At 45.0% G+C, this 288358-nt stretch overlaps 9 protein-coding genes and 3 non-coding genes across 14 annotated transcripts in view; 6 read left to right on the top strand and 6 right to left on the bottom strand.

Moving 5' to 3' along the window:
- Positions 1–1229, top strand: part of LOC140720981 (ribonuclease inhibitor-like) — a 4661-nt gene extending 3432 nt beyond the window's left edge. Inside the window, exons 3-4 of the mRNA XM_073035843.1 lie at positions 427–594; positions 759–1229. Of these exons, the coding sequence (XP_072891944.1) occupies positions 427–594; positions 759–846 (256 nt within the window). The 3' untranslated portion in view covers positions 847–1229. The remainder of the gene's footprint in view (positions 1–426; positions 595–758) is intronic.
- A 6770-nt stretch (positions 1230–7999) lies between these two features.
- LOC140721003 (NACHT, LRR and PYD domains-containing protein 3-like) lies at positions 8000–27505 on the bottom strand. Its single transcript, XM_073035868.1, has 12 exons — positions 27163–27505; positions 26289–26478; positions 21248–21330; positions 20729–20895; positions 15331–15502; positions 15166–15231; positions 11841–13608; positions 9695–9781; positions 9371–9539; positions 9045–9286; positions 8723–8890; positions 8000–8547 (listed from the first exon to the last, which is right to left on the bottom strand). Exons 3-12 carry the CDS (start codon positions 21255–21257, stop codon positions 8445–8447), a joined length of 2952 nt encoding a protein of 983 aa, XP_072891969.1. The 5' UTR covers positions 21258–21330; positions 26289–26478; positions 27163–27505; the 3' UTR covers positions 8000–8444.
- A 13374-nt stretch (positions 27506–40879) lies between these two features.
- On the top strand, positions 40880–40993 carry trnal-caa (transfer RNA leucine (anticodon CAA)). The gene is made up of 2 exons: positions 40880–40917; positions 40959–40993. It is a non-coding gene; the product is annotated as a tRNA-Leu (tRNA).
- An 11699-nt stretch (positions 40994–52692) lies between these two features.
- Positions 52693–57726, bottom strand: LOC140720978 (uncharacterized). Its single transcript, XM_073035841.1, has one exon. It carries the CDS (start codon positions 57516–57518, stop codon positions 55773–55775), a length of 1746 nt encoding a protein of 581 aa, XP_072891942.1. The 5' UTR covers positions 57519–57726; the 3' UTR covers positions 52693–55772.
- Positions 57727–58989: 1263 nt separating this feature from the next.
- On the bottom strand, positions 58990–78525 carry LOC140721002 (uncharacterized). The gene is made up of 4 exons (XM_073035867.1): positions 78417–78525; positions 77810–77972; positions 65506–67413; positions 58990–59010 (listed from the first exon to the last, which is right to left on the bottom strand). The coding sequence occupies exons 3-4, from the start codon at positions 67018–67020 to the stop codon at positions 58990–58992; spliced, it is 1536 nt and encodes a 511-aa protein (XP_072891968.1). The 5' UTR covers positions 67021–67413; positions 77810–77972; positions 78417–78525.
- Positions 78526–86040: 7515 nt separating this feature from the next.
- On the top strand, positions 86041–94469 carry LOC140721047 (uncharacterized). The gene is made up of 2 exons (XM_073035925.1): positions 86041–86428; positions 89993–94469. The coding sequence occupies exon 2, from the start codon at positions 90398–90400 to the stop codon at positions 91787–91789; it is 1392 nt and encodes a 463-aa protein (XP_072892026.1). The 5' UTR covers positions 86041–86428; positions 89993–90397; the 3' UTR covers positions 91790–94469.
- Positions 94470–102019: 7550 nt separating this feature from the next.
- Positions 102020–103778, bottom strand: LOC140721034 (uncharacterized). Its single transcript, XM_073035914.1, has one exon. It carries the CDS (start codon positions 103374–103376, stop codon positions 102087–102089), a length of 1290 nt encoding a protein of 429 aa, XP_072892015.1. The 5' UTR covers positions 103377–103778; the 3' UTR covers positions 102020–102086.
- A 23532-nt stretch (positions 103779–127310) lies between these two features.
- On the bottom strand, positions 127311–135008 carry LOC140721045 (uncharacterized). Its single transcript, XM_073035924.1, has 2 exons — positions 134944–135008; positions 127311–129277 (listed from the first exon to the last, which is right to left on the bottom strand). The coding sequence occupies exon 2, from the start codon at positions 129054–129056 to the stop codon at positions 128103–128105; it is 954 nt and encodes a 317-aa protein (XP_072892025.1). The 5' UTR covers positions 129057–129277; positions 134944–135008; the 3' UTR covers positions 127311–128102.
- A 9267-nt stretch (positions 135009–144275) lies between these two features.
- Positions 144276–196346, top strand: LOC140721001 (uncharacterized). The gene is made up of 4 exons (XM_073035866.1): positions 144276–144397; positions 159018–160211; positions 162418–162602; positions 196273–196346. Exons 2-4 carry the CDS (start codon positions 159424–159426, stop codon positions 196344–196346), a joined length of 1047 nt encoding a protein of 348 aa, XP_072891967.1. The 5' UTR covers positions 144276–144397; positions 159018–159423.
- Positions 190807–230900, top strand: LOC140721027 (NACHT, LRR and PYD domains-containing protein 3-like). Of its 3 annotated transcripts, none has more exons than XM_073035902.1 (10): positions 190807–191128; positions 196273–196364; positions 198111–198277; positions 213701–213872; positions 213958–214023; positions 218554–220321; positions 228495–228581; positions 228737–228907; positions 229063–229230; positions 229376–230900. In XM_073035902.1, exons 2-10 carry the CDS (start codon positions 196355–196357, stop codon positions 229461–229463), a joined length of 2697 nt encoding a protein of 898 aa, XP_072892003.1. In that variant the 5' UTR covers positions 190807–191128; positions 196273–196354; the 3' UTR covers positions 229464–230900. The 3 variants fall into 3 exon arrangements, with proteins under 3 accessions (XP_072892003.1, XP_072892005.1, XP_072892004.1); XM_073035903.1 differs by lacking the exon at positions 190807–191128 and adding an exon at positions 195238–195524; XM_073035904.1 differs by lacking the exon at positions 198111–198277.
- Positions 230901–260275: 29375 nt separating this feature from the next.
- On the bottom strand, positions 260276–260391 carry trnal-uaa (transfer RNA leucine (anticodon UAA)). Its single transcript has 2 exons — positions 260354–260391; positions 260276–260321 (listed from the first exon to the last, which is right to left on the bottom strand). It is a non-coding gene; the product is annotated as a tRNA-Leu (tRNA).
- A 6128-nt stretch (positions 260392–266519) lies between these two features.
- On the top strand, positions 266520–266591 carry trnac-gca (transfer RNA cysteine (anticodon GCA)). Its single transcript has one exon. It is a non-coding gene; the product is annotated as a tRNA-Cys (tRNA).
- Positions 266592–288358: the final 21767 nt, after the last annotated feature.

The raw sequence follows: 288358 nt of genomic DNA, 5'->3' as shown, positions 1-288358 counted from the left end.
TCAAGTTGCTTTTCAGGTAGGAGTTGAAATGTTTCATTTCTGACCTTTCAGAACACCTGATCACTGTGGATGTAAGTGCTACTGAATAGTGATTGAGATAGGTTACCAGATTTCTCTAAGGCACTAATATAAGTAAAGTTGGCTTGAAGCAGTTGAGTACCTCAGACTGCTGAAGTGGGAGGTTAAAGTCCTCCGTTATCACCCCAGTCAACTGATCAGTATAGCTCTTCTGTACTTGTGTACAGTTACACAATCTGGTCTAGCAGGTTTTTTGTTCATGGGCCCACCCTCCTGAAGGCTGATTGCATTAGAGTCTCAAAGACTGAAATTTCACGATTATCGGGGCACATACAAATTTTCTGAAATAATAGCATTGAGGAATTTAAAGTTGCTGTCTTTCACCTTCATTCTTTCTCTCATCTTTAGGCTGAGGGATGTCGGTCTTACAGATTCTTGCATCGAGGATCTTGTCTCTGCTCTCATGACCAACCTCTCATTGAACGATCTGGACCTGGGTTCGAATTCCCTCACAGACAGATCTGTCCCCGACCTTCAGAGATTGATACTTGAGCACCCAAGTTTGCAGCAGTTCGGGTGAGGGTTTATGCTAAAGTTTAACGTAATAAAATACCACTTGATCCATGGGCTTTATTTATTATGGTTTTGTACAAGTGTTATTAGTACTTTAACCCCAGATGTCTGTGAAAGACATTTTTATGCAGTCAGTTATTTACTCTTTATTTCTCTATGTTTTTCAGGCTAAGGAACAATCCATTCAGTTCAGATAGAGAACATCAGTTGAAATGGCTGCAGGAGAAGAGACCCGGAATGCGTGTGGACCTATAAACACATCAGTATATCAAACTATGGGAATGTTTTGCCCAATTCCCCACCTTCCACTTTAAACAGATGATGCAGAAAGATTTGGACAGGACATCCGCTGTTTGCAAGATGTGTTAATATTTTGGATGAAAAATGCTGTTTTTCTGATTATTATATTTGCAGATAGCACAGAATTGGTCAAGTTTTGGAAAATGTGGGAGATTCTCAAAGGCCAAAGCAGATATATATATATTATTTGGAAATTTGAGAGGGCATAACTGCACAGATAACAACATTAGTGGCACTCGGGGGCAGACCCCAGCGTATACTCAGACTGTCACAGTATGTTTTGATGTACACGTGACCTGTACAGCTAATGTATAACAATAAAATGTGTGGTTTTGCAATTTGTCCCTACCTCACTTTAATCCACTTTCTTTCACAGTATCCATTCCTCGCTCACCTGCCTCTCAGTTTCTCAGCTTGTTCACTCTCAACATGTTAGTTATTTCTATGCTGTGACATGGCAATATGCAACACACAAATGTTTTTGTCTGAGTGTGTGAAAGAGAGAGTGTGTCTGCTACACACGCCACACTCACATAGATACACACAATATCCGGACATATACAGATGCTACAACTCTCACTTCACATGACAGGCATTTGTGTGCACACATCCAAACTTGCCTACTCACCCGTCAGCACCGACTGAAACGCTTGCCTGGAATGCTAGAACACAGCAGCATTTTCTTTTGCTGACACCCAGTTGCTGTTGCTTCTGTATGTCTCCCCTTTCTCACCGTCACAGCAACAATGACCAAACCGGATGAGGCAATTCCGTCCTTTACCAGTTCTCTCTTCTGATCCCAGGCAAGATAACAATGCAGTGGTGTATAGTTACAGTCCTAATTGAGAGCATATGCAACTTCAGACCTGTTTGCCAAGGACTAGAACTATATCCTATCCTTCTGCTGTGTGATGTCCCAAACTCATGTTTCACATCCTTATATTTGATGCTCACATTTGGACAATTTGCAGTCCAGTTGTTCCACCCGTCTCCTAAGTCACACCAAACATTCTCTGATGACAATGGTCTCGGCTATGGTATCCCTGTTTCATCCTCGTCAATGGACTATGGTATGACAATCCATTGTGTGCCTGCATCAAAGTTATAATTATACACATGTGTCATCCAGAGTTCCCGAGAAAAGGGTTATGAACGGTTTAAATAATGCACAGACTCTAGGTCAATCGCAAATCCTCCCATATCCACCTGATCCAGAAGGCGACAGATTTTGTTATGTCATCAAAGAGGAAGATGAGTCAATACATGGGCAACACAGAAATGCAATGGATCCTGATACAAAGTTTCGATTTGAAACACCAATTCATTTCCCCTCTACAGATGCTGCTCGACTGATTCCTCCGTGAGACTGTGTGGTGCTATGGAGATCTTGACTGTGGCCCCGAGTCCTTTAGGAAGTACAAGGAAGGTAACAGACAGTAACCTTTGTGGATACTTGAGAAACAGAGTTTACCCTTACTGCAGAGACAGTTCGGGATAGATTATACAAACAAGACAAGAAGCAGTTGAAAGCAGTTAACGAGACGACATACTGGTGGTGGGTTGGTGGTCGGCTAAGTAGAGATTGATGGTGACAGGAACGAAAATATGAATTTTCCCAAAGAAAAATTTTATGATTTTTGAAGGCGCTTCCTGCTACTATGATGGAGAAGGGTTCACCCAGAGGCTTTGAAGGCAACTGCACACACAGATGATGGTCAATTTACAGTGGCGTGCAAATTTTGGGCACCCCCAGTCAAAAGTCCTGTTACTGTGAAAAGTTAAGTGAGTAGAAGATGTACTGATCTCCAAAAGTCATAAAGTTATAGATAAAACAGTCTTTTCAACATTTTAAGCAAAATTAGTGTATTATTTTTGTTTCGTACAATTTTAAAGGACACAGCTGACTACAGAAAGCATTTATAAGCTGTGATACTTGCCAAGGCGGGTGTTACTATGTACTGACCATGCAGGGTACCCAAACATTTGCTTCGGGCACTTTTCCTTGTTTGCTACTTTGAAACTGTAAAAGATGGAAATAAAAAAAAGTCTTGCTTAAAATATTAAAGAAATGTATTGTCTTTAACTTTATGCCTTTTGAAAATCAGGTCATATTTTACTCGCTTAGCTATTCACAGTAACAGAAATTTTGACCGGGGTGCCCAAACTTTTGAATGCCTCTATATGTGTAGATATCAAAACGAAACTTGCAGCACAATTAAGGAGAACGCTTGTCCAATTGTCAGCACACTGAAGACTGGATGAGGGACCTCCTTCTGTACCTTTCACTGGGTTAATTCAATGGCGGCCAGGGATATTGAACTCCCAAAATACTGACTCTCACACTTGCTCGCATTTGTCCCCGTTCTGAATCAGATGATTGTCGCCTTTATCACCTTGATAATACTGGCCTCTGCTCCCCCAAGTATCTTCGATTTTTACTGCCGAAGGGAAACTTGCAGAAGAAGCAGCAACAGCTCAAAAAGACCAAGATGCGTACACCCAAAGATTCACAGACATCTGATCCGGAGGGTGCAATGTGCGGTCAATTAGATGAGTGAATGTTACTGGTGGGATTCTGTGGATTTTGAGCAGTGGGCATCCACTGATCGCGAGGAGTAGGGTAGTGACAGGAGAACGCATGATGTAGATTCAGGGGCCATAGCAACTGTGTCTTGTTTCGCTGTCAAGGCCGTGTGGGGGCGGAGATCCAGGTGTGCTCTTGGTGGGGAAGCATGCGATCCGTTTCAGGGTCTGGCGGGTGAGGTGTAGATTGAATGGGTGTTCGATAGTGGTGTGTGATCAGTATCAGACGACTGGACGTGTGGGGTTCGCAGTGTGAGCTGATGGGGATGAGTGGGGTCAGCGAGGATATAGAAGGTGTGTGGCCATTGGAGTCGTGAGGAAGTGGCGGTCAGTGGAAATTAATGGAAAGGAGGAGAGTGACTATTGCGGCAGTGTAGGCGGTTTACAGTCAGTGGGAACGGCTGGACTGTTCTGTAGTCATTGGGGACGTGGAAATGTTTGACGTCAGTGGGAACTGGGAGGTGTGTTGTGGTATTAGTTGTACCGTGGAGGAAGTCAATGGGAGCTAGCGGAAGTGTCGAGATCTTCTGGGCGCGGACAGTAGGAACTGCTGGGGATGTGTGGAGACACTGGGGACGCAGACTGTGTGGAGTCACTGGGGGCTTATAGAGGAGCTGTGGTGTTAATTGGAACATGGCGGAAGTGCAACGGCAGTGGGTAATGTTGGGTCTTTTGGGTTGCTCGGCACGTGGAGCGATGAGAGGTCATTGGGAACTGCTGGGGAGATATGGGTTCATTGCGACTTGGATTCTTGTGGGGCCAGGGCAGTGGGGCAAAGTGGAAGCGATGTGGCGTTCTTTGGAACGTGGATGAACGATGTTGTCAGAGATAAGCTACGGGGTGGTGTATGAGCAGTTGAGGTGCGTGGAGGGGTCATTGTGAGCTGTCGGTATGAGTGTGTTTAGTGACTCTTCTGGTGCAGCGGTACGGGTTCACTAGGGCTGTTGCAAGTGTGTTGTGTCAGAGGACCTGGTGGGGAGGTGGAGGTAGGTGGGAAGGTGGGGCCAGTGGGAACCGGTTAACGCGGGTTAGGATTGGTGGGAAATGTATCGGGATTACACATACAAAATGCTGGAGGAACACAGCAAATCAGGGAGCATCCGTAGAAAAAACACAGCCGATGTTTCGGACCGAAGCCCTTCGCCAGGACTGAAGAGGAATAAAGCTGAGAAGTAGATGTGAAAGGTGAGGGGATGGGAGAGAGATACACCAGGCGATAGGTGAAACTTGGAGGGGGAAGGATGAAACAAAAAGCTAGGAAATTGATAGGTGAAAGAGACAGAAGACCATGGAATGAAGAAAAAAATGGGAGATGGGCGGACAAGGAGATAAGATGACAGAGAGAAAAGCGGATGGGAAGTGGTGAAAGGTAGGGGAGTGGCATTAATGGAAGTTTGAGAAATCGATGTTCATGGAAATCAGATTGGAGGCTGCCCAAACAGACCCAACCTAAGTGTCGCCTTATCACGACAGTGGGGAGGCCATGTATAGACATATCGGAATGGGAATGGGAAGTGGAATCAAACTGGGTAGCCGCTGGGAGATGCCGCCTGTTCTGGCGGACGGAGTGTAGATACTCCATCGAAGCGGTTTCCCTGTCTATGTTGGGTCGCACCGATATACAGGAGGCCGCAACATGAGCAACGAACACAGTATATGACCCCAGCAGGCTCACAGGTGATGTGCGCCTGATCTGGAATGGGTGTTTAGGCCGCTGACTGGTAGTGAGAGAGTAGGTTTAGAGGCAGATGTAGCACTTGTTTCGCTTGGAAGGATAAGTGCCAGGAGGAAGATCAGTGGGGAGGGACGAATGGACAAGGGAGGTACGTAGGGAATGCTCTCTGCCAAAAGAAGAAAGAGGGGTAGGTGGGGGTGGGGGGAGCGAGATGTGTTTGGTGGTAGGGTCCAGTTAGAGGTGGTGGAAGTTTCAGAAAATTATGTGCTGGATGCGGAGGCTGGTGGGGTGGCAGGTGAGGGCAAGAGGAACACTATTCCCGGTGGGAAGGGGGGAGGATAGTGCAAGAGCAGATGTGCGTGAAATGGAAGAGATGCGGTTGAGGACAGCACTGTTTGTGGAGGATGTGGAGGAAACATCGGCTGTTTGAATCCTCCGTTTCTTTGCAAACGGAGAACATCTCCTTCATTCAATAATGAAAAGCATCATCCTGAGAGCAGATGTGGCGGAGACGGAGGATTTGAGAGAAGGGGGATGGCGTTTTTCCAAGTAGAAGGGTGGGACGAGGTATATTCCAGGTAGCTGTGAGAGTCCATTGGTTAATACTACACATTGGTGGATAAGCTGTCTCCGGAGATAGAGGCAAGGAAAGGAAGTGATGGAAAAGGACCAGCGGAATTTGAGGGCAGAGTGGAAGTTGCAGGCAAAGAGGATGAAATCGACCAATTCAGCACGCGTGCAGGAAGCAGCACCAATGTAGTCGTCAGTGCTGTGTAGGAAAAGTGCGGGACGGTAATCGGGATGTGTGTCAGCGGTTAGTGATTGTGTCGCTGACAGAATTGGTCAATGTAGGGGCCTTGAGGGTTTGCAGAATCAGAGATTAATAGGGCTGCGTGGCTACAGCGGTACATCCTCCTGGGATCTGATGAGACCACTGGGAAAATTTCATTAACCTTCCTCCACATCACGATTATGCTCCTCCAAACTATTCTCGCTCTTCATTAATATTTAAGAAGTGTTCCTGCTAAGTCTCCCACCAGTTCAGAAAAAAATTGTAACGTATCAGAGTTCTGCATTGTTTCTGTAGAATAGCAGTTCTTGTTATTCCACTATATTATACCGTGTTGGCAACCCAAAGCTTTTAAAAGTCAGTAACCGCCCCATTTCATTTGCTTGCTTATCTTCTGCTTCGTTAAAGGATCCTATCGAATTAGTAAGAATCAATTTGGATTTAACAAACCGGCCCGGTCAGTTGCAGACCAACAACGACGTGATCGACTGAAAGTTATATCTGCATTTGCACATCTGTGTCCAGTCCATCGTTCCTGAGGTATACAGTATATAGTTACTGTTCTATAGATCTGCTAATCATATCCGCTCAAAAAAAATCCCAGTGTTATGTGTGGTGACAAGTAGGCAATCTGTTAATAGATGTTACTTTGAAATTTGAACAGGAATGCCGAGGCTTTGAAGTGGGTGCAGAAGACTTTTACCCGGGCATGGGCTATAACAAGAAGTTGGATAAACTTGTTTTTTTTTTCCTCTGGAGGGCAGGAGACTGCGGATAGAAATTTAAAAGTTTATGAGAAGCTTGAATAAAGTTGACAGACAGGATATTTCTACCAGAGTGAAATGTCAAACAATAGAGGGCATACATTTAAAGTGAGACGTGGCAATTCCAATGGAGATGTGGGGGTGGGGCAGCTTTTTTTTTAACACAGACTGTGGATAGCGCCTGGAATGAGTTGCCTGGGATGGTGGTAGAAGCAGATATATTAGGGAATTTAAAGAGATATTAATATAGGCACAACATTTTCCATTAAATGGGAGCAGATTTAGGGGAAGGTTTTATTTCCACAGACAGGCGGGAAGACAGGAATGTCCTGTCAAGGGTAGTTATAGAGACTGATGCATGAGGACGACAGAAATATGCAGGGTTATAGGCTGTGAGTGGGGAGATGTTCGAGGTAGTTGGGGCGCAGGGGAGCAATTTGGAGGTCTGGCGTAGGGAGAGTGCGGACGTCAACGAGGAGAGTTCGGGAAGGGAGCCGAGTGAGGAAAGCGCAACTGGGGGGCTGAAATGTGTGGTTCGAGCATGCAGAGTGCCGGGTGCTGGTGGGAAGCGAGGAGAGCGCAGAATCGGCGGAGTTGGAGGACGAGATCCTGGACATTACTCCTGAAGTAGATATACTCCAGATTTTTAACAGACTTTCATAAGCACGGGAATGATACGACAATGGAGTGTATTCGGCTGTGTGGTACGGATTGGTTCACGGTTCAGCAGCGAGAGAGCGAGAATCTGGCCGACGCAAGATGAGCGCGGGATGCGAAAACAAGGACGGTAGGCCGGTGGTCGTTGCAAAGAGTGACCCCAGGCGGATAGGCATGCAAGTTGCGCACGCGGATGGGAGCGGGATGGTTTGGGGAGGGTAGCGAGGAGAGCGCGGTGGGAAGATTGTGCGGGTTAGGGAGCGAGGAGAGAATGGGAGATTCATCGAGCGAGGAGAGCGCGGGAGGTCACCAGACTCTGTGAGACTGACTTTCATCAGGCTGCAAATGAGATTCTGCTTTTCTGTGAAGAGATATAAACCACTGTTACAGTGCGCTGGGTGCGCGGGGCAGCAGTAATCTGAGGTCTGTGTTTTTTTTTACCCATTGTAAGACGCAACTGATACCAGGACAGGAATTTACGGTGTTTTATTGATTTCATCATGACAAATGTAAATTAAACTACCTATGAGTTGCTAACATACGGAAATAAATAAACTGCTCCCGATTCATACACAGTCACTAACAATTAACTGACCGACGACAACGAGAGACAGGTTGAATATTCAGTCCCGTTTCTCACCGTTACTCTGAATCGGGGAATCGATGATTATAAAATCACACCTCAGGGCAGTGTCCGAGATCGCTGCCGAGGTATTTGTTAATTTAACATCACTATAGTGGCAAGACTGACGAATTACCGTCCTCAGCCCAAAGTGAGAAAAACGATCCCCTTCCCGGATAATCCAACCCGGGACACCGAGTAACAATGGCCCGCTTTGTAATTCCTGTCTGTGTAAGTCCCCGGTTCCCCTTGGCGAAGCCTGCACCAGGACATCCGGCAGAAGCAGGGCCGCTGCACTGCAGATGGAAACACTCAGCTATGGGACTGGTTCTGACGTCAGAGCACACTCGGCTGGAGCCGGAGTCTATTGGAATTAATTCTGGGTCGCGGCCATTAAAGGCGACCGTTCAAGGTAAAACCGGGAATTCTGCCTAAATGTCCTCATCCCTCGGGGGAAAATGTTCACATATTCCGATGGTCAAATACCACGCTCAGTCCTGGTCTGGGTTCTTGGAGAGCCCTCAGTTCCTTCTCCCCGGTTTGACTGAACCGATTCTTCACCAGCCTGAAACAGATGGAAGAAAAAAGATTAAGTATACAGATTACAGATTACCCACCAGTGTCAGTAACAGGGGACTGGGGGACTGGAGTTAAGGTTTCAACAACACTCACAGACAAATATCACCAGAAAACCTACCGATCCGCTGTTTTTTTTAATCATATTGAATCTTAACACTTACACGATCCGCTCCAGACTCGGGACTGCCAGTATAAGGCGACGAAGAGCGGGGACAGATCGGTCTGTGAGCCAGTTTGATCCCAGGTTCAGCCGCGTTAGTAATCCGTTTGTAATGATAGCTGAGACGAGATCCTCGACACCAGAATCTGTGAGACGGACACCACTCAGCCTGGAGATAGAGAGAGTGAGGGTGAAGGACACAGAGAGACGGGAGACGGTACAAACCCCCAGTGTTCATCAGTGACGCAATTACTGACCACATTAATGTTCAGTGTCAGACACCCAGTGACTGTAAACACAATCTCCCACAATCTGGTACTTACCACAGTTTCTGTATTTTACACTCTGGGTTCTTCAGTGCCTCAGACACCAGTTTCACTCCTGAATCTCCCAGTTTATTAACACTCAAGTCCAGATCCGTGAGTGATCGCGTTGTAATGAGAGCGGAGACGAGATCCTCGGCACCAGAATCTGTGAGACCGACACTGAATAGCCTGGACATGAGAGAGAGTGAGGGTGAAGAACACAGAGAGACAGGAGACGGTACAAAGCCCCAGTGTTTATCAGTAAAACAATTACTGATCACTTTAATGTTCAGTGTCAGACACACAGTGACTGTAAACACTATCTCCCATAGTCTGGTACTTACCGCACTGTGTATTTTACATTCTGTGTTCCTTAGAACCGCAGACACCAGTTTCACTCCTGAATTTCCCAGTTCATTTTCACTCAGGTTCAGCTCCGTCAGTGATGGGATTGTACTGAGAGCAGAGGCGAGATCCTCGGCACCAGAATCTGTGAGACCGACATTGTTCAGCCTGGAGATGAGAGAGAGTGAGGGTGAAGGACACAGAGAGTCAGGAGACGGTACAAATCCCCAGTGTTTATCAGTGACAGAATTACTGATCACATTAATATTCAGTGTCAGACACCCAGTGACTGTAAACACATTCTCCCACAGTCTGGTACTTACCACAGTTTCTGTATTTTACACTCTGGGTTCCTCAGAACCGCAGACACCAGTTTCACTCCTGCATCTCCCAGTTCATTGCGCCCAACTCTAAACACAAACGGAAAATTGATGAACAAAGTGATTCAAAACGTGGGTCTGAGGGAATTTATCTCACTCTGATATTTCAGGAAACATTAAACCCTTCAGTAAACCACGGAACAGAGTTCCCATCATTGTCAATGTCCCTCGCTGACTAGCTCCAGGGTATTTACCGAATTGAGGTAATTTAGTCTGTCGGTGTGACCCTGCAAACTCTACTTATTCTGTCTCAATCCCGGTGGTCAGAAAGATATTCCTGTTTCGTGGGCGTCGGAAGGAGCAGGATGGAAGTTTAGATACATTCCCATGGTGAAGATCATGTTGGATGGGAAGATGTTCAAAGGCGATTATGGAAGAGTCCCCCACAACAGAAGAAAATAAATAGGCGGAGAGACTTCAGCGGCAAAAAGGGGCATGGGGAAGGGAAATCCGACAGGAAGAAGGGAGATGGCAAGGAGAATCCCTCAGGAGGAAGGGAATAGGGAAGAGTAATGCCACACGGGGTTGGGATGGGGAAGAGAGATTGGTGAGTTGGAAGGAGACCGCGCAAGACAGATCCCCAGCAGAAGTGAGTTCCAACTGTGAGAAGGGGAATGTAGGAGATATTTCCTCAGGATGAAGGGGAATGGGAACAGAGATCCGACAGGAGGAAGAGAGATCCCACAGGGGAAATGGGACGTGGAAATGTTATCGGACAGGTGCAAGGGAATGCGCAAAAAGAGATTCTCAGAGTAAGAGTTTGTGGAAGAGGTATCCGACCGTCGGAAGGGGAATACGAAGGGTGGGCCCACAGGAAGAAGTCATGAAGGGGACGAAAGATACCACAGGAGGAAGTGGGATGCGAATGAACATTCCGCAGTAGTAAGGAGGATGTGGAAGAGCTTATCCAAAAGGAGAAAGTGGGCTTGGAAAGAGATCCCACAGAAAGATAAGGATGCGGCAGAGAGACTCTACTGCTGAACGGGGCTGGGGAACAGACATCCGCCTGGAGAAAGTGGACGAGGGAAGTTGATCCGGCAGGATGGAGGGGGGTGGCGAAGAAAGTTCCGTCGGAAAAAAGGGAATTACTACAGAGAGATCTCGGAGGATGAAGAGAATAGGGAAGAGAGTTCCCACAGGAATAAGGCAGGTGTGGAAAAGAGAACAGGCACGTGGAAGGAGGATATGGAAGGGACATAAAACAGGATGAAGGGGAATGGAGAGGAGAGACGCCACGAGGATGGGGAACGGGAGAAGAGAGACCCCACAGGATGATGGAGGATGGGGAAGAGTTGACGGCAGTAGGATGTGGAGTGGTGAAGAGAGATCCCACAGGATGAAAGGAGTGTGAAAGAGAGATCCAACGGGAGGGAAGACTGGGAGAGAGTTCAGACAGGAGGAAGGGGATTGGTGCACAGAGATCCACAGGACGAAGGGGATGGGAAAGAGGGATCCAACAGGAGGACGGTGGTGGGGCGGGGATGAAGCAGACATATCCCACAGAAGGCTAGCGATAAGAAACGATGATCCCGCAAGAGGAAGTGATAGGGATTAGGCCCACAATCTGGAGAGGAGGTGCTCACACTGGACTGCGTATCTGATAGTGAGCAAATACGCACAAGTGGAGCGATGATGATAATCACACACAGGGAAGGACAAGGACAGGACAATCTCACAGAGTTCTGCCTCACCCTCTCACTAGGAGAGTCTACTGGCCCTCACTAGTCCCTCACCAGGAAGATGGTGTGAATCTCTGACCCACACGGTGCAGTCAGTGTCGGTCTGGGTGTCATTGACAGTGAGAAGAAACATCGTCAATGGACGTGTCACAGGCAGCGAGAAACACGGCTACTCCTGTGATTTACTACCATTAAACCAATGGCCGTTGTCACTAATCTGATGGTCTCCAATGTCTCTTCACAAGGAACAACAGAACCCTCCCGTCCTTGGAGATTTACTGACCGATCCCCTGGGCATTCGTCACAATTCTTCACAATCTGATTTACAGCAATTCCAGCCAAATTCTTTTATATTGAAACAACACAATGGAAAAGTTTCACAGTTCAGAGTGAGAGATAAATCAAGTTACCTCAACTCCTGGCACTTGTGCAGCCCGGGTACCAGCCGCTGGATTTCTTCACACTGAATGTTGCATTTCTCCAGGTCCAGGTGTTTTATTGTATCACAGAGTCCGATGACATGAGACAGGACAGCGCAGTCAATCGGGGTCAGTGTCATTCCACTGAATGAAAGTGTTTCCACAGATCCCAGGGTGGCCTGAGCCAGTCCACTATTCTGAGACTCAAACAGGTAGTGCAATGTGTTCAGGAGGCTCCTTTTACCAGCTTCACTCTCTGTGATTCCACTTTGGCGTTGAAACTCCTCCTTCACCCAGTCAATCACCCGGCAGGTTGTTGCATGAGGAAATGGACCCAGAAAGTCCTCCAGGCCCCGAGCTGCCATTGGGGAGGAGAGACCAGCAACAAAACGGAGAAATACCTCGAATCGCCCATCTGTCGTGTTGTGGGCTTCACTGAGGGATTTCAGGATATCCCCGGGATGTGGATTCAGGAATTGTGCGACTGCAGCTACAAACTCTTGGATGGTGAGGTGTGGGAATGTGTACACCACGCTCCGGGCAGAATCTTCTCTCTCCAAAAGCTCCATTAGGAACCCGGACAGGAATTGGGAAGGCTGCAGGTCGTAGTTGATCAAATCTCCACCTGTAAACACAATTTTCTTTTCGGACACTCCTCTAAAGGCCATCAGACCAACTCTGAGTAACACATCACGAGGGTTCTCAATCTCACGGCCGTGGTTTTTCAGGATGCTGTATATATAGTAGGAATATAGTTGGGTGATGGTGTTGGGAATTCGCTGCGTGCCCGTGACATTTTGTGTGAAGAAGGGTCCCAGTACTAGAGCGAGGATCCAGCAGTAGGAGGGGTTGTAGGTCATAGTGTACAGGATCTCGTTCTCTTTCACGTGTTTGAAAACAGCTGCTGACACCGTCTGATCTTCAAAATGCCTGATGAAATATTCCTTCCGTTCCTCACCAACAAATCCCAGGATTTCAGCCCGGACACTGATCTCTGCCTTTTCCAATAAATGTAACGCAGTGGGGCGGGTGGTCACCAGCACTGAACACCCTGGGAGCAGCTTGCCCTGGATTAAACTGTACACAATATCCGAGACTTCACACCACGACTCGGGATCTGGGCACTGTTGCTTGGTTTCTGTGTCTCTCCGACTGTCAGCAAAATCGATTCTGTGTTTGAATTCATCCAAACCATCAAATATAAACAGCAATCCCTCTGGGTTCTTCCAGACCTTTCTCAGGATATTCCTAAAGTAAGGATAGTGATCCAGAATCAGTTCTCTCAGGTTTATTCTGCAATTAATGGAGTTTAAATCCCGGAATTTGAAACTAAAGACAAATTGGAATTGTTCGTATATTTTTCCCGTAGCCCAGTCATAAACAATCTTTTGTACCATTGTTGTTTTTCCGATCCCTGGGACTCCGGCCACAGCTGCAGAACACCCGGACCTCGGTGGTGTAAATAATTTCTTCATTTTGTCTCGAAAACGATGTGAGTCATTGCTCTGAAACAAATGAGCAATGCGGATTTTCTCCAGCTCTCTGCGGAGATGTTTCTCTCTCCATTCCTCGTGGATTCTGCCTCTTGCCAGCAATTCATGTTCCACTAGTCTCCGATCTCGAACAGTAGAAATGACCGTGAGCTCAGCGTATCGATCAACTAGCTGGAAAACGTTCTCCTTCTCGCTCATCAGGATCGTGTTCACTCTCAGTTCTTCCGTCTGTGCGCGCAGAGTCTCCTTGTGTTTCCTCTGAACGCCTGAGGACATTATGAACAAAAAATGTAATGGTCACGAGTCCCCCAACGCATTTTCTCATTTGGAATGACCTGACAGATAAAGTGGGTGATCTGGGCATATTATCAATGTTTAAGGCACATTGGCAGGAGAACTTTAGAGGTTTATGGGCCAAACGGGGGAAGATGGGACTAACTCGCTGGGTAACATTATTCGCGCGGATGTGTTTGACCGAAAGGCCCGATTCCATGTTGTAATAGTCTATGACACTGTGCATCCATCACAACGTCAGGGAAAAGTGTCTGTGCGCGCAGAGTCTCTTTGTGATTCCTCTGAACGCCTGAGGACATTATGAAAACAATATGTAATTGTCACGAGTCCCCCAACACATTTTCGCTGCGAAAGGTTTTGCCGAAGTTCAGACAATGTTTGTCTGCCGGTGGGGATCCGGCCTACATACAGTGCTGAAAATGAATACGATAGCAAAATCATTTAAACTTCCTAGTTCCCGCGTCCCATGGGATCATGTCTTCCCTGATGGTGGCGTGTGCCACTTTGTTAATAATTGCAGTTTCACGAAGCTCTGATGAACACGAGGTCGACGCACAGTCCTGGATATTTCAATGTTCCACTTTTACAGAAATACGTACTCCCTTTACAGTTTAAATTCTGCTGAACTGGGCTTTTGTACCAACTTTTTAACAAACACTACGATCACTCAAATCCTCCACTCCTTAGTAGTCCATAATGTTCAATATTGCTTTCATCCATGTACCTATTTCAGAGTCGCTTGAATGACCCTAATTTATCAGCTTTAGCCATTAACCCCGGAACCGCATTCCGGACACCACTCTCTGGGTAAAAGATAAAGAAAACTACCTCTGATATCTCTTTTAATGCCTGTAGTATAAAACAAATTGTAGAGCCCTGCGGTTCTGATATTGAACAGAGGGATGTGGACGTGCCAGTGCAGATTTCACTGAAAGCAGAATCTCAGGTAGATTGGATGGTGAAGAAGGCTTTCGGCAGACTGAACCATGTCAGTCAGCGTTTTGAGTACACGTTGCAGTTTTAACATGTTACTGACTCACGAGGAGTAATTGTACAGATTTGGTCACCTTGTCATGATAAAATGTTAGTAAATTAGAGAAAGTGTAAAAATGGTTCACCAAGATGTTGTCAGAACTCGACGACCACAGTTACAAGGAAAGATTGCATAGAACTGGATATTATTCGCTGGAATCTAGGAGGTTGAGGGGTGGGCGGATAAAGGTACCTTGTCATGACGGACACAGACAGGGTGCTCAACGTCTTTACCCTGGAGATGTGGTGCGAACAACAAGAGAGTATAGCGTTCAGATCAGATGGAAAGGAATCGGAAGAGCTTCAGGGCAGCTTCTTGGCCGAATACTGGAATCGTATTGGAGGTTTCTGCTCAAAAGCTCGAAACTTGGCAGGCTGTCTGAGGACTATGGCAAATCTAAATGGCTTTCAGTCCTCCAGGCGCCCAGATTCCAACACGAGCTAAACAGGGGTAAATATTCTCAGAGCGAAATAAAAAGGTTGGTATTTCAACTTACCTTTTAGGTGTGTGGGCACTTCAGATAAACCCCGCTCGGTGTCCATGTAGGCGAACTGCGCATCACCTGTTTAAAACAGAATAACTTGCATGACGTCTGCTCTCTGCAATACTATAAATTCGGCAGCATTTACATCTGTAACACACAGTGTATTGGTCAACATACCACGTTCCTGTATTTCCTTCAATATTCTGTTAAGCTTCGGTAAATGGTGGTGTAGTTTCACAAAGGATTCCCACATCACCCTCCGGGCCCCGGAGCCCTTCTCCATCACCAGATCCAGGAGGAGTTCGGAAGCGCCCGCTCGGTTTCCCTTCTCTGCGAGCTCAGTCACGCTCTGTAATGAGCAATGGGGAGTATATTGAGAGACGGCGAGAGGCGGGCTGCAGGCAGGAGGAAAGGATCTGCAGGAACAGGGAGTGCGGACACTGGATGGGTACGGGTCCATCCTGAACACAGACAGAGAAAACACCAGATCCAGCAATGACAGTGTCACTGTCGGGTTTCCCCGGGGTAAACTGCTGGTTAAAACCAAGCAGGCTCACATGATGGACGGTGGCAGACTCAGGCTTAACTGCCTGGTAACATGAGTGCTCCGGTTTCAGCCTACAGCTGGGAACTTGCACCGAGGAGCAGCCAGCAACTTTAAGAGTTCTGAGCATGTCAAGAATATCAATGCAACTGGTAGTAATGGCGAAAAGGAGTTTGGCCTGGGATTATCAGACATCAAATGGGGAATGTTATGGTTAGATATCATGTGTGGCCCTTCGATACCATTCAGTCTGGGTGGCAATAATTGAATGTGCCCCGGTACGTAATGGTAATTAGAAGGCGGTCTCTAGATAATATTTTGTTCACGTACGCATACTTAGCATATCGTGGTTTTATTGATAGTCATTCAGCAATATATGTGCCAACATTTCTTTATCCAGAGGGTGGCGAATCTGTGGAATTGATTGCCACAGTAAACCGTGGAAGCCAAGTCATGAGGTATTTTTAGAACATAGTGTATTTATGGCCATTCGGCCCACAATATTGTGTCGACCATATAGCCTACTCTAGAAACTGCCTAGAATTTCCCTACCACATAGCCATCTATGTTTCTAAACTCCAAGTACCTATCTCTTAAAAAAACATTGTCCGCCAAGATCACTCAACCGGTTCTCATAAGAAACGCTCTCTCATCCAGCAATTCTCCTCTGCGCTCTCTCTATAGTATCCACTTCTTTTCTGTTGTGAAGTGACCAGAACTGAACACAGTACCTTAAGGGGGTCTAACTACGGTCCAATATAGCTGTAACATTACCGCACGGCTCCTGAACTCTATCTCACGGTTGATAAATACCAACACACCACACACCTTCTTAAAAACACTGTCAACCTGCGCAGCAGCTTTGAGCGTCCTTTGAACACGGACGTCAAGATCTCCTTAATCCTCCACACTGCCAAGCGTCTTACTGTTAATATGGTATTTTGTCTTCAAATTTGAACTTTCAAAATGAACCACTTCACACTTGTCTGGGTTGAACTCCATCTGACACTTTCCTGCCCAGTTCTGCATCCTCTCGATGACCCGCTGTAACCTCTGACAACCCTGCAGACTATACACCACACCGCAAAACTTACTAACCCACCCTTTTACTTCTTCATTCAGGTCATATATAAAAATCACAAACAGGAGGAGTCACCGACCTCTTTTCAAAATACCAACCAGCTACAACCACCCTTGGCCTTCTGTGGTCAAGCCGAGGTTGGATCCCAGCAAGTTCTCCTTCGATACCATGCTTCCTTACTTACTGAAAGAGCCTTGTAAGAGAAAGTTGTCAAATGCCTTACTGAAATCCATATACAATGCATCCATCTATTTAAACAGGAGTCTGATAGGTTCCTGATTATTAAGGTATTCAAAGCTATTTGCTAGCATGGTTCGGAAGGGTTTAAACTGATTTTTAAGGGGGATGGGACCCGGAACGATAGAGCAGTGAAAGAAGAGCATGGAGTAAATCCAGATCTAACATATAGAGAGACTTTGAAGAACGCGAAGCAGAATAAAGGGTGTAAAGTTAGTAAGGTGGAAGGGCTAAATTGCGTGTACTTCAATGCAAGAAGCATCAGGGACAAAGGTGATGAACTGAGAGCTTGGATACATACGTGGAATTATGATGTTGTGGCCATTACAGAGACTTGGCTGGCACCAAGGCAGGAATGGATTCTCAATATTCCTGGATTCAGTGCTTTAAAAGGGATAGAGGGGGGGGGGAAGTGGAGGAGGGTGGCATTACTGGTCAGGGATACTATTACAGCTACAGAAAGGGTGGGGAATGTAGCGGGATCCTCTTTTGAGTCAGTATAGGTGGAGGTCAGGAACAGGAATGGAGCAGTTACTCTACTAGGGATATTCTATAGGCTCTCTGGTAGCAGCAGAGATACCGAGGAGCAGATTGAGAGGCCGATTTTGGAAAGGTGCAAAAATAACGAGGTTGTTATCATGGGTGACTTTAACTTCCCTGATATTGATTGGCACTTGATTAGTTCCAAGGGTTTCGATGGGGCAGAGTTTGTTAACTGTGTCCAGGATGGATTCCTGTCACAATATGTTGACAGGCCGACTAAGGGGAATGCTTACGAACCGGGTAAGCTCACAGATCTGTCAGTGGCTGAGCATCTGGGGGAAAATGATTACCGCTCCTTGTCCTTTAGCATTATTATGCAAAAGGATAGAATCAGGAAGAACAGAAAATTTTTAATTGGGGAAGGACAAATGATGAGGCTCTAAGGCTAGAACTTGCGGGTGTGAAATGGGATGATATTTCTGCAGGGAAATATACTATGGACATGTTTTCGATGTTTAAGGATCTCTTGCTGGATGTTAGGGATAAATTTGTCCCGGTGAAGAAGATAAAGAATGGATAGTGTGAAGGAACCATGTGTGACAAGTGAGGTGGAAAATCTCGTCAGGTGGAAGAAGACAACATGCGTGAGGTTTAGGAAGCATGGATTAGCTGTGTCTATTGAGGAATATAGGGTAGCAAGAAAGGAGCTTAAGAAGAGGCTGAGAAGAGCAAGAAGGGGGCATGAGAAGGCGTTGGCGAGTAGGGTAAAGGAAAAGCCCAAGACATTCTTCAATTATGTGAAGAACAAAAGGATGACAGGAGTGATGGTAGGACCGATTAGAGATAAAAAGGGGAAGATGTGCCTGGAGGCTGTGGAAGTGAGCGAGTTCCTCAATGAAAACTTCTCTTAGGTATTCACCAATGAGAGGGAACTTGATGACGGTGAGGACAATATGAGTGAGGTTGATGTTCTGGAGTATGTTGATATTAAGGGAGAGGAGGTGTTGGATTTGTTAAAGTACATTAGGACGGATAAGTCCTCGGGGCCTGACAGAATATTCCCCAGGCTGATCCACGAGACGAGGGAAGAGCCTCTGACTTGGATCTTTATGTCCTCATTGTCCACGGGAATGGTACCGGAGGATTGCAGGCAGGCGAATATTGTCCCATTGTTCAAAAAAGGTAGTAGGGATAGTCCGGGTAATTATAGACCAGTGAGCCTTACGTCTGTGGTGGGAAAGCTGTTGGAAAAGATTCTTAGAGATAGGATCTATGGGCATTTAGAGAATCATGGTCTGATCAGGGTCTGTCAGCATGGCTTTCTGAAGGGTAGATCGTGTCTAACAAGCCTGATAGAGTTCTTTGAGGAGGTGACCAGGTATATAGATGAGGGTAGTGCAATGGATGTGATCTACATGGATTTTAGTAAGGCATTTGACAAGATTCCAAACAGTAAGCTTATTCAGAAAGTCAGAAGGCATGGGATCCAGGGAGGTTTGGCCAGGTGGATTCAGAATTGACTTGCCTGCAGAAGGCAGAGTGTCGTAGTGGAGGGAGTACATTCAGATTGGAGGGTTGTGACTAGTGGTGTCCCACAAGGATCTGTTCTGGCACCTCTACTTTTCGTGATTTTTATTAACGACCTGGATGTGAGGGTAGAAGGGTGGGTTGGCAAGTTTGCAGAATACACAAAGGTTGGTGGTGTTGTAGATAGTGTAGAGGATTGTCGAAGATTACAGAGAGCCATTGATATGATGCAGAAGTGGGCTGAGAAGTGGCAGCTGGAGTTCAACCCGGAGAAGGATGAGGTGGTACTCTGTGGAAGGACAACCTCCAAGGCAGAGTACAAAGTAAATGGCAGGCTATTTGGAAGTGTGGAGGAGCAGAGGGATCTAGGGGTACATGTCCACAGATCCCTGAAAGTTACCTCACTGTTAGATAGGTTAGTTAAGAAAGCTTATGGGGTGTTAGCTTTCATAAGTCGAGAGATATAGTTTAAGAGACGGGATGTAATGATGTAGCTCTATAAAACTCTGGTTAGGCCACTCTTGGAGTACTGTGTATTTTCTGGTCGCCTCACTATAGGGAGGATGTGGAAGCATTGGAAAGGGTACAGAGGAGATTTACCAGGATGCTGCTTGGTTTAGAGATTATGGATTACGATCAGAGATTAAGGGGGCTAGGGCTTTACTCTTTGGAGAAAAGGAGGATGAGAGGAGACATGGTGGAGGTCTACATGATATTAAGAGGAATATACAGAGTGGACAGCCATCGCCTCTACCCCAGGGCACCACTGCTCAATACAAGAGGACATGGCTTTAAGATAAGGGGAGGGAAGTTCAAGGGGGATATTAGAGGAAGGATTTTCACTCAGAGAGTGGTTGGTGCGTGGCATGCACTGCCTGAGTCAGTGGTGGAGGCAGCAACACTAGGGAAGTTTAAGAGACTACTATGACAGGTATATAGACATAGACTACATAGACAGGTATATGGATGTATTTAAGGTGGGGGTTATATGGCAGTCAGGCTTTGAGTGCCGAATGGCCTGTAATGTGCTGTACTATTCTATGTTCTATGTTCGTTCTAAAGGATATGGGGAAAGGCAGGAAATTGGGGTTGAGAGCAATGATGGCATGGCGATCATATGTCTTGTAATCTTAACAGTATATACGGTAGGATTTTTTTTCAAACCTGTAAATATAACAGACACAAGCAACAGAAGTTCACTGAACCACGAGGTATAATGGGATAGTTGCTCAAATACAAGAGTTTCAGCCGTTCACAAGAGAGACGATATTCAGTAGTGTCTGGTCAATAGTTGCTGGGGGTGAGGGTAGACTCGACAGATGATCTGCAAAACCAGTCACTATACATGGGTTATGAAGCGAACGCAAACTGGTGTGTGGCAATAACGATTGAGCTTTGCGAATGTAATGGGAAATGAGACAGATTGGTGTGAAGTGGTTTCCTGTACACTTGCAAGTTCCATCAGGTTGGCACAGTACTAAAGTCTCATGTCAGTGATTGGCTGTACATTAACCAGTCTAAACCTGATAGAGGCTGCTATTGGTTTAATAAAGGCTCAGTGTAGCTGCATCTGGGGACACTTTTGTTATTATTGACCATAAGTATCTTGGCCTTTCAATGACCGACATTTCTTGTGCACCAATACTGTGGGTCTGTAATAGCTTTAGAAGAATCTGCACTCAGTCTGTGTCCTTTCGACTTACGTGATGCTCCCGTCCCGTGAAATGATCCTCGCCTGTTAACATGAGGCCGAGTTCCTCCACACCCTCCTCAATCGCCTGCTCCAGTCGGTCCCGATAGAATTTCGTCAACTGGAACAGTTGGTGATCGACACAGTGTGACAGGAAGGCGGAGATTTCAGAGCTCCGATCTGTGGACAATTGAAAATCACAGCATGACTGTGCCGACCACGGTGTGAATTTAAACCAATCTCATCTACAGGCACATGGTCAATATCCCTCCGTTTCCTGCTTACTCAAGCGCTCCGTTTCAGTGTAAGCCATGCATCCTCAATCCCCTTTAAACTTTCACCTTTAACCTATTTCCTCTATGCGCTCAGGAAATTCTAAGCAGATTCTAGAGTAGGTTACATGATCGGAACAACATTGGGCCAGGGGCCTGCAATGTGCTGTAGATTTCTATGTCTATAGTCAAAGTTCAATGTTGTATGTGCACCATACGGACGGAGGTTCAATGGACAAAAAAAGAAACACTGAGCATACCTGCGTCCATTCTGACTCTGACTGATGATGGTTGATTGCTGTCTTCTTGAATTTGGTCTCTGTGGAAGAACGCCCCAACTGCTCTGAATAACAGAAATAAAAGAGAGCGAATAAGTAGCAGGGATTTAAACACAAAATGCTGGAGGAACTCTGGTGGTCATGCAGCATCCATGGAAAGGAATAAACAGTCGACGTTTCAGATCGAGACGCTTCAGTAGGACCTGAAAGAAAACGAGGTCAGAATAAGTAGGGGGCGAAGTGAAAGGCTAAGAATTTGATTGGTGAAAGGGTAAAGGGCTGGAGAAATGTGAATCTGATCGGAGACGGTCGAAGAATGTTGAAGAATCGTATTTCCAGAACTTCGAGAAATCGATGTTCATGCCATTAGGTTGGAGGCTACCCAGATGGAATATAAGGTGTTGTTCCTCTAAGCTGAGAGTGAACTCATCGTGCCAGTAGAGGAGGCCATGGACTGACATGTCGGAATATGAATGGGAAGTTGTATTAAAATCGGTGACTGCAGGGAGATCCCGCTTTTTCTGGAGAGGTGAAATGGTCTACAAATCTACGTCGAATCTCACCAATACACAGGACGCCCCACCTGGAACAGCAGATGCCGTAGATGACCACAACGAACTCTCAGCTGAAGTGTCGCATCACCTGGAAGCACTGCTTGGGGTCCCAATTGGCAGAAAAGGTGGAGGTGTACGGGCAGGTGTAGTTGGCAGGAATGAGTGCAAGTAGGGAGATCAGTGGGGAGGGACGAATGGATATGGGATTCGCGTAGGAATCGCTGCGAAGCCGAAAGTGGCGGGGATTGGAGGGGGAGGAGGTGAGATCCCATTGGAGATGGCGGAAGTCATGGAAATTTATATGCTGGATGCGAAGGCTAATGGGGTGGCAGGTGAGGACAAGAAGAAGCCTATCCCTGGTTTTGCGGCGGGAGGATCGGGTGTGAGAGAAATGGAATAGATGCATCAGAGCTTCAGACCCAAGTATGACGAATTACTAGTAAATTCTACGTATTGCTTGTCCAGTAGCATCTGCCGCATCTCGCCGATAGATACAGAGATAAATGCACCATGTATAAAGACTCTTCGGCCCAACGAATCCATGCCGACTTGTGTACCAAGGCAGCTTATCCGGATTTCCTGCGTAAGGCCGAAGTTGCTTCATAGCCCTGCGTGAGACATTTGCTGTTCATGCCCTTTTTAAACCTTTACCTCTCATAGCTAATCTATGTCGTTTGGTTTCCCTTGACTTCGGACAATGGCTGTTAATGTCCACTAAATCTCTGCCATTCAAAATTTAAAACACTTCTGTAATGTCGTTGTTCATTCTCCTACATTCAAGGAGTGAAGACAAAGCGTGATCATCGTCTCCTTCTAACTCAAGCCTTTTGGTACTCAAAACATCATCGGAAATCTTCTTTGCATTATCTGGAGTTTAGAGAAGGAATTTCCAGAATGCAACGGCCATAACTATGCTTAGTACTGCAAACATAGACTCACCTACGACATATACAACTGCAATATAATATCCCAACTCCTGCACTCATAGTGTCCTGATGAAAGCCGGCGGGATAAACGCCGTCTTCACCACCCTGTGACCCTGCGAACAATTCATTACAGTCCTCGGTCTCTCTGCTCCATTTCACTCGCTGGCGACCCAGAACAAATTCTGTGTAGGTTTGTTTTCCGAAATGCACCAGCTCACACTCAATTGTATTGAAGTCTATTTGGCACGCCTCCGTCCTCTTTCCTAACTGATCTGGATCTCCCATTATATAAGCTAATCTTCTTGAGTATGAACGAGTCTTGCCAATAATGATTCACCAGCAAACGTATTGATCAAGACCTTTAATAACCGTTGATATAAATAACACAAAAAAAACGTCCGACCACCGAGCACTAGACCACGCCAGCGTCCATCTGACTATCACACCAACTCACCCGGATACACTTGCTACTTTCCAACACTTCTGCACCATCTCCCTCCCCTTGGGTGCTATTGTTCTTTGTAAAGGTTTGTAATAATGTTCCCCCTGAACATTAAGAACTTTAAATATTGTTGGGTTACCGCATCGGTGAGTTTCTAGTTGGGGAAGAAAGCGAAGGAGCTGGACTTGGTGTGCATCGTGCTGCTACCTGCGTCAGAGAGGTATTGGAGGTGTCGCTGTGCGAGGTTGTGTGTAGACTAACAGCGAGGAATCGTCTTAAACCCGTTTATTGCGATAACAAGACGCTCTTGGACGCTGTCAGTGCGGAGTGGTCTAACTCTGAATCAATGATCTATTAGCAAACGGCGGGGTAGCTGCGTGGCCTCGTCGTAGCAAGGACTCGGGCTCAAGCTGAGGCATCTCCTGTTTGCTGACACCCAGTGAGAGGGGTCAGATTCGTTACACTCCACCTGAGGCAATGTGGCGTTACGTCCACGCTGTAGCCGGTGAAGCCACCCGCACCCCGGTGTCCGTTCGGTAGAAGCCAACATCTACTGTCTCCGACTGTCTGCTCCTACAGCATTCTTGAGCTCATGGTGTCCGACTATACGTGTTTTTTGTGACTGTTTGTTAGTGACATCGCATATGTGTTTGCCTCCTTCAATGTGCGATATGTGCGCTGTGCTGTGTGTGACTACTGGTACTACGTCTTGCATCTTGACCCCGGAGTAACCATGTTTCTTTTGACTGTTTCCTGTCCGGTTGAATGACAATTAAATTTCAAATTGAACAGAAATAAGACAATTTGTTTTTCATAAACAAAATATAGTATAAATTCCAATGTTTTGTATCACCAAGGGACTTCTAAATGATGTATTTGTTCCTTCAGAGAAGTTGTTAATACAGATTGGGAAAAGAAAGGCTTCATCTATCTGTCCACCTCGAAGCACCTGCCCTTCCAACATCCATTGAGAAAGCCTGCTGGCTCAAGCAGCGTCTGTCACAACGGTGGGGATATGGCCCAACTGCGGAATGAGAGACACTCAAATGGATTGATATTTCACAGACTTTAATGCAAACGTCATTAAAGGGTAAAATAAAACAATAAGCGCAAGGCCAGACAGAGTCAGTTGACTCGACAGTCTAATTTCTCAGGCATTTCTCCCGGTGCGGCCTCCTCTACATCGCCGAGACCCGAGACAGTTTGGGGGACTGCTTCGTCGAGCACCTCCGCTCCGTCCGCCACAACAGACAGGATCTCCCGTTTGCCACCCACTTCAACTCTGCTTCACATTCCCATTAGGATATGTCCATACATGGCCTCCTCTGCTGCCATGATGAGGCCAAACTCAGGTTGGAGGAGCAACACGTCACATACCGTCTGGGTAGTCTCCAGCCCCTTGGTATGAACACTGCATTCTCCAACTTCTGGTAATTCCCTCCCTCTCCCTTCCTCTATCACACTTTCACTCTGGCTCCTCTTCTAGCTGCCTATCACCTCTCTCATGATTCTGCCTTCTTCTACTACGCATAGTGCTTTTCCCTTACATTCCTTCTTCACCTTTCCTGCCTATCCCCTCCCTGATTCCCCTTCCCCAACCCTTGACCTTTCCTCTGATTGGTTTTTCGCTGCACCTTCCCCTCCCCCAACCTTCTTTATAGGGCCCCTGCCACCTCTTCCTTCAGTCCTGACGAACTGTCTCGGCCCGAAACGTTGACTGCTCCTTTCAACGGATGCTGCCCGACCTGCTGAGTTCATCCAGCTTGTTTGTCCGTATAGAACATAAAAGCAAGGAGGTTGTGCTGAGACTTTATAAGACACTAGTTAGGCCGCACTTGCAGTATTGCCAACAGGTTTGGACTCCATCTCTCAGAATGGATGTGTTGTCATTGGAGAACGGGTTAACATATGAGGAGCGTTTGGCAGCATTGAGCCTGTACTTAGTGGAATTCAGAAGCATGCGTGGGGATCTGACTGAAACCTACGGAATGCTGAACGGACTAGATAGCATGGATATGGAGCAGATGTTTCCGATGGTGGCGGTATTCTGAACTAGAGGGCACAGCCTCAACATTGAGGGGCAACCCTTCAGAACAGAGGTAAGGAAGATTTTTTTTTGAAGAGTGTAGTGAATCTGTGGTATGCTCTGCCACGGACTGCAGAGAAGGCCAAGTCCGTGTGTATATTTAAGGGGGAAGTTGTCCGTTTCCAGATCGTTCTGGACATTAAACGATATGGCGAGAAGGCAGGTGTATGGGGTTGTGTGGGATCTGGGATCAGCCATGATGGGATAGCGGAGTGGATTCGATGGGCAGAATGGCCTGATGCTGCTCCTCTGTCTCATGGTCTGAGGTTCAGGGGCTTGGAAATGCTGGATGTGGTTATAAATTGGCTTCGCTGGAGAAGCCAGCCAATGCTAAAAGATAGTTTAAACCTCTGACTGGAGACCAGTGGGTAGTGGGATGCCCCAGGGATCGGTGCTGGATCATTGTGGCTTATCATCTATGTTAACGGCCTGGATGATATAATTGCAGCAATGTTTGGCTTCGGTTCATCGACAGGTAATTTACACGTTTGATGGCCCGTTCGCATTAAATTGATTTACGGTAATTGTAGTCATATCGTTTCTTGTGAACATACCAGGCTGAAATTGACCATTCAGCCCATCGAGCTTTCTGCCCCACACAGTAAAATCATGGTTTTTGTTTTGAAATACCACCTGCCGCTTTTTGTAACTATTTCCCCACCCCACCCCCAGCTCGAAACACCGACAATCAACACAGTCACAAAGAGGAAAAGCATGCATTGATCTGCAGTGACAAATTTGGAAATGGAACCCGTGCTGGCGAAGCAGCTTATCGCAGGCTGGCCTTGAAATCGTAACCCTTAAGCTTTAGTTTGAGAACTGTTTTTAACCTGGACATAAATTGTGGAAAATCTCACACATGCAGACAGAAAACTGCAGGATGACGAACAGCATCACCGCCAGAGGCGGGTTACAATAGAAATGATGACTTCTTGAATACTGCTTCAAAACACAGATAACGTGATGATTGGTAATAAAGTTTCGAAATAAATCTCAGAAGCTGAATTATTCTCACCTCAGTTCACCAAGAATGTTCTGTTTCCGTGTCAATATGTTTTCAAGTCGTTTTCTGCTAACTTCATTGCAACCAGTCCAGCGACAGATATTTAGTAGCTGCGGGGAGGGGCCGGTGTTGCTGTCCTGGGTGACTCACAGCGCGATTTTCCGTGTACAAGCTGCTGCCTGTCCACAGGGCGGATTCTCTGCTGAAACCGAACAAACCAGTTCGATACTCCACTTTAACTGTGCACAAAGGTAGTTTAATGTTGTACTTAAGTATTTCTTTTACAGAAAAATAAAACAATGAACACCCGTCGATATAGAAAAGAAAGATCCCCAGTGTCTGCAATCAGAATGATTACTTGTTACAATTGCTACCAGACTTTGTGAGAGTTCTGTATTTAATTTTACCCCCACTCCCATCATTTGTAGTTTTAATGTCATTGTTTTTTTTTTGCGATTTAACTCAATAAATTGATCTTAGGCATTCTCTACTGCGACGTTCCGAACAGTAAAACAGTAGAATCTCACGGTCGCTCTGTTATTCTGAGTAGTTAGTTTTTATTTTGTGTACGTGTGTGTGTGTCCCTGTGTCTGACTGTGAGAGAGAGAGAGATCGGAGTAGGGACCTTGCCCTGCCCCGGGGGACATTTTAAATATCACTATCCGTGCGCAAGGTTCATCTGCACTGACTCAGTAGAACCTGCCGCAGAAAATGGGTATAACTGAAGGTGACGACGTCGTTGCTTTTAATGCATTTGGTCAATAATTACTTCGTTGAAAGTGTCAGAGCTCCCTTCTCCCCTTGTATCCCCTCCCCCCCGATCCCGTCAAAAGCCGAGCCCCGCTGTAAACGCACACTGATTTGCAAAATCGAAAACAACATTTACCTCTGATTTTGAAACCGGACGGTGTTCAGTGCTGTCTGGATGATGAATGTGCCGACCATGCACCAAGAATTCGGTCTGCGCTGCTGCTTCCGAAGCTATTCGGTTATAGAGAGTCAGTCGCTGATCACAGGTAGACAGGTCCGGATGAGCCGGGGTTAATGAGGCAGTCCGCAGTTCTGGTTCCACACCTCCTCACCGGACTGGTACAGGTCTGTCAGCGGGAGGAGAGGGGACTAGGAAAAATGTAGCCAACACAGATAGAATTACAGAGGCTGTGAGAGTCTTCCCCCGCCGTCGCAAGTAGTTTCTGTCTGGATTTCCGTGTAGATCTCTCTTTTCCTCCTTATTCCTGTGACGCAACCAGCAAGGCGGAGAATCTCCGTTTTATTCAGCCAGTGCCAGGCTGTCAAGTTGATCCAGCGGGATGAGGTTCCACCCTCTGTATGAACGGGGCTGTCCGGCGCAGGGCGCGTTTCAGCTCAAACACTCCAAACCAGTCACAGCTATTTCAGGGTCAAATTACATAAGGCGTGACAGCGGGAAGTGGCGTTACCAGTCAGAGAAAATGTTACGGCAGTGTTCCGTCAGAAGAAATCGTAGAACTCGACAAGTGAGGCGTTCTGTGTGGAAATGAGAATTAAGAACTGTATGGCCACGTTGGTGGGACTATATTAAAGAAAGCCCAACAGTCCTAGAGATTTAGAGGAACACATTTGAAAGATCTCAGACTGTTGCAAGAACCTTATAGCTGCTATAGTAGGTGATCTTAATTTTCCACATAATGACTGGGAATCCCGTATTGTAAATGGACTAGGTGGCATAGAGTTTTTCAATCGTTTTCTTCATCGGTAGGCAGAAATCCCAATTACAGAGCGTGAGATACTGAATCAGTAATTAAGCAATGGGGCAGGGCAGGGGACAGAAGTTTGTGTGTGGGGATACTTTTCATCCACTGACCACGATGCCATAATGTCCACGTAAAAATTCAAAACGTTAGGTCTGACACTTGGGTTGAAATTCTGAATTGGAGAGAGCGCAATTTTGATGGTATCAGAATCGATCTGGCAAGTGTGGATTGAGAAAGGCTGCTTTCTGTCAAAAGTATACTTGGAAACTGTAAGGCCTTCAAAAACGAAATTTTGAGACTATAAGCTTGCAAGTGCTTCGCAGAATGAAAGGTAAGAATAGCAAGTGTAAGAACCTTGATAACCAAGGGATTTTGAGGCTCAGGTTAAAAGAAGAAAGGAGGTGCATAACAGATACTGGCAAGTAGGATCAGATGAGACCCTTACGGAGTGTAACGCGTGCAAGAAAGCACACAAGAAGGAAATCCGGGAGGCTAAAAAAGGCATGAAGTTCATCTAATAGACTAGGTGAAGGGAATTTCTGAGGATTCCACAAACATGATCCGAGCAAAAGGATTGCACTGGATAAAGTTGGACCTCTGAAAGACCAAAACGATAATCTGTGGAAGTCTGAGGTAGCAGTATTTCAGTGGAGTAAGGGAAATTAAAGTGTTATGAGAGAGGAGTTGGCCAAAGTAAATTGGAAGGAGCTGCTGGCAGGGATGACAGCAGAGGAGCAAAGGCGTGCTTTTCTGGAAAAAAAAAATGAGGAAGCTGCAGGGCATGTTTACAGTATTCCAACAATGAAGAAATACGCATAAGGAAAAATAGTACAGCCGTGGCTGATAAGGGAAGTCAAAGCCTTTGTAAGAGCAAATGGAAGGGTATACAACAAAGCAAAAAATAGTGGGAAGATAGCGGAATGGGAAGTTTGAAAAAAGCCTACAGAGAGCAACTAAAAACATCATTCGGGAAAGAAACATGAAAGAAAGCTCGCAAATAATATCAAGGTAGATAGTAAAAGTTCTTTTTCAAGTATATTAAAAAATAAAAGAGAAATGATAGTGTAATTGGTGACACAGGACAAGATAATCTTGCCCGACGGACCTGTTGTAATTCTTTGAGGAGGTGACAAGTAGGATAGATAAAGGGGATGCTGTGGATGTTGTATATTTGGACTTTCAGAGGGCCTTTAACAAGGTGCCACATATGAGGCTGCTCACCAAGTTAAGAACCCATGGTAGTACAGAGTTTCTAAGGTGGTTAGAGCCTTGGCCGAATGGTAGGAGACTGCGAGTGGGAATAAAAGTGTCCTTTTTATGGTCGCTGCCAGTGACTGGTGGTGTTCCGCAGGGGTCGGTGTTGGGAGCATTTCTTTTCCTGCTGTATATTAAAAATTTAGATGGTAGAATCGATGGGTTTGTCGCCAAGGTTGCAGATGATACGGATGCATGGTTATGCATTTTGGTAGTAGAAATAAATGTTCGTACTATTTGCAGATGGGCATGGGACTCCTTGCAGAACACCCAGAAGTTTATCTTGCATGTTCAGTCGGTGGTGAGGAAGGCAAATACGATGTTTGCATTTATTTCAAGAGGTCTAGAATACAAGAACGAGGATGTGATGCTGAGGCTTAACAAGGCCCGGGTGAGGCATCACCTTGAGTATTGTGAACAGTTTCAGTCCCTCAGCTTAGAAAGGATGTGCTGGTATTTAAAAGGGTCGAGAGGAGGGACGATTCCAGGAAAGAAAGGGATATCACATGAGGAAGGTGTGATGACTCTGGGTCAGCACTCGCTGGAATTCAGAAGTATAAGTGTGGGGGGGGGGGGTCTCATTGAATCCTTTTGAATGTTGAAAGGCCTAGACAGAGTAGATGTGGAAAGAACGTGAGAGCGTCCAGGACAAGAAGACGCAGCTTCAGGATGGAGAGCCACAGGGATCACAGGTGCTTTGTCGTTTGCTGTTTGTCATCTATAATGATTTATAGGATAATCTGGTTCACTGATGAGCACATTTACGGATAGCACCAGGTTTGGGGCTGTGGTGGACAATGAGGACGGTATCGTGGCTTGCAGAAGGATCTGCACCAATTGTAAAGATCGGCTGAAAATGGCCCGATGGAATTTAATGCAGAAAAGAGCAAGGTTTTGCACTTCTGTCGGACCAACCACGGTCATACGGCGGCGAAGTCTGATCTGAAGAATTATGTGCAGCTTCGTTCACCAATCTGCAGGAAAGGTGTAAACAAGGTTGGAGGAGGACAGAAAAAAAAAAAACAGGATGTTGCCGGGTCGGGGGGGACCTCAGTTATAAGGGAAGTTTGAGCAGGGTAAGAATGGATTCCTCAGAAAGTGGAAGACTGAGAGGTGATTTGATAGAGGTGCACACAATTACAAGGGGTGTAGATGGAGTTGGTGCAAGCAGGCTTTTTTTCTACTTAGGTTGCATACGGCTACAATCGGGGTGAAATGTGAGAAGTTTATGGGGAAGGTGAGAGGAAACACAGAAACTTATATAACCTACAACACAATACAGGCCTTTCGGCCCAGAATGCTGTGCCGAACATGTACTTACTCTAGAAATTACCTAGGGTTGCATTTAAGTAATTCGTCTTCACTCAGAGGGTCGTGACAGCATCGTGAAACAAGGGGTGCGGGCGAGCTTGAGTTCAAAGTTCAGTCGAAATTTGCATGGATACATGGATAGCAGGGATATGGAGGGTTATGAGCCCGGTTTAGGTAGGTGGGTGTAGGCATTTTAACTGGCTTCGGTATTGCCTCGATGGGCTGAAGGGCCTGTTTCTGTGCTGTCGTTTTATATGACTCTCTGTTCCGGGACACGTAATTTCACCCTTTCTTCTGGGAACAAACCAAATCCGTTCGCCGATGTACGATTCAGGGATGTTTATGACTATTCATTTATTGACACCAGCACCAACCGATTATTGTATTTCCATCCTGGCAAATTCTTTCAAGAAACACCTTCGCCCTCGGTTAACACTGCGCCAGAAAGATTTGAGAAATTTATCTTTCTTAAAAGACGCCAGTTCTAAAAGGGAGTGATAGGTTGTTTGGAAATGGGCGCTATTGAGGGAGTGACGCACGAACTTGCGATGGCCGTCCTCACTGTTATTGGAATGGCCGTCGGGGAGGGAGAGTCGGAGAAACTGACAACCTTCACCGCAGTTAACCCGGCTGACTGGAAGGGAATGACGCATTGATTGAAAATTATAACAAGTCCGGGTGTTATACCATTCATAATGGTAGCCAGGAAAAGAATGATCCCCTATTTTTAAAATGTTCACGGCAGTGCAGACCAAAGCTCAGCACTTCGGCAAACTGCAGAAAGAGAACGGAGAGAGTGAGTGGAGAAGACAGAGAGTGCAGTGAATAAAGAAGTTGGGGGAAAGAGAGCTAAAGGGATCGGAGTTAAAGAGAGAGAGGAGAGAGATTTGGATAGTAAGAGAGGAAACAGGAAAATAGGTAGTGAGATTGATGAGTGGAAGTGGGAGAGGGTGGAGGGAAGGAGGAAAAGAGTGAGTGAGAGGGAAAGCGTTGAAGGGGATGAGGTCAGTGAAAGTGGGAGAGAGTTGTTATAGGTGGTGGCAGAGAGGAAGAGAGATAGGAGGAGAGAGAGTGAGGCAGATGGAGATGGTGGCATGGAGAAGGGGAAAGATTGAGAGGGATAGAGTCAGAAAGGAATGACAGAAAAACAGAGAGAAAGTCTGAATATGATGGAGAGTGAGAAACACCCGTATTAGCGACAGAAATATGTGACAGAAAGCGAGAGAGGGAGTAGATGAAATAGAAAGGGAGAGGGAGGGAGGGAGAGAAAGCGGGGGAGAGAGAGAGCAAGAGATTGCAAAACAGTTAGCTTGAAGGAAAGAGTTTGCAACGTGGGATACGGGGATCTGTCCTGTGCGTAGGAAGCCCCCGTTGTGGCGTAGGGAACAGTGCAGAGGTACATAAAATTCTGAGGGGTATAGATAGGGTTAATGCATGCAGGCTTTTTCCGGTTAGGTTGGGTATGACTGGAACTAGAGGTCATGGGTTAAGTGTGAAGCGAAAGGTGAACTATTTAAGGTGAACATCAGGGGAAACTTCTTCGCTCAGAGGGCAGTGAGAGTGGGAACTAATGGAAGTTGGACGTGGGTTTGATTTCCAATAACGAGACATAGGTTCACAGTCATAGAGATGTACAACACAGAAACAGTTCTTCGGCCCATCTATTCTGTGAAAAGAACTGCCTATTCTCATCGACCTGCCCTCGGACCACAGCCGTCCATGCCCCTCCCATCCATGTGTCTATCCAACCTTCTCTGAAACGTTGAAAACGAGCTCACATGCACCAATGCGGGAGCAGCTCGTCCCACATTCTCACCATGCAGTGTGTGAAAACGTTTCCCCTCATTTCCCTCAGAATATAGATATAGATTCTATCGCTCTCCCCTGCTGCAGGAAGGGTTAAATACAATATTAAAGCGGCTTTCCACACACCCGAATGAGAGTGATTTGCGGAACCGGCTCGATTTGATTTCAGCCCAAAGGCGGTTCCCTGTTCTCAGGAATGTGACCGGACAAGCAGCTTCTCGCACACAGACCCTGGACTACGAGTTTCACAGAACAACAGCTCGTACCTTCCCAATCAATCAATGATCTGGCCTCTTCTCCTTCCATTCCAGTCCTGCTGAAGGGTCTTGAATCGAAACGGCAAATCTTTCTTCCCATCCATAGATGCTGCCTGGCCTGCAGCGTTTCTCCAGCATTGTGTGTGTTGCCCTGGTTACGAAAGATCGGCGAGAGGGCGCGGGCGGGGGCCGTGGGCGGAGCTAGCTGAGAGAAACTACTTCAAAACACTCACTCGCTTAGAATATTCCTGGGGAATTAAGATGAGAATAATTCATTTTCTGATATGTATTTTGTATCTTTATTTGCAAACAACCCGTCGAGAATGTTCCGACGTTTCTTCATAGCTCAGTGATATTTGCACCTCAGCCCCAAACACCCGCCTTCTCCCCGTATCCCTTCATGCCCTGACCAATCAAGAATCTATAAACCCCTGCCTTAAAAATACATACAGACTTGAACTGCACAGTTACCACTCACTGGCTAAAGAAACTCCTCCGCATCTTCGTACTGAAAGGACGTCTCTCTATTCTGAGACTGTGTCCTCTGGTCTTAGACTCTCCCACCATAGAAAACATCAGCTCCATATCCACTCTATCTGTATCCTCTGGTCTTAGACTCTCCCACCATAGGAAACATGCTCCCCCATCCACTCTATCTGTGTCCTCTGGTCTTAGACTCTCCCACCATAGGAAACATGCTCCCCCATCCACTCTATTTCACCATTCGATAGGTTTCGATTAGGTCACCCCTTATTCTTCTGAATTCTGCTGAATACATGCCCAGGGCCACAAAACGCGCTTCATATAACAAGCCTTTCAATCCTAGAATAATTTTCGTGAAACTCCTTTGAACCCTCTCCAGTTTCAGCGCATCCTTTCAACGATCAGGGACAAGAATTGCTGACAACGCTCCAAGTGAGAATTTCGTGAGAAGATGGCAGCGCGACGGCAGGGCCCAGCGGCTACTCCAGCAATGAATATCTGTTATCTGTAAGTAGGGGCCGTGCACAATCCTGATTTGATGGAGACGGACGTAAGAAGCACGGAGGAACATCTGGTGAAATTTCTGACATGCCTGTTTCGCTTCCGCTGCTCCTGTGCGATCGATAAATCTCCGGAGTAGGAGGCCCCGAATCCTCGTCCTTGAGAATAACATGACCCGATCCGAGACACCCCTGATCTGGGCACCGGGGAGGCAACATACCACGTGGATCTCACTATCGCTCCAACAGAACATCGTCCCTCCGAATAAGGAATCTCCTATCAACACCGCAATTATCTTCATCTCTCTGCGCTTCTGAGCCGCAGAACCAGACTCAGTGCCAGAGAGCCGGTCACTATGGCTCCTCCCGGGTAGGTCGTCGCCCTCAATAGTATCAAAAGTTGTGTATTATTAATAAGAGGGACGGCCACAGTGGCTGAGCAATTCCCCTCCTTCTCCTGACAGCCACCCAGTTGCCTGTGTCCTGCAACCTAGGGGTCACTACCTCATTTTAGCTCCAGTCTATCACCCACTCATTATCCCGTGTGAGTCGAAGGTCATCGAGCTGCAGCTCCGGTTTCTTAATACCTTCTCTCAGGAGGCGCTACTCTGTGCACCTGATACAGATGTGTTTATCTGGGGAACTGGAGTTCTCCCAGACTTCCCACATCCCACACACAGTACAGAACCCTTCCCAGGAGCCATTCGCTCTAATCTGCACCGCCATAACAAATGAGGAATGAACCACTGAGGGCACAGAGAGAGTAACCTATAAGACAATGTGCCTCTCCCAAACCTGATCTCGCCTAAATCTGATGAGCCAAAGCCATTCTAAACAGTGGCACACGCAAAAAGAGCAGTCTCTCCGCTTACACTTGAATTATTCTTATTGGCCCTCGGGTTCAAATCAGATTACTCCCTGAAGTAGCCGTTTTGAGGGGCTCGCTGACTTACGAATGCACATTTCTCTGTTCACAAGAGCATCGGTGACAACTGATTTGGAGGAAACCAATCGCATGAGTGCTTGCGAAGGCACATGTAAGCTTTTAGTTTGCCATGCATAACATTAATATTGCACTAATTGTGTATTTGTATCCCGTTTTCAGTGTGAATTCTGGACCCCAGCAGTGACTGGGAAATCGAACGGTTGCTGGGCAACACGGTCTGGAAGAGGAGACGCGTTTCTCGCTCCTATTCACTCATCCTGCAGACTCCCCATCGCTCTTTGCGCTACTACACTGCCCCGCCTACTGCACACGTGCCCTCTCACGGAGCTTCCGCAGCATCGCGGTCCGTGGGGCAAGCGGTACTCCTGTCATCTCCCAGACAACGAGAACCTCTCGTCAAATGACTTGCGCGATATTTTGCTTCCATTGGCATCAGATAATGTCAATCTAGGCTACCAACCAATAGGAATACGAGATTCGTCAAGAAGGCGTTCCACCCACAGACACCTCCCCCCACCGAACGCTCACTCCCTGATAAACTCGATTAAACCTCAGGGGTAAATGGTCCCCACTTTAATTGATTTCAATTTATCTCCGATGGTTTTGTCGATTTTTTTTTATTAGCCCCACTCAATAAAATATAAGCGATGTGAATAGTGAATATGCATTTCTTTCATGTGCACTTCCAGGTCCCAACGCAGAGATCCTGAAGATGCTGGAGATCCGGAGTGACACGCAAAATGCTGGATAAGCGCCTCAGGAGAGTGACCATCTCCGGAGAGGGGTAAAGTGTCGACGTTTCCAGCAGAAACACTTCATCAGCACTGGAAAAGAAGGAGGAATGAGGCAGAAAGAGAAGCTGAGGGGTGATGAAGGAGTATAAACAGGAAAGTGATTTGTCAAGCCAGGTGAGTGGAGGAATTTCTGTGGTGTGGGAGTGAGGGTGAAGTGAGAAGCTAGGAGGTGATGGGGAAAAGGAGAACTGATAAGAAGAAGGATTCTGATAGGTGAGGATTGGAGAGTGGACCATAGGAGAAAGAGAAGGAAGAGGGTCTTCGGCTAGGCAAAAGGGGGAACGGAAAAAGGAGAGTAGTAGTAGAGAGCAGAAATTACTAGAGTTTCGAGAAGTCGATGCAAATGTTGTCAGGATCTGAGATATGAGGTGTTGCTTCCCCAACCGGATGTTGGCCTTATTGTGGTAGTACAAATGTCCGTGTACGGATATGTCTAATTGGGAACAAGAAGTGCATTTAAAAAGGTTAGTTACGGAAAAAGTTCCTGTTGTAGATGGAGCAAAACTACTCAACAAACCGACTCCCGAAGCACGTCCGGCCTCACCGGTGATAAAGAGGTTTCACCACATACAGATCTTAGGCACCGTATGTGTTTATGTGTGTGTCTTTCTGTGTGTGTGTGTTGCGAGGGGAGACAGAGACCATTGCACAACACTCTAATTCTCCGTTTGAACCCCATCCTCACCTCCATATTCGGGGTTCCGTTGTTTTAGATGCGACAAATTTACAAAGAATTTACAAAGAATATTAGAAGGCATGGATCGAGTGGTCGTGGACGGCTACATCTAGTTGTCACAATGCCATAAATTACAACGTAAATATAGAAACGACAGACCTGCATATATACACACGATAAGCTTGCTCTGCGGCTTGAGATTCTAAATTGGAGAACGGTGCTTTATTCACAAAAGCCTCATAGCCCACAGTGACTGAACACTGATCCCAGCAATGGAACCCGCCACTGCAGCCCCACAGTGCACTATGTACTGATTGCAAAGCTACGAAATTGCATCTGAATAGCCTCCCCTCCCCCAACTCCAGTCTTCCTTTGTCATCAGCAGACTGGGACATCTCACATCTCGCTGCCTCTGCCAGGCCATTAAACTGTGAACAACTGTGGTCAGGGACTGATCTCTGGGGAACTCCAAACGCTCCCTTCTCCCAGTCTGAAAATGGGCTACTCATCCAGCCACACACTACCGGCAGTTTATCGATCTCCAATGAAAAAGCCTAATCACCTACTCCTGAGGATCAATACCATTGCTGACTCTGAGTTTACCACAGTCAGATGCCATGAGGGACACAATAATCAGAACGTCTCTAGTCGCAGCCGTGTAAATAAAATGTGATCTTAGTGAATGTGTGGTGTATGCTCAGAATGCGAAGGCGATAAACAAACTGAGCCAAGTCACAGACTGATGAAGGGGAGGAATGATCCATTTTGATACAGAGAGGGAAGCAGAGAGTTTGATATTGACCCTGATGCCGGAACTGTAGCCAGTTAGAAGATGAAATCTTGTTCCTCCAAATGGTTTTGAGCTGTGACAGTGCTTTTTTCTGAAGGCACCATGGAGACTAAAATTATCTGAGTTGAAATGTTGTCTTCCGCCCACTGACGTGGTCTGTAAACTTTTAACAGTGTAGAAATGTCAAAAGATGTGTGTGTGGGAATCACAAACACAACAGAACGATATCTCCGCTGTATCTGTCAGTTCACCAGCGTGTGAATGCCATCGATCCTTGAATGTGGAGGCCGAGATGCTGGAGAAGACAGCGCCCACTCGCTACGAGGAGAGCCCGATCACGTGTTCATGTCCGTGATCTGATTGGATACATTGCCATGACGATAACAGCAATGTGACGTCATTCACTGTCTCTCATTTTGGAAGGGAATCAGTCGGCCATCGCAGATACACCAGCAGCTTCGCACTGGGAAGCGGCCGTTCACCTGCTCCGTGTGTGCGCGGAGACTCATTCAGTTAACCCACCTTGTGATGCTCCGGTGAGTTCACAATAAATAGAGGCCACATTTCTGTCCGGAGTGAGCAAAGAGTTTTACTCAATCATCCCAGCTGCTGCAGCACCAGCAACTTCACATCAGGGAGGAAGTTGAAATCAGCTCAGTGTTAAATGTTTAACCATCACGGTGACTGAAGGCAGCTGCAGGTTCATGAGGTACTGTTACTGTCAGATTCTGCAGTTCTTGCAGCTGCTCATCGCATCCAGGACTGAACCCTGGTCGCTGAGCATTGGAGGAGTCTGTTCTGCTGATGTTAGCCTTGAACTAGACTGGTGTTTAATACTGTGGATCCGTGAAGGTTCTGTATCAAATTCTGTGTCTCTAACACACTCACAATATACACTAGACAGGACACTCGGTCCATCTGGTCCCTGCCCATGGTTCTGTTCCATATCAGTATTTAAAAATTTATTTCTTGCCGTTTACCTCTCACTCTCTTTGTTGCAATTTGTCGCCACTCGGTGGGAGAAGAGATTTCCTGTGAATTTCGTAGAATCATAGAAATCTGCAGCAAAATACCGTTCATTATACATTGTTCCGACCATGTAACCTACTCTAGTAACTGCCTGCAAGTACCCTACCACATAGTCCTCTATTTTCCTAAGCTCCATATACCTACGATTCTCTTAAAAGACCCTATTGTACCCGTCTCTACCACCGTCCCTGGTAGTGCATTCCACACACCCACCACTCTCTGTGTATAAAAATATACCTCTGACATCTCCCTTGAACTTGGGTCCGATTACTCCGGGGTGGCGGGCGAACCGAGACGTGTGCCCCCATTGCAGAACCTGAGACCTGACTGAAACGGGCACATACAGGCGATCACCGAGTCCATTGCCGGGGTCGAAGTCATCCCGTTGGGCTTCTTTTACTTTCGACTCGATCTCCCAAGTGAGGGTGGCAACCACGCAGGATGGTGGGAGGATACTTCTTGCGCTGGAAGTGTCCTCCTTGGAGACATATTGGAGTCAAACGGCATTATTCGGCCCAACTGTCGAAGTTGAAACGTTCGGCAGTCTGAATATACCCCAGGTTTTTATGAACCACAAACGGCTGTTCTGCCCCCTCCAGCCGGTGTCGCCATTCTTCCCGAGGCTAGTCTGACCGCCAGGAGTTCCCGATTCCCCACGTCGTAATTCCGCTCGGCGTGGGGAGTCGGCGGGAATAGAAGGCGCCGGGGTGAAGCTTTTCGTCCGACCTTGCTCCTTGGGACAGGACCGCTCCTATCCCGGAGTTAGAGGCGTCCACCTCGGCAGTGAATTGACTGGCTGGGTCCGGATGGACCACGATGGGAGCCTCTTCATGTCGGTGAACGCCGTCAGCTTCGGAGTCCCAACAGTAGGGGGTAGTAGGCGAGGTAAAGGGGGCTGCCACTCGACTGTAGTCTCTGATAAATCGGCGGTAGAAGTTAGCAAACCCCAGGAATTGTTGACGTTGTTTGTGGATCGTGGGCCTAGGCCATTCTTCCACTGCCCGGATCTTCTCGGGGTCTGCTCTCACCTGCCCGCTCTCAATGCTTCCCAGGAAGCTGACCGAAGGAACGTGGAACTCACATTTCTCCGTCTTCACAGATAACTTGTTCTCCCACAGTCTCTGGAGGACTTGACGGAGAAGGTGAACGTGTTCTTGAGGGGGGGGGGGGGTGCCAGAAAATATCAGGATATCATCCAGGTAAACGCATACAAACCGATTGATAAAGTCCCTCAGTCCGTCATTAATGAGGGCTTGAAAAACGGCGGAAGCATTGGTGAGGCCAAACGGCCTGACCACATATTCGAAGTGTCCAGAGGTTTATTAATGGCCGTCTTCCACTCGTCTCCCTCCCTCACCCTGACGAGATGGTAGGCGTTACGAAGGTCCAGCTTTGAGAAAATGGTGGCTCCGCGCAGTGGCTCAAATCTGAACTAACGTGGGGTAGAGTGTACTTGTTCTTAACTGTTATACTGTTTAGGCCTCTGTAATCAATACAAGGATGAAACGACCAGCCCTTCTTTTCTACAAAAAAGAAACCCACGCCTGCAGGGGAAGATGAAGGTCTGAAAATGCCCGCCATGAGGGACTCGCTGATGCTCTTCTCCATTGCCTCTCTCTCCGGTCGGGATAGATTAAAAAGGTGAGTGGTAGGTAGCGAAGCCCCGGGGAGAAGTTCGATGTCACAATCATATAGACGCTGAGGAAGCAGGAAAGGGCCCGTTGTTTACTGAATACCGGTCCCAGGCCATGGTATTCTGTGGAGACTCGCGGCAAATCGAAGTGTTCCGGGACAGGTGGGGTCGCTGGGAGATGGGGCTGACCGCAGACAGATGGCGTGTCAGACTGGCTCCATTTGGCTATCCTCCCGGTAGACCAGTCGATGTGGGGATTGTGTTGGGTCAGCTATGGATACCCTAGAACTCCCGGGGCTTGAGGTGAACGAATGAGACTGAATCGTACCTCCTCCCGATGGTTGCCGGATCGCATCAAGGTCAGGGGTGGCGTACTGTGGGTCAGCCGAGCCAGCAGTTTTCCGTCCAGAGCCCGGACCTCCAGGTGGGTACTTAGCGGCTCGCGAGGTATTCCAGCCTGGGCGGCTATATCAGCGTCCAGCAGATTGCACTCGGTACAAGAATCCACCAAAGCGGATAGGGATAGAGACAGTCGCTGGTAATTCACGGTAGCGGGGTTCTGAATCCGTGTCTTGCGAGCTGAAGGGAGTATCGTCCGGCTCACCAGGACCTCCATTTTCGCTGCTGAGCACTCCCTTTTGGTCGCTGAGGGCAGGCATCCTAGAAAATGTCCTGGCTGGCCACAATACAAACAAGCCCCATTTCTCCACCTCCATTTTCGCTGCTGAGCACTCCCTTTTGGTCGCTGAGGGCAGGTATCCTAGAAATGTCCTGGCTGGCCACAGTACAAACAATCCCCATTTCTCCACCTCCATTGACATACAAGCCTGAACAACATTCTGACTGTCATAACTCATCCATGATGGAATGATGAAACAGACACAGGAGACCGAACGGCCTTTCCGCACGATGTCTCATTTCCTTGTGAACCTTGTCACATCTTCGCTTTATCCCAAAATCATGAGATTACTGAGCCTTGTAGTCTACTTACCAACATCCATCTGTAAAGCAGCGTTGCCGGGTATAATTAAAACCTCCTGCGTTCAGTTTCTGTTGACATTGTTGCGATCAACTCCCACCCAGTTTTTAGATTCAGTCCTGTCTATAAACGTTTATTTCTCCGCTTCCCTAAATGTGAAAGCGATGAGACTTCCAAGCGTTCTCATCCATTTCAACAAACGTCCTTCCCAAATTCTTGCCGAGACGCGTCTCACGAGTCTTTGAATTGTAATATTTTACAGCTTCACTCTCCACAGAAACTGCCTAATCTGAGCAAACTGTAACACTCTCGCTTTCATTTCCGATTGACAGGATGATATATGTGTTTGTGTGGATATGACTTTCCTTACAAATCAGGCATTTATTCCGTTCTCAAACACACATCAAAAGTTGTCAGGGTGGCCGAGTGGTCTAAGGCGCCAGACTCAAGGAATGAAAGTCCATCCGACAAACGGGAGTGTTCTGGTCTCCATCTGGGGTCGTGGGTTCGAATCCCACTCCTGACAAAATTTGTCTTTAAGCATTCAATCGAGGCGACGTTATTTCTGCAAACAAACCCTGGGTTTTTGAGGTGGATTAGAAAAACTGTTGGAGGATAAGATTATGTTTTTTGTCACTGTTCATCGTATTGCAACAGATCACCGTACACCGAATTCTGAGTGAGTGATTTATTCAGAAAACAAAATCACGGTGAAGCATCTCGTCCCGAAACGCCGACTGCTTACGCTTTTCCACAGATGCTGTCTGGTCTGCTGAGCTCCTCCTGGCATACTCAGCTATTCAATATAGAAAGGTTTCTGAAGTGAAATCATTGGTTGTCAGATTATTTAATGGATGGGTATGTGAGCGTACATTATCACCTGTTGATCAAAGGTCTGATTGCTGATGGGTAGTAACTGTTTTTGAACGTGGCCGTGCGAGTCCTGAGGCTCCTGTACCATCTACCCGATGACAGCAGCGCAAAAAGAGCATGGCAGGATGGTGACGACCTCTGACGGTGGATGCTGTTTTCCGATTACATCATTTTATGTGGATCTGCTTAATGTTTGGGAGTGCATTTCCCGTGATGGACTGGGCCGAATTCACTAACTTTTTAAAGATTTTCCTTCAAAGGTACGGTATTTCCGTACCACGTCTTGATGCAGACAGACAATATACTCTCTACGACACATCTATAGAAGCTCATCAAGGTTTTTGATGTCATGCTGAATCTCCGCAGTCTCCTAAGAAAGTAGAGGAAAGAGTCATACCAACAATTTAATGTTACTGACATGTCCCGCCTCTGATCCTCCAAGGAGAACTGGCTCAAGGACCTCTGGTTTTCCCTCTGCTGAGGACAACAATCAGTCCTTGGTCTTGCCGACATAGAGTGGTAGGGTGTTGGCATATCTTGTTTAAAACGATCCCCTCTTAGTTGAATTGTATGCCCTAAGAGGGGATCGTTTAAAGACATGTAAACCCTGGAATGGAGATAACTTCTGCGTACTCTACCATTCTCTATGCCTCAAAATCTAAGAAACGTCTATTAGATTCCCCCTCACTTCTGATGCTCCAGAGAAAGAGAACAAGTTTGCCCAAACTTTCGCTATTGCACAAACCGTCTAATTCAGGTAGCATCTTGGTGATGCTCTTCTGCACACTCTCCGAATCCGCGTCATCCTTTCTCTGGAGGATGACCTGAACGGAGTGCAGCACAATTCCAGTGCTGTGATGCTGTACGCGCTGATTCCGCACATGCTCGGCAATCTGAGACCCTGTCATCAAAGCAGTCATTCAGAATATTCCGAAATACAGCTGTTTATCTGGCATGTGGAGACAGTAGTGCAGGTGCTGTCAGGGTGGCCGAGTGGTCGGAGGCGCCAGACTTAAGGCGAGTAAGTCACTTCCTAGTAAACGCGAGTGTTCTGGTCTCCAACGCGTGGGTTCGAACCCCACTCCTGGTAAATACTCTGTTTTTCACGTGCTGTTATTTATAATGCAATCACTGTAATTTTACTGCAGCGATCAAAGCCTAGTCTGTTTGGGAGTATGAGAAAGTCTCAATTAAGATAAAGATTTTGTTTTAGTCACAACAGAGTGCAGAACAACGGGTTACATGGGATTCAGGCTGCAGCGTTTGATGAGAAAGAGGCCTCGTTGAAGAGTGTTTGTGTCACCTTCTTAACCGTGGCTGTTGTTTGGACAGAATGACATTGGGGCCATTCAAACACGTTGTTGGTTTCTATATTGAAACGACATTTTACATAGTCGTTCTTAATCCGCGGAGATCAGTAACGTGCGTTGAACACCTTTCTGGATTTGGGAATATCGGATTGATCATTCCGGACTGGATTATATTCACTTTCCGTTGCAATGCAGATATTTTAAGTCGTACAGCATGGAAAATAGCCTTCGGCCCAATTGGTTCGAAGTTCAAAGCAGAAAGTAAATGTTGCATCACAGCATATCTATATACATATATCACCATTTGCAGCAATGGGATTGACATTCCTGCGGGCATCCAAGAAACACAATAAAATCCATGAAGGACCGCACTAACAGGACGGTCAAAACACTCAATGTGTACAATACAGCAATCTGTGCAAAGTCAAGTGAAAGAATAATGATAATAGCAATATTAATTGTTATTTTACACAATAATCCAGGGCGACTATGAAGCTCACTGTTTGTTTAGATTTAACCTCTCTCAGAGACAACCAGATGAATTACACATTGACAGAGGATCGAATATGCACGATTTGAAATTATTCACGTAAAGCTGAAATACTTAATACAGATAGTAAATATGATTTCAAAAGTTATAAAAATAAAATCTGGACAAAATCAGCGTATTAGATTAAACGTGGAGAGTTGCAATTGAGGTAGCATAATATATAACAGAACTGCAGGATACAGTACAACTGATGGATGAATACTCTTATTTTATATGTTAATGACTTGGATGCTGGAATTGACGATCATACGGACAGGTTTGCGGTCCAGATGAAGATAGGTGGAGGTGCAGGAAATCTGGTGTAAGTAGAAAGTCTACAAAATGACAGAGGAAGATGAGGAGAATGGGCAAAGAAGTGGCAGACATAAAACACAGGCACGAAATGTATGGTGCTACACTTGAGCAGAAGAAATAAAATGGAAGACTATTTTCTGATCATAGAGAAAATTGGAAAATCTGAGGTGCAAAAGGACTCAACGTTATTCGTCCAGCATTCCCCTGAAGGTGAATATGCATGTTGCGAAAGTGGTGAGGAAGGCCAATGCGATGTTGGCGATCATTTCCAGAGGAATGGAGTATGGATGCAGCGATGGAATTTTCAGGGTTTAAAATGCACTGATGAGGCCTTACCTTGAGTACTGTGAGCAGTTTGGAGCCCCTTGTCTGAGACAGGTTGTGTTGTCACTGGAGACGGTTCAGAGGTGGTTTAGAAAATTATTCCCGGGTTGAAAGCTTTGTCATGCGAGAAGCATGTGCTGGTTCTGGGTCTCTACTCAGGGGAATTCAGGAGATTGAATGGTTCGCGCATCAAATCACCCCCTGGACAGTCTCTATCACTCGTGTCACCCAGCTGACTACTGGACCGTCTCTCCCCGTGTCTATCACTCGGGTCTCCCGGCGTCTTAGGCGCTCCTGCTCCATGACTAAACTCAGCTTCCCTCTGTTTCATCAGCTGCGGATGAAAGTCAGGAACCCCCGCTGGAACCAATCGGCGAGACCTCTCTAGGAAAGGGATGCCCTCGGTTGCTCTAATACCGTGGCAAGTACTCTTTAAGAAATCAAACTCAGAACTGCCAGTGGAAAAGGCGTCTTCACGTTCCAACACGTTATCAGTTAATCTCCATTTCCATTCCTCGAACATTTCAGCAAATTTAGGGTTTCCGGTCGCTCTAGCTGCTCCCAGAATGTTACATGACAGGTTGAGACAGGATGCACCTCACTGTTCCCCCTTTCCGCTCATCATCCTACTTAGCAGGAACTTGCACCTTCTCAAAAGCAGCTCTGAACACATGGTGAATGGACAAGGTGTTCAAAAAGTTCTCTCTACTTCTCTCTTTGCTTGCTCCTTGGAACCTTCTCACAAGAATAAAAAAAGTTCCATCCGTTTCCATAGTCTCAGTTACCCCAACATCTGCTTCCATAAATGCCAGCTTCAACGAAAAGTAGCCATTGTATGGGCACTTATCAGTACTAAGCCCCGGAATTCCAAGGGTAATAACAGGCACCAATGGCAAGTACGTGGACACCGATTGTAAATGACACTAGACACCAGGATATGACAGCACAATACAGACCCTTCGGCACTCGATTTTAAGCCAAGCCATATATCTCTTTCATTCATTTGCCTGTGCAAGAGGCTCTTAAATACCCCTAATGTTTTAGCCTCCACCACAATCCCTGGCAAGTCATTCCAGGCACTCACAACCCTCTGTGTAAAAAAAAATTACCCCTGATGTCGCCCATAAACGTCTCTCCCTTAACTTAACTGTGTATGTCTGCCCTCTGGTGTTTGCTATTCGTGCCCTGGGAAACAGGTACTGGCCAGCACCTTATCTATGCCTCTCATAATCATGTAGACCTCTATAAAGACCCCTCTCATCCTTCTATGCTCCAAAGAAAAAAGTTCCAGCTGTGCTAACCATGCCTCATAACACTTGTTTTCCAATCCAGGCAATGTCCTTGTAAATCTCCTCTGCACCCTCTCCATACCTTCCACATCCTTCCTATAATGAGGTGACCAGAATGGAAAATAATACCTTAAGTGTAGTCTCACCAAAGTTTAGTAGAGTTGCAACATGACCTCTCTACTCTTGAACTCAATCCCCCTATTAAAGAAGCCGAGCATCCCATAGGCCTTCTTAACTATTCTATTAATCTGTGCAGCGACCGTGAGGGATGAATAGATTTGAACGCCAATGTCCCTCTGTTCATACACACTCTTAAGTAACTGACCATTAACCCTGTACTCAGCCTTCTGGTTTGTCCTTCTAAAATGCATCACCGCACACTTAATCGGATTGAACTCCATCTGCCACTATTCTGGCCAACTCTGCATCCTGTACATACCCTCTTGTAACCTTCGACAACCTACAGCTCCATCCACAACTCCTCCAATCTTCGTGTCATCCACAAACTTACTCACCCATCCTCCTGCGTCTTCATCCAGGTCATTTATAAACATCACAAAGAGCAGGGGTCCCAGGACTGATCCTTGCAGCACTCCACTAGTCACAGACCTCCAGCAGAATACTTTCCTTCCACAACTAACCCCTGCTTTCCTCCAGTAACCATTTTTTTATCCAAACAGCAAGGATCCACGGATCCCATGCCTCATGACTTTCTGGATGAGTCTTTCGCGGGGTACCTTGTCAAATGCCTTGTTAAAATCGATGTAGACGACATCTACCGCCCTACCCTCATCAATTTATTTTGTTACCTCTTCAAAAAACTCAATTGGGCCCGTGAGGCACGATCTTCCCTTCATAAAGCTATGTTGACTCTCCTTGAGTAGACTGTACTTCTCCAAATGCTCGTAGATCCTATCCTTAAGAATCCTTTCCAATAGTTTGCAGACCACCGACGTAAGACTCTCCGGTCTATACCAGGTCTCACCAGGTTTCTCTTGTTACCTTTTTTGACAAGGAAACTACATTAGCCGTTTTCCAATCCTCCAGCACCTCCCGTGCAGCCAAAGAGGATTCAAAGATCATAGCTACTGCTCCAGCGATCTCTTCTCTTACTTGCCACAGCAACCTGGGGTATATCTCGTCCGGACCTGGGGATTTGTGGTTTTTAAGAAGATCCAACACTTCCTCTTCCTTAATCTCCACATTCTCCAGCACACAGGCCTGTTCTATTTCGACCTCACCCTGATCAAGATCCTTTTCACTTATGAATACTCAAGCAAAGTATCCATTGAGGAACTCTCCAACCTCCTGCACCTCCAGGCACATGTTGACCTCTTTATCCTTTTGCGGCCCCATCTTCATTCTTGTCATCGTTGCTCTTCACATTCGCATAGAACACCTTGGGGTTTTCCTTAATCCTAGATGCCAAGGCCTTTTTATGCCCCCTTCAAGCTCTCCTAAATCCTTTCTTAAGCTCCTTCCTGGCTATCCCAAATTTCTCATGAGCCTCTCCTGCTTCCTGCTTCTTATATCTAACATATGCTTTCTTCTTTCTCTTGACGAGTTGCCTCACATGTTTTGTCAGCCACGGCTCCCTTTTCCTACCATTTTTTCCTTTCCTCAGTGGGACAAACCTATCCTGAACCCAGCACAAGTGTTCCCTAAACTTCCTCCACATGACTTCTGTGCTTTCACCTTTGAACATCTGTTTCCAATTTACTCCCGCTAGTTCCTGCCTCATTCCTTCAGTTAGCCATTCCCCAGTTAAGCACTTTCCCATTGCCTGTTTTTATCCTTTTCCATAGCAATGCTGAAGCTAAGGGAGTTGAGGTCACTCTCACCAAAATGCTCTGCCACCTGATCAGGATCATTACCTAGAACTAGACCTAGTATGGCTTTTCCTCTCATCTGCCGGTCCACATACTGTATCGGGAATCCTTCTTGAACACACCTGACAAATTCAGCCTCATCTATCCCCCTTGCAGTCAGGTGGTGTCAATCAATATGAGGGAAGTTGAAATCACCCATAACTACAACCCTGTATTTCTTGCACCATTCTAAAATCTGCCTGCTTATCTGCTCCTCGGTGTCCCGAGGGCTATTTGGGGGCATATAGACTACTCCCAGCACACGCGATTGTTCCCTTCCTATTTCTGACTTAAACACACACCGACTCAATGGACACTCCCTCTGCAGTGTCCTCCCTTTTCTATAGACGTGAAACTATCCCTGACCAGTAATGCTACTCTCCCCCCCCCCCCCCTTTCTACCTCCCATCCTATTCCTTTTAAAACACCTCAACCTCGGTACCTCCATCAGCCAATGCTGTCCTTCCTCCAGCCAGGTTTCAGTAACGGCCAGTATCATAACTCTACATACTGATCCATGCTCTAAGTTCATCCACTTTATTCCTAATACTCTTAGCATTGAAATAGACACATTTCAACCTCTTTGTGGCTACATTTATGTTTTATCGCCTGCCTGTCCTTCCTCACCATCTCAGAACACATAGCATCATTCCCTTGTCCTTGTACCCTAATCTCTGCTCTCACATTCTGACTCCCACCCCCTGCCAAACTAATTTAAACCCTCTCCAACAGCTCTAACAAACCTGGCCGCCAGGATATTGGTCCCTTTCCAGTTCAGGTGCAGCCGGTCCACTTTGTGCAGGTCAGACCTTTCCCAGAAGAGATCCCAATGTTCCAGAAGTCTGAACCCCTGTCCCCTGCACTAACTCTTCAGCCACCCATTCAACTGACATGACTTCCAGTTCCTCCCCTCTCTGCCTCGTGGCACAGGCAGCAATCCTGAGATTCCCACCCTTGCTTTTTAACTTTAATATTAACTCTCTATATTCCTTCTTCAGGACCTCATCCCTACTCCTATCTATGTCATTGGTCCCCACTTGGACCACAGCTGACTGCTCACCCTCTTTCCTGAGAATACCAAGAACTCGATCCAAGATATCACGGACCCTGGCACCAGGGAGGCAACACACCATCCAGGATTCTCGATCTTTCCCACAGAACCTCTTATCTGTCCCCCTAACTATCGAATCTCCAATCACTACTGCTCTCCTCTTTTCCCTCCTTCCTTTCTCAGCAAAGGGGCCAGTCACTGTGCCAGAGACACGACCACTACAACTTGTCCCAGGTAGGTCATCTCCACCAACAATATCCAAAACAGTAAACTTATTGTTGATGGGAACGGCCACAGGGGTGCTCTGCTCTCTCTGTCTATTCCCCCTCCCTCTCCGGACAGTCACCCAGTTAGTTACCTGTCTCCTGACTTTTAGGGGAGACTGCCTCCCTGAAACTTCGATCTATTACTGCCTCTGCTTCCCGAATGATCCGAAGTTCATCCAGCTCCAGTTCCCTAACTCGGTTTGACAAGAGCTGAAGCAGGATGCTTCTCTTGCTGGTGTAGTCATCAGAGACAACTGTGCTGTCCCTGACTCCTACATCCTACAATCGGAGCACTGGACTGTCCTATCTACTGCCTCCATCACCAACTCCTAAGTTAATTAGATTAATTAAAGGACCTTACCCGGCCTTACCCACTGGGAGCAAGTTCGTCCTCCGCCTCTGCTAGCCAAAACCTCTCGAGTCAAAGCCTCAAAGCTCCACTGCTGCTCTGGCCCCACTCACTCACTGGCCGCTCCGCTTGAGCTACCCCTCTTTTTATTTGTTTGTTGAGCTATTCAATTTCCGATTGCCCAATCAGACTGCTTGGTCACCCGACCTCGATTGCCCAATCAGCTGCTTTCTGCTGAGTCTGATCTATTCAAATCTTTTCATTATTATTGTCCAAAATAACAAGAGTACATCGAAGTAAATAACACTTACAATGTGTCAAGAAAAAAAAACATTGTTTTAAAGATTGAAAAATATGGTGACACCAAAAAAGGGAAAAAAACACTAAAGCAAAGAAAAGTGAGGAAAAAAAATATTAAGAACTCAACCCCGGAGCCATGCATCATACAAAAAGCTTCTAAAGATAACCATCAAACCGCCAGCAAAGAGAAAAAAAAATACAATTAGGTCGTGGAGAAAATTATCAATTAACTCAAATGTTAATAACGAGAAAATGAACCCCTTCTTTTCTCAAAATCAAACACAGTTTCAAAGGTTAAACTTCTAATTTTCTCCAAACTAAGACAGAGCATCACTTGGAAGAACCACTGTAACAGAGTGGGAGCCGACGTATCTTTCCACTTCAACAGAATTGCCCTCCTAGCTATTAATGTAACAAATGCAATAACATATTGGTCAGACAAAGAAATAGCTTGGATATTTTCAGGAATTATTCCAAAAAGTACAGTTAATTTGTTAGGTTGTAAATTAATTTTAAGTGCTTTAGAAATTGTAGAAAAAAACTGACTTCCAGAACTGTTCCAGTGTAGAACAAGACCAAAACATGTGTGTCAGTGCAGCTGTCTCAGTTTTACATCTATCACAATAACTATCGACATCAGGAAACTTTTTAGACAATCTCTCCTTCGTCAAATAGTAATGATGTACAATTTTAAATTGAATCAGTGCATGACAGCACAAATCGAAGAAGAGTTAACCAACTTCAGAATCCATGTCCAGTCCTCCGTCAAAAAAGTCAAATTAATTTCCAATCTTGTTTAATCTTAAATAAAGGACACTTATCCCATTGTGATAGTAATTTATAAATTCTTCCAATGGAACCCTTCATCAAAGGGTTCATACTCGTATTAGTACCTAACAAGCCGGCATTCAATATGTAAGGAAAATTAGTTAAATGTTTTTGTAAGAAATGTCTAACTTGAAGGTATTGTAAAAAGTGTGAGTACGAAAGAGAATATTTATCAACTAATTGTCTATCTTCTTTAAATAGATCCAAAAAAGAATTAATACCTTTATTTTCCAAAGTAAAAAAATTGGATCACTCAAAGAATGCTTTAAAAAATTATAATAAATTAAACTACAAAGTTTACATTTTTTAAGATTAAAAAATTACAGAACTGGAGCCAAATTTGTAAAGAATACTTAATCACAGGATATAAATTTAAATTAGCAACTTTAGCTAATTGTATAGCCAATTGTAAAGCAGCTCCAAATAACGAGGTTAAATAAAACTGTTTCACAGCTTTCAATTCCAAATCTACCCAAATTGGCCGTTCCTTCTTATCAACCCAGTGTAACCAAAAGGACATATATGGCACATTAACAGCCCAGTAATACATTCTTAAATTAGGTGAAGTAAGACCTCCATCCTTTTTCAATTTTTGTAAGTGACATTTACTAATTCTTGGTCTCTTATCATTCCATATAAAAGATGAGATAATAGAATCAATCCGATCAAAAAAACATCTTCATCAAAAAAACAGGGATATTCTGAAATAAATATAACATTTTTGGCAAAATTAGCATTTTGACTACATGGATGTGACCAACAAGTGAAAATGTAAGTGGGTTCCAACCACTAAATAAATACTTCATAGAATCTACTCAGGGAACAAAATTAGCTTTGTAAAGATCCTTATTTTTTTTAGAGATTATAACGCATAAATATCTAAAAGAATCCATAATGTTGAAAGGAGTATTACCATATATAGAAACAGATTCATTTAAAGGAAACAGTTCATTTTTATTAAAATTTATTTTATATCCAGAAAAATCTCCAAATTCATTAAATAATTTTAGCAAGGCAGGGAGATTCCTCGGGATTAGATACATAAACCAGAAAATCGTCAGCATAAAGAGAAATCTCATTCACAAGAATCCCATGAATATCTTTAGCTACACGAAGAGTGATACCAAGGGATTCTAATTTTAAGTTAAATAACAAAGGACTTAATAGACAACTTTGTCTTGTCCTCCATGAAAACTGAAAAATGAGATCTACAATTATTAGTAATAACAGAGGCAATAGGAGTTTTATATATCATTCTAATCCAATTATTTAAATTAACACCAAAACCAAATTTCTCTAAAACATTAAATAAATATTTCCATGCAACTCGATCGAACGCTTTTTCAGCATCGAAAGAGATGACACATTGTGGAATTTTAAAAGAAGATGGGTATATAACGTTAAATAATCTCCAAACATTTGAAAAGGAATAACGGCCATTTATAAAGCCTGTTTGATCTTTAAAAATAACTTTACCCAAAAATTTTCCAACCAATTGGCCGTTATCTTTGACAGGATCTGAGCATCAACATTCAATAATGAAATAGGTCTATATGAGGCACAATCAGAAGGACCTTTATCCTTTTTAAGAATTAAAGCAATAGAAGCGTCTTAAAAAGTAAAGTGTAAATCGCCTTTCACAAAAGAGTCCTTAAACATTTCCTACATATACGGCGAGAGCAATTTTCCAATTTTTTAATATAATTCTACAGGGTACCCATCAAGTCCAGGGGCCTTACCAGATGGCATTGAAAAAATAGCTTTATGAATTTTGGCTTCAGTAATTTGGGCATCAAGAGTTTTTTGATCCTTAACAGAAATTCGAGGAAAAACAATCTTTTGTAAAAAAAAAATTCATTTTAGAAGAATCTACCAGAAATTTAGATTTATAAAGTTCAGCATAAAAATCTTGAAAAATCTTATTAATGTCTTCATATTCCCAAGTCAGGGTACCATCTTTCCTACAGATTTTCAAAATTTGCCTTTTGGCTCTGGCCATTTTTAATTGAGATGCAAGCAGTTTGTTATTTTTATCTCAAAACATATAAAATTGACTTTTTAGCTTAAGCAAATAGCCGTCAATAGGATGAGTTAATAATAAATTATATTGTGATTGAAGTTCCATCCATTGTTTAAATAAGTCAATATCAGGGGAAATTGCATAAATATTATCTAAGTAACTTGTTTTGTAATCTTATCTAATTCTACTTTAGTCTGTTTTTTCAGGTTAGCAGAAGAAGAAATGATCTGACCACCTTAAAATGCTTTAAATGTATCCCATATGATTAATTTAGATGTACCCCCTATAACATTAAAAAGAAAAAAATATTTTACCTGGTTTTCAATGAAGCTAACAAAGTCTGAATTCTGCAATGATGTCTGAGACAGGCGCCAAGGTGGGTGGGCAAGGATGGCATCATCGAATTCGAAAGACAAACTGAAAGCTGCATGAGCAGATACAGCGATAGTGTCATATTCACAATTCTTAACACTGGGCAAGAAGCAAAGGTCAACTATGATATAATCGTTCCTTGAATATTTTCTATAAACATGTGACAAAAAAGAATATTCTCTATCATCAGGGTGTAAATACCTGCATAATCCAATCAATCCAAAAATCAGTCAAAAAGGAATTAATAAGTAATGCGGAGTGATTTGGAAGTTGCTGGTAGGTTGAGCTCTTGTCAATCAAAGGATTTAAACAACAGTTAAAATCCCCGCCCATTATCAACATACATTCATTTAAATGAGGCAGTACAGAAAATACATTTTTTAAAAAAAGATCATCTAAGTTAGGACCGTACAAATTGACCAAAACAGCTTTTCTGTTACAAATTACTCCTTTATCAATTAAAAATCCACTAAAGAATCTGACTTAATATCCTCTTGAATGAACAAAATACTGGATTTAATAAAAAACAGACACTTCTTTAGTTTTACTTTGAGAAGTGAAGTGAAATTGCAAAGTCTTCCACGATCCAAAAAACCTATTTTGATCTCCCGCCTTGATATGCGTCTACTGGGCAAAAATTGTATCAGGTTGAAATCGATTAATGATTTTAAAAGTCTTTTTTCATTTGATCGGATGATTCCAACCATGTACATTCTAACTTATTACATTAATCTGTTTAGATTCCATACTATAATTTTATTCTACTTTACACATACCAATTGGCACATACCAATACGGGATGATCAAAAATGGTGGCGATGGAGAATACAACCACACAGAAAACACGCATGCTCCAGAACCACCCAATGGGGAAAAAAACCCTCATTCTAACTCCATCCCACTCCCCCCACAGCCCAGAAAAAGCAGGCACCCTATGACAGAAAACACAGCCAAGACTGCTCTGTCTGTCTGAAAAAAAAGATTAAAAAAGCTTCTCTATCCCTCCCCCAGTTAAAAAATGAAACCCACTGACCTTGTAAGAGGAACGACAAAGTCTCAACAAAGGAAAATGTTTACATTCCAGCATCTACAAACTATCCCATGTTTATATTTAATCTTTTTTTAAACAAAGAGGACACCAAAAAATTGTTATCTCTTAAAAAGTAAAAAACAGCTCCATCTTAAACTTAACATTAAATCCCCAAAAAAAGCTTTAAATTCAGTTATAAGATGCAATAATATTCATTATATAAAAAACATACTAATATATTGAAAAGAATTTAAAAAATAAGCAGTTATTAAAATCTAAAACATATTACCTAGAGAAACCAAGCATAGTGTTTAATAATAGATCAACACAATCTTTAAAACTAATAGTATACAAATAATTGAAACCTCCGCTAAGTATATATAAGAGAAGGAAATAGCCCCATTAGTAGGAAAAACTACCAGTTAGTTAATTAAGAAAAAAAACCACAAAAAATATCAAACCAGATATTAGGTTAAAGGAGTAAGTCCTTTTATGTTCTTTTTCTCCATCGAATGTCCAAATAACCATTTAAACAGTCATACTTGAACCATAAATCTTCTTACCAAAAACAACAATGGTATGCAATAATAAACAAGTCCCCTAATGTTCTTTTAATAGTCTCTCAATGAAATGTCCAAGTAGCCTTCATAAATCTTCTTTCCGAAATGTTATTATGCAGATAATCTGCCAGACAGTTCAATCGGCAGTCACAGCAGGTATAGTTTAAACAAACGGCAGGGCAACTTTAGGATCACAAAATGTACGAGGAGGAGAATCAGGAGGAAAAACTTTAATCCTTGTTGGGTGACGCAAGGAAGGAAACAATTTCTTATCATATGCATGTTTCATTACCAGAGCAAATTTTAATCTTTGTTCCATTACCTCCTTAGAAAAATCTTCATAAAAACCGAGCTCAGATGTCTCAAATCTAAAAACTCTGTTTTCTTGCCTGTCACATTATTTGACCTTTAATCCTAAAATAATGAGAACAAACCAGAACAGCCCTTGGTTTATTTGGATCTTGAGATCTCGAAGTAAAAGTTCTGTCTGCTCTTTCTACAGTAGGCGGCTGTGATAATATAGAAGGAAATAAGGTATGAAAAAGCTTACCCATGTAAGCAGTTAAATCTCCATTTTCAACTCCTTCCTGCAGCCCAACAATTTGTATACTCCTTCGGCGAGACCTAGTTTCCAGGTCTATAATCTTATTTCGATATCATTCCAAACGAGTTTTACTTTATTTTACTTTCAAGCAATTTTTGCTTAATTATCTTCAATTCCTCTTTGTGTGTAGTGACTTGAGCTTCCAGATCCTTAAGTTTTCCCAGAAATGACATCATTTCATTACTATTCTTTTCAAGTTTGTCTTTAAATGAACTGCGTCCAAGCCATATCTTCAGCCCACAATGGCATTTCATCAGATCCTTCCTTTTGCATCTTTCCTTTCCCGTTGCCTTTATCACTAGGTTCAGACAAGTATTTCCCACTCCTCAAAGACATATGGTTCCCCTTCAAGAATCAGCAACTGAAGATATTAAATTCAGTTTAAACTAGGGGGAAAGGGACAAAACTAGGAGCAGCTCAGAAACTGCTGTTACTCCATTCACAGACAGGCGCAGCCTCCAGGAGCTATTCAAATCTTGATTGCACAATCCATCTGCCAAAACTACTTGAGCCAAAGCCTCAAAGCTCCACTTCTTCACTGGCCACACTCCACCCCAGTCAATTTTAATCTCCAGTCCCATTAAAGGTGAATATGCAGTAGAAGAAACTCCTCCCATGCCCAGAACTGGATGTGGTGAGCAGCAGCAATAATTGTAGAGTTCAGCACCGATAGTCACTCTCAAAATAGCTTTAGCAACAGTGATGGACAAATATCCAGCATGCAGCTTATTGAAACTTTCTTCCCAGTGTGAACCCGGTAGTGTGTCACAAGTGTAACATTTTGTGAGATTTCACTGCTAACGTAATGGTCTCTCTGTTATGTTTCACTGCTGAGCTAATGGTTTCTCTGCAGCAGCAATGTTTAGCTTATGACTAGAAATAACAGGATTTTGCTGTGCCTAGCTATCCAATGAGAGAGATATTGTTCTTTCCTGTGAGTCTGGAAGGTAGATTTTTATGGTCTTTTGCCAGGGAGAGATGAGAAGACACGAATGGAAAGAAAGGGCCCTTTTACTTTTCTTTGTTTCCTTTACTAATCCTATAGTCAAAATAAGAATTAAATAGCTCAATTGTTTAATCGCATATTGTGTACCATTTGTTATTTTTGGGGTATTGATTTGGAACAGGGGACACATCATGCAGCATTCACACAAACGAGATTGCTTATATTTGGCCAAGCTCAGGGGCTATCACCCCCTATATTAAGTTGCTAGCTGAAGCAAGAGTTACATAAGGTTAAATGACTGAGTGAATCGCTCCCCACATTCACAGCAGGTGAACGGCCTCTCCCCACTGTGAACTCAATGATGCACATTTGGTTGGTTTTGCTGACAGAATTACTTCCCAAAGTTTCAGCAGCTGATCGGCCTCTCTCCTGTGTGAACTTGATTGTGTGTCTGTAGATGAGATGACTGAGTCAATCCCTTCCCACACACTGAGCTGGTGAACGGCCTCTCCCAGTGTGAACTCGCTGATGTACCTTCAGTTTAGATGAGCAAGTGAATCCCTTCCCACAGTCTGAGCAGGTGAAGGGCCACTCCCCAGTGTGAACTGACTGATGACTCTGTAGATGAGATGACCGAGTGAATCCCTTCCCACAGTTTGAGCAGGTGAATGGCCGCTCGCCACTGTGAACTTGCTGGTGTGTCATTAGGATGGATGACTGAGTGAATCCCTTCCCACAATATGAGCAGGTGAACGGTCTCTCCCCAGTGTGAACTCGCTGATGTACCTTCAGTTTAGATGACTGAGAAAATCCCTTCCCACAGTCTGAGCAGGTGAACGGCTTCTCCCTAGTGTGAACTCTCCGATGTGTTAGTAGGTGAGATGACAGAGCAAATCCCTTCCCACAGTCTGAGCAGGTGAACGGCCACTCACCAGTGTGAACTCGCTGATGTACCTTCAGTTGGGACGAAGAAGTGAATCCCTTCCCACAGTCTGAGCAAGTGAATGGCCTCTCCCCACTGTGAACTCGCTGATGTACCTTCAGTTGGGACAAAGAAGTGAATAGCTTCCCACAGTCTGAGCAAGCGAATGGCCTCTCGCCAGTGTGAACTGACTGGTGCATCATCAGCTGAGATGACTGAGTGAATCCCTTCCCACACACTGAGCAGGTGAACGGCCTCTCTCCAGTGTGAACTCGCTGATGTACCCTCAGTTGGGATGAGCAAGTGAATCCCTTCCCACAGTCTGAGCAGCTGAACGGCCTCTCCCCAGTGTGAACTCGCTGGTGTGCCTTCAGATCAGATGAGCGAGTGAATCCCTTCCCGCAGTCTGAGCAGGTGAATGGCCTCTCCCCGGTGTGGACTCGCTGATGTACCTTCAGTTCAGATGACTGAGTGAATCCCTTCCCACACACTGAGCAGGTGAATGGCCTCTCCCCAGTGTGAACTAGCTGATGTACCGTCAGTTTAGATGAGCAAGTGAATCCCTTCCCACAGTCTGAGCAGGTGAACGGCCTCTCTCCGGTGTGAACTCGCTGATGTACCTTCAGTACAGATGACTGAGTGAATCCCTTCCCACAGACTGAGCAGGTGAACGGCCTCTCCCCAGTGTGAACTCTCTGATGTACCTTCAGTTCAGATGACTGAGTGAATCCCTTCCCACACACTGAGCAGGTGAATGGCCTCTCTCCAGTGTGAACTCGCTGATGTACCTTCAGTACAGATGACTGAGTGAAACCCTTCCCACACACTGAGCAGGTGAATGGCCTCTCTCCAGTGTGAACTCGCTGATGTACCTTCAGTTGGTACGAAGAAGTGTATCCCTTCCCACAGTCCGAGCAGATGAACGGCCTCTCCCCAGTGTGAACTCGCTGATGTACCTTCAGTTCAGATGACTGAGTGAATCCCTTCCCACAGTCTGAGCAGTTGAATGGCCTCTCTCCAGTGTGAACTCGCTGATGTACCTTCAGTTGGGATGAAAACGTGAATCCCTTCCCACAGTCTGAGCAAGTGAACGGCCTCTCCCCAGTGTGAACAGACCTGTGCAACTGTAGGTGGGATGATCCAGTGAATCCCTTCCCAGAGTCTGAGCAGGTAAATGGTCTCTCCCCAGTGTAAACTCGCTGATGTATCTTCAGTTTAGATGAGCGAGTGAATCCCTTCCCACAGTCTGAGCAGGTGAACAGCCTCTCTCCACTGTGAGCTTGCTGGTGTGCCATTCGGTCAGATGATCGAGTGAATCCTTCCCCACAAATTCAGCAAATGACCAGCCTCTGCACAGTGTGAACTGACTGGTGTGTCCACAAATGGGATAACTGACTGAATCCCTTCTCACACTTACAACAGGTGAATGGCCTTGTCCAGTGTGAACTTGCTGATGTACCTTCAGTTGAAATGACCGAGTGAATCCGTTCCCACTGTCTGAGCAGGTGAATGCGTTCCCCCCATGTTGGTCTGATGACGGAGTGAATCCCTTGCTCCTCTTCTTAAATATCTGGACAGAGACAGCAAAACTGGTGCGTTGTGTTCGAGATTCCCATAGACAAATTCCTTGTCATATTTAACCTGTAAAAAGATTTACAAAATCAATCAATAGGTGTGGGACATTTCAGATGAGATCACTTGAGTTGGCAAGGTGTGAGCTGACATCACACTGTTACAGTGAAGTTCAACCCAAGTTGGAGAGAGAAATCATCTTCTAACTGGGCACAGTGCTGGTATCTGTAATGTCAATCAAACTCTCTGATGCTCTTCCTGTCTCTATAACATAGGGGCAGTTCTGCCATCTCCAACCTGTGATCTGGCTCAGTTGTCTCTCTCCATTGGTATTGTTCCCTGTTCCCAATGAGCTGCATGGGTGCCTGGTCCCACAGGAACTGAAACACTCTCTACGCACCCACCACTCTCTGTGTAAAAATACTTACCCCTGACATCCCCTCGGTATCTATTTCAAAGCACCATAAAACTCTGCCCTCTTGTGTTAGCCATTTCAGCCCTGGGAAAGAAACCTCTGACTATCCACATGATCAATGCCCCTCATCATCTTATCCACCTAAAAAAGAGGCTCTAAACATAAACAAGGAAATTATACATTGCTTTGAGGATTTATTAGAAGTGTACAAAACTTTGAGGAAAACGATAGGTTAAATGCCAGCAGCTCTTTCCACTGAGGTTGTGTGGGACGACAACCAGAGCTCGTGGGTCAGTGGGGAAGGTGAAAATTTAACAGGAACATGTGGAAAAGCCGTTCACTGAAATGGTCGCAAGAGTGTGGAATGAGATGCCAGCACAAGTGATGAATGTGAGCTTGGTTTCACCATTTAAAAGAAGTTTGGATGGGAGCCTGGATGGTAGGAGTATGGAGGTCAATGGTCCCAGTGCAGGTGGATGCATTAGACAGCTTAAATGTTTTTTTTTGGCATTGACTATATGGGCCAAATAGCCTGTTTCTGTGCTGAACTTCTCCACGTTTCTATGATGGAGAAGCTGGTCTAACTTGCTTCGAAGGGAAAACCAGTAGGAGTGACAATGGAACAGCAATGGCTGGAGTTTCTGGAAGCAACTCGGGAGTTGAGTGATCGATACTTACGAAAGAAGTGGAAGCATTGGAAAGGCAGGAGGACACAACCATGGCTGAAATGAGAAGCCAAAGAGAGGGGAAACAAAAGAGCAAAAACTATTGGGAAGCTTTTAGGAACCAACAGAAGACGACTAAAAAAAAAGTCAGATGAGCTCAGGAATTGGAATGATGATTAATGAGTCAGTCGTTAATGAGTCTTGGCAGCACCCAACAGTCTGAGGCATTTAGAGGAACAAAATATCCGGGGCCTCAATATCTCTTGAGAACCAAGGTTCCCTGCACCAGTTACCTTTCAACTTTTATTTTGACTGGCACATACAAACTCAACACCCTCAAAATTTCACTTCTGAAGGCCTCCCACTTACCAAATACTCCTTTGCCAGAAAACAGCCTGTCCCAAACCACACTTGTCAGATCCTTTCTGATACCACAAAATTGACCTTTCTCCAATTTAGAATCTCAACCCGTGGGTCCAGACCTCTCTTTTTCCATATTTACTTTTGAATCTCATGGCATTATGATCACTAATTTCTGTCATCAGCCCTGGATCATTTCCTAACAGCTTATTGCACACTTTACATCAGGAATTCTACGTCCTGATTATGGGGACATTTGACAAACTCTACCCCATCCAGTCCTTTCACAGTGTGGGAATCCCAGTCAATATCTGGGAAGTTAAAATCACCAACTGAATCAACCTTTGTTTCTTGGCATGGTCTGTGATCTCTCTACAAATTTGTTCCTCTAAATCTCTCAGACTGTTGGGTGTAACCAAGTCCCAGTGATGGCTACAACATCATAATTCCCTGTCCTGAGCTCATCTGGCTTTCCTCCAATGCTTCTTGCATTGTGATATACACAGCTCAGCACTTTCATCGCACCATGCTCAACCATTTGATTGCAGACTCTATCTGAGGTATGAACAACATCTGACTGGTGTCCAGAAAACAACCTCTCAATCATTGTCACAAAACCAAAGGAGCTAATTGTGGATAACAAAAGGAATGGAGACAGGCTAACCCCTATTGGCATAAATGGATCTGGGGTTGAGAGGGTCACCAAGGATCTGACATGGTCTGTATATACTAGCTGTGTTGTGATAAAAACACAACAGCACCTCTTTCACCTCAGACGGTTGAAGTTTGGGATGGGGACCCAAATCCTAAGGACTTTCTACTGGAACACAAATGAGAGCATCCTGACTGGCTGAATCACTGCCTGGTAAACTGCACGTTCCTTAATTGTAGGAACCTACAGAGAGGGGTGCGCACAGCCCAGCACATCCCTAGATGTGAACTTCCCACTATTCAGGACATTTGCAGAGGCAGGTGTGATAAAAGGGCCCGGAGGATATTGAGGACCCAATTCACCACAACCACAAACTGATCCTGCTGCTACCATCCAGGAAACGGTACCACTGTTGCTTTGGCTGCAGATGAGCCAACTTGTTATCAATGTTTTCTTGAACAACCGAGTTCATTAGCCTAACTGGGACCATGTTTGGCTTGTGAAAAGTCTCAGATGAGTCAATTGTTTCATTCTCAGGGTTGCCAGATTCATATGATTTGATAACAACACCCACAGATGGTGCCTGCTTGTCAAAATAAGTCTGTATCATATTTATGTGTACGAGCTGTGTTGGTTTGTGTCGGTCAGGTGTCTTAGTAACATAATTCACGTCATTAACTTGAGAGACTATTTCATACGGTCCACTGAATTTCGCCTTAACTGGATTCATCCACATTGGAAATAAGGCAAGCACCTTACCCCCCACCTGGTATTTTCTTTCACAAGCCTGCTTATCAAACCAAAACTTCATTTTGCTTTGAGAAATCTATAAGTTTTGTCTTGCTAGGCTACAGGACTAGTGTAGTTTGTTTTTGAACTTCAAAACATAGTCTAAGAAGTTAACATGTACATCCCATCAATCCACTGTTCCTTTAACAAGGTCAAAGGTCCCCTCACGTAGTGACCAAATACAAATTTAAATGGACTAAAGCCCAGTGATTCCTGTACTGACTCTCTTACTGTGAACAAAAAAAATATATTCCTTCATCCCAGTATTTTCCATTTTCAACACAGTATGTCTTATTCATTGTTTTGAGGGTGGAATGAAATCTATCCAAAGCCCCTTGTGATTCCGGATGGTATGCAGATGATGTAATTCATTTAGCTCCCAGTTCATAAACCACCTGCTGGAGTAAACCAGATGTAAAATTACTTCCTTGATCAGACTGGATTGCTTTAGGCAAACCAAATAGAGTAAAAAACTTGGTAAGAGCCTTCGTCACAGTTTGAGCTTTAATATTCCTGAGAGGTTTTGCCTCTGGGAATCTGGATGAGGTACTCATAATAGTTAGCAAATACCGATGGCCAGCTTTAGTCTTTGGCAATGGACCAACACAATCCACTATAACTTTGGAAAAGGGTTCACTGAATGCAGGTATAAGCTGGAGTGGGGCCACTGGTGTGACCTGATTAGGTTTATCCACAACTTGACAAGTGTGACAGGTTCTGCAAAAGGTCATAACATCTTTCCTCAAATTAGGCAGTAAAATTCCTTCATAATCCTGTTTAGTTTTATTCATTCCAAAATGGCCACCTAAGGGCATACTGTGGGCCAAAGTTAACATTTTTATCTTATAAACTTTAGGAACTACAATTCGGTGAACAACTGTCCGTTCCTCACTCACAGGTATAGCAGGTGGCCTCCACTTCCTGATTAACACTCCATCCTTGAGATAATACCCGACTTGCATTTTCTTAATCTCATCATCTCAGAGAGCGGTTTCTTTTAAAACTTCAATCTCAGTGTCTCGGTTCTGTTCTGCTATAAACTCCTTCCTAGACAGGGATAAGTCTTTCTCATCAGACTTAATACCTGAATCCTGTTGAAACATTGAAGGCAGAAAAGTCCCTGACAGGTCAGCATTACCTGAATCCCGATTTTGGCTATCATGGGTATCAGAATCATGCTGCACAGAACTGTCTGCATCGGCAGACTTTTTAGCCACACTTGGGAGTTACTGCACAGGAAGGATAAATGTTAAAATCCATCTGTCGGTCACCAGTGGTTGGCTTAGTTGTCAACTGCACTGCCGGAACTACTTTACCATCTGCCAGGTCATTCCCTAACAGCAAAGTAACATCTTCCACTGGTAAACTGGAGCATAATCCAATCTTAACAGGTCTGGAAACCAACTCTGACTGTAAAGTTACCTTGTGCAATGGCACAGAAGCCCCAATGCCTTTAATAAAATGCCGCTCCCAATGCCTTTAATAAGATTTACCTCACCAGTGTTAGTCTCATCACCAAACTTTAGAACGCTGTCTAATATAAGTGACTGAGAAGCCCCAGTATCTCAAAGAATTTTCACTGGTACTGGGGTTGACCGTTCCTTTACTAATACAAACCCATCTGACATAAAATGATCGAATCCCTTCTTAACTCGGTCAGACCTCTCAGTTCTTAACTGAGCTTCAACAGAATCTTCAGAACCCTGTGGGTTTATAGGTGCTTCAACATATTGTACACAGGCATTTGGGACTGGTTCCTTTTTCTTTTTCTTATTCAGGATAGAACAGTTAGCCATCATATGAGCAGCTTCTTACAATAGTAACAAGACAGACCAGAATATTTCTCCTTCAACTGCTTCCCTTCATTCTTACTCGTGTCACTAGTCCCAGCTTTAATTTCTGGTTTACCCTGGTGATCCCTGCTACTCTTTTGGAAACTCTTATTCTGGGTAAATATAACATTATGAGTTAAAGCGAACTCATCTGCTAATCTAGCAGACTCCTGCAATGTAGCAGCATCCTTTTCATCTAAATACGTCTTTATGTCATCAGGGACGCACCTTTTGAATTCTTCAATTACAACCAACTCTTTCAAGCTGTTAAAATCATCATTTATATTTTTATATGTGCACCAGCCAAAACACAAACTTCTCACAAGAAAATTCCATATAAGTCTGGTTCACAGATTTCCTTGAATTTCTAAACTTTTGCCTGTATGATTCTGGGACCAACTTGTAAGTTTGAGCACAGCCTGTTTCACTATGTCATAATCAGCTGCTTCATCAACTGTCAAAGCAGAATATGCTTGCTGATCCTTCCCGTTAATTACACATTGTAAGAGAATAGGCCAACCCTTTTCTGGCCACTTTAAACTCCGAGCAACCATCTCAAAATGCTGAAAGTATTTATCAACCTCTGCCTCGTCAAGTGGAGGTACCAATTTAACTTCCCGACTGTCCTCAAACTTATCACCAGAGTCTAACGCTAGACCCCTTTGCTGCAATCTCTCTATCTTTTCCAGCTCGAACACCCTCTGTCTTTCTGCTTCCTCCCTCTGTTTTTCTGCCTCTCTAGCCTCAAACTGCCTCTGCCTTTCCGCAGCCTCCATCTTTAACTTTTCTAACTTGTAATGGAGCTCAAGCTCACTAGGTTTACTTTCAGGAAACACCTCCAACTCCTCCACTTTAAACACACCTCAGATACATGATGTTCAGCTATAATCCTTTGCATCTGTGCCTTCCTCATTGTCAATTTCACCTTAGCAAGTTTAAACCTTTTCACAATACACAACAACACGAGCCTTCTGGCGTCCTCTAATGCCTCAGAGGTTGGTGCTTCCAGACATTTATCAACATCCATTGCTGCTGATTTTGCACACACAAATAAATCAAAAGGGATTTCCCCAATGAAATCAATAATTAATTAATCAACACGCCCTCAAATTTGTTCATATCCCAGATGCAGGCCCCAATTTTGTTATGAACAAATATTTAGAAACTAAAGCTTTAGAAATTAACCAGCAACAATAGACTACTCCTGGAGCCTAGTTTTGATGTTAAAACCACTATCTTTATTAGTATCTACTTATAATAAAGTAAATTAAGCAAGATAAACAAAAGTTAACAGTTTTATGTATATATATGTGTGTAAATTGTTACGTACCCCAAAACTGGGTCACTTACCAGCAAAGATAGAGAGGTCCGTTGAAGTCTGATGGTACTATTTTTAACAGTATTTATTGATAAAAATACACAAAAATAATATCAATGCAAACATACAGATAATATACATCATCAATCCTTAATCTAAAAGCGCGGGTATAATAATAATCAATAAGAAATAACTCTATCGTTGTGTAGGGGATAATGTATTGTCCGATGGAAATATAAAAGTCACTCAAGTTCATGCAGGCTGCAGCCTTTTGTTGGAGTCAAGAGAGACAGATGTTTTAAACTTGCCTGCTTTCCTTTTTATGATGTCGATCCTTCGAGAGTTCTGTTTTTGTAGTCGGTCCTTTAGCTAAGCCGTTCCGTGGAAAACTCGTCATCCGAGCAAGGATGGACACACACACAAGTCACCACCGGCAGTCGCTATTAAACGCTGTCACGGGATTACTATCGTTTCTCCTGGTGCGTCTAAAGGGGTTGTTCCCCAGACCCTCTTTTATCCTTACTCACCCCCGTGTCACCTCAGATGTCAATCAGGTTGGGATGATGCAATCCCTCAGCCAGCCCCCTCGGCTCATTCCCTGAGGGCTTCAAATAAATAGTACAGTACTCAATACACAATTCCGTCTCCAAGAGACAATGGCCATTTCCCGTGGCTTTGTATCGCTGAGGGGCCAGGACATTCCAAACCCCATGTGGATTCTGCGTGTCTTTCTCTCATTTCCTGCGTCTCCTGACCTGAATTAATAGCGATCTTGCGATTCTCAAAAAGGTGGGAGCTACTTTGTACCCTTCAGCCCCTCAGAGTTGGGGCACAGGCGTAACAAAATATAACTCCCAAACTATTGAGCTCGGGGAAAACAAGGCTTAGAGTCTTGAGATGGTAAAGTATGGAAGTTCAGTTCATCCACGGAATAGGTGATGAGAGAGAGATATTTGTAATCCAGGGTAAATGTCGAGAGAAGGCAATTACGTCAAATTCCAAAGGTTCCATTGTGGTGAAACGAGAGAACAGTTGCTGTAGATTTTATGCTTCATCGTTTCAAATCCACATACGAATTATTACCGAAAGTGACTTGTCACAAGGGGTATCGCCTTCAAGTGAATTATCACACCACACCCAGCCAAGCGTTAACACATAAGTAGTCTTCACAGTATACCCCAAATCCGATCCACACCTATGGATCAAATGAGGTGATAACCACACATTCGATGTATGGTGAATCAACACTTAACCCACCCTTGTGGGCATAGGAAAGCTCTAAACAGTGACCCTTGGCCACTAGTTCCCTGGTTTCGATCCTTCCATTTTTCCTCCTTCATCTCCGCCTGACTCTGAGTGTCTGAGTCCTCGGTTAAAACTAAACAAGCTGTGAGCGATGTAAACAAGCTGCAAGCCCGACTGATTTGCCTTCTTAATCAATCTCTCTCTTAAAATGAATGTCCTCAGCAAGCAAAAGCAAGGAATTAATAAGAATGTGAACTGACTGGTGTGCCAGTTGTTGGGATGACTGAATGAATCCTTTCCAACATTCTGAGCAGGTGAATAGTTCAAAATGTGTGAACTGACTGGTGTTTCTGTAGGGTGGAGGACTGAGTGAATCCCTTCCCACAGACTGAGCAGGTGAATGGTTTCTCCCCAGTGTGAACTCGCTGATGTACCTTCAGTTTAGATGACCGAATGAATCCCTTTCCACAGACTGAGCAGGTGAACGGTTTCTCCCCAGTGTGAACTGACTGATGACTCAGCAGGTTGGATGACGAAGTGAATCCCTTCCCACAGACTGAGCAGGTGAATGGTTTCTCCCCGGTGTGAACTGACTGATGTCTCTGCAGGTTGGATGAATCAGTGAATCTCTTCCCACAGACTGAGCAGGTGAATGGCTTCTCCCCAGTGTGAACTCGCTGGTGTGTCAGCAGGTGAAATGACCGAGTGAATCCCTTCCCACAGACTGAGCAGGTGAACGGTTTCTCCCCAGTGTGAACTCGCTGATGTACCTTCAGTTTAGATGATTGAGTGAATCCCTTCCCACAGACTGAGCAGGTGAACGGTTTCTCCCCAGTGTGAACTGACTGATGTCTCTGCAGGTTGGATGACGAAGTGAATTTCTTCCCACAGACTGAGCAGGTGAATGGCTTCTCCCCAGTGTGAACTCGCTGGTGTGTCAGTAGGTGAGATGACCGAGTGAATCCCTTCCCACAGACTGAGCAGGTGAATGGCTTCTCCCCAGTGTGAACTTTCTGGTGTCTCTGTAGGGTGGATGAATCAGTGAATCTCTTCCCACATTCTGAGCAGGTGAATGGCTTCTCCCCAGTGTGAACTTTCTGGTGACTCTGTAGGTGGGATGACTGAGTAAATCCCTTCCCGCAGACTGAGCAGGTGAATGGCTTCTCCCCAGTGTGAACTCGCTGGTGTGTCAGTAGGCTGGAAGAGTTGATGAATCTCTTCTCACAGACTGAGCAGTTGAACGGCTTCTCCCCAGTGTGAAGTCGCTGGTGTCTCACTAGTATTGATGCCAAAGTGAATCCCTTCCCACAGTCTGAGCAGGTAAACGGCCGCTCCCCGGTGTGAACTCGCTGGTGAGCCATTAGGTCAAATGACCGAGTGAATCCCTTCCCACAGTCTGAGCAGATGAACGGCTTCTCCCCAGTGTGAACATGCTGATGACTCTGCAGGCTGGATAACCGAGTGAATCCCTTCCCACATTCTGAGCAGGTGAATGGCTTCTCCCCAGTGTGAACTCGCTGGTGTGTCAGTAGGCTGGAAGAGTTGATGAATCCCTTCCCACAGACTGAGCAGGTGAACGGCCTCTCCCCAGTGTGAACTCGCTGGTGTCTCTGTAGGGTGGATGAATCAGTGAATCTCTTCCCACATTCTGAGCAGATGAATGGCTTCTCCCCAGTGTGAACTCGCTGATGTATCTGTAGGTGGGATGACTGAGTGAATCTCTTCCCACAGACTGAGCAGGTGAACGGCTTCTCCCCAGTGTGAACTCGCTGGTGTGTCAGTAGGTGAGATGACAAAGTGAATCCCTTCCCACAGTCTGAGCAGGTGAATGGCTTCTCCCCAGTGTGAACTCGCTGGTGACTCTGTAGGGTGGATGACCGAGTGAATCTCATCCCACAGTCCGAGCAAGTGAACGGCCGCACCCCAGTCTGAACTCGCTGGTGTGCCATCAGGTCAGATGACCGAGTGAATCCTTTCCCAGAAATTCAGCAGATGACCAGCTTCTGACTGGTGTGTCCACAGGTGGGATGACAGACTAAGTGCTTTCTTACACACAGAACAGGTGAATGACCTTGCCCAGTGTGAACTTGCTGATGTACCTTCAGTTGAGATGACTGACTGAATCCATTCCCAATGTCTGAGCAGAAGAATGGGCTCTCCCCTGTGTAAAATGATGGGCGTGCCAGTTGGTCAAATGACTGAGTGAATCCTGCCCCGTAGTCTGATCAGGTAGGATGGTCGATTGAATCCCTTGCTTCACTTCTTAAATATCTAGACAGAGACAGCAAAACTGGTGTGCCATGTCTGAGCTTCCGGGAGACAAATTCCTTCTCGTTTTTATCCTGTAAAAAGATTTACAAAATCCATCACTGGGTGTAGGACAACACTTCGGATGAGATTACTTGAGTTGCCAAGGTCTGATCCAGCATCACATTGTTACAGTGAGGTTCCACCCAAGTTGGACAGAGAAATCATCTTCTAACTGGGCACAGTGCTGGTATCTGGAATGACCATCAATTCTCTGATGCTCTTCTTGTTTCTATAGGAATGGGGCATTTCTGTGGTCTCCAATTTGTGCCTTGGCTCAGTTTGGCTCCCTCCATTGGTATTATTCCCTGTTCCTGCTGAGCTGCATGGGTGCCTGGCCCCACAGTAACTGAAAATTTCTCACACAAATAGTCTTTCTTGATGTGCCGCTGGGATTTTCTTATATGTATTATTAACTTAAAGTGCCAGTTGCCTTATAAAAATTTCTTGCTGAGATGAATGGTTGGTCGGCACAGCTGTTAAAGGCTCTTGCAGAAAAGTACCAACAAAGAAACAGGCCCTTTGGGCTATCTAGCTTGTGCTAAACTATTTAAACTCCCCATTCTCACACCCCTACCATTCAGGTCCCTACACAAAACTCATTAAATGTTGAAATCCAGCTCGCATTCACCAATTGTGTTGGCTGCTCATTTCGCACCCAGATGACCATCTGTGTGAAGAAGTTTCCCCTCATGTTCCCCTTAACATTTCACCTTTCACCCTTAACCCATGGCCTCTGGTTGTAGTTCCACACCATCTCCGTGGTTAAAGCCAGCTTGCATTTTATCTATGCCCCTCTATCACAATTAAATCTCCCCTCAATCTTCTAAATTCCAAGGAATAAAGTCCTAACCTGTTCAATTTTTCCTCGTAACCCAAGTCCTCCAGACCTGGCAAAATCCTTGTGAATTTTCTCTGAACTCTCAGAACCTCTTTTACAACTTTCATCTATCTACTGTTGTCAGTGCTTTGGTTCATGAAGGCCAATGGGCTGAAATCTTTCTTTCCATCTCTATCTAACTGTGATACCACTTTCAGTGAATTACAGACTTGTATTCCCAGGTCCCTTTCCTCTAAAACACTCCTCAGTGCCCAACCAGTCACTGTGTAAGACCTACACTGGTAGGTCCTACCAAAGTGCAACACCTCACACTTGTCTGCATTAAATTTCATTTTCCATTTCTCAAACCATTTTTCCAGCTGGTCCAGATCGCACTGTAAGCCATGATAGTCTCCCTCGCTGTCCACTACACCCCAATCTTGGTGTCATCCACAAATTTACTGATCCAGTTAACCACACTATCATCCAGATTACTGATATAGATGACAAACAACAACAGATCAAGCACTGATCCCTATGACACACAACTAGTCACAGGCCTCCAGTCAGAGAGGCAACCATCTGCTACCACACTCTGGCTTCTCCCAAAGACAGTGTCTCGTCCAATTTACTATCTCATCTTGAATGCTGAGTGACTGAACCTTCTTGACCAACCTCCCATATGAGACTTTGTCAAGTGCCTTGCCGAAGTCCATGTAGACAACATCCACTGCCTTGCCTTCATCCACTTTCCTGATAACTTCCTCGAGAAACTCTATAAGATTGGTGAGCCATGAACTACCAAGCGCAAAGCCATGTTGTCTATCCTTAATCAATTCACATCTATCCAAATACTTATATATCCGGTTCCTGCACATAAGTTCCAATAACTTTCCCCCTACTGATGTCAAGCACACCAATGTACAATTTCTTAGTTTATTTTTAGAGCCTTTCTTGAACAGCGGAACAACATTGGTTGTCCTCCAATCCTCCACTACCTCACCTGTCACTAAGGATGATTTAAATATCTGTGCTTGGGCCCCGACAACTTCTGCACTTGTCTTCCAAAGGGTCCCAGGGAACAATTAGTCAGGCCCTGGGGATTTATCCATGGCAATTTGCCTTCAGACGGCAAACACCTCCACCTCTGTAATCTGTACAGTGTCCATGAACTTGATGCTGCTTTGCCTCACTTCTATAGACTCTGTATCCACCTCCTGAGTAAATACGAAAGCAGAAAAAATCTCCCCCATCTATTTTGTCTCCTCATATGGATTACCATTCTGATTTTGTAAAGGATTATTTTTTTCCCTTGCAATCTTTTTGCACTTAACATATCTGCAGAATCCATGAGGATTCTCCTTCACCTTGTCTGCTGGGGCAACCTCATGCCTTCTTTCATCAGTGTTCACTTGAATTTCCTGTATCTCATAAGTAGCCGATTTGTTCCTATCTGCCTGTATGCACCTCCTTTTTATTGATCTGGGAGATGAAAACTAAAGGGGTGATAGAGCTGCATGGTGGGGGGTGGGGGTAAGGGGGGGTTAAACTAACGTCTCAGGGGGAATGGATGCCTGAATAACAGAACAGATAGTGGAGGTGTTGTGGAGACAGGTGTTGTTCAGACCTCAGACAAGGTCAGGAATGAAAAACGTTGAGCATGGTGCAGTGAATGTGCTGAACCCTGTATATCTCAATGCAAGGAGCGTGATAGGAAAGGTGGATGTGTTCAGGGAATGGATCAACACCTGGAATTAAGATACTAGGATCTGGCAACTGTGGACTGGGACAGGCTGCTTTATGGCAAAGGTGTGCTTGGTAAGTGGAAGTCCTTCAAAGTGAAATTTTGAAAGTACAAAGCGGGTATGTGCTTGTCAGAATAAAAGGTAAAGGTAGAAACTGCAGGGAACCTTGGATTTCAAGAGATATTGAGACCCTGGTGAAGCACAAAATGGAGTTTCATAACAGGGATAGGCAGGCAGGTTCTTATGATGTATAAAAAATACAAGAGAACACATAAGAGATAAGTCAGGATGGCTAAAAGAAGGCATGAGGTTGCCATTGCAGAAAAGATTAATCATCAGGGATTCCAGAGATAGATTAAGAGCAAAAGGATTTTAAGGCACAAAGTTGGTTCTCTGTAAGACCAGAATGGCAATCCACGTATGGAACCAAAGCAGATGGGAGAGATCTTAAATATGTTTTCATCTCTATTTACTCAGGAGATGGACAAAGGTTCTATTGGAGTGTGAAAATGCCACATTAAAATAGTGGACCCTGTACAGAAAAAAGAAGAGATGTTATTTCACTGTTCAATATAGATCATTGAGCATAGAAACCTACATCATATTCCAGGCCATTCAGCCTATAATGTTGTGCCAACCACGTAACTTACTCCAGAAAGTGCCTAGAATTTCCCTAGCACATAGCCCTCTATTTCTCTAAGCTCCATGTGCCTATGTAAGAGGCTGTTAAAAAACCCTATTGTATCTGCCTCAACCACCACTGCTGGCAGTGGATTGCACACACACACTATTTTCTAAGTAAAAAACTTACCCTTGCCATCCCTTCGGTAACTATTTCCAAGCACCTTAAAACTATGCCCCCTCGTGTTAGTCATTTCAACCCTGGGGGTAAAACCTCTGGCTATCCACACGATCAATGCCCCTCATCACTTTATAGCCCTAAAAAAGGGTCTAAACATCAGAAAGTAAATTATACATTGCTTTGAGGAGCTGTTAGAATTATGAGGGTATAGATAGGGTAAATGCAAACAGCTTTTTCCACTGAGGTTGGGTAGGATGATAACCAGATGTCACGGGTAAGTGGGGAAGGTGAAAATTTAATGGGAACATTTGGGAAAGCTCTTTAATGAAATGGTCGTGAGAGTGTGGAATAAGATGCCAGCAAAAGTGGTGAATATAAGCCCAGTTTCAACAATAAGAGAAGTTTGATAGGTACTTGGATGGTAGGGCCATGAAGGGTGATTGACCAAGTGCAAGTAGTTGCATTAGACAGCTTAAATGTGTTCTCAGCATTGACTAGGTGGGCTAAACAGCCTGTTTCTGTACTGAACTTCTCCATGTTTCTGTGACAGAGAAGCTGGCCAAACTTGTAAGGGGAAAGGTAGGAGTGACAACGGAGCAGCAATGGCTGGAGTTTCTGGGAGCAATTCGGGAGCTGAGTGATCGATACATCCCAAAGAAGCGGAAGCATTGGAAAGGCAGAATGACACAACCATGGCTGAAATGAGAAGCCAAAACCAACATAAAGACCAAAGAGAGAGCAAACAAAAGAGCAAAAACTATTGGGAAGCTTTTAGAAACCAACAGAAGATGACAAAAAAAAAGTCAGATGAGCTCGCATGGATTTATGATTTGTAGTCATTAATGAGTCTTGGTAGCACCCAACTGTCTGAGGCATTCAGAAGAATAAAATATCCGGGGCCTCAATATCTCTTGAAAACCAAGGTTCCCTGCACCATTTACCTTTCAACTTTTATTTTTACAGGCACATACAAACTCAACACCCTCAAAATTTCACTTCTGAAGGCCTCACACTTACCAAGTCCTCCTTGGCCAGAAAACAGCCTGTCAGATCCTTTCTGATACCATCAAAATTGACCTTTCTCCAATTTAGAATATCAATCCATGGTCCAGACCTCTCTTTTTCCATATTTACTTTTGAATCTCATGGCATTATGATCACTAATTGCTGTCATCAGCCCTGGATCATTTCCTAACAGCTTATTGCACACTTCTACGTCGGGATTACGCACTGATTAAGGGCACATTTGACAAACTTTACCCCATTTAGTCCTTTTACATTCTGGGAGTCCTAGTCAATATATGGAAAGTTAAAATCACTTACTGCATCAAGTTTTGTTTCTTGGCATGGTCTGTGATCTCTCTAAAAATTTGTTCCTCTAAATCCCTCAGACTATTGGGTGCAACAATGTCCCAAACATGGCTACAATATCATAATTCCCTGTCCTGAGCTCATCTGGCTTTCCTACGATGCTTCTTGCATTGTGATATACACAGCTCAGCACATTCATCGCACCATGCTCAGCCATTTGATTGCTGACTCCATCTGAGGTCTGAACAACTTCTGACCAAGCCTGTAAAGATGGGAATCTGTCCCCCCAGTTTAACGCCCTCCTGCTCCAATACTATCCAACTAAATTAGCCAACATGATTAAAACAAATAATATGGATTGGCCTGACAGTGACCAAAATCGAATGTGACGAGCTTTGACATATTGTTGGGACCTGACTTTCAAATCCCAATCAACCCTGAAGGGAACTAATATTAAAGGTGAAGATGTTCAGTGGGAAGAAGGATGTGAGAGGGCTATATCTGGGGATCAGAGATGGGAACAAAAACCTACCAAGGGACAGGTAGGGACAACAACCCGTTTTCAAATTAACAAGCAAGGATGCTTCCTGCCGTGAGTACCACCCCTCAGGAAGAGCCCGATGGAACATTGCAAGTTGCTGGAATTCCAATTCCATTTATGATTGATATGCCAGCAACCACAAACACTCTCAATCAGGAAATAATATCGGAAAATGGATTCCAGCTATCAAACACTACAATCACTCTGTCTGGGTTCGAAGGCACGGAACGCACGTATTCACATACACAGCCACTACAGGTGGAATTCCAGGGGGATTGAGAAAAGCCAGTATTATGCACCCCTCTAGGGACAAAGTTCCCGGTCACATTAGAGAGGTTAAAGGAAGAGAGAACAGTGCATTACTGGCCGAAGTTCCGGATTTCCTTTGGCGACAGACAGGACAGGTGGTTCCCCATACCACCGTGAGGGTTTGCCTTGGGTTCAAGCCAAAGAGCCTAGGGTTCCTTGCCTACACCCTGATAAAACAAGCCTCCAGCACCAAGGGAGGCTGGCCAGACTTGGCCGCATGCCAACTCTGATACTGGAAGGACTCAGGTGAAGATAGGACATCTGGTAAGACACTCTTTTAATATTGACCGAACCCAAGAGGCTGTACCCCATCTCTTGGCAATCTCAGGCCATGAAATTGGCCTAGCTTGTTAATTTCTAAAACTGCCCCCCATCCGGATCACCATGAAAGAAGGACAGACTTTCCCATCCACTCTGCAATATCCCCTCAAGCCCGAGGCAATGTTTTATGAGAATGGAAGCCCTTTTGTGGATCCAGCAGGGAAACAATATTCTGGCGATGCGATAGTAACTGACAGTGAAGTAATTGAGCAGGCCTCTTTTGAAGCAGCTGTCTCGTCCAGAAGGCTGAGCTGTTTGCTCGGACTCGTGCCTGTATCCTAGCAACAGATAAAAGTGCGAACAATTACACGGACTCCCGTTATGCATTTGGAGTTGTACATGACTACCGGGCTCTCTGGGAACATGGGGATTCCTGATTTGCTCTGGCCACCCCATTAGTAATGCCTCCTTTGTAAACAACTTACTCACCGCTCAACAGCTACCTCGAGTTTTGGCTTTAATTAAATGTGCGGCCCACACCCACATGTCCAACCAGGTCACTAAACTCAATGCTTCAGCAGATTAGACAGCGAAAAGTGCTGCACAATCCTCGATAGTTGTAGTCTCCTCGGGTTCCCATCAAGCAATCCTCAGATGGATTGAAGCTATTCCAACTACCAATAATACTGTTATGACTGTTGTGAAGGTATTATTACGGGATATAATTCCCAGGTACGGCCTGCCAGAGATGATGAGCTCTGACAATGGCCCACATTTTGTGGCTAAAGCAAGCGAAGGGGTGTGTAACAAGCTAGCTATCAAGCAACAATTCCACTGTGTACACCACTCATGGGCCGCTGGCTTAGTGGAAAGTGTCAATGGCACTCTGAAGAGTAAACTGGCCAAACTAACAGCGGAGACTGGACTCACTTGGTTGAAGGTCCCACTGTTAGACCTATTCCACATGAGGGTCACCCCACAGGGGAAAACAGTGCTGTCACCAGCTGAAATCATTTATGGACGGCCCATGAGGACACCCTGTGGACCAAGACCTTGTGTACCATTGTTTCCAGAAAGTCTACCAGGTACATTGGATATGCATACCCTCGGGGAAGAGATGGGGAAATACATATGCCAACTTAACAAAATTTTCCAAGCATTACATTCACAGGTACGACAGGCTTACAAGGAAGAGAACAACCGCGCAGAGAGCAGTGACTGTCCCACCCAAGAACCTGGGAATTTTGTCCTGACCAAGAACTGGAATTGAGGGAAACTCAGACCTCGGTGGAGAGGACCATATTAGATGTTACTGACCACTCCAGGGCTCTGAGACTGAAGGGGCAATCTCGGTGGATACATCGAACAGACTACAAACGTGTTACTGAAGGAACAGAGTAGAAGGACTCTCTTGGACTAAAGGAAAAAGTATTGGTTGATCGTGGTGTGATGAACCTCTAGGCTTCTTGTCACTCAGAGAGTGCCTGAGTGACGTCAGCCGCCGGCTTTCTCAGCTCCTGTTTGATTCTTACTGTGAGAGAGGGAGGGGTGGAACTATTTGACTCTAGAGCGTGTTTACACTTGCTCACAGCTTGTGTTTACATAGCTCGCAATTTGCTTTATTTAAGCAAGGACAGTCAGAGACAGACAGTCAGATGGAGAGAAAGAAAGAAGATGGAAGGTTCGAAACAAAGGACCTAGTGGCTGAAGTTCGCTGTTTGAACTCTCCTGTGCCCACAAGGGTGGGTTGATTATTGATCCAGCAAATACTGAATGTGTAATTGTCACATTGTTTGATCCACTGGAGTGAATCTTTAGGTTTGGCAGTGTCCTGTGAAGACCACTTGTGCTAACCCTTGCCTGGGGGTGGTAATTCACTTGTACAGGGTACCCCGTGACAAATCACTGTTGGTGATAATTCCTATAATCCATATGGGGATTTTGATGGAGTATCCCATGGCTACCACATTTGTTAACTCTTAGCTGGATTCGGGTGTGTTATGTGGTAACCACTTGTGAGAGGGGATATTCTGTGGAAATCACTGTCGGTAATACTTTGTGTGTTGGATCTGGATTGGGAGTACCTTGTGGAATCTACCTGTGTGTTAACCCTTGCCTGGGTGGTAGTTCCCTTTGAAGACGGTACACATGTTATAAGCTAGTTTTGGTGATAATTCATATGTGGATTTGGAACGAAGATGGATAAGATCTTCGGCGACTGTTATCCTGTTTTACCACCGTGGAACTTGTGGAATTGGAAGCAATTGCCTACTCTCGACATTCACCTTCGATTACAAATATCTCTCTCTCATCATTTATTCCGTGGATGAGCTGAACTTTCATACTTTACCATCTTAAGACTCTAAGCTTGGTATTCCTTGAGCTCAATGGTTTGGGAGTTATATTTACACATATGTATACACATAACACTGTTAACCATAGAACACTGCAGCACAGTACAGGCCCTTCAGCCCTCCATGTTGTGCTGACCCATATAATCCTTTAAAAACATGTACTAAATCCACACTACCACATAACCCTCTATTTTTCTTTCATCCATGTGCCTGTCCAAGAGGCTCTTAAATAGCCCTAATGTTATAGCCTCCACCACCATCCCAGGCAAGTCATTCCAGGCACCCACAACCCTCTGTGTAAAAAAACTTACCACTGATGTCTCCCCTAGACTTCCCTCCCTTAATTTTGTACATATGCCCTCTGGTATTTGCTATTGCTGCCCTGGGAAACAGATACTGACTATCCACCCTGTCTATGCTTCTCATAAACTTGTAGACCTCTATCAAGTCCCCTCTCATTCTTCTACTCTCCAAAGAGAAAAGTCCCAGCTCTGCGAACCTTGATTCATATGACTTGTTCTCCAAACCAGGCAACATCCTGGTAAATCTCCTCTTCACCCTCTCCATAGCGTCCACATCCTTCCTATAATGAGGTGACCAGAATTAAACATTAAGAGCAGTCTCACCAGAGATTTGTAGAGTTGCAACATGACCTCTCTACTCTTGAACTCAATCCCCCTGTTAATGAAGCCTAGCATACCATAGGCCTTCTTAACCACCCTATCAACCTGTGCAGCAACCATGAGGAATGTATGGATTTGAACCCCAAGGTCCCTTTTGATTGTTTTGCTTAAGTTGTTATATTATAAGTAGATACAAATAAAGATAGTGGTGTTAACATCAAAACCAAACTCCATGTGTGGTCTATTGCTGCTGGTTCATTTAAATTGTTACAGGTATGTTAACAGTGGTGTTCGTGTTTATGTCTTTGAGAGGGATCACCCCACAATCCGGGGTCCCCATGTTAACACATTTCTGTGTCTCTGTCACACCGATGCCAAACAGGTAGAACTAGGGGCCACCAAACGCAACTTCCCCGACTGGGAAACATGCATCCTGGCCATACTTGCAGGTGCCCAGCAGCGGAGAGGAATAACTGAGACTGAGTGATTTTGGATGATCACTTTTCTCTCCTATGTAGTAGCCAGGAATCCACCAAAGATAATCAATTTGGCTACAGCACTTGAGGAGCTGGACACAATACTGCAGGGGCCCTGACAGAAACAAAGGCCCAAGTAACAGAAATATCCACTGAAATGATTGCAATCCGGCAAACAGTCGTACAGAATCGTATGGCTTTAGATTTTATCCAAGCTGCGAAAGGGGGAACCTGTGTTATTATTGACACAGAATGCTGCACCTATATCCCTGATGAGTCTACTAACATTACATCCCTCTCCAAGCACACTGCCACGGAGATTGACAGCATCAAGAAAGTAGGGCAGGATTTACACAGGTTCACCGAAGGGTCGAAATGGTAGTATTTGAAGGCCTGTTTGGTAATATGTGAGGCATGATATTGCATTATGGCTTAATAGTTGTGCATATCATTGTTATAATTACTGTTGTGCATTGTTTTTATTCATTGATAAAAATGAATCAAAAGGAGGGAGTGGTAAAGTATGTAAAAGGGTTAACACTTTCTTAAACAATAGCCGCCTGTTCTTCTGAAAGAAATTGCTGATGATTAGCCAATGTACTAAGCCATGCTGAGCCATATTTCTTCTTGAGGGTAGCTAGCTAGGGTTTCTGGATGTTTATCTGAATTGTGCACTCATGCGTAGAGATAGGACAGCTTCAGTCCGTTCTGTGTGTGTAAGCCATTATGACTATTTTGTAATTTATCTTAAGGGGCTGTAATATAGTAAATAACTTTGGCTCCAGCCTGCCTTGTGTGGTGGGTATCTGGACAGATATATCTGTGGTGTAAGGGGAATTGTTAGTCAGTTAGTGGATTGGATACTAACGACACTAACGACATAAACAGTCTATGACTGTTCCTGTTTGAGCGACTAACTGAGTAAGCCCCAGGTGCTTGGAGTAAAGAGTTTGTATTTATACGGTCTCTGAGTGACTTTATCCGGACTCGACTTCCACAGAATGGGAGTGGTTTTAAAGGACTGGGCTGCTGGAAGCACATTACCAGACCCTGGAGTGATTGCAACTGGATCTGACAGAGGCATAACTGGCTCCTCTGGGCACATTCAGTCTCACTCCAACAATTTCCTACCTTCCTTTTACAGGTATGTAATGTCTAAAGGACCAGTGTTTCAGTAAATGAGACTCACCAAACTTTCTCCTGACTGAATCACTGGATTCTCTGAGTCAGATGGGTTCTCTCCAGTTGACGCTCTCAATCCTCGGGCTGGTTCACTTGTTGATGTTCCACTGTCTTCAGTTGTGGTTTGCTTCCAGTTGGGTTTTTCTTCCAATAAATCTCTCACCGCAGGTCTAACTTTAACATGAAAGATAATGAAGCACATTGACAATAGAAAGGAGAACCAAACATTTCTGCTTAATGTTACTAAGAGCAAAACTCAATGAAATTTAAATGTTGAAGGTAGATATAATGATCTCAGTGAATAATCTTTTATTGTCCCTCACAAGTCACAAAACGATATGGGATAAGAAGGAGCCATCATTCAGTTATGGTAAGACATAAGACACAGGAACAGAATTAGGTGATTCGATCAATCTGGTCTGCCCCACCACTCAACCATGGCTGATTTTCATTCCAACACCATATTCCTGCCTTCCTCCAGTAACCCTGAAGCTACTTAGCAATCATCAATATATTAATCTCTGTCATAAACATACCCAAATGGAGCCTCAACCACCCTCTACAGCAACAAATTCCACAAATCAGACTTCCTTTGGCTGAAGAAATTTTCTCACCTCAATTTTAAAGGGAAGCATCTTTATTCTGAGCCTGTGCTGTCAGATCACAGATTCTCTGTCTAATGGAAACATCCTTTCCATGTCCATTTTATCCAGGCTTTTCAGCATTCGGTAAGTTTACTTAACCATACATCCCTACACCACCCCCCCACTCTGAACTCCATTGAGCACAGGTCCAGAACCATCAAATACTTTTCATACATAAAGCCGATCATTCCTGAGATTATTCTTGTAAACATTGTTAGCAACACACCACGTGATCGTGCGTCACAAAGCAGATCTGCGGCGCACAGCCTCACGTGACCTGTTGGCGGGACTCCCCTTTCAATTCCGCGGAAATAGGCAGCCTGGGCTCCTGGTTTGGATCGCTCAATGCAGATTCAGTGAAGTCAACACATTCCTGACGAGCCCAGATAACTGGGTACTAAATGAGTAATTGGCCCTCATTTCGGGGCTCAAGGCCAACATCGGATCTCCCCGCTCGGGATCGGTCTCAATACTCACCGATGGGAAAGTGATATCTTCGGCCCGCAGACAGTGATCCCGAATCCGCAGAACGCAACCCGCCTGTAGACTGTGAGCATGCGCAAAGTGATTGGTGCATCATCCGGAGGGCGGGGCCTCGGAAGCGACGCACAGATGCTGCCAATCTGTGGTTAAATGGGAGGGGAAAATAGGATCACCTGACTCCTCCTCTCCCCCCCCCACCCCCCCCCCCCCCCCACGGTCAGTGACTCCAGCTATCCATTGCTCTTTGGAAAGAAGCAAACTTGCCATTCACATCTCCTCTCACCCTAAATGTATTAGCCATTTCACCCCCAGGAAAAATATATCGTCTGTCCACTCTATTTATTCCTCTCGTAATCTTACAAAATGTCCATCCAGTCTCACCCCAGTCTGCGCCGCTCTGGAGTAAACAACACAAGTTTGTGCAACCTCTCGTTACAGCTCATGCCCTCTAATCCAGGCAATATCCTGGTAAACCTCTTCTGCGCCTCCTCCAAAGCCCCGACATCCTTGTGAGAATGGGGGCGAATAGAACTGTATGAAATTCTTCAGATGTGGTCTAACTAGTTTTATAAAACTGTGTTACGAACTGTAACGTTTTAGAAACGAAACAGCAGCAATAGAGTTCACACCGGAGTCTGGTTTTGATGTTAAAACCACTTATTTATTAGTATCTACTTATAGTAACTTAACGAAATAAAGGAACGGTAACAGTGTTTTGTGTAAATATAACTCCCAAACTATCGAGCCTGAGGGAACAAAGCTTAGAGTCTTGAGATGGTAAAGTAGGAAAGTTCAGTAATCCCCGGAATAAATGATGGGAGAGAGATATTTGTAATCCAGGGTGAAACGTAGAGAAAAGGCCGTTACTTCGAAATAACCATCGTCGAAATTTTTATCCGTTGAATCTGTCCATATACGAGTTATCAGCGAAAGTGACGTGTCACAGTAATACCGTCTATCAGGGGTTACCGCACAACATACCCAGGCAAGGGTTAACACAAGTAACAACCATACACATTCGTTGTGGTTCTGTGCACCGATGATCAACCCACTCTTGTGGGCCGAGGCGAGTTCCAAGCCTCAGCTGCGACTAACTGAAGCTATCAGCTTTTCCAGTCTCTCACTCTCTCTCTCTCTCTCTCTCTCTCTCTCTCCTCTCTCTCTCTCTCTCTCTCTCTCTCTCTCTCCTCTCTCTCTCTCTCTCTCTCTCTCTCTCTCTCTCTCTCTCTCTCTCTCTCTCTCATCTCCTCTCTCTCTCTCTCTCTCTCTCCACCCTCTCTCTCTCTCTCTCTCTCTCTCTCTCTCTCTCTCTCTCACCGACTGTCTGTCTGCAGATCGCTCTCTCTCTCTCTCATGGTTAATCCACAGTTAGCGCTGTCAGCCTGTGACTGACGTCATAGTCCCGCCTCCTCACGCCGGCGCTCTTAAAGAAACAGTCACAGTACGACCGCAGGCCTCGTAACAGCTGCAACACAACTTCCCGACTTTTGAACTCAATGCTTCAACTAATAAAGACAACCACGCCATTTGCCTTCTTAACCACCCGATCAATCTGTGCAGTCTCTTTCAGGGAGCGATGAACTTGGAGTCTGAGATCCCTCTGACCATCAACACTGTTCAGGGGTTTGCATTTAACAGTGTACTGTCTCATACATTCGACCTACCGAGCTGCCAAGATGATCATCACTGATCAAATCTCACTGAGATTTCTCAGGTCCTGTTGAATCTATTGCCAAGTGCACAAGTACGGGAAGGTACAGGTACAGAGAAACACTGACTTGTGGCAGCATCACAGGCAAGTACATTCGGATAACACACGGAACACAAGTTATACGATTCTCTGTCAGTAACAATCTATTATCTATAAACATGTCATTAACCGTATTTTATATACAGTACTTTCTGTCATGATCAATATTAAAATGTGCAATAACAGACTTGGAAATGTTGAATTTGGTCCATGTTTCCATTCCTCCTGTAATCCACAACCAGCTCCTTTGTTTTTGACACAATGAGGGAGAGGTTGTTTTCTTAACACCACTGTGTCGGGGTGATGACTTCTTCTCTGTCGGCTGCCTCGTTATTATTTGAGATTAGGCCAGTCAGTGTAGTGTCCTCAGCAAATTTAATAAGCTGATTGGAGCTGTGGGTGACGACACAAGTCATGGGTATACAGAGAGTAAAGGAGGGGGCAAGGAGACACCCCTGTAGGGTATGTGTGCTGGGGGTCAGAGAGACAGAGGTGAGGGAGCCCACTCGCGCGATCTGACAGGAAGTCCAGGATCCAGCTACACAAGGCAGGGTGAAGGCCGAGGTCTCTGAGATTCTTGTCGATACTTCTCGCCTTCGTATGGCTACTGCTCTGCCCATGACTGCAAGGAACTGCAGAGAACTTTGGAGAGCGGAGAACATCAGAGAAACAAGCCTCCCCTCCATGGACTCTTCCTACACTTCCCCTGCCTCGGAAAAGCAGGCCATGTACTCAAAGATTCTCACAATCTGGACATTCTTGCTGCAAACACGCTCCCCCATCGGGGAAGAGATACAAATGCCTTAAAGTGTGTACCACCGGGGTCAAGGTCGGCTTCCTGTCTGCGGTTATAAGCCAAATGAATGGTAAAATGGACTCGACCTCACAATGTAACTCGACGTGACCCTGCACCATATGTCTATCTGCACTGCACTTGCTCTGCAGCCATAATGCTTTGTTACAGTTATTGTTTTGTCGTATATCAGCTCAATGTACTGTCGTAATGTATTGATCTGTGTGGCTGGTAGGTCAGGCAAGATTTTCACTGTAGCTCAGTACATGATGATAATAAACAATATCCCCATTTTAATTGTGTGGAAACATTAGACAGACTGAGCTTCTGCTTTGGAAACTCAGAAGGACACTTAACTGACTGTTGTAATTTCTGAGGAATGCAAATAAACGGAAAAGGCTTCAATCTCGCATTACGATCTGCGGTAACTGGGATCAGGTGACCGGTGGTGGGTCTCCCATATCACTATCAGAATCTGGTTTAATAGCACCGGCATATGTCCTGAAATCTGTTGTCTCTGCGGCAACAGGAGAACCTAATTCATAACAATAGATTTTAACAACTATGAATTACAATAATATATATATTAAATCGTTAAATTATATAAGTAGTGCAAAAAGAAACATAAAAACTGAACTAAACTCTTAATTGTGGAAATTCTGGAGCAAAGCTTAACTGAACTGTTCACATTGATGAGAAGCTCAGGAAAATAAAAAATAAAAAATAAAATATAAAATAAAAAAAACTCATCTCCACTCCTCTGACTTCACCCCATACCCTTTGATGCGCTGGCTAATCAAGAAGCTATCTATCTCTGCCTTAAATACACCCAATGACTTGGCTCCACAGCCACTCATGGCAACAAATTCCACAGATTTACCACCCACTGACTGAAGTAATTTATCTGCATCTCTATTCCAAATGGACGTCCTTCAATGCTGCCCCTACCATTGGAAATTTACTTTGCCATATCTAATCTGTAAAGGCCTTTTAACATTCAGAATATTTCTATGAGATCCCTATTATTCTCCTGAACTCCAGGGGACACAACCCATGAACTGTCAGACCCTTCTCATATGGTAAACCTTTCATTGCTGGAATAATTCTAGTGAATCTTCTCTGAACCCTCTCCAATGCCAGTATATCATTTCTGAAATAAGGATCCCAAAACTGCACACAATGTGTCATCTCACGAGTGCCTTACGGAGCTGCACCATCGCATCCCTGCTCTTAATTCAACCCATAGAGACTCTACCATCCAATCATATGTCATCTCCTTCCAATGATTTAATACTGTACACAGGGCCACATCACTTCCTGTGCCTACTCACCTCTCTTTCAGATACACAGTACATCGTTGGACTTTCAGCTCCCAATGGCAGCCCACTCTTTAGCCAAGTCTCACAGATAGCTACAGCGTCATGTTTGCCAATCTGTAGCTGGATTTCAAGAGTGTCCATTTTATTCCTGATGCTGCGTGCTTTCAAATACAACACTCAGTCCAGCATTTGTTGCTTTCTGTTTTAATTGCACGTTGACTCTAATGCCCTGTAACTCATGCCATTGGTTTTGATTAAGCTTCATCTCCTGACTGTTCTTTCTATAATCTCTGTTGCACGCCATCTTTGATTTATTTCTGTTTTCCCCTTCCTCAGCCCAATCACTCCGGCTCCCATCTCTCTGTCAAATTCGTTTGAACCCTCACTAACAGCTTTATTCAATATGGCTGCTAGGATATTGGACCGCTTTGTGTTCAGTGTAACCCGTCCATTTTGTACCAGTCGTACCTCCCCCGGAAGAGACCCCAATGATCCAGGAATCTGAAGCCCTGCCCCCTACACTAGTCTCTCAGCCACAACATTAATACGCCTGATCATGCTATTCTTTCGTCGCTAGCACGTGGTGCAGGCAGCAATCCTGAGATTACTACCCCAGAGGTCCACAGGGGTAACGTTTCTGTTTACGTTCTATGTTGGCAACGTTTCTGTTTACGTTCTATGTCAATGCATCGGATGAAAGTATTGATGGCCCTGTGGCCAAACTTACGAAATGAAGTCGAATATTGAAAGGACCAGATAGAGAGGTTGTGGAGGGCTATAGTATCTGGTTATCACAATGCCATAAATACAATATAAATGTACAAACGGTAGGCTTGCTCCGCGGCTTGAGATTCTAAATTGGAGAATGGCGCTTTATTCACAAAATCCTCATAGCCCACAGTGACTGTGCACTGATCCCAGCAATGGAACCCGCCACTGCAGCCCCACAGTGCACTACGTACTGATTGCAAAGCTACGAAATTTCATATGAATAGCCTCCCCTACCCCAACTCCACTCTTTCTGCGTCACCAGCAGACTGGGACATCTCATATCTCGCTGCCTCCGCCAAGACATTAAACTGTGAACAACTGTGGTCAGGGACTGATCTCTGGGATTCTCCAAACGCTGCCTCCTTCCAGTCTGAAAACGACCCACTCATCCAGCCACACACTACCGGCAGTTTATCGATCTCCAATGAAAAAGCCTAATCACCTAATCCTGAGGTTCAATACCATTGCTGACTCTGACTTTACCACCGATAGATACCAGGAGGGACATAATAATCTGAAAGTCTCTAGTCACAGCCGTGTAAATAAAATGTGATCTCAGTAGGTGTGTCGCGCATGCTCAGAATGCGAAGGAGATAGACAAACTGAGCCAGGCCACAGACTGACGAAGGGGAGCAATGATCTATTTTGATACAGACGGAAGCAGAGAGTTTAATATTGTGCCTGATGCCGGAACTGTGGCCAGTTAGAAGATAAAGTCTTGTTCCTCCAAACTATTTTGAGCTGTGACAGTGCTTTTTATCAGAAGGCACCATGGGGCCTAAAATTACCTGAGTTGAAATGTTGCCCTTCACCCACTGACGTGCTTTTGTAAACTTTTAGCAGTGTAGAAAAGTCAAAGGATTTGTGATTGGGAATCACAAACACAACAGGAATTAATTCTTACTCTCAATAATTTCTCCTTTGGCTCCTCCCACTTCCTCCAAACCAAAGGCGTAGCCATGGGCACTGGCATGGGTCGCAGTTATGCCTACCTTTTTGTTGGCTTTGTGGAACAGTTCATTTTCCAAGCCTATATGGGCATCCATCCCCCTCTTTTCCTTCGCTACATAGACGACTGCATTGGAGCTGCCTCCTGCACGCATGCTGAGCTCGTTGACTTCTTTAACTTTGCCTCCAATTTTCACCCTGCCCTCAAATTTACCTGGTCCATTTCTGACACCTCCCTCCCCTTTCTTGATCTTTTTGTCTCCATCTCTAGAGACGGCTTATCTACTGATATCTACTATACACCTACAGACTCTCACAGCTACCTGGACTGTAGCTTCCCATCTTCGCACCCTGTCTCTTACAAAAATGCTATCCCCTTCTAACAATTCCTCCGTCTCCGCCGCATCTGCTCTCAGGATGAGGCTTTTCGTTCCAGGACGAAGGAGATGTCTTCCTTTTTTAAACAAAGGGGCTTCCCTTCCTCCACCATCAACTATCAAGCTTGGGAAACAATGTTTAAAGTCTTACGATGGTAAAGTAGAAAAGTTCAGTAATCCACGGAATAAGTGAGTGAGAGGAGAGATTTGTAAATCCACACGAACATGTAGAGAGAAGGCAATTACGCAGAATTCCACACACATTCCACGCTGGGTAAACGAAATAACTGTCGCCGAAGATCTTATCCGTTGATTCGTTCCGAAATCCACTTCGAAATATCACCAGGTGACAGTGACAGGAATATCGTCTTCAAGTGGTTACCACAGAACACCCCGATTCCAGGTAAGGGCCAACAGAAGTGATACCACGGGATACTCCAACAAATCCACACGTATGGATTATACGAAGTGACAGACACACATCCGTTGTACACTGCGTGCCGATGATCAACCCGACCTTCTGGGCATGGAAGAGCTCCAACCCATAGCAGTGACAAGCTGAAGTTCCAACAGTCTCAGTCTCTCCCTCTCCCTCTCCCTCTCTCTCTGTCTCTCTCTCTGTCTCTCTCTCTGTCTCTCTCTCTCGCAGGCTGCCGCCCCTTGTCTCTGACGTCATAGTCCCGCCTCTCACAGTGAACGAACCTCAAACAACACACACAAAATGCTGGTGGAACACAGCAGGCCAGGCAGCATCTATACGGAGAAGCACTGTCGACGTTTCGGGCCGAGACCCTTCGTCAGGACTCTGATCAGCCTCTGTCTTCAAACGAGCCCGCGGTCTTGTAACACAATGCACCTCTAAAGTCTGACAGAAGACGAGCTACGATGGAGCAGAGTCAGAAACCAGAGTTGCCAGACTGAATCAGGGCTTTGGGGCTCCAGAGAGAGATGGGGTCTGGAGTTTACGAGGAGGAGGAGGAATCAGACCAGCAGGATGTGGCTAAAAATGAAAGATTAGAAACATTTGGAAACCGGTTGACCGAGAAAACGTGGTTAATTTCTGCAAAATACTGGTGGAAATCAACAGATCAGGCAGCAAATGTGGAGAGGAATAAATGGACAACGTTTAGGCCGACTCACTTCAGTATGCCTAGACTGTGTACTCCTCTGCTTAGTTGCTGCCTGAACTGCAGAGCTCCTCCAGCATTGTGTGTGTGCGTCTCTGTATTTCCAGCAACTGCAGAATGTCTTGTCTGCATTTCTGCATTTGTAAGAGGATTTTACTTTGCCATTAGATACACATTGATATTGATTATCTTCTTATGGGAGCCGCTTTCTGCATTAAAACAGCTGCTGAGTTTTCTATACACACAGAAAAAAGCTGAGGTATGGACATTGAACCAGTACATGCAGAAACTTTTAACTGCAGCGTGATTACCCGTGAAGCACCGATCAAATGCGCAGGCGTCAGGGCTGCAGCGGTCTCCGGATATCACGCATGCGCGCAGTGCACAAAAAGCCTCGGAAAATGTCGGAAGCAGGTAAGAGCGATTCTCCGTGATTTAATCTTAAATTCCGACCTCGGGACATTTGCTGTGAGTTCCGCAATCCCGGAACAGTCCTGCCCTCTTCCATCTCTCCAGCTGCCGGGGAGCTTCCGGCTGATTAGGGAATGGGAGCCGATGGATCTGTCAGACAGAGCTGAGTTCCAGCTATCTGAATGCAAGGATTGGGAACTCGGAGAAAGGGAACAAAATCGATTCCATCACCAGTTGAGAAAATCACCTTTGTTCTACCTGTAATTACAAACACTTATCCACTTGGCGCGTGGCTAAGTGATCTGAAGGTCACTAGTTCAACCCTCAGCTGAGGCAGCGCGTTGTGTCCTTGAGCAATGCACTTAACAACACATTGCTCTGCGACGACACCGGTGCCAAGCTGTATGGGTCCTAATACCCTTCCCTTGGACAACATCGGGGGCGTGGAGAGGGGAGACTTGCAGCATGGGCAGCTGCTGGTCTCCCATACAACCCTGCCCAGGCCTGCACCCTGGAAACCTTCCAAGGCACAAATCCATGGTCTCATGAGACTAGCGGATGCCTATATAATCAAAAACAAGAGAAAATCTGCAGATGCTGGAAATCAAAGCAACACACACAAAATGCCAGAGGAACTCAGCATTAGTACTCTTTTACATAGATTTTGCCTGGCCTGCTGAGTTCCTCCAGCATTTTGTGTGTGTTGCTTGTTCTATTTCCTCTTGCTCTAGACTTTTCTACCTGTGAGAACATGTTTTGTCCCATTTCCTCTTGGTACATAATGATATCAAACTCCTTTGCCCTGGGCATCATGTAGCTTTCACATCACAAATGTGCCAGACTCCAGTCAGTCAGACCCTTCCCTTCACATTCATTGGCATTTCCATCAATGAATTCACCACCATCTATCACCTGCGGGAGGGTTCAGAGGGAATATTTATGTACAATACAAAAACTGGTGTTACCTGCATGTATTGTAGTGATGCAAAAGTTGCTGGAAAATTTGCATGTGGGAAGAAGTGGAGTGATATTTGGAAATTTGACTGTTTAAAGCATTGCTTAGCAAGCAAATCACATATGGATGGTGTCCAAATGCTCTGACGAGAAAATCCTTAATTATCCACTATAGGCCTGCTACATAGGTTGTGTGAGAGTGCAGATGAACTCGATCAAACCCAGAGGAGATAGAAGTTCCAGGTTGCAGGACACGGGAAACTGGGTGAAAGTCAGGAAGGGGAACAATGTTAAATAGCCATCGTAGAGTACTTTTGCGGCCATCCTCCACAACAATAGATGGACCACTTTAGAAAGTGTTGGAGGGAATTAGCTGTCAGTGGAATGTCAAAGTGGTGATACATGATTTGTTAGTGAGGGGAACAGGACTAGAAGGGGACTAATAGCCTAGGGGTGAGGCTTGCTACTGCTAGTGGGGGGGGGGGGGGAGGTTAGAGGTTAAACTAAAGTTTCAAGGGGTATGGGCCAGAATGCCAGAACAGATACTGGAGAGGGTGAATTGAATTGATTTTCTTACTTATATCCTTCATATACATGAGGAGTACAAATCTTTATGTTGCATCTACATCTAAATGTGCAATGTCCAATTTATAGTAATTTACAATAAATTGTATGTACAACAGCACAGTCAATGTTACACAGAAATACAATCCTTTCAGCATTGAATTAAAGTCTGGTAGACTGGTGGAAGAAGCTGTCCCAGAGAGTTTGTTTTGACACCGGACAGATGTTGTTCAGACCTCAGACAAAGTCATCAATCAAGAGGTTGAGCATGGTGTGAAGACTGACCTGAGCTGTGTATATCACAATGCAAGAATTATCATAGGAAAGCCTGATGAGCTCAGGACAGGGAATTATGATATTGTAGCCATTACTGGGACTTGGTTGCACCCAACAGTCTGAGGGATTGAGAGGAACAAATTTGTAGAGAAATCACCGACTATGCCAAGAAACAAAGGTTGATTCAGTAAGTCATTTTAACTTTCCAAATATTGACTGAGACTCCCATAATGTAAAAGGACTAAATGGGGTAGAGTTTATCAAATATGCCCTTAATCAGCACATAGAATTCCAGACATAGAAGTATGCAAAAAGCTATTAGGAAATGATCCAGGGCTAGTGACAGAAATTAGTGTATGAGAACACTTTGTATCTAGTGATCATAAGGCCATGAGGTTCCAAGTAAATATGGAAAAAGAGAGGTCTGGACCATGGGTTGAGATTCGAAGTTGGAGAAAGGTCAATTTTGATGGTATCAGAAAGGATCTGACAAGTGTGGCTTGGGACAGGCTGTTTTCTGGCAAAGGAGTACTTGGTAAGTGGCAGTTGTTCAGGTGAAGTTTTGGGAATGTAGAGTGTGTATGTGCTTGTTGAAATAAATGTTGAAGTGTAATTGGTGCAGGCAACATTGGTTTCCAAGAGATATGTTGTTCCTCTAAATGCCTCGGACTGTTGGGTGCTACCAAGACTCATTGATGACTATAATATCATAATTTCATGTCCTCAGTTCATTTGACTTATTTTTTAGTCGTCTTCTGTTGGTTTCTAAAAGCTTCCCAATAGTTTTTGCTCTTTTGTTTGCCCTCTCGTTGGCTTTTATGTTGGCTTTGGCTTCTCATTTTAGCCACTGTTGTGTCATCCTGCATTTCCAATGCTTCCACTTCTTTGGGATGTATCGATCACTCAGTTCCTGCATTGCTCCCAGAAACTCCAGCCATTGCTGATCCAATGTCAGTCCTAACTTTTCCCTTCCAAACAAGTTTGGCCAGCTTCTCTGTCATAGAATCATGGAGAAGTTCAGTTTGGAAACAGGCTATTTGGCCCATTGTGCCAATGCTGAAAAAAGATTTAAGCTGCCTTATGCAACTACCTGCACCGGGACCATCACCCTCCATATCCCTACCATCCAGGCTCCCATCCAAACTTCTTTTAAATGGTGAAATTAAGCTCATTTTCACCACTTGTGCTGGCATCTCATACCACTCTCTCATGACCATTTCAGTAAAGATCTTTTCCAAAGGTTTCCATTAAATTTTCACCTTCCCTCTTACCCATGATCCTCTGGTTCTCATCCCACCCAACCTCAGTGGAAAACCTGTTTGCATTTACCCTCATACCCTCATAATTTTGTATACTTCCAACAAATCCTCACAACAATGTATAATTTCCTTGTTTATGTTTAGAGTTTTTTTAGGTGTGTAAGCTGTTGAGGGGCATTGATCATGTGGATAGCCAGAGTATTATTCCCAGAGTGTTTCAGTTACTGTGGGGCCAGGCACCCATGCAGCTCAGTGGGAACAGGGAATACCAATGGACAGAGACAAACTGAGCCAGGTCACATATTGGAGATGGCAGAAATGCCCCATTCTTACACAGACAGGAAGAGCATCAGAGATACCAGCATTGTGTCAAGTTAGAAGATGACTTCTCACTCCAACTTGGGTTGAAACTCACTGTAACAGTGTGATGCCAGATCACACCTTAGCAAATCAAGTGATTTTATCTGAAATGTTGTCCTACACCCACTGATGGATTTTATAAATCTTTTTACAGGTTAAAAATGAAAAGGAATTTGTCTGCAGGAATCTTGAACACAACACACCAGTTTTGCTGTCTCTGTCCAGATATTTAAGAAGTGGAGCAAGGGATTCAATCGATCATCCTTCCTGCTCAGAATATGTGGAGCGATATACTCCATCATCTGACTGACTGACATACCAGTCATTTTACACAGGGGGAACCCGTTCATCTGCTCAGACAGTGTGGAGGGATTCACTTGGTCATCTCAACTGAAGGTACATCAGCGAGTTCACACTGGGCAAAGCTATTCAGCTATTCTGTGTGTGAGAAGGGACTCAGTCGGTCATCCCACCTGTGGACACACCAGTCAGTTCACACTGCACAGAGGCTGGTCACCTGCTGAATTTGTGGGGAAGGATTCACTCAGTCATCTGACTAATGGCTCACCAGCGAGTTCACACAGCGGAGCGGCCGTTCACCTGCTCAGAATGTGGGAAGGGATTCATTCGGTCATCTAAACTGAAGGTACATCAGCGAGTTCACACTGGCGAGAGGCCATTCTCCTGCTCGGACTGTGGGAAGGGATTCAATGAATCATCCCAACTGAAGGTGCATCAGAGAGTTCACACTGGGGAGCGGCCATTCACCTGCTCAGTCTGTTGGAAGGGATTCACTTGTTCATCTAAACTGATGGTACATCAGCGAGTTCACACTGGGGAGAGGCCGTTCACCTGCTTGGACTGTGGGAAGACATTCACTTGCTCATCCCAACTGAAGCTACACCAGCGAGTTCACACTGGGGAGTGGCCATTCACCTGCTCAGACTGTGGGAAGGGATTCACTCAGTCACCTAAACTGAAGGTACATCAGCGAGTTCACACTGGGGAGAGGCCATTCACCTGCTCGGACTGTGGGAAGGGATTCACTTGCTCATCCCAACTGAAGGTACATCAGAGAGGTCACACAGGTGAGAGACCATTCACCTGCTCCGTCTGTGGGAAAGGATTCACTCGGTCATCCGAACTACTGGTACACCAGCGAGTTCACACTGGGGAGAGGCCGTTCACCTGCTCAGATTGTGGGAAGGGATTCACTCGGTCATCCGAACTACTGGTACACCAACGAGTTCACACCGGGGAGTGGCCTTTCACCTGCTTGGACTGTGGGAAAGGATTCACTTGCTCATCCCAACTGAAGGTACATCGACGAGTTCACACCGGGGAGCGACCATTCACCTGCTTGGACTGTGGGAAAGGATTCACTTGCTCATCCCAACTGAAGGTACATCAGAGAGTTCACACTGGGGAGCAGCCGTTCAATTGCTCGGACTGTGGGAAAGGATTCACTTGCTCATTTAAACTGATGGTACATCAGAGAGTTCACACTGGGGAGAGGCCATTCACCTGCTCAGATTGTGGGAAGGGATTCACTTGCTCATCCCAACTAAAGGTCCATCAGAGAGTTCACACTGGGGAGAGGCCGTTCACCTGCTCAGACTGTGGGAAGGGATTCACTTTGTCATCGCAGCTACTGAGGCACCAGTCAGTTCACACTGGGGAGAGGCCTTTCACCTGCTCAGACTGTGGGAAGGGATTCACTCAGTCATACACACTAAAGGCACACCAGTCAGTTCACACTGGGGAGAGGCCATTCACCTGCTTGGACTGTGGGAAGGGATTCACTTGTTCATCTAAACTGAAGTTACATCAGCGAGTTCACACTGGAGAGAGGCCATTTACCTGCTCAGACTGTGGGAAGGGATTCACTTGTTCATCTAAGCTGAAGGTACATCAGCGAGTTCACACTGGGGAGAGGCCATTCATATGCTGAGACTGTGGGAAAGGATTCAGTCGGTCATCTTAACTATGGAGACACCAGCAATTTCACACTGGGTAGAGGCCGATCACCAGCTCAGACTTTCGGAAGAGATTCTTTCAGACAAATAAACCAAATGTGCATCATTGAGTTCACACTGGTGAGAGGCCGTTCACCTGCTGTGAATGTGGGAAGCAATTTACTCAGTCATTAAACCTCATGTAACTCTTGCTTTGGCTAGCAGATTTATATAGGGGGTGATAGACCCCTGGCCCAGCCAAATGTAAGGAATCTCGTTTGGGTGGGTGCTATGTGATGACCCCTGTTACAAATCAGTACCCCGAAATAACAAATGGTACACAATATGTGATTAAACAATTGAGCTTTATAATTCTTACTTTGACTATATAGTTAGTGAAATAGACCAAAAGAAAAGAAAAAGGGCTCACTCTCACCATTCGAGTTTTCTCATCTCTCCCCATCAAAAGACCACGAAAATCTCTCTTTCAGACTCACAAGAAAGAACATTGCTGTCATTGGATAGCCTTGCACTCCAAACCCTTTTATCGCCCGTTGTAACCTAAACAATGCTGCTACATATAAACCTTTACCTCAGCAGTGAATCATTACAGAGTCTTTGTGGTGGCGTGTTGGGGAGGAAGCATTAAGAAGAGGGACGCCTCACGTCTTAATAAACTGGTAAGGAAGGCGGGCTCTGTCGTGGGCAAAGTACTGGAGAGTTTAACATCGGTAGCTGAGCGAAGGGCGCTGAGTAGGCTACGGTCAATTATGGAAAACTCTGAACATCCTCTACATAGCACCATCCAGAGACAGAGAAGCAGTTTCAGCGACAGGTTACTATCGATGCAATGCTCCTCAGACAGGATGAAGAGGTCAATACTTCCCAATGCCATCAGGCTTTACAATTCAACCGCCAGGACTTAAGAACTTTTTAAAAGCTATTATTAATGCTTTTTGAGATAGTGATTTAGATGCATATCATATTTTTTTACTGAGTTAAGTATTGTATGTTATTAGTTTTGCTACAACAAGTGTATGGGACATTGGAAAAAAAGTTGAATTTCCCCATGGGGATGAATAAAGTATCTATCTATCTATCACTTGTGGCACACTACCGGGTTCACACTGGGGAGAAAGTTTCAATAAGCTGCATGCTGGATATTTGTCCATCACCATTGCTGAATGCAATTTCAAGAGTGACTGTCAGTGCTGAACTCTGCTATTATTGCTGCTGCTCACCACACCCAGTTCTGCACCCTGGTCACTGGGCATGGGAGGAGTTTCTTCTGCTGCACATTCACTTTTAATGGGACTGGAGTTTAATGTTCTGGATCTGAGACAAATAAATCAGTTTATTTTAAACTCTGTCTCCAGTACTTAGTGAATTTATAACACACCTAGTGTGAGTCAACTCAGGCCGGCTGGACACTGCCGGGGATTCTGTTCCACGACAGTCCTTTTAAATCCTCCCCTGTTGTTCCCCTCTCGCTCTCCCTGTTGTGATGGGTTCCAAACAGTCACCACTCTGTGGGTGAAGAGGTTTCCCTTGAATTTTCTGCAGACTGAAGAAGTCGAGCTGACTGCAGTTCTGTCTGACATGTCCCTTGGCCCTCTAATTTCTGGACTGAGGAAGAATGCCATTCGTAGTTAATCTCCTTATTCAGGGCTCATTTCCACATTATGTGCAATTTTCCCTGCTTCTTAAGATAACACCACTGTCCTCCAAAGACTGAAAGCAGAATGGGAAATGAAGCAGGGTCAGAAGCCAGAGGCGGGTCTGCACAGGGCAGAGTTTGGGGCTCTGGATGATGGTTGGTGTAAGAATGTATGATCAGGAGAAGGGATTCAGCAGGACATGGCAACGAATGACACAGTAGCAACATTTGGAAGCTGATTGGCAGAGAAAATCTTTTGGTTGTCTGATAATACAAACAATAGCTGTGGTGAGGTGCTTCACTGGTCAAGGAACATTTGTGTGTTGGGAATGGTTTTATCTATTGAGCGATTTGTTCCTGCTTATTTATCCTGTAATATTATATCCAGATAATTGTTATGAATTGTCCTATCTGACATAATGTATTGATTATCATATAATGTTAGATTTTAACTCTAAAACTGGATCAGGCTTGAATTTATGGTGCCTTGATGAAGTGATGGAGGTCATTGATGAGTTTGTATTTTAAAGCAAGATGTTGGTGAATGATATTTAGAACTTCATTGTACCTGCACAAGTGATCAGATTGAGTTCAACTACTGCAGAATCCTGGAATGTGTTGGATTGTGTCTGGTTTCTCTTGGCATTTTCTGCACTTACTGCTTTGTTTTTTTATTTGTATTTCATGTATTTTTGATTTTTTTTTCATTTTGTAAACCACCTTGTCCTGTATTTCTGCAAGGAACCCCTCTGTTTGTGGGAACAAGTCTCGAACTCTCAGTGGAGTGCTCGATGCTTCTTTGTCAACATCTGATCTGCTCAGATTGTTGGGATGTCTCCCATGGAGGGTCATACTCATTCCAATGGTTAATGCTTTCTTCCATAGTGGTAATTCATTTTTCTGAGTTGGTCTTTCATTTAAGTTTTCTGGTCTGTATTGCTTATCACGATTGCATATACACACATGGAGTGCTGAATCCTGTTCATTTTTGATGAAAATATATACTTAGTTTTATCTGACTGTTGTGTGATTTTTTATCATGTGTGTTATATCTCTTCCTCGTTCTGTCCAAGCTGGTGTTAATCTAAGTGGGTTTGGGTGTAAATAGTCTTTTCTAATGTTTTCTAAAGTTCTTATTTATCTTTGTAAATTCTACTGATTGAAATGGGACCAAGATATCTTTGTAAAAAATAACTCAATGTCAGTGTTGATGGAAGTGTTTATTGCCTTTGTTGTGTTTGTTAACTATTGAGCTCTGACAGGTTTTTTTAAAGCCTTGAACTAAATTTTTCAAAGGTTTTCCTATTTTGCACTACTTCCTATTTTCTTTGCTTCTTGATATTCCAGATACGTGGGTATCAAAAGTCCTGATAAGGGGTCTTGGCCCAAAAATTTGATTCCCATCCTTAGATGCTGCCTGACATGCTGAGCCCCTCCAGCACTTTGTGTGTATTACTCGAGATTTCTAGCATCTTCAGGTCCTCTTGTTTCCCAGATACTTACATGTTTCTTGAAAGAACAAGCCAGGAACAAGCTGGCCATGGGGTTGTGTGGCCCTGTTGTTAAAATATTCAATAAAATCATTAGAAAGAGATGGCATAGTGTTGGGAGTTGTAGAATCTGTGGGTAGAATTAAGAAACAGCAAATGTAAAAAAAAAATCCCTGATGGGAATTGTATAGAGACCTCCAAACAGTAGTAAGTATGTGGTCCACAAATCAGAATGGGAGATAGAAAATGCGTGTCAAAAGGGCAATGTTATGGGGGATTGTCATGTAGGTGATTCGGAAAATTAGGATGGTGTTGGTCTCAAGAGGAAGTACTCCTAGAATGCCTACGAGATGCTTTTTGGAGCAGCCCATGGTTGAACCCACTTGGGGATCAGCTATTCTGGATTGTGTGTTGTAATGAACTGGAATTAATTAGGTCACTCAGGTTCAAAGAACCCTCAGGGGCAAGGGATCTTAATGTGATCAAATTTCCCCGACATTAGAGAAGGAGAAGCTAAAGTCAGATGTGGAATACAGAGAATTAGAGAGGCATGAGAGAAAAAATGGTCAAAATTGATTTGAAAAGAACACAGGCAAGGTTGAAAACAGAGCAGCAATGGTTGGAATTTCTGGAAGTAATTCAGAAGGCAAGGATATACACATCACAAAGAGGAAGTAGTATTGTAAAGGTAAGGTGACAAAACTGTGGCTGTTAAGAGAAACCAAAGACAACATAAAAACCAAAGAGATGGCTTAGAGCAAAAATTACTAGGAAGCTAGATGATTGGGAAGCTTTTAAGAACAAACAGAATGCAACTAAAATAATTAAGAAGGAAAAGATGGAATACATCGATGAGCTAGGCAGCAATATTAAAGGGGATAACAATTTTTTCTTCAGGTAATAGTGTAAACGAGAGGCTGAAGTGGATATCAAACCTCTGAAAAATGATGCTGGAGAGGTAGTAATGGGGTGGGGGTGGAAGGTGATGGCAGATGAACTGAATAAGTATTGTGCATCACTCTTATCTGTCGAAGACACTTGCAGGAATATGGAAGTCCCAAATGTTAGTGGTCAGAATGTTTAAAGTTATGTTACCTGGGAGATGGTTCTTGGGAAACAGATGGTCTGAAGGTAAATAGGTCACCTGGACCAGGTGGTACTCCAACCAGAGATGGCTGAAGAGATATGAATGCATTAGCAATGATCTTTCGAGAATCGTTAAGGAAATTTTCAGAAGTTTTCTGATGACTCTGCCATAGTTGGATGCATCAGCACCGCAGATGAGGCTGAGTACAGGGCTACGGTGGGAAACTTTGTCACATGGTGTGAACAGAATCATCTACAGCTTAAAGTGAAAAAGACTAAGGAGCTGGTGGTGGACCTGAGGAGAGCTAAGGCACCGGTGACCCTTGTTTCCATTCAAGGGGTCAGTGTGGACATGGTGGAGGGTTACAAATACCTGGGGATATGAATTGAAAATAAACTGGACTGGTCAAAGAACACTGAGGCTGTCTACAAGAAGGGTCAGAGCCGTCTCTATATCATGAGGAGACTGAGGTCCTTTAACATCTGCCGGACGATGCCGAGGATGTTCTACGAGTCTGTGGTGGCCAGTGCTATCCTGTTTGCTGTTGTGTGCTGGGGCAGCAGGCTGAGGGTAGCAGACACCAACAAAATTAACAAACTCATTCGTAAAGCCAGTTATGTTGTGGGGATGGAACTGGACTCTCTGATAGTGGAGTCTGAAAGGAGGATGCTGTCCAAGTTGCATGCCATCTTGGACAATGTCTCCCATCCACTCCATAATGTACTGGTTAAGCACAGGAGTACATTTAGCCAGAGACTCATTCCACCGAGATGCAACACTGAGTGTCATAGGAAGTCATTCCTACCTGTGCCTATCAAACTTTACAACACCTCCCTCGGAGTGTCAGACACCCTGAGCCAATAGGCTGGTGTTGGACTAATTTCCACTTGGCATAATTTACTTATTATTATTTAAATATTTATGATTTTATATTGCTATATTTCTACACTATTCTTGGTTGGTGCGACTGTAACAAAACCAAATTTCCCTCAGGATCAATAAAGTATGTCTGTCTGTCTGTCTGTCATTGTATCCCAAGAAGTTTCTTCCTTCACTACTCCCCCTCTCTCAGTTTTTGCCCATTCTTCAAATTTGTCTGTCCTGCTGCAGTCGCATTGCTTCCCCAGCACTAATAGCGCCTCCATCTATCTTTGAATCATCCGCATACCTTGACACAAAGCCAGCAATTCCATTATCCAAATCATTGACAAATAATTTGAAAAGCAGCGGACAGACTACTGCCCCATGAAGACCACTAGTCACTGCTAGCCAACCAGAAAAGGCTCCTTTAATTCCCACTCGCTCCCTCTTGACTGTTAGCCATTCCTCCCATCCATGCCAGTATATCTACTGATTTTTATCCTGTTAAACAGTCTCATGTGTGACACCTTATCAGATGCCTTCTGAAAACCCAAGTAAATTATATCCACTGCCTCTCGGTTGTCCATCCTGCTTATGACTTCCTCGAAGAACTCTAACAGATTTGGCAGGCAAGATTTCCCTGTACAGAAGCTATGCTGGCTTTGACTTATTTTATCATTAGTCTCCGAGTACCCCAAAACCTCATCTCTAATAATAGACTCAAACACTTCCCCAGCATGAGGTGAGGCTAACTGGACTATAATTTGCTTTCCTTTGCCTTCCTCCCTTCTCAAATAGTCGATTGTCATTTGCAATCTTCCTGTCCTCCGGGACCATGCCAGAAGCAAGTGATTCATGAACTCATCATCCGAAAATCCAAGCAAAATACATCCACTGCTTCTGCTTTATCTATCTTGCCTGTTGCTTCCTCAAAGTATTGCAAGTGATTTGTCAGACACAATTTCCTTTAAAGGTATCCTGCTGACTTTGGCCTACGTCATCATGCGTCCCCAATTACAGTACCCAAAAACACTCACCCTTAATACACTCCAACATATTCCTGACCACTGAGGTCAGACTAACTGTCCTATAATTTTCTTCTGCCCTCTCTCACTTCTTAAAGAGTGGAGTGTGGTTTCAACTTTCCAGTTTGCCAGAACCGTTCCAAAATCTAGTGATTCGTGATAGATCATTACTCATTACTTTAAGAGAAAACTTAGGGGGAGCTTCTTCATTCAGAGTCGGGGAGAGTGTGCAACGAGCTGCCAGAGCAAGTGGCAGGGACGATTTCAACCTTTAAGAGAAGTTTGCCTATGTCCATGGATGAAAAGTATATGGAGGGCTATGGTCCAGTTGGAAGTTGTTGGAACTCGGCAGATTAATGCTTTAGCACGGACAAGATTTTTCTGTGCTGTAGTATTCTATGACTCTAATGCCTTCACAATCTCTTCAGCTTCCTCTTTCCGCTCCCTGGTGTGTTCACTTTCAGGCTTTTCAGCTTCCAAAACACGTTCTCTCCTTTGTAAAAGCAGTGGGTGGCTTCCATCTGCAGGAGAATTGGGAAAGTCAGATTGGTGTTAGATCACAAGAGAGGGAATGTATTGAATGCTTACGAAATGGATTTTTAGAGCAACTGATTGTTGAGCCTACTCGGGGAACTGCTATCTTAGATTGGGTGTTGTGCAATAACTCAGCTCTTATTAGGGAGGTTAATGTAAAGGAACCATCAGAAGGCAGTGACCATAATGATTGAATTCCTACTGCAATCTGTGAGGGAGAAGCATAGGTCACATTCATAGTATCACAATGGAATGAAGGGAAATACAGAGGCATGGGAGAGGTGATTCCCCAGGTGGATTTGAGAAGGATACTGGTGGGGATGACGTCAAAGCAGAAGTGGCTGACGTTTCTGGGAATAGTTCATAATGTACAGAATAGGTCATAATGTCCCACAGTAGTAGTTCACAAATGGCGGGGCTAGGCTACCGTGGCTGACAAAGGAAGTTATGGACTTCAGGTAGCAATAGTGAGTAGGAAGTTAGATAATTGGGTAGCTTTGAAAATCCAACAACAGGCAACTGCAAAAATCTATATGAAGGGGAAAGGTGAAATATCAGAGCAAACTAGACAATTATATGCACCATTATAAAAATGTGAAAGGGAGGCGATAGTTTATTTCGGACCTCTGGAAAATGATGCTCATGAGGTAGAAATGGGGAAGAGATGGTAGATGAACTTGATAGGTACTTTGCATCTGTCTTCTCTGTGGAAGACACAGCAGTGTGCCAGAGATCCGTGAGAGTCAGGGAGCAGGAGTGAATGTCATTGTTATTACAAAGGAAAACGTGCGAGGCAAACTCAGGTTCTTTAAGTGGATAAGTCACCTGAACTAGATGGAGCATATCCCAGAGTCATATGTAACGTTTTAGAACCAAACCAGCAGCAATACAGATCACACGGGAGTCCGGTTTTGATGTTAAAACCATTATCTTTATTAGTAACTATTTATAATATTGTAAGTTAAACAAATTAAGCAAAAGTTAACAGTGTTTTGCGTATAAATATGGGTAAATATAACTCCTAAACTATCGAGCCTGGGGGATCAAGGCTTAGAGTCTGGAGATGGTAACGTAGGAAACTTCAGTAATCGGAGGAATAAATGATCAGAGAAAGATACTTGTAGTCCAGGATAATTGTAGAGAGAAGGCAATTATGTCGAATTCCACAGGTAAACGCAAACCGTCGTCCAAGATCTTGTCCGTTGAATCGATTCAAAATCCAGTTCGATATATCAGACGAATGCCGTCTTCAAGTGAGTACCACATAACATATCCAGGTAAGGGTTAACTTCAAGTGGTCCCACATTACATTCCTAAATCTACTCCTTTGGATTATACGAAGTGACAGACACACATTCTGGAGCAAACTTTGCCCTGGCAGTTCTTAAATAAAAGTCTTACTCAGACTACGAGAGTAGCTGTTCTGTCTCCCTCGTTCCGACTGTGTGTGTGTGTGTGTGTGTGTGTGTGTGTGCGCGTGCGTGCGTGCGTGTGTGCGTGTGTGTGTGTGTGTGTGATATCTATCCATATATATCGGACTCTCTAAATCTCTATCTTTCTCTCTCTCCGAGCTGAGAAAGCTGCCGGCTGACGTCACTGTTAGTCCCGCCTCACTCAGGAACTTTCTTAAAGTGACAGTCCACAGCAAAGGAAACCGAGGGATTCGTAACACCTGAGAGAGGTTGCTGAAGAGATAACAGATGCAATGGTCATGACCTATCAAAAATCACCTGACAAGGGGTCCCTTGCAGAAATACACATCAATGTGGTCAACAAAAGGAAAGAAAAATCGAAAGTACATGAAATACAAACAATAAGGCACCAATTTCTACACTATTCTTGGTTGGTGTGACTGTAACGAAACCCGATTTCCCTCGGGATCAATAAAGTATGTCTGTCTGTCTGTCTGTCTGTGTAGAAAATGCCAAGAGAAATCAGACACAATCCAACACATTTCAGGACCCTACAGCAGTTTAATTCAATCTGATTACTTACAAAGGTACAATCAGTGGCAAATATGATTCACCAAAACCTTGCTTCAAAATACAAACGCATGAATGCCCTCCATCACTTCATCGAGGCACCGTAAGTTCAAGCCTGATCCACGTTTAGAGTCAAAATCTTACAAATTATATGATAATCAATACATTATATCAGATAGGACAATCTATAATAACCATCTGGATATAATATTACAGGATAAACAAGCAGGAACAACTCCCTCAATAGACAAAACCATTCCCAACACACACACATTCCTCCACCAGTGCAGCACCTCACAACAGGAATTGTTTGTGTCATCAGTCAGATAACTGAATTATTTTCTCTGTCATCTTCCAAATGTTGCTAATCTGTCATTCGTTGCCACACCCTGTTGCTGATTCCCTTCTCCTCATCATACGTTCTTACTCCGACCATCGTTCAGCACCTCAAACAATGCCCTGTGAGGACCCGCCTCTGGTTTTTGACCCTGCTCCGTTGAACACCCAACTAATGGTTTCCCATTCTGCTTTCAGTGTTTAGAGGACAGTGGCGTTTTCTAACAACCCTTTAGAAGCAGGCAAAATGACCCATAATGTGGAAATGAGCCCTGAATAGGGTTAACAACCAATGCCATTCTTCCTCAGCCCAGAGATTTGAGGGGCGAAGAACATCTCAGACAGAACTGCAGTCAGTTCGAATTCTTCAGTCTGCAGAAAATTCAAGGGAAACCTCTTCACCCACAGAGTGAGTGGAGAGTGAGGGAGATGAGAATGGAGTGAATGGAGAGTGAGAGATGAACAACAGGGGAAGATGTAAAAGGACTGTTGCAAACAGTATCATTGGCAGGGTCCAGCCAGCATGAGTTAACTCTCTACTGTACACTAGGTGCGTTATAAATTCACTAAATACCGGAGAGTTTAAAATAGAACTGATTTATTTGTCACAGATCCAGTCCCATTAAAGGTGAATATGCAGCAGAAGGAACTCCTACCATGCCCAGTGACCAGGGTGCAGAACTGGGTGTGGTGAGCAGCAGCAATAATTGCAGAGTTCAGCACCGACAGTCACTCTCGAAATTGCATTCAGCAACGGTGATGGACAAATATCCAGCATGCAGCTCATTGAAACTTTCTCCCCAGTGTGAACCCACCAGTGTGCCACAAGTGTAACATGCGGCAATGTTTCACTGCTAATGTAATGGCCTCTCTGTAATGTTTCACTGCTGAGGTAATGGTTTCTCTGTAGCAGAGATAAAAGGGTTTTGGAGTGCGATGCTATCCAATGAGAGTAATGTTCTTTCATTGAGTCTGGAAGAGAGATTTTCACGGTCGCTTGCCGGGACAGATGAGAAGACACAAATGGAGAAAATGGGCCCTTATTTTTTCTTTACTAACCCTATAGTGAAAGTAAGAATTATAGAGCCCAGTTCTTTAATGACATATTGTGTATTGTTTGTTATTTCGGGGTACTGATCTGTAACAAGGGACAGATCGCGCAGCATCCACCCAAACGAGATTTCTTAAGTTTGGCCGTGCTGGGGGGGGGGGGGGGGTGGCATGAACACCCCCTATATTAAGCTGCCAGGCGAAGTGAGAGTTACATAAGGTTAGATGACTGAGTGAATCCCTTTCCACATTCACAGCAGGAGAAAGGACTCTACCCAGTGTGAACTCGCTGGTGTCTCTGTAGTTGAGATGACGAAGCAAATCCCTTCCCACAGTCTAAGCAGGTGTACGGTCTCTCCCCAGTGTGAACTGACCGGTGCGCTTGCAGGTGGGATGACTGAGTGAATCCTTTCCCACACTCTGAGCAGGTGAATGGCTTCTCCCCAGTGTGAACTCGATGATGTTCCTTCAGTTGAGATGACGAAGTGAATCCCTTCCCACAGTCCGTGCAGGTGAATGGTCTCTCCCCAGTGTGAACTCGCTGGTGTTCTATTAGGGTGGATGACTGAATGAATCCCTTCCCACAGTCAGAGCAGGTGAACGGCCTCTCTCCAGTGTGAACTCGCTGATGTACCTTCAGTTTATATGACCGAGTGAATCCCTTCCCACACACTGAGCAGGTGAATGGCCTCTCCCCTGTGTGAACTGACTTGTGTGCTTGTAGGTTGGATGACTGACTGAATCCTTTCCCACACTCTGAGCAGGTGAATGGCCTCTCCCCAGTGTGAACTCGCTGATGTACCTTCAGTTGAGATGATGAAGTGAATCCCTTCCCACAGTCCGAGCAGGTGAACAGCCACTCCCTGTTGTGAACTCGCTGGTGAGCAATTAAGGTGGATGACTGAGTGAATCCCTTCCCACAGTCTGAGCAAGTGAATGGCCTTTCTCCAGTGTGAACTCTCTGATGTACCTTCACTTGAGATGACCGAGCGAATCCCTTCCCACAGTCTGAGCAGGTGAATGGCCTCTCTCCAGTGTGAACTCTCTGATGTATCTTCAGTTTAGATGACTGAGTGAATCCCTTCCCACAGTCTGAGCATGCAAACGGTCTCTCTCTCGTGTGAACAGACTGGTGTACCTTCAGATTAGATGAGCAAGTGAATCCCATCCCACAGTTTGAGCAGGTGAACGGCCTCTCTCCAGTGTGAAGTCTCTGATGTACCTTCAGTTTAGATGACAGAGTGAATCCCTTCCCGCAGTCTGAGCAGGTGAATGGTCTCTCCCCAGTGTGGACTCGTTGATGTACCTTCAGTTGAGATGAGCAACTGAATTTCTTCCCACAGTCTGAGCAGGTGAACGGCCTCTCTCCAGTGTGAACTCTCTGATGTACCTTCAGTTGAGACGAGAAAGTGAATCCCTTCCCACAGTCTGAGCAGGTAAACGGCCTCTCTCCAGTGTGAACTCGCTGATGTACCTTAAGTTTAGATGCTTTAGTGAATCCCTTCACACAGTCTGAGCAGGTGAATGGCCGCTCCCTGGTGTGAATTCGCTGGTGAGCCATTAGGTCAGATGACCAAGTGAATTCTTCCCTATAACTTCAGCAGATGACCAGCCTCTGCCCAGTGTGAACTGACTGGTGTGTCCACAGGTGGGAAAACCGTCTGAATCCCTTCTCACACACAGAACAGGTGAATGGACTTGTCCGAGTGTGAACTTGCTGATGCACCTTCAGTTGTGATGACCAAGTGAATCCATTCCCGCTGTCTGAGCTGATGAATGAGTTCCCCCTTGTGTAAGATGATGGGCATGCCAGTCAGTTAGATAATTGAGCAAATCCCTCCCCACAGTCTGAGCAGGAAGGATGATCGAGTGAATCCCTTGCTCCACTTCTTAAATATCTGGACAGAGACAACAAAACTGGTGTGTTGTGTTCGAGATTCCCCTAGACAAGTTCCTTGTCATTTTTAACCTGTAAAAAGCATTTACAAATCCATCAATGGGTGAAGGGCATCATTTCAGTGAGAACGCTTGGGTTATCAAGGTGTCATCTGGCATTAAACTGTTACAATGAAGTTCAACCCAAGCTGGAGACAGAAATCATCTTCTAACTGGGCACAGAGCTGGTATCTGGAATGGCCCTCAAATTCTCTGATGCTCTTCCTTCCTCTATAAGAACGGGGCATTTCTGCCATTTACAATCTGTGACCTGGCTCAGTTTGACTGTCTCCATTCCCTGTTCCCACTGAGTTGCATAGGTGCCTGGCCCCACAGTCACTGAAACACTCTCACACAAATAGCCGGTACTCAGTGCATTCCACACACCCACCACTCTCTGTGTAAAAAGCTTACCTCTGACATCCCCTCGGAATCTATTTCAAAACACCTTAAAACTATGGTCCCTCGCATTAGCCATTTCAGCCTTGGGAATAAAACTCTGGATATCCACATCATCAATGCCCTGCATCATCTTATACATTTAAAAAAAGGCTCTGAATATAATCTAATTATAAGGAAAGTATACATTGTTTTGAGGATTTGTTGGAAGTATACAAAATTACGAGGGTATAGATAGGGTAAATGCAAGCAGCTTTTTCCACTGAGGTTGGCAATGACAACCAGAGGATCATGGGTAAGTGGGAAAGGTGAAAATTTAACAGAAACATGTGGAAAAACTCTTTACTGAAATGGATGTGAGACTGTGGAATGAGATGTCAGCACAAGAGGTGAATATGAGCTCGGTTTCACCATTTAAAAGAAGTTTGGAGGGAAGCCTAGATGGTAGGGTTATGGAGGGCGATGGTCCCAGTGCAGGTAGTTGCATTAGACAGCTTAAATGTTTTTTCAGCATTGACTAGATGGGCCAAATAGCCTGTTTCCATACTAAACTTCTCCATGTTTCTATGTCAGAGAAGCTGGCCAAACTTGTTTGGAAGGGAAAGGTAGGAGTGACAACAGAGCAGCAATGACCGGAGTTTCTGGGAGCAATTCGGGAGCTGAGTGATTCATACATCCCAATGAAATGGAAGCATTGGACAGGCAGGAGGACAAAACCATAGCTAAACTGAGAAGCCAAAGCCAACATAAAAGCCAAAGAGAGGGCAAAATATAGAAGAAAAACTATTTGGAAGCTTTTAGAAACCAATAGAAGATGACTAAAAAAAAAAGCCAGATGAGCTCAGGGCATGGGATTATGATATGGTATTCATTAATGAGTCTTGGTAGCACCCAAAAGTCTGTGGCATTTAGAGGACCAAAATCTCCCGGTCCTCAGTATCTCCTGAAAGGTTCTCTGAACCAGTTACCTTTCAACTTTTATTTTGGCAGTCACATACAAACTCTACACCCTCAAAATTTCACATCTGAAGGCCTCCCACTTACAAGTACTCCTTGGCCAGAAAACAGCCTGTCCCAAACCACACTTGTCAGATCCTTTCTGATACCATCAAAATTGACCTTTCTCCAATTTAGAATCTCAACCCGTGGTCCAGACCTCTCTTTTTCCACCTTTACTTTGAATTTCATGGATTATGATCACTAATTTCTGTCACCCTGGATCACTTCCTAACGGTTTATTGCACACTTCTACACCGGGTGTTCTACGTACTGATTAAGGACACATTTGACAAACTCTACCCCATCTATTCCTTTCACAGTATGGGAGTCCCAGACAATATATGGAAAGTTAAAATCACTTATAAATCAACCTTTGTTTCTTGGCATGGTCTGCCATCTCTCTACAAGTTTGTTCCTCTAAATCCCTCAGACTTTTGGGAGTAAACAAGTCCCAGTAATGGCTACAATATCATAATTCCCTGTCCTGAGCTCATCCGGCTTTCCTACGATGCTTCTTGCATTGTGATATACACAGCTCAGCACATTCATCGCACCATGCTCAACCATTTGATTGCTGACTCTGTCTGAGGTCTGAACAACATCTGACTGGTGTCAAGAAAACAAACCCTCCCTTATTGTCAGAAAAACAAAGGAGCTGATTGTGGATGACAGGAGGATTGGAGACAGGCTAACCCATATTGATATCAAGATATCAATGGATCTGGGGTTGAGAGGGTGAACAGCTTTAAGTTCCTTGGCAGAAACATCACCAAAGATATCACATGGTCTGTACATACCGCTGTGTTGTGAAAAAAAGCACAACAGCAATTCTTTCACCTGAGATGGTCGAAGAATTTTGGGATGCAGCCCCAAATCCTCAGAACATTCTGCAGGGACACAATTGAGAGTATCCTGACTGACCACATCAATGCCTGGTATGGGAACTGTACTTCCCTTAATCGCAGGAACCTGCAGAGATTGGTGCGGATAGCACAGCCCATCTGTAGATGTGGACTTCCCACTATTCAGGATATTTACAGAGACTGGTGTATAAAAGGGGACTAAAGGATATTGGGGAGTCAACTAACTACAACGTCAAATTGTTCCTGCTGTTACCATCCAGGAAACGGTAACACAGCAAAAGGACCAGCAGGCTCCAGGACATCATCTTCTACCAGGCCATCAGACTGATTAATTGATTTCGATGTTACATTGACAGTTCTAAGTACAAGCTATTTATTATAAATTACACATTGCGCATTTAGACAGACGTAACATAAAGATTTCTACTCCTCATCTATATGAAGGATGTATGTAATAAAGCGAATTCAATTCAAATCACCCTCTCCACTATCTGTTCTGTCATTTGGTTCCCATTCCCCCTACAACTTATTTTAACCCCATCACACCCCCCCCCACACACACACACACACTAGCCTAGCAAGCCTTACCACTAGGATATTAGTCCCCTCTTGTTCTGTTCCCCTAACTAACAAATCCCCTATCAGCCCTTTGACTTTCCTCTGCCAGGTAGTACAGCCCAACCGTTTCTGAAGTGGTCCACCTGCTGTTGTGTTTGATTTCCACAAGAGTACTCTGCAATGGCTATTTCACCTCTATTCCCTTCCTGACTCTCACTTACTTTCCTGTGTGTTGCACCTTGGGTGTAACTCACCTCTCTTCATGTCATATCTATCATCCCCTCCAAATCCTGGATGATCTGGAATTCATCCATTTGAAGTTCCAACTCCTTAAAGTGCAGGGTTACAAGCTGCAGCTGGATGCACATCTTGTAGGTGAGGGCATCAGGGACACTGGAGGTCTCCCCACCTTCCCACCAATGTCCCCTCTAATTTGTAATGACCAGTGTGCACATAAATCATGTAATGTCCATATTTTACCCAGTGACAACATGTGCACAGTGAATTTTCTATAGAGAGGAATTCATTTTAACAGCTAGCAAATCACTGTTTATAGGAACTTTGATCTCCTTTTGGTTCAGTCCAGTTCATCTGCACTCTCACACAACCTATGTAACAGGCTTATAACGGGTAATGAAGGATTTTCTCACCAGAGCTTTTGCACATTGTCCATATGTGATTTGCTTGCTAAATTACACTTTAAAGAGTCAGATTTCCCAATATCACTCTGCTTATTCCTACCTGCAAATTCTCCAGCAAATTTTCTACACAGCGGTAACACCACTTTCAATATGGTACATAAATATTTCCCCTGAACTCTCCCCCAATGACTGACGGTGGTTAACTCCTGATGGTAATGCCAATGAATATGTAGGGAAGGGCAGTAGTCTGTCTCACTAGAGTCTGGCACATCTGTGATGTGAAAGCTACTTGTTGCCCAGGAACAAGGTGTTTGATATCATTACGTACCCAGAGAGAATGGATCAAAACATGTCCTTACTGGCAGAAAAGTCCTGAACAAGTGGAGGTAGAACAAGCAACACACACAAAATGCTGGAGGAACTCAGCAGGCCAGGCAGCATCTATGGAAATTAGTACTAATGCTGAGTTCCTCCAGAATTTTGTGTGCGCTTCTTGCATTTCCAGCATCTGCAGATTTTCTCTTGTTTGTTATTGGAGGTAGAACAAAGGTGATTTTCTCAACAGCTGATGGAAACAATTTTGTTCCCTTTCTCCGAGTTCCCAATCCTCGCATTTAGATAGCTGGAGCTCAGGTCTGTCTGACAGATCCATTCCCTCAGCAGCCGGAAGCCCCCCCCCCCCACCCCCCGGGGCTCGTGTACGGAACACGGGGCTGTGAGAGAGAGAAGAGAGCAGGACAATCCCGTGATTGTGGGTCATGATGTGCTGAGTTCACAGAAATAGCCCCTCAGTCGGTAGTGCAAATGCCAACCCGGCGAAACACTTACCTTTTCATCGATCCTTCCAAGGCCTTTTGTGTACTGCGCGCATGCGCGATATTCGGGACATCCGCAACCCTGACGCCTGCGCATTCGGTCGGTGCATCAGCGACAGTGAGAATTGTTCCGCAGAGCTTTCAGGGTAATCACGGTGCCATTAAAAGTCTCTGCAAGCACCGGTTCCATATCCAGACCTCAGTTTTGTTTTTGTGTAGAAAACTCAGCAGCTCTTTTAACGCAGGAAGCAGCTTCTAAGAAACAATGCTCTTAATATCAGCAAACGTTCCGCGTTTCTAATGCCAAAGTAGAACCTTCTTACAAATGCAGATATTAAACACAAGAGGTTATGCTGTTGCTAGAAATGTAGACACATACACACAAAACTGCAGTTCAGGTGGCAACTAAGCAGAGGAGTGCACAGTCTAGGCATGCTGAACGGGCTCGGACTAAACGTTGTCTATTTGTTCCTCTCCTCGTTTGCTGCCTGATCTGTTGATTTCTACCAGTATTTTGCAGAAATTAACCACTTTTTTTTCGATCAAACAGTTTCCAAATGTTGCTGATCATTCATTTGTAGCCGCATTCTACTGGTCTGATTCCTCTTCCTCCTCCTCGTAAACTCTAGACCCCATCCCTTTCTGGAGCCCCAAAGCCCTGACTCAGGCGGGCAACTCTCTGGTTTCTGACTCTGCTCCATCGAAGATTCACTCGCTAGTCTGCTGTCAGACTTTAGAGGTGCAATGCAGCAACTCAGCTGTCTGTGGCACACTCCTTCGAAATGAGTGAAAATGACTCAAAAAGTTGAAAAGAGCAGGGAAGAAGGAGTTTAACCACCTCAGTTCGGAGCCCTGGAGAATTTCGAAACCGTGTGTTTATTGTCTTATTCATCCTGAAGAAAATCATGCGGGAAATTCATGCAGGTGTATAAGAGGAGGAGAAGCAATGGTTGTGTGGATATGCAGAGGCTTTTCCCAAAGACTGAAACGGATAACACGAAGGGGCAAAAGCTTAATCTGCTTGGGAGTAGGTACGGAGGAGATGTCAGGGCTACGTTTATTGAACAATGTGTGTGGAATGCACTGCCAGCGACGGTGGTAGAGGCGGATACAATAGGTTCTTTTAAGAGACTCTTAGATAGGTACATGGAGCTTAGGAAAATAGAGGGCAATTGAACGATCGAGGGAAATAATAGAGGAAAAAATAGTGGGAAATTGGCAGAGTATTGTGTGCAGTTTTGGTATCCTTATTTTAGAAATGATATAATGATATTGGAGAGGGTTTAGACAAGATTCAGAGAATGATTCCAGGAATGCAAGGTTTACCGTATGAGGATCGTCTGACATCTCTTGGGCTGTATTCCATGGAGTTCAGGAGAATGAGGGAGATCGCATATTGAAATTTAAAAGGCCAGAACAGATTAGATATGGCAAAGTTAATTTCCCATGGTAGGGGATTCTAGGACAAGATGGCACGACTTCGGACTTGAAGGACGTCCATTTAGAACTCAGATGTGGGGAAATCACTGTAGTCAGAGGGTGGTAAATCTGTGTAATTTGTTGCTACGAGCATCCGTGGAGGACAAGTTATTTTGTGTATTTAAGACCGAGATAGATAGGTTCTTGATTAGGCAGGTCATCAACGGGTATGGGGTGAAAGCAGGGGAGTTCAGATGTCTGGAATAATTAGATCAGCCCATGATTCATTGGCGGAGCAGACCCGTTGGGACGAATAGCTTACTTCTGCTCGTATATCTGAAGGTTTTATGGATTTACTTCTCCGTGCGTCTCCATCCATCTGAAATTTTCAAAAAATATGTTCATTTCTGTTGCCACTACGGCTGCTGGCGCATTGGCATCAGCGCCGGACTTCGAGGCGAGAGGTCCTGAGTTCGAATCCAGCCTGATGCTGGATTCCGGATGCGACATACCTGAAAAAAATGTTCATCTCAGTATGTTAAACAGGCGGATTTCAGCAGATGCTGTAAACCCAAAGCAACACACACAAAGTACTGAAGGAACTCAGCCGGTCGGGTAGCATTTATGAAGACAATGGAGCAATAGCGACAGAGTTCCTCTTGTCCTGCCCTACCACACATTGACTCTCTGTAATCAACATATTCTGCTCATGTAAGCGGGCAGTTCACTCCACCTTGTCCATGGAGTTTCACAGCATGGATGTGTGTAGTGAGGTCGACGATGTCCATGCCGGCGTTCCTGCCCACGCCGATCTCTTTGATTCTGTTACAGCAAAACAATTTACCTGCGATGGGGACATCTCTCTCTCTCTCTATCTGCGCTTCTGTCCATCTATTTTTCTATCTTCCACCTATTTTTCTGTTCATTTCTCCCTCACAAAAATGCACACTTTCACAGGATAATACACACACAGACACACACACAATGGAACTTCATTTTTTTTCGGTCTTTTTCAATTTTATGTATTCTGCGCTTATCTTTTCACTGTTCACTACACTTAAGGTATTCGGGAGTATTTATTAAAATTCACGAAGAAGCGCCAAATGGAATTTAGTGAGAATTTTAACAACGTTCCCGAAATTAGGCCGGGTCAGGGTGGTAGGAAGCATAGATCCAGGGGAACTTGGCTTTGTGGATACCGAAATGACTTGACCACAGGAGGCAGAGGTTGGTGGCAGAGTGAGCGTATTCTCTCTGGAAGTCGGTACACAGGAGTGTTCTGAACCGATCTTTTCCAACAACCCTGTTCGTTGTGATGTTTACTTCTCTCAGAAGGTGATGCGAACGTGGATGCAGGTTCAATTGCAGCATTGAGGAGAAGTTTGTGGGGTACGTGGATGAGGGAGGTATTGACATCTAGAGTCTGGGTGCACGTTGATGGATCCAGGCAGAAAATGGCACAGGCTAGATGGGCCGAAAAACCTGTTTCTGTGCTGTAAGAGAGTGAATTACATTGTACGTCCGACACAAGTCCATTTCCTAGGAGACTTAAATCATTCCAACGAAATGTTCTAAAAAACTGCAAATTCAAGTAACACTTAACAGACAAAGAATATCTGTTGTGAGGAACAAAGTTAGTGTTTCAGCTCCAGCACCCTGTGTCGGAATGGCTTCAAAAAATTTCTGATGTGATTTCACGTCTCCAGCATCTTGAGTGTTTTTTTAACTTCCAGCTGCTCACAGACAGACGACAATGAGTGGGAATTTCCAAACACGGTGAGGATACTGAACCCGAGGTAGATAACCAACGATGCAAACACTGAACAGCTCATTCCATGTACTCACTGCCTCTGTGTATTGAGATTACCGCGCAGGTCTATTCCATCTCTCTGATCTTTTCTATCTGTGGCCATTCAGCCCCTCTAACCATCAACAAGATGACGGCTGCTCTCCCATCTCAGCCACATGTTTCTGCCCGATCCTCATTTCCACGATCCCTTCGATCTCCACACATCTGCCGGCCTCTGTTTTATGTGAGGACGATAATTGAGTCTTCACCGACCTCTGTGGTGGGGATTTGCAGACCCCACCACTCCAGGGATCAGTCTGGTGAATCTTCATTGCACTCTCGATAACAAATACTCTCTAACCTCTTCTATGGAATTAATTTACATCTTCTGCAGCCCCGTGTTGCCCCAAAAACTCACCTCCCACCCCTGTCACTATTTCCACCTTCCCACCTCCCCCCTCACCTGGATCCACCTCTTACTCCCCAGCTCTTGCCCCATCCCCACCCCTCACCTCTTTTCTCTGACTATTTCCCGTCCACTCTCAGTCCAGAGGGATTGGTCTGTATAACCCGTGTTAGTATGGGGAGCGGGATTTTACACCATATTCCAGGTACAGTTTCAACAAATCTCAAATAATTGTCACTTTGCCCGGACCACTGGCCCCGCTTGCAGGGCAACAGTCTGCCGGTGTTTGCCCCCCAATGTGGTGAATCCCTCTGCTCGACACCACCGTGGGCTCAGACATTTCCACAGATGAGCCCCTCCTGTCCCCACCGGGACAAACATCCTGTCCGCCCCGTCTCTCACCATCTTCATCCTTTCAATAAAATCCCCCTCTCCCTCCCTCACCACGGGGAACCGGCATCAAACCGACGGGCCGAGCGGTCTCCTCCTACCTCTCAGCGATACATCAGTCTCCGGCCGCAAGAGACGTTTCACAACCTCCCCAACTTCCCTCGGAGGGAAATGGAAATGAATCAGAAAGCGGCCATTTACTTTGAGATTTTCTCAGCTCTGATGAGGCGGTCGGCGCTTCAGCGGGAGACGAACGAAGCGGTGGTAACGCCTACTCCGCTTGTCCGCCTCCGAGACATGGTTTAACCAATGATTGACATCGCTTCGCACCAATAGGAATAGCGCAGCTCCCGAATCCTCCGTTGATAGCGCTGGGGGAGGGGATGGTCACGTGGTTAGTATCCCAGCCGTTAAACCGATAAAGCTCGAGCTCTCTAGCTCGTGGGTGACGTAAGACACTGCTCACGCGAGGGCAGTTCCAGGTGTGTGGAGCCCATGTGTGACGTCAGGCGCGTGGGGGGGTCTGACGTCACCTGTGGGAGAGCGCTCACATATAAAAACACTTTAATTGACGTTTCTGATGATTTCAGTGGGACAACAACATTAATCACGGGTTTCATCACTGAATCCAGTGTTGTGAGATGTAAAGTCCCCTGTTATGTGTCCGGCCGTGCCGTGTTGTTGGTGGAGTGGGCAGCGTGGTGTTTGTCTCGATTTGTGTCTGTCTCCTGGTAAACTTAACACCCTGACAATGTGACCCATAGTTACCCCTTCCTCACCCGCCCCGTTTTTATTCCGATACGTTTCCCCTTCCTTCTCAGTCCTGAAGAAGGGTCTCAACGGGAAACGTCAACTGTTGACTCTTTAAGATAGATTCTGCCCGGCCTGCTGAGTTCCGCCAGCATTTTGTTTGTGTTGCTCTGGACTTCCAGCATCTGCAGACTTTGTCGTGTTTGTGATTTACCTCTCCGTTGTCCCTCCGGCCTCCGGTACTGTAGGAGGTCTGTAGGGATCTCCGGTTCCGTGACCCGGGTCAAATACAGTTGTAAACAGGGGAGGATCTGCTCCGTTGTATTGGACGCTCGGGTATCCTTTCAGGAAGCAACAATACTCTCTTTAAATTAATTATTGTCTAATCTTGATGTTGACATTGTGTTTGTTACAAAGCCCCAGAGTCTGGGAACAGCTGTCACCGTCATGGGCTGCGAGTGCAGAATGGGAAGGGGGAGGGGTGTCAGTGACCTTGCATCAGAGAAAGACACGGGTTTGTACAGCCGCTTGTGAGATGTAAATGTCCCTACAGTGGATTCGGATCTGCTGGCATATTTGGGGCTGAGGAAAGAGAGTTTTAACCAGCGAGCCATCGTCTGGGGTGGAGGGGTACAGGAGCTGCCTGATAGATGGTTTTAATTGCTTTTTTTATATATATAATCTCACAGACGGTGACTGAGGTGGAAGCTTGTTGAGGGAGGATACCCGGAGGTGAGCAGGTCAGACACGGTATCAGGAGAGTGACAGAGATGTGATTTCCTGTGTCACGGGTACAGACTGTCGACTGAAGTGAGGAGTTTGTGTGGAGATGCAGCTTCCCCGGAGGTGGAGGAAAGAGGACACACCAACAGGCGGGACCAGCTGTGGGAAGACATGGTTTGTCAGGTCTGACGACGGGCCGAATGTACCATCACCTTCAGACTGAATCAGAAAACCATTCTGAGGGCATTTGAAATGTCAGAAGCAGGGGAAATGTGATCGCATGTGCAGAGGGCAGGAGTTGTGTCTCCATCAGACCCTCAGTGAGATGGTTCAAGTTACAATGTGCAGGGATGAAAGCACAGTGTTTGGGGCCGGATTTAGTCACTGATTCTGACACAGTGAGAGGGTTAGTTTTGCTGTAAGGAAGCAACATTAATGGAAGAAGACACAGGAACTTCATCAATTTCCAGTTGTTCAGTAGAAGTGACCAATTTGTATGTTATCTTAACGGAAACAGATATTCCCAGTGGAGACAAAGGGATGCCGGTTGGGGAGGGGTGTGGAGTTTTGAAATCAATGCCTTGCAGTGCCACTAGCGTTAATTTAGCATGTCCGGAGTGACGGATCACACAGCACGGAAACAGGCTTTTGGCCGGCCATCCCTGTTGTGACCATCCACTCACTGTCTACACTGGTCCCATTTATCAGCACTTGGTTCATAGCCAACTGTATCTCAGCAGTTTCAATGCTCATCCACTTCATTAATGTTGTGAAGGGACCTGCCTCCACCACCACCTCAGGCAGTGTGATCCGGATTTCAACTACCCTCTGAGTGAAAAATCTCTTCCTCAGATCCCTCTAAACCCCTTTGCCCTCTGCTTCAATCTCTGTCTTCTACTTGTAATATTTGACACTGTTCCACACTGTGAGATCCCACACCCCGCCATGTCCTGATAAACTGTGAGACCCTACACACACCGAAGTTTCCTGAGAGACAGTGAGACCCACATTCCCCTGGTAGTGTCTTGACACACCGAGAGACCCCACGGATCCCTGGAAGGGGACTAACGCACTATGAGACTTCAGACACCCCTGGAAGGATCCTGATATACTGTGAGACCACACACACCCTGGGAGTGTCCTGACACACTGAAACATCACAAACCCCAGGCACCGTCCTGAAAAACTGTGACACCACACAAACCTGTTTCAGTACTCACTACGGAAAAGGACCTTGGCGACTGGAGGGATGACTTACAGCGGACTGAAAAGCTTGAGCATATAGACGTTAAGAAAGAGGATGTGCTGGAGCTTTTCAAAAGCATCAAGTTAATTAAGTCACTGGGACAGGACAAGATACACCCCAGGTTACTGTGGGAAGCGAGGGAGGAGATTGCTGAGCCTCTGGCAATGATCTCTGCATCATCAATGGGGATGGGAGAGGTTCCAGAGGATTGGAGGGTTGCAGATGTTGTTTCCTTATTCCAAAAAAGGGAGCTGAGATAGCACAGGAAATTATAGACCAGTGAGTCTTACTTCAGTGGTTGGTAAGTTGATGGAGAATATCCTGTGAGGCAGGATTTATTAACATTTCATGGAGTAGAATATGATAATGAATAGTCACAATGGCTTTGTCAAAGGCAGGTCGTGCCTTACGAGCCTGATTGTATGTTTTGAGGATGTGACTAAACACACCGATGAAGGTAGAGCCATAGCTGTAGTGTATATGGATTTTAGAAAATCGTTTGATAAGGAACCCCATGCAAGACTTATTGAGAAAGTGAGGAGGCATGGGATCCAAGGGGACATTGCTTTGTGGATCGAGATTTGGCTTGCAAAGTGTGGTTGTAGACGGGTCATATTCTGAATGGAGGTTGGTGACCAGTAGTATACCTCAGGGATCTGTTCTGGGATCCCTTCTCTTCATGATTTTTATGAAAGACCTGGATGAGGAAGGGGAGGTATGGGTTAGTAAGTTTGCTGATGACACAAAGGTTGGAGGTGTTGTGGATAGTGTGGAGGGCTGTCAGAGGTTACATCAGGACATCAATAGGATGCAAAACTGGGCTGAGAGATGGCAGATGGAGTTCAACGAAGATAAGTGTGAGGTGGTTGACTTTCGCAGGTCAAATATGATGGCAGAATATAGGATTAATAGTAACACTTTTGGCAGCGTGGAGGATCAGAGGGATCTTGGGGACGAGTGCATTGGACACTCAAAGCTTCTATGCAAGTTGGATGTGTGGTTAAGAATGCATACCGTGCATTGGCCTTCATCAACTGTGGGATTGGGTTCAAGAGCCAAGAGATAATATTACAGCTATAAAGGACCCTGCTCAGACCCTACTTGGAGTATTCTGCTCAGTTCTGGTCACCTCACTGCAGGAAGGATGTGGAAACTATAGAAAGGGTGCAGAGGAGATTTACAAGGATGTTGCCACATGACCTCGTGGCTCCTGAACTCAATCCCCTACCTAATGCAGCTGACACCCAATTCGTTTTCTTAAACTGCCTGTCAAAGCGTGAAGAAACATTGCAGAATCTGTGGATGTGGACGCTAACATCCCTCTGTTCCACGAGACTGCTAACAATCATGTCAAAACGTGGAGGGGCAAGGCTGCTGGAGGAGGACCCAAATGCAGGACACAAACACGTTTCGTAAGGTTAACTAAATAGAGTTTATTACTATTTACAAGGAGAGCCGTGACGCAAGGATAGAACTGAGAGAAATCAAGGAGAGCAAAGAGGAAGCGGGAATAGGCGTTATGGCCGAGGACTCAGGCCTGGGACTAGGCTGGGACTCAGCGTCTGGGGTTAGGACTAGGAGCTCGGGGGTAAGAGCCAGGACTTGATTCTTGGAGCGTCAGAGCCAGGACTTGATCCTTGGAGCGCCAGAGCCGGGACTTGATACTTGGAACGCCAGAGCCAGGACTTGATCCTTGGAGCGCCAGAGCCAGGACTTGATACGTGAAACGCCAGAGCCAGGACTTGATCCTTGGAACGACAGAGCCAGGACTTGATCCTTGGAACACCAGAGTCAGGACTTGATACTTGAAACGCCAGAGCCGGGACTTGATCCTTGGAACGCCAGAGCCAGGACTTGATCCTTGGAACGCCAGAGCCAGGACTTGATACTTGAAACGCCAGAGCCAGGATTTGATCCTTGGAACGCCAGAGTCAGGACTTGATACTTGGAACGCCAGAGCCAGGACTTGATACTTGAAACGCCAGAGCCAGGACTTGATCCTTGGAACGCCAGAGTCAGGACTTGATCCTTGGAACGACAGAGCCAGGACTTGATCCTTGGAACGCCAGAGCCAGGACTTGATACTTGGAACGCCAGAGCCTTGGTCGAGGGAGAGACAGGAACGCAGAACACTGAGCCTGTGTCGAGGGAGGATAGGAACATGGAACACCGAGCCGGGACCCCTCCTTGGGTACAGGTCGTAGGGCCGGGAGTCATCACACAGAACGCGGACACGATGAGACAGTTCCCAACGCTAAGTAGCGGCAAAATGGCCGGACCTGCCTATCGAAGACGCGGACACGGACGTACAGTTGCAAACAGGGCGAGACTCAGACACAGGCAAGGCGAGGCAAGGCAAGGCAAGGCAAAGCTCCAGGCAGAGGCAGGGCGAGGCAAGGATCCTGCTAGATGACTTTTGCTGTCGGTGACTTCGTTAATGCTCTCACGCCGACTGGCTGAACCCAGAGACTTATAAACTGCCGGTTCGGTCGAGAGTAAATTGCCTTTAATCACCAAGCCCAAGGGACACGGGAGAAAAGGGAATTAAAGGTAAGCAAGGAGTCAACGGTCCGGATCGTAACACAAACTAGGTAAATTTGAAGGGAACCCAATCCGGACCATGACAAATCATGCTGTTAACCCTGTACTCTGCCTTCAAATTCGTCCTTCCAAAGTGAATCACTTCGCACTTTTCCGTGTTGAAATTCATCTGGCACTTCTCATCCCTGTTCAGCATCAAAAATGTCCTGTTGTAACCTACGACAATCTTCTATACTAACCACAACTCTCGCAATAGTTATGACATCTGCAAACTTACGAATTCCTCAAACAAATCATTTATTTAAAAAAGCACAAAAAACGGGGGATCACAGAACAGATCCCTGGACGTCACCACTGGTTACCAAACTCCAGGGAGGACACATTCTCTGCATAATTATCTTCCGCCTTCTTTGGATAATAACCAATTTTTGATACACCAGACAACTTCCCTGGATACTGAAATAGCCTATCATGGTGAAACCTATCAAATGTTTTATTAAAATCCATTTTCCCATATCAGCGTCTCTACCTTTATCAATGTGCTTTGTCATACCCTCACAAAATACAACACAGCTTCTGAGACAAGAGCTGCTCCTCTGAAAGCAATAATGACTATGTCAATTCCCGTCTCCAATTTCTCTTAAATTATGTCTCTAACAATCTTTTCTAATAGTTTGCACACAAACGTAAGACTCACTAGACTATAATTTTCAGAGTTATCTCCACTTCTCTTTTTAAACAAAGGAATAATATATTGCTCATTCCATAGCTCTGACACTGCTTCTCTGGCCTGTGATAAAGCCGAGGGTGCAGCAGTCTCCAAGGTATCAAATCCGTCATCCATATCATTCAGATATAACATGAAAAGATCCGGTCTCAATACCGACCCCCTACGGAACACTATTAGTCACCGACAGCAGTACAGAATTGCCACATTACTCTGACTCTTTCTCCCCTGTCAGTCAGAAAATCATCGATCCATACAAGTATCTTTCCTGTAATTCCGTGAGCTGTGATCTTGTTAAGCAGCCTCACGTGCAGCACCTTAGAAACATAGAAAACCTGCAACAAAATACAGGCACTTCTGCCCACAAAGCTGTGCAGAAAATGCCCTTACCCTAGAACTACCTAGGCTTACCAAGAATCCTCTAAATTCCTAATCTCCATATACCTATCCAGGAGACTCTTAAAAGACCCTATCATTTCTGCCTCGACCACCGTCGCTGGCTGCCCATTCCATGCACCCACTACTCTCTGCATAAAAAACTTACCCCTGATATCTCCTCTGTACCTACTTCCACGCACTTTAAAACTGTGCCCTCTCGTGTTAGCCATTTCAGCCCTGCGAAAAGGCCTCTGACTCACCACAAGATCGATGCCTCTCATCATGATATACACCTCTATCAGGTCACTTCTCATCCTCCGTCACTCCAAGGAGAAAAGGCCGAGTTCACTGAACCTTCTCTCATAAGGCATGCTGCCCAATCCAGGCAACATTCTTCTATATCCCATCTGCACCCGTTCTATGGTTTCCACACCCTATGCTCTCGGACCTCAAAATCCCTCCAATCATCCACACTGCCAAGAGTCATACCATCAACGCTATATTCTGCCATCATATTTGACCTACTAAAATGAACCACCTCACACTTGTCTGGGTTGAACTCCATCTGCCAATTCTCAGCCCGGTTTTGCATTCTATCAATATCCTGCTGTAACCTCTGACAGCCCTCCACACTATCCACAACGCACCCAACATTTGTGTCATCAGCAAACTTAGTAATTCCTCCGCTTCCTCATCCAGGTCATTTATAAAAATCACGAAGAGTAGGAGTCCCAGAACAAATCACTGAGGCACACCACTGGTCACCGACCTCCATTCAGAATATGACCCGTCTACAACCACTCATTGCCTTCTGTGGCAAGCCAGTTCTGGATCCACAAAGCAATGTCCTCTTGGATTCCATGCCTCCTTACTTTCTCAATCAGCCTTGCATGGTGTACCTTGTTAAAATCATCTGAAAATCAAAGCAAACAACATCCATTGCCTCTGCTTTATCTATCTTGCCTGTTATTTCCTCAAAATATTCCAAGGTATTTATGAGGCACTATTTCCTGTAAAGGAATCCTGCTAACTTTGTCCTACTTCATCATGCCTCCCCAATTACAGTACCCAAAATACTCACCCTTAATACACTCGAACATCTTCCTGACCACTGAGGTCAGACTAACTGTCCTGTAATTTCACTGGACAACAATCTTTTTCAAAAGTGTTGCTTCTTCATTTTTTTTTTGTTTATGATAGACTGCTTGAAGATTAACACAAATAGAATTTCAGACTACTTGTATCACGTAGGAATTTGGGAAAAACGACAAATTAACTTTTATTGAATATAATGTGTTTAATTGCATAATGGTGCTAATGCTTTGCAATAGCTCAACTAAGTTAAAAATATTTTGTTAATGATTTTCCTTTGTACTCAGTATCTGAGGTTGCTCGCTTAAGTGTCCAATAATAAATTGCAGCATTGCTGGATTCAGTTGCCCTTGTATCTTTTCTCCATGACCACAACATCTTAGTGAAACCTTTCACCATGCTCGTCACTAACAGCACCAAGATTTGCAGGGAAGAAGTCTAAATATGAATGCAGAAAATGAATCTTTAGTGACATGTTGCATTTTGTGGTTTTATATGTTTGACGCATACTTTCAACCAGCTGCATGAAATTTGGTGCTCTGTTGATACCGAGAAAAAATTTCAAAATCTTCCTTGAATGCCTTGCATGTTATTTTCTCTGGTCCCACTAGAAATTCTTCAAGTTGGCTGTCAGTGATGAGCTGCTTGATTTGTGGACCAACAAAAATGATTTCCTTCATCTTGGCATCAGTTATTCTGGGAAGCATCCGTTTCAAATATCAAAATCCTTCTTAGACATTTCTGTGCCTGATGATAGCAAATTCCATCCTTACAGTCCTGAACCCAGTAATTATTAATAAAAACCTTTCAGCTTCAAAAACACCTTCTCTCCTTGGTAGAAGCATTTATCCTCAATTCTGCCCCAGATACTTCTGAATGTTTGGCATTTATGTAATAAATTTAATGACACAATTGTAGTGGGTGAACTCAATCTGCAGGAAAATTGGGAAAGACAGATTTGTGTCCAATCGCAAGAGAGTGAATGCTTACGAAATAGATTTTTTAGAGCAGCTGATGGTTGAGCCTAATCGGGGAACTGCTATCTCAGTTCTGGTGTTGTGTAACAACTCAGATCTTATTCGGGACGTTAATGTAAAGGAACCAATAGAAGGTAGGGATCATAAAATGATTGAATTCCTACTGCAATTTGTGAGGGAGAATCATAGGTCACATGCGTAGTATCGCAATGGAATAAAGGGAATTACAGAGCATGGGAGAGGTGATTCCCCAGGTGAGAATTCCCCATTTCTGAGAATAGTTCATAATGTACAGGATAGTTATGTCCCGCAGAAGCAGTTCTCAAACAGCGGGGCTAGGCTACCGTGGCTGACAAAGGAAGTTAAGGACTGCATAAAAGCCAAGAAAAGTGCATATAAGGAAGCAAAAGTGAGAAGGAAGTTAGATAATTGGGTATCTTTTAAAATTCAACACCAGGCAATTAAAACAAATTATAGTCCAGTTAGCCTAACCTCAGTGGCTGGGAAAGCGTTTGAGTCTATTATAACAGATGAGGTTTTGAGGTACCAGGAGACTAATGAGAAAAAAAGTCAATGCCAGCATAGCTTCTGTACAGGGCAATCTTGCCTGTTAAGAGTTCTTCAGGAAGTCATAAGCAGGATGGAGAAACGAGAGGCAGTGGATATAATTTAATTAAACTTTCAGAAGGCTTCTGAGAAGGTGTCACACATGAGAATGCTGAACAGGATAAAAATCAGAAGAAATACTGGCATGGATAGAGGAATGACTAACAGCCAAGAGGCAGCAAGTGGGAATAAAAGGAGCCTTTTCTGTTTGGCTAGCAGTGACTTGTGGTCTACAAGGGTCAGTATTCGGTCCGGTACTATTCACATTGCTTGTCAATGAGTTGGATAATGGAACTGATGGCTTTGTGGCAAGGTTTACGGATGATTCAAAGATAGGTGGAGGTGTTGGTCCGGCTGAGGAAGCAATACGATTGCAGCAGGACACAGACAAATTTGAAGACCGGGCAAAAAAGTGGCAGATAGAATACAATATTAGGAAATGTATGATAATGCATTTTGGTAAAAGGAACAATAGTGAACTATTATCTGATTGGGGAGAAGTTTCAAACATCAGAAGTACAGCGGGAAATATGAGTCCTCGGGCGAGACTCCCAGAAGGTTAATTTACAGGTTGAGCCTGTGGAAAAGAAGGCAAATGCAATTCTGGCATTTACTTAAAGTGAATCAGAATATATAAACAAGGAGATAATGTAGATATTTTAGAAGACATTACTTAGGCTGCACTTAGAGGATGTGGGACCCATATCTCAAAAAAGGAGTGTTGTCGTTGGAGAGAGGCCAGAGGATGTTCAAGAAGATGTTTCCGGGAATGAAGGGGTTAAGATATGAGGAGCGTTTGCCAGCCTTGGGCCTGTACTCCTGCACTGACCTATGTTTAATAAATGCTGGTGGCGGGGGGTAAATCTCACTGAAACCTACCGAATGTGGAAAGCTCTAGATAGGGTGGATGAGGAGAGGACAGTTTGTATGGTGGGGGTAGCCATAACAGAGGGCACAGCCTCAAAACTGAGGAGCGACCTTTTAGAGCAGTTAAGGAGGATTTTAATTAGTCCGAGAGCGGTGAAGCTGTGGAATTCTCTGACACAGACGGCGGTGGGGGCCAAGTCTGTGAGTACATTTAAGGCAGAAGCTAATAGTTTGTTGATCACTCAGGGCATTGCAGGATATGTCGAGGAGGAAGGTGCATGGGGTTGAGTGAGAACCGGGACCAGCCATGATAGAACGCTGGAGCAGACTCGATGGGGCTGAATGGCCTAATTCTGCTCCAATGTCTTATGATCTTATACTGCTAGTGTCTTACACAGTGAAGATTGGCACAAAATACTTATTACATTTGGCCGCTGGTTCTTTCCTTTATTACTAACTCGCCAGCATCATCTTCCAGTGGTACAATATCAACTCTTGCCTCTCTTGTACTCTTTATATATCTGAAAAACTTTTGATACTTGATATTATTGGCTCACTTACCTCAATTTTCCATCTTGCCTCTCCTGTGTGTGTTTTTAGTTGACTTCTGTTGGTTATGTCAAAGCTTTCCAATCCTCTGACTTCCTACTATTTTCTTGCTATATTATATAACCCCGCTTTTGCTCTTATCAAAAACAGGAGAAAATCAGTGGACTCTACATATCCAAGCAACACATACACAAAACGCTGGGGAAGCTAGGAGGCCATTAATAATATTACAGGATAACAAGCAGGAACAACTCCCTGAATAGATAAAACCATTCCCAACACACACATCTTCCTCAACCAGTGGAGCACCTCACCACGGGTATTGTTTATGTTATCAGTCAGACAACCAAAAGATTTTCTCTGTCAATCAGCTTCCAAATGTTGCTACTCTGTCATTCGTTGCCACACCCAGCTGATGATTCCCTTCTCCTCATCATACGAACTTACCCCGACCATCGTTCGGAGCCCCAAACTCTGCCCTGTGCAGACCTGCCTCTGGTTTCTGTCCCTGCTTCGTTGGAACATCCAACTGATGGTTTCCCATTCTGCTTTCAGTCTTCAGAGGACAGGAGTGCTTTCTCAGGAGAGAAAATAACCCATAATATGGAAATGAGTCGAGATTAAGGAGGTCAACTACCAATGTCATTCTTCCTCAGCCCAGAGATTAGAGGGGCGAAGGACATCGCAGACAGAATTTCAGTCAGCTCGGCTTCTTCAGTCTGCAGAAGAAACGTAGCGCGCCAAAGGTATAAAAAGGAGAGGAAGTTTTCAATGGTTATTTCAATCACGGCAAGAGGCGGAGAGGGAAAAGGTAAAAGAAGCTCAGAGAGAAGCTGTTTTTTTTAACTGATCGGGGCAAAGACTGCACAGGCGCGTGACGCAGCGCGCCAAAGTTTTAAAAAGAAAGACCGCCATATACAGTGGCCATCGTCGGAGTGGACTGAGGCAGAGTGGGACGGCTTTGGCTCAGTCAGGCTTTGGCGAGGTTTGAACGGGGCACAACTGCGCAAGCGCATAAAACGTCGGCCCGTGTGGCAGCGGGAGAACTTAAATAGTGAGCAGAGGCTGAGAACGAGCTTAACTCCAAGTGAGGTAAGGCCGGGTAAGCACCTTTAACTAATCTAATTAGCTTAGGAGTAGGTAATGGAGGCAGCAGTTAGGGCAGTTGAGTGCTCCGATTGCAGCATGTGGGAAGTCAGGGCGAGCACTGTTATCTGCAAAAGGTGCATCCAGCTGCAGCTCCTGACAAACCGTGTTAGTGAACTGGAGCCGGAGCTGGATGAACTTCGGATCATTTGGGAGGCAGAGGCAGAAATAGACAGGAGTCTCAGGGAGATTGTCACCCCTAGGAGTCAGCAGACAGGTAGTTGGGTGACTATCAGGAGAGGGAAGGGGAATAGACAGGAAGAGCAAAGCACCCCTGTGGCTGTTCCCATTCGCAACAAGTATACCGTTTTGGATACTGTTGGTGGCAATGACCTACCAGGGACAAGATGCAGTGATTGTGTCTCTGGCACCGAGACTGGACCCTCAGCTCAGAAGGGAAGGAAGGAAAAGAGGAGAACAGTAGTGATAGGGGATTCGATAGTTAGGGGGGACAGATAAGAGGTTCTGTGGAAGAGATCGAGAGTCCCGGATGGTCTGTTGCCTTCCTGGTGCCAGGGTCCGTGATATCTCGGATCGAGATCTCAGTATTCTCAAGAGGGAGGGAGAGCAGCCGGATGTCGTGGTCTATGTAGGGACCAATGGCATGAGTAGGAAGAGTGAGGAGGTCCTGAAAGGTGAGTTTAGGGAGCTAGGTGCTAAGTTAAAGGACAGGACCTCCAGGATAGCAATCTCAGGATTGCTACCAGTGCCACGTGCAGGTGGGTTTAGAAATAGTAAGATACTGCAGATCAACACGTGGCTGAAGACATGGTGCAGGAGGGAGGGCTTCAGAATTGTAGATAATTGGGCAGTTTTCCAGTGAAGGTGGGACCTGTTCCAGTGGGACGTTTTACATCTGAACTGGAGGGGGACAAACATTCTTGCAGGCAGGTTTGCTAGAGAGGCTCCAGTGGATTTAAGCTAGATACTGGGGGGGGGGGGGGTGTGGAGGGGAACCAGAGATTAGGAACAGATGTATGGGAGAAGGAAGAAAAATAAGACTAAAGTTCTTTGTATTGTTAGAGATAAACAGAGAGGAAGAGGTGGAGAATTTCTTTAATGCATTTATTTTAATGCTAGGGGCACTGTAAGAAAGGTGGATAAGCTTAGAGCATGGATTGATACCTGGAAATATGATGTTGTTGCTATCAGTGAAACATGGTTGCAGGAGGGGTGTGATTGAAAAGTAAATTTTCCTGGATTTCGTTGCTTCAGGTGTGATCGAATCAGAAGGACAAGAGGGGCTGGTGTTGCTTTGCTTGTCAGAGAAAATACTACAGCAGTGCTCTGGCAGGATAGATTAGAGGGCTCATCTAGAGAGACTAGTTGGGTGGAATTGAGGAATGGGAAAGGTGTAGTAATACATAAGGGTGTATTAAAGACCACCTAATGGGGAGCCAGAATTGGAGGAACAAATTTGCAAGGAGATAGCAGACATTTGTAGTAAGCACAGGGTTGTGATTGTGGGAGATTTTAATTCTCCACATAGACTGGGAAGCCCATACTGTAAAAGGGATGGATGGTTTAGGGTTTGTAAAATGTGTGCAGGATAGTTTTTTGCAGCAATACATAGAGGTACTGACTAGAGAAGGGGAAGTGTTGGATCTTCTGTTAGGGAATGAAATAGGCCTGGTGACGGAGGTATATGTTGGGGAGCACTTCGGGTCTAGTGACTACAATGCCATTAGTTTCAATATAATAATGGAGAAAGATAGGACTGGACCCAGGGTTGAGATTTTTGATTGGAGAAAGGCCCTACTTTCAGGAGATGTTAAAGGATTTAGAAAGAATGGATTGGGACAATTTGTTTTATGGGAAGGATGTAATAGAGAAATGGAGGTCATTTAAAGGTGAAATTTTAAGGGTACAGAATCTTTATGTTCCTGTTAGGTTGAAAGTTAAGGTTAGAAATTTGAGAGAGCCATAGTTTTTAAAGGATTGTGGTGACCCAATTACTAGCTCACTCGAACCGGCTGACAATTAGCCAGAGCCAGAGACAAAGGGAGATAGCCTCAAAGGGTTTCAGTTACGTGCCTCTCGAAGTATCGAGTGGGGGAGACAGGCTTTAAAGCAAGACTGTGTTTTTGAAATAAACTTATTCTGTGGCTGCAGTTTATCGACTCCGTGTCGTAATTTCAGCGCTGCGCGTAGCACCCCGCTACAGGATATCGGAAACTTGGTTAGGAAAAAGAGAGATATCTACAATAAATATAGGCAGCATGGGGTAAATAAAGTGCTCGAGGAATATAAAGAATGTAAGAAAAAAATTAGAAAAGCTAAAAGAAGATACAAGGTTGCTTTGGCAAGTAAGGTGAAAATAAATCCAAAGGGTTTCTACAGTTATATTAATAGCAAAATGATAGTGAGGGATAAAATTGGTCCCTTACAGAATCAGAGTGGACAGCTATGTGTGGAGCCAAAAGAGATGGGGGAGATTTTGAACAATTTTTTTTCTTCGGTATTCACTAAGGAGAAAGATATTGAATTGTGTAAGGTAAGGGGAACAAGTAGGGAATTTATGGCAACTATGATGATTAAAGAGGAGGAAATACTGGCGCTTTTAAGGAATCTATAAGTGGATACATCTCCGGGTCCTGACAGGATATTCCCTAGGAACTTGAGGGAAGTTAGTGTAGAAATAGCAGGGGACAAAAATATTTCAAATGTCATTAGAAATAGGGATGGTGTCGGAGGATTGGCGTATCGCTCATGTGGTTCCGTTGTTTAAAAAGGGTTCTAAGAGTAAACCTAGCAATTATAGGCCTGTCAGTTTGATGTTAGTGGTGGGTAAATTAATGAAAAGTATTCTTAGATATGGTATATATATATAATTATCTGGATAGACAGGGTCTAATTAGGAACAGTCAACATGGATTTGTGCATGGAAGGTTACGTTTGACAAATCTTATTGAATTTTTTGAAGAGGTTACGAGGAAAGTTGACGAGGGTAAAGCAGTTGATGTTGTCTATATGGACTTGAGTAAGGCCTTTGACAAGGTTCCACATGGAAGGTTAGTTTAGAAGGTTCAATTGTTAGGTATTATTATTGAAGTAGTAAAATGGGTTCAACAGTGGCTGGATGGGAGATGCCAGAGAGTAGTGGTGGATAACTGTTTGTCAGGTTGGAGGCCGGTGACTAGTGCTGTGCCTCAGGGATCTGTACTGTGTCCGATGTTGTTTGTCATATACATTAATGATCTGGATGATGGGGTGGTAAATTGGATTAGTATGTATGCAGATGATACTAAGGTAAGTGGCGTTCTGGATAATAAAGTAGGTTTTCAAAGCTTGTAGAGAGATCTAGGCCAGTTAGAAGAGTCGGCTGAACGATGGCAGATGGAGTTTAATGCTGAGAAGTGTGAAGTGCTACATTTTGGGAATGAATAATCCAAATAGGACATACAAGGTAAATGGTAGGGGATTGAAGAATGCAGTAGAATAGAGTGATCTGGGAATAATGGTGCATAGTTCCCTGAAGGTGGAATCTCATGTGGATAGGGTGGTGAAGAAAGCTTTTGGTATGTTGGGCTTTATAAATCAGAGCATTGGTATAGGAGTTGGGATGCAAAGTTAAAATTGTACAGGGCATCGGCAAGGCCGAATTTGGAGTATTGTGTGCAGTTCTGTTCACAGAATTATAGGAAAGATGTCAACAAAATAGAGAGAGTACAGGGAAGATTTACTATAATGTTACCTGGGTTTCAGCATCTAAGTTACAGGGAAAGGTTGAACAAGTTAGGTCTTTATTCTGTGGAGCGTAGAAGGTTGAGGCTGAACTTGATAGAGGTATTTAAAATTATGAGGGGGATAGATAAGAGTTGACGTGGATAAGCTATTGCCATTGAGAGCATGGGAGATTCAAACAAAAGTACATGAGTTGAGAGTTAGGGGGCAAAAATTTAAGGGTAACACGAGGGGGAATTTCTATACTCAGAGAGTGGTAGCTGTGTGGAACGAGCTTCCAGTAGAAGTGGTAGAAACAAGTTTGGTATTGTCATTTAAAGTAAAATTGGATAGGTATATGGACAGGATAGGAATGGAGGGTTATGGGCTGAGTGTGTGCCAGTGGGACTAGGTGAGAGTAAGTGTTCGGCACGGATTAGAAGGGCCAAGATGGCCTGTTTCTGTGCTGTAATTGTTATATGGTTATATGAAACTCCTCCCGTGCCCAGTGACCAGGGTGCAGAACTGGGTGTGGTGAGCAGCAGCAATAATTGCAGAGTTCAGCACCGACAGTCACTCTCGAAATTACATTCAGCAATGGTGCTGGACAAATATCCAGCATGCAGCTTATTGAAACTTTCTCCCCAGTGTGAACCCAGTAGTGTGTCACAAGGTTAGATAACTGAGTGAATCCCTTCCCACATTCACAGCAGGTGAACAGCCTCTCCCCAATGTGAATTCACTGATGCTCATTTGGTGGAGATGGCTGAGAGAATCTCTTTCCAATGTTTGAGCAGGTGATTGGCCGCTACCCAGAGTGAACTCGCTGGTGTTTCAGTAGATGAGATGACCGAGTGAATCCCTTCCCACATTCACAGCAGGTGAACGGCCACTCCCCAGTGTGAACTGACTGGTGTGCCAATAGGGTGGATGATCTAGTGAAATGCTTTCCACAGTCTGAGCAGGTGTACGGCTTCTCCCTAGTGTGAACTCGTTGGTGACTCTGTAGTTCGGATAAATGAGTGAATCCCTTCCCACAGTCTGAGCAGGAGAATGGCCTCTCCCCGGTGTGAACTCGTTGGTGACTCTGTAGGTGGGATGACTGAGTAAATGCCTTCCCACAGACTGAGCAGGTGAACGGCCTCTTTCCAGTGTGTACTAACTGGTGTCTCTGTAGGTGAGACAATAAAGTGAATCCTTTCCCACAGTCTGGGCAGGTGAATGGCTTCTCCCCAGTGTGAAATCGCTGGTGTCTCAGTAGATCAGATGACCAAGTGAATCTTTTCCCACAGTCTGAGCAGGTGAACGGCTTCTCCCCAGTGTGAACTCGCTGGTGACTCTGTAGGTGGGATGACTGAGTGAATGTCTTCCCACAGACTGAGCAAGTGAATGGCCTCTTTCCAGTGTGTACTGATTGGTGTCTCTGTAGGTGAGATAATAAAGTGAATCCCTTCCCACAGTCTGGGCAGGTGAATGGTTTCTCCCCAGTGTGAACCCGTTGATGACTCTGTAGGGTGGATGACTGAGTGAATCCCTTCCCACAGTCTGAGCAGGTGAATGGCTTCTCCCCAGTGTGAACTTGTTGGTGACTCTGTAGTGTGGATGACTGAGTGAATCCCTTCCCACAGTCCGAGCAGATGAACGGCCTCTCTCCAGTGTGAACTCGCTGATGTACCTTCAGCTTAGATGAGTAAGTGAATCCTTTCCCACAGTCCGAGCAGGTGAACGGCCACTCCCCAGTGTGAACTCGCTGGTGAGCCATTAGGTCAGATGACCGAGTGAATCCTTCCCCACAAATTCAGATGAACAGCCTCTGCCCAGTGTGAACTGACTGGTGTGTCCACAGGTGGGATGACAGACTAAATGCTTTCTTACACACAGAACAGGTAAATGGCCTTGCCCAGTATGAACTTGCTGATGTACCTTCAGTTGAAATGACAGACTGAATTCATTCCCACTTTCTGAGCAGATGAATGGGATCCCCTGTGTAAAATGACAGACATGCCAGTTAGTCAGATGATCAAGTGAATCCCTCCCCACAGTCTGAGCAGGAAAGATGATCGAGTGAATCCCTTGCTCGACTTCTTAAATATCTGGACAGAGACAGCAAAACTGGTGTGTTTTGTTGGAATTCCCATGGACAAATTCCTTGTCATTTTTAACCTGTAAAAAGATTTACAAAATCCATCAACGAATGAAGGACAACATTTCAGATGAGATCACTATAGTTGTCAAGGTGTGATCTGTCATCACACTGTTACAGCGAGGTACAACCCAAGTTGGAGAGAGAAATTATCTTCTAACTGGGCACAGTGCTGGTATCTGAAATCAAACTCTCTGATGCTCTTCCTGTCTCTGTATGAATGGGGCATTTTTTCCATCTTCAAACTGTTACTTGGATCAGTTTGACTCTCTCCATTGGTATTATTCCCTGTTCCATTGAGCTGCATGGTTGCCTGGCCCCACAGTAACTGAAACACTCTCATGAAAATAGGCTTTGTTGACATGCAGCTGGGATTTTCCTTTCGGTACTGTTAATTTAAAGTGCCAGTTTTAATGCCATGTAAATATCTCCTACTCAGATGTATGGTTGGTATGCACAGCTGTTAAAAGGAATTCAAGTGAATGTTAGTATTATTTAAGGTTCTTGTCAGTCATGGAAAAGTACAACACAGATGCAGGCCCTTTGGCCCATCTAGTTTGTGTTGAACTATTTAAATTGTCTACTCACATACCCCTACCATCCAGGTACATATACAAACCTTTTAGATGTTGAAAATGAGCTCGCATGCACCACTTGTGCTGGCTGCTCATTCCACACCCGGATGACCATCTGTGTGAAGAAGTTTCCCCTCATATTGCCCTTAAAGTTTCACCTTTCACCTTTAACACATGGCCTCTGGTTGTAGTCCCACCCCATCTTAGTGGTAAAAGCCAGCTTGCATTTACCTCATCTATAGCCCTCACAATTGTGGTACACCTCCATCAAAATTTCCCCTTAATCTTCTACATTCCAAGGAATAAAGCCCAGACCTGTTCAATTTCTCCTTATAACCCGTCCTCCAGACCTGACAACATCCTTGTGAATTTTCTCTGAACTCCTTCAAACTCTTTTACATCTTTCCTGCAGGTTGGTGTCTAAAACTACACAAAATACTCCAAATTCTGCATCACCAATATCTTGTACAAAGTCAACATAACATCTATCTCCAGTACGCAGTACTTCGGTTCACGAAGGCCAATGTGCCAAAATCTTTCATTCCATCCCTATCGAACTGTGACACCACTTTCAGAGAAAACCTGTATTTCTAGATTCCTTTCTTCTACAACACTCCTCAGAGCCCGACCAGTCACTGTGTAAGACCTACCCTGGTAGGTCCTACCAAAGTGCAACACCTCACACTTGTCTGCATTAAATTCCATTTTCCATTTCTCAAGCCATTTTCCGAGCTGGTCCAGTTCACACTGTAAACCATGATAGTCTTCCTCACAGTCCACTACACCCCCAGTCTTGGTGTCATCCACAAATTTGCTGATCCAGCTAAACATGTTATCATCCAGATTACTGATACAGATGACAAACAACAACAGATCCATCACTGATCCCTCTGGCACACCAATAGTCACAGGCTTCCAGTCAGAGAGGCAACCATCTGCTACCACACTCTGGCTTCTCCCAAAGAAACTGTCTCATCCAATTTACTGTCTCATCTTGAATGCTGAGTAACTGAACCTTCTTGACCAACCTCCCATATGAGACTTTGCCAAGTGCCTTGCCAAAGTTCATGCAGACAACATCCACTGCCTTGCCTTCATCCAATTTCCTGATAACTTCCTCGGGAGACTCTGTAAGGTTGGTTAGACATGACCTACCAAGCACAAAGCCATGCTGTCTATCCTTAATCAATCCACAACTATCCAAATACTTATATATCCGGTTCCTGCACATGTGCAAAAAATCACACAGATCTATTTTGTTACCTCATGTGGATTACCATTCTGATCTACCAGAGGTTTAATTTTTTCCCTTGCAATCTTTTTGCTCTTAACCTATCTGCAGAATCCCTGAGGATTCTCCTTCATCTTGTCTGCTGGGGCAACCTCATGCCTTCTTTTATTTCTTTCATAAGTGTTCACTTGAATTTCCTGTACTTCATAAGTACCCCATTTGTTCTTTATCTGCCTGTACCTGGTATGCACCTCCTATTTATAGATTTGGGTGATGAAAGTCAAAGGGGTGATAGAGCTGCATGGTGGGAGGAGGGCGTAGGTGGGGGGGGGGGTTAAACTAAAGTTGCAGGGGGCCGGAATAATGGAACAGAGGGTGGAGGGGTTTTGGAGACAGTTGTTGTTCTGTCCTCAGACAAAGTCAGGAATAGTGCAGTGACTATGCTGACCCCTGTATATTTCAATACAAGGAGCAGTGTAGGACAGGCAGATGTGTTCAGGGATGGATCAACACCTGGAATTATGACACCAGGATCTGGCAACTGTGACAGGCTGCTTTATGGAAAAGGTGTGCTTGGTAAATGGGAGGCCTTCAAATCTAAATATTGATAGTACAAAGCGGGTATGTGCTTGTCAGAATAAAAGGAAAAGGTAGAAACTGTAGGGAACCTTGGTTTTTAAGAGATATTGAGACCCTGGTGAAGGACAAAATGGAGTTGCATAACAGGGATAGGCAGGCAGGTTCTTACGGAGTATAAGAAATGCAAGAGAACACATAAGAAATAAATCAGGATGACTAAAAGAAGGCATGAGGTTGCTGTCGCAGAAAAGATGAAGGATAATCCTCAGGGATTCTAGAGATAGATTAAGAGCAAAAGGATTGCAAGGCACAAAGTTGGTCCTCTGGAAGACCGGAATGGCAATCCACGTGTGGAACCAAAGCAGATGGGAAGATGTTAAATATTTTTTCATCTCTATTTACTCAGGAGATGGACACAGGGTATATGGGAGTGTGAAAAAGTGGCATTAAAATCCTGGACCCTGTACAGTTTAAAGAAGAGAAGTTATTTTGCTGTTCAAAATAGAACATCAAAATCTACAGCGTATTCCATGCCATTCAGCCTAAAATGTTGCGCTAACAATGTAACTTACTCTAGTAACTGCCTAGATTTTAGAAAAAATCATGGACCCTGTACAGATTAAAGAAGAGGAGCTGTTTGCTATTCTGTGGCAGATTAGGGTGGATACATCTCCAGGGCATGACAAGGTAGAAACTGCATAGCCCTCTAATTTTCTAAGTTCCATGTACCTATCTAAGAGTCTGTTAAAAGACCCCATTGTACCTGCCTGGACCACTGCTACTGGCAGTGCATTCCACCCACCCACCACTCTCCGTATAAAGAACTTACCCCATGACATCCCCTCGGTAACTATTTCAAAGCACCTTAAAACTATGCCCCCTCATGTTAACCATTTCAACCCTGGAGAAAAATCTTCTGGCCACCCACACGCTCAATACCCCTCATCATTTTATACACCTAAAAAAGGCTCTAAATATAAACAAGGAAATTATACATTGCACAATCTACTTTCCACAATTCAGTACACTTACACAGACAGGTGTGTAAAAAGGGCCCAAAGGATATCAGGGAACAACAGGCCAAATTCACCACCACCACAAACTGTTCCTGCTGTGACCATCGAGGTAATAGTACCACAGCAAAAGGACCAACAGGCTCCGGGACATCATCTTCCACCAGGCCATCAGACTGATTAATTCATGCTGATACAATTGCATTTTCCTCATGTTTATGAAGTATGTATGTGATAAAGTCAACTCAATTCACCCTCTCCACTATCTGTTCTGTCATTCTGACTCCCATACCTTCTACAGCTTATTGTAACCACATCACCTCTCCCCCCCACCAGCAAGCCTTACCACTAGGATATTCATCCCCTGTTGTTCTGTTCCACTAACTAACGAATCCCCTATCAGCTATTTGACTTTCCTTTGCCAGGTAATTCCCCCCAATAAAGTGGTCTACTGTTGTTGTGTGGGATATCAACAAGAGTACTCTGCTATTTAACCTTATTCCCCTTCCTGGCTCTCACCCAGTGTCCTGTGTCCTGAACCTTGGGTGTAACTTACCCATATTCATGTCATATCTATCATCCCCTCCAACTGCTGGATGATCTGGAATTCACCCATTTCAAATTCCAGCTCCTTGAAGTGCAGGGTTACAAGCTGCAGCTGGATGCACATCTTGTAGGTGAGGGCATCAGGGACACTGGAGGTCTCCCCACCTTCCCACCAATGTCCCCTCTAATTTGTAATGACTCTTGTGCACATAAACCTTGTACTGTGCATTTTTTTACCCAGTGACAACATGCGCACAGTGAATTTAATATAGAGAGGAATTCATTTTGACAGCTGGCAAATCACTGTCGATAGGAAATTTGACCTCTTCTGGGTTTGATCCAGTTCATCTGCACTCTCACACAACCTATGTAGCAGGCCTGGAATGGGTAATGAAGGATTTTCTCACCAAAGCCTTTGCATATTGTCAATATCTGGTTGGCTTGCTAAATGATGCTTTAAAACAGGGGTGTCAAACTCATTTTAGGTCACGGGCCGGATTGAGCAAAATGCAGCTTCATACGGGCCGGATCAGTCGGACGCGTGCGAACGCAGCTTTCGTTGCCTCCGTTTTTTCAGCCTGCTCTCATGTGTCTCAGCCTCTGCTATAACTACAAAGTGTTTTTCTTTACAAATTTGGTTTCTTATGAAGAAGACTGCCAAGCAAGACTGCCGAATAAACACTAAAAACCCTGAAAACCTGGTACCTGAATAAACTCAGCATTAGCCATATCATACGCCATAGGCTCTTCGATTACTGGGGCCAGCTTTAATAGTAATTAGATATTATCTCACGGGCCTTGAGTTTGACATATATGCTTTAAAAAGTCAGATTTCCAAATATCAAGCCATTTCTTCTCACTTGCAAATTCTCCAGCAACTTTTGCATCATCACAATGCACACATGTATCACCAGTTTCTGTAGTGTACATAAATATTTCCCCCTGAATCCTCTCCCAGGTGACAGATGGTGGTGAACTCATTGATGGCAATGTAGTCCGTCTCATTGGAGTCTGGCACATTCCAGATGTGAAAGCTACTTGTTTGATATCATTATGTACCCAGAGAGAATGGGACAAAATATCTTCTCACCGGTAGAAAAGTCCAGAACAAGAGGAGTTTGAACAAGCAACACACACACACAAAATGCAGGAGGAACTCAGCAGACCAGGCAGCAACCATCGAAAAGTGTACTAATGATGAATTCCGCCGGCATTTTGTGTTTGTTGTTTGGATTTCCAACATCTGTGGATTTTCTCTTATTAAGGATTGGAGGTAGAACAAAGGTGGCTTTCTCACAGCTGATGTAAAAAAAAGTCCCCTTTCTCCGAGTTCCTAATCCTTGCATTCAGATAGCTGGAGCTCAGCTCTGTCTGAGAGATGCATTGGCTCCCATTCCCTCATCAGCCCTAAGCTCCCCGGGGCCCGTGCACGGATCGTGGGGATGACAGATAGGGAAAAAAAAGACAGGACTGTCCCGGGATTGCGGGCCATAATGGCCGCACCTCAAGGGCATTGTCCCGAAGTTGGAGTTTAAATTAGCTGAATGGAGAATAACTCTCACCTGCATTGAAATTTTCCAAGGCCTTTTCTGTACTGCGCGCATACGTGTACACAGTGACGTCAACAGCCCTGACGCCTGCTCATTCGATCGGTGCATCAGCGCCGGCCAAAAACTGTGACGCAAGTCCTTATGGGTAATCACGACGCCATTAAACATTTCTGCAAGCACTGGTTCAATGTCCATACCTCATTTTTTTTTTGTGTGTATAGAAAAATCAGCAGCTGTTTTAACGCAGAAAGCGGCTCCCATATACAATATACTCAATATCAACGTGTATCTCATGCCAAGGTAAAATGCAGATGTGAAACACGAGAGATTCTGCAGTTACTGGAAATACAGAGACGTACACACACAAAATGCTGAAGGAGCTCTGCAGTTCAGCCAGCAACTAAGCAGAGGAGTACACAGTCTAGGCATACTGAAGGGGCTCGGCCTAAACGTAGACTGTTTATTCCTCTCCATATTTGCTGCCTCATCTGTTGATTTCCACCAGTATTTTGCAGAACTTAACCACCTTCTTTTTCGGTCAGCCAGTTTCCAAATGTTTCTGATCTTTCTTTTGTAGCCGCATGCTGCTGGTCTGATTCCTCCTCCTCCTCCTCCTCGTAAACTCTGTACTGCATCCTTCTCCGGAGCCCCAAAGCCCTGGCTCAGGCTGGCAACTCTCTGGTTTCTGACTCTGCTCCATCGAAGATTCATTCACTAGTCTGTGTCAGACTTTAGAGGTGCATTGTTTTACGAAACCGCGGGTTCGTTTACTTGAGTGTCGCTTTAAGTGCCAGAGTAAGGCGGGACTGTGACGTCAGAGAGAGCGAGAGCGAGAGAGAGAGAGAGAGAGAGAGAGAGAGAGCAGCTGTTGGAACTTCAGCTTCTCACTGCTACGAGTTGGAACTCTTCCATGCCCAAAAGACTGGGTTGATCATCAGCACGCAGTGCACAACGTATGTGTGACTGTCACTTCGTATAATTCATACGTGTGGATTTGTTGGAGTATCCCGTGCTATCACTTCTGTTGGCCATTACCTGGAATCGGGGTGTTCTGTGGTAACCACTTGAAGACGATATTCCTGTCACTGTCACCTGGTGCTATTTTGCAGTGAATTTCGGAACGAATCGACGGCTAAGATCTTCGGCGACTGTTATTTCGTTTACCCAGCGTAAAATGTGTGTGGAATTCTTCGTAATTGCCTTCTCTCTACATGTTCGTGTGGATTTACAAATCTCTCCTTTCACTCACTTATTCCGTGGATTACTGAACTTTTCTACTTTACCATCTGAAGACTTTAAACATTGTTTCCCAAGCTTGATAGTTTAGGAGCTACATATACGCATTAAGAAGAGGGACGCCTCACGTCTTAATAAGCTGGTAAGGAAGGCGGGCTCTGTCGTGGGCAAAGTACTGGAGAGTTTAACATTGGTAGCTGAGCGAAGGGCGCTGAGTAGGCTACGGTCAATTATGGATAACTCTGAACATCCTCTACATAGCACCATCCAGAGACAGAGAAGCAGTTTCAGCGACAGGTTACTATCGATGCAATGCTCCTCAGACAGGATGAAGAGGTCAATACTCCCCAATGCCATTAGGCTTTACAATTCTACCGCCAGGACTTAAGAACTTTTTAAAAGCTATTATTAATGCTTTTTGAGATAGTGATTTAGATGCATATCATATTTTTTACTGAGTTAAGTATTGTATGTAATCAGTTTTGCTACAACAAGTGTATGGGACATTGGAAAAAAAGTTGAATTTCCCCATGGGGATGAATAAAATATCTATCTATCTATCTATCTATCTATCTACACTGTTAACTTCTGTTTATTTTGTTTAATCTTTTATATTTGGAGTAGATACTAATAAAGATAGTGGTTTTCACATCGAAACCAGACTCCATTAGTAATCTGTTGCTCCTGGTACGTAACAATTGCAGCAACCCAGCTGTCTGAGGCACAGTCCTTTAAAATTGGTGAAAATGACCCAAAACGTTGAAAAGAGCAGGGAAGAAGGAGTTTAACCAACTTCGTCCGGAGCCCTGAAGAACGTCACAACCACAGTGAGCTCGTCGTCTTATTCAGCCCGGAGAAAATCATGCAGGAAATTCATGCAGGTGTATAAGATGATGAGAGGCATTGGTCGTGTGGATAGTCAGAGGCTGTTTCCCAGGGCTGAAACGGCTAACACGAGGGGCAGAGGTTTAAGCTGCTTGGAAGTACGTGCAGAGGAGATGTCAGAGCAAAGTTTTTTAAACAAAGAGTGGTGTGTGTGCGTGTGGAATGGACTGCGAGCGACGGTTGTAGAGGCGGATAGAATAGGGTCTTTTAAGAGACTCTTAGATAAGTACATGGAGCTTAGGAAAATAGGTGGCTATGCGGTAGGGTGATTCCAGGCAGAGTTAGAGTAAGTTACATGGTCGGCACAACATTGTGGGCCAAAGCGTCTGTAATGTGCTGTAGATTTCTATGATTTTATGAAATTCAAGGGAAATCTCCTAGAGTGGCGACTATCTGCAACCTGTAATCACAGGGAGATTGAATGGGGAGTGGCAGGGATATATTTCTAAATACTGATATGGAACAGAAACATGGGCCTCTCTAGTGTACATTCTGAGTCTGGCAGAGACAGTCAGTACCTGAGACACGGGATTTGAAACAGAACTGGTTTATCATTCACAGATCCACAATATTAAACATCAGTCCAGTTTAAGGTTAACATCAGCAAAACAGACTCCTCCAATGCTCAGTGACCAGGGTTCAGTGCTGGGTGTGATGAGCAGCCGCAAGAACTGCAGAATCTGACAGTAACAGTCCCTCATGAACCTGCAGCTGCCTTCAGTCACCGTGAAGGTTAAACATTTAACACGGAGCTGATTTGAACTTCCTCCCTGATGTGAAGTTGCTGGTGTTGCCGTAGCTGGGAAGATTGAGTAAAACTCTTTGCTCACTCCGGACAGAAATGTGGCCTCAATTTATTGTGAACTCACCGGAGCATCACAAGGTGGGTTAACTGAATGAGTCTCTTCGCACACACGGAGCAGGTAAACGGTCGCTTCCCAGTGCGAAGCTGTTGGTGTATCTGCGATGGCCGATTGAATCCCTTCCAAAATGAGAGCCAGTGAATGACATCAACACGTACAAACAAGCTGGATAAACTCAGCATCCGTTGAAACGAGCTGTCAATTTTTCGGGCCGAGACACTTCGTCAGTGAATGACATCACACTGCTATCAACGTCGTGGCAATGTATCCAATCAGATCACGAACATGGACACGTGATCGGGCTGTCTTGCAGCGAGTGGCGCTGTCTTCTCCCGCATCTCCGCCCCCACATTCAAGGATCGGCGACATTCAAGCGCTGGTGAACTGACAGATACAGCGGAAACAACGTTTGAGATTCCGATACACAAATCCCTTGATCTTTCTACACTGTTGAAAGTTTACAAAGCACGTCACTGGGAGAAGGACAACATTTCAACTCAGATAATTTTAGTCTCCATTGTGTCTTCTGATAAAAACACTGTCACAGCTCAAAACAATTTGGAGGAACAAGACTTCATCTTCTAACTGGCTACAGTTCCGGCATCAGGGACAATATCAAACTCTCCGCTTCCCTCTCTGTATCAAAATGGATCATTCCTCCCCTTCATCAGTCTGTGACTTGGCTCAGTTTGTCTGTCTCCTTCGCATTCTTAGAAGGATGAGAGGGGATCTGAATGAAACAGGTAAGATTATTAACGGATTGGACACGCTAGATCACATTTTATTTACACGGCTGCCACCAGAAACTTTCTTCTTCTTCTTCTTCTTCTTCTTCTTCTTCTTCTTCTTCTTCTTCTTCTTCTTCTTCTTCTTCTTCTTCTTCTTCTTCTTCTTCTTCTTCTTCTTCTTCTTCTTCTTCTTCTTCTTCTTCTTCTTTTATTATTATTATTATTATTATTATTATTATGTCCCTCCTGGCATTTGACGGTGGTAAACTCAGAGTCAGCAATGTTATTGAACCTCAGGAGTAGGTGACTGAGGGAGGAGGAAGAGCAGTCAGCAGAGGGGCGTGTCCAGACAGGTATACAAAGATGGGACCCGGAGTGATTGGGCTGAGGAAGGGGAAAACAGAAATAAATCAAAGATGGCGTGCAACGGAGATTATAGAAAGAACAGGCAGGAGATGAAGCTTAATCAAAACCAGTGGCATGAGTTACAGGGCAATAGAGTCATTGTGCAATTAAAACAGAAAGCAGCACATACTGGACTGAGAGTGCTGTATTTGAATGCACGCAGCATCAGGAATACAATGGACAATCTTGAAATCCACCTACAGATTGGCAAACATGACGCTGTGGCTATCTGTGAAACTTGGCTAAAGAATGGCGGCCATTTGCAGCTGGAAGTCCAACGATGTACGGTGTATCTGAAAGAGAGGGGAGTAGGCACAGGAAGTGGTGTGGCCCTGTGTACAATATTAAATCATTCGATGGAGATGACATATGACTGGAAGGTGTAGAGTCTCTATGGGTTGAATTAAGAGCAGGGATGCGATGGCGAGTCTCTGTAAGGCACTCGTGAGATCACACAGACTATTGTGTGCAGTTTTGGGATCCTTATTTTAGAAATGATATACTGTCATTGTAGAGGGTTTAGAGAAGATTCACTAGAATTATTCCAGCAATGAAAGGTTTACCATATGAGGAAGGTCTGACAGCTCTTGGGCTGTGTCCCTTGGAGTTCTGGAGAATAATAGGGATCCAATAGAAACATTCTGAATGTTAAAAGACCATTAAAGATTAGATATGGCAAAGTAAATTTCCAATGGTAGGGGATACTAGGACAAGAGGGGATGTCTTCAGAATTGAAGGACGTCCATTTTGGAATGGAGATGCGGATAAATTACTTCAGTCAGTGGGTGGTAAATCTGTGGAATTTGTTGCCATGAGTGGCTGTGAAGCCAAGTCATTGGGTGTATTTAAGGCAGAGATAGATAGCTTCTTGATTAGCCAGCGCATCAAAGGGTATGGGACCAAGTCAGGGGAGTGGAGATGACAGGAAGAATTGGAACAGCCCATTATTGAATGACGGAAAGACTCGGTGGGCCGAATGGCCAACTTCTGCTCCAATATTTTATGGACTTATGGTCTATTCCACTGTTTGTCCCTGCCAAAGTGCAGCCAATATTTCTGGATGCCTGACCCATTCATATGAGAATTTAACCTTTACTATTTTTCTGAGCTTCTCATCAATGTGGACAGTTCAGTTAAGCTTTGCTCCAGAATATCCACACAATTAAAAGTGTTTAGTTTAGTTTTTTTTGTTTATTTTTGCACTACTTATATAATTTAACGATTTAATATGTATATTATTGTAATTCATAGTTGTTAAAATCTATTGTTATGAATTAGGTTCTCCTGTTGCCGCAGAGACAACAGATTTCATGACATATGCCGGTGCTATTAAACCTGATCCTGATATTGATATGGGAGACACACCACCGGTCACCTGATCCCAGTTACCGCAGATCGTAATGCGAGATTGAAGCCTTTTCCATTTATTTGCATTCCTCAGAAATTACAACAGTCAGTAAAGTTTCCTTCTGAGTTTCCAAAGCAGAAGCTCAGTCTGTCTAATATTTCCACACAATTAAAATGGGGATATTGTTTATTCATATCACGTACTGAGCTACAGTGAATAGCTTGCCTGACGTACCATCCACACAGATCAATACGTTACGACAGTACATTGAGTTGATATATGACAAGACAATAACTGTAACAAAGCATTATGGCTGCAGAGAAAGTGCAGTGCAGATAGACATATGGTGCAGGGTCACGTCGAGTTACACTGTGAGGTCGATTACATTTTATCATTCATTTGGCTTATAACCACAGACAGGAAGCCGACCTTGAGCCGGGTGGTTCGCGCTTTAAAGCTTTTGTATCTCTTCCCCGATGGGGGAGCGGGTTTGCAGCAAGAATGTCCAGGTTGTGAGGATCTTTGAGTACATGGCCTGCTTTTCCGAGGCAGGGGAAGTGTAGGAAGAGTCCATGGAGGGGAGGCTTGTTTCTCTGATGTTCTCCGCTCTCCAAAGTTCTCTGCCGTTCCTTGCAGTCATGGGCAGAGTAGCAGCCATACGAAGGCGAGAAGTATCGACAAGAAGCTCAGAGACCTCGGCCTTCACCGTGTCTTGTGTAGCTGGATCCTGGACTTCCTGTCAGATCGCGCGAGTGGGCTCCCTCACCTCTGTCTCTCTGACCCCCAGCACACATACCCCACAGGGGCGTCTCCTTGCCCCCTCCTTTATCTCTCTGTATATCCATGACTTGTGTCGTCACCCACAGCTCCAATCTGCTTATTAAATTTGCTGACGACACTACACTGACTGGCCTAATCTCAAATAATAACGAGACAGCCGACAGAGAAGAAGTCATCACCCCGACACAGTGGTGTCAAGAAAATAACCTCTCCCTCATTGTGACAAAAACAAAGGAGCTGGTTGTGGATTACAGGAGGAATGGAAACATGGACCAAATTCAACATTTCCAAGTCCGTTATTGCACATTTAAATATTGATCATGACAGAACGTACTGTATATAAAATACGGTTAATGACATGTTTATAGATAATAGATTGTTACTGACAGAGAATCGTATAATCTGTGTTCCGTGTGTTATCCGAATGTACTTGCCTGTGATGCTGCCACAAGTCAGTGTTACTCTGTACCTGTACCTTCCCGTACTTGTGCACTTGGCAATAAATTCAACAGGACCTGAGAAATCTCAGTGAGATTTGATCAGTGATGATCATCTTGGCAGCTCGGTAGGTCGAATGTATGAGACAGTACACTGTTAAAAGCAAAACCCTGAACAGTGTTGATGATCAGAGGGATCTCAGACTCCAAGTTCATCGCTCCTGAAAGAGACTGCACAGATTGATCGGGTGGTTAAGAAGGCAAATGGCGTGGTTGTCTTTATTAGTTGAAGCATTGAGTTCAAAAGTCGGGAAGTTGTGTTGCAGCTGTTACGTGCCTGCGGTCGTACTGTGACTGTTTCTTTAAGAGCGCCGGCGTGAGGAGGCGGGACTATGACGTCAGTCACAGGCTGACAGCGCTAACTGTGGATTAATCATGAGAGAGAGAGAGAGCGATCTGCAGACAGGCTGTCGGCCAGTCTGAAGAGAGAGAGAGAGAGAGAGCGGGGGGGGGGGGGGAAGAGAGAGAGAGAGAGAGAGAGAGAGCGGGGGGGGGGGGAAGAGAGAGAGAGCGGGGGGGGGGGGAAGAGAGAGAGAGAGAGTGTGTGTGTGTGTGTGAGTGGAAAAGCTGATAGCTTCAGTTAGTCGCAGCTGAGGCTTGGAACTCGCCTCGGCCCACAAGAGTGGGTTGATCATCGGTGCACAGAACCACAACGAATGTGTGTGGTTGTTACTTGTGTTAACCCTTGCCTGGGTATGTTGTGCGGTAACCCCTGATAGACGGTATTACTGTGACAGGTCACTTTCGCTGATAACTTGTATATGGACAGATTCAACGGATAAAATTTTCGACGACGGTTATTTCGAAGTAACGGCCTTTTCTCTACGTTTCACCCTGGATTACAAATATCTCTCTCCCATCATTTATTCCGGGGATTACTGAATTTTCCTACTTTACCATCTCAAGACTCTAAGCTTTGTTCCCTCAGGCTCGATAGTTTGGGAGTTATATTTACACATAACACTGTTACCTTTCCTTTATTTCGTTAAGTTACTATAAGTAGATACTAATAAATAAGTGGTTTTAACATCAAAACCAGACTCCGGTGTGAACTGTATTGCTGCTGTTTCGTTTCTAAAACGTTACAGTTCGTAACACAGTTTTATTCAACTAGTTAGACCACATCTGAAGTATTTCATACAGTTCTGTTCGCAGAATAGGTTCACCAGAATATTGCCTGGATTAGAGGCATGAGCTGTAACGAGAGGTTGCACAAACTTGTGTTGTTTACTCCAGAGCGGCGCAGACTGGGGTGAGACTGGATGGACATTTATAAGATTACGAGAGGAATAAATAGTGGAAAGACGATATATTTTTCCTGGGGGTGAAATGGCTAATACATTTAGGGTGAGAGGAGATGTGAGTGGCAAGTTTGCTTCTTTCCACAGAGTAATGGATAGCTGGAGTCACAGCCGAGGGGGAAGGAGGAGTCAGGTGATCCCATTTTCCCCTCCCATTTAACCACAGATGGGCAGCATCTGTGCGTCGCTTCCGAGGCCCCGCCCTCCGGATGATGCACCAATCACTTTGCGCATGCTCACAGTCTCCAGGCTGGCGCCGTTCTGCGGATTCGGGATCACTGTCTGCGGGCCGAAAATATCACTTTCCCATCGGTGAGTATTGAGACCGATCCCGGGCGGGGAGGTCCGATATTGGCCTTGAGCCCCGAACTGAGGGCCAATTACTCATTTAGTACCCTGTTATCTGGGCTCGTCAGAAATGTGTCGACTTCACTGAATCTGCATTGAGCGATCCAAACCAGGAGCCCAGGCTGTCTATTTCCGCAGAATTGAAAGGGGAGTCCCGCCAACAGGTCACGTGAGGCTGTGCGCCGCAGATCTGCTTTGTGACGCACGATCACGTGGTGTGTTGCTAACAATGTTTACAAGAATAATCTCAGGAATGATCGGCTTTATGTATGAAAAGTATTTGATGGTTCTGGACCTGTGCTCAATGGAGTTCAGAGTGGGGGGTGGTGGAGGGATGTATGGTTAAGTAAACCTACCGAATGCTGAAAAGCCTGGATAAAATGGACATGGAAAGGATGTTTCCATTAGACAGAGAATCTGTGATCTGACAGCACAGGCTCAGAATAAAGATGCTTCCCTTTAAAATTGAGGTGAGAAAATTTCTTCAGCCAAAGGAAGTCTGATTTGTGGAATTTGTTGCTGTAGAGGGTGGTTGAGGCTGCCATTTGGGTATGTTTATGACAGAGATTAATATATTGATGATTGCTAAGTAGCTTCAGGGTTACTGGAGGAAGGCAGGAATATGGTGTTGGAATGAAAATCAGCCATGGTTGAGTGGTGGGGCAGACCAGATTGATCGAATCACCTAATTCTGTTCCTGTGTCTTATGTCTGACCATAACTGAATGATGGCTCCTTCTTATCCCATATCGTTTTGTGACGTGTGAGGGACAATAAAAGATTGTTCACTGAGATCATTATATCTACCTTCAACATTTAAATTTCAGTGAGTTTTGCTCTTAGTAACATTAAGCAGAAATGTTTGGTTCTCCTTTCTATTGTCAATGTGCTTCATTATCTTTCATGTTAAAGTTAGACCTGCGGTGAGAAGGTTGGAAGAAAAACCCAACTGGAAGCAAACCACAACTGAAGACAGTGGAACATCAACAAGTGAACCAGCCCGAGGATTGAGAGCGTCAACTGGAGAGAACCCATCTGACTCATAGAATCCAGTGATTCAGTCAGGAGAAAGTTTGGTGAGTCTCATTTACTGAAACACTGGTCCTTTAGACATTACATACCTGTAAAAGGAAGGTAGGAAATTGTTGGAGTGAGACTGAATGTGCCCAGAGGAGCCAGTTATGCCTCTGTCAGATCCAGTTGCAATCACTCCAGGTCTGGTAATGTGCTTCCAGCAGCCCAGTCCTTTGAAACCACTCCCATTCTGTGGAAGTCGAATCCGGATAAAGTCACTCAGAGACCGTATAAATACAAACTCTTTACTCCAAGCACCTGGGGCTTACTCAGTTAGTCGTTCAAACAGGAACAGTCATAGACTGTTTATGTCGTTAGTGTCGTTAGTATCCAATCCACTAACTGACTAACAATTCCCCTTACACCACAGATATATCTGTCCAGATACCCACCACACAAGGCAGGCTGGAGCCAAAGTTATTTACTATATTACAGCCCCTTAATTTAAATTACAAAATAGTCATAATGGCTTAAACACACAGAACGGACTGAAGCTGTCCTATCTCTACGCATGAGTGCACAATTCAGATAAACATCCAGAAACCCTAGCTAGCTGCCCTCAAGAAGAAATATGGCTCAGCATGGCTTAGTACATTGGCTAATCATCAGCAATTTCTTTCAGAAGAACAGGCGGCTATTGTTTAAGGAAGTGTTAACCCTTTTACATACTTTACCACTCCCTCCTTTTGATCATTACATGATCAACAAACCCGTAATTTTTTTTACAGAGAGAGCAACCGTGTACAGCATTGACTTATCAATGAATAAAAACAATGCACAACAGTAATTATAACAATGATATGCACAACTATTAAGCCATAATGCAATATCATGCCTCACATATTACCAAACAGGCCTTCAAATACTACCATTTCAACCCTTCGGTGAACCTGTGTAAATCCTGCCCTACTTTCTTGATGCTGTCAATCTCCCTGGCAGTGTGCTTGGAGAGGGATGTAATGTTAGTAGACTCATCAGGGATATAGGTGCAGCATTCTGTGTCAATAATAACACAGGTTCCCCCTTTCTCAGCTTGGATAAAATCTAAAGCCATACGATTCTGTACGACTGTTTGCCGGATTGCAATCATTTCAGTTGATATTTCTGTTACTTGGGCCTTTGTTTCTGTCAGGGCCCCTGCAGTATTGTGTCCGGCTCCTCAAGTGCCTTAGCCAAATTGATTATCTTTGGTGGATTCCTGGCTACTCCATAGGAGAGAAAAGTGATCATCCAAAATCACTCAGTCTCAGTTATTCCTCTCCGCTGCTGGGCACCTGCAAGTATGGCCAGGATGCATGTTTCCCAGTCTGTGAAGTTGCGTTTGGTGGCCCTAGTTCTACCTGTTTGGCATCGGTGTGACAGAGACACAGAAATGTGTTAACATGGGGACCCCGGATTGTGGGGTGATCCCTCTCAAAGACATAAACACGAACACCACTGTTACATACCTGTAACAATTTAAATGAACCAGCAGCAATAGACCACACATGGAGTCTGGTTTTGATGTTAACACCACTATCTTTATTTGTATCTACTTATAATATAACAACTTAAGCAAAACAATCAAAAGGGACCTTGGGGTTCAAATCCATACATCCCTCAAGGTTGCTGCACAGGTTGATAGGGTGGTTAAGAAGGCCTATGGTATGCTAGGCTTCATTAACAGGGGGATTGAGTTCAAGAGTAGAGAGGTCATGTTGCAACTCTACAAATCTCTGGTGAGACTGCACTTAATGTTCAATTCTGGTCAACTCATTATAGGAAGGATGTGGACACTATGGAGAGGGTGCAGAGGAGATCTACCAGGATGTTGCCTGGTTTGGAGAACAAGCCATATGAATCAAGGGTAGCAGAGCTGGGACTTTTCTCTTTGGAGAGTAGAAGAATGAGAGGGGACGATAGAGGTCTACAAGATTATGAGAAGCATAGACAGGGTGGATCTGTTTCCCAGGGCAGCAATAGCAAATACCAGAGGGCATATGTAAAAAATTAAGGGAGGGAAGTCTAGGGGAGACATCAGTGGTAAGTTATTTTACACAGAGGGTTGTGGGTGCCTGGAATGACTTGCCAGGGATGGTGGTGGAGGCTATAACATTCGGGATATTTAAGTGCCTCTTGGACAGGCACATGGATGAAAGAAAAATAGAGGGTTATGTGGTAGTGTGGATTTAGTACATTTTTTAAAGGATTATATGGGTCGGCACAACATGGAGGGCTGAAGGGCCTGTACTGTGCTGTAGTGTTCTATGGTTAACAGTGTTATGTGTATACATATGTGTAAATATAACTCCCAAACCATTGAGCTCAGGGAATACCAAGCTTAGAGTCTTAAGATGGTAAAGTATGAAAGTTCAGCTCATCCACGGAATAAATGATGTGAGAGAGATATTTGTAATCGAAGGTGAATGTCGAGAGTAGGCAATTGCTTCCAATTCCACAAGTTCCACGGTGGTAAAACAGGATAACAGTCGCCGAAGATCTTATCCGTCTTCGTTCCAAATCCACATATGAATTATCACCAAAACTAGCTGATAACAGGGGTACCGTCTTCAAAGGGAACTACCACCCAGGCAAGGGTTAACACACAGGTAGATTCCACAAGGTTCTCCCAATCCAGATCCAACACACAAAGTATAACTGACAGTGATTTCCACAGAATACCTTTCTCACAAGTGGTTACCACATAACACACCTGAATCCAGTTAAGGGTTAACAAAAGTGGTAGCCACGGGATACTCCATCAAAATCCCCATATGGATTATAGGAATTATCACCAACAGTGATTTGTCACGGGTTACCCTGTACAAGTGAATTACCACCCCCAGGCAAGGGTTAGCACAAGTGGTCTTCACAGGTTACTGCCAAATGTAAAGATCCACTCGAGTGGATCAAACAAAGTGACAATCACACATTCAATAGACAATAGGTGCAGAAGTAGACCATTCGGCCCTTCAAGCCTGCACCGCCATTTTGAGATCATGGCTGATCATCTACTATCAATACCCAGTTCCTGCCTTGTCCCCATATCCCTTGATTCCCCTATCCATAAGATACCTATCTAGCTCCTTCTTGAAAGCATCTGGAGAATTGACCTCTACTACCTTCTGAGGCAATGCATTCCAGACCCCCCCAACTCTCTGGGAGAAGAAGGTTTTCCTTAACTGTGTCCTAAATGACCTACCCCTTATTCTCAAACCATGCCCTCTGGTACTGGACTCTCCCAGCATCTGGAACATATTTCCTGCCTCTATCTTGTCCAATCCCTTAATAATCTTATATGTTTCAATCAGATCCCCTCTCAATCTCCTTAATTCCAGCGTGTACAAGCCCAGTCTCTCTAACCTCTCTGCGTAAGACAGTCCAGACATCCCAGGAATTAACCTCGTGAATCTACGCTGCACTTCCTCTACAGCCAGGATGTCCTTCCTTAACCCTGGAGACCAAAACTGTACACAATACTCCAGGTGTGGTCTCACCAGGGCTCTGTAAAAATGCAAGAGGATTTCCTTGCTCTTGTACTCAATTCCCTTTGTAATAAAGGCCAACATTCCATTAGCCTTCTTCACTGCCTGCTGCACTTGCTCATTCACCTTCAGTGACTGATGAACAAGGACTCCGAGATCTCTTTGTATTACTCCCTTACCCAACTCTATACCGTTCAGATAATAATCTGCCTTCCTGTTCTTACTCCCAAAGTGGATAACCTCACACTTATTCACATTAAACGCCATCTGCCAAGTATCTGCCCACTCATCCAGCCTATCCAAGTCACCCTGAATTCTCCTAACATCCTCATCACATGTCACACTGCCACCCAGCTTAGTATCATCAGCAAATTTGCTGATGCTATTCTCTATACCTTCATCCAAATCGTTAACGTAAATGGTAAACAGCTGTGGTCCCAATACCGAGCCCTGTGGCACCCCACTAGTCACCACCTGCCATTCTGAGAAACACCCATTCACCGCTACCCTTTGCTTTCTATCTGCCAACCAGTTTTCTATCCATGTCAATGCCTTCCCCCTGATGCCCTGAGCTTTGATTTCACCCACCAATCTTCTATGTGGGACCTTATCAAATGCCTTCTGAAAATCGAGGTACACTACATCCACTGGATCTCCCCCATCTAACTTCCTGGTTACATCCTCGAAAAACTCCAACAGATTAGTCAAGCATGATTTACCCTTGGTAAATCCATGCTGGCTCGGCCCAATCCTATCACTGCTATCTAGATATGCCACTATTTCATCCTTAATAATGGACTCTAGCATCTCTCCCACCACCGATGTCAGGCTGACAGGTCGATAGTTCTCTGTTTTCTCCCTCCCTCCTTTCTTAAAAAGTGGGATAACATTAGCCATTCTCCAATCCTCAGGAACTGATCCTGAATCTAAGGAACATTGGAAAATGATTACCAATACATCCGCAATTTCCAGAGCCACCTTCTTAGTACCCTAGGGTGCAGACCATCTGGACCTGGGGATTTGTCAGCCTTCAGTCCCATCAGTCTTCTCATCACCGTTTCCTTCCAAATGTCAATCTGTTTCATTTCCTCTGTTACCCTATGTCCTTGGCCCATCCATACATCTGGGAGATTGCTTGTGTCTTCCTTAGTGAAAACAGATCTAAAGTACTCATTAAATTCTTCTGCCATTTCTCTGTTTCCCATAACAATTTCACCCAATTCATTCTTTAAGGGTCCAACATTGTTCTTAACTATCTTCTTTCTCTTCACATACCTGAAAAAAAAAGCTTTTGCTATCTTCCTTTATATTCCTGGCTAGCTTGCGTTCGTACCTCATTTTTTCTCCCCGTATTGTCTTTTTAGTTAAGTTCTGTTGTTCCTTAAAAACTTCCCAATCATCTGTCCACCCACTCACCTTAGCTCTGTCATATTTCCTTTTTTTTAATGCTAGGCAGTCTCTGACTTCCTTTGTCAACCACTGAGGCCCCTTTCCCCCCTTTGAATCCTTCCTTTTCTGGGGGATGAACTGATTTTGCACCTTGTGCATTATTCCCAAGAATACCTGCCATTGCATTTCCACTGTCTTTTCTGCTAGGCTATCCGTCCAGTCAACTTTGGCCAGCTCCTCCCTCATGGCTCCATAGTTTCCCCTGTTCATCTGCAACACTGACACCTCCGAGCTGCCCTTATCCTTCTCAAATTGCAGATAAAAGCTTATCATATTGTGATCACTACCTCCTAAAGGCTCCTTTACTGCGAGATCGCTTATCAAATCCTGTTCATTACATAACACTAAATCCAGAATAGTCTTGTCCCTGGTTGGCTCTGGTACAAGCTGTTCCAAGAATGCATCCCGTAGGCACTCTACAAACTCCCTATCCTGTGGTCCAGCACCAACCTGATTCTCCCAGTTCACCTGCATGTTGAAATCCCCCATAACTACTGCGACATTACCTTTGCCACATGCACGTATACCTTTGTACATTCATTTCCCAGGTCTGATCTCCCTGCAGCCATGTCTCCGTTATCCCAACAACATCATAGTTACCCATTCGCACCTGGGCTTCAAGCTCATCCGCCTTATTCCTGACACTTCGTGCATTCAGATATAGAATTTTTAACCCATTTCTCCTCTCTCTGTTTGAATTGCTGCCTATTGTGCTTAACCCAGCTCCCCGATCTCCCATCGGTCTATACGCCCCTAGAATTTTGTTGTCCTTCCTACATTTACTTATTCTTGCAACACATTTAACTCCATGTTCAGTCAGACCATCCCTCTCTACACGAGTCCTCCTTATCGCTTGTTCCGCCCCACCTTCCTCTACTACACACTTAATATTCCGGAACCGTGTAATCTCCACCTGTCCTTTATTCATCCTCTTGCTATCCTCTCTCACATTCTGGATCCCCACCCCCTGCAAATTTAGTTTAAACCCTCCCAAGAAGCTCTAGCAAACTTCCCTGCAAGAATGTTAGTACCGCTCCAGTTCAGGTGTAAACCGTCCCTTCGGAACAGATCCCACCTTCCCTGGAATAAGGCCCAATTATCCACAAACCTGAAGCCCTCCCTCCTGCACCATCCTCTCAGCCACGTATTAATTTTTATAATCCTCCTGTTCCTTGTCTCACTCGCACGTGGCACAGGTAGCAATCCTGAGATTGTTACCCTGGAGGTCCTGCTCTTCAGCTTCGCACCTAACTCCCTGAACTCCCTACGCAGGACCCCCTCACTCATCCTACCCATGTCATTGGTCCCTACATGGACCACAACATGTAGATCCTTGCCCTCCCTCTCGAGAATAAACTGCACCCGATCTGAGATGTCTCGGACCCCGGCACCAGGGAAGCAACATACCATCCGAGACTCCCGATCTTCCCCACAAAATCTCCTGTCCGCCCCCCTGACTATAGAATCCCCTATCACTACTGCTCTCTTCTCTTCCCTCCTCCCCTTCCTAGTCGCGGGTCCAACCTCAGTGCCAGAGACAGGACCACTGCAGCTTGTTCCTGGTAGGTCATCCCCACCAACAGTATCCAAAACAGTATACTTATTTTTGATGGAAACGGCCACTGGGGTGCTCTTCTCTCTCTGTCTGCTCCCCCTGCCTCTCTTGACTGTCACCCATTTGCCTACCTCCTTTTTTTTCGGTGTGACTGCCTCCCGATAACTCTTATCTATCTCTGCCTCTGCCTCCCGAATGATCCGTAGTTTATCCAGCTCCTGCTCCAATTCCCTAACTCGGTCTGATAGGAGCTGCAGCTGGATGCACCTATTGCAGGTGTGGTCATCAGGAACAACTGTGTTGACCCTGACCTCCCACATACTGCATACGGAGCACACCACTGCTCTAAGCGTCTCCCCCATTACCTGATCCCAGATTAGTCAGAATAAATGAAAAGCAGCCAAAGTCTTCTTGCCAAAGTCCTCTTGCGCCGAAGCCCGCTGAGCCAAAGCCCAGCACTCTGCTCCTGCGCCCTCCGCTGCCCGCATCGACACTGCCCGCTCCTGAAAGTGGGCCGCTATTTAAAGCCCGCGCTCGCCGCTGACGTCACCCGCGCTCACGCAGCTTTACCTTCCTCCTCAGGTATTTTCCAGGTATTTGCTGGATCAATAATCAACCCACCCTTGTGGGCACAGGAGAGTTCAAACAGCGAACTTCGGCCACTAGGTCCTTTGTTTCGAACCTTCCATCTTCTTTCTTTCTCTCCATCTGACTGTCTGTCTCTGACTGTTCTTGCTTAAATAAAGCAAACTGCGAGCTATGTAAACACAAGCTGTGAGCAAGTGTAAACACGCTGCAGAGTCAAATAGTTCCACTCCTCCCTCTCTCTCAGTAAGAATCAAACAGGAGCCGAGAAAGCCGGCGGCTGACATCACTCAGGCACTCTCTCTTAAAATGACAAGAAACCTAAAGGTTCATCACACCACAATCAACCAATACTTTTTCCTTTAGTCCGAGAGAGTCCTTCTACTCTGTTCCTTCAGTAACACGATTGTAGTCTGTTCAATGTATCCACCGAGATTGCCCCTTCAGTCTCAGAGCTGTGGAGTGGTCAGTAACACCTAATATGGTCCTCTCCACCGAGGTCCGAGTTTCCCTCAATCGCAGTTCTTGGTCAGGACAAAATTCCCAGGTTCTTGGGTTGGATAGTCACTGCTCTCTGCAGGGTGGTTCTCTTCCTTGTAAGCCTGTCGTACCTGTAAATGTAATGCTTGGAAAATTCTGTTTAGTTGGCATATGTATTTCCCCATCTCTTCCCCGAGGGTATGCATATCCAATTTACCTGGTAGACTTTCTGGGAACAATGGTGCACAAGGTCTTGGTCCACAGGGTGTCCTCATGGGCCGTCCATAAATGATTTCAGCTGGTGACAACACTGTTTTCCCCTGTGGGGTGACCCTCATGTAGAATAGGTCTAACAGTGGGACCTTCAACCAAGTGAGTCTAGTCTCCGCTGTTAGTTTGGCCAATTTACTCTTCAGAGTGCCATTGACACTTTCCACTAAGCCAGCAGCCCGTGGGTGGTGTACACAGTGGAATTGTTGCTTGATAGCTAGTTTGTTACACACCCCTTCACTTGCTTTCGCCACAAAGTGTGGGCCATTGTCAGAGCTCAGCATCTCTGGCAGGCCGTACCTGGGAATTATATCCTGTAATAATACCTTCACAACAGTCATAACAGTATTATTGGTAGTTGGACTAGCTTCAATCCATCTGTTAAATGCATCTATAATAACTAAGCAGCATCTATAGCAATGTACTCTAGGCAATTCAGTAACATCAACTTGTAGACACGAAAATGGTCAAGGGAATCGTACCCGGTGTGCAGGGTACAGGTTAACAACCATTCCCTCCTTTTCCAGGTGTGTGCATAATCGACCAATATAGGTAAAAACTGTGTAGGAACACAAACCTGTCCCGCTGGGGTGATCCAGAAACCTCAGTCGGGGTCTTTCTGGCACCCCACCTGGAACTACAGCTTGCACTCCCCCTGAAAAGTACATACCTCCCACATGTCTGGCAAACTCGCTCTGCTTGAGTCACGGAGGATTGCTTGATGGGAACCCGAGGAGACATCAACTATCGAGGATTGTGCAGCACTTTTCGCTGTCTCATCTGCTGAAGCATTGAGTTTAGTGACCTGGTTGGCCATGCAGGTGTGGGCCGCACATTTACTAATAGCCAAACCTCGAGGTAGCTGTTGAGCGGTGAGTAAGTTGTTTACAAAGGTGGCATTACTAATGGGGTGGCCAGAGCAAGTCAGGAATCCCCGTGTTCCCAGAGAGCCCGGTAGTCATGTACAACTCCAAATGCATAACGGGAGTCCGTGTAATTGTTCGCATTTTTATCTGTTGCTAGGATACAGGCACAAGTCAGAGCAAACGACTCAGCCTTCTGGACGAGACAGCTGCTTCAAAAGAGGCCTGCTCAATTACTTCACTGTCAGTTACTATCGCATCGCCAGAATATTGTTTCCCTGCTGGATCCACAAAAGAGCCTCCATCCTTATATGGAGTTGCGTTGGGCTTGAGGGTGTATTGCGGAATGGATGGGAGAGTCTGTCCTTCTTCCGCAGTGATCCGGACTGGGGCAGTTGGTGTGGCCGATCTCGTGGCCTGAAATTGCCCAGAGATGGGGTACAACATCTTGGTCAATATTAAAAGGTTGTCTTACCAGATGTGCCATCTTCAACTCAAAGTCCTTCCAGTATTGGAGTTGTCCCGCGACCAAGTTTTGCCAGTCTCCCTCGTTGCTAGAGGCTTGTTTCATCAGGGTGTAGGCAAGGAACCCTAGGGTCTTTGATTTGAACCCGGGGCAAACCCTGATGGTGGTATGGGGAACAACCAGTCCTGTCTGTCGCCAAAGGAAATCTGGAACTTCGGCCAGAAATGCACTGCCCTCTTTTCCTTTAAGTTCTCCAATCACCGTGACTGGGAACTTCTGTCCCTCGAGGGGTGCATAATACTGGCTTTCCTCAGTTGAGCACCCCGGAGGGTCATAGCACAGAGTCACATGAGGGTCGGCCGCTGGCAGAAGGGGTTCAAACACAGTGGAGTACAGATTAAGTGCCCACCACTAGGGGGGGGAGGGGTGGTGTCAGTAACTGGGGAAGATGTCGGTTGTTCACTAGTCCCAGGGTGATATCCTTGTCCACACAGAGAATCTCGACTTCCAACGGACAGAGCAAATCTCTCTCTGCTAGATTACACCCCCGACTGGTGGTGACTGTAAATGAAACCTCACACTGGGTCCCCTGGAATTCCACCTGCAGTGGCCGGGTACGTGGATACGTACATTCCGTTCATTCAAACCCAAACCGAGTGATTGTCTGATAGCTGTTTTCCCTTTTCCGATACTATTTCCTGATCGAGAGTGGTTGTGGTTGCCCCCATATCAATCATAAATGGAACAGGAATTCCAGCAACTTGCAATATTACATTGGGCTCTTCCTGAGGGGTGGTACTCATGGTAGGAAGCATCATTGATTGTCAATTTCTAAACAGGTTGCTGTTCCCACCTGTCCCTTGGTAGGTTTTTGTTCCCATTTCGGATCCCCAGATATAGCCCGCTCGCGTCTTTCTTTGCTGCTGAACATATTCACCTTTAATGTTAGTTCCCTTTGGGTTTGATCGGGATTCGAAAGTCGGGTCCCAATAATATGTCAAAGCTTGTCGCATTCGATTTCGGTCATTGTCAGGCCAATCCATATTATTTGTTTTAATCATGTTGGATAACTTAGTTGGTAAGTATTGGAGTGGTAAGGCTTTAAACTGGGGGTGGGGGAGGGGGTGGATTCCCAGTGCCGTAGCAGGCCACAAACTGCTCCCGATAGTCTGGTCCCAATTCCCCAGGCTTAGGTTTGCATTCAAGAACTTCAGTGATGTCTACAGGTTGCTGGAAAACCCTTTCCAAGGATTGAATAATTTGGTCTGTCTGTTCATTCTCATTATGCTTTCCCACCTGTAACTCCTGATAGGTTTGGTATCTCAGTTCTGCCTTCCGCTTCCACCCCTCATCAGCTGAGAGAATCATGCAGCAGAGACCGAATAAATCTTGCAGGGTCACATTAAACATTTGTATAGTACTGCGGACACACTGAGCAAACTGTGCTGGTTTTTCTCTTCTACCTGGGACCTGATTCATGATCATTATCATTTCTTGAGGCTTCCAGGGTGCATACACAGGAATCACTGAGGACTGTCCCTCCTCCTGCTGCTGGTGGACTGGGCAGCATTCGGTGGGCAATTGCCTTTAGAACCACAGAACATTACAGCACAGAAACAGGCCTTTTGGCCCTTCTTGGCTGTGCCAAACCATTTTTCTGCCTAGTCCCACTGACCTGCACCTGGGCCATATCCCTCCAAACCCCTCTCATCCATATACCTGACCAAGTTTTTCTTAAATGTCAAAAGTGAGTCCACTTTCACCACTTCATCTGGCAGCTCATTCCACACTCCCACCACTCTCTGCCTGAAGAAGCCCCCCCATGTTCCCTTTAAACTTTTTCCCTTTCACCCTTAACCCATGACCTCTAGTTTTTTTTTGTCTTCTGGCCTCAGTGGAAAAAGCCTGATAGCATTCACTCTGTCTATACCTATCATAATTTTATACACCCCTATCAAATCTCCCCTCATTCTTCTACACTCCAGGGAATAAAGTCCTAACCTATTCAACCTTTCTCTGTAACTCAGTTTCTCAAGTCCCGGTAACATCCTTGTAAACCTTCTCTGCACTCTTTCAACCTTATTAATATCCTTCCTGTAATTAGGTGACCAAAACTGCACACAGTACTCCAAATTCGATCTCACCAATGTCTTGTACAACCTCACCATTACATTCCAACTCTGATACTCAGTACTTTGATTTATAAATGCTAATGTACCAAAAGCTCTCTTTACAACCCTATCTACTTGTGACGCCACTTTTAGGGAATGATGTATCTGTACTCCCAGAGCCCTCTGTTCTACCGCACTCCTCAGTGTCCTACCATTTACCTTGTATGTTCTACCTTGGTTTGACCTTCCGGTGCAATACCTCACACTTGTCCGCATTAAACTCCATCTGCCATTTATCAGTCTGTTCCTCCGACTGGTCCAAATCCCTCTGCAAGCTTTGAAAACCTTCCTCACTGTCCACTACACCTCCAATCTTTGTATCATCGGCAAATTTGCTGATCCAATTTGCCACATTATCATCCAGATCATTGATATAGATGACAAATAACAATGGACCCAGCACTGATCCCTGTGGCACACCACTAGTCACAGGCCTCCACTCGTCACAGGCCTCCACTCAGAGTAGCAATCCTCCACTACCACTCTCTCGCTTCTTCCATTGAGCCAATGTCTTTGTGGAGCCATTAACTCTGGGGTTCTATTGGATCCTTCCCTTCCTGTCTCGGTATTCTCTTAATGAATCTCAGGGTTTACGGACCTCCCCTTCCCTGCCGCCACTGTTTTACCTGAGCGGGCACTGTATCTGAGTACTGGGAGGATTAGGGTTTGGGAGCACTGGGTGCACTTGGCTCCTGGTAAGTTGGGTGGGGGGTGCTACGGTGGGTGCCCACTGCTCATCACGGTCACTGTCCTCAAACAGGGTCAGTATGCCAGACATGGGTTTGGGATCCCTTGTTTCCCTATCAGTTCGAACTTCGGACTGATGTTCCTGCCCTGCTGTCCTATCTAGGCCAGCCTTGGTTTGCTTACGTTGTTTTCCCTGCTCTTGCTTGCTGCATCTATCCACCCATTCACGCTCCACTTTTAGCGTCTCCCAAACTTTGGTGTTCTTCCTGCAGTACATACCTCTCTCCCTTTGTCACATGCATTATTCCTCCAACTTGCTAATAATGTACTGTTCCACTTTCCATCTGCCTTTTCCTTCCAGTCCCTTTTCAACAATTTCCACTTCTTTCCACAGTTTTTTTCCCATATCAAATGTACTGCTTGTTCTCATGAGGTAATATCCCTGGTTCCTCCCCAGTGGCCACATTTTGTTCCCCAATTTCTTATTCAGCGCTGTACTCAACATGCGCAAATCTTTTTCCTTGTCTGGAAAACTCTTGCACGCTGTGTAGGGCTGATCCTGGCCCACTCGTATCAATCGACTGCAATTGACCCATGTGCACCAAATAATATACCCAGCACAAAGCCTCCCGCTCAATTAACAATCAGATATATTTACCCAGCTGCACCTCCTGCCTCCTGTCCACTTAGTGAAATTTACCTGGAACCGCCTCCTGCCCACTTAGTAAAATTTTGCCTACCTTATACGAGTCCCCCAACAGATTCTTTCCCGATCCCGTCAAGGTATGCGATCAGCCTTGGACGAGGGACCGTACCTCGAAAGGAACTAACGGAGAGCGACATAATGTAAAATACCTATTGGGTGCCCGGTCGGTCTCTGCAGTCCCCAGAGTGGTCCAGCCGCTTACTCAGCCCGTCTGCTTGGCACTCCCTATATTGGGATCCTGTTCATTACGCCAAATGTTAAAGTTGAATCTGAATAAAACACGAGAGACCAGCTTCTTATCATCACCACAGTTTATTGTGCATTCTCCTGTAGGAGTTTGAGACCCAGTTGTCAAAGTGACTGCCACCATCCACCATCTGACAAGTGGACTGACTCTGTCAGGTTACAGCCATGTATTTATACATGAACCCAGACATTTATACATAGTAAGCCCCAGACATTACTATTGCAAGATGTTATTAGAACTGGTATGCCCACCCAATCTGTTGGTGTAAAACTAAATTACGTAGATAAGAGAGTTCGCTAAATGAAGGTTCTAATTACAGTTGGATGTACTGTTCAGTCCTTATCAGTTATTCCCTTTGCAAGGCTCTGACTTAATTACAGACATGTTCATTCCGGTCCTTATCAGCGAGTCCTCCTCCCTTCACTCAAATGAGGGTACAGTGCATAATGTTATCAGCTAACGAGGGTACAATGTATAATGTTATCAGCTAACAAGGGTACAATGCATAATGTTATCAGCTCTCAGTGAGTCTCTCTGCAAGCCACAGAGAACTGGTAATGAGCCTGTCTTAGCAAACCGCTGAACACAGAGTTTACTTCAGTTCAAAAATTCCTATTCAGTCCCAAATATTCTTTTAGCCAGAGATTACATAGGTTCAAAATGTTTTTTTTTAATATATCCTAAATTCCTCAGGCGGGTTCACGGGAAATATTTATGTCCATTATAGAAACTGGTGTTCCCTGTGTATATTGTGGTGATGCAAAAGTTGCTGGAGAATTTAGAAGTGGGAAGAAGTGGAGTGATATTTGGAACTCTGACTTTTTAAAGCGTAATTTAGCAAACAAACCACTTATGGACAATATGCAAGAGCTTTGGTGAGAAAATCCTTCATTACCCATTACAGGCCTGCTATATAGTTTGTGTGAGAGAGCAGATGAACTTGATCAAACCCAGAGGAGATCAAAGTTGTTATTGACAGTGATTTGCTAGCTGTTAAAATGAATACCTCTATATAAAATTCACTCTGTACATGTCACTTGGAAAAAAATGTACAGTACATGATTTATGTGCCCACTGGTCATTACGTTAGAGGGGACATTGGTGGGAAGGTGGGGAGACCGCCAGTGTCCTTGTTGCCCTCACCTACAAGATGTGCATCCAGCTGCAGCTTGTAACCCTGCACTTAAGGAGTTGGATCTTGAAATGGATGAATTTATCCCCCAGGTCTAAAGTGGCTAACACGAGGAGCATAGTTTTCAGGTGCTTGGAAATAGATATCGAGGGGATGTCAGGTGTTAGTTTTTTTACACAGAGAGTGGGGTGCATGGAATGCAGTACTGGCTATTTGCGTGAGAGTGGTTCAGTTACTGTGGGGCCAGGCACTGATGCAGCTCAGAGGAAACAGGGAATAATACCAATGGAGAGAGTCAAACTGAGCCAGGTCACAGATTGGAGATGGCAGAAATGCCCCATTCTCATAGAGACAGGAGGAGCATCAGAGAGTTTGATGGTCATTCCAGATACTAGCATTGTGCCCAGTTAGAAGATGACTTCTCTCTCTAACTTGGGTTGAACTTCACTGTAACAGTGTGAAGCCATATCACACCTTGACAACTCAAGTGATCTCATCTGAAATGTTGTCCTACATCCATTGATGGATTTTGTAAATCTTTTTACAGGTTAAAAATGATAAGGAATTTGTCTACGGGAATCTCAAACAGATCACGTCAGTTTTGCTGTCTCTGACCAGATATTTACGAAGTGGAGCAAGGGATTCACTTCATCTTCCTTCCTGTTCAGACTGTGGGGAGGGATTCACTTGATCATCTGACCGACTGGCACGCCCGTCATTTTACATGGGGGAACCCAATCACCTGCTCAGACAGTGGGAATGGATTCAGTTGATCATCTCAACTGAAGGTACATCAGCGAGTTCACACTGGGACAAGGCCATTCACCTGTTCTGTGTGTGAGAAGGGTTCCAGTCGGTCTTCCCACCTGTGGACACACCAGTCAGTTCACACTGGGCAGAGGCTGGTCATCTGCTGAATTTGTGGGGAAGGATTCATTCAGTCATCTGACCTAATGGCTCACCAGCGAGTTCACACTGGGGAGAGGCCGTTCACCTGCTCGGACTGTGGGAAGGGATTCACTCGGTCATCCCAACTGAAGGTACATCAGCGAGTTCACACTGGGGAGAGGCCATTCACCTGCTCGTACTGTGGGAAGGGATTCACTCAGTCATCCCATCTGAAGGTACACCAGCGAGTTCACACTGGGGAGAGGCCGTTCACCTGCTCAGACTGTGGGAAGGGATTCACTTGCTCATCCCAACTGAAGGTACATCAGCGAGTTCACACTGGTGAGCGGCCGTTCACCTGCTCAGTCTGTGGGATGGGATTCACAAGCTCATCTAAACTGAAAATACATCAGCGAGTTCATACTGGAGAGAGGCCGTTCACCTGCTCAGACTGTGGGAGGGGATTCACTTGCTCATCTGACCTAATGGCACACCAGCGAGTTCACACTGGGGAGAGGCCATTCACATGCTCGGACTGCGAGAAGGGATTCCCTTGCTCATCCCAACTGAAGGTACATCAGCGAGTTCACACTGGGGAGAGGCCGTTCACCTGCTCAGACTGTGGGAAGGGATTCGCTCGGTCATCTCAACTGAAGGTACACCAGCGAGTTCACACTGGGGAGAGGCCGTTCACCTGCTCAGACTGTGGGAAGGGATTCACTCGGTCATCTCAACTGAAGATACATCAGCGAGCTCACACTGGGGAGAGGCCATTCACCTGCTTAGACTGTGGGAGGGGATTCATTTCCTCATCTAACCTGAAGGTACATCAGCGAGTTCACACTGGAGAGAGGCCGTTCACCTGCTCAGACTGTGGAAAAGGATTCACTCGGTCATCTGACCTAATGGTACACCAGCTAGTTCACACGGGGGAGAGGCCGTTCTCCTGCTCAGACTGTGGGAAGGGATTCACTCGGTCATCTCAACTGAAGGTACATCAGAGAGTTCACACTGGAGAGAGGCCGTTCACCTGCTCATACTGTGGGACAGGATTCACTCAGTCATCCTCCCTAATGAAACACCAGCGAGTTCACACCGGGGAGCGGCCGTTCACCTGCTCGGACTGTGGGAAGGGATTCATTTGCTCATCTAACCTGAAGACACATCAGCAAGTTCATACTGGCGAGAGGCCATTCACCTGCTCAGACTGTGGGAAGGGATTCATTCGGTCGTCTTACCTGATGGCTCACCAGCGAGTTCACACTGGCGAGCGGCCGTTCACCTGCTCAGACTGTGGGAAGGGATTCCCTTGCTCATCCCAACTGAGGGTACATCAGCGAGTTCACACTGGTGAGAGGCCATTCACCTGCTCAGACTGTGGGAAGGGATTCCCTTGCTCATCCCAACTGAGGGTACATCAGCAAGTTCACACTGGGGAGAGGCCGTTCACCTGCTCAGACTGTGGGAAGGGGTTTACTTGCTCATCCCAACTGAGGGTACATCAGCGAGTTCACACTGGTGAGAGGCCATTCACCTGCTCAGACTGTGGGAAGGGATTCACTCAGTCATCTGAACTGAAGGTACATCAGCGAGCTCACACTGGGGAGAGGCCGTTCACCTGCTCAGACTGTGGGAAGGGATTCCCTTGCTCATTCCAACTGAGGGTACATCAGCGAGTTCACACTGGTGAGAGGCCGTTCACCTGCTCGGACTGTGGGAAGGGATTCCCTTGCTCATCCCAACTGAGGGTACATCAGCGATTTCACACTGGCGAGAGGCCATTCACCTGCTTAGACTGTGGGAAGGGATTCACTAGGTCATCTATACTGAAGGTACATCAGCGAGTTCACACTGGCGAGAGGCCGTTCACCTGCTCGGACTGTGGGAAGGGATTCAGTTGCTCATCCCAACTGAAGGTACATCAGCGAGTTCACACTGGGGAGAGGCCATTCACCTGCTCAGACTGTGGGAAGGGATTCACTCAGTCATCTCAACTGAGGGTACATCAGCGAGTTCACACTGGGGAGAGGCCGTTCACCTGCTCAGTCTGTGGGAAGGGATTCACTTGGTCATCTCAACTACAGAGACACCAGCGAGTTCACACTGGGTAGAGGCCGATCACCTGCTCAGCCATTGGGAAGAGTTTCTCTCAGCCAAATCACCCAACTGTGCATCATTGACTTCAAACTGGAGAGGCCGTTCACCTGCTGTTATTGTGGGAAGCGATTTACTCAGTCATCGAGGCTTATGTAACTCTCGCTTCGGCTAGCAGCTTAATGTAGGGGGTGATAGCCCCCAGCCCGGCCGAACTAGAGAAATCTCGTTTGGGTGGATGCTGTGTGATGTGTCCCCTGCTACAAATCAGTTCCCTGAAATTACAAACAGTACACAATATACGATTAAACGATTGAGCTTTATAATTCTGACTTTGACTACAGGATTAGGTAAGTAAACAAAGAAGAATGGCCCGCTCTCTCCATTCATGTCTTCTCATCTCTCCCTAGTGAAAGACCACAAATTCTCTCTTCCAGACTCACAAGAAAGAACGTTTCTCTCGTTGGATAGCCCCGCACTCCATAACCCTGTTATCTCCAAGCTTAACCTAAACAATGCTGCTACTGAGAAACCATTACCTCAGCAGTGAAACATTGCAGAGAGGCCATTACATGAGCAGTGAAACCTTGCAGCATGTTACACTTGTGACACACTACCGGGTTCACACTGGGGAGAAAGTTTCAATGAGCTGCATGCTGGATATTTGTCCATCACCGTTGCTGAATGCAATTTCGAGAGTGACTGTCGGTGCTGAACTCTGCAATTATTGCTGCTGCTCACCACACCCAGTTCTGCACCCTGGTCACTGGGCATGGGAGGAGTTTCTTCTGCTGCACATTCACCTTTTATGGGACTGGAGTTTAATATTCTGAATCTGCGACAAATAAATCAGTTTATTTTAAACTCTGTCTTTGGTATTTAAGTGAATTTATAACACACCTAGTGTACAGTAGAGAGTCAACTCTAGCCAGCTGGACCCTGCCAATGATTCTGTTCCATGACAGTCCTTTTAAATCCTCCCCTATACGACCAAAACGGCATGGTTTTCCTCAGGAGAAATCTTCCCAGACAGATCTCTCGGAATTCTTTGGTGAAATAAGAAAGGTGGTGGGTGGTGTTTGTTTGGATTTTCAGATTGTTTTGAACAAGGTGCTGCAGCTGAAGCTGCTTAACAAGACCACAGCTCATGGTATATGATGTCTCTTTGCTGTTCCCGCTGGAGTTTAGAATTATGGGCGGGTTTCCTGAATACTGTAAAGCCAAGATAGAGAGGATGTTTCCCATAATGCGTAGCCCAGGACCAGGGGTACACCCTCAGACTACAGGGAAATCAATTCATAAGAAAGAGGAAGTCTTATGATATTATGTTTATTCAACATGGCCATGACTGATATCTGCTTCTGTGTCTATCCCCCTCTATCTCCACCTCAAATGTACCCAGTCAACTGCCTACACTCAGCTAGATAGACACTTCACTGATCCTAAAGGAATTTACATGGAAGATTTAGAATTTTAGAAATTTCCATATGTCTCCATTTAAAATGAGTGGCCCTTTTCGATCCCTGTCAGTTTCTTTCTCACTGATCAACAGAGATATCAAAGGGCCAGTCCCGTTCCCTGGTATATCTCCCCCGGCTCAATCCCTGGTTTCTATCCCAGTTTAACTCCTCATCTCTCTTCCCTCCCATATTCGCTCCAATCTCTCCCCGTCATTCTCTCCCGTGCCTCTCTCTGCCCCCTCGCTCGCTCCCCGTTTATTTCTTACCCACATCCATCTCACTCTTCCTGCCATTCTCTCCCCTCACTGGTTGTTGCCACCATCTCTCTCCCCTCTGTTTCTCAGCTCTAACACTTCCCTGCCAGCTCTCCTCAGTCTTGCTCACTAACACTCCTAGTCTCTCGATTCTCTCTCCCTTTTTCACAACCAGCACTCAGCCTGTTCTCTCCTCCCTCCATCCCTCCCTCTCCTCTCTCTAACTCTCCCTCTCCCACTTCCCCTTCTCTCTTTCTCCCTCTTCCTCTATCTCTCTGTCACTTTCTCTCCCTCCTCTGCTTCATCCAACTCCAAACGCCAGTATGTTCCGATGTCACCAAGGCTACTTATCTTGTCGATGTCACTGTCGCACATTGAAAGGGACGGGTTGCTATCCTGCAGTGAGCACGGGCTGAGATTCAGTGTCGGGGTGGGGGTGTGGTTTGTAGACAGAAAGGGGAGAAGAGAGGTGAGAGTCAGCGGAAGTTGGGGTGACTGGAGTAGGAGAGGGAGGTGAGGAAGTGGGAGAGGATGTATTAGGATAAGAGGGGAGAGTGAGAGATAAACGGAGGAGAGATGCAGAGAGGAAGGTGTGCTGAGAATTGAGAGGAGGGTGAAGGGTAGGGAGAAAGGGAGTGGAAGATAAAGTGAGTGCACTATGGAGAGGAGCAAGCAAGATGTTGAGGGAGCTGCACACACAGTGTTGAGGGAGTCCCATTCCCTCTGTCCTACTCACTGTAACTCTTCTAAGGTTGTATTTTCATCAATGAAAACAGGATTCAACACGCTGCGAGCATGTACCATTCTGAACTGAAATGAAAGCTCAGACCAGAAAGATGAAGAAATGATCACAATAGAACAGTTATACCCTCTGGGGTGGTTACATGTCCTAAGATGGCTTTAGGAGCAAATAACACTCGCCAGGGGGACATTAAAGAATCTTGGTGGGGCGATAAGCCGCCTCTAACTTAAGGCATCAGATCTGACCGACCATTAGTAGAGCAGGCACTTCCAAAAAAGGTCGTGGCGCTGGGACACAGGAAGAAGCATCGCACTGCAGGCCTTGAGCATTCGTCATCACAACGCGTCTGACACTTGGCGATCTCGTCCGACCTAACCACCCTAGCAGACGTTGTTGCAGATGCATAAGTTAGTGACGGGGGTACTGGACTGTTCTCGACTCGCGGCACTGGGGCTAAAGTAGGTTGGGAAACTCTGCTAAAAAGGATTGAGTTAACCAATGGATGAGCATAACCGTCCACGGGTGAGATCCACCATCTGAGCAGACGAGGTGTCAACGTGAAGCGTCTGAGGACAGGCTCAAAACTGGAGATCTCTTAGAAGCTGAGTGGTTCCTTGTGTCAATAGAGGACCAGGCGGTTGACACAAAAATAACAAACATGCACTTTGAAAGAGTAACAAATTCAAGACGAAGTGTTGTTCCTTTCTCAGGCTCTAAAGCAGAATATGCCATTTGATTGCTCACACAGTCGCCATCAAGTGGCAAGCATCATTCATTCAAAATCAGGAAGGAAGGTGACATTTCTCCCTGGAGTAGGAATTTGGGTGTTCCATGGAAATTTGCACAATTATGAACCAAATCCAGGAGTTCTGTAGTGTTAATCATTTCTCCACAACAGCTTTATCTGATACCAAGGACAAGTGCGAGATTTACTGTAAGCTCCTTAGACTGGTGACTTTCTTTTTCATTTCATCCTGACACAAAAGACTGAAGTAACAAATGAGATGCAATTTTGCTGATTAGGTTTTAAATATCCTTGGATGCTCTCCCGCTTTATCATTAATGACAGGGTTGTGACGGTGACAGGGCTGGAATATGCTGGGCAAATAAACAGAAAAGGTAAGGTGAGATAGAAGGTGGACGTCGCGGGCTGAAGGTGTGAATGTGTGTTTGCCTGTGTTGTCCTCTCTCGGGCTCTAAACCAGTTTTATTCTCTCCACTGTCATGTTCTTCGGTGTCCTGCAGTGTCCAGATGGAAATCACGGCAACCGCCTCTGAGAAGAGGTTAGATATTTTGTTTGTTAATTAGTTGAATGGGAGTAATGACGTTAGAACAGTAGTAGTCATATCCCACCCACCCGGGATCCGTATAGTATCCCGTCTTTGGAACGCAGTCTCCAGGTATATTGTCAATCACTTTCACAGGTTGCAATATAAGAAGTAGGGCATATGTTTCAAACAGACCAGAACACTGGTTGTTATCAGAACCACAGACGCAGTTTTCCCGGTGCAATACTTTACTCTCCACCTCTGGCAACAGATGACGACAAACCGATCAAAGGGAAAGCTGACAGCTGACCAAATAGAGGAGTCTGTGGCTGTCTCTGTCAGGGCAGCAATCACACTGCATACGGTGGTGATGGCCAGGAAAGTCCCAGGGAAGTAGTAATAACTGATCGGCCACATTATCACCACCAAGACAACGGTCAATAGATCCACCGTTGTCATGGCTACCAGGTAGCGAGTGGTGCAGGTGGAGAGGCCGCACTTCCCCCGGGACAGGATCACAATCGTCACTAAATTCATTTGGGGTGGGGGTGGGGACAGCAGAAGGAATCAATTAATTACTCTCTCACGCTCTGTGGGACAGAGATAAGCTGTAAAGAGAGAACAATCAAACCTGGCGGGCGCTCATTACTGGAGGTTTAAAAGGTTTAAATCGTGCTTCGCAGACTCAGCAATGGTGCGCAAGCAGGGAGAAAGGTTACATACCCGGTTCTGCAAGAGGAGCAAGATTTGGGAATGAGGCACTGTCAACTGATCGCCAAGGGAGCTTTACGACCGATGTGTAAAGTTTGGATACCTCGGCACTTCCTTCATATCCTGGCACTCATCGCATGTCGCTACGCCCCGCTGCCTCTGAGGTTGTCCATTTACAATGTTCAAAGTTCGTAGCACATTTACTTCCTCTGTTCGCAGGCATCCATCTCCTTTTCGACTCCCGTTTGTCACCTGCCCTCGGGCCCAGCTGGGCTCGCTGCTTTCAAATTCTGCAAATACACTTGGATGCGGTTCCTTCAAACTACGACAACGGATCAGATCAGGAAGTTCCCATTTTCATTTTCTTTTAGCACATTCTTCCTGACCTGCTCCAAATTACAGAAGCATTATTCCAAATGGTTCGATGTTTATATTTCCAGACCAGAGTATTGCATGTACTTTACCCCGTCAGGCATCTAACAGACACCTCTGGTTGGCGAAACCCCTCTTCACCGATAATAAGGCGTGGAAACAAACCCTTGTAAACGAAAACGCACAGCGACACGATTTGAATTTTCAAAACTCCCGATGGTCCGAGATTGAACACACAAGTGAATCTCACCAGGGTTTCACTTTCCGCGTTCTCTTCAACCTTGTAGCATTTTTTCAAACTCAGCACAATTACGTTCAATTTTAAATTAAAGCATCTTGAACTATTGGGGCGGAAAAAAAAACGCCGTGGCCCTGGATGCTGCCGAGCACGCTGGAGAATTGGAGTTTACTTTGATAGCGGTTTTACCTTGATAAATCAAAGCTGCCAGTCATGTCCACAAAATATATCCATCTCCCCGCAATCTTCCACTCTACATCTGTTTCAGTTAATATTTGTTTTTTTGTTTCTTCTTTTCAGCCTTGTCTATTGATTAAACTGCAAGGAACCTTCTGACGGAACACAAGAGTTCTGTCACAATGACTGCACTACACTCACTAATACACCGGCATCACAACGGCTGTCGGTGACTGAACGGGTCCAAAAACTGCGCACATTGAACTGCAAAGATTAGTTCGCGTCTGTTCCTACCAGGGACACCAATAACGGCAATGATCAAGTAATATATCTTTCTCATACTGTAGATAGTTTCAGGCATTCCGTGTGTGATTCACTCTGTATTCGAGCTGCCCGCAGTCTCGCTGAAGAAACTCTGAGCTGATGAATCTCCACGATCATTCATTTATACTCACTCTAGCACGCTGAGTGTTCAATTGTACACAAGGCTGACGTGTTTTCCAACAGCTGGGGTAAAAATAAGCATGATTTCATTCAGGTAAAATCCCAAGTATGATGAGGTATGGAGAGCTTCAAACGAAATTGCAAAATCCCAAAGACGAAGAAATGGTGAATCGAGAATTCAGTGAATGCTGCCGTGAAAGTCTCTCAGTCTCACCTCTCGGTTTCATGATTCTTATTGTTGATCTTGTCCATTCCCAGACTCCATAGACTTTGTCTCGATTATAGATCCGCTCTGGGAAATTGTCTCAGTTATCGATCTTTCAATAGAAATATAAAAAAATATATGTTGTTTGTATGCTCCTGTAATATATTGAAGAACCTTAACCTGATATCGCATCCAGACTTACGAAGATAATGGACGCACGAAAACTATTAACAACAATAATCACAACACATACAAAATGCTGAAAGAACTCAACGTATAAGGCAAATTCTATGGAGATGAATAATGTCGATGTTTCATACAGACGTGCCTTCTTCAGATTAATTAACGTTTAGTCCAGCATCTCAGCTCCAACAACAAAAAGCAGAATTTCCCAGTGGCCAAACATTTCAATTCCAATCCCCATTCCTGGTCAGAAATGTCGCACATCGTCTCCTTTGCTGCCACATGAGCAGCCTCAGGTTGGAGGAGTAAACCGCAATTAAATTCTGTCTATGGAACCTCCAATTTTACGACATGAACACAGATATTTCGGCTTTCCGGTATTTCCCCTCTCCCTTTTCCCTCTTCTTCATTTCACCACTCTGGCCTACTCTTCTCTTCACTTGCCAATCACCTCACTTCGGTCCCCTTCTGCTTCCCTTTCTCCAATGATCCACTCTCTCCTATCAGATTCCTTCTTCTCCAGCTCTTTGCTTTTTCCCATTATCACCCAAGCTACATTTCGCCCACTATCCCACGCATCCAGTTTCATCTACTACCTTCTAGCTTGTGCTCTTTCCAGCTCCTCCCAATTTTCTTATTTTGGCATCTTCCCCCGTTTTACTCCATCCTGAAAATGGATTTGTCCATTGTCAGACCATTATGCTCCCTGAGCACCTTCACAGTCGTAATTTTCACTGCACATACTTCCCTGATACTCTTGAATGTCCGGTATACTGCAGATGTCTTCCACTGTGAAGACTGATGCAAAATTCACATTCGGTTCTTCTCCCATCTCTGCGTCTCTCATTACATTATCTCCAGCGTCTTTTTCTATTAGTCCTCTATCTACCCTCAATTCTCCTGTTCTCTTTAGTCGCCAGCTAACTTTCATAATTAATCTTTTCCTTCCTAATGACCTTTTTAGTTTCCTTCTGTAAGTTTTTAAAAGCTTCGCAATCATCTACCTTCCACTAGATCTGGCTTCCTTTTATGCTCTCCATTTTACTTTTATTTTATCTCTGAATTTACTTGTCAGTAACGGTAGTGTCCATCTTCCATTCGAAAATGTCTTCTTATTTGAAATATTTTTGTCTCACAGTTCCCCAATTTTTCGCAGAAACTCCAGCCATTGCTGCTGTGCTGTCCTTCCTGCCAGTGTCTCTTTCCAGTCAACTTTAGCCCGTTTCCCTCTCATGCCATTAAAATTTCCTTTTTTTCCACTGAAATACCGACACATTGACATTTAGTTTCTCCTTCTCAAATTTCAAAGTGAACTCGATCATATTGTGATCACTCTTCCCTGAAGGTTCCTTAACCTTAATCTCTTTTATCACCCCCGATCCTTACACAAAACCCAATCCAGCACAGCCGACCCCGTATTGGGTTCAACAACAAGCTGTTCTCTTAGACATTCTTCAGTTTTTCTCTGTTGAGGTCCAGTACTGGCCTGGCTTTCCCAATCGAATTTCATGTTAAAATCCCCAACTATTATGACATTGCCCTCTTGACACGCCTTTTCTGGTGTAATTTGTAATCCAAATCCGGGGTGTTGTTTTGAGGTCCGTATACAATTGCCATTAGGGTTCTTTTACCGTTGCCATTTCTTATCTCAACCCATAGAGACCCTACACCTTCCAATCCCTATGTCATCTCTTTCTAATGATTTAATATCATTTTTTATATACAGGGCTACACCAGCACTCTCCCACCCCTTGCATCTTTCTGATGCACCGTTTATCCTTGGGCGTTCAGCTCTCAACGGCAGCCATCCTTTAGCCAAGTTTCAGAAATGGCCACATCCTCATACTTGCCAATTAGTAGATGAATTTAAAGATCGTCCGTTTTATTTCTTATGTTGCGTGCATTCTACTGCAACACTTTCATTCCAGTATTTGTTGCTTTCTGATTTAAATGCACCACGCCTCTATTGCCCTGTAACTCATCCCACTGGCTGTGATTATGCCTCATCTCCTGCCTTTCATTTCTATCATCTCTGTTGCACGCTATCTGTCACTTATTTCTGTTTTCCCCTTCCTAACGCCTATCACTCTGGTTCCCATCCACCCACCCCCACCCTTACAGCTCAATTAAGTTTTCCCGCGATGTTATTGGACATCTTTGGGTTCAGGTGTAATCCGTCCTTTTCGTACAGGTTGTACCCCCCGCAGGACATGTCCCAATGATCCAGGAACCCAAAACCCTGCCCCGTACACCAGTCTCAGCTACTCATTAACATGCCTGATTGTGCTATTCTCGAATCGTTAGTACGAGGTACAGGCAGCAATCTCGAGGATACTACGCTGCAGATCCTGCTTTCCAACTTCCTACCCAACTCCATGTATTCTCTCGTCAGGACCTCCTCCCTATTTCTACCTATGCCATTGGTACCAACGTGTACCAAGACTTCTAGCTGTTCACCCTCTCCCTTCAGAATACCCTGCACCCGATCCAAGACAACCCGTACCCTGGCACCTGGGTGGCAACACAGTATGCGGGTGCCTCTATCAGGTTGACAGAATCCCCTGTCTGTTCCCTCACTATGGAATCCCCTGTGAATGCCGCATTCCTCATATTCCTCTTTCCCTTCTGCACCACGGGACCACGCTCAGTGCCAGATCGCTGTGATCGTCCTCTGTCAGGTCACTTCCTCCAGCCGCATGCAAAACAAGATAACGATTACTGAGGGGGGTGGCCACAGGGGTACTTTCTACTATCTGAGCACTTTCCCTCGCTCCCCTAACGGTCACCCAATTATCTAACTCCTGCAGCCTCAGGGTGACAAATAACTCCTCTCTATCTCCTATTCACTCTCCCTAATAAGCTGTAGTTCATCGAGCCGCAGCTCCAGATCCCTAACACAGACTCTCGGTGCACTCTGTGAGACTGGAAGATTCCCAGTATTCCCCCATCCGACACGCAGAGAGAAATACTACCCTTACCGCCATGCTCTCTATTCCTCAAAAACAAAAATCATGTCTGGGTGTATCTGTAACCGCTTCACGCTCCGCCCCTGTTTCTCCTTCTATGACATCCGTCTCACACTCCTCCCACGGTGCTCCACCCTAGGCATTCCCAAAATCCTTTCCTTCTCTTCAGTTTCAATGGGTCACTATTACGAACACGTCTACCCTCCGCCATCCGATTCGGAGGTAGTGACGACGTGTTACTTCACTCCTGATGAAGGGTTTCGGCCCGAAACGTCGTCACTACTTCCTCCCATTTATGCTGTCTGGCCTGCTGAGTTCTGCCAACATTTTGCGTTTTTATGTATTTTTCTGCATCTGCAGATTCACTTGTGTTCACTTTTAAAATATATATTATTTCTGTTTTTGCACTTTTTATCTGTTCAATACCGATATAACATTATTGATTTACTTATTTATTGTTTTTTTTTACTTTTTCTATATTATGCTTTGCATTGAACTGTTGCTGCTAAGTTAACAAATTTCACGACAGATGCCAGTGTTAATAAACCGGATTCTAATTCTGATATTGAATGGAATTTAAGTTCTGTGGTGTTTGTATTTGATGCCCCATTGACCACCTTTCCCTCATTATTTATGAAATTGCCGAATCATCAGTGATCTTTATCTGAGTTATTCACTGCTGATGAAAACCAGGAATAAGCTCTTATCCCGGGTATCTGCGTGTCCCTGTTGTGAAACTTCCCATCCCAGGAACATACTGGTGAGAGTCTTCAGCACATTTGTGCAGGGGATCTTCCTCCCGATAGTGCGTTGTCAAAAGCTGTGACTAGCTCTTCAGACAGAGCTGAAATGAGCCAAGTACATTTGGAATAACATATCTCTGTTCTTGTACATTGTGCCTCATGAAATTAAAGGAACACATTTCCGGATGTGTAACCACTAAGGTTTTATGCACCTCGTAACGACCTCGTGAGGACTTTAATCTTGCGCTGATTGTGTACGAGCATAAGACCATAAGATAAAGAAGCAGATGTAGGCCATTCGGCCCAGCGAGTCTTTCCAGCCATTCAATCATGGGCTGATCCAGTTCCTCCGGTCATCCTTACTCATCTACCTCTTCTCCTACCTGTTGATGACCTGGCTAATCAAGAAAATATCTATCTCTTCCTTAAATACACCCAACGACTTGTCAACAAATTCCACAGATTTACCATGTAATGTAATGTCTACAGTAATGTCTCCCCATCTCTTTTCTAAATGGACGTCATTCAATCCTGAAGTCGTGCCTTCTTGTCGTAAACTGCTCTACCTTGGGAAATAACTTTGCCATATCTAATCTGTTCAGGCCTTTTAACATTCCGAAAGTTTCTATGAGATCCCCCCTCATTCTCCTGAACTCCACAGAATACAGCCCAAGAGACATCAGACTTTCCTCATAAGGTAGCCCTTTCATTCCTGAATCATTCTCCTGGATCTTCTCTGAACCCTCTCCAAAGTCAGTATATCTTTTCTGAAATAAGGAGCCCAAAAGTGCACACAATACTCCAAGTGTGGTCTCATGAGCCCTTATAGAGCCTCACAATCACATCATTGCTCTTGTATTCTATACCGCTAGAAATGAATGCCAACGTTGCATTCGCCTACTTCACCACCGACTCAACCTTGGAGGGTAAACTTTAGGGTATCCTGCAGAAGGACCCGAAGTCACTTTGCATATCTGTATTTTGAATTCTCTCCGGAGTTCTCACTCGCTAACTGGTTGGATTGGAAGCGGGGGATCTGCTGATCGTTGTCCTGCACCAGATACTGAGCAGGATTCCGAATGCTCACATGCTAACTGGAATTTTCTTCTTGTCTGAGTGTGCATCGGTGTTTAACATCCACGCTGTTCCTCTTTGTTCATTCTGGTACTTAGTCTCCTTCACCTTTGATCGATCCGTGGCCATTTGTTGCCAAAAAAAAAAATATTGCACCACGAAAACCGGGGCAATCACTCTGGGGACAGTGACAGTGATTAGCTGGTTTAGAAACATTTACTGGTACTTTCGTTTCTCACAGTATTATACAATGTTAAATTACTCCATTTATTTGTTCGCAGTCTGTATATTATTTGTTCTTGTCTTTTGCAATGCCAATGAAGTTATTTAATTGCATCCTCACTTCTGTAAATCCCATTCCTGTTGGTTCCCCAGGCGCGTGAATTAACCATCAAGCCCGTTTTAGTCACCAGTAGAGGGCGCAGGAGACTCCGGTGCGCTGACGTGGGGCAGGATGACAGAGGATCGCAGATGGAGAATCGCAGGAAATCCTTTGTGCAACGAGGTGCTTAAGGACCGAAAGAAATGCAAGATAACACTTATGAAGGAAAGCAGAAGGGTCAGGAGATTGCATGATGTTACCTTAGCAGACAAGAGGAAGAAGATTCCTCAGGGTTGCTGCAGAGATGTTAAGAGCTAAGGGATTGCCAAAACCAGACTTGGTCCTCTGGGAGAATAGAATGGTAAACTATGTGTGCAGCCAAAGGGATGAGCTTAATGTGAATCTGTATTTACCTGGAAGACGGAGAGAGAGTCTGTAGAGTTAAGACAAAATGTCATCAACTTCATGGACTATATAAATTACAGAGGAGTTGTTGGCTGCCCTGAGGGATCATTCTCTGCTGTTTTTCAACTATATCAACGATCTGAATGATAAAATGGTTAAATGCATCAGGACATTTTCGAATGACGCCGAAGTGCGTTCTGCAGCAAGGAATACTACACCGGCTTGCAGCGGACTGATGGCGTCACCGAGCAAGCTGCTGGCACACAGGCCAGAGTACCGAGTACACGCGATGGGATGCTAAGCTGAAGTTGTACAGGACACTGTCAGAGTCTAATCTGAAGGGTTGAGCTCAGCTTTGGTCAGCTACCCACAGGGAAAATGTAAGTAAGGTTGAAAGAGGGCTGGGAAAGTTTACAAAGAAATCATGAATAATACGGAAAGATTGAAGAGATGAAGTGTTTCTTTAGAATATAGAAGATTGAGAGGAGATTTCACAGAGGTATACAATGATATGAGGGATTGTAGATAGGGTCAATGCAAGCAGGCTTTTCAGCAAGTGTTGGTAGGGCCACAACCGGAGGTGATGGGTGCCAGATGAAAGATGAAGAAATTAAGAGGGAGATGAGGTAAAACTTCTTCACTCAGAGGGTCGTGAGAGCGTGGAGGGACCTACCAGCACCAGTGGCGCATGTGAACTGGATTTCAACGATTAGAAGATAGTTTAGAAGGTATGGGTATGGCAGATACCGCCCCGGTGCGGGTGGATGGGAGTAGGCAGTTTAAATAGCTCAGCCGAAGGGCCTGTTTCTGTGCTGTACTTTTCTCTGACACTTTAACTCTGTGACTCTGTCACTCCTGGTGGCTGATTCATAACAGTCCACGGGTTGATTGTACAAAGATCCGAAGTAAATATCAGAAGCTGTATTATTCACTCCTAAATTCACCAAGAATATTCGCGGATATTCTTGGATATGTTTTGAGGTGGTTGAAACTGCCCCGCCCACTACACCAAACTCTCCCTCTCGCCAATCTGGGGAGAGGCCGGATTACTGATTGATTCTGAGAGTTCGGGTTGTTGTTCTGAGAGATTTCGGTCTCAGGTATGTGTGTGACCGCCCACATTCCTCAGAACAGGGAGCGGCCCTCTGCTGAAATCAGATCCTACCAGTTTGACGATTCACTCTCATTCATGTGTGAACAAAGCCACTTCAATATTGTATTTAACCATTTCTGCTGCAGGGAAGAGTGACAGGATATTTAACGTGATTCAAAGAAAACTACCTTTGGGTCCCGAACACACAACTTTGCCAGTCATAGTTGCAGCCCTGTTTACAGCGAGTTTCCAGCATTTCACTTTTACTCCAGACTCGCGTCATCTGCAGATTTTAAAAGTATTTTTCAAATCTAAAAAACAAATTTTAGAAAAAAATGAGTTGTAAGGAAGGATTGAACTTTATTCCTTGAACGAAGAGGATCGAGAGGAGATATGACAGAGGTAGACAAAATTTTGAGGTGTATAGATAGGGTAAATGCAAGCAGTCGTTTTCCACTGAGGATGGGTGGCGATACAACCATAGGTTATGTGTTAAGGTTTGAAGATGGAAAAGTTTAAGGGGAACATGAAGGGAAACATTTTTACTCAGAGGGTCGTGAGAATGCGGAACGAGTTGCCGGCTACACACGTTACAAGTGAGTTTTATTTCAACCACTAAGAGATAATTTTGATGGGAGGGGTGTGGAGCGTTTTGGCCCCGGTACAGCTCGAAGGCATTAGGTAGTTTAAATGGCTCAGCCGAAAGGCCTGTTTTTGTGCTGTACTTATCTATGTCACCTTGATCTCTGATTCATAACAGAGACACCAGGTTGATTAAACAAAAATCAGAAGTAATTTTCAGAAGATTAATTTTTCACAGTTTAATTTCCCAATAACATTCTAAAAACTAGGATATGTTATGAAGACTTTTCAAGCTGCCTCTTATCTCTGCCCTACGCGCTGATCAATCGTAACCATGGTAACACACAAAATGCTGGAGGAACTCAGCAGGACCGGTAGCATCTATGGAACGGGGAAATATGTCGAGCTTTCGGGACAACACCCTTCAGTGTAATTAGAAAGGAATGGTAGAACGGAAGATCATGTATTGATTTAGAAGATGCGGGTGGTTGTTCTGTGGAACTAGGAGTTCAGGGTCTGTGTGGAAGCATCTTCTGGAGCTGCACATTCCTCGGAACAGAGAACGGCCTTCCTGCTGCAATCAAATCGGACCGGTTCGACAACTCAATGTCATTCAGGTGTGAAATCATTCACTTTTATAATGTATTTATCCATTTCTGCTGCAGGGCAGACAGATAGAACCACGGATGTGTCTTTAGGAAATTCACCTGGGGTCTCGAACCCGCAGCATTACCCGTTGCAGTGCGGCGAGGGTTTGTTGCGAGTTTCCAGCATTTTATGTTCCCCTCGGTTCGCATCATCTGCAATTATTCTGCAAATATTTTCAGAATTCCTTCAAATAATCAGCCCCTGGCATTCCTAACTGCAACATCAACTTGGCTATGTTCCCAGGAACCATTGCCAGTAATTTTTAAACGCTTTTTGTAACCACGAGGGTAAAGGGGGAGGGAGAGGCTGATGGAAAGGAGGAAAGTGTGGTTTGAAGGGGTGAGCAGGCGGAGGAGGGGCAGGATAAAAAGTTGGAGTGGGGGAAGATGAAGTTGCGTCGGGAGTAGGCGGAGTGGGAGAAAGTTAAAGAGATGGGAGATATGGAGAGGGCGAGAGAGAGGGGGAGACAGAGAAAAAGGGGGCAGTGAAACAGCTGGAGAGAAAAGAGAGAGAAAGGAAGGGACAGATAGAGTGCGGAGAGAGTGACAGATTAATAGAAGGCGTGTGAGGCATCGGGAAAGGGTAAGTGAGAGGGGTAGCGAGGGCGTCTGGGAGAGATGAGAAAGAATTGGAAAGAGCGTGTGAAGGGTAAGGAGGGGAATAGGATAGGAGAGAGTAAGGTGGGGAAATAGGGGGAGAAGGGAGAGAGTGGAGGAAGAGGGTTCAGTAGAATGAAAGAGGTGATGATGGACAGGGTACGAGGAGGGTTGGGTGAGAGAGAGGAAGGGGTGTGCACCGGGAGGCGAGTGGGAGGGGTGAGAGAGAAGTGCAGTCAGCAAGAACGGCGAGTGACCAGGAACCATACGAGAAAGGAATGAGTGAGGTGGGCGGCAAGGAGAGGGGTACTCTTTGCATCTTGTGATTCAAAGGAAAATGGTATCTGCATGGGTTGAGATTAAAATGTAGAAAGAATGATTTTGATGGTAGCAGAAAAGATCTGGCCAGTGTGGAATGCGACAGCCTGTTTTCTGGCAATGGCGTTCTAATAAGCGGGAGAAGCGGGAGACCTTCAAATGTGAAATTTTAAGAGTATAAAGTTTGTATGTGCCTATCAGAATAAAAGGCAAGGATAACCGGTTTAGGGAACCTGTTTTTTTAAAGAGATGTTGAGGCTCTGGTTACGAGATAAAAGGAGTTCCACAGTAGGTGTAGGCGGGTCGGTAATGATTGAGTATACGAAATGCAAGGTATCACGTAGAAAGAAATCAAGTATGCTAAATGAATGCTTTGGGTGAAGCCCAGTATGAACGGTTTACATAGACTAGAACAAAAGGATTGCAAGGGATAACATTGGTCCTCTGAAAGATCTGAACAATAAACGATACATGGAGCCAAAGGAGATGGGGGAGATGACGAGATGGAAGAGATGGATATTCTACATATGAATTTACTCAGGAAAGGATACAGAGTCTGTAAAAGTACTAAGATCCTGGATTCTATATGGATTAGAGAGGATCCTGTGTTTCAGAAAGGGTCTAAAACTCTGTTAGAATGTTATAGGTAGTGAGTCTGATACCAGTAGTGGGAAAGATATTGGGAGCTATTCTAAGGGATAACATATGAATTATTTGATAGACATTGACTGATTGTGGATAGTCAGCATGGAGTCGTACGTGATTGGTCTTGTCTCAGCAAACAGCTATTTCTGAGGGTGTTAGCACAAAAGTCGATGAAGTTAAGGCAGTGGATATAGTGTTCAGGGACTTTAGAAGGGAATTGCCAAGTCTCGCATGGGAGGATAGTCAAGAAGTTCTAGTTTCTCGGCATTCAATAAACTGGATAAGACATCGTCCCTGTGGGAGGAACAAGAAAGTACTGTAGATTGTTACCTCTCTGACTGGAGGCCTGTGGCTAGTGAAAAGCTGCAGAGATCAGCGCTGGCGGTTGTTCTTTGTTATGGAAATCAACAATCTACATGATACTGTAGTTAAGTGGATCAGCAAATTTGTAGAGAACACCAAGATTAATGGTGTATAGTGGATAACGAAGAAGGTTAGCATGACATGTCGTGGGAATTGGAACAGCTGCAAAAAGTAAGCTAAAAAAAAAACCGCCAAACGTAATTTCACGCATACATGTGCGATGTGTTGCACTTTGGTAGGAACAGCCAGGGTAGGACTTAACCAGTGAACGACAGGGTACTGAGGAGTGTGGAAAAACAAAGGGATCTGGGGTTATGGTTCCATAATTCATGAAAAGTAACATGACAATTAGGATCGTAAAGAAAACATTTTCAAGCATTTGTCTTCATATATCTACATATTGAGTACAGGAAATGGGATATTATGTTGAATTTGTGCAATACTTTGTAGTACAGTGTGAAGGATTGGTCACCTGCCTGCAGTAAATATGTGCATAAGCTTGTAGGAATATCAAAAAAATTACAAAGATGTTGCTGGGTCTGGATGACCTAAGTTGTAAGGATATATTTAATAGGTTGCAAGATTGAGAGGAAATTTGATCGTAGTATACAAAATTATGACACGTATAGGTTGGGTAAGTGTAAGCAAGCTTTTTCCACTGAGGGTGAGTGGGACTCCAACCAGAGAACATGGGTGAAGAGTGAAAGATGAAAAGTTTAAGATGAACATGAGCAGAAACTTCTTCAATCAGAGCGTCGTGTATTGAGTGCATGCAAACACGATGTCACTGTTCAAGCCATTGTTTGGATGGTAGGGGTATGGTGGACTATAGCCGCAGCGCAGGCCGATGAGATTAGGTAGTTTAAATTCCTCGGACGAAGGGCCTGTTTCTGTGCTGTACTTTTCCATGACTCTATGATTACTTGATCTCCGATCCATAATACAGACAACGGGCTGATTAAATGATGATCTGAAATAACTGTTTTATATTATTGGCCTTATTATTGGTCTTGTTACGTAACCTCATAACCAGGTAACTTACCGGCAAAGATAACGGGATCAGCTGAGTCGGATGCTACTGTTTTCAAACGTTTTATTCAAAAAGGGGCACAAGCGTAAGGTTAATACAAAACATTCAGATCATATACATCGTCAAAACTCAATCTAAAACACCAGTGTAATAATAATCAATCATAAATAAGCTCTATAGTTGTCTAGGGGTAATACTGAGTCCAATTGAAATATAAAGAGTCACTCAGAAGTTTGCAGGGAACCGCTGGGGTTTCACGTTGTGGAGAGAGAGGGATGGTTGAGAAAGGATAAACACTTGCCGGTTGTCTTTACAGAGCAAATCCTTGGAATCAGGGGAGCAGGCTTCCCCGTTGTTAGTTAAAAGCAGTCTTCCATTGGTTCTAGCCACAGATTCAAAATTTGGAATCTAACGCACGTGGCTTCCTTCAAAATGCCTTCCCGCTCCCACGGGAATCGGTATCGTGTTTCCTTGGTGTCTCCTGGGTGCGTCTGAGGCTTGTCCCCCCCTCAGACCCTCCTTTATACTTCTTCACGGGATCGCAGGTGTCAATCAGGTTGCAGGTGATGCGATCTCTCTCTCTCAACCAGCCCACTTTGCCCGAGGGCTTTTCACGTGGTCTTCATGAGACAATAGTCAATATCGCCTTTATTCTGCTTCTCGGGAGAACGTGGTCTTCCGCACGTCTCTCTCTCTCTCTCTCTCTCCCATTTTCCTGTGTCTATTCAGCACGTCTCTCCCCCTCTTGGGCCGAGGTTATAACAGTTTTATATGATATAATAATTATATTACATTGTAAGTGCCCACGGTATTACAGGAACAACACTAGCATAGATAAAGCAGTTGCTTATGTACAGGAAGGAAAGAGTGTGAATAAAAGGTGCCTTATCGGGCGAGCTGCCAATAACTAGTGGTGTCCCACAGGAGTCCAGGTTGGGAGTGTTTCGCTTTATATTAAATGTTAAGGACTTGCATGACGAATTGCTGGTTTTATTGAAAAGTTTGCAGACGATCGGGAGGTAAGTGGAGGGGCAGGCAATTTTTAAGAAGTATACAGGCTACAGAAGGACAAACAGATTAGGTGAATGGGCAAAGAAATGGCAGATGGAATACAGTGCTGTGAAGGTCATGCACATTGGAAAAAGACATAAAACGGTAGACTATTTTCTAAATAGGGTGAAAATCCAAACCTCTGAGGCACAATGAAACTTGGGAGTCCTCGTTCAGCATTCCCTGAATGTTAATTTGCAGGTTGAGTGCGCAGTGAGCAACGGCTTTTCATATGAATGACATTTGAAGGCACTGTGCCTGTATTCACTAGAACTCAGATGAATGAGGGGTGACCCAATTGATACCTATCAAATGGTGAAAGGTCTTGATGGAGTGGATGTGGAGAATATATCTACTGCTGTGGGAGAGGCTAGGACCACAGGGCACAGCCTCAGTATAGAGGGGCGTCCATTTCGAGTGGAGGTGAGGAACAATTTCTTTAGCTAGAGAGTGGTGGATCAATGGACGTCTTTGCCAACAGACAGCTGTTTGTTTCGGGCATGATGGGGAGAGTGGTAGATTGGGGGTCTCAGGAAAAATTGATCAGCCAGAATAAAATGGTGGAACAGGTTTGGTTGGCCAAATGGCCTAATTCTGCTCCTATATCTTATGGTCTTATCGCACATGATATAATTTTTGTGTAGGGGATCTCTTTGCATCTAGTGATGACAATGGCTTTAGATTCAATGGAAATATGGAAAAGCAGAACTCTGTTTCAAGGGTTGAGACTCTAAATTGGACAAAGACCAATGTTCATGGATCAGAAAGTATCTGACCTGTGTGTATTTGGGCAGGCTATTTTCTGGCAAAGGTGTTGTTAGTAAATGGGAGACCTTCAAAGGGGAAATTATGAGAGTTCAAAGCTTGAACCTGCCTCTCGGAATGAAAGGTAATTTTACCAGTTTTGGGGAACCTTGGTTGAGATGCATAGCAGGTAGAGATGGGTGGGAACAAATGAGGTACTTATGGAGTCGATAAACTGCAAGAGAACACTTAAGAAAGAAACCAAGATGGTTATAAGCAGGCATCAGATTGCCCTATCTGATGTAAAGTCTATTATCTAACACAGATATTTTAAGCAAATCGGAATCAGAATCAGGTTTATTATCACCGACATGTGATGTGAAATTTGCTAACTTAGCAACAGCAGATCAATGCAATACATAATCTAGCAGAGAGTGAGAATAATAATAAATAAAATAAATAATATTAATTAAACGAGCATTACAATTACATTATAATATATTGAATAAATTAAAAGAAACGTGCCAATACAGAAATACTCTAAAAAATGACAGTGTCCAAAGATTCAATGTCAATTTAGGAATCGGATGGCAGAATAGAAGAAGCTGTTGCTGAATCGCTGAGTGTGTGCCTTTAGGCTTCTGTACCTCCTACCTGATAGTATCAGTGTGAAAAGTGCATGCCCTGAGTGCTAGAGAGTACTTAATGATAGACGCTGCCTTTCTGAGACACCGATCCTTGAAGGTGTCCTGGGTTCTTTTTAGGCTAGTACCTAGTATAGAGCTGGCTGGATTGACAACTTTCTGCAGCTTATTTCGGTCCTGTGCAGTAGCCACTCCATACAAGACAGTGATGCAATTTTTAAGAAAGCTTTCCACGGTACAGCTATAGAAGTTTTTGAGTGTATTTGTTCACAATGCACTCAGAGCAAAAGGATTCCAAGGGATGGAATTGACCCTCTAGATTATCGGAATGGTAATTTATGCATGGAGACAAAAAACGATGGCAGAGATCTTAAATAGTTTTTTTTTGCATCTGTGTTTACGGACACAGAATCTATTGATGTGAGCCAAAGTAGAAGTAAGGTAATGGACCCTTTACAGATTATAGAGGAGGAGGTGTTTGCTGACTCGAGTGAAATTAGGGTAGATGAATTTCCGGGACATGACAAGTCATTCCCTCGGACCGAGTTGGAGGCAACTGCAGAAATTGCAGGGGTCGTAGCAGGTATATTTAAATAATGCTTAGCGTCAGGTCCAGTACCAGAAAATTACAGGTTAGCTGGTGTTCTTCCACTGTTTAAGAAAGGCTCAAAGAATAAACCAGGAAACCAGGTGCGCATGATCTCTGTAGCGGGAAAGTTATAGAACATAAAACATAGAATAGTACAGCACACTACAGACACTTCGGCCCACAATGTTGTGCCGACCCTTAAACCCTGCCTCCCATATAACCCCACACCTTAAATTCCTCCATATACCTGTGTAGTAGTCTCTTAAACTTCACTAGTGTATCTGCCTCCACCACTGACTCAGGCAGTACATTCCATGCACCAACCACTCTCTGAGTTTAAAAACCTTCCTCTAATATCTCCCTTCAACTACCATGTCCTCTTGTATTGAGCAGTCTTGCACTGGCAAAGGGGCTGTGGCTGTCTACTCTATCTATGCCTCTTAATATCTTGTATACAATAGAATGATTGGAAATAGGGATTTCAAAGTATTTGAATAGACAGGACTGATTTGGATAATACAACATGACTGTGCGTTCTGGGCAATCGTACAGTATTTGTGGATGACAATATTGGGGTATAGTTGACAGTGAGGAAAGCTATCAGAGCTTGCTGTTGAATTTGGACCAGCTGGAAAAATGGGTTTAAGATGACAGATGGAATTTAATGCAGGCAGACATAATATGTTGCAGTTCGGTGGGATAAAACAGGGCAGGTCTTACACAGTGCACAGTAGCGCGCCGAGGAGTGTGGTAGAACAAAGTGTCCGAGGAATATTAATCCAGTATTTGTTGAATCTAGAATCACGGGGTGATGGGTTAGTAAAGAAAGCTTTTCGCATTGGGTTTCATAGATAACTGCAGTGAATGCAGGTGATGGGATTTAACTGTGAAGATGTATAAGACATTGGATGGGCCGGGTTTGGTGGATTTGTGTATTTCTGGTCACCTACATTGAGAAAAGATGCAAATAGTGTTGAATGAATACACAGAAAATTTGCAAGAAAGTTGCTGGGTCTGGGGAGCCTGAGTTATGAGGAGAGATTGAATAGTTTAGGACTTTATTCTTCGGAAAGCAGATCATTGAGACGAGATGTGAACCAAGTATACAACATTATGAGGAGTTTAGATAAGATAAATGCAAGCAGAGTTAAGGGTTAACTGTGAAAAGTGAAAAGTTTAAGAGGAATGTGAGGGGAATATTCTTTACTCAGAGCAGCCAGCCACAAGTGTTACATGAGAGCTCGATGTCAACGTTTAAGATAAATTTGGATGCTAAGGGCCTGGTGGGACATTACCCCGGTGCAGGTCGATGGGAGTAAGCTGTTAAAGTGGCCCGGCCGTAGGCCCTGTTTCTGTGAATGGACTGCCGATAGTCTCGGCCAGAAACATCGAACTGTACACTTTTCCAAAAATGCTATGTGGAGTGCTGAGTTTCTGCAGCAGTGTGTTATGTTTTCTATGACTCTAAGACTTATTCCTCACTGATTCATAACACCAGCAACGGGTTGATTAAATAAAGATCCGGAATAAATAACAGGAGTTGAATTATTGAACACCTTAATTCCCCAAGAATATTTCAACAGTGCAGACATCTTTCAAGTAGTTTCACACTGTCTTGCCCACTGCCTCACACGATCTCTCTCGCATATCCTCCGTAACCATGGTAACACACAAGATGCTAGTGGAACTCAGCAGTTCTGGCAGCATCTATGCAACTGAACAATATATTGATTTTTCGGGCTAAGAACCTTTAGTGGAATTGGAAAGGAATGAGGAAGAGGCCAGATCATTGATTTGGAAGATGCTGGATGTTGTTCTGTTTGACTCTGAGCTCAGGGTCTGTGTGTAAGCAGCTGCCTGTCCGTTCACATTCCTCAGAACAGGGAGCACCTTTCTACTGAAATCAAATCGGAGCAGTTTGACAATTCACCCTCATGCGGGTGTGAGAAAAAAAGTCACATCAATATTGTATTTGACTATTTCTGCTGCAGGATAATGCGATTAAAATCTGCAACGTGATTTAAAGAAAATTACCGGGGGTCGTGAACCCGCACATTTACCAGTTACAGTTACTGACCCATTTGCTGCGAGTATACTGCATTTTATGTTCCCTTCAAACTCGCATCACCTGCTGCTGCTGTTTTAAAAAAAATATTTTTCAGGATGCCTTTCAATGAATCAACCCAACTACGATATTCCACAATATAAAGAAGATTATCAAGTATCTGGAACCTGGCTCATTCCCAGTCACAGTTATCAGTAAACTTTTAAATGGTGTTGATGTAAGGGGAGAGTGAGGAGACGGGACACAGTGGTATGGATGGTCAGGGGGTGAGCAGGGGAAGGAGAAAGGCAGGGTGTAGGTGTGGAATTTGGAGACGGGAAAGCTCAAGATATGATACACTGTTTGGGGCAGCTAGAATGACAAAGAAGGGGGGCGAGAGATTGAGCTGGAGAGAAAGATGGAATGAGAGCAGAGAATGAGAGGTGAGGAGAGGGAGAGAGAGGCGTACGCGAGGGGGAGAGAGTGTGAGTCAGAGTAGGAGATTATGAGAGAAAGGGACTGAAAGATGGTGAGAGGGTGAGTGAGAGAGGCAGAGCGCCGGGGAGTGGGATAATACAGAGAGAGAGGTGGAGTAAAAGGGGGAGAGGGGAAGAAGTAGAGAGTAGGGTAGGGAGAGAGTGAGGAATCAAAAGGTTAAGAATGATATGATAAATGTTCTGATAGTGATACGAGTAATATTTTAATGGAATTATTACTGAAGGAAAGGCAGATGAGCTGCTGTAGCCATCAGTCTTGTTTGCAGGACGGCAGACCTGCAGCTCAGTATTCCGGGGTTCCGTTGTTTGAGACGCAAGGATGTTGAAGGGATTAAAGGGGGTTTGTGGCGTTACTAGTTGGGGAAAACAACACGTCAATGATCAGTCGGGACAAACTGGATAACTCGTCCACATACGACATAGATCAGCACAGCACAAGAATAGGCCATGCGGCCAAAAATGTTGTGCTGAAGCACCTTAGAAGCATATCAAAGCTCAAAAACACTAATCTCTTACCTACACCATGTCCATATCCCCCAAACTTCCTTACATTAATGTCCCAATCCAAACGTCTCTTAAACACATCTAATGCCTTTGCCTCTACCTCCATGCCAGGCAGCACATTCTCTGAACACGACTCTCTGAATAAATAAACTTACCCCTCATATCCCCGTTGAAGCTACCCTCTGTTATCAAACATTTCAACCCTGGGAAACTGATAACCTCTGTAAGCACTAATTAAGCCTCACATAATATTTTAAACCACGATCAGATCTCTCCTGAACTTCGGTGCTCCGGTGAAAACCCATTTATCAAGTTTCTCATGATAGTTCATATCCTCTATACAGAGCAGCGTCCTTGTAAACCTCTTCTGCACCCTCTCCAAAGCATCGACATCCTTACTATAGTGGAGTGACCAGAGATGTACCAGTACTCCAGATGTGACCTTACCAGAGTTAGACCTTAAGATATAGGAGCAGAAGTAGGCCATTCGTCCTATCGAGTCTGCTCCGCCACTCAATCATGGGCTGATCAAATTGTTCCAGTCATCCCCACTCCCCTGCCTTTTCCCCATACCCTTTAATGCCCTGGCTAATCAAGAACATTTCTATCGCTGCCTGAAATACACCCAATGACTTGGCCTCCACAGCCGCAGTGGCAACAAATTCCACAGATTTACCACCCTCTCACTAAAGTAATTTATCCGTATCTCTATTCTAAAACGATGTCTTTCAATCCTGAAGTCGTCCCCTCTTGCCCTGGAATCCCCTACCATGGGAAATAACCACCATACCTAATCTATTAAGGCCTCATAACATTCAGAATGTCTTTATGAGATCCCTCCCTCATTCTCCTGATCTCCAATGAATACAGCCCAAAAGCTCTCACACGTTCCACATACGGTAACCCTTTCATTCCTGGAATCATTCTCGTGAATCTTCTCTGAACCCTCTCCAATGTTAGTATATCCTTTTTAAAAAAAGGAGCTCAGAATTTATAAAGTTACAATATAACCTCCTAACTTTCGAACTCAGTGCCTCGACTAATATAGGCAAACATTCCATAAGCTTTCTTAACCAACTTATCGATCTGTGTAGCCACTTTCAAGGAGCTAGGAATTTGGATCACAGATCTCTCTGCGCAGCAACGCTGTTGAGGATCTTATTCCTAACAATATATTGTTGTCTTGCATTTACCTTACCAGGGTACATCTCATATTTATTTGTGTTCAACTCCGTTTGCCATTTCTCAACCACCATCTGAGCTCTACACTTCGCCAGTCTTCTACATGATCGACAATTCTACCCGTCCTAGTATCATCCACAAATGTACTAACCGACTCATCTACATTTTCATACAGATCATTTATATACAGCACAAACAGCAAAGGTCCCAGCTCAGATGCTTGTGGGACTCTATTAATTAGAGACCTCCATCTCAGGCAAGTCCCTTCAACTACTACCACCTGTCATCTATGCACAAGCCTGTTCTGAATTCAAACAGCCTGTTGCCCGCGGAACTCATGCATCTTTATCTTCTGGATTAGCCTTTCATGAGGGACTTTGTCAAATGGTTTACTAAAATCCATGTAGACAACATCCAGTGCCTTACCCTAATCAACCTCTCTGATCGTCTTATAAAGAACGCTCAAACAATTTGGTAAGACATGACCTAGCCCAAACATAGCCAAGCAGGCTCTTACTAATTACGCCATGGTTTCCCAATGCTCAAAAATCCTATCCCTAATAATTTGCTTTACTCGACTGGCTACAGTTTCCAGGATTTTTCCTTGCTACTTTAATAAAGAGAGTTGCAAGATCAGCGGCTTGCCAGTCCTCCAAGACCTCTCCAGGTGGCTAGAAAGGGCAGAAAGATACTGGTCAAGGGCCCAACAATCTCACCTTGCCTCATTCAGTGAATTGCAGTTAACCCTATAAGGCTTTGGGGAACCATCCACTTATCAAAAGTTAAAGGGAGAAGTCCAGCGAACGAGTCTGAAGGGAAAAAAAGAGAGATCAGACAAGCTGAAATAGCGGAACAAACTTGATGGACCAAATGGCCTAATTCTACTTCTACCTTTTATGGTCTTATAGTCTTAATAGTCACTAGGAGTCCCAAAACTTCCTGTTTTCTTTGATTCAAACTTCTGAAGTTTAATATACGTTTTCTTTTCCTTCCTGGATACATTCATCACGTCGCTAGACATCTGAGCTTCTCTTGTCTTTTCATCCCCGTCCTTTCTTCTAACAGGAATATACCTTTCCCATGCAATTGACCTTTAAACACCCTACACATATCTGATATTTGCTTTTCAGAGAAAATGTCCCAATTAACGTTTATTAGTTCCTGCCTAATACACCCGTTATCTGCCCGACTCGAATTTAAAACTCTCCCACTGGATCAATGCACCTCCTTATCCATCACTATCCTGAAAGTTAAGTACTTATTTTCAATGTTCCCTAACCGCTCACCCACTGAAAGGCCAATCAGATGATCTAACTCCAGCCCATCCTCTCGTTGGACCGTCCACATATTACTTTAAGAGAGCTTCCTGTATACACATAACAAATTCTGCCCATCTAAACCACACACAAAGAAGTGTCTCGGTTATTTTAGGGATGTTAAAATACACCACAACAACAACCCTATTACTTCCGTACATTTTCGTAATCTGATTACTGTGCCTCAATGTCCCAGTGACTATTGAGGGTGAGACCACCCTCCCTCTTCCTGAGATCCACAGAAATGAACTCAGTGTCTGACCCCTGCATTATATCTCCCCGAGTTCAGCTGTGATATTTTCTATGTTTCGTCGCACAACTAGCCACCCCCCAAGTTCACCGCCTCCTCTGCCTATTCTATAACTGTGCTACAACATCGTTGTTGAACCTGAGTAGCATCAGCAAATCTCCCGGGCAGGATATTGGTTCCGCTTCAGTTCAGGAACAACCCATCCCTCTTGTACTGGTCATCCATTCCGGAGAAAAGTTTCCAATTATCAGAGAACTTGAAACCCTGTTCTCTACACCATCTACCCAGCCACTCATTCCGTGCAATTACCCTATTGTTACCTGTTGTATTCGTGGCAGGAAGTAGTCAGGAGATTGCAACCTTGCAGTTCCTTCTCATCTACCTCTTTCCAACTCTATATACTCACTGTGTAGGATTTTGTGTTCCATTTCTGATTATGTCATTGGTTCCAATATGCACCAGGAGCTCTGGCAGTCTGCTCACTCTCGCCGGGAAAATATCCTGCAGACGTTCTGAGACATCGTGGACCCGAGCAGCCGGGAGGCAACGCACCCTCCTGGTGTCTCATTTGTTGATCCTTTTCACACCCTGTGGCGCATCAGGTGGCATTTCTTGTTGTTTCCATAGAAAGTGATTGTTTTTTTTTACAATGCTAGGTTACTAGCTTGACGTTCAACATACCACAGGTAGAAAGCATGCAAAGAAAAGGTCCTATTGAAATTTTGGACAATTTGCCTCAAAGTCTGATGCTGATGCCACGATACCACTGGCTGTCTCTTTGGCAGCCACAGAATTTCCTCCCTGACACCCCTAATATCCAATCTAATTGAGGCTTTATAGCTGGAACTGAGGAATTTTAAAAAAAGTTCAGACGTTAATGGAGCTATAGTACAGAACATCCAATAGTTCACTGGTTTAGAGAAACAGATTTGTGGAGAGACCACATTATTTCAAGAAACATAATTTGTTAGAGTAGGAGATATTAACTTTCCAAATACAGATTGGAGCTCCCATACTAGGTTTTACAGTTTGTCAAAAGTATTCAGGTATGTTTCTTTAATCAGTACTTTGAAATCCCAATGAGGAAGATAATTGATCTCTTATTAGGGAATTAAACAGGACACGTGCCAGGGGCTTATGTAGGGGATCTCTTTGCTTCTGGTGATCACAATGTCTTTAGATTGAAAGGAAATATAGAGAAGGATACTTTCCTTCGAGAGTTGAGATTTTAAATTGGAGAAAGGACAATTTTGACGGCATCAGGGAGTATGGATTGGAACGGGCTGTTTTCCGGCGAAGGTGTACTGTGTCAGTGGGAGAACATCAAAGGTGAAGTTCTGAGAATTCAAAGGTGGTAGGTGCCTGTCAGAACAAAAAGTTTTGGGGAATCAGTTTTGGGGCATCTTCACTTTCAAGGGATATTGAGTCCTGTTAAAGAGAAAAATTGAGCTGTGTGGCATGCAGAGGCACGTGCGAATAAATAAGCTACTTATAGAGTATAGAACATTCCAGAGAACATTTAAGAAAGAAACCAGGATGTCTGTGAAGGTACGAGATTTCCCTAGCAGACAAGGTGATGGAGAATCCTATGGAATCCTACAGATTTTTAAGATCAAAGGGATTGCAAGCGACAAAATTAACACTCTGTTAATTCTAAAAATGTTCTAAAAATGGAGTTTTTGCATCTTTATTTTCTCGGGAAATGGATAGAATCCATACAGGTGAGACAGAGCAGAAGTAGGTCATGGACGTGATAGATATAGTTGCTGACTTGATGCCAATTAGAATGGATAAATCCCCAGCGACTAGGGACCCCAGACTCCAAGGGAAGCAATTCTGGAAATTGCAGGGATGTAGTCAATATATTAAAATTATGTTCAGCGACGGGTGAAGTGCCAATGGATCGGATGATAACTAATTTTTGATCTGCTATAACCATATAACCATGTTTAAGAAATCTTCCAAAATATTAAGCAGGAAATTTTGGGCTGGTGTGCCTGACATCAGTGGTGCAGAAGTTATTGATAGGGCCGGATATATGAGTACTTGAGTACAGATTAGGAATTGTCAGCATGGCTTTGTTCTTTCCAGGCCATCTTACAGGTTTTCTCGAGGAAGTTACGAGCAATGTCATCAGGAAAGTTGATGAAGGCAGGGCAGTTGGTGTTCTCTCCTTGGCATTTGACAAGTTCCCGCGGGGCAGGTTGATCAGGAAAATTAATTTGCTTGGCATTCAGCGTGAGATAATAAATGAGAGTACTCATTGGCATTGTGTAAAAAGTAGAGTGTGATAATAGATGGATGCCTCTCATGTGTAGACCTGTAACTAGTGGAATACCGCTGGCATCGCTGCTGGTCCGTAGTTGTTTATCACATATATCAATGATTTGGATGAGAATATGGTTAATTGAATCAGCACATTTGCGGATGACAGCAAGATTGAGGGTGCAGTTAACAGCGAAGAAGACTATTAGCTTGCAGAGAAATCTGGGCCAGCTAGAAAAGTGGGCTGAAAATGGCAGATGGAATTTAATGCGGGCAAGTCCGAGATGTTGCTCTTCGGTAGGATCAAGCAGTGTACGTCTTGCACAATGATCGGTAGGTACCGAGGACAGTAGTAGAGCAAAGACGTCTGGAATTCACTGAGAGTGGATGCACACCTTGTTAATTATTTTGGCACGTTGGCCTTCATAAATTATTCAGTACAAGAGATTGCATGTTATGTTAAAGTTGCATAAGTGGTTTATGAAGCATCAGGTACCCACAGAAAAGATTTAAATAAGATTGACAGAGTGCAGCGAGACTTTACAAGGATGTCTCCACGATTGGAGGACCTGAGTTGTAGGGAAAGATTGAATAGGTAACGATTTTTTTCCCTTGGAACGCAGAAGATTTGGGGGAGATTTGATTGAGGTCTACAAAATCATGAGGGGTATAGATGGGATAAAGGGATGGGGAGAGTGAGGTTTGGGTAAGGGGATGAAGGACAGTGAGCTTCCCATTTCAATCAGCATACAATTCCCTCCCTGACGCTCATTTTCGATCAGTTGGTCACTCCCTCCCAGGCGGCTATTCTGACAATAAACGTACTTAAGTTCTTGCATCACTCAGTCAGCTGCGCCCATTTTCAAACAGGCCATCACCTCCCCCCCCCCCCCCCCCCGTAAACAATCTTCTGGCCATTTGAGACATACGATTTTTAAAAGAAACAAATTCAACAAGTATTTCCGGTAGGGTGTTGATCTACATCCACTGCGTGTGAAATGTGAAATGAAACCCGCTGTTAAACGTGGGCGAGAGGCATTATTGTGACAATAGTTGTCCGGATGGAAATACAATAATCGCTCAATAGTAGAGTTAGTACATGAATGTTAGTAAATTCCCCTGAATCAAGAAGTGCTGAGAAAATCTTTGAACAGTTGAGTGTGAATATATACATAGCCGAAATTGTTTGGTTTAATTTCAGCTGAAAGTCAGCTCCCTGTACCTAGACAGGTGGGGGACGTTTGAGCTGAAATTCTAACTACGCCGGGCAGTTCTTCTTACATAAGGGGCGGAGTTCAGACCCTCTCAGAACTCGGACTGGATCAAATTCGCAGCCTGGGACTCGCTGAGCCGAACAGAGAAACTCCGCCCCACTGGTTGCGATGAAAGAAAAAGGAGAGATCCACACGGAAATTGGGACAGAAAGGTTAATGCAGCCTGTTTATTTTCCTCTTCAGGGTTGCTACATTGATCCCATTCCCGCCTCCTCCCGCTGTCAGACCTGTTCTAGGCCGGTGAGTGTTAGTGTGACCCGGACTGCGGCAGTCCCGCTCTACCCTGTCTCACCTGGCCCTGTCCATCTGTAATGAGCGACGGACACGTCACAGCCGAGTGGCCTCGGAAGCAGCGGCTCAGACTCAACTCTCCGTACAGGGTGAGCACACCGGTGCGGGAACGTTGTCGGTCACCGGGGAAGTCAGACTGTGATTTCCCGGGACCACAGTGAACACCGTCCGGTTACAACATCAGAGGTAAGTGTTGCCTCTGATTCTATACGATTTTTCAGCGTTTACAGAGAGACTCGGCTTTGGTTCTGGTTCGGGTTCGGGAGTGAATTTAGTGGGAGATGGGAGTTCATATTAACGGGTCAATTACTGTACAAATGGATTAAGAGAAACGAGAGTGGTTACAACTAAGTGAGAGCAGAAGAAATCTTTCACACTGGTACTAATTTATGAAATATCCCATGGGGTAGTGACCCGTCACCGAACTCTCTCAAACAAGAGAAAACAGCACATGCTGGAAATCGGAGCCACACAAAGTATGCTGGAGAAACTCTACAGGCCAGGCAGCATCTATGGAAAAGAGTACAGTCGCCATTCGAGACCCCAGTAATGTTCCTTATATCGAGCCATTGGTTCTATCGCTCTTCCCTGTCGAAGAAAGTGTTAAATAAAATATTAAATTTTCTTCACCTTTGAACAACAGTGTCTTGTCGAACCGGTTTGGATCTGAGTTCAGTGGAACGTGTTCTGAGGAATGTGCGCGAACAGGCAGCTGCTTGCACGCAGACTCTGAGCACCGAGTCTCACAGAGACAGAGCAACATCCCGCATCCTCCAAATCTGTCAATCATTTGGTTCCTTCCCCTTTCCATTCCAGTCCTGATGAAGGGACTCGGTCCGCAACGTCGACTGTTTACACCCGTCCATAGATAAGGTCTGACCTGCTGAGCTCCTCCTGCACGTGTGTTGCCATGTTTACGAGAGATCAGTGTGGGGCGGTAGGCGGGGCTATTTGTAAGAAATGGTACACAGTATCCACACGCAGAATATTCTTGGGGAATTAAGGTGAGAATAATTCAGCTTCTGATATTTATATCCAAAAAAAAAAACAGTTGTCTGTGCATTGTATCAGCGATCAAGGAGATACTTGTTTTTTTTTAAGACTCTTCTGGCAGCGTGATTTGTGTGTTCCTACTATTTCCTGTTTGCACATTGACATTTTCCACAGGTTAGGTAAAGATTAAGAACAGCACCCACCAGTTTCAAAGCAAGGGTGTCAGGGATGTGCAGCAAACACCTCTTCCGTTTCCAGAATTTCCTATTTCAGACGAATGCATCTATTGATCCTGTGTCGATTTTGGGTGTTTTGAATTCCTCCCCTCAATCGCCAGTGGAAACAAAGATTTAATCTTTTGAAGGCCGAGATTTTTGAGAAACAGCGGGTTTGAAGTCTTACAACGATGGACATGGGGAAATACGGAATGAAATTTTTGATCAGTTCAGACGTGATCTCTTCACCTGCATTAGCAGTGTCGAAGGGCCGGGTGATCCAGTTAAGCGTGCTGTTGTGTTGACCGGAAAAACTGTAATAATTTAATTAATGTAAGCTTACTAGTATGTGAAGGGAGATATGATTTTATTTATATAGTTGAACTGAACACAAGCAACTTGCTTGATTTAATGTTTTGCATTCAGCTTTGTGCGTTGAATGTGTGCGACCCCCCCCCCCCCCCCAGCTGCATTGGGGGTCGAACTTTTGACTCATCCGGTGAGCTGGTCAGCACGGTACAGGACCGAGGGACACGCTCTCCGTTCCCTGTTGCTAACTGTAGTCTCACCATCTACCGCCCACTGCCCACGCGCGCCCCCTCGCAGAGCGTCGTCACCCTCGCGCTCCTGGGCTGACGTTGAGACGATTAGACGATTTAATCACGCTGCGCGCGCCGGGCATATATCACATAATTGCCGTGAAGTGACGGGAACTTCCTTGTCTCCCATTGGTGACAGCAAATGCCAATTTAGCACAGCAGCCAATGGGAATATGGGCTCCTCATTAAGGTCACCTTCCGTTGACAGCGCCACATGTTTCCTACCCTGACTCACACGGAAGATCCAATAAGTTCTTTGTTTTTTAAATGTCACTCTTCCTTGCCAAAGACCTTGCGGAGCTGAAAGGGCGACGGTTTGAATTGGGAGAACAAAAGGTTTATCTCCTCTGAAGAAGCGAGGGCGAAGCAGGCTTCAGTATATTTGTAGCAGACACCGGTAAGGTGTTGACTTGCAAGTGCGGTGGGGGTGTGATTTTGTGAGCTGGGAACGATCTTTCTATACGATACAAAAGGATCCAGTGACTAACTTTTGTTTGAGGTTTCTGGGTTTAACAAACGGAGTAAATAGACTCACCTTGGGCCAGCAGGCTGTCCCTGTGGGTGTTGTGGGGACAGGTGTTTGGAGTATGGTTGCTCCCTGTCTGCACTAGCAATTTATCCTAGAAAATTGGTAATGCAGACAGGGAACAACCATGCTCCAAGCATCTGTCCCTTAAATGCAACATTTACAATTCTGTTATAGACCGAAAACATTTATATTTATTCTGTACTTGGTTTATGATACAATCATTGCCCAATTTATGTTAACGTTTAATAGTCATTCAAAACATATATGAAAACCCCAGGAATACAGGTAAACAAATCAGCGTTACAGCACTCCAAGCCTTCTTGTTGGAAAAAGCCTATCTAAGATACCCAACCGGCATAGGAATTTTCTGAGTAATATTACCTGTCTATCGTAGCCTCTGTCATCCTCTTCTTCTTTTACCTTCTATTTTACCTAACATGAGAGTCTTCTCCAAGGAATCCTGTCTTCTCAAGATGTGGCCGAAATATTTGAACTTTTCAAGCTTCCAAAAGAGCATTCTGGCGGGATTTCTCCAAGTATTGACTCGTTGGCTCTTCTTGTTGTCCAACACTTTCCTCCAGCATCCAAGTTCAAAGTCTTCGATTCTTTTGTATTCAGCCTTACTAATCGCCCAGCTCTCACAGCCATACATCGCAACTGAAAATACCACAGACTTGACTCTACGGTTCTTCCTAGACAATGTTACGTCTCTGCACTTCAGTATTTTATCTGCCCTCCACAGCAGTATGCGCAGTTTATTTTCGTGGTTAAATCTTTAAACTGAGGAAGACAAAATCCATCACTGCTTCCACTTCCTTTCCATTTATTACCACGGAGTTAACAGGGCTGGCCGATTTTCTTAATATTGAGCAGCAAGCCTGATTTTAAACTTTCCTCTTTCACTTTGAGTAGAAGCCTCCACAGATCCTGCTCACTTTCAGCCATTAGAGTTTCAAATGTATATCTGAGGTTGTTAACATTTTGTTCGGCAATTTTAATTCCAGCATTTGAGTCCTTTAGACCAGCATTCCTCATGATGTGTTCAGCGTATAGATTAAATAAGTAGGGTGACAGTTATGCAGCCTGGTCATACTGCTTTCTCAATCTTGAACCAGTTTGTTGTTTCGTCTTCCCTTCAAACTGTTACTTCTTAGCCTTCGTAGAAGGTTCTAATAAGGCAAGTCCGATGTTCTGGTATCCCCATTTCTTTAAGGATTTGCCATTGTTTATTGTGGCCCACACTGTCACAAACTGTACAGTAGTCAATAAAACGTAGATAAGTACTTTTCTGGAATTCTCGCGATTTCCCCATTATCCAGCGTAGGTTAGTAATTTGGTCTCTGATGCCTCTCCCTCTTCTAAAACCAACTTGTACATTAAGCAGTTCTCAATTCATATATTGCTGTAGTCTTGTTTGTATGATTGTTAACATAAACTTGCTAGCATGTGAAATCAGTGAAATTGTTCGGTGATTTGAACATTACATTACTCTTCTTGGGAATTGGGATATAAACTGACTTTTTTTTTCTTTTTCTTTTGCAGTCTACAGGCCATTGTTGGGTTTTCCAGATCTGATGGCAAATTGCATGCAACACTTTTATGGCATAACCTTTGAAAGTTTTAACCTATTCAACTGGACTCCTGTCACATCCTGCAGCCTCATTATTGGCAATGTTTTCTATCGCCCATTCGACTTCACTTTCCAGAATGGCCGGCTCTAGATTGATGAGGGTCATTGCAGGAGTCTTTGCTGTTGGGATCGTTCCTGCACAATTCTTCAATGTATTCCTGCCATCGCCTTTTGATGTCTTCTGCTTCCAAAGGTCCTTCCCTCTTTGTCTTTTAAGTTCCTCCTTTTTGCATGAAATATTCCTTCGATTTCTCCAACCTCTTTTAACATATCTCTTGTTTTTTCTTCCAATTATTCTGTCTTTTTCGGCTTCTTTTCATTGCTCCTTTAAGTAAGTTTTCGTAGCTTTCCTTCCTATCTGCTTGAACGTTGTGTTCAGTTGGAGGTATTATCTCAATTGGCCTTCACATATATTCACTACTCAGCCTCTAAAAACCATTTTGTTTTCCTCGTCTTCTTTTGTTTGCAATACTTTTTGTCTCCATCTCTTGTATAATGCTCCTTACTTCTATTCATAGCTCTTCTGGCTTTCTCGCTACCAGGTTTAATCCATTAAATCTGTTCTTCACCTCCACGGCATATTCTTGAGGGATGCTCTCAACATCAAACATTGCTGGTACGTTGGTTTTCCTGGTGCTCTTTAGTTTCATTCTGAATATTGTCACAAGCAGCTCATGGTCTGAGGTTGTCGGAGAGCAGAAGGATCGGGGAGTATGAGTGGACAGTTCGCTCAATGCGGCGACACGGGTGGTGAAGAGGTGTTTACCACGCCGTCCTTCAACAGTCAGGGTACTGAGTGCAGTAGTTGGAACACTCTTTGATTTACTTATTATTAAGATACAGCGAGCCTCGTTCCTACGATTTAATCGTAGTCTTATCACAGCACAATTTACAATGACCAATTAACCTGCCCACCGGTACGTCTCGAGACTGTGGGGGTGAAAGCGGATCACCTGGAGGAAACCCATGAGGTCACAGTGAGAATCTGCAGACTCTTACTGGGAGCGGCGGGAATTGAAACCGGGTCGTTCGAACTGTAAAGAGTTGTGCTAACCACTATGGGACCGTTGTATAAGTCGATCGTGAGACTGTTAGCAGTACAAATTATAGTTTTAGATACTATATCTTTCCAAAGGCTTGATTAAAGTGGAAAGAGTGTAGAGAAGATTTGCGAGAGTGTAAGTGTAATGGGTCAGAAGGCCTCAATTCTTAGGAGATGGTGACCACAATCTGGGCAATGTCTTTGCTCCCTGGAATGCCTTTACCCGCTGGAATGTTGGAGACTGAGCAGCGACGTCATAAAAGTGTTTTAAATTATGAAGAGCAGAGTAACTGACTCATACTTTCTGATTTGTGTAATTCAGATAATCGCCAGCAGGTGGTGTTTTCTTTCACTCGGACGGCAGACAAGCAGACGACAATCAGCCAACGTCAGTAAGAGTCAGAATGGACACAGGTATGCTCACTGGGTTCTCTCATTAAATCTCTATCATCATGGTACACGTGTAGTCAGATCATCGATAGTTCAGTGGAATAAACTTGGGCAATAAAGGGGCAGAGGGAAAGTACCATCAAACGGAGTCATTGATCCTACTGGTAAAGTGACCTTGGGCACTGGAACAATTCACCAGGACCAGCACAGGGACCTAACAACGGGAATGATGGAATCACTCTGCTTACCATGCAATTCTTCATCAGAGTGAAAAGAAAAGGAGCTCCTTAATAAATGGCTGAGGCGAAACTCAGAGAGGAATACAGCAATGGGAAATGTAACAGCCCAGTGAACAGATAGAATTTCTGTCCATATTTGGTACGTTCTGATGTGGGGAATGCCTCCAACAGCCAGTGATATCGGGTTGCTGCACAATGGAGGTGAGGGGAGTTTCTCAGAGTCTGTTTTCTGTGGCCGAGTTAACGTAATATGGTGGTAGAACGGGTTGGGTGCGGGAGATAGCCAACAGGAGAAATTTTAAACAGGGAATCTAAGAGGGCTACCGAGGAAATGAAATGTCTTTGGTGAATAAGATTACAGTGAAATGAGAGATAAGTAGAGAGGGCAACGTACATGATGCTGGAGGAACTGCAGGTCAGGGAGCATCTATAGAGGGAAATCAACAATCGACGTTTCAGGTTGAGGAATGTTAAGCAGAGATTTGTACATTGATTTCAAGATGGCTTGGACACATAAAATAGAATCAGGACTGGAGGAGCATCCTTCTGGGTGAAGGTCTTTGACTATTAGTGTCCGCAAGGATCACTGATTCGCCATGTGTCGTGTGTGATGTAAATAAATTAATAATAAACCATGCATTACTCAAAATGATTATATAACCACATGGGTGGACTGATTTGTCGATTTGCAGAAGTTGACGGTCTTGTGTAAGTTTGAGACTCTTTTCGAAATGTTAAACATCCAATTAGGAATATGAACAGAGAGACACTGGGTACATTTAATTCGGGCAAATGTGAGGAATGGCACTTCGGGAGGTCAGGTTCGCGAGTGATATGCACAGTGAATGCTGGGACCCATTAGGAAGGCTGATGTACAGATGTGTCTTGTGATGGATGTGCATAGCTCCCTGAAATTGGCAACCTAATTGGTAGCGTGCAAGGAAAAGTGGAGGTGTGAGAATGTTATTTTGAAAGTTGTGCTGTAACTGGATGAACGCTGGTTGAGAGAAAAGATCAGTATTGTACACCGATCTGATAACCACAACACGAAAATGAAGTGGAGTGTCTGGAGAGGGTGTAGATGAGTTTCACCATGGTGTTACCTAGATTACAGAATACTGGATATCAGGAGAGGACGAACAAGCTTGGATTGCTTTCTCTGGACCGTAGCACACTGAGACCTTTTTTCTCAGAGAAGGTATGAATTCATGATAGGCATAGCTAAGGCCGATAGTCTGTAACTCGTGGCAAATGTCAAATGCCAGAGGGAATAGGTTTAAGGTTAGAAGAGAAAGTTTTAAAGGGATTTAGGACGCCTGTTGTCTTCGGAGATAGATCAATGTCTGGAATGTGTTGCCAAGGGAGGAACTGGGAACGGACACTCAGCAACATCTGAGAGGCGTTTGAACTCATGAGTAGGCCGGGGACGGAGTGATTGACCATGTTACTGAAGATGGGATTGTCTTAAATTGGCATCGTGTCCGCATACACATGGTACATCTACAGTTTTATGTTCTATGACTGACTACAGATCTGAATTCCGCAATCTCCGCCTTCCTGTCAAATTGTGAAGATCACCACCTGTTCCAGTTGACGAGATTCTACATGGAGCGACTAGAGCAGGCGATTGAGGAGGGTGTGGAGGGAGTCGGCTTCATGTTAACACATGATCATCATTTCAATGAGCGAGAGTATCATGTAAGTGGAAGGAACATAGACTGAGTGTAGATTCACAGACCGACACAACCAGTATAACGGCACCTCTGGACAGTGAAAACCCTGCAATGCTTGTGGTCAACATCAAGAAAAGCGTTTTCGTTCGTGGATACACTGAGCCTTTATTCACCAATACAAGCCTCTGTCCAGTTTTCAAAACACATTCAGTTTTAGACAAGTTAGGATACAGACAATGATTGACAGGTGACTTCAGTGTGTGACACTTGACGGACATTGCAAGTGGACAGAGAACCATTTCCCACCACTCTGTCTGACATCACATCATGTTTCTAGTGCTCGACCTTAATGGCCATTCATCAGTCTGTATTCTCTTGATTACCACCGGCTTTCCACAAATCAAAAATATAGATTTAATTTCTCAGCTCATTTCTCGAGTCTACCTTAAACCCCATCTTAAATTGACCAGGCAGTACTGAATATCGTCTCTGAACTGCTGAACCGTTTCATTGGTCAATAACCCAACATGCCTCATAGTTCAGTTACCTTCTGTTCCTTGTGACCGTTCCATTTGGAGTTTGTAATTGCCACAGCATATACTGTTAACATTGAGAAGTGCAAAATCAGTATTACTGGAAATATTCTAAGCATCTACAGCTAACACAGAATGACAAATAAACAATTTTCCCGTGGTCTTTGGGCTACTGGAGTGCATTCACCTATTGAGACCCAGACCATACCGAATACTACATTCCACATGAGACGGCTGATAATTTCAATCCAAAATTCTTTCTCAATATTACCACACGTGCACAGAAGTCCTGACTTTGCTGGCAGCTCCTCATTGCCAATTCCCAGCTGTAGGCTGACACTTGACCCCTCATGGATCCTGGCAGTGAAATGTGAACCTGCTGCAGTTTACCAGCAGTTACTATGAGGAAAATCAGCAGTGGCCCTTTAAACCTTCGACCTTGTCATAGTCATTGAAATCTACAGTACAACAACAGACTCTTTGGCCCATCAATGACTTAACTTTTCGTGTGCCTTCAGGTACTCCGTAATCTCAACCCGAACAATCGATTCCAATAACTTCCCAAACTCTGATATCAGGCTAACAGGTCTATAGTTTCCTTTCTGCTGTCACCCACTCTTCTTAAATAGCGGACTAACATTTGCAAATTTCCAGTCATTGGGTACAATGCCAGACTATTGAAATATCATTGGTAATACCTTCACAATGTCTCCAGCTACTTCCATCAGAACCCGAGGATGCATTCCATCAGTTCCAGGAGATGTATCTACCCTCAGACCATTAAGCTTCCTGAGCACCTTCTCAGTCGTGATTTTCACTGTACATACTTCACTTTTCTGACACTCTTGAATATCTGGTATACTGCTGATGTCTTCCGCTGTGAAGACTGATGCAAAAAGTTCAATCAGTTTCTCTGACATCTCTGCGTCTCTCATTACAATATTTCCAAAGTCATTTTCTATTGGTCCCATATCTACCCTCAGCCCTCTTTTACATGTTATATACTTAAAACAGCTTTTAGTATCTTTTTTGACATTAGTCGCCAGCTTCCTTTCATAATTCATCTTTTCATGCCAAATGACCTTCTTAGTTTCCTACTGCAAGCTTTTAAAACCTTCCATTCCTCTATCTTCCCATTAGCTCTGGCTTCCTTGTATGCGCTCACTTTTGCTTTTACTTTGACTATGACTTCACTTATCAGCCATAGTAGTGTCCTTCGTCAATTCAAAAATGTCTTCTTGTTTGGAATATATCTGCCTTGCCCTTCCCTCATTTTTTTCGCAGAAACTCCAACCATTGCTGCTCTGCTGTCCTTCCTGCTAGTGTCTCTTTCCAGTAAACTTTGGCCAGTTCCCCTTTCATGCCATTGGAACTTCCTTTGTTACATTGAAATACCGAAAGATTGGAATTTAATTTCTGCTTCTCAGATTTCAAAGTCAACTCGAGCATATTGTGACAACTGAACCCTAAATGTTCCTTAACCTTAAGTTCTCTTATTACCTCCAGATCGTTGAACAACACCCAGTCCAGCACAGCCGATCCCCTAGTGGGCTCAACAAAAGCTGTTCTAAAAAAGCTATCCCTTAGACATTCTACAAATTCTCTCTCGTGAGGTCCAGTACTGGCCTGGTTCTCCCAAACCACCTTCATGTTCAAATACGCAACGGTTATCGTGACATTGCCCTTTGTCGCGCCTTTTCTATCTCCAGCTAGAAAATCTATGTAATTTGTAATCCACATCCCGGCTGCTGTTCAGAGGCCTGTATACAACTGCCATTAGGGGCCTTTTAGCCTTGCCATTTCTTAACTCAATCCATAGATCCTCTACACCGTCCGATCCTATGTCATCCCTTTCTGATGATTTAATATTATTTCATATACCCAGGGCCACAGCACCCCCTCGACCTACTAACCACACTTTCCGATACATCGTATATCCTTGGACTTTCTACTCACAATTGCAGCCAACTTGGCAAAGTTTCTGATATGACCACAACGTCATACTTGGAACTCTGTAGCTGACTTTCAAGATCATCCATTTTATTTCTTACGTTGCGTGCATTCAAATATAGCACTTTTGGTCGAGCATTTGTTGCTCTGTGTTGTAACGCCTCTATTGCTTTCTAACACATGCCACTGGCTGTGATTGTCCTTTACTCCTGCCTGTCCATTCTATCATCTCTGTTTTCCCCATCCTCCACCTTAACAATTTGGTTCCCAAGCCCTTGCCAAATTAGGTTAAACCCTCCCTAACAGCTCTATTAAACCTGCCTCCATCCCGGTTTTGGTATTCAAAACTTTAATTTATGAAGACCCATTTGCTTAAAGCTTTACAACGCTATCTACCTTCGACAACACTTTCAAGAAATTTTGGATTTCTATTTCCTACTACTCAATGTCTTAGTGCTATCATGGTTTGTCCTCAAAAAGCGCAACATCTCAGACTTGTCATCATTAAATTCTATTTTACATTTTTATTCCACTCTTTTCCTGCTGTTCCATGTCCTGCTGGAAGCTCTGATAACCTTCCTCTCTTTCTTTATTTTCATGTTATCCACAGATTTACAGACCCAGTTTACCACATTGTCGTCTAGAGCCTTTATATACATATGACATCCAACACCAGACCCAGTACAGATTCCTGAGGCACACCACTAGTCATTGACCTCCAGTCAGAGAAGCAAACCTCTACTACCTCTCTTAGCTTCTCTTACGAATCCAATTTCTAAACTAACATACTATCATGTCATGAATGCCAAGCGACTTAATCTTATTGACAAGGCCTCCATGAGGTACCCTGTCAAAGGCCTTGCTGAAGTTTATGTAGACAACTTCAACTGACTTGCTTTCTTTACTCGCTCGGTAACTTCCTCGAGAAACCATAAGTTTTGTTAAACAGGCACAACTCAGTATTGACAATCCCTAATCAATCCTTGTACATTCAAATACTCATATCCAGTCCCTTAGAATATCTGCCAATAAATTTACCACCACTGGTGTTGATCTCATCAAGCTGTAATTTCCTAGTTTATTCTTACAGCCTTTTCAAACAGCAGAACGACATTACCTATTCTCCAATACTTCCGCATCGGACATTTTAAATATCTTTGCTGGAACTACTGCACTCTCTGCAATAGCCAAAAAAAAGGTACGAAGGAAGACCCTGGGGATTCAGCCACCCTAATCAGCTGCAAGAGAGCAAACACCTTCTCATCTGCAGTCCATGCTTTCACTGCAATTTTGCCTCACTCTAAATACTCTGCATAACTTCTGAGTAAATATAAATGCAAAAAAAATCTATTTAAATCTCCCCCACCTCTTTCAGAATCACACATTAATGGCCACTCTAACCTTCAATGGGACCAATTTTGTCCATTGGTATACTTATGCTCTGAATATATTTCATGAAGAGTTTGGTATTCTCTTTTCCCTTGTCTGCTAGAGCAAACTCATGCCGTACTTTAGCCCTCTTGATTTCTTCCTTTAGTAACTCTTGCATTTCTTGTACTCATGAAGTACCGCATTTAAATTTTTTTTTATTAGTTTTTCAAAACATTTTACAAAATTAAAAACCCCAAATCCCAACGAGGAGCATCAATACAGTGCAAAATCACGCATACAATAACAATATGCTACAAAGGAAGAGAATTTAACAAAAAAGCACCTAAATTAAAGACGTGAGCTTAGTGTCCTCCCCAAGCCCCACAACACAAGAAAAAAACAACAACTACTCCAGACCAACCACCACACAATATGGAGAGTATAAGTCAGGACAGTCAAACTCCCAGACTGTGAATACACTTAGCAACAGAGGATAATAATGCCTACTACCAGAAAAAAAGGGAGCTGAAAGCAAGGGACCGAAAAGAAGAAAAAAAAGAAAAAAAACCCTAGTCAAGAGGAAGGTTATGAAAGTACTCGATAAAAGGTTGCCAGACCTTATGGAACTTTAGATCCGAATTAAGAACTGAATAATGAATTTTTTCGAGGTCCAAGCAGGCCATAATATTGTTAAGCCATTGTGCATGAGTGGGCGGGGCAACATCTCTCCATCTAAGGAGGATCAAGCGTCTCGCCAGGAGAGAGGCAAAGGATAGTATTCGGCATTTGGTAGGACCCAGACATAAATCTGTCTCACCCCAAAAACCGAACAGAGCAATTAAGGGGTTAGGTTCTAGGTGCTGACTCAGAATACCCGATAATGTAGTGAAGACATCTTTCCAGAATTTCACCAAGCTAGGACAGAACCAGTACATATGGATGAGAGAGGCCACTCCCCTGTTGCATTTATCACAGAGCGGACAAATGCCAGGATAGAATCGAGATAGTTTAGATTTAGACATATGGGCTCTATGAACAATCTTAAACTGTAAAAGGCAATGGCGAGCACAAAGTGAGGTTGAGTTAACCGATTTGAGAACTGAGTCCCAGCTCTCCTCGGATAAGGAGATATTTAAATCCTGCTCCCAGGCCATTTTAATTTTATCCACAGGGGCCCGTCGTAAGGCTGCTAGTTTATCTCGGATAATTGATATTAAACCTTTACCTAGTGGATTAATGGAAAGAAATAGGTCCATAGCATTTTTCGCAGGCATTTCAGGAAAGTTAGGAATTAAAGGAGCAGTAAAGTGTCGGATTTGGAGATATCTGAAAAAGTGAGCATTAGGCAGGTTGAACTTAACAGAGAGCTGCTGAAAAGAAGTGAAGCGATTATCAATGAAGAGATCTTCAAAATATCTAATGCCCTTCCTGTACCAAACATGGAATGCTGAATCGTACGTAGTAGGTAAAAAAAGGTGATTATGTGCGACAGGGCTAGAAACGGAAAACCCCTGGAAACCATAGCATTTCCTGAACTGAGCCCATATACGCAAAGTGTGTCTAACAAGAGGATTAGCTATTGATCTGGGCAGACTGCTAGGGAGTGCAGAGCCAAGAAGTGCAGATATAGATAATTCTTCAGTGGAGCTCAACTCCATTGCCACCCAGTTAGGGCACTCGGGTTGGCCGTGGAAGAAAGACCAGAAGGCAGCACAACGTATATTAGCTGCCCAGTAATATAAGCGAAAGTTAGGTAAAGCCATGCCACCCTCATTTTTAGATTTTTGGAGGTGGATTTTATTAATTCTAGAGCGCTTATTCTGCCACAGATATGACAAAATAATAGAGTCTAAGGAATCAAAAAAAGATTTAGGAATAAAAATTGGGATTGATTGAAATAAGTATAAAAATTTGGGGAGAACATACATTTTAACAACATTAATATGACCTACCAAAGACATAGATAGAGGTGACCATTGTACCAGACTCTGTTTTATAGCATATGAAAGATTGACAAAGTTTTCACGAAAGAGATCTTTAAACTTCCTTGTGACTGTAATTCCAAGATAAGTAAATTGATTATGGACTACTTTAAAAGGGAGATCACGAAATATTAGTTCTTGTGCTTCTTTATTAATTGGGAAAAGTTCACTCTTATGTAAATTGAGTTTATAGCCAGAGATCTGGCTAAACTGGTCAAGAAGTGAAAACATTAGAGGTAAGGATGTAGATGGATTTGAGAGAAAGAGTAATAAGTCATCAGCATAGAGAGAAACTTTATGCTCAACACCCCCTCTCCAAATCCCGGTCAATTCAGGACAATTTCGAAATGCTATCGCCAGAGGTTCTATAGCCAAATCAAAGAGAAAGGGACTTAAGGGGCATCCCTGACGGGTGCCATGTTTGAGATTAAATACTTGGGATTTCTGAAAATTAGTTAGAACAGAAGCAGTAGGACACAGGTACAGCAATTGGATCCAAGAGATGAAACTTTGGCCGAGGTCAAATTTTTCTAAGACTGCAAAAAGTTAGTTCCACTCTATACGATCAAATGCTTTCTCCACATCAAGGGAGATAACACATTAAGGAGTCCCAGTTGGAACTGAGTATAAAATATTAAATAGACACCGAATGTTAAAAAAAGGGAGACGGTTTTTAATAAAGCCTGTTTGGTCATCAGAGATAATGGAGGGAATAGTGGTTTCTAATCTATGAGCCAACACTTTAGCTAAGATCTTTACATCAACATTGAACAGAGAGATCGGCCTGTACGAGGAACACTCTGTTGGGTCTTTGCCCTTTTTTAAAAGAAGAATAATAGATGCCTCATTGAAAGAGGGTGGCAATTTGCCGTAATTAAATGAGTCAGACAATACTGAAAGTAACTGAGGAGAAAGAAGTGAAGAGAATGATTTATAAAATTCTACAGGGAACCCATCAGGTCCAGGAGATTTCCCTGAGGACAGTGCAGAAATTGCAAAAGATATTTCTTCTGGTGATATAGGCGCATTGAGTTTGGCTTTGAAATCAGATGAAAGTGAGGGGATATTCAGATTCTGTAAAAATTGATCCACAGAGAGATTGTCATTCAGAGATTCAGAGGAATAAAGCTGAGAATAAAAATTTTTAAATGCGTCATTAATTTCAAAATGATCCGATGTAAAGTCTCCGTTCTCCTTCCGGATCTTTGTAATATGTTGTTTGGCTTTGGAACGCCTCAGCTGATTGGCTAGGAATTTACCAGACTTATCCCCATGAATGTAAAAGTGACTCTTGCTTTCGAGAAGTTGGCGTTCGACAGGTTGAGTGGACAGAAGGTTAAATTTAGTTTGGAGTTCAATGCGCTTCTTGTATAATTCAGGGTTCTTAGTTTGGGCATATATTTGATCCAAATCTTTAATCTCGTTAATGAGGTCTGCTCGATCTGCACGGGATCTTCTATTGAGATTTGCTGTGTAATAGATTATTTACCCCCTCAGATATGCTTTCATGGCATCCCAGACAATCTGGGATGGCACTTCAGGTGATGTATTAGTGTTAAAATAAAAGGTTATCTGATCCTTAATAAATTTTATGAAAACATCATCCGATAATAAAGTTGAATCGAACCGCCAGTGTTTATTCCTCTGAGGAAGACCAGGAAAGTTCAGAGAGAGGGTAATTGGGGCATGGTCAGAAATCAGTATACTCTGATAGTCACAAGAGTAGGCAAATGGGATAAGTTGGTTATCGAGTAAGAAATAGTCAATTCTAGTGAAGGTATGGTGAACATGTGAGAAAAAAGAATAATCTCTCTCTGTAGGATGGAGGAAATGCCATATATCAGAGATACCAAAATTAGAGAGAAGCGATTGAATAGCTAAGGCAGATTTAGTAGGTGATCTGGTAACAGAGGACGATCGGTCCAGTTTAGGATCCAACCAACAGTTGAAGTCACCACCCAGTATAAGAGAGTATGAGTTTAAGTCTGGTAGTGAGGAAAAAAACCGTTCAAAAAAGTTAACATCATCAAAGTTGAGGGCATACAGGTTTGCTAGTGCAACTTTAGTGTTATATAGTTTACCAGAAACAATAATAAAACGGCCATTTGTATCAGATATTTTATTATGGAGTTCAAAAGGAATATTTGAGTTAATAAGAATGGAGACTCCCCTAGCTTTAGCGGCAAAGGATGAATGAAAATGCTGACCCGCCCACTTTGACAGAAGCCGGGAGTTATCAAAACAACGAATATGAGTTTCTTGGAGGAAAGCAATGTCAGCTTTGAGTTGTTTGATATGTGAGAATACCTTCCTCCTTTTAACAGGGTTGTTCAATCCCTTTACATTCCAGCTCACGAATTTAAGTGCACTAGCCATTATCAATTACTAATGCATAAAAGGCAGCAGGCATATAAAAAGTCAAGCAGTACAATAGCAGTCTGGGAGCAGAGATGTAAACATAGATTCGTAAAGTCAAAATATAAACATGTCCTGAGCAATAAAGAGAAACAATAAATACAGTGAGTGATGTTGGAACTGGAAAATCCACCCCATCCGCACAACCCAAAACTAGACGGCTACCAAAACAAGTAGCTAGCTCTACCAAAAAAATTAACCCAAATACAACTTCCAGATCTGTGTCATTAACAACAGTTCCTTATAAATACTATAGCAAATAGTAACTAGTTTATGCACTAGAAAACATAACTACAGATTAGAACACCTTCTGCAGAAATATAAAACTTAATACAGAGAAAATCGGAAGAAAACCAAAACTAACCTACCCGCGAAAAATTATAGAAGAATAAAGTAAGAAAGGGAAAAAAAGGTAAGAAAGAAAAAGAAAAAAGAAGAGGAAGGGGAAAATTATAAATTCAAGACGAGTATTTATCAACCATTTACAGAGAAGGGAGAAAAAAATTCAGAGATTAGAAAAAAGGGGTGAAGAAAAGAAAAAAAAAGATAAAATAAATAAATATTTAAAAAAAGGAAAAATAAATCAGCAATTAATCTGTGAACCAACAAACAGGGAGGCCTTCACTAAAGACTTTGAATCTCCAAAACAAGTTAGAGTTAGTTGTAGAACTCTGTAGGTAAAGTTATACAAGAAGACAAATAGATTACACACACACCAAATCCCGGGAGAGATTGTCAACAGCCCTTAAAGTTTCAATGAATAATGTCTGAGTGATTCAAGTGAAGTCTGAGTCCAGAAAAAGTAATTTTACTACGAGGAGTACTTATCCACCATTTTAGGAGGTCCGATCAGATTCTGAAGATGACTGGATAGCCAGAAGACTTGCCACAAACGCTTCAGCTTCCTTCGCTGATTTGAACCACTTGTATTTCCCGGTATTAAGCTTGATTCGTAGATCGGCAGGATTGCCAAGAGAAGGTTTGAAACCACGATCAAAAAGCACTTTCATTGCGCCTTTAAACTCAGCGCGCATCTTTAAGGTCTGGGGTGCAAGATCTTCCACAAAATGAATGGTTGTATCCTGGAAAGGAAAAGACCCCCTGCGACGCGCCTCTACAATCAGACTGTGTTTTACCTGGTATTGATGGAAACACAAGACTACTGGTCGAGGACGGGAGCCCAGAATTCCGGGGGGAACGTAAACTCTGTGTGTCCGTTTGAGCTCGGGCGGCTTCGGAAGCAAATCTTTCCCGAATATCTCACAGAGAAACTCAGCGAAAAACTTCACGGTTGATCCCTTGTTCGTCGCCTCTGGCAATCCAAGAATTCTGAGGTTGTAGCGCCTGCTGCGATTTTCGAGATCCACCATTTTGGAAAGAAGTTTGTTAGATTTTTCCTCTAAGCTGGAACAGAGAGTCTCCAAGTATCGAACATGACTTTCTAAATCTTCAGAAGTCGAATCGATGCGAGATAAGTGTTCAGCATGTTTGTCCACTTTATCGTTGATCCGATCCAGTTTGTCTTCTAACTGTTTGAAAGCGGTTTTAAATTCCTTTAAGATTTCGTCTCGGAGCTTTCCGAGCGCAACCGGCGTCTCGTCCGAAGGGGTCATAGCTTCTTTTCTCCCAGATTTAGAACTCTTGCTAGACATTGTAAGTTAGATATATTCACAGGCAAGTAAGAGATACCAAAATAATTCCTAACTAAGGTTTAAAAAATGGAGACATTTAGTGCAAAGATAGCGACTGTAACGGAACAAAAGTTCGGAGCATCTAAACAATCGCCATCTTACCGGAAGTCCGCGAAGTACCGCATTTGATCCTTCGAACCTATACTTGCTATGTTCTCAGGGCCTGAATATCTCGCAAAAGCCAAGGTTCCCTAAACATGTTACTCTTGCCTTTTGTTCTTTCAGGAATATTCCAACTTTGTACTTCGGGTCGTTTATGCAGTTGAACTTTGTATGCTCAAGATTTCAGTTTTGGAAGCCTCACACTTACCTAACGCATCTGTACCAGAAAATCAACTGTCCAATTCCACTTCCGTCAGATCCTTTCTGATAGCATTAATATTGGACTTTCTCCAATTCAGAATCTTAATCCGGGTAACAGACCTATCCTTTTCCATAATGATATTTAAACCAATGGCATTATGATCAACAGATCCAAGGTGTTCCCCTGTGCACATCTCTGTCATCTGCCCTGTTCCTAATAGAATTCCAGTTCGCACTGTCTATAGTCATGGCCTCAATATATTGATTGCGGAAACTGCCTTGAACACATTTGACCAACACTAAACCCATCTAGCCCTTTAAAATATAGGTGTCCCAGTCAATAAATAGAAAGATAAAATTATCTACCATCAGGACCTTGTGTTCCTTGCAATTGTCTACGATCTGTCTAAACATTTGATCCTCTAAATCCCATTGACTATTGGGTGCTCTATAATATAATCCCATTAACGTGGCCATCCTTTCCTTATTGTTCAGTTTCACTCATGTAGCCTCAGTCGATGAGCTCTCCAGTTTGTCCTGTCTGGGCAATGCAGTGACATTTTTCCTGACTGGTTATGCCACCTCTCCTTCTTTAATCCCTCCCCATCTATTGAATCGTATATAACACAATGGAACCCTGGAATGTTGAGCTGCCAATTCTGCACCCCAACCAACCAAATCACATTATTGATTACAGTGCTGTAATTCAATGAGCTGATCCATGCTCTAAGCTCATCTGCCTTTCCTACAATACTCCTTGCATCGAAATTATACACTTTCGGATCATTAGTTTCACCATGTTCATCGTTTAATTTCCTGACTCTGTATATCGGTTTAACAAAATCTTCCCTACACAATCTCTCCATTATCCACTCCGGATCTTCATCTGGGTTAGTACATTTGCTGATGTCACTAAGGTTGGAGGAATTGTTCATAGTCTGGAAAGCTGTCGGAAGTTACAACGGGACATTGATAGGATGCAAAACTGGGCTGAGAAATGGTAGATGGAGTTTCATTTTGATAGGTCAAATCTGATGCCAGAGTACAGTATTAATCGTAAGACTCTTGACAGTGTGGAGGATCACAGGGATCTTGGAGGCTGAGTCTGAGTCCATAGGACGCTCAAAGCAGCTGTGCAGGTTGACTCTGTGGTTAAGAAGGCATACGGTTCATTGGCCTTCATCAATCATGGGATTGAGTTTATGAGCCGAGAGATAATTTTGCAGCTATATAGGACACTGGTCATACCCCAATTGGAGTACTGTGCTTAGTTCTGGTCGCCTCACTACAGGAAGGATGTGGAAACCATAGAAAGGGTGCAGAGGAGATTTATAAGAATGTTTCCTGGATTGGGGAGCATGCCTTATGAAAACAGGCTGAGTTAATTCGGCCTTTTCTCATTGGAGCGACAGAGGAGGAGAGGTGACCTGATAGAGGTGTATAGGATGATGAGAGGAATTGATCACATGGATAGTCAGAATCCTTTTCCCAGGGCTGAAATAATTGCCACAAGAGGACATAGGTTTAAGGTGCTGGGGAGTAGGTACAGAGGAGATATCGGTGTAAGTTTTTTTTAAGCAGAGATTGGTGAGTGCATGGAATGGGCTGCCGGCGACCATGGTGAAGGCAGATACGATAGGTTCTTTTAAGAGACTTTTGGATAGTGTTGGGCTTTTTAATTCTGCCCTGTGTTCGTTTAGGAAGCGAGACAACCAACACCGGAATATTACAAAACTTGGCTTTAATGCAGAAGCGTAACTGGCACTGCGAGGAGACAAGACCCCGCTGGGAAGGCGCGTTCTCCCCTCCCCTTACATTCTTTTCTTATTTATACCCCTTTCCCTTAGCCCAACCCTCGCTACACATAGTTGGTAATGCTGGACACTTGTGTCCTTGGTCCGATGCCATTTCTTCACGAGTTCCCTGTTTTACTGAATCACGTGACACTAGCAGTTTCGAAACAAAGGATCCCTTGTTTCGCTCCCTCCCTTGTATTTCTGTCTGCTAATATCACGCTGACCTGAACTGGCAGTCGCAAATTAACCCTAACATTCCCTCCCTTGGCCTCCCTGAGGCCACATCCCTTACAAGCTTTTCCGCGGCTGTCGGGACCAGGCAGGGAGGCGAGCGTGCCCCCGGCACTCTTTGGTATGCCCTCCCTTTTTGCATTTCCTGATTTGTCCGACCTAGGGTCACAAAGTATGGGTAGGGGTTCCCTAAGCATCAGCAATTTTTACAAGTAGCACGCAACATTTCTGAAAACTTATTCAAGAACAAATTCACAATCCCCCCTTTGCCATGGTCCATTCCAGTCCGTGTCCTCCCATAGCGCGTCCGCTTTCGGGAGGGCCTCGATCTCCCCTTCCACCGGGAACAAGGGTGCCTGGTACGCCGGTGGAGGTCCATCCTTTCCAGTCAAAGCTCGATCTATAGTCCGGATGACTAGGGTCCTGATACAGGGTATGCAACAACAACCACACGTGATAAAAATAGCAATTGAAATAGACAGTCCTAACGCCAACTGTCCCAGGAACGCTCCCCACTTACCAAAGGTATTATTCAGCCAATCTACCACTGGGTTATTTACCCCGGACTGCTCTTTCAGCTCGTTGGCCAACGCCCGGAGTTCAATCAGGCTCCTGGTCAGCTTTCCGTCTGGTCCACCCCGTTCCCCACCAAACATCATCCCAGGAGGCACACCACTGCCCTCCAGCCGTTTATCATTAAGTAGTTGCTGAGCAACAGAGGCACACTTTTCTGCCTCAACAATAGCTTCCCGCAACTGTTTCAATAAATCATTTTCTAGAAATTTTCCTTCTCTGCTTCCTTTAACAATGATTTGAAATCAGAGATACTTTTCATTATCTTTAGCTTCCAGACAAGCACAGTTATCAATTTTACCATATTTCTAAAAACTCTCATATACTCTGTTACTCAACACACAAATGTCTGAGTTTTGGTAACTCGAAATTGAAGTGCTCCATGGCTCCCTAGTACACAGAGAAAATCAAATGTGGGACAGTCACCTTTCAAAACCTGACCTTCACGTGGGAGATTTCTCCTCTTAACAACCAGTCTAAGGTAGGCGCCGTCAATATCTCTGTGCACTGTGGTGTACCTGGCAACACTTTTATCCTCCTCACTCCTGAGACTTTTATGCCCCTCTGGGCGGCGGGTACCCTCACTCAGAAGACTTTTATGCCCCTCGTGGGCGGCGGAGGATTCTTCTACAAACAAACAAGACAAAGTTAGTACTTACCAGTCACGATTCTGCACCGGGAATAATCTTTCCCGAGGTAATTTGGGGTGGGTGAGGATCCGTCGGCAGACAAGATCTAACTCAGTAATTTAACTATCTAGTGGAAGTCTTCGATATAACAGGCACTTCCTGACCTTAGTCAGGGTGCGGCCGCAAGTTGTCTGCTGTCGGATCCGCCAGCCTGTTGTCTCTTCCCTCCCCACGTCGGGGTCACCAATTGTTGGGCTTTTTAATTCTGCCCTGTGTTCGTTTAGGAAGAGAGACAACCAACACCGGAATATTACAAAACTTGGCTTTAATGCAGAAGCGTAACTGGCACAGCGAGGAGACAAGACCCCACTGGGAAGGCGCGTTCTGCCCTCCCCTTACATTCTTTTCTTATTTATACCCCTTTCCCTTAGCCCAACCCTTGCTACACATAGTTGGTAATGCTGGACACTTGTGTCCTTGGTCCGATGCCATTTCTTCACGAGTTCCCTGTTTTACTGAATCACGTGACACTAGCAGTTTCGAAACAAAGGATCCCTTGTTTCGCTCCCTCCCTTGTATTTCTGTCTGCTAATATCACGCTGACCTGAACTGGCAGTCGCAAATTAACCCTAACAATAGGTACAAGGAACTTAGAGAAATAGAGGGCTATGGGTAAGCCTAGTAATTCCTAAGGTAGGGACATGGTAGGCACAACTTTGTGGACCGAAGGGCCTGTATTGTGCTTTAAGTTTTCTATGTTTCTATGTTTCTATCACCCTGCTAACAATACTTCCTGCAAGGGTATCAGTCCCCCTTCTGTTTTGATGCAAAACAATCAAGTCTATCCAGGTCCCATCTTTCTTGGAAGAGAACCCAATCATCCAAAAACATCTGAAGCCCTCCATCATGCATCATCACCTTAGAGTGTATTATCAGACAATGTCCGGCCTCACTAGCATGTGGTATTGGTATTGGTATTGGACCCTGGAGGTCCTGCACTTCAGCTCAGCATCTAACCCCATGAATTCACTTTGTTAGATCTCATCATCCTTCCTACACTTGTCATTAGTACCGACATAGACCATGACCTCTGGCTGCTCACCCTGCCCTTAAAAACGTTTCAGACTCAATCCGAGATATCCTTGACCTTGGCAACAGATCATTCAGAAATCTTGTTCTCGTCAATAAAATCTCCAGTCTGTTATCCTAATCATTGAATTCCCTCTGTCAGTGCAGCTCACTTCTTCTCACCTCTTCTGAGTTACAAAGCCAAACTGAGTGCCAGAGGTCATACCCAGTAACTGTAAGCCGTTTACCTGTTATTGATGGGTTCCCTGCAGTAAGACTTTCCAATTTCCCCCTCCTGACGTCACCCAGTTACCTGTGTCCTGCGCCTTGGGTATAGCTCTCTCCCTGTAAAGCCTGTCATTCAACCTCTCAGCCTTCTGAATGACCCTGGGTTCATCCAGCTCCAGCTCCAATTCCTTAGCACAGTCTGTAAGAAGATGAAGCTCAATGCAACTCCTGAAGGTGCAGTTGTCAGGGACACTGCAGGTTTCCCTGTCTTGCTGCACCCTGTAGGAAGAACATTCCACTGTTCCACCTGGCATTACCACTGTTCTAATCATGAAAAAGAGGTAAAATATTACCCAGAATCTACCTAAAGCCTCAGCCTCTTCTCACTGAACCATCTTTGACACAAAGCCTCAACTCTACTCAGTCTCTGGCTAACTTACACTACTTCTGATCCACTTAAACTATGCCAAGTCGGTAATTATCCGACAATCTGTGGCGTGCAAGAACTCCCAACTGACTGGGCTCGCTTCTTGGAAAACCTTTCTCCTGCGACGAACACTTGAATAGCTGTTGGAGATCTGTGGTGTGCTAGATTAGTCCACATAGATTTGTAGATTTGCATGGTAGATTTGTACCTATCCCTCCGCTCCTCAATATTTTCCCCATTGTTCATTACAGAGCGTGACTGAGCTCGCGGAGAAGGGAAACCGAGCGGGCGCTTCCAAACTCCTCCTGGATTTGGTGATGGAGAAGGGTTCCAGGGCCCGGAGAGTGATGTGGGATTCCTTTGTGAAACTACATCGCCATTTACCGAAGCTGAGCAGAATATTGGACGAAATACGGGAACGCGGTATGGTGTGTGTTACAGATGAAATGGTGATGAATTTACAGTATTACACAGAACAGACTTCATGCAGGTTAATCTGTTTGAACAGGTGACGGCCAGATCGCCTACATGAACACTGAGCCAGGTTTATCGGAAGTGCCCGGATATCTGAAAGGTAAGCGATGGAATGTAAATCTCAAAATCTTTATTCCACTCTGAGAGTCTGAATACATGTCCTTAGAGACCTGACTAGAGACTGTCAGAACTTGAGAGATACTTTTTGATGCTGTGACTAGAGGACGGGTAAACACTTGCATTTTTCAGAACACCTTTTACCGTTTGGGTCTTCGGCTGTACACCTGGAGACATTTATGCGTTTGCTAAACAGACATTCTCGTCAGTCAGACAGGAAAGCCTTTGCATTCTTCTTTCCCTCGCTCCAAATATCCCGAGATCTGTCAAAACTGAAATCAAACGTCTCCAATAGGAACATCCAACACCAGCATGGAAAGTCTCACACCTTGGATCCAAAGTGATGTCGATATTTGATGTTATTCCTCCATAAGGCCACAAGACGTAGCAGCAGAATTAGGCCATTCAGTCCACTCTGCCATTCCATCATTGCTGATCCCGGGTCCCACTAAGCCCCATACACCTGCCTTCTCACCATATCATTTGATGCCCTGACCAATCAAGACCTTCCGCCTTAAATATACCCATGGACACCGCCTCCACTGCAGACTGTGGCTGAACATTCAAACGATTCGCTACTCTCTGCTTAAGAACAATTTTCCTTACCTGTTCTAAAGGATCACCCCTCAATTTTGATGCTGTGCCCTCCAGTCCTGGATACTCCCACCATAAAAAAAACATCCTCTCCACATCCACCCTATCTGGTCCTTTCAGCATTCGTTAGGTTTCAAAGAGATATCCCTGCATTCCACTAAATTTCATTGAGTACAGGCCTTAAATTGCCAAAACGCTCCCCATATGTTAACCCCATCATTCCCAGAATAATCCTCGTGAATCTCTCTGGACTCTCTCCAATGACAACACATCTGTTCTGCGTATCTGGCCGAAAATTGTTGACAAAACTCTAAGTGCGTCTTGACTACAAACTCATAAATGCTCAGCATTATCTCCTTGCTTTTATATTCGATTCCCCTTGAAATATATGCCAACGTTGCATTTGCCTACTTTATTACAGACTCAACCCGTAAATTAACCTTCTGGGAATCTTGCTGAAGCACTCCCAAGTCCCTCTGCACCTCTGATGTTTGGACCTTCCTCCCATTTAGATGATGGTCAGCACTATTGTTCTTTTTCCCAAAATACATTATCATACATTTCCCAACACTGTATTCCATCTGCCACATTTTAACCCATTCTCCCTATTTATTTACATTCTCGTGCAATCGCTTTGCTTCCTCAGCACTACCTACCCCTCCACTTATCTTTGTATCATCTGCAAACTTTGCCACAAAGCATCAATTCCATTATCCAAATGACTTTGACAAACAATGTCAAATGCAGCTGATCCAATACTGACCCATGCGGAACACAACTATTCACAGGCAGTCAACCAGAAAAGGCCCCTTTTATTCCTATTTGCTGCCTCCTGCCATTCCACTACCCATGCTAATATCTTTCCCGTAAAGCCATAGAATTTTATCTTGTTCAGCAGCCTCATTTGTGGCACCGAATCAAATGCTTTCTGAAAATCCAAGCAAATCGCATCAACTGCCTTTCCTTTGTTGACCCTGCGTGGTACTTCCACGGAGAACAGATTGGTCAGGCATGATTTCCCTTCACAGAAGCCATGCTGACTTTGACTTATTTAGTTATTAGTCGCCAAGTACCTCAAAACCTCAACCTTAGTAATAGAATGCAATATTTTCCAAACCACTGAGGTTTGGCTACCTGGCCTATAATTTCCCGACTTTTGACTTCCTCATTTCTTAAAGAATGAAGTGATATTTGCAATCCTTCAGTCCTCCGAGATCATGCCAGAATCAACTAAGTTTTGAAAGATCATGACCAATGCATCCGTTATCTCGACAGCAACCTCTCTCAGGTCTCTGGGATGTAGTCCACCTGGCCCTGGTGACCTATTCAACTTAAGACCTCTCAGTATGCCGAGTACTTTTTCTTTTGTAATAGTAATAGTACTCATTTCTATTGCCTGTCACCTACGGACCACTGCACACTGCTGGCGTCTTCCTCACTGGAGACATATGCTGAGTACCCTTTAAGTTTATCTGTCATTTATTTGTCTCCCATTACTATCACCAGCATCATTTCCAGTGCTCCAATATCAACTCTCATCTCACTCTTACTCTTTATATAACTGAAAAAAAGTGTTTATTATCCTGCTTTATATTATTGCCTTGATTGCTTCCATATTTCATCTTTTCCCTTCTTATAGCTTTATTTGTTGCCTTGTATTGGATTTTAAAACCTTTCCATTCATCCAACTTTCCACCCACTTTTGCTACATTATGTACCCTTTCCTTGGTTTTTATGCAGTCAACTTCCTTTCTCAATCACGGTTGCCTACCCCTGCCGTTTGAGAACTTCTTCCTGGGCCATATCTATCCTGCACCTTGTGAATTATTCCCAGAAACTTCAGCCATCGATTTTCTGCCATTATTCTCACTAGAATCCCCTCTAATCCACCTGGTAAAGCTCCTCTCTCATGCCTCTGTAATTCACTTTATTCCATTGCGATACTGATACATGTAAATTATGCTTCCTCCCCTCAACTTGCAGTTTAAATTCCATCACTTTATAATCACTCATTCCAAAGGTTCCTTTGCATTAAGCTCCCTATAAGATCTGGGTTATTACACAACACACAGTCTAAGAAAGCCTTTCGCCAAATAGTCTCAAGCACAAGCTGCTCTAAAAAGCTATCTTGTCGGCATTCAATAAATTGCCTCTTTTGCGAGCCGACACCTCAAGTATGCTTGATTTTCCTATTTTCCTTGCATATTGAAGTCCCACATTACCCTTATTACATGCCTTTTCCAGCTTTCTTTTCAATCTCAACCCATCCGCTTAGCTACTATTTGAAGGCCCATATATGATTCTCATTTTTTTTTTACCCTTGCAATTTCTTTTCGCTACCCAAAAAGAATTAACATTCTCTGATCCTAAGTCACGTCCTTCTGAAGGTGTAATTGCATTTCGAACCATTAGAACCACACCACCGCCTATGTCGTCCTGCCTGTCCCTTGGATAGAAAGTATGTCCTTTGAAGTTAAGTTCCCAACTATGGTCTTCATTCAGTCATGACTCAGTGACGCTCACAACATCATACCGACCAATAGGTAATCGCACTAAGTGTTCGTCCACCTTGTTCCGAAAGCTACGTGTATTTAAGTACAAGGCTTCCATTTCTGCATCTGCGTCCTTTTGAATTCTGACTCTGTGGTGAAATTCAACATATGTCTGCACTTGAACCCAATCATGAGCTTGTCCTTCATACATTCATATTACACCCATTATCTTGTAAGTCTGTTGGCTCATCCTCAGGTCTATCATCCTGGTTCCCAATCACCTGCCATATTAGTGTAAAGCACTCTCAACAGCTCCAGTAAATCTGCAGCAGGGTTAATCATCCCTCTCGGATTCGGGCAACCTGTTACGTCAGCCCCAAATGTTGTCCCAAATATCCAAAAACCTGAATCCCTGCCACCTCTGCAGTTCTTCAGCCACGCATTCATCTGCTACACTAGCTACGTGTGGCACAGACAGAAATCCGGAGATTACTATGTTTGAGTTCCACCTGCTCAGCTTTCTTCCTATCTCCCGATGATCTGTTTTCCAGACCTCCTCCAATTTTCTTTCTTCCTATGTCATTGGTACCATATATGCCACGTCTTCTGGATGTTCATCTTCCCTTTTCAGGATATCGTGGACGTGTCCGGAAACATTTTGGACCTTCGCACCTGGGAGGCAAAGTATCATCGGTGTCTCCTTTTTGTGTCCGCAGAATTGCCTAACTGTCTCCCTGACCAGAGAGTCCCCTATTACTGCTGCCATCCTTTTCAGTTTTCTGCTCTTCCGGGCAACATCAGGGAATTGCCTGAATTCATGTGCAAGTTCTCTGGAGCAGAGGAGACTGTAGAGCTGTGGTAGGGGTGTATCGCCTGAGATCACGTACCAACTCCTGGGAGCAGAGGAGACTGTCCCAGTTCCTCAGAGATTAACAGACAATGGAGTTGTGCAGGGGGTGTTACATCGTGACTGGCTGAACCTGGAAAAAAACAAACTCTGTGGCTCAGGACTGACAGCTGAAGCCCAAAGCACCATCACGAACATCAGGTCCGTTATGAGAAAAGTAAGAAGATGTAGAGTGCCCATTCCCCCCACTGTTACCGTCTGTGGTGTTGGAGAGTTCAGCAGAAGCTGAGCAGTGAAACCACCCGCTCCACACAACACTCTCCTCTCCAGAATCACGTGTGCACTTGGTGCTTGCTGGAACACCGGGGAATCTGCAAAATACGATCAGAGCGTAGAGTGGAGCATTTAACAGCAAACCAGAATCAGATCAAAAATGTTCATTTTCAGACACTCTTACTCCTGATCTCCCGATTTCACCGAAAAAGTGTCTTGAACAAGTTTTTTTTAAAATATGGGAAATACGTGAGTGTTCCATGTTCATCAGATCAGGCATTGACAACCTATCTCTCTCCGTCCTCAGATGTTCAACAGAAGCACAAGGAGACTCTGCGGGCACAGACTGAAAAACTGAGAGTGAACACGATCCTGATGAGGGAGAAGCAGAAGGTTTTCCAGCTGGTTGATCGATACGCTGAGCTCACGGTCATTTCTACCACTCGAGATCGGAGACTGGTGGAACATGAGCTGCTGGCAAGAGGCAGAGACCACGAGGAGTGGAGACAAAAACACATTCGCAAAGAGCTGGAGAAAATCCACATTGCTCATCTGTTTCAGAATAGTTGCTCACATAGTGTTCGGGACAAAATGAAAAGATTCTTTACACGGTCAACTTCAGGATGTTCGGCTGCAGTGGCCGGAGTCCCGGGGATCGGGAAAACAACGATGGTTCAAAAGATTGTTTATGACTGGGCCACGGGGAAAATATACCAACAATTCCAGTTTGTCTTCAGTTTCAAATTCCGGGATTTAAACTCTATTAACTGTAGAATAAATCTAAGGGAACTGATTCTAGATCAGTATCCCTACTTTGGGAATATCCTGAGAAAGGTCTGGAAGAACCCAGAGGGATTACTGTTTATATTTGATGGTTTGGATGAATTCAAACAAAAAATCGATTTTGCTGACAGTCGGAGAGATACAGAACAAAAACACCAGTGCCCAGATCCCGAGTGCTGGTGTGAAGTGTCGGACATCGTGTACAGTTTAATCCAGGGCAAACTGCTCCCAGGGTGTTCAGTGCTGGTGACCACCCGCCCCACTGCGTTACATTTATTAGAAATGGCAGAGATCAGTATCTGGGCTGAAATCCTGGGATTTGTTGGTGAGGAACGGAAGGAATATTTCATCAGGTATTTTGAAGATCAGACGGTGGCAGCAGCTGTTTTCAAACACGTGAGGGAGAACGAGATCCTGTACACCATGAGCTACAACCCCTCCTACTGCTGGATCCTCGCGCTGGCACTGGGCTCCTTCTTCACACAAAGAGTCAGGGACCCGCAGCGAGTTCCCAAGACCATCACCCAACTGTACTCCTACTATATTTACAACATCCTGAAAAACCATGGCCGTGAGATTGAGAACCCCCGTGATGTTTTACTCAGGGTTGGTCAGATGGCCTTCAGAGGAGTGTCCGAGAGGAAGATTGTGTTCACAAATGGAGATTTGATCAACTACAATCTACAGCCTTCCCAGTTCCTGTCCGGGTTCCTGATGGAGCTTTTGGAGAGAGAGGATTCTGCCCAGAGCGTGGTGTACACATTCCCACACCTCACCATCCAAGAGTATGTAGCTGCAGTCGCACAATTCCTGAATCCACATCCCGGGGATATCCTGTCATTCCTCACTGAAGCCCACGACACGACAGATGGGCGATTTGAGGTATTTCTCCGTTTTGTTGCTGGTCTCTCCAACCCAATGACAGCTCGGGTCCTGGAGGAGTTTGTGGGTCCATTTCCTCATGAAACAACCTGCCGGGTGATTGACTGGGTGAAGGAGGAGGTTAAACGTCAGATTGGAAACACAGAGAGTGAAGCTGCGAAAAGGAGCTTCCTGAACACATTGCACTACCTGTTTGAGTCTCAGAATCGTGGGCTGGCTCAGGCCACCCTGGGATCTGTGGAAACACTTTCATTCAGTGGAATGACACTGACACCCATTGACTGTTCTGTCCTGTCCCATGTCATCGGACTCTGTGATACAATAAAACACCTAGACCTGTGGAAATGCCACATTCAGTGTGAAGGAATCCAGCGTCTGGGACCCGGGCTGCACAAATGCCAGAAGTTGAGGTAATTTGATTTATCTCTCACTCTGAACAGAGAAACTGTTCCATTCTGTTGTTTCGATGTAAAGGAATTTGGGTAAAACTGTAGTAAATCAGATTGCGAAGAATTGTGACAAATGGCAGGTGATCCGTCAGTAAATCCTCGAGGAAGGGAGTGTCCTGTGGTTCATTGTGAAGAGATGTTGTAGAGTTCATCAGATCAGTGACAACGGCTATTGGATTAATGGCAGTAAGTCACAGGAATGGCCGTGTTTCTCGCTGCCTGTGACACGGCCATTGACAATGTTCCTTCTCAGTCACTGAAGCCCAGACCGACGATAACTGCAATAGGTGGGTCAGAGCTTCACACCCCCTTCCCACTGAGGGACAAAAGACTGTCAGCAGACCGTACAAACATTTCACCCTCTTCCCAGTGAGGGACAGGAGACAGAGGACTGTCCCAGTGAGAAGGAGAGAATTCCTTCTGTGAGATTGTTCTCTCTCTGCTCTTCCACGTATGTGATTATCAGCATCAGACCACCTGTGAGACTGTGTGCACGACATGCCTGCAAAGGGTAAAGTCCTCTACCGATAATGGGCAGTAATACAGACCGTCCATTCACACCAAACCCACCTTAGCATCCGTTCCACCTCTCGGATCTCTCTTCCCAAAAGCTAGTTCCTCCTGTGTTATCACTCTTCCCCATTCTCCTTCCTCCTGTGGGATCTCTCTTCCCCATTCTCCTCCCTCCTGTGGGATCTCTTTTCCCCATTCGCAGTCCCCCTGTGGGATCTCTCTTCACTCTCCCCCTTTCTCCAGTGGGTTTTGGTATCCCCATCAGCCTTCTTCCTCTGGGATCACTCTGCCCATCCCCTTCCTCCAGTGGGATCTCTCTTTCCCATCCCCTTCCTCCTGTGGGAACTGTCCTTCCCATCCCTATTACTCCTGTGTGGTCTCTCCTCCCCATCCCCTTCCTCCTGTGGGGTCTCTCCTCCCCATCCCCTTCCTCCTGTGGGAACTTACTTGCCCATCACCTTCCTCCTGTGGTATCTCTCTTCCCCATCCCCTTTCTCCCGTGGTAAGTCTCTTCCCCACCCTCGTTTCTCCTGTGGGATCACTCATCACATCTCCCTCTCTTCTATGGGGCTTCTATTCCCTATCCTTCTTCCTCCTGTGGGAGCTCTCTTCCCCATCTGATTCCCGCTGTGGGATCTCTCTTCCAATTCGACTTATTCCTGTGGGATCTCTCTTCACCATTCCCCTTCCTCCTGTGGTATCTCTCTTCCCTATCCTGATTTTTCCTGTGTGATCTCTCCTCCACATCCTCTTCCCTCCTGTGGGATTTCTCATCCCCATCCGCCTCTCTTCTGTGGAACCTCTCTTCCCCATCCTTCCTCCTGTGGGAACTCTCTTCCCCATCTCATTCCTCCTGTAGATCTCCCTCCACCATCCCGATTTCTCCTGTGGGATCTTGCATTCCCATCCCGATTCTTACTGTGGGATCTCCTCCCAATCCCCTTCTCTCCTGTGGGATCTCTGTGCTCCAACCTGCTTCCTCCTCTGGGAACTTACTTCCCCACCCCTTTCTCCAGGGGAAATCTCTTCCACATTCCCCTTCCTCTTGACGACCGCAACTCCGCAGCACCCTTCATCCTGTAGGACCTATACACCCCAACCCCCTTCCTCCTCTGGGATCCCTTTCCCCTATTTGCCTTCCACATGCGAGATCTCTCATTCCCATAATCCACTGGAGGTGGGATCTCTATTCCCCATCCCCTTCCTCCAGTGGGATCTCTACTCCCCATCCCAATTCCTCCTGTGGGGTCTCTCCTCCCCAACCACTTCCTCCTGTGGGATCTCTGTGGCCCAATCTCCTTCCTCCTGTGTGAACTTATTTGCCCATCACCTTCCTCCAGTGGCATCTCTCTTCCTCATCCCCTTTCTCCCGTGGGAGGTCTCTTCCCCATCCTTTTTTTCTCCTGTGGGATTTCTTCCCCATCCCGAGTTCTCCTGTGTGGTCTCTCCTCCCAATCCTCTTCTCTCCTGTGGGATCTCTCATCCCCATCCCCCTCTCTTCTGTGGAACCCCTCTTCCCTATCCTCCTTCCTCCTGTGGGAGCTCTCTTCCCCAGCTCATTCCTCCTGTGCGATCTCTCTTCCCCACCCTCCTTTCTCCTGTGGGATCTCTTCCCATCCTCTTCACTCCTGTGGCATCTCACATCCCCATCCACCTCTCTTCTGTGGGTCCTCTCTTCCCTATCCTCCTTCTTTCAGTGTGATCTCTTATCCCCATTCCCCTCCCTTCTGTGAGAGCTCTCTTCCCCATCTCACATTCCTCCTATGGGATCTCCCTTCCCCAACACACTTCATCCTGTGCAATCTCTCTTCCCCATCCCATCCCTCCTGTGGGATCACTCTATTCAGATCACCAATCATCCTGTGGGATCCCCAACAGTTTTCCTTCGCTGGGTTGTTTTTTTCACAACAACATTCATCCAGTGTGATCTCTCTTCCCCATTCCCCTTCCTTCTGTGGGATCTCTCGCCCCCATTCTCTCTCCTCAAGTGGGATTTCACTGCAATCCCCCTTACTCCTGTGGGATATCTCTCCCCCAGATCCCTCCCTACTGTGGGATCTCCCTTCACCATCCTTCTTCCTCCTTTGGTATCTCTATCTTTCCTATTCCCCTTGTATCTGTGGGGTCTCTCTTCCCCAGCCCCCTTCCACCTGAGTGAAATCCTTTCCCCATCCGCTTCTTCCTGTCGGATCTCTCTTGCCTATCCCCCTTCCTCCAATGGCATCTGTCTGCACCTTCCCCTATCCTCCTGTCGGATCTCTCTTCCACGTCCCCCTTGCTCTTGGGGGAATCTCCTTTCCCTATTCCCATTGCACCTGTGGGATCTCTCTTCTCCATTCCCCTTCCTCCTATGGGATCTCACTTCCCCAACACCCTACCTCCCGTGGGATCTCCCTTCCCATCTGCTCCCTCCTGTGAGATCTTCCTTACCAATCATTCATCCTCCTGTGGGATCTCCCTTCTTCATCCTTCTTCCTCATCCTCCTGTGGGATCTTCCTTCAACATCCCTTTCATCCCTTTCCTCTTGGAGGTTCTTTTTTCGCTATTCCCCTTCTTCCTGTGGGATCTCTTTTCCCCAGCCCCCTTCCTCCTCTGTGAACTCTCACTTTTACATCACCCATCCTCCTGTGGGATTTCCCTTCCACATCCATCGTCCTCTTGTGGGAACTTTCTTCCTCATCCTCCTATGTGATCTTTCTTCCCTCCACTTTCCTACTGTGGGATCTCACTTACCCAACCCCCTTCCTAGTGTGGGATCTCTTTTCCCTATTCCCCTTGCTCCAGTGGGAACTGTCTTCCCCACCCTCTTTCTCCTGTGGGCTCTCCCTTCCCCATTCCCCTTCCTACTGTGGGATCTCCCTTCCGAATCCGACATCCTCTTGAGTGACCTCTCATGACCAATCCACTTCCTCCTGGGGATCTCTATTCCCCACCCTCTTTCTCCCGTCGGATTTCACTTCACAATCTCACTTCCAACTGTGTGATCTGCCGTCCACATCCCCCTTCCTTCTGTGGAATCTCTCATCCCCATCCTCCTCCCACCTAAGGGATCTCTATTCCCCACCCGTTTTCTCCTGTCGTAGTTCTCTTCTCCATTCTCCTTCCTCCTGAGAGATCTCTCTTCCCCAGCTGTTTTCCACCTGTTGGATTCTCTTTCATATTCACCTTCCCTCCCGTGGGATCTCTCTTCCCTATCACCCCTCCTCCTGTCGGATCTCTCTTCCCCAACCCCGTTTCTCCAGTGGCACTTTTCCTTCCCATCCCCTTTTATCCTAGAGGGTTTGTATTTCCCATCCCCATTCCTCCCGGGGGATCTCTCTTCCCTATCCCACTTTTTCCTCTCGGATTTCTCTTCATTATCCACCTTCCTCCTGTGAGATCTCTGTTCCGCATCCTACATCCTCCTGAGTGACCTCATGACCAATCCACTTCCTCCTGTGGGATCATTCCTTTACATCACACATCCTCCTGCAGGATTTCCCTTCCTTATCCTCCTCCTCCTGTGGGATTTCCCTTCCTTATCCTCCTTTTTGTACTATCTCTATTCACCATTCCCCTTCCTCCATTGGGATCTCTCTTCACATTCCCCCTTCCTCTTGCGGGATCTGTTTTCCACATATCACTTCATCCTGTGAGATCTGCCTTCCTCATCCACCTTGCTCCTGTGGGTTCTCTCTTACTCATCATCCTGTGGGATCTTCCTTCCCAATCCATTTTCCGCGCGTGGGTTCCCATTTTCACCATACCTTTCCGCGCAGGGGATCTATTTTCCATTTTCCACATCCTCTTGTGTGATATCTCCTCAACAGCCCCTTCCTCCTGTGAGATCTCTCTTCCCAGCCCCCTTCCTCTTGTGAAATCTCTCTTCCCAGCCCCCTTCCTCCTGTGGCGTCTGTCTTTCATATCTCCCTTCCTCCTATGTGAATTTTGTTTCCTTCACCCTTTTTCCTGTGGGATCACTCTTCCCAATACCCTCCTCCTCCTGTGGATCACTCTTTTCTATCACTCCTCTTGTGGGATCTCGCTTCCCCACCCCCAATCCTCATTTGGGATCTCTCTTCCCCATGCCCTGACTCCTGTGGGATATCTCTTCCCCATCCCCCCTCCTCCAGTGAGAACTCTCTTTTCCATCACTCCTCATCCTGTGCGATCTCGCTTCTCCATCCCTGTTCTTCATTTGGGAGCTTTCCCATGCCCTGCATCCTGTGGGATCTCTGTTCCCCATCACACATCCTCCTCTGGAATCTCTCTTCCACAACCCCATCTTCCTGTGGGATTCTCTTTCCCATCCCCTTGCCCTAAAATATCTCTATTTCTTATATTTCTTGCTTCAATATCCACGGGTCAGGTGTCGGAGGATTGGAGGATAGCTCATGTAGTTCCGTTGTTTATAAAAGGCTCAAAAAGTAAACCGGGAAACTATATGCCGGTAAGTTTGACATCGGTAGTAGGTAAATTATTGGAAGGAATACTAAGAGATAGGATCTACATGTATTTGGATAGACAGGGACTTATTAGAAACAGTCAGCATGGCTTTGTGCGTGGTAGGTCATGTTTAACCAATCTATTAGAGTTTTTCGAGGAAGTTCCCAGGAAAGTGGATGAAGGGAAGGCAGTGGATGTTGTATACATGGACTTCAGTAAGGCCTTTGACAAGGTCCCGCATGGGAGGTTAGTTAGGAAGATTCAGTCGCTAGGTATATATGGACAGGTAGTAGATTGGATTAGATATTGGCTCAATGGAAGATGGCAGAGAGTGGTAGTGGAGGATTGCTACTCGGAGTCGAGGCCTGTGACTAGTGGTGTTCCACAGGGATCAATGCTGGGGCTATTGTTACTTGTCATCTCTATCAATGATCTGGATAATAATGTGGCAAATTGGATCAGCAACTTTGCTGATGATATAAAGATTGAAGGTGTAGTGGACAGTGAGGAAGGTTTTCAAAGCTTGCAGAGGGATTTGGACCAGTTGGAGGAATGGGCAGAAAAATGGCAGATAGAGTTTAATGCGGACAAGCGTGAGGTATTGCACTTCGGAAGGTCATACCAAGGTAGAACATACAAGGTAAATGGTAGGACACTGAGGAGTGCAGATCCATAAATCCCTAAAGTGGCATCACAAGTAGGTAGGGTTCTAAAGAGAGGTTCTGGTGCATTTCCTTAAAAAATCAAAGTATTGAGTGTAAGAGTTGGAATGTAATGGTGAGGTTGTATAAGACATTGGTGAGACTGAATTTGGAGTATTATGCGCATTTTAGGTCACCTAATTACAGGAAGGATATTAATAAGGTTGAAAGAGTGCAGAGAAGGTTTACAAGGATGTTGCCAGGACTTGAGAAACTGTTACAGAGAAAGGTTGAATGGGTTAGGACTTTATTCCTTGGAACATAGGAGAATGAGGGGTGGTTTGATAGAGGTGCATAAATTATGATGGGTATAGATCGAGTGAATGCAAGCAGGGGAGAAATAAAAAGGAGGTCATGGGTTAAAGGTGAAGGGGGAAAGTTTAAAAGGAACATGGGGGGGGGGTCTTCTTCACGCAGAGAGTGCTGGGAGTGTGGAATGAGCTTCCAGATGAAGTGGTGAATGCGGGCTCACTTTTGACATTTAAGAAAAACTTGGACAGGTACATGGATGAGAGGAGTCTGGAGGGATATAGCCCAGGTGCAGGTCAGTGGGACTAGGCAAAGAAATGATTCGGAACAGCAAAAAAGGGCCAAAAGGCCTGTTTATGTGCTGTAATGTTTTATTGTTCCATGGTTCCTCATTGCGGGAACTCATTTCCCAATTCCCCTTGCACTTGTGGGATCTCCCTTCCCCAGCCCTCTTCCTCCAGTGGGATCTCTCTTCCTCAGCCTTTATCTTGAGTGAACTAACTTCCCCATTCTTCTTCCTCATGTGGGATCTCCCATCCTAACCCATTTCCTCCTGCGAGGTCTCTCTTCCCCATCCCGCTTTCCTCCTGTGGGATTTTCTTTCCCATTCACATTCCCTCCTGTCAGATCTCTGTCCCCCATCCCACAACCTCCTGTGGGGTCTCTCTTCACCATCATCTATCCTCCTGTGGAATCTCTCTTCCCCAACCCCGTCCAGTGGGATCTCTCTTCCAATTTTCTCTTCCTGCTGTGAGATCTTTCTTGCCCAACTCATACCCTCCAGTGTGATCTTTCTCTCCTACCCCTTTACTCTTTTCCTTATTCCACTTCCTCTTGTGTGATAACTCCTCAACAGCCCCTTTCCGCCTGTGTGATCTCTCTTCCCAGCCTCCTTCCTCCTGTGTGAATTTTCTTTCCCATCACCCCTCCTCCTGTGGGATCTCTCTTCCCCATTCCTCTTCCTTTTGTGGTTTATCTATTCCCCATTTCCCATCCTCCTCTGGGAACTCTATTCCCCACCTTCAGCCTCCTGTCGGATAACTCTTCCCCAACCCCCTTCCTCCTGTGGGACCTCTCTTCGCCATCCCACAACATTTTGTGGAATCTCTCTTTATCATCCCATTCCTCCTGTGAGATCTCTCTTTCCCGTCCACTCTCCCCCATAGGATACCTATTTACCATCCCGCTTCCTCCTTTGGGATCCCATTTTCCTATTCCCCTTGCACCTGTTGGATCTCTCTCACCCAGACCCCTTCCTGCAGTGGGATCTGTCTTCCCCAGCCCCTTGCTCCTAAGTGAACTCTCTTCCTTAACCATCCCCCTTCCTCCTGTGGGATCTCTCTTCCACATTCCCCTTCCTCATGTAGGATCTCTCTTTATCATCCCTCCTGTGGGATCACTGTTCCCCATCCCAATTCCTCCTTTGACATCTCACATTCCCTTCCGCAGTCCTCCTCTAGAATTTTTTTTACGATTTCCGTTCTCCTGTCGGACATCCGTCCTCCTGTCGGACATCCGTCCAGCGCCCGACATCCTCCTGTGAGATTTCTCCTCTACAACCCCTTCCTCTCGTGGGATCTCTCTTTCCCATCTCCCTTCCTCCTGGGTGATCACTCTTTGCCATCTCACTTCCTCTGGGATCTCTCTTCCCCATCCCATTTCCTCCTGAAGCTTTGTCCTTCCTATCCCTTTTCCTCAGACAAGGCGTCTTCCACTATCTCCCATCGACCGTTTTCCATTTACAAATCTTCTTTACCGTGAGACTTTCTTCCAACCTTCATCACTGCCCTTCTGTCGTTGTCTTGTTAGGAACACGTTTCTATCCATCGAGGTATGAGACAGAATCACACCAACAGACTAAATTAATGACGTTGGCAAAATACCCTGGAGCTGGGCAGTGTGGGACATTACTGATGGGACCTCCGATCAGTGATTTACTGAAGGGTTTAATATTTCCTGAAATATCTGAGTGAGAGAAATTTCCTCAGAGCCACGGTTTGAATCACTTTATTCATCAATTGTGGAACGATCTTCCAGTAGAAGTGGTAGAGGCATATTCGATTTTGTCATTTATAAAATGGATAGGTATATGGACAGGAAAAGAATGCAGGTTTGTGGGCTGAGTGCAGGTAGATAGGACGAGGTGAGAGTAAGTGTTCGGCACGGACTAGAAGGGCCGAGATGGCCTGTTTCTGTGCTGTAATTGTTATATGGTTAAATGGTTAAATTGTCTGTTTGTGTTTAGCCTTGGGCAGAATAAACTGGGAGATTCAGGAGTGAAACTGGTGTCTGCGGCTCTGAGGAATTTGGAGTGTAAAATACAGAAACTGCGGTAAGTAACAACCTGTGGGAGATTGTGTTTACAGTCACTGGGTTTCTGACACTGAACATTAATGTGATCAGTAATTGTGTTACTGATGAACACTGGGGATTTGTACCGCCTCCTGTCTCTCTGTGTCCTTCACCCTCACTCTCTCTCATCTCCAGGCTGGACGGTGTTGGTCTCACAGATTCTGGTGCCGAGGATCTCGCCTCTGCTCTCAGTACAAACCCATCACTGATGGGGCTGTACCTGAATGGTAATAAGCTGGGAGATTCAGGAGTGAAACTGATGTCTGTGGTTCTGAGGAACCTGGAGTGTAAAATACAGAAACTTGGGTAAGTACCAGACTGTGGGAGATTGTGTTTACAGTCACTGGGTGTCTGACACTGAACATTAATATGATCAGTAATTGCGTTACTGGTAAACACTGGGGATTTGTACCGCCTCCTGTCTCTCTGTTTCCTTCACTCTCACTCTCTCTCATCTCCAGGCTGGACGGTGTTGGTCTCACAGATTCTGGTGTCGAGGATCTCGCCTCCGCTTTCAGTACAAACGCATCACGGACGAGGCTGAACCTGGGGTACAACTGGCTCACAGATCGATCTGTTCCCGCTCTCCGCCGCCTCATACTGACCCTCCCGAGACTGAAGCACATTCGGTGAGTATTTGTGTTAATATTCAATGTGATAAAATATCAGCCGATCCGCGGGTTTTCTGTGGGTGTTGAAACATTAACCCCAGTCCCCTGTTACTGATTGTTGTGTAATCTATTTGTTTCATCATTATTCTTCAATTTGTTTCAGGCTGCTCGGGAATCGGTTCAGTGAGACCGGGAGGAAGGAGCTGAGATCTCTGCAGGAAACCAGACCCGGACTGACAGTGATCGTGTGAAACTCTGAATGTCTGAACATTTCTGGTCCACGTGAACATTTTGGCCGATTTCCCGCCCTCCCCTTTAACTCAAGCCCTACCCGTTAACGGCCACCCTTACCGTTAATGGCCGCGCGACAGGTTTAATATCCAACCGTTCCAACAGAACTGGCTCCAGTCTTGCGCTCTGTGAGATTGGAAGCTGTCCCGCGGTGACAGTTGTCAGGCCGTGCGTCTCAATATCACCAAGACCAAGGAGATGGTGGTGGACTTTAGGAGATCTAGGCCTCATATGGAGCCAGTGATCATTAATGGAGAATGTGTGGAGCAGGTTAAGACCTACAAGTATCTGGGAGTACAGTTAGACGAGAAGCTAGACTGGACTGCCAACACAGATGCCCTGTGCAGGAAGGCACAGAGTCGACTGTACTTCCTTAGAAGGTTGGCGTCATTCAATGTCTGTAGTGAGATGCTGAAGATGTTCTATAGGTCAGTTGTGGAGAGCGCCCTCTTCTTTGTGGTGGCGTGTTGGGGAGGACGTCTTAATAAGCTGGTAAGGAAGGCGGGCTCTGTCATGGGCAAAGTACTGGAGAGTTTAACATCGGTAGCTGAGCGACGGGCGCTGAGTAGGCTACGGTCAATTATGGAAAACTCTGAACATCCCCTACATAGCACCATCCAGAGACAGAGAAGCAGTTTCAGCGACAGGTTACTATCAATGCAATGCTCCTCAGACAGGATGAAGAGGTCAATACTCCCCAATGCCATTAGGCTTTACAATTCAACCGCCAGGACTTAAGAACTTTTTAAAAGCTATTATTAATGCTTTTTGAGATAGTGATTTAGATGCATTTCATATTTTTTACTGAGTTAAGTATTGTATGTAATTAGTTTTGCTACAACAAGTGTATGGGACATTGGAAAAAAGGTTGAATTTCCCCATGGGGATGAATAAAGTATCTATCTATCTATCTATCTATCATTATCCGCCGGGTGTGCGGGTTCGAGACTCCCCCATGTGAGATCCCGGGGAATTACACAGACAGGAAGAGCCCTGGCGCCGAGGCTCAGTCTGGGACACCAGTGTCTCCAGATGCAATTATCCCGGGAGAGAATCCTTTTGCTTCCTTTGGAGTGTACAGTGCATTTGGCAGTCTAGCCGATATAATGACGTTAAATTGACAAATATCTCGGCAATGAAAGTGGGTCTGCAGCGATCTCGGACACGGCCCTGAAGTGTGATTTTATAATCATCGGTTCCGCGATGCAGAGAGACGCTGAGAAACAGGACTGATTATTCAACTGGTTACTCGTTGTCGCCGTTCAGTTCATTGTGTGTGACTGTGAGTGAACCGGAAAGCAAAGACAAAATCCAAGAGCTACCCGCAAGGCAGCAGCTCACACATCGTTTAGTTTACATTTGTCATGATGAAATCAATAAACCGCTGTAACTTCCTGTCTTGGTGTCGGACTTGATTTTTATTTGAGGTTTCTGCTGCCCCCCGCACCCTGTGCACTGCAACAGTGGGTCGGAGCTCCTCACACTGACACAGTAGCGTCTCAGCTCCAGGCTGAGGGCGGTCGGACGTGCAGCATCTGGGTGCCCAGGATTTCATCTCCGCCCAAACCCCTTCCTGGCTAACTCACCCCCTTCTGCTCCCCACAGACAGTTAAAATCGACTGTAATAGCGGACGAGAGTCCACTGAGATCCGGAGTACGAGAGGGATGGGGGAATGACACACCCGGCGTCAGACACAGAGTACAGCCGGAGTATCTGTTGAGACGTCTTGATCTCTCACGTCCTGGGAGTTCTTCAGGACCGACGGAGCCTTTCCTGGCTTTGGAATTTCTTGCGCCGAGCCAATAAGGTACTATCGAGTGCAAACTTTTCCAGCCAGTTACACAACTCGCTCCAGGACTTCTAAACGGCACCGCCATAAAATTCTCGATTCGGAAATAGCGCCAGCATGCCGGACCGATCTCCAGGGAGTCGCAGTCCTTCAGGGAGTTATGCAAAGGCGGCTGCCTCTTCAGCCTTGGACAATGCCCTGTTACGTGCGGTGAAAGTTGAACGCGGGGTGGAATGTATTTTCCGTCCTGGAACTACTCTGGAAAAGTGTGCGGTGGCCATGGACAACGTGGTGGGGAAAGATGGTATTTTGGCCACCAAGAAAGAGTTCGGGAAGGCTGTGTTTTATCTGGCGAATGATGAGTTAGTGCACCGGGCTCTTAGCAGGGGGATCACGGTGGAAAACATATTTTTTACAGATGGAACTGATGACAATTCCCTCGCAAAGCATCGTCCTCGGCCACGTTAAGCCTTTCATCCCCAACGAGGACCTGCTTCCCGCATTAGCCCGCTTGGGACAAGTAACGTCAGAGATAACTGCTATCAGACACAAATTTGAGTGATGCACCCTCCGTACCGGGATCCCTTTCCGGCATCATAAATTCATGAGGTTGGAAAGGGAGGACGACGTAGATGGCAAGTTTAATGTCCGGCACGAGGGGATAGACTATTTGGAGTATTTGTGCTCTGAGCGCCTACGGTGCCATGCGTGCGGGGAGGTGGGGCACTTTCAGAGGGACTGTTCCAACACCAGAAACCCTAGGGATTCCACTTCGGGCACCGGTGCCCCAGCGAACTCTGTCCCTGATCATATTCCTGCGCCTGCCCCTGCTCCTACCCCTGACCCTGCACATACTCCTGTCCCTATTCCGACGTCTGTTTCCGTTGCTGCTCCTGGCCCTATGGTTCAGGTTGGAGATCTTGAGTCTACGTGCAGGGAGGTTCAGGCGGGGGACGGGGTGGAGCCTGTGCGGAGCAAGAAAGCAAAGACAAAATCCAAACACTTTAAGAAGTCGGCCCCCGAGACCGCAGAGCTCACGCCCATTTGCCCAGAAGTGGAGCGGGAGGCTCGGGGAAGTGCACAGGTGGACGGGATGAGGGAAGCGGAGAATGCCGCCCTATCAGTAAATACTACATCTGTGTGCTCCTCTGGCTTGAAGAGAAGTGGATCTTCCGCCAAGAGGGCAGGGAATGTAGATGGGGGTGAGTCGCAGGAAGGGGTGCGAATCTGGGTGGAGGCTGGTTCTAACCCTGATATGGCCACCAGTCCTGTGCTAGGTGATGTGGTTATGCAGGAAGGTAGTGCTAGCCCTGTTTGCACAAATAAGACAGACCTGGAGCCCTCCACCCAAGATTTAGTAGTATACTAGAGGCAAGTGTGTCGAATAATATGAGCGGAGAGGATACCAAACCTTCTCACTGCAATCATCAGGCTGGCGGTGAATCGCTTGCAACAGAGATTCTGGGGTGCCCTATACCTTTCTCTGGGGGAGGGTGAAATACTTTGCATACCGAACCCATCAACTAAAGGCCCGCAGGAGTCCTTGGGGATTATCCCTGCATTGTCGTAACTGTGGATAAGTCTGATGCGACGGTGGAGCGGGCAGATATAAATGAGGTACCCGCTGCACAGTGTGGGTTATAGTTGCAACCATCTATTAGAACACATGAGGAGGAAGATGGGGGAACTATTTGTAGTGTGGGGTTGGAGAGAGTCTCCTTTGATAGCGAGACAATGGACATTCTCACTCCTCTTGAAAAAACCCCATTGATACGTGGAGGAAATTAGAGAGTTCATTCTCACCTCCGAGGGTGCAAAACATCGGCCGAAACTAGCCTCGCTTCGCTGGTCTAGCATGCCGAGGCTGGTGAAGACCCTGAGAGTCATCCTGAGATGGAAGGGAAAGAAGAAGAGGAATGTTGTGTTGGGGAACGGCAGGCGGCAGCTGATATTTTTCCTGGATGACCTGGTGAGGGACATCAGAGTGGGAGGCAGCCTCACTCCTTCACGGAGGATGATAGGTTATAGGTTAGCGCTGGCACCACTCGGGCCCGGGAAGCAAAATATATTCTCCCTTTTTTTTCGGGATGGTTTGGTTGAGGGCACCTCTGTTCTCACCAGGAAGGGTACTGGTGCTGAGGCATAGTGTACTCCCGACAAGAAAATTATCATAGCTAGCCTAAATGTAAACGGCAGCAGGGGTTCTCTCCTCAGATAGAGCAATCCACTCGGATGGGAGATATGCGGTGGGTTTCCTACACGAAACCCATCTCATCCCGCGGGACGAGTCCGCTTGGCTCCTGGAGTGGCAGGGAAGGGTATATATGATCCACCTCAGCTCCAACTCTAGCGGGATGGCAATCCTGTTGGTCCCAACCTTCCAGCCAGAAATCGTAGGAGTCCAAGATGTTGTGCCCCGCCGTCTGCTCCACCTGGCTGTGCCCCTGGATGGTGTACCAAAGCGCGGGGTGATGCAGACGCGCCTTTTTCTGTCAGCTGTCCACTCTGCTAAGTTCCATCGATCCTGGGGATTGCGTCATCCTCGGGGGAGAATTCAAATGTACCCTCGAGGTGGAGGACCGCTCGGGCCTCCAACGCGACTCAGTATCGGCAAAAAAGTTAAAGGAGCTATTCGTCTCCTTTAAAAAATATTTGAAATGCAGAGGTACACCATCCAGGGGCACAACCAGGTGGAGCAGACGGCGGGGCACAACACCTTGGACTCTTGCAATTTCTGGCTGGAAGGTTGGGGCCAACAGCATCGCCATCCCGCTAGAGATGGAGCTGAGGTGGCTCATGTATACCCTTCCCTGCCACTCCAGGAGCCAAGCGGACTCGTCCCGCGGGATGAAATGGGTTTCCTGCAGGAAACTCACCGCATATCTCCCATCCCGGTGGATTGCTCTATCTGCGGAGAGAACCCCTGCTGGCGGAATCTTCACCCCGACCTCTAGCGCCTTCTGGAGAAGATCTAGATGGGCAGGGTCCTGGATAGACCGCCTGTACATCTCAGGGGCTAACCTCTCCCGGCGTCCTCCATGCGGCCAATCTCTGGGATAGAATTGTGTAGATGGAATTTACTCCTTTGCACCCTGGGGTGGGATGGGGGTATTGGCATTTTAACAACCGGCTGTTGGATGACAGCCGATTCCCGGATTCATTCCGAGCGTTCCTGGTCACCTGGAGAGAGAGACGGAGAGGATTCTGCTCTCTCTGGCTATGGTGGGTTTGGGCAAAGCCCACATCCGGTTTTTTATGTCGGGAGTTCACTCGGGATTCAACAAAGAGACGGGACTCTGAGATTGAGCAGCTTGAGATAGTGTGACTTGACCTGGAGTGCCGTCTTGGTCCGACCGCTGGGGACCAACTTCCATGACAGAAATACCAGGAGAAGATGGACGCACTAAGGAATCTACAGCTCCAGCAGTCCTGAGGTAGGTACGTGGAGTCACGGATCCAAATTCTGTAGAATTTGTACCGCGGCTCAGCTTTCTACTTCTCTTTAGAGAAGTGGCGGAGAGTTCAAAAGCAGTTAGTGGAGTTAATGGCTGCTGATGGCTCCTCCATCACGGACCCTGACGAAATCAACAAAGAAGTCCGTTCATTCTATCTGTCCTTATTCTCACAAGATCCGTCAAATGCAGAGGTGTGCAATAAGGTCTAGAATGATTTTCCTAAGGTCGGCCCAGAGGACGCAGTGCAGCTGGACGTTCCCCTGTCTCGGGCCGAGTTGTTCACCGCTCTTCGGCAGCTCGGGAGGGGTAATTCCTCTGGCTTAGATGGACTGAGTATGGAGTTTTATCAGGCGTTCTCGGATGCCCTGGGGGAAGACTACAGCCTTATCCTAGGGCAGAGCCTAGGCACCCGCGAAATACCACTCTCATGGCGGAGAGATGTCGTAGTCTTACTGCTCAAGGAGTGAAACCTCCGTCTGCTAAAGAACTGGCGACCAATCTTACACAGTCCTGGTCCATTCAGGACAATGTCCATCTCTTTCGGACCTGATCTACCTGCTCCAGGAATCTGGGAAACCAGGCAGCTTTTCTCTCTGTGAGACCATTTGTCACCGCGGGGCATTAGTTCTGTGATAGACAGAATTGGAAAGATTTTCGTTTAATGTCGTTTGTTTGCTAATTGTGTCGTATTTACTTTGTATATATTGTAGCACTGAATTTGTAATATGACATTTTCTTTAAAAAAATTGTGAGATACCATCTCAGCCCACATTCCTGGACACAGAGTGAAGCTCTCTCCGCATCGTCCCAACACATACAAGGGCATCCGTCACAGAATGAAGCTCCCTCCACAGCGTCCCATTCTACACTCTTGGAGTGAGAGACACGAAGAAGCTCCTTCCAAACGTTTCATGACACAGGACAGAGTGAAACGTCCTCCGCATATTCCCATCAAAAGGCCCGGGTCTGACACAGAGTGAAGCTCACTGTGCACTGTCCCATCTCACATCCGGAGTACTGATATGGCCCAACTGCGGAATGAGAGACATTGAAACCAGTCGAGAGGTCACAGACATTTAAGCGAACAGTGATAGAGGTAAAGGAAAGCAAGGCCAAGCAGGGCCTTTAACTAAAACGCTCAAATCGATAACGACGCCTATACTGCGGCTGAAAAGAACCACTAAATATAAAACTAATTCCACTAGTCTTCACAGTCAGTTGACTCGACAGTCCGATTTCTCAGGCAAGGCCGAATGCAAGCAGGGAGCGAAGCGTTGCTGTGCTGTGCTCAAGTCTCAAAAAGCACGACGACGGAAGAATTGAGTTAAATATTATCTCAATGAAACAATAATTAGCTAACATTTGCATATTCACGAGCACAATTGCCGTTTCTGCTGCGCGGCCGAATCCGTGGTTTTGACCGGCCCTCCTCCATCACTCCCCACCAAGGCGCAGCCCCTGCGGCGCCACAAACCAATATCTGCTGGAAGTCCTGGATCAGTGTTTTGTTCAAGATGTCCCACACCGAGATCCAAGTACGTTCTTCTGGACCATACACTTCTCAATCCACAAGCTGCTGGACCCTACCACGTACCCTATCAGGCGGCGCTGCACCGTATAGACAACGGAACCAATTACCAGGAGGGGAGGAAGGAGAGGTGGGGTGACTGGGGCCAGGGGAGAGGTAGTAACCGACGTGCTGGGAAACATGAAATACTGTGTAGATCTTCAGTGATGCTGGTAGAAGCAATCTATTCGACACCTTGCTGACAGCGTTATTTACTACAAACTGTCCAACGTAGCACGGTGCCAATTTGCCTCTCTCGACTTTCAGTGATAGATCCCTAGATGACAACCAGACCTCTTCCACTGGCTTGAATGGCCTTTCTTGACGACGGAGCCGATCAGTCTGCCGGGAATGTTGTTTCTGTGCAGCACAGCAGAGAAGCCCTAGCTCGCCTCCAAGAATGCTTGTAGCGCTGGATGAGGTGTTCAGCAGCAGGAACTCCTACGTCAATCTCCCGTGGAGGAAGACTGGAGGTTATTGTGGGCGATCTCCGCACAAACCAATTGGGAGCTCTAGGACTGGAGGTTGGAAGAGGCAAGGCAGTGCAGTGTTTCCTTCAAATCCTGGTTCTCTCTCTCTCTTTCAGTCTGGCGATTGGTTTGGACGTGGAAAGCAGATGAAATTATGACTGTAACTCTTAAAAGAGAGCAGAAAACCTTCCAAATTTGGTCCATGATCTGGTTACGTTCTGAGGAAAGCCGTGGGAACTGAACACATGTTGAACAATGAATGTGGCAGTCTCACGAGCCTAAGGGACCGTGGGGCCGGCAATGAAGTGGGCAGCTTTGGAACATCGATTCACAAGGACCAAAATGGTGGTATTTTCATTGGACGGGATCAGCCCACTGATGCACAATACATAGAGTTGGGACCAGGGGCGGTGGGGCACCGACAATGTACATCACAGTACCGCAGGACGCTGGCGTGGTCTTGTCCCGAACGCAGGTGGGACACGCAGATACAAAGTCACGGACATCTAGGAACACAGATGGCCACCAAAATTGTCTCGTTATAAACTCTGGGGTCCGTTGAATACCCAAATGTCATTCCAGACGGGAGGACTTACACCATTCCAACACTTTGGAAGGCACCGCAGTAGGGACAAACATCCGTTTGGGAGATCCTCCACCCTGGCCTGGGTCCCACTGTCAAGCGGCCCTCACCTCTGCCTCCTCAGATTACAGGCTCTGGATCGGCATGTATTCGGATCCGTCGAACCGCCGGGAGAGGGCGTCGGCCATAGTATTATTGTTGCCGAGGATGATTTGAACCGGGAGAAGAAGAGAGCCCATCGGACTTGACGGGAGTTGGCTCTCTTTGCATCCTGAATTTAGGAGAGGTTCTTCTGATCTGTCCCAACAAAGAAAGGATGGTCTGCCCCCTCCAGCCAGTGTCATCATTCTTCCAGGGCCTCCCTGACAGCCAGAAGTTCCCGGTAAACAACATCGTAATTCCTCTCGGCCGGATTCAGGAAACGGAAAAGAAAGACGCGAGCGTGCGCCCGGCTCTTGGCAGACGAGCCCTGAGAGAGGACTTCGATGTCAACATCGGGTGCTCCCGCCTCGACAATGAATGGCTGTGACGTGTCTGGGTGTTGCAGCGATGGCGAAGTAGTGAAACCTCGTTTGAGCCTCGAAAATGATTGGTCGGCACCGTGTGCCCAATGGAATCCTGCCGATGACTTCCTAGTGAGTGCATTTTTGGGAGCCGCGTCAGAGCCGATAAAAGCTCGGAAGCCCCATCAAGCGCCGTGCCAGTTTGTCTGTGTATGGTTTGGGCCTCTCTGTAACTGCCTGAGCATTACTAAGGTCCATTTGAACACTGGCTGGGGTAAGTATATGCCCAAAAATAGCACTTGGTCTTGGGTACGAACACTGATTCCTTCTTACCAATTACTGAAAATGAACCAGAGTGGATGACCTCGCTTAGTCCTTGAAATGATTCCACAGCCCAATGACGATACAGATAACATAATTATTCATTCCAATTATTTACATATATGTTTCAATAAGTATTTTCCTTGTTGCATAACTGTCTATCTTTGAATCTAGATTTTAGCAGCTTCTTTCGTGGTCTAGTGATTAGGATTCAGTGCTCTCACCACGGCGACCAGGGTTCGATTCCCGGTTAGGGAATTAGAATATTTCTTACTATAATTATGGTACTTACTGTACCTTATCATATTTAACAACTTACTATCACAATAACAACGTTTCTGTCTTTGTTTCGCTTACATCCACCTGTGGGGTGGGGCAGTTCGTGGCTGGATTTGCCAAGTTGACTTCATGCCACTGTGTGATTTAATGTGATGACGCAGTTTAGTTAAAAAATGAAGTTTTATCTAATGCCTAAAATTTAAAAGGTCATTGCCAGCAGTTTCTTTGCTGGTGGAGAGTGAAGATAAGAATTTGGAAGATAAAGATCGAGGAGAATCGATTTTCGACGGTGGATTGGTTTCGACCTTATTTGATCCTCATTCGGAAGGATTTCGTTGACTGTTCTCGTGTTAATCTCTGCTGGGGATAGCAGGAGATTGAGGACAGAGTGTGGAAGAAGAGGTTAGTGCCTTTAAACCGTTACGTTTTATAAAAATTCGACGTGGGAAGAGTTCGACGCCGGGGATCGAAGGACAACGACGTGGAAAAGAATTTAAATCGCCTTAAAAAGTCTCTCCTTTTAAATGGACTGTGAGCTTTTGAACTTTCGGCATACCGCTTCAAAGAACTGTGTTTTTTTTTCAATACCGCTTTAAGAACTGTGAATCTGCCGCACAGCAGCTGATTTCCGGTTACGTTAGTGTTTGTTTACTTTTGGGGTGTTTGTTTTCAGTGTTTAATAAACGTGTTATTTGTTATAAAAACCCTTGCCTAACTCATATATATTTATTGTTGCCTGAATACGTAACAAGTGAGATAAGACGATGTACAAGACGATGGGAGGCATTGATCGTGTGGATAGTCAAATGCTTTTTCCAAGGGTTGAAATGGTTGCCACAAGACGACACAGGTTTATGGTGCTGGGGAGTAGGTACAGAGGAGATGTCAGGGGTATTTTTTTTTACTCAGAGAGTGGTGAGTGTGTTGAATGGGCTGCCAGAAACGGTGGTGGAGGCGGATAAGATAGGATATTTTAAGATACTTTTGGATAGTTACATGGAGCTTAGAAAAATAGAGGGCTATATGAAAGCATAGTAATTTCTAAGGTAGGGACATATTCGGCACAACTTTACTTTTTCTATTAATCTATTAATTGTTAATCGGGCTGAGGGTTATTTGTTCCGAATTTCGAAGGTCTCCCAGTTCGTCAGCAGGAAGAATTGAAGACAGTTGCCAGGGCCCGGCCCTCCTGAGGTTGCTTCTTCTCCAGGAGATAGGAAAAAGGGAGAAACAATGCCGTTCCACTGAGACCGGCTTGACGAAGACACTTTTTTTGTGGTCACGATTTCGCCCAACGGAAATTCCAGCAAATGGGCTGGCCGCGATTTCCATGAGCTTCAGTTGAACATGGCACATTCAAGCCACACGTCTGCCTACGTGGATGTTCAGCTTCTACATCGCATCTTCCTTCGCCGGTCTCTCTGAAGTACCACTTAAGCTATTACAAGTGTATCCTTCACCCACCTTGTCCGGCTGAGAAACAGGATGCTATATCAGCATCTCTCTTGTTGGGACAAAGCGAGAGAGATCTGCTGGGCCTCCTTTCATACGCCTTCCATTGGACGAAACACTTCAAAATTGATAATATTATACGATCTCCGCTCCCTGATCACGCTCCATCATATGCAAACGTCACTCCGTACAGTTCTGACAACAAGCCATCCGAACCCCAGCCGTCCCTGGGGATCAACCCTCCCCGAGTTCCACACCGTTCGATCCCCAGTGACTCACCCTCCATGAGGTACACACCGGTAGAACCCAGTGACTCATTCTCTGCGAGTTACACACCGTCCGTTCCCCAGGGTACCATCTTCCCGAGTTATGCCAGCAACGCTCCCTCCTCAATTCACACACTCTCCCATCCCCAAGGACCCACCATCCGCGAGTTACACACCGTCTGATCCCCAGGGTACCATCTTCCCGAGTTATGCCAGCAACGCTCCCTCCTCAATTCACACACTCTCCCATCCCCAAGGACCCACCATCCGCGAGTTACACACCGTCCGTTCCCCAGGGTACCATCTTCCCGAGTTATGCCAGCAACGCTCCCTCCTCAATTCACACACTCTCCCATCCCCAAGGACCCACCATCCGCGAGTTACACACCGTCTGATCCCCAGGGTACCATCTTCCCGAGTTATGCCAGCAACGCTCCCTCCTCAATTCACACACTCTCCCATCCCCAAGGACCCACCATCCGCGAGTTACACACCGTCCGTTCCCCAGGGTACCATCTTCCCGAGTTATGCCAGCAACGCTCCCTCCTCAATTCACACACTCTCCCATCCCCAAGGACCCACCATCCGCGAGTTACACACCGTCTGATCCCCAGGGTACCATCTTCCCGAGTTATGCCAGCAACGCTCCCTCCTCAATTCACACACTCTCCCATCCCCAAGGACCCACCATCCGCGAGTTACACACCGTCTGATCCCCAGGGTACCATCTTCCCGAGTTATGCCAGCAACGCTCCCTCCTCAATTCACACACTCTCCCATCCCCAAGGACCCACCATCCGCGAGTTACACACCGTCTGATCCCCAGGGTACCATCTTCCCGAGTTATGCCAGCAACGCTCCCTCCTCAATTCACACACTCTCCCATCCCCAAGGACCCACCATCCGCGAGTTACACACCGTCTGATCCCCAGAGACCCACGCTCCCAGGGTGCCTGCAAAAGGACTTGGAAAGATTGAGGGAATATGCAAAGAAGTGTCAGATGGAATAAAGATGGAGAGAAGTGTATGGTCATGCAAGCTGACAGAAGTTGTAACGACATGGGCTAATTTCTTACAGGAGAGAATATTCAAAAATCATAGGTGCAAAAGGTTTTGGGAGTTCTCCTGCAAGATTCTCTCATGGTCAAATTGCCGGCTGAGTCGGCGGTAAGGAAACCAAATGCATTGTTTGTACACATTTCAAGTTCCAAATGCTTGTTATCATTTTGTAGTGCAAAATGATGGTTTGTCCCGATCCACTGCAGCATTAAAAAAAAAGAATGAAGACAGGAAAACAATAAAAAAAGAAAATAAATGCAAATAGATTATAAGAGCTTATGAACCTAGACTGATTTATGTACATAAACTTACGCAAATGTTAGGTTAATTTCGAGAGGATTGAAATGTAAAAGCAAGGGCATGGTGCGGAGTCTTTATAAGGTGCTGGTCAGACCGTACATGGGGTATTGTGAGCAGTTTTACGCCCCTTGTCTGAGAAGCAGATGTGCTGGTATTGGAGAGGGTCCAGAGGACGTAGACTAGAATGAACCCAGGAATAAAAGGATCAATACACAAGGAGTGTTTATGGGCTCTGAACTGGAACGCGCTGGAGATTAGCAGCATGAAGGTTCCTGGGGAGTGTGTGGCGGAGGGGGGGGGGGGGGGGGGGGTTGCTGGAACCCATTCTATATTGAAAGGCCTAGATATTGTGGAAAGGATGTTTTCTATGGTAGGGTGAGTCTCGGACCAGAGGGTACAGACTCAGGATGGGGGGACGTCCATTTTGAAAGGAGATGAGGGGAATAAGAATGTTTTGCCAGATGGTGGCGAATCTGTAGAATTCATTGCCACAGAAGTCTGTTGGATGCTAATACGCTGGGAATACTTCAAGCGCACTTTGATATTGACTTGATTCATCCAGGTGTCCAACGTTCCGGGGAGAAGGCAGGAAAATGGGGAGAAAGAGAAATAATAAGTCAGCCATGATGTAATGACGGTGCAGACCGGATGGATCGAATGACGTCAGACGACTGCTATGTCTTAAGAGCAAACACTATCCGATCAGAAGGATGGGAACAAAACAGTGTTCTTGTCTGATGCCATGAAACCGTTGTGCCGTCTGATTAGGTGGTTGTTTCTTCTTCTTCTTCTTCTTCTACTTCTTCTTCTTCTTCTTCTTCTTCTTCTTCTTCTTCTTCTTCTTCTTCTTCTTCTTCTTCTTCTTCTTCTTCTTCTTCTTCTTCCTCTTCTTCTTCTTCTTCCTCTTCTTCTTCTTCTTCTTCCCATCTCTCCTACTGAGGCGAAGGCCGCCGTCAGCAGCTTCAAAAATGTGCCTGTCCTGGGATGGTCTTTCGGATTCCCCCACAGAGTACATCGAACATAGGAATCTGCAGCAGCACATTACAAGGCCGACGGCTCACAATCTTGTGCAGACCATATAACCTATTCTAGATGTTGGCTAGAATTTCCTTACCGTATTGCTCTCTATATTTCTAAGCTCCATATACCTAGCTAAGAGGCTCTTAAAAGACCCTATTGTATCCGCCTCCACCACCGTTGCCGGCAGTGCATTCCACTTAACCACCACAGTCTTTGCGAATAACTTACCCCTGACATCCCCACTTGCATCTATTTCTAAGCACCTTAAAACTGTGGCCTCTCGCGATAGGTATTTCAGCCCTGGGAAAAAAGCCTCTGACGATCGGACGATCAATGCCTCTAATCATCCAATTCGCCTCTATTCGGTCACCTTTCATCCTAAGTCGCTCCATGGAGAAAAGACCGAGTTTACTCAACCTATTCCCATAAGGTATGTTATCCAATCCAAGCAACATCCTTGTAAATCTCCTTTGCAATCTCTCTAATATATCCACATCCTTCCCGTAGTGAGGTGACCAGAACTGAACACAGTACTCCAAGTGGGGACGAACTAAGTTCTAATATAGATGTAACGTTAACTCATGGGTCTTGAACTCAATCCCACATTTGAAGAATACAAACACAATATACGACCTAACAACACTGCCATCCTGCATAGCAGCTTTGAGTGCCCTGTGGACGTGGATCCCAAGATCTCTCTGATCCTCCACAATGCAAGAGTATTACGTTTAATACTATATTCTGCCTTCAATGTTGACCCCCGGCCAACACTCCTCCTTTTGTAACTGGTCTTGGGAGTGGGGAGTGTATCTCATCTTGTGGAGGGAGAGTCCACCAAAGAAATTATATATATATTTGAAAATAGATATGAACAAGAAATTCCGCTGGTTTACAATTTGCATGTGCTTCTGAAGGGCTGAGATTGAATTTGCAATGATCTCTCGATGACAGTGTTAAGAAATGAATGTTAATGAGCTCCCCAGAAACCAGAAGTACTGAGAAAACATTTGAGCAAACTTGTTACAAACAAAACCTCATTCTACATGAAATGTTGTAAGGGTATGGACATGTTAATTTTCACATGGAAAGCGAAGTCAGTCGAAGGAAGCCTGACAGTTTCTGATTTCCAAGGAAATTTTGAAAAGAAACTTACTGTTCATAGTTCTGGACGATGGAGTATGGTGGCTCCACGATCCATAACAGGGTAAAATTATAAAACATAAAGTTAAGTAACGTAATTCCAGACCTAGCCCGGAACTTATCATGCCTTTCGGTATTTGCATAAAAATGTAGGAGGGTGGGTGGCAATATCCAAATGTCAGCATAGCTTGAGAGGCAGTGTCGCCCGTACAAAAACGCGTTATCCACTCAAGGTTACACTTGGGAGGAAGGAGCAATGATTTCAAATTTCCCGGTTTCTTCTGAGAATTGCCTACAGTCAAAGATCTGGTATTTGTCTCAGATATTCCTCAGAAGACACCGTCCGAATATCTTCACAATTGTTCATTGCTGTATCGATTTCACTTTGTCACCCTTGGTATGTCAGATGTTCTTTTGTAAAGTTTAAAAATAAATAAATAAATAAATAGATGTTACCCTTTAATTATCACTGACATGTGTCACAGATTATGATATACTAGCGGAAAGGTTGAATCTTTAGTTTTATTCTGAGGTAGCCACAGAGCTTGGATATATTTGTAAAACTGCTTCAGAGAATGTACTTCAGCTGAAATATTGCATCCATTTGTCTGTTTGTTGTCCTGACCAGCGTTGGCTGTTTCAGTTTCAGTTTTCTAAAACCTGCAGTTTAATGCTCACCATTCCCATGCCTTTCCCGCTTCTAACACCAACACGACTGTCACCGGATTTCCCCAATGTCATTGTCAGATTAAATGTGTTGTATTTGAGCGCAGATGGTAAATTGTGCAGGAGATCTCCTTTCTCACTTTGGAAAGTCGTTGTTTTCAGATATAAACCAAAGTAATAATCCAGTATTCGTCCTCCAAGCGGTCATTTCAAGTGTATGTTCTGCAATATCGATAACTCGTATCAGTACACTCACACTTCTTAAGCTACACCGCTCCCACTTAAACCTACAGTATGTTCTGCTCCACAGTATTACTGCTGGTTTCACGCCTTACTGAAACGTCGTACAACGCTTGCACAGTACAGGTAGATGACATTAACAGCAGGATACGCAGTGTACAAACTAATAGATTTGATGGGACTGGTAGGCTATTTGTTATGAAGATTAAGGATAATTAACTTGGGCAATGGATCAATGAACAGAACCTGAAGATTTATTCATTATGGAGACAGGTTAGAGAGAGGGAAAGAGCAAATTGCTTAATAATCCTAATTCGTGATGTTTCATTATATGTAAAGTGGGAGGTAAAATAAAGGTGAACTTGCAATATTAATAATCGATTAACGTTAGTCTGCTGGGATATGCCTCAGGTTAGAGAGGTGCAGATGTTGGTTCTTAACCATTGTATCCATGCCCTGACTAGACACGGATATGGGGGCGAGGGGGGGGTGTGGGGGGGGGGGGGGTGGCAGGCTCAGAGCAGTATGTTTCTCGTTAGAACTATGGAAGTTATGGCAATTTGCAAACATTGCAACAAAGCCATCACTTACGTCATCGAAATCATTGACATATAACGGAAAAAAATCGGCCCCAACACAGACCTATGTGGAACACTACTAGTCACCGCGGCCAGTCAGAAAAGGCTGTCTTTATTCCCACTCTTTGCCCTCTGCCAGTCAATCAATGCTTTATCCATGCTCTAACCTTTTCCGTAAAACTATGTGCGCAATGCTGCCAAGCAACCACATGTGTGGCACTTGTCAAATGCCTTCTGATAATGGAAGTGTACAGCATTAAATGATTCTCCTTTGTCTATCCGGCTTGCAACCTCCTCAGAGATTTCCAACAGATTTTTCAGGCAGGATTTTCCCTCGACGACATCATGCTGACTACCGACTTTTTTTAAAAAATCGTGTTTCTCGGACCATCCGAGACTTTATCCTGAATAATTGACCCAAATATTTTCCCCACCACTGCGGTCAGACGAATGGAGCGAAATCTTCCTTTCTTCTGACTCTGTCCCTTCCTGAAGTGTGAAATGTTGTTGGCAATTTTCCAGACGTCCAAAATCATTCCAGAACAGAGTGATCATCACTAAGTCCTCCAACACTTTCAGAACTCTGAGGTGTACAACATCTGGTCCTGATAACATCTGTCTTCAAGGTTTTGGCTTCACAAAGACCTTCTCTCTCGTCATGGTAACTTCACGCAGTTCATGCTCTCCATGCCTCCTGACATCGGCAACTTCCAACACACTTCTAGTGTTTTCCAGACTGTTGCACAATACTGGTTTAGTTTCTCCGGTATTTCATGGTCCCACCTTGCTACATTTCTTGCACCATTTTCCAGCGGTTCGATATCCACACTCTGCTCTTTTCTTGCAGTTTATGTATCTGAAGAAGCTTTTGCTATCCTTGTTAATATTATTCGTCAGTTTACTTCTGTTTTCAATCTTTACCTTAGTAATGACTTTTTAATTGTCTCTAACTGTTTTTGTTTTAAAAGCTTCCCCATCCTTCAATCCCCCATTAATCTTGCTCAATAATATGCCCTTTCTATTTTTTTTTCTTTCACGTTGGTCTTGACAGCTTTGGTTACCCATGGTTGCGTCATATTTTCTTTAGAATACCTCTTCTTCTTTGACATGTATACATCCTGTGCCTTCCGAATTATCTCCAGATATTCCAGCCACTGCAGATCAGCTGTCATTCCTGACAGTTTTATTTTCCAAACAATTCTGGCCAACACCTCACTCATACCTCTGTAATTCACTTTAACACTGATATATCACTGTAACACTGATACATCTGGCTTTAGCTTCTCCTCAAGGTTCAGGGGGAATTGGTACATCTTATCAGGCCTGGTTCTTTGCGCATTGCCCAGTCCATAATAACCAATATTCTAGTGGGCTCAGCCAGGACATACTCTCAAAAGCCATTTTGTAAACACTCTAGAAATCCCGGCTCTTGTAATTAAGCACCAGCCATGTTTCGCCAATATACCTGTTATTGAAGTCCTTCATGACAATTTTAACATTGGCCTTCTGGCATGCATTTTCTATCACCGTGTAGTCCACATCCATTCCACTGTTTTCAGTCAGTTTAATTTTACCCTTGCAGTTCCTTAGCCTTATCCAGAATAGTTCAACACCTTCTAACCCTATGACACTCTGTTCTGGCACTCTGGCTCCCATTCCTCTGCAACTCTAGTAATCCATCGTGCAGCACGAGCAAACCTTCCCTAGTTCGGGTGAAAACACTCCTCTCAACACTGATTCCACCTTCCCTGGAAGAGAGACGAGTTATTCAGAAATCTTATGCACCTGGACCTACACCAACTCCATAGCCACGTATTAAAATGTATAGTCTTCACTAGATACTCTAGCATGTGAGGCGGGTAGTAATCTTGATATTACACTTCTGGATTTTCTGTCCTTTAATTTAGCAGCTAATCTCTGAACTCACTATGCAATACCTCGTCACTCACCATACCCATGTCACTGGCACCCACACAGACCACGACTTCAGGCTATTCACTCGCCCATTTCAGAATGCTGAGGACTCGATTGAAAACATCCCTGACCCTGGCAGCCGGTAGGCAACATACCATCCAGGAATGGCGTTCCTGTCCACAAACCCTCCGCTCTATTTCCCTAACTAACGAATCCCCTATCACTCTAGTATGACTCTTCATCCCCCTTCTCCTCTGGGTCATAAAGGCAGACTCAGCTCCATGGACCAGACCACTGTGACTTCCCTCTGTTAGGTCATACCATCCGACAGTATCCAAAGTGAAATTTCATGTTGTTGAGGGAAATGGCTGCCGGGGTACTCTGCGCTGGCTCCTTAACCTCACTTGTCATCTTTACCGAGCTGAGAAGATATAAAGAAGAGTAGGAAAATGAAAACGTGCTTTTCTTTCCATGGCTTTCTCTGAGTCTGGCATCTCTTCGTTTAATTTTCGAAGAGCTAAAGCCTTAAGGCCGCCACTCTGACTATCTCCACTCAGATGCCCGCTTCGCTTGCTGCTGCCTTCTTTTAATTTGTTCTTATTAATGAACCTTAATCGCCGATTGGTCGAAGAGGGACGGGGCAGTCCGCTGAGGTGCCTGTGTGCCTGCAACCACGGTACTTGACACGCAGCGCTGCAAACTCACAAGCAGTGGCCATCTGGACAAGTATTCTGTATTGCAGGAAACTAGTGGCATATCCACCTGTATCTCCGTGAGATTACACCCCAAGAAAGCAGGCCGCATGGTGTTATAAACTTGGCAGAAATCAAAGAACACGATTCTCACAGTGCTGCCTGGATGGTCGTCCATATGGGCTTAAGTCTGTTGAAACAGGAAGAAACTGGCGTACTCCACCCTAATATGCAATAAAGCAAACTTCAGGGAGTCCAGTTACGATGGTCCGGATGGGTGACCGGAGCAGTCTTTCTAATGATTTCATAAAATGAGAGGTTACTGCCTCTGGTCTGCATTTACTGGACGTGGTGGGACATATCTTCTTGGGTACTGGAACTTGACAGGGTATTTTCGACAGCATGAAACCCTCTCCAGACTGAGGCTCAGATCAAAGATGTATTGAAAGACTGCACCCAGCTGAGCAGCACACACATTGCGTGCCCGTGGACATAATCCATGGCAGCAGCCTGATTGGCTCAAGCCTGCTGTTCTCTCGCCTCACCTGCTTAGCTGTAACAGTCCATCTGTCTATGGTCGTTGGCTCTACAGTGTCCTTGGAGAGAGACGGAGGGCGAGGGATGAGCTGGAGATTTGGATAGATTTGAGAGGGGAACAGAAGTCTCCTCATTAAAGCTGTTGAAAAACCAATTCAATTCTTTGGGCTGTCCCAGTCCCCCTTCATTCGTTTTCGTGCCAATCCACACATCCGTTGTGTTTTTCTGTTGTCGTAATTGTCTGGGAAGCATCTAGCAATTGTCAGCTTTCTGAATGATTATTGCTGTGTACCTTTCAAAAAAAACATCCCTTGAAAATAGGAAAACAGGGTGGTCAGCAGTTCGTGATTTAGGAGAAGGCGATGATCTCATTTAAGAAGGCACCAGGCAGGTATTGCTGGGATACCAGAGGAGTGACTGCTACAAAATCAATGCAGACACACATTGAAAATTACAAATACAGGTGAATATATCAAAGAACAACAACAGGAGAAAGACATAGGTAAATCAAATTATATATTTGCATTACGAAACACCAGGGCGACTCTAAATGAGGCTATCTGATGATTTTGCTCAACGTGTTTTGGATAAAGAGGGTAACGTTGATGTTACTGCATTATGTTAAGCCCTTAGCACAGTTAGAGAGTGAGAACACCGTCAGACGCCTGTGACGATTGCAAATGCTGAGCTGCAGACTGTGCCTTTGTCAGACAGTGCCAGTGGAGAAGGGATAACTGAGACAGTGTCACAGATCGATAAATGCTCATTACGATCAGATGGACATTGAGGCAACTCGTTGCAGCGTCGTAAAACCCTTAGTGTTATATTCTGTCTCATTTCATTTCTGAAAATATCTGTCTGTGCGCCATGCCTCGGTTGAAAGAGGTTCAACAGGAGCCCCTGCGCACCAGGAACAACCACGGCGTGTACTCCGCACAGGGAACACTACAGCCTTCAGGAAAGAATAAAGATTCCCCAATTACAGTTATCTTGGACTCCCGCCTCTTCAGCACCATCACGTTCTACTGCAGTCCGGTCACCTGTAATATTTGACCAGTTTTTCTTTTCTTTCCCTGTCAGCAGAGACACAAAATCAGATGAGTTGGCAGCTCTGTGACCGGAAACACTCTGTTTTTTTAAATGGTGTTTTCACAGCATTTTAACGCTTTGAGGGCAAAGGAACCTCTTCTAAGGACCAATTGCCAGTTCTATTGAATCAACCAGACAAAATTGTTTATTCCTCCTGCATGGTAGGCTTCACGTAGACTACAAAAATTCTAATTTTGCTGAAGGTTATATCGACTTGAAACATTAACCATTTGTTTCCACATCTTTCGGATGACCAATTGAACTTTTTGAGTCATTTTTCTTTACTTCCGTTCGGACGTATGTAATAATTCGGGAGTCTGACCGGCCACTGCATATTATTCTCCGTGCATTATATCTTCACATTAGGTAGCATTAGTCAAGTTTGTTGTTTATATCCCGAGGTCATAAGTGCCAGTACGCCAGTAGAGCAGGTGCTGATACTGGTACGAGCGGGTTCTCGGTGCAGTCAACATTTTCCCCATTTGTCAATCGGTGGGGAATGATTTGACTGAACTTCTCTACAGCTAACCTCTGGTTTCGCTGTATATTTCAGGGAATTTAACGGCGATTGTGATCTTGTCTCGTGGAAAATTTGGGCTCTCCAAATGTATCACTCGCTACCTTATGGGAATGGCTGCGGCCGATCTCATTGTGGTTGTCCTTACAGTTACTGTGCAGGACATCAGTAATCTCTACTTGTACGCCAGCTTCTTGCACTTTACGCCGGTTTGCGCTCTGAACTTCCTGTTTAAATTTCCAAGCCTGGACTGCTCGGTTCGGCTCACAGTTGTTTTCACATTTGATTGTTACATTGCGATTTTCTGGCGGAAACATGGGAAGTGACACTGTACAGAAAGAGTAGCGACTGTAGTAATAGTAATAGTTGCGATTGTGGGAGTTGTGAGGTGTATCCTGTTTTAATTTATAGTGGAGCATGATGTAATAATTAACTATGTACCTTGGCGTTGCGTCCACATATCTGAAAACTTCACTTGATCAGTGTGGAAGGTCTACGAGTTTGTTGACAGCATCACCTGACCGCAATTTTAAAAATGTTTAATCTTTCTTTGTAATGGTTTTACAGCGAGACACATTATAGCGGCAAATAGGGTCCGCAAGGGACCCTGCAGTAATACTGAAAATCAAAAAGACCGTGGTGGAGAACCAGAGAAAGTCTATTAAAATGTCGTTCGCTCTGCCGGGTAATTTCATTTTACTGTGGATGTCCTATTTAATACACTCTATGAAATGGCAAGCAGTGATTTTTTTTTTCCTTTGCAGACAAATATTTGAGAACTTCGATATACATCTTGCATCAATGTGGTGTCATGTTAAGGTATCTCAGTACCTGCACCAACACTTGCCTCAATGTGGTGTTATGTTAAGGTATCTCAGTTCCTGCACCAACACTTGCATCAATGTCGTGTTATGTTAAGATGTCTCAGTACCTGCACAAACACTTGCATCCACGGCCTGACGCAGAGGAAGTTCAGAGATGAGCTGAAAAATGGGATGAGATATGTGTTGACAATAAACTAGTTGTTATGTAAGTAACAGTAATAATACCCAAGTCGAACTTGGTTGAAGTTGCAAATGAAATTCCAAAGGCTTCTTTATTTTAGTATTTCAAATACCCAGGAATGCAGATTGAGAGCATTCGCAGTTTTGAGGAAAAGCATTCTAAGAAAATTGAAAAGGTAAGTGCATATCTGTAGTGGGAGATTGATAGCTTAACCACTTAATGACATTAATAACGAGGAATGTGTTCTGTATAAGGTGATTTTCCATCCTGGTAACATTAACGCCAGCAGTTGAAAACAAATTGCCTCTTGAATAATTAATTTTATAATAACGATAACAGAGAACTTGGTAGTCCAGACTCTGCCCTAATGCCACATTTATTTCAAAATAAACTCCGCCTTTTAAGCCAAATAGTTTAGATAGATATACCTTGTAAAGAAAATCTCCCATTACTTACTTAGAAGTGAAGCAGTTTGTGGCGTTTCCATAATGACTCGATAACTTGTTTAGTTTTCGGGTTATTTCGTTTGACATCTGGTCAAGAGGAAGAAATAAGCTTTAGGAAGCTGACCTCAGGATTGGAAAGCAACGATCAGACATGACTGTAAATTTACAAAGTAGCCGGGGACAAACTGAAGAATGGAATTTGGATAAATAGAAACATCTACAGAAAGTCTGCAGTAGTTTTAAAGGAAACCCCAAGCCATTCTAGATGTATGTGAAGAACAAGATGACCAGAGTGAGTGTAGGACCGGTCGGGGATAGAAGATGAAACAAGCCCCTGAAGTCCGGGGAAGAAGGGCAGGTCCTGAATGAAGACTTCAGTTCAGTACTCACCAGTGAGAGGGACATTTGTGAGGACAGCCTTAAACGGCCCGATGTGCGACAACATATCGAGGTTAAAAGAGAGGATGTGCTGGAACTTCTGAAAAAAAAAATTAGAACAGATAAGTCCTCTTGAGTGTTCAGGAGAAACCCTGGGTGACTGCGGGAAACTGTGATTCCTACTTCAGTGACGGGCAAATTATCGGAGAATATTCTTAGAAACAAGATTTCCGAGAATCCGGAGAACCATTACCTGGGTTTGGAGGATCAGTTTGGCTTTGTGAGGGGCAGATCATGTCTCACGAACTTGGTTCAATTCTGTGAGGGTGTGACGGTAATACTTTCGGTTAACCATGGCAGGACCTTTCAGAAGGCTTGGTATCCTGGGAAAGTCGTCTTGTGGATTCAGGACTGACGCCAAAGAAGGCAGAGGGTAGTTGTGGATGGAGCGTTTTCTCCCGGATGTTGGTGCCGGTAATGTCCTACAGAGATCTGTTCTGAAACCCCCGGATTTCTGTGCTTTAAAAATAATGTGAATAAGGAAAAGGAAGGGTGAGTGATTGAATTTGCAATGATGTGGAAGTTGGTGGAAACATGGATAGTGGGGAAGGTTGTCACAGATTACAATGACAGGACGGAGAGCAGCTCTGAAAAGATACAGATGGAGATCGACCCGGAACGTTAGGGCGTGATTCACTTTGGAAGGATGAATTTGAAGTCAGAGTTGATACTTTCTGAAGTCAAACGAGGGCCGCACATTAGTAAGAGTTCTACAATAGAAACAGAGTGGTCAGACTTTCTCCAATAAGTCGAGACCCGCTCATCGGTACGAGTATCACAATCGGCACGGAGCGGTGCACTGCAGGAGCAGGAAGAGGGGTGATTGACAGGTGAGCTTGAACACTTCCGCTGTTCTGCACAGTCTTATAGAGACGCTCGAAAGTCAAAATACCTGACAGTAAATCGGCAGCAAAAAAATACAAGTTCATGGCAAATAAAGAACAGCCTGGGAAGCTGCGGATAGTTCACAGATTTCACTTGCTACATCTGTTCAAACAGCGAATAGCTGGCGAAAGAGTGGTAGAATTGTGACAGGTTTGAGAATATATTTAAAGTTAAACAGACTGCATCGCCCGACACGGGTATGGGGTGGTCAAGTCTTTCACTGGCAGGGGTCAGGTTCGTGTCAAACAGCCCATATTGTTCTTTAAACTGTCAACAGCCCTCGCTAATTTTCCTAATACACGCTCCGTTTTTTTTTTCTCACAAGTCTCTGGAATATCGTTGTGGATCATTTTATTTGGAGGAACATAAGTGCAGTGTATTTTATTGTAATGTATGTCAGCTGTCACTTTGACTTCTATCATTCAAAACGCCCGGAATGGCTGGAAGGAACGAAAGAAGAGATGAACGAATGTTCCCCTTTAATAAAGAAGTGTTGTCTATTCCCTAGCCAGGGCAAACTCCTTCCTTCAATTTCAGAAGCGAATGTGCTCTGTCAAATCTTACAAAATAAATCGACTTCACGATGAATGCCTACTTTAAATGCAACACAGATATAAAAATGTCCCATTTAAATAGCTGAAGCCAGGTGTCATTGAAAAGAACATGAACAAATGCAAATTATAAATTGTTCTAAAGTAAATAGATTGCAATATCCCTTGAGGAGCCAAATTCATGATACGGCGGGAGAGTGAGTATAAATAGTTTAACGTAAGTGTTGGTTGTCACTGATGTCCCTGGCGTGATAGCCACGCTGATTGCCTCAGTGGAATTGCTGTCACCTCAATAAAAGTCTACGAAACCGATCCCCGGTCCATCTGAGCAGCTGAAACGTTCCGTACAACTGAACGCTGCTTCTGACGGAATATGGGATTTACTACATCGCAGGCATTTTCTATCCCACACTTGTAGCGGTTGGTGTCCCCGGTAAGATGCCGGAGCTGGTTACTTTATGTACGGTGCCGTCGTTACTGCGCTGAGGTATCTGCACTGTTACAAAACACAGATGCTACCGTCGGCTGAAACGTGTTTCCGGAATCGAGGATTCAAGCATCTGATAGTTTTATTTTCATTTTCGTAGTTTGATTGAAGTGATTTTTTATTTGTCAATTACGTTCGTGCCGATATTGAAATTGTTTCATAATTTCACCTGGCTAGGCTTTCTGAACTGATGCTGGTCTCTGCTTTTCTAGTCCGAGTTTCTATCAGTGTGGACTCTACGACCTTATAACAGCAAGGACAGTTTATTTAAATGACGGTCCGGTCTATTTTCGACACGTAGGTCTGTTCTTACATAAGTCAGGATAAAATGTGTTTTGTATCTTTTGATTCCACTTTGTCACCGCTGCAAATTATCCCATCAGTATTTCACCTTTAATAATTGAAATGGTGCTTACTGGGACGATCTCCCGTTCACCGGTACGTGAGTCTGGAACAGATTCTTTGTTCTGAACTGTGGGAAGGTCGCCAATGCACTGACATTCACAAGCGTCATTGTCCTGCAGCCGGAGTACAGTGACGGAGACCGCACACTCTGGACACCCGCTATCCACTTACAAACAGACCATATCCATGGGGGCATTCAGAGAGTTGCCGCTGACAATATTTCTATTTTGCTTTCCAATTTTTTGAGGTTAATTTACCGGCGATTGTGATCCTATCTCGGGGAAAATGCGGAGTCTGCAAATGCATCACCCGTTATCTGGTTGGTATGGCATCAGCGGATCTGATGGTGGTTATCGTTGTTGCTTTAGTGGAACAGACCAACAATATCTACATTTATTTTAATTATATTTCTTTATTTCCAATTCATTGCAGTGAATTTAACGGCGATTGTGATCCTATCTCGGGGAAAATGCGGACTCTCCAAATGCATCACCCGTTACCTGGTTGGAATGGCAACAGCGGATCTGATGGTGGTTATGGTTGTTGTTTTAGTGGGTCACACCAACAATATCTACATGTATTCCAGACCCCTGCTCATCACTCCTGTATGCGCTCTGACACTTGTATTTGGGAGGGCAGCAACGCACTGTTCTGTTTGGTTTACGGTCAGTTTTACCTTCGATCGTTTCATTGCAATATGTTGTCGAAAGCTGCGGGAACGATACTGCACCGAGAGAACAGCAACAGCAGTTATCATGACCGTGGTTATAGTGAGCTGCGGGAGATGTGTCCCGTTATACTTTGCCATTGAACCTTACGTCATCATTGACAACACGCCGTGGCGGTGCACCGGCTCATATGAATTCGTTACTTCACCCATGTGGAGAGGATACGAATTACTGGAGAGTATTTTAACACCATTGCTTCCAATCGGCTTAATCCTGGTGTTTAACGGTTTTACCGTAAGACATATCTTTGTGGCAAATGGAGTCCGCAGAAGGCTTCGGCACAGCAGCGACAATCAGAAAGATACCGAGGTGGAAAAACGCAGAAGATCGATGATTTTGCTGTTTTCTATATCAGCTAACCACGTATTATTTTGGATGCCCTATGTAGTCCATACCCTGAAATGGCAAGTGCAAAACTATTTTTACCAGGACAGATATTTGAGTTCCCCGGTATACATCCTTCAACAATTTGGGTACATGTTACAATTTCTCAGCATGTGTACCAATACTTGTATCTATACACTGACACAGAGGAAATTCAGGGAAGAGCTGAAGAATGGAATGACGTATGTGTTTACATTAAATGGCCACCTGTGTAGATAACGCACGCGTCTAATGATATTACCGGGGAGTTTTCAAATAAAGCTGTTTTACAATGAACAGGATTGGCAAATACGTCTTGAATTCAAACAGTCATGTGCCCAGTCGTCCGGAAAATGCAGAATTGGCGGAAGATTGCTGACTTCATGCAGTTCTGGTCGGAAACAATTGAAACGTCCAATACTGCTGACGTGATTGTTACTTTGGTTGAAGTATGTTCCAAACTATCACAGACACTCGACTGTCACAAGGGCAGGGATGGCTTCAGGACTTTCTGTGCTTTAGGGTCGGGTGAAAGAGTGTACCAGAGTGTAAAGGGAGTGCTCTGCAGTTGGTGTAGACGGGCAAGGTGAGATTCTCCGCAGGTGAACACCAAGCCATGGATGGCCGAGGAGGTGCGTGCGCTGCTCAGGACCCGCGACTCCACCTTCAGAGCAGGCGACAAGGCAGCTCTATTAACAGCAAGGGCCAAACTATGAAACTATTCCGAGCTATCAGAGGGAATTTGGAGCTTTTAACGATCTTTACCGAGGAGCAGTCGAACTTGATGAAGTGGTTCGAGCTGTGTGTTGCAGCACAGACGTGGGTCAGTAGGGTGAACAGCAGTGGACTGAGCACGCAGCCCTGGGGGGCCCCTGGGCTCAGTGTGATGGTGTTGGAGATGCTGCTCCCGATCCGGACTGACTGCGGTCTCCCAGTCAGGAAGTCTAGGATCCAGATGCAGAGGGAGGTGTTCAGGCCCAGTAGGCTCAGCTTTCCAATCAGTTTCTGAGGGATGATTGTGTTGAATACTGAACTGAAGTCTATGAACAGCATCTGAACGTATGTGTCTTTTTTTGTCCAGGTGGGTTAGCGCCAGGTGAAGGGTGATGGCAAAGGCGTCATCTGTTGAGCGGTTGGGACGGTACGCAAACTGTAGGGGGCTCAGTGAGGGGGGCAGAAGGGTCTTGATATGCCTCATGACAAGCCTCTCGAAACACTTCATGATGATGGATGTGTGTGCAACGGGACGGTAGTCATTTAGGCAGGACGCTGAAGACTTCTTCGGCACGGAGACGATGGTGGCGATTTTGAAGCTCATTGGAACGGTGGCGCTGCTCAGGCAGATGTTGAAGATGTCAGTGAAAACATCTGCTAGCTGGTCTGCACATCCTCTGACTCTCTATCAGGGATGTTGTCTGGTCCAGCAGCCTTCCGTGGGTTGACCCTGCACAGGGTTCTTCTCACATCGGCCACAGTGAGACACAGCACTTGGTCATTTGTAGGAGGGGTGGACTTCCTCGCCGTCACTTCATTTTCCGCCTCAGAACGGGCGTAGAAGTTATTCAGCGCATCTGGGAGGGAGGTATCACCTGCACAGTCAGTTGATGGTGTCCTGTAATTGCTGATGCTCTGGATGCCCTTCCACATGCGCCGCGTGTCGCCACTCTCCTGGAAGTGGCTGTAGATTAGCTGGGCGTGTGCACGCTTTGACCCTCTGATAGCTCGGAATAGTTTGGCCCTTGCTGTTAATAGAGCTGCCTTGTCGCCTGCTCTGAAGGTGGAGTCGCGGGTCCTGAGCAGCGCACGCACCTCCTCGGCCATCCATGGCTTCTGGTTAGCGCGTATAGTGATGGTCTTGGACAGAGTAACATCATCAATGCACTTGCTGATGTAGCTGGTCTCTGATGCTGTGTACTCCTCTAAGCTAGTAGAGTCGCCATCAGTTGCAGCCTCCCTAAAGATGTTCCAGTCAGTGTGCTCAAAGCAGTCTTGAAGAGCAGAGATGGCTCCTGCTGGCCAGGTTTACACCTGCTTCTGAACTGGTCTGGAGCGTCTTACGAGCGTTCTGTATGCTGGGATTAGCATAATATAAATGAGGTTTGAGTAACCGAGCTGGGGGCGGGGCTCTACCCGGTACGCGTCGGTGATGTTTGTATAAGCAAGGTCCAACGAGCCCCACTCCCCCCGTTACAAAGTCCACATACTGATGGAATTTGGGGAGCACTGACTTTAGGTTCATGTGGTAAAAGCCACCGGCGACAATAAACAGTCCATCGGGGTGTGCGCTCTGCAGTTCGCTAATAGCCCCGTTCAGTTCACAGAGCGCCTCCTTAGCATTAGGAATGTAGACCAAAGGTGAATTCCCGTGGTAAATAAAATGGTCTGCATCTAACAGCCACAAACCCCACTTGCGATGAGCAGTGTCTGGAATCCAGCACAGAGTTCTTACACCATTCCGTGTTGATGTAAATACACACACCACCACCGCGAGTCTTACCGGAGAGAGCTGCATCCGTGTCCGCTCGAAATAAGGCGAGCCCGTGTAGCTGAATGGCAGGGTCCGAAATTCCATGAGTGAGCCATGTCTCTGTGAAAACATACGCAGAGCAGACTCTGTACTCCCGCCGAGTATTTCGTTGAAGTCGGATGTAGTCCACTTTATTGTCCAGGGGAGCGGACATTAGAAACAGAATGGACGGGAGAGCCGGCCGGCTCGGGTTCGCTTTTTGCCTGGCTCGGACCCCTGCCTGCTTGCCTCGCTTCCGCTTTCTCGCACATCGGTTACGATGTCTCCATCTCCGGTTACCAGCATCTGGGGAGTCCGAGGAATTTAGGCCCATTCCCCTCAGCAAGCCGACGTCGCGTAATTCAGCCAGCAGATCTTTGTGGAGGTTTGTTTTTGGGCGATCTCTGTATTGTAGTGGTAGCTGGCGATGGTAGCTAGCCGCTCTGTTATCCATGTACCCTAATCGAAAATTGAGTATTAAACTTAAATTTGAAAATTAAATTAAAGTAACACCAGGTCTGAAAGGCCGCTGCTGCCGGGCCGCGCCAGTTACAAGCTTCAGTAGCGAGATGGGAGAGACTGCACACACAGCAACTGTTCTCTGGGTGCTTCAGCTTTTTTTTTCTTTTCAATAACCTTGTCACCGAGTTGCTTGGAGTGTTCTTTTGTCTTCTTCGTGCAGCTTTTGCCAGGACATTGACGCAACAGGGAATGGTCCCGGTGTAATTGAAACATCCTGACTGCACACAGTGATCTCCATTTAATTAATTATAGGAATTCTAAAACCAATTGGCTGCACCAGTGATGATTTGGTGTGTCATATTAAAGGGGGTGAATACACATAGAATGGATTTTTTTTTATCACTTTGTAGATTTCCTTCTCATTTTGACACGAAATAGTCTTTCTGTTATTCAGTGCAAAAAAAATTAAGCCAGTGTGGATTAATGGTGTAAAAAAAAAAGCATGAAAACTTTGAAGTTGGGTTTGAATACTTTCTGTAGGTGCCTTTACAGTAGGACCGATGTTGTCCTTGATCCTGCTGAATGTGTGTTCTCACTCCTTTATGTCTGCTGCCCAATGGAAGGTGTGAGAAGACGGAATGATAGGAGCGGGAAAGGTCTTTTGATTATGTTAACTGCTTTCCGAGGGCAGCAGGAAATGCAGCCGGAGTCAATGGAGGGAGGAAAGTTTCTGTGGCAGACTGTACTATGATCACTAAGTCCTTCTCTACTATGACTTCAGAAATTGTCACACCTCTCTCATCTGGACTCAACATCATTTACAATTACTGAGCCTACTCACCACGCTGATCAAGAATCCCTTTCACAAGAATCAGAATCGGGTTTAATATCACCGGCATGTGTTGTGAAATTCTAAAACTGTTCCCATCAGGTAGTAGGTACAGAAGCCTGAAGGCAAACACTCGGCGATTCAGGAACAGCTTCTTACCCTCTACCATGCGATTCCTAAATGGGCACTCAAACCTTACGTCACTTTTTCAATGTTGCGGAAAAGGTATTACTCGGACACGAAGGGAGATCGCTTTTGAAAGTCTTTATTATAACATGATACGTATTATGGAGAGCTCAACCTCTTAAAGCAGAGTTCCTGAGACTCCCCCAAAGTACACAGACTTTTCTCATTGTGCAGACATAGTGTATGCTATCAAAAGCTTCCAAGCATGTTTGTGAAATACAGAATGCAAGCAGATAATTCCTTTACTCAATAATCATGTCTCAGCACAGTACAAAATTATATAATCAGGTTACTATTTTCCTTATCTATTGGAAGCTACTTCTGCCTGCAGCCTTGAAGCGAGAACAGTTACACAGTTCAAGTATGGAAGAAACAGAACATCCCTCAGTCCAGGAGGAGTTGAAGGCTGCTGTGTAAAGAAAAAAACCTCTTTAACCCCTTAGTATCTGGCTAATAACAAAATTTCTTCCACAGATCTCCTTGTTGATCTTTTCCAGATCAACAATCCTCACATGGTAATTCCTCCACTTCCTCATAAGCGGGTTCATATACATAGGGGAAGGGTCTTTACTTTGCAGGGTAGAACTTTTCGCCCCATCAGTGTACTTGGACTGGGACACTGGGACATTACATGTACCTTAGGGCTGGTCGAAGTCCCTTTTATCAACTGACTACAGCCCATCCTCAAGAACCCACATACACAACACCCCAAAACACATACCACAGTCACTATTATAATTCCATGCATGAACTATTTTCCCGATCCGGGGAAGCATTCCCATAGCCCTTCCCACCGGTATCCTCCGCCATTAAATGTTTTCAAATTGTTCTCCCATCTTCATCATCTCCACAACCTTTTCCATTACGTGCTGGTTCAAGTCAGTTATATTTTCTGAAATATCAGGGATGTAGGTACAACATTCTTTCCCTACCATATTATCTTAATTGCTTCTTTCTCATACTCCCAAACAGTCCACGCTTTGGTCGCTCAGTAAAATTACAGTGATTGCATTATAAAAACAGCACGTGAAAAACAGAGTATTTGTCAGGAGTGGGGCTCGAACCCACGCCTCCAGGTGGAGACCAGAACACTCGCGTTTACTAGGAAGCGACATGCTCGCATTAAGTCAGGCGCATTAGACCACTCGGCCACCCTGACAGCCCCTGCAGTACTCTCTCCACATGCCAGATAAACAGCTGTATTTCGGAATAGTCTGACTGACTGTTTTGTTGAGCGGGTATACATATAAACACACTCTATATCCTGGGATTTTAAATGAATATGGACGGGATGCATTTTCTCAGATTGCCGAGCATGTGCGGAATCAGAGCGTACAGCATCACAGCACTGGAATTGTGCTGCACTCCATTCAGGCCATCCTCCAGAGAAAGGATGACGCGGATTCGGAGAGTGTGCAGAAGAGCATCACCAAGATGCGACTTGAATTAGACTGTTTGTGCAATAACGAGAGTTTAGTCAAACTTGTTCTTTTTCTCTGGAGCATCGGAGATGAAGGGGGATCTGACAGACGTTTCTTAGATTTTCAGGCATAGATATTGGTAGAGCAGCAGAAATTATCTCCGCTCCAGGGTTTACATGCCTTAAAACGATCCCCTCTTAGGGCATACATTTCAACTAAGATGGGATCGTTTTAAACAAGATGTGCCAACACACTATCACTCTATGTCGGCAAGACCAAGGACTGATTGTTGTCTTCAGCAGAGGGAAAACCAAAGGGTTTTGAGCTAGTTCTCCTTGGAGGATCAGAGGCGGGGCGCGTATTTAACTTTAAATGGTTGGTATGACTATTTCCTCCGCTTTCTTAGGAGAATGCGGAGATTCAGCATGACATCAAAAACCTTAATGTGCTTCTATAGTTGTGTCGTAGAGAGTATATTGTCTGTCATACACAACAAGTGTATGGGACATTGGAAAAAATGTTGAATTTCCCCATGGGGATGAATAAAGTATCTATCTATCTATCTATCTGTCCGCAACAAGACGTGGTACGGAAATACCGTACCTTTGAAGGGAAATCTTTAAAAAGTTAATGAATTCGGCCCAGTCTATCACAGGAAATCACTCCCAAACATTAAGCAGATCCACATAAAACGATGTCATCGGAAAACAGCATCCACCGTCAGAGGACGTCACCATCCTGCCATGCTCTTATTGCGCTGCTGTCATCGGGCAGATGGTACAGAAGCCTCAGGACTCGCACCACCACGTTCAAGAACAGTTACTACCCATCAGCAATCAGACCTTTGATCAACAGGTGATAATGTACGCTCACATGTCCATCCATTAAATTATCTGACAACCAATGATTTCACTTCAGAAACTTTTATATATTGAATAGCTGAGTAGTCCAGGAAGAGCTCAGCAGACCAGGCAGCATCTGTGGAAAAGCGTAAGCAGTCGAAGTTTCGGGTCGAGATCCTTCACCGTGTATTTTTTTTTCCTGAATAAATCACTCATTCGGTGTACGGTGACCTGTTGCAATACGATGAACAGTGTCAAAAACATAATCTTATCCTCCAACAGTTTTTCTAATCCACCTCAACAACCCAGGGTTTGTTTACAGAAACAATGTCGCCTCGATTGAACGCTTAAAGACAAATTTTGTCAGGAGTGAGATTCGAACCGACGACCCCAGACGTCGGAAGACTTTCATTCCTTGAGTCTAGCGCCTTAGATCACTCGGCCATCCTGACAACTTTTGATGTGTGTTTGAGAACGGAATAAATGCCTGATTTGTAAGAAACGTCATATCCACTCAACCACATATATCATCCTGTCAATCGGAAATGAAAGCGAGAGTGTTACAGTTTGTTTAGGTTAGGCAACTTCTGTGTAAAGTAAAGCTGTAAAATATTACAATTCGAAGACTCGTGAGACGCGTCTCGGCAAGAATTTGGGAAGGACGTTTGTTGAGATGGATGAGAACGCTTGGAAGACTCATCGCTTTCGCATTTAGGGAAGCGGAGAAATAAACGTTTATAGACAGGACTGAATCTAAAAACTGTGTGGGAGTTGATCGCAACAATGTCAACAGAAACTGAACGCAGGAGGTTCAATTATAGCCGGCGACGCTGCTTTACAGATGGATGTTGGAAAGTAGACTATAGGGTCCAATAATCTGATGAATTTGGAATAAAGCGAAGGTTCAATGACAGTCAGAATGTTTTTCAGGTTTGTAGGTCAATGTTTAATCTGAGAATGGAGACGGAAACAGGGACTTTTGGACGTTAGAGCAGCGGCCTTTCTGAGAGATGGGACGCTTAACAGAACGTAATTCGCTCAGGTTCTCAGATCCAGTGTTAAAGGCACAGAACACATTAAAGTAAGACAGGGACAAGCGGGCAGCCACCGTCTAAGTAAAAGGCTCCTCGCGGGATGTGGAAGGCGGGGATACCTCCGGAGTTCCTGATGACGACACCCGCGAGAAGCGCGCACAGCTGCATCTTGTAACAATCCGCCCTATGGTGTAATGGACTAGGACATACAGAGTGGTAGATACACCCACGGTGCAGGACACAGGGATCTGTGGGACAGTTAGGAAGAGGAAAGGATTTAAAGAGGCAGTGCAGACTATCCCTATGGCCATCACCATCAGAAACATCTGGATGCGGTTTGTGGTTGGATGACCTGGTAGGGAAAATCCACAGCGGTCGGACCTCTGGCACTGAGTCTGGTTTTCTGACTCAAAAGGGAAGGGGAAGACAGATTCCTGGATGGTATGTTACCTCCCGGGTGCCAGGGTCAGGGACAACGTGGATCAAATCCTGAACATTTTTCAGCAGGAGCGTGAGCAGGCAGCGGTTGTGGTCCGTTTAGGTACCAATGACATCGGAGTGACGACTTTCTGCAATGGAGATTCAGAGAGTTAGGTGCTGAGGAGGAGGGCAGGATCTTCGGGGTTGTGACAGCGACACGTGGCGCGTCCTAATGAGGCGAGAAATGGAAATATGATGCAGATTAACACGTGGCTAAGGGTTTGGTATAGGAGACAGGCCATAAGATTTTTCGATCACTGATCTCTTTTCCAGGGAAGCTGAGACCTGTGGATAAAGACGGTTTGTGCGTAACTGGAAGTGTAGTAATATCTTGTCGGAAGGTTAGCTAGCGCTGTATGATGAAGCTTAAACTACATTTACAGGGGAATTGGAACCAGGGTGCCAGAACAGCTGGTGCGGAAATTGTGCAGACATGTTGATAAGATCTCACACAACGTCAGGAATGCAATCATTGAGCAAGGTCTGACTGGTGACCTGAGGTGCGTATATTTCAGTGGTAGAAGTATCTGAGAATAAGCCGGTGAACTCACTGCTTGGATCAAAACCTGGAATCATGGTATCTGAGCCGATAATGAGACTGGGTTGCAGGAGAGTCTGGTCTGGCAGTTCAGTATTTCAGAGTTCCTTTGCTGCAGAAGTGATAGAGCGGGATGGACTGAAGTAGGAGAGTAGAGTTAATGGTCAGGGAAAATTTTCGGCTGTCTTCCGTCAGTGCAGATCCTGAATTCGACTAATCCATGTCCCTCTCCTCCGCGGGGTCGTTTAACGCGCTCAAAGGCACGGACAGACGCGCAATGGGTGAAACCGCAAACAAGGAAAGGTATGATCACGTTAATGTGGATAGATTACTGACCACCCAATGATCAAAAGTATTTAGACGGCCAACTTTGTGGAGATATCGCTGTGTATTGCAGGAGCATTACGGTTGTGAGAGTAGGTGTTTTTAACATTCCGCACGTTGAATGTTAATTCCACACTTGTAAAGGACAAGATGGGTAGGTGATCGTTCAGGATATTTTTTTTTTCTTTTGTGCGTTGACGAACCAACGAGAGCGTGCGCGATATTTGATCTGCTATGATGAAATAAATGAGACAGGACAAGCGATAAAAGATTGATTTAACGACCACTTTGTAACTCGTGATTACAATGCCATCGGTTTCAATATAAATATAGAAAAAAGATCGTTCTAGTCCGTGCGTTGAGATTTTTCGTTGGGGAAGGTCAATTTAGACGGTAATGAAACACATTTAGCGATTGTCGATTGGGGCAGGATGTTTTCTGTTAAGTGGGACGCGTTCAGAAATGAAAATCGGAGCGTAGAAAGTTCGTATGTGCCTGTCAAAGATAAAGATAAAGACAACTAGAGTGAATAACCTTGGTTTTCAAGAGTAATGATTTTTGGCACCTCGGTCCCGATGCCGGCGGAGACGGACGAGGTCCCTCACTGTGATTTGGCTCCTGTTTTCACTAAAGACACGTAGACCTCTGGGGGAGAGTTTGTGGTGTAGAGGACACTAAATGAGCCTAATCCGGCCGGATTGTTATTTCTTCAAATAATTCCAACAGATTTTTGAGGCCAAGTTTTCCCTTGACGGAACCATGCTGTCTCTGGTCTACTTTATCATGTGTCTCCAAGTCCCCTGAGACTTCAGCCTTAATGATTGACTCCAACATCTTCTCATCCGCTGTGGTCAGACTGAGCAGCTTAGATTTTCCCTTTCTTCGGACTCTCCATGCTTGAAGTGTGAAGTGATACTGGCAATTTTCCAGTCCTCCGAAAACATTCTAGAACCGAGTGGTTGTTGCAAGATCATCACTAATACCCCACCATGTCTTCAGCCAGCGCTTTTTAAACTCTGGGGTGTACAGCATCTGGTCCATCCAGTCTACCTTCAGACTCTTGAGTTAGTCACTTACCTTCTGTCCCGTTATGGTAACTTCACACACTTCATACCCCTGACACCAGGAACTTCCATCACGCGGCTGGTGTTTTCCAGACTGAAGACTGATGCAAAATATTATTTAGTTCGTCCGGTATTTCAAGGTCCTAAAGTGCTACATCTCCAGCATCGCTGTCAGCGATCCGATGTTCAATCTCGCTACTTTTCTTACTTTATGTATCAGAAGAAAATTTTGGTAACTTTGATAATATTATTAGTCAGCTTACTTTCGTACTCTATCTTTACCTTCATAATGCTTTCCCAGTACTCCAACTTCCAACTAATATTGCTCAATTGTACTTTTTATTACTCAATTGCTCTTTTGCTTTTTATGTTGGTTTTGAAATCTCGTATTAAGACCTTAGGATATACGAAAGAAGTAGGCCATATGGCCTATTCAGTCTGCTTCGCCAGTCAATCATGGGCTGATCCCAAACATCCATCATTCCCACGACCCTGTCTCTTCACCCCTTATCCTTTGAGGCCCTGTCTAATCAAGAACCCATCTATCTCTGACATAAATACACCGAGTGGCCTGGTCTCTCAGCCGCCCGTGGCAACAAATTCCACAGATTTACCACCCTCTGACTAAACAAATTTCTCCTCATCTCAGTTCTAAATAGACGTCCTTCAATCCTGAAGTCGTACCCTCTTGTCCTAGAATCCCCTACAATGGGAAATAACTTCGCCATTTCTGATCTGTTTAGACATTTTAAAATTCGGAATGTTTATATGATATCCGGCTCATTCTCCTGAACTCCATGGAATACAACCCAAGAGCTGCCAAAAGTTCCTCATACGGTAACCCTTTCATTTCTCGAATCATTAAGGTGAATCTTCACTGAGCCATCTCAAACAGCAGTACACATTTCTAAAATAAGAATCTCAAATTGCACACAATACTCTAATGTGGTCTCACGAGTGCCTTATAGAGCCTCAACATCACATCCCTGCTCTTATATACTATACATCGAGAAAGTAATGCCAACGGTGCATTCGACTTCCTCAGAAACGTTTCAACTTGGAGGGAAACCTTCAGGGTATCTTGCCCAAGAACCCCCAAGTCCCTCTGATCTCTGTACTTTGAATTCCCTCTCCATCCAAATAATTGTATGCATGTTTAGTCTTTTCCTTCAAAATGCATGGCCGTACAATTTCCAACATTGTATTTCATTTTCCACTTCTTTCCCTATTCCCCTAAACTACCTACGTCGCTCTGCAAGCTCTGTTTCCTCGACACTACCCGCTCCACACTAATGCTGCACCAGTGAATCACCACTGGTAACCGGCACCCAGACCAGTTGCGCAGGAGTTTCCTTTCAGAAAACTATACAGGCTTTGTCCTGTCTTGTCATGTGCCTGCAGGTACTCCGTAATCTCATCCCTAACATCGATTCCGACAACTTCCCAACCACTGATAACTGGCTAACAGGCCTTCTTAAATAGTGAAATAACGTTTGCAATTTTTCTGTCATCCGGTACGCCAGAATCTATGGATTCTTGAAAGATTATTGTTAATGCCTCCACAATCTGTAGCATTAAAAATGTGGGGGTATAGCTCAGTGGTAAAGCAACTGACTGCAGATCAAGAGGTCCCTGGTTCAAATCCAGGTGTCCCCTTCAAAAATAAACAAAAGTGACCACAGCGATGATATAGAATGTAATTTCATTTATTGAAGATTAATTGCGCTAATGTGAGGTGCTAAATTTTGCTTGGACTGATCAAAATAGGCCACACATGGTAAGTGGTCCGGCACTGAGGAATGCAGTAGAACAAAGTGATCTAGGAATAATGATGCATAGTTCCCTGAAGGTGGAATCTCATGTGGATAGGTTGGTGAAGAAAGCTTTTTCCATGCTAGCCTGTATAAATTAGAGAATTGAGCATATCGAGAATTGTGATGTAATGTTAAAATTGTACAAGACATTGGTGAGGTCAAATGTGGAGTATTGTGTACAGTTCTGGTCACCGAATTATAGGAAAGATGTCAACAAAATAGAGAGAGTACAAAGGGGATTTACTAGAATGTTAGCTGGGTTTCAGCGCCTAAGTTACCGAGAAAGGTTGAACAAGTTAGGTCTTTATTTGTTGGAGCGTAGAAGGTTGAAGGAGGCCTTGATAGAGGTATTTAAAATTATGAGGGGGATAGATAGAGTTGACGTGGATGGGCTTTTTCCATTGAGAGTAGGGGAGATTCAACCAAGAGGACATGAGGAGAGTTAAGCGGCAAAAGTTTAGGGGTAAGACGAGGGGGATCTTCTTTACTCAAAGAGTGGCAACTGTGTAGATCGTGCTTCCAGTAGAAGTGGTAGAGGCAGGTTCGATATTGTCCTTTAAAAAAATGGATAGGTATATGGACAGGAAAGGAGTGGAGGGTTATTGGCTGAGTGCAGCTCGGTGGGATGAGGTGAGAGTACCCGTTCGGCACTCTCTTGTAATTGTTATATGGTTATTCTCTCCCGCTACTTTCGTCAGAACCTGAGGGTGCATTCCATCAGGTCCAGGAGATATTTCGACCCTCAGAGCAGTTAGCTTCCTGAACACATTCTCAGTCGTAATTTTTCCTGCACAAACTTCACTTCCCTGGCGCTCCTGAATGTCCGGTATGGTGCAGACGTCTTCCACTGTAAACACTGATGCAAAATACGCATCCAATTCCTCTGTCATCTCTGCATCCCTCATTGCAATATCTCCCGCGTCATTTTCTATTAATCCAATATCGACCCTCGAATCTCTTTTACCCTTAACGTACTTAAAACAGATTAGTATCTTCATTGATATTAGTCACCAGCTTCCTCTTGTAATTCATCGTTTCCTTCCAAATGACCTTCTTTGTTTAATTCTGCAGGTTCTTAAAAGCTCCCCATTGTTTTATTTTCCCACTAGCTGTGGTTTCCTTTTCCGCCCCCTCTTTTGCTTTTACTTCGGCTCTGACTTCACTTGTCAGCCACCGTAGTGTCCTTCCTACCTTTGAAAATGTATCATTATTTTTCTTTCCTGCAAATGTCCCTTTCCAGTCAACTTCGGCCAGTTTCCCTCCCATGCCGTTGTAATTTCCTTTATTCCACTGACATACCGACACATTGGATTTTATTTTTCCCTCTCAAATATCAATATGAACTTGATAATAATGTGATCTCTGTTCCCTCAGGGTCCTTTAACCTTCAGCTCTCTGACCAGCTCCGATCATTGCACAACACCCAAACCAGCACAGCCGATCCGATAGTGGGCTGAACAACAAGCTGTTGTAAAAAGCCATCCCTTAAACATTCTGCAAATTCTCTCTCTTGTGGTCCAGTAGTGACGTGCTTTTCCCAATCCGCTTTCATGTTAATATTTCCGATGATTATCATGACATTGCCTTTCTGACGCGCATCTTCTATCTCCTGCTGTAATTGGTAAACCAACAGGCTGTTTGGACGCCTGTATATAACTGCCATTAGGGTCCTTTTACCCTTGCCATTTCTTAACTCAACCCGTGGAGACTCTACACCTTCCCATTCAATCGTATATCCTTGGACGTTCAGCTCCCGATGGCAACCATCCCTTAGCCAAGTTTCAGAGATAGCCACAACGTCATATTTGCCAAACTGCAGCTGAATTTTCAGATCGTCCATTTTATTCCTTATGCTGCGTGCACTCATCCTACTTAACGGCGACCTGTTCAGGCATATCAGCCTGTTCTAGTTGTGCCCACATTTGTCAAGGTCTTTCTGAATCGTGAATACTGAGAGAAGGTATTCATTAAGGACTTTTCCTACCTCTCCGATACCAGGCCCATATTTCCTCTGTTATTCCTGATCGGTCCTGTCGTGACACGGCTAATCCTTCAGTTCCCACATACGTGGAAAACGCCTTGAGTATTTAATCACCTTCCTAGCGATATTTTAACCCTTTCTAATCGTAGATTCCTTGCCCTCTAACTGTAGGAACGCGTCGCCCAGCACATTTGTGCCACCGGCTCTCCACACTCACCCGGCCAAGCACTGCCGCTTTCTGAGATCGGTTCTCTGCTGACCAAAACAATCCCGTCAATAAAGGGACAGCGGTTGCACTGAGGAACGTTCTCCTCACCTCTCTCTGTTTCACCTTTCAGTAAAGAGGTCTGGTTCGTTGCCACTGGCGAAATGGATTGCCCACTCATATGAGGACGAGCCCTGGATCGCCCGCCTTGCTTCGTATCAATCACCGCTTTCGGCACGCTCTCCACAAACAACGCGTTCCCATTCCGCTATTCAGTAATCACGGCACTGGCCTGTTCACCCAGCCTGACCTCGGCATCCGGTAACCAACACGTGACGGATCATAACCCACTCTCACAGTAACCACAATGTGGCGAGATTAGGAGCCCAGTTCTCGGACTTCCGTCCACCGTGTTCCTCCACTGACCCAGGGACATCGGCCCGCGTTGATAAGGGAAGCAGCCCTGAGAAAACTGTGCCCGTGTCGGGAACAGACAGATGTGTCCTGCCCCGGGGTCTTTTGCATCCCTGGTGCAAGTGTGAGAACCGGAACACATTATAAACCCCGGGCCATGCAGGTTGACGCGTAGGGTTTTGAGGGATGTTTGTGTCTCCTCGGGGATCTCAACTGGGGAAGATGAAGCCCACTGGTCACTTCTGTCTCACCGCCCGGGTTGTCGGCGCTGGAGCGGTGCACACACTGGGCAGAACGGGCAGCGGGTGTGCGATGTGATCTGCCGCTGTCTCGATGTAACTACAATAATTCTCCTGCGCTCTGTTTATGGGAAAGGGTTACAGTTTTCCGGTGTTCACATTCTCTGGTATCGGTACTGACTGTACACTATCCCGCTGATCGCCGTCCCGCCGTAGTACAACCGTTACTCCATCCAGCTGCATGACTCAATAAAGCTGACGCTGTTTGCATTAAACTGGTCTCCGTCTCTTGACAAAACCTCGCTGTATTCGGTACCGGCGAGCGTTTGGGACTGTCCGTGAAGCCCCACCGGGCGCATAGAGCAGCCTGCTCTCAGAGTAGACAATGCAGTGGCCTGAAACAGCCCATCCCGTTTCCGTCCCAACGCCTAGTCACTCTGAGGCAGCTGCCAGCTGCTGGTGAAGCCGCTTGCGGAGTGGGAGTGTGGGAATGCATAGACACATCGACGCAGATAATGTCACCAGTGGGATTTCTCTCAAGGGCCCGATGGGCTAAATAAACTCCCCTCATGATGATATCACCTGCCGTGGAAGTACTCTGGTCTGAAGCGATGGCTGAGCTGGGCAGAGTTTAGGTGAATATTAGCCGGTTGACAGACAGGGTCTCGCCCATTCCGGGACAGATGGATTTCCCAGGCTCCTCCTTCTCCAGTCCCAGGGCTATAAATCACCACGGGGTCAGTCACCGAACCCGTCTCACTAGGGATGGAGGACGGGGCCGGTGGGTGTGTGGGACTCAGGAACATTAATAGTCACTGTGGAGAGAGGAGCATTCAGTGCGGGACAAGGAGAGGAAGGCTGAGAGTGAGGGCGGGAGGCGGAGAGAAATGACTGCTCGGGGAGAGAAAAGGGTTGGGACCAAAGTAAGGGTGAATGCTCGGAAATGTGATTAGTAAAGATTGTGTGATGAAGGGGTGATAAAGGTGACTATGGAGTGATTGCGGAGTATGGGGGGCGTTTTGAGAGACGGTTAGCGAGCGTCTAGGGAGGAAGTGGCGTGTGGTTGTCGGTGGGACGTGGGGGGGATGGAGGTGATGGCGTTCGGAGAGACCGATAGCGAAGCGTCCGGGGAGAACGGCGTGGGGTTGACGATGGGTAGGGGAGGGGAGCTAGAGGTGAATATTGCGGACGGTGACATGTGGCTGAAGGTGGGGAGATCAGAATCAGAACTTCGAATCAGAATCATTGACCGTGGCAATGAGAAGAGGGTATGTTCAGGATTGAATATCCTTAATGATGGATGCCCCGTTTCTAATCATCTATTTTCGAAGATGCCTTCGATGCCGGAGAGGCTGTTTCCCGTGATGCACTCGGCTGAGATGTCTACAGCTTTTTTAAAAATTATTTTCTGTGGAAGTGATGGAAGTTCGGCCGGGTGATCATTAAAGTTTCAGGGCGGAGTTGCGGATTTGGGAGATTGACCGCCCGTTAGCACAGTGAGGAGCACGGAAGTCAGACATAGACTGTGACCCTCAGTATACCGATATCCCGGCCCGGCCTGTTCTCTCAGAGCTCACAGTAGATCTCAGCAGAGGATGCCACTGCAATCAGCCCCACCATTCTCTGCGACGATGGGTATTCAAACCTCTTCAAAGCTCCTCGTCTGCAGGGCCCCGATGGCATCAGTTCCCCGTTTTTTTTTCAAATATTCATCCGTCTGTAACTTAATTATACCCTCTGGACCGTCCCCCACCCACCACGTCCACTAGTTCAGGCGTCAGAATATTCTCCGGATAAGACAATAATATATAAGAACAGAATTAAGACAATTAACCCAGACAATCTGCTCCAGTTTTTAATCATGGCTGAATTGTTTTCCCTCTCAGCCCCTGTCTCCTGCCTTTTCCCGAACCGTATCCCTTCAAGCCTTGACTAATGAACGATCTATTAACCTCTGCCTTAAATATATCCAATTAGCTGCCGGCAATAAAATCCACAGTTTCATCATGCTCTGGCAAAATAAATTCCTTTTCGTCTCCTTCCTTCTATTTTGAGGCTGTCCTCTCCCAAGAAGTGGTCCCACTGACCGGTAATCTGAATCCTTGCGCCCTGCAGAAGTTCCTCAGCCACGTATTTACATGGCAAATTATCCTCTTCTGATCCTCTGTACGGTGCATGGAGTTTTCCAGAGGTAACTACCGTTGATGCCTTGTTCTGTCTTTATTTTTTATTTAGCACCCTACAATCTCTCTTCAGGGCCTCCTTACTTTGATGATAGTTGTTGACATGAAGCAAGATATCTGACTGCCTACACCTCCACGTCAATGCCATATACCCTACGGGAGTAAACTTGACCTTTGCACCTGGGAGGGAACACACCATCCGAGTGTTTCTATGCTCCCACGGAATCTCGACTCTGCTGCTCTGGCGTTTCAATCTCCTTTCAACACCGCAGTCCTCTTCACCACTCTTCCTAAAAATAAATGAGGTAAATGAGTGTTCACGGAGAGAAAGGGTCAAGTAAGGGTGAAAGCTCGGAAACTTGTTCAGTAACGTCGGAGAGGTGGGAGTTTGGAGGTGACTATGGTGGTGATTGGGGTCACAGGCGTTTGAAAAGACCGATCTGCGGGGGTCCAGGGAAGAGGCGGCGTGTGGTTTCCGGTGGAAGGAGGCCTTGGAGCTGACGGTGGTGGTGATCGCTGGTGGTGGGGTGTGTGCGTGTGGCTGACGGTTGGTAGGGGGTGTGGTGGGGATTATGAAGGTGATTATGCGGGTTGGTGTGGTTCGTAGAGATCGGTCAGAGAGGTTCAAGGGAGGGAGTGAAGTGTGGATGACGGTGGGAAGATCAGAATCAGAACCAGGTTTAATATCACCGGCTCATGTTGGACAATCTGTTGTTTTACGACAGCAAGTTATTAAAATACATAGTTAGGTCTGAATATATAATAAGTATTTCAATTAAATATTTAGTTCTTATAAAGATGATAAATAGTGAGGTAATGTGTATGGGTTAATAGTCCACTCAGAAATTTGATGTTGGAGGGAAATAAACTGAGCCCGAAACTTGGAATGTGGGTCTCCAGGCTCCGTTTACTCCTCCTTGACTGCAGCATCCAAAGTAGAAAATCCTTCATGGTGGATGCCGCCTTTCTGATCATCGCGTTTGGCAGGTGCCTTCTGTGCTGGAGATGCTGGTGGCGTTATGGAGTTGGCTGAGATTTCTGCAGTTGTGAAGTCTTCCCCGAGGAAGTGATGGAAATTCGGCAGTGTGATCATTCATTGGGCAGGGGCGGTTTTTGCGGTTTTGGGAGATTCATTGCTCATCCTGCCCATTAATGCAGTGAGGAACGAGGAGTAGACCGGCAGCTTGTGATCCCCAGTACCCTGACACTGAGTCTCTGCACGGTTCTCCCAAAGCTTGCAGTAGATCACAGCAGAGGATGCCACTCGAACCCTGAACGCTCCCCTGGATAATCAAACCTGATCAACGCTCCTTGTGTATTCCTGGACCCCACTGGCATCAGTTCCCCATCATTTAAATATTCAGCTGTCTCCACTTTAACTCTTCCCCATAGACCGTTCCGATTACCACCACCTCCACTAGCTCGGGAGTTAGAAGATTCCGCAGATAAGACCATAAGATAGAGAAGCAGAACTAAGCCAATTGACTCAGCGTGTCTGTTTCGCCTTTTCATCATGGCTAATTCATGTTCCCTCTCAGCCGCAGTCTCATGTCTTCCCCAGTATCCCTTCACGTCCTACAATCTATCAAAGTCAGACTTAAATATACTAAATTAACTGGCCTCCATTGTTGATTATGACAATGTATTACACAATTTCACCAAGTTCTGGCTAAAACGAAACTCTTCTCCTCTCCATCCCTCTATTCTCCGGCTGTATCCTCCCAAGAAGAGATCTCACTGCCCTATAAATCTGAAACCCTGTCTCCTGCAGCAGTACCGCAGCCACACATTCATCTGTCAAATTATCCTATTCTTATGCTGTCTGCAGTGTGGCACCGTAATGGCTCCAAAGATGACTACCATGGATGTCCTGTTCTACCGCTTTCATACAAACACATCTATAAAACATAGAAACATAGACCTACAGCACAATCCAGACCCGTCGACACACAAAGTGCTGCCGAACATGCTCCTACCTTAGAAATTACTAGGCTTAAACATAGCCATCTATTATTCCTAAGCTCTATGTACCTATCCAAAAGTCTCTTAAAAGACCCTATTATATCCGCCTCCACCACCGTTGTCGGCAGCCCATTCCACGCACTCACACACTCTGAATAGAAAAAAACAACTTAACTCTGACATCTCCTCTGTACCTACTCCGCAGGACTTTAAAACTTTGTCCTCTTCTGGCAACCTCCAGCCCTGGGGAGAAAAAAAAAACAAAAGCAAGCCTCTGACTATCCAGACGATCAATGTCTCGAGCAACCCAAATTCATCCAGCAACCTAAAATCTCTCCTCAGTACCTCTTTATCTTTTAAATCGATGTCATTCGTACTGATAGGTACGAAGACATCCGGCTGCCGACGCTTCCACTTCAGAACTCCATGGACCCGATCTGAGACAGCTCTGATCCGGGCACCTGAGACGCAACAGACCATCCGGGAGTCTCTATCGCGCCTGCAGAATCTCCAATCTGCTCCCCGGACGTTTTAATTTCCTCTCAACCCTGTAGTCCCCTACAACACTCTTCGTGCCTAAGCGGCAGCGCTAGACTCAGTACCAGAAACCCGGTGTCTGCGACCCACGTTCCTCCCTTGTAGGCAGTCAGCAACGGTATCCACAGTGTATTATCATAGAGGGGAACGGGCACAGATTACTCCGCTGTTGCTCCCATTTCCTTTCATTCTACTGACAATATTGTCATTCTACTAACAATAAGTCTGACAATAATTCAGGGAAGCTACAGCTAGTTGCTTTTGATGGTAATGTGGTTATCTGTGAGACCACATCTGACGCACCGAACAAAACACTGCCACCGGAGACATTCTCACCGCACTATTGTGCTTACATGGACGAGGCATGAAGAATTATGAAGAAAAATAGAAACGCACCTGATAATTAGCTCACCTAATTGCAGAATAGGGAGCAAGAAGACAGCCGAATTGTAAATCTTTATGTCATTCATTTCTGACGTTTCATGAGCTTCAACACAGGATTCCACGGGTATCTCACCGCATTCTTTAGTTCCTCCCGGAATTTGCTTTGGGTCAGGACGTAAATGCACGTATTAGAACAGGAACTGAGAATCTGCAGCATTCCGGATGTCGTTTCTGTGATGTAACGGGGATCAGTAACAGAATAAACAAAACTCTTTGAAATCGTTTGATAGATATAAAATATCACTTGTGTTACCCACAACAATATGAAACTACCGGTAATGCTGAAGAGCAAAACGATGGATTTTCGTCGGTTCTCCATCTCCCGGTCCTTCTCATTCTCTGCACTCTTTTGTCCCCGGAGCCCCCTGCGGGCTCGACTGGCCACTAGAATTCGTCTGACAGTCAAAATGTTGAACAACAAAATCAGAAAGAATGGGACATAAGGTGTACAAATGCGGTGAAATATCGCAAATGCAGCCCATGAGAGAGGGATTTTGTAGCTCGGTGTAAGAACACAATACCAGGGAACACCATTATTTATTACCTTATGCTCTGATGCAAAACCCCAGGGGACATTCTACAAACAGATCAGCACACTCACTGTCCCGATGACCACAGCCGCCGTTCTCTCGGTGCAATATTTTGTTCTCAGCTTCTCACAGCAAATAGCCAGAAATCGATCGACGGTGAAAGCCACAGTCAGCCAAACAGAAGTCGCAGTTCTCGCAAAAGTCAACCCGAAATGGAGTTTACCCACGGGACTGATGATCAGGAATGATTGGGGAAAATAATACCAAGCAGTCCACCTCAGCAGCGGATCGGAAATAACGACCAGGATATCGGTCAGGGCCATTCCCACCAGGTAGCGAGTGACACATTTGGAGAGACCGCACTTTCCCCGATACAGGCTTGCAATCGTCATCAAGTTCGCTGGAACAGAGGCAGAGAAAAGCAAGAACAGAAAATACAGAGCAGAAACTAATTCAGCAGTTTGAGGGGATCCTGCAATATTTCCAGTTCATTGTCGCATTTAGTGAAATCGCCAAGAGAGAGCGCATGTCATCCAGAGACAGAAGAGGATTTTACACTGTAGAATGAAGTCAAAATGATGCCTATACCAATTCCGAAATCTGAAGTGACAGAGGAAAACTAAAGCCCTGTTTTCAACCTCCTCAAAGTCTTTTTTTTTTACCGCTGCCTTCGCGTCACGTTGGATGAAATTAGTAAATCCGGACGCAGATGGCGGGATTCATAACTGCCATGGCGCCCCTTGTCAGCGGCAGAACAGGCGGCGTGCGGAACAATGGCGAGAAATGTTCCAGCCAGAAAAGAGTATGTGGAAAAACATTGAAATTGTCTCTTCTCAGAAACACACACACACACACACACACACACACACACACACACACACACACACACACACACACACACACCGACAGAGATAGGAAAGAGAGAACAAGGTCGGGTGACAACGGTCAAATGACGAAGTTACTGTTGCACAAACTGAAGAAAATCTGCAGAAATGGGACGTCCAAGGCAACACACAGTGAGAACAGGAACATCTCTGCTGAGGATTGTGTGCGTGATTTTGCTGATGTAAGAGAATTTTGTGAGCATGTCAAAGCTGCCTGAGGTCAGACGAAAGATGTGAAGAAATATTTCAGGCTGCCAAGTAATGGGTAGTCTGGTTAAATAATTCATCCTGTACCTGTCTGTCTTTTCTACAGTGTGAGAACGTAAGGTTCATACACTTTTACAAATTTCGTCCATAAATCTGGCACTGAATCATCATTTGTGATTATCTTCATGTTTTCTTCAATTTACATTTTACAAAACTATATTAATCAATACACCCATGCACACACCCCAAACATGTTATCCCCAAGTACGTGAGCACCCCATATCCATGTTTTTGTGGGTGTATTTGCGGGTTCAGGCGGATTTGGCGTGATCTTGATATGTCTGCGGATTTGGCGGTCTCCTCATGGATTTTGAGATGCCTGGGATTTTTGCTGTCAAGGCAGCCATCTCGTGTTTGAAACCATCCTGTGCCTGGATCATCCAATGTGTGGGTTGAGGTGTACATGCATTTTGGGGTGAGCTCTTATTTAGAGATCGGCGAAGATTTGGGGGTTCACACGGGTTTCCGTGATCTGTGCATATTTAGGTGTGTACCTTTGAGTATGGGAGTACACAGGGGTTTGTGGTGAGACGCAAATTTCAGTGTGTCTGCCAATCTGTAAACAATTTTGGGGCATTTGTAAGGATTTTTTAATGTCGAGACAGCCATTTTCTGAACTGGTTGAAATGACTCCTGCTCTGAAATAATCCATTATGCATTTGGAAGTATCAGCGTGTTTTAGGTGCGCATTGATTTGGGGATTGCGCAGATTTATAGGGATGTTTTCGGAATTCTGAGATCTCACAGAGTTTTGGTGTCTGCGGATTTGGAGTTGTGACTTGTCTAAATTTTGCATCATTTTCAGATACTTCCATAATAGATTTAGGACGTTACCTACAAATTTGCGAAGCACAATAATTTACGAAGCCATCATGTGCACTACTCGAAATGATTATTTTCTGGGATTATGTAAAACGCATTTGAGGTTCCCAGCGGGTTTGATGCACACGTGGTTTTTCGATGTGCTCTTTTTGAACGATGTGTGCGTATTTGGGGTGCACATGAGTTTGAGATGCGAACTCAATTGGAAGTTGCGCAGACTGAAGGGTTTCTTCTCCGATAAAGGGATGCAACCCGATTGGGGGTTTGTACATCTACACTCCATCCGCCGAACAGACGGTATCTCCAAGTGGTCACCCATTTTAATTCCACTTCCCATTTCCATTGCGATATGTCCATTCATGAGTTCATCCACTGTCACGATGAGGCCACACTTAGGTGCGAGGAACAACAGCTTATAATCCGTTTGGTTAGCTTCCAACCTGATGGCATGAACATTGCTTTGTCAAACCTCTCCTTCACCATTTTTCACCCCTTTGTCACTCTAACTCAATATCTCCTTGCCCGCCATAGCCTCCCTATGGTCCTGCTCCCATTACCCCATTTTTCTTTCTTTCCACCATAGCCTTCTGTCTCTGTCAGCAATCAACTTCCTAGCACTTTGGGTCATCCATCCTCCTCCAAGTTTCACCTGTCGTCTGGGGTTTCTCTTTCCCCTCACACCATCTTTCAAATCTACTCCTCTGCTTTTTTTCCCTCCAGTCCTGCTGAAGGGCTTCGGCCCGAAACGTCGACTGTGTTACATTCCATAGATGCTGCCTGGCCTGAGAAGTTTCTCCAGCATTTGGACTAATCTCGCCCACCACCCGACCTCCGTGTTGTTAGGTATTCAGTTATATGGGGCAGTAATGTACAGCATACACGACTGCATATACTGGTGCCTTCGATCCAGCTAATCGCATTCTGCCGACTCAAGGAGTTAAGAAAATCTCCAGTTGAATTCCATGGACAGGCGAGGAAGTCTTACGAATGCATTCCTGTGAATGACCGGGACACGCTGTTACATTATCACACCGGTCAGTGTTAAGGCTCCAGGGACAACAACATTATCATCATGGTCAACGATGGTCAAATTCATGTGCACCCTCATACTCAGCAGCAGTATGCACGTATCTCGAAAATGCGTGCGAATCCCAAAATCTGCGCACTTCCCCAAGTAAGGACGCACATTCGATGACCCAGACGAAGAATCATTTCAAACACAAACTGGCTGCCATGTGACTAAAAGCCCCACGCATCCCAAAGGACGTGAGCACATCACCAAATCCGCCGACACACACAGATCAACTCAAATCCTTATGATCTCCCAGATACACCCACAGAAACGTGGCGACTCCATATTCGCCGACAAACCCCCAAATATGCTATCCCCAAATACGAGCGTATCCTCATATTCAAGAACAAACCTCAAAATCCTTGTGCATCCGTGTGCACCCCGAGACCCTGTACAATGCGTTTTCGCTGACACGCCTAATTTCTGCTCAATACCCAATGCAGCGTGCACCCTAAACCCGCTGACACCCCCACATGCCTATGAGATTTTTCCGAGCAAGATACATTCGAAACAGTTGAGAAATTAGCAGCCTCGTCGTTAACAATCCGCACTCAACACATTCGGGTGCAAATCCTGATCCGCCAACACACCCAAATCTATGTGTATCGCCAAATACGTGTGCACGGCCATATCTGAGACTAAATTTCGAGTGATGTCTAAGTTCTTCCTGAGATGTCACTGGCGGTTCTCTTCTCGCATTCCCTTCAAACTTGCAGCAATTTCTAAAAGCACTGCGCAATACCTTTAAATGCAAATTTAAAGTATGTTACATATTGATAAAAAATTAGACCAATAGTCTGTAAGGTTGCCCAGTGCTCCGGATTATCGGAGCTTACTTTAGCAGAGGCTTTGCATTGCTAAAACAAAACTGCCCGCCATGAATCCAGAAAACCTGTGCACATCACCAAATCAGTGCGCACTCGAAACACGCCGACACACCACATATATGATAGATTATTGCAAGGCAGAATTCATGTCCAACATTTCAGAAAATGGCTGTTTCGACATTTAAAATTCGCACGCACCCCAAAATATGATCGCAACTGTCGATCGGTCGACAAATAACTCCCGGAATATACGAACATCATAACATCTAATTACGCCACCGTAATTGACTACAAAACCCAAAATTTGCTCGTATCCACAAATCCTTGTGCATATTTGCCGCCAACCCCTAAATCTACGAACACCCGAAATCAGTGCTCACCCCCATATTTGAAGATTGAACTTTAAATCCGTGCGCATTCCCAAATCCAAGTTCACACCACAGCAGTGTGCACCACTTATTCTCAGACACTGCCCAATATCTGCGCGGCCCAATTCAGTGCGCACCCCAAAACCGCTAACATCCTGACTTGCAGTTTAGAATCCTTTCAAGAATTCAGAAAATGGATGCCTTAACATGAAAACCCGCACACAGCCCAAATTCCACGTGCAACTTCTGATCCGCCAACAAGCCCAAATCTTTATCTCACACCATATCCGTGTTTACATGTACACAATCCCAAATCCATATACACCTGAAATATGTGCACCACCACTAGGTGCGCACCCTAAAATTCATGCGAATATCATACCCGCGGAGAAACCCACTTGTACTTTAGATTATCCCAGAGGAAGTATCATTTAACATACTTCATGTCAAATTTCAAATTACATTCATTATTCACGTGATCTAAATGAGACAACTTTGAGATTCGGCACACCTCCAAACTGCAGACACCCCAAATACGTGAGAAATCCATGTGCATCTCCAAATCCCCACAACTTCAAAACCGTGGACACACACACGCTAATTAAATTATCTCAAAATAATAATTTCAGACATACACAAGATGACAAAATCTGTGTACAACGAGCCCCACAAATGAATGTGGGGGTTTCAGTGTGTTTGGGCTGTGCATGGATTTGGTGATGCGCACCAATTTGACGAAGCACATGGATTTGGTGATGTTCGCTGATTTGGGTTGCCTTTTCAATCATGAGTTTGACGGATCAAAATTTGCGTGCGGATTATTAACGTCGAGGCTGCCGTTTTCTGAATTGCTTTTGATTGTTACTCAGGGAAAATCTGATGTACAAGTGGCGGAGTCCGTGGGTTTCGGGTTCGCACTGAATTGGCGATTGCGCAATTTTATTTTTTGTCATCGAATACAGGTTCTACACGGTCTTGTGGTTCATATGGATCTGGGGTTGTGCATGGATTTAGGAGCGTTCTCTAATAAAGGGTTGCAAACTGATTTAGATAGATAGATAGATAGATAGATAGATAGATAGATAGATAGATAGATAGATAGATAGATAGATAGATAGATAGATAGATAGATAGATAGATACTTTATTCATCCCCATGGGGAAATTCAACTTTTTTTTCCAATGTCCCATACACTTGTTGTAGCAAAACTAATTACATACAATACTTAACTCAGTAAAAAATATGATATGCATCTAAATCACTATCTCAAAAAGCATTAATAATAGCTTTTAAAAAGTTCTTAAGTCCTGGCGGTTGAATTGTAAAGCCTAATGGCATTGGAGATTATTGACCTCTTCATCCTGTCTGAGGAGCATTGCATCGATAGTAACCTGTCGCTGAAACTGCTTCTCTGTCTCTGGATGGTGCTATGTAGAGGATGTTCAGAGTTTTCCATAATTGACCGTAGCCTACTCAGCACCCTTCGCTCAGCTACCAATGTTAAACTCTCCAGTACTTTGCCCACGACAGAGCCCGCCTTCCTTACCAGCTTATTAAGACATGAGGCGTCCCTCTTCTTAATGCTTCCTCCCCAACACGCCACCACAAAGAAGAGGGCGCTCTCCACAACTGACCTATAGAACATCTTCAGCATCTCACTACAGACATTGAATGACGCCAACCTTCTTAGGAAGTACAGTCGACTCTGTGCCTTCCTGCACAAGGCATCTGTGTTGGCAGTCCAGTCTAGCTTCTCGTCTAACTGTACTCCCAGATACTTGTAGGTCTTAACCTGCTCCACACATTCTCCACAATGCTCCATATGAGGCCTAGATCTCCTAAAGTCCACCAGCATCTCCTTGGTCTTGGTGATATTGAGACGCAGGTAGTTTGAGTTGCACCATATCACAAAGTCCTGTATCAGTTTCCTATACTCCTCCTCCTCCTGTACATTCCTGACACACCCCACTATGGCCGTGTCATCAGCGAACTTCTGCACATGGCAGGACTCCGAGTTATATTGGAAGTCTGATGTGTATAGGGTGAACAGGACCGGAGAGAGTACGGTTCCCTGCGGCGCCCCTGTGCTGCTGACCACCGTGTCAGACCTACAGTCTCCCAACCGCACATACTGAGGTCTATCTGTCAAGGAGTGCTCCGATATAAGGGTGCGCACCTTTTTAGGGATAGCAAATTTACGGTAGTTAGCGAATATGTGAGTCTCCACGTTTTTGTGAGCGCATATCGATTTGTTGACTTACGTACGGACTCTGGGGTACTTGGTGGTTTTTACTGTTAAGACAGCCGTTTTGTGTTTGCAATGATTATCCGTCTGGGTCATCTAATATGATTATCCGTCTGGGTGCTCTCGTATTTGAGGATGTGCGCAGATTTGGGGGTGAGGACGGATTTTAGTGATCAGTGTCCAGTTCGGGGTGTAGTCTTGAATATGGGCCTACACACGGATTTGGATTGACATGCAGATTTGGGTGTGTCGCCAATCTGCAAAAAGATTTTGGCGCACATATGGCTTTCTAACTTCGAGACTGTCATTTTCTGAATTGATTGAAATGTTGACTGTCTGGGATAATCCATTATGCATCTCGGGTGCCAGCGGGATTGGGGTGCGCACCAATTTTGGGTTTGCGCAGATTTAGGGTTGCTTCGGCAAATATGGGTGGCAAATGATTTGCGATGCGAAAAGATTAACTGAAAACAGCGGATTTCGGGGTACATACAGATTTGGTCTCTTTAGGAGAGTTTCGGCGAGGACGTATGCACAGTGATGGGTGGATTTGGAACCACATACGTATTCGATGGTGCTTTCTGATTGGGAGGTTGCACAAGCTTAGGAATGTATCAACCAATATGGGTGCACAGGACGTCAGTATGGATTTGGGGTGCACACGGGTGCCTGACGATTGGGGATGAGATCAGTTTTAAGTGTGTGTCGGCGCATATCGGTGCACATGAATTTGTTGGTGTCGGTCGATTTAGGGTTGTGGTAAATCTCAAAGTCATTTCATTTATAGTATCTTCAATAATAGCTGCACTATGTTCTCGCAATTTCTTTAATGTGAATGCTGTCACTCTAAAGTGACTCTTCCTTTGGGAAAATCAAATGTGTATACGTGGGTGTCAGCAGGTTTGGTGGTGTACACGATCTTAGATGCTCCCGGATTTGGGGGTGTCTTTGGATTTAGGGTCCTGACAAATCTCGCGGTTGTTTCATTGATAGGTCCTTTATTAATAAATACACGTTCAGTTTTCTACTCTGCTCTTGCTGTGACTTTTAAGTTGGAGGTTGTTACTTTGTGAACTATTTGAAATTATTTCTCCTCTCTGATGACCTAATCTGAAAGTGGGAGGTGTTGACGAGTTCGGAGTGCGCACCCATTTGGGTGTGCATACGGATTTGGGAGTGCACGTGGATTTTTGGATGTCGCAAGAATTGGGTATAATGCCAAAATTCAAATTGTTTATTTTACAGATACTCGGATACACATTGGACTTTAATGTTGAGTTTTGTTCTTGCTGCTTTTAATGTGAATTAAGCTCTCTTGTGAAATGTTTGTAATGATTTTTGATCTAGGATAAATAATTGTACATGACTCGGATTTGGGGGTTCTCAGAGATTTTAACAAGTGCGCGGCGAGTTTGGGTACACACGGATTTGGGTGGCGGTGGATTGGGGGGCGTGACGAATCACAAGGTTGTTTCACTTATAGATACTTTAATAATAGAACTTGGAAGTTTGTTTTAGATTTTTGAACGTGCAGCTGTTTTGTGAACTGTTTGACCTGACTCGTGATTTCAGATAATCCAGCGTGCATGTCGGTTTGTCGTCAGGACTGGGGTGCATATGGATTTAGGGTGAGCTCTTATTTGGTCATGCGCACAGATTTATGGTTGAATACGGATTTGGGAATGTGCGCAGATTTAGGCGACTGTTGTCTAATATGGAGCTGCACAGGTTACACCCAGATTTGTGTGTGTCAAACGATCTGGAGTCGCAGATGCATTTCGGGATGCGTGCTGATTTTAATGTCGAAACAGTCATTCTCTTATCGATTTGAAATGATTTCTGCTCTGAGACAATCTATTATGCATGTTGGGGAGTCAGCGTGTATGGAGTGAGCACTGATTTTTGGGATTACGCAGATTTAGGGCAGTGTCGGCAAATATGCCCTCACACACCAGTCTGGGGATGCGAACAGATTTAGTGATGTGTACGACAATATAGAGGTGCGCACTTATTTGTAACGCTTATTGATCTAGAAGCATGCAGGCCAGTATGTGGATGTTTACAGATTTCGGCAAATATGTCATCACACACTAATCTGAGGATGCGAACAGATTTAGTGATTCGGAATTATTAAATATCTGAAGGTTGTTTCATTCATAGATAATGTCAGAATCAATGCACCTGGAACTTTTCACCGGTATTCTTGTAACTTTATGCTGGAGGCAGGCATTTTGTGAACTGTTCGAAATGATTCTTGTCCTGTGATACTGTACGGTGCATGTACGGGTGTCAGCCGGTTTGGATGTCCATTGAATTGAAGATTACACAGAGTTAAGGCAAAATAGTCAAATATGTAGTGCACACAGTTTTGGCGCTGCGCCTGGACTTGGGCATGCGTCAGATTTCGGGGTGTGCTCTGGAATATGGGGTGTACACGGATTAGTAGATGAGCACAGATTCGGGTATCTCAGCGGATTTAGGATAGCACAGCATTTTTATGTGCGTGCGCATTTGCGGTGTATTTGGGTTTGTGACGAATATCACGATTCTGTCACATGTACACTGGTGGATCTACAGATTAGGAGGTATGACGAATCTCGAGGCTGTTGCCTTGTGGCAGCAATATTGTGCGCTCTCTGAAATGATCCTTGCTCAGGGATAATCCAATCTGCATTGGAATGTGTCAGAGAGTTTCGGGAGAACGAATTTGTGGTTGCATGTGGATTCGGGGGAGCACACGAATTGAACATGTCTGTGGATTTTTGTTTGCAACTCATGTGGGGGTTGCTTACGGATGTGTTGCTGCGCACAGACTTGGGGAAGGAACTTGTGTTTCGTGCACATTCATTAGGGGATGCACAAAGAGTTAGGGATTTGTCCGCCAACGTGGGTAGCACCATAATTTGGAGAAGCACAAAGATTTAAGGATAGGTATGCCAAATAAATTTGCACATATTTCATGTTTTTTAAGTGTTTCTAAGTGTTTTGGTGCACTTAGATCGGGGATGTGCACAGATTTGTGCGCCGCGGCTGGTTTAGGGGTGCACACGAATTTCGTGCTGTCGGTCTATCCTATGAGCTTAAATAGGAATTATGGAACTGTATTCTCAGATCACTCTGCTCTCCCTCATTCCTCAATTCCCTAACAATTATTGCATAAGTCTACCCAGGTAGGTCCGGCCAAAGTGCAATGGCTCTTGATCCCATCTGGATGGACTGTCACATTAGATTCCAACTGCAAAATGTTCGGTCCGTTTTTCCAGCTGCTTCACTGACGCTGACAGTTTTCATAAACTACTTCGCAGTCCACTCACGCTCTGAACCCAGCTGCCATCTGCAAATCAGATTTCTCATATTACAATTGACTTATATAACCTGTTCCTTAGAATGTTTCTCAATAATTTGGTACACAGATTTGGTATTGTCGGTGCATTTGAGGTGCATACTAATTTGATTTGCGGACAGTGTGCAGATTTGGGTGTGTACGCATATTTTGTCATTTTGTGAAATGGTTTTGGGATAATCTAGTTTTATGGTCGGTGTGTCCACGGGTTTCAAGTTGCACATAGACATAAGGGTACACACGGATTTGGAGGTGCGCTCGGATCTCAGTGTTCTCACAAATTTGGTGTGTCTGCGGATTTGTAGGTATGGCGAAGCTCAAAGTTGTTCCATTTATTGATAGAACAACAAAAATGTAATTTGAACTTCGACACCTATCCTTGTGTTTCTTGTTTTCTTCTTTTTTAGGCAGCCATTATGTCACAATTTGAAATGATTCTTAGTCTGAGATAATCGAAAATGCATTTGGGTTTCTCAGCAGCTTCATATGCACACACACAAGTACACACATACACACACACACACACACACACACACACACACACACACACAAACACACACACACACACACACACACGGGGTTTGGGGGGCGCTCTTACTTGAGGATGTGCATATATTTTGGGTTACACACGGATTTGGGAATGCGTACAGATTTAGGTGTATGTTGTCGAATATGGGGATGCACGTGGATTTCGGGTTACTCGCAAATTTGGTTGTGTCAGCGGTTTTGAAGTTGATCACGAATTTTTGACTGCGTGCGGAGTTTAAAGTCCAGGTAGTCATGTTCTGAACTGTTTGAAATGATTCCTGCTGTGGGAATATCTGTTGTGAATGTGAGAGGAATCAGCGGGTTTGGGGTGCATACTGAATTGGACATTGAGCATATTTAAAGTTACCTTCTCGAATATGTGGATGCAAATCTATCTGGCAGTTGAGCAGATTTGGGGGTGTGTTCTCCTGTATGGGACGCACACGGAAATGGTGCTGTGAGTAGATTTAGGCTGTGTTGTCGAATATGGGGGAGCACACGGATTTGGGATTAACTGTTTAAAATGTTTCTTAATCTGAGATAATCTAATGTGCATATGCGGTTGTCAGCGGGTTGAGTGCACATGGAATTTGGGGCTGCGCTCTTATTTAGTGACGTAAGCGGATTTGCAGGTGCACACGGATTTGGTGATGTGTCTGGATTCAGCGGTGCATCGTCTAATACAGAGATGTACACTGATTTGACGATGTGTACAGATTCAGCGGTGTGTTGTCGAATACAGGGGTGCACACTTATTTGGAGATACGCATATATTTACGGGTGGATAAGCCAATACTGGGATGTTTACCGATCTCGGGCTTCTCACAGATTTGTAATTTTTGTCGATTTGGAATTGCGACGCATCTTAAGGTTGTTTCATTTATAGATACTTTTAAAATAAATGCACTTTGAACTTTCAACAGTAATCTTGTTATTCTATGTTGCAACCTGCTATTTTGTGAACCGTTTGAAATAATTCTTGCTCCACATATGGTCCAAATGGAATTGGAGTTGCTCAGGCATTCCGGGCTGACTGCCGATTTTTAATGTTGAGGCCCATTTCCTTACCCAGTTATATTCCGGCTGGATTTAATCCTAAAACTGCTGGAGAAAGTGCGGAAAGGACAGATGCTGCTTTCTCCCGGTAGGCATTAGTTTTTAGGGCAAAATGATCCGGTCACGTTTTGTCACCCTGCAACCTGATCCTTCAATCTCTTTGAATTATGAAGGACAGCATGGGTATAAATGTCTCTCTCCAGCTGACTTCATCATGATCTTCATGACTCCAGTATTTCTACTATTTTTTTTTAATGTTTCCTAATTGTACACGCGATTTTTTATGTTTTATCGCCGAGCAGCATCTGATTGGCCTTGCAGAATTATTTTTGGGAACAAGTTGACTTGATCAACATTTCTGATCGTGTGCTCACGATCACACTTAATAAAACAAGGCGGCCATATTCTGAACAGTTTGAAATGATAACCTCATGATCTAGTGGATGTATCAGCGGGCTTGGGTGCACAATCAATTGGGAATTGCTCAGATTTAGGGCAGCATCGGCGAATATGGAGGTGCACACTGCTTTGGTATGCTCATGGATTTGGAGATGCGCACATATAGGAGTGTTTTATCAAATATGGGGGTGCGCACTGTTTAGGGAAATGTGCAGATGCAGGGGTGCGGAGGCAAATACGGGTCGGCAAACAGTATTATGGAATGCACCTGGATTTGGGGAGTCGCGCAGATTTAAAAGTGTTTACCTGAGTGTTGGGCACGGATTTCATGATGTGCGCAGATTTAGAAGTGTGTTGTCCGATTTGAGGGTGCACACAAATTTGGGACACGCGTTAGAGTTGTGTATGTCGCCCTATCTGCAGTTGAAATCGCATTTTGGTATGCGTGGGAATTTTAAATGTCGAAACAGATATTTGCTGAACTGTTTGAAATCATTCCTGCTCTGGAATAATCTATTTTGTATGTGGTGTGTCAGCGTCTTTGGGTACGCACTGATTAGGTGAGGTGCACAGACTTGGGGATGCGTTTTGGCTGTGTTGGCGGATCAGGATTTGCAGACGAATAAGTTTTGGTTTTCATGTGGATTTTTAATGACTAGGCTACCATTTTGTGAACTGGTTGAAATGGTCTTTGCTTTGGGATAATCTAATGTACATGTAGGGATGTCAGTGGGATTGTGGTTCACACTGTTTTGGGGACTGTGCAGACAGAGCTGTCTTCACAAATATGGGGTTCACACCGTTTTAGAAATGCACATGAATCCGGGGATGTGGCAGATTTAGGGATCTGTTCTCGAATTTAGGGTCCAAACGTATGATGTGCGCATATTTAGGCATACCTTGTCGAATATGGGGTTGCACACGTATTTATTGTTAAACTGAGAGTTGCGACTCTCGGCCGATCTACAGTTCAAATCGCATTTTGGGGTACATGGGAATTTTAATTTCGAAACAGCCATTTGCTGAACGGTTTGAAATGACTCTTGCTCTGGAAAATGTAATATATGAGGTGTGTCAGCGTATTTGGAGAGCACACTGATTTGCTGATATGCGCAGATTCCGGGGTGTGTTTTCAAAGATGGGCGTGCACATGTATTTGGAATACATAGAGCTTTGGCTGCGTTTGGCCAATCAAGGTTTGCGCACGAATTCTTGGGGAGGGCATGAATCCGGGGCTGCGCACGGATTTAGGTGAGTTCTCGAAAATGCGATTGCACACGCATTTGCACACGTGCGCTGATTT

Source organism: Hemitrygon akajei, unplaced genomic scaffold (genome assembly GCF_048418815.1).
Source record: "Hemitrygon akajei unplaced genomic scaffold, sHemAka1.3 Scf000049, whole genome shotgun sequence".
Lineage (NCBI taxonomy): Eukaryota > Metazoa > Chordata > Chondrichthyes > Myliobatiformes > Dasyatidae > Hemitrygon > Hemitrygon akajei.
Note: the sequence above shows the minus strand (reverse complement) of the source record. Positions and strands in the feature narration are given on the sequence as shown.

Excerpts from the sequence above, each read along its gene's own strand:
- LOC140721003 (XM_073035868.1), bottom strand. Across the intron at positions 9,287-9,370 it reads AATGTAAAATACACAGTGCG|GATAAACACTGGGGCTTTGT; the intron begins GTAAGTACCAGA and ends AATTGTTTTACT. Across the intron at positions 8,891-9,044 it reads TGTAAAATACAGAAACTGTG|GCTGAGTGGTGTCCGTCTCA; the intron begins GTAAGTACCAGA and ends CTCTATCTCCAG.
- LOC140720978 (XM_073035841.1), bottom strand. The coding sequence starts at position 57,518 with ATGGCACACCAGCAAGCTCACAGTGGAGAGAGGCTGTTCACCTGCTCA.
- LOC140721002 (XM_073035867.1), bottom strand. The coding sequence starts at position 67,020 with ATGGCACACCAGCGAGTTCAGACTGGGGTGCGGCCGTTCACTTGCTCG. Across the intron at positions 59,011-65,505 it reads TTCGGTCATCTAAACTGAAG|TCGTCTTCTGTTGGTTCCTA; the intron begins GTACATCAGCGA and ends CTTTTTTTTTAG.
- LOC140721047 (XM_073035925.1), top strand. The coding sequence starts at position 90,398 with ATGGCTCACCAGCGAGTTCACACAGCGGAGCGGCCGTTCACCTGCTCA.
- LOC140721034 (XM_073035914.1), bottom strand. The coding sequence starts at position 103,376 with ATGGCTCACCAGCGAATTCACACCAGGGAGCGGCCATTCACCTGCTCA.
- LOC140721045 (XM_073035924.1), bottom strand. The coding sequence starts at position 129,056 with ATGGCTCACCAGCGAGTTCACACTGGGGAGTGGCCGTTCACCTGCTCG.
- LOC140721001 (XM_073035866.1), top strand. The coding sequence starts at position 159,424 with ATGGCTCACCAGCGAGTTCACACTGGGGAGAGGCCGTTCACCTGCTCG. Across the intron at positions 160,212-162,417 it reads CGAGTTCACACTGGAGAGAG|TCCTTTTAAATCCTCCCCTA; the intron begins GCCGTTCACCTG and ends GTTCCATGACAG. Across the intron at positions 162,603-196,272 it reads TAACAAGACCACAGCTCATG|ATAATCGCCAGCAGGTGGTG; the intron begins GTATATGATGTC and ends TGTGTAATTCAG.
- LOC140721027 (XM_073035902.1), top strand. Across the intron at positions 198,278-213,700 it reads TCAATGAGCGAGAGTATCAT|AGCGTGACTGAGCTCGCGGA; the intron begins GTAAGTGGAAGG and ends TGTTCATTACAG. Across the intron at positions 213,873-213,957 it reads GGACGAAATACGGGAACGCG|GTGACGGCCAGATCGCCTAC; the intron begins GTATGGTGTGTG and ends CTGTTTGAACAG.